Consider the following 288,358-nt stretch of genomic DNA (forward strand, 5'->3'; position numbering starts at 1 on the left):
TCTATGCATTTATAATAACATGTATTATAAGGTTTTTTTTTTGAAGATTTTATTTATTTATTTGAGGTAGAGATTTACAGCAGACAGAGACTGAGAAATAGAGGTCTTCCATCTGTTGGTTCACTTCCCAAATGCCTGCAATGTCCATAGCTGGCCAGGAGCTTCTTCTGGGTCTCCAACGTGGATGCAGGGACCAAAGCACTTGGGCCATCTTCCACTGCTTTCTCAAGCCATTGCAGAGAGCTGGATCAGAAGATGAGCAACTGGGACATGAACAGGTGCCCATATGGGATGCCAGTGCTACAAGGTTGAGGATTAGCCTACTACATCACAGCCCCAGTCCCTGTATTACAAGTTAGTTCACAGAGTGGAACTTGTGTTCATCTTCCCTAGAAACATTTTGAAGGAGTTAATCTTGACTACCTGGAGGGTATTCAGAGCTAGTTCCAGCTTTCTATTAACTCAGGCCAATAGAGAAGTATTTTTATAAATGATAATTTTTATAAATGATAATATGGCCTAAAAATGCATGGGTTTCTGACACTGTTCTACTACTAAAAAAATAATCCTTTGAACTGGCTTTTAGTCCGCATGATAGATTGACTAAGTCAAATTCTTTAACTCATTGGATGAAATAATTTCTACTTTCTCTAGTTTTCCTAAGCACCTGGTCCTTATCCAACAACAAAAAAGAGCTTTATTCTCCAGATATATTTCTATATATTCAGTGTAGAGTAGAAGAAGCAGAACTCAGATTTCCCTTTACTTTTTTTTATAGTTGTTGCCTTTTATGTATTTCTTTATTCTGTGATACAAAGCCTGCCACCCTGATTCATACACTTGCCAGCTCACTGTTAACACCACACAGGATCACTCCTTCTAGACCTTGGCTCCTGAAGTTTTGGAGATCCTTTAAAATCATTCAAAAAACAGCCACAAAATTAATTTTTCTAAAACAATACTTTTATCACCCTTTCAAAAAAAGGAAAGTTAAATATGAGTTATGAAGGTAAATTAAATTTTTCATTGGGAATGTTATTACTTGGGGAAGTCTATATTGCTTTAGTATTTGAATGTTGTACATATTTGCATTTGCATTCTTGTAATACGAACCTTGGAACAACTGGGAAATGGCATTCCTTGGTATTTTGTTTTTCAGAAAATTCTATTAAATTCATAGAAAAGGAAACAATTGGAAGGCCAGTATTGTGGCACAGTGCAATTAAGTCACCTCTTGTGATGCCAGCATTCCACTTCATCATTGAACTGGTTCAAGTTCCAGCTGCTTAACTTCCAGTCCTGACAATCCCAGTAAATACATGGAAAGGAATCTTCTAATGTGCTCTGAGAGTCTTTAATATTGGTAATGACAAACAGGAGTGTGTTGATCAGAATTTGGGAATGGTTAATTAGTAATTGGTTAATTAGTAAATGGTTAATTAGTATCTCTGTCTTTAATCTCGTCTCAGTGATCATGGAATTGAGGATCATAGTGTTTACTCATTAGTTTACAACAAGAAATAATTTTTAACAATTATAGAATGTGTCTTAACAAAATAGCATATATGTTAATTAATAATTTGAAATAAAAGCATGATTTGTAGAATGATCTATAACTATTTTTTATTATTTTATTGCTAATTTGTTAAACATCAGACAATTATAGAAATATTTGAAGTCAGTATCTGAGACTTAAAATGGGGATTCAGATCTAAGCCTGTTGGACTCCAAAATGTCACTGTTAACCATTGTATGACAACGTTTAAAGTTATATATAATAGTTATATACATATATGCACTTTGGATATTAGATTACTGCTCAAAACACTGCCATAGAATGAGTAAGCAAGGAGCTGCAGCTGACACTGCAAATTTCCCCAGCTCTGCTCACTGTCAGACCCTGGCTGTTGCAGAGCTCATACCACAGAATGTGTGAAGAGCAGATTTGTGAATCTTTTCCTTATGCAAACCATCCTAATTTTTGCTTATTTGTGGTTTTAAATAAACATGGCAAGGTCATCATTTAGGTTGTTCTAGGTTAATTTGAATTTCTAGTGTTGACAATTAAAGTTACAAATTAGAAAGGAATGTTTCTGGTCAAATGCATAGAGTACCAACAAGTGATTAATAAGATCATTTTTGTAATGCAGCCCATTCATTAGATGGGCACTGACTGTACTCTGTCCTGTTCTTGCCTATTCTGGGAGGAAGAGAACAAGACACCATATATTTGATGGAGAAACTTCTTATGTGACTTGAAATGTGGGACAAAAAAGGAGTAAAGAACAAAGTATTTCTTTACAACTTATGCCCTCTGTATCCCCTCCCTTCCTCTGGTCCTATTAGCAGGAGAACCAAATCTGCTGTGAGTACGGGGAACATGGATAAGGAAGGCAGGATTCCTGTGGTGCTCCTCAGAGATTCTGCTTCAAAAAGCCTAGAATGAGGCCCCGGAAGATTTATTTTATAAGATGACTCCAGGGTTGTATTATTGTTGTTAATTCTAAGAAAGAATATTAAACTGCTCTTATTTTCCAAGGAACTGATAGATATAAAGATGGATATTTACATTTAACAGCTACAAAGACACACACCCTCTTTGCACTGATTGGATTCAAATGCAAAATATAAAACCAATGGTTTAATATATTTGAAAGGAAAAAGAAAGTTCAATGAATCACACAGCTCAACATAGGGCCTTTCCACAAAGCTGCACCCTGTTTCAAAGTAAAGAAAAAAAAAAGTGGGTATTGTCCCAGTAAGCATACTAACTGTGGAATTTATTCATTATCATGAATGATTAGGATAGACTGCATTTCATAGACGACATTTTTGCTTGCTTCCTCGGAAATTATTCCTCCCTTTGTATGAAAGTTAACATTCTACATAGATTGGCATGTGTGAAAATCATACTCTCCATTGTTTTGCCTGAATACACATTTCAGGTCTCCATAAAATCTACTTTGTCTTTATTTATTTATTTTTATTTAGGTTTAACTTTGTTTCTTTTTTTCTGATGGAAATTTCAATCTTTCTTTAAGGTTTATTTATTCATTTGAAAGTCAATGTTAGTGACAGAGAAACAGAAAGGGAGACGGAGATCTTCCATCTGCTGGTTCACTCTCCTAGTGGCTGCAATGGTCAGGACAGGGCTAGGCCGAAGCCGGAAGCCAGGAGCTTCTTCAAGATCTTCCACATGGGTGGCAGGGAGACTTTTCCCAGGTCACTAGCAGGGAGCTGGATCAGAAGGGGGCAGCCAGGACATGAACTGTTTTACCTGCTGTGTCACGATCCCAATATCAATAATTTATTTTCAGTTTTTTTGTTTTCTTTTTTTATTATTTTTTTTATTTTTTGACAGGCAGAGTGGACAGTGAAAGAGAGAGACAGAGAGAAAGGTCTTTTTTTGCCGTTGGTTCACCCTCCAATGGCTGCCGCGGCCGGTGCATCGTGCTGATCTGAAGCCAGGAGCCAGGTGTTTCTCCTGGTTTCCCATATGGGTGCAGGGCCCAGGGACTTGGGCCATCCTCCACTGCACTCCCGGGCCATAGCAGAGAGCTGGCCTGGAAGAGGGGCAACTGGGACAGAATCTGGCGCCCTGACCGGGACTAGAACCCGGTGTGCTGGCACCGCAAGCAGAGGATTAGCCTATTGAACCGTGGTGCCGGCCTAGTTTTTTTTTGTTTTCTAACATATGCATTTAAATATAATTCACATTTAAACTTTTTCATCTGCACCCTATATATTTTGAAATATCATGTTTTATGATGTTAGCCCTAAGAAATGTATCTTTTTAAAAAGTTTTATCTATCTATCTAAAAAGCAGATTGGCACAGAGAGAATTCTTCCATCTGCTGATTCATTCCCCCAATGACCGCATCAGCTAGGGCTGGGCTAAACTGAAACCAGGAACCCAGAACTCCAGCCTGGTCTTCATGGGTGGCAGGAGCACAAGCCCTTTGGACCATATTCTGCTCCTTTTCCAGGCACCTTAGCAGTGAGTTGGACTTGAAGTTGAGCAGCTGGGCCTTGAACCTGCACTCTGATATAGGCTGCCAGATTCACAAGCTGTGACTTAACCTACCACACCCAGCACTTACCCCTAGAAATGCATTTTATTTTATTTAAAAAAAAAATTGAAGATAAGAAGAATGAGGTTCCATAAGATGAAATGAATTTTACAAAACTACAGCTGGTATCTGAAAGAGTCAAGACCAAACTCAGCTGCAATTGTTTTAAAGACAGTGTTGCTCGTTTACACTGAGTCTATTATCATGCCTGAAGGATAGACATGCCAGAGCTGTCACTTTGCTGTTGGGAGCAGGAAGCAAGCAGGTAGCAACTGACAGCTGTAATGGTCGTTTCACCATATACAACTATACCAAATCATTGTGTTGTGCACCCAGTTTTTATTGTCAGCTTTATACTGAATCAAGGAATCACAAATATTCAGTTCCAGGACATCTCCTGGCCCTTCTGTCTGCATCTTGGTATCATCCACGGATGCCTGTTTGCCATGGATAGTTGGTGGAATCGTTATCTGGACCTTAGTTCATTTTCCAATTCCTGTCACCTTTGGGTACCAGAGAGAACTGAAAACTGAAGCCTCTCTTAAGAGGCTTAACATGTCATAACTGCACAAGCAGAGTAGCATTAATGAAGTTTTGATGTCTGTAGATGGACCCCAAAATATTGTTCTGTATTTTTTTAAGGGAAAAATTTAGCCACCATCTTTTGAAGACATGAACTTGGGCCTAGTTCCTGTGCAGCCTTTCTCCTTATTGACTTGTTGGCCTGTGTAATATTCCCTTGGACTGCTTGTTCTCTGTGTTTCACTTGACTGATAAAGTTCTCGGAAGCCAAAGCCACGTTGAACAAATCACGGTGTTATTGCAGGTCAAGGAGCCTCAGTTGGTACCAACAGATTGTCAGAGCCAATGTGGGATTCTTCCACTGGGGCTCTGGGCCAAAGACTCCGCAGCCTGGGTTGCAGAAGGGTCATTTGGTGAAATGAAATGGCAGAGGGAGACAGCATGATATGGAGAGGCAGCAAAGGCTTTCCTGGCAGATACACCAGGATTTTCCAGTCTCTACCAAGTTCTAGTTCTTTGATCTTGTACAAATTATCTACTATCCCCTAACCCAGTTTCTTCAGGTACTTAAAAACCAGAACAAATAGCACCTCTGTTAAGGAAAGATTACAGTAGCATAATATCAATGTAGGAATTAAATGAGATAATATAAACCCAGAAGTATGTGGCCTGTGGGAGGGGTTCAGTAAAAACTTCTTTCTTCTTCCTTTGGAAACAGGCTCATCTACCAACTGACACATGGCCCGAGAAGGTGAGGGTGGGTGAGAAGTAATAATTGGCCACTTTGAAATGGGGCAGAGCTCATCCTGAAACTCTCATGTACATGATAGAAGAATCAGAATTAGAGAAGTTGAATTCAAGGCTTAGATATCCTAGTGATTTACAGGCTGGGGCTGAGGAACACAGAGAGGTTGGATAAACTCGGGGGAAATATCTAGTGGTCTTACTGCTCTGACTGCTTGTGCAAGGACAGAAATGCCCTATCTTGCTCCAGTCATCATAGTAGTAGGTTTCTTTGTATTTACCCCAACCAACAGGCACATCCAGCTAGCAGCCCTTAACAGTGGTAGCAGTAATTCCATGGAGTTTTTGAGAACCTGTTTCTCTGGCTCTCCACCACTACCCCACCTCTAGTCCCTATAAAGTGATTCTGAAAAATTAAGATTGTGAAAAATGTACTCAGTTTAAAAAAGACAGAATTGGTTTATTCTCTGAGCTAACACAAAAGTTTCATAATTAGTATTAATAGAGTACGTGTTATTCTAATATACCCGCTAACTTAGAAGTTCATCTATTTTCTGATATATTAGATAAGTTAATTCAGACAGAATGAAAATCAGAAAGGCTAAAAGTTAGTGCCCAGAAGAAATTCAGAAAAGCATTTTCATCTCTGAATTATTATGAAAAGAAATAGAGCACACATAAGCACATCATGCATATCACAGTTTATGTCTTTGTCTTAATCTACTGAGCCGTGTGAATAACAGCATTTTAAAGTTGTTACCATCTGTTCTATGCCTTATCATTTGTCCCAACTAGCTGACTGTAGACTGAATCCAAATTTCTCTCACCTTATTATTTTCATTTTTACTGCTCATAGTTTCTCAAGCCAACATCTTAAACTCAATTTGTCTGTGTCTTTTTGAGAGTAATTAATATAGGGAGAATGTTGTTACAGTTCTTATATCTATGCTTTGTGTTTATCTGAAATCTTTTGTAAAATGGTCCCCAAAGAAATGTTTGACTCTTAAAGATGTAGTTAGGGTTACAAGAGATTATAAAGAGCAGCTTCATAGCAGTTCTAGAGACCACGTGATATTTTAACTTCGATATTCCTCCCAACTGCGTGATTCCAGTACAAAAGTGCTTCTAGTGCTTTCTAGCTAGCAGGTTATCAGGTTAGTCTGTGCTGTCCTTTAGATCTGCCAAAAATCTTAAGGAATTAAAAATTGATTGAGAGGTGGCGAAGGTGGGAGAGATGTGAAGAGAAGTGAATTTCCCACTGGTTGCGGCAGTAGTGCTGATTGTCTCTCAAATGAAGTATGATTGTTTTAGTTCTGACTTGTTCTTTTGTCTTTGACTTATGCTGCCCCCTGAGAGATGAAACTGAAGTTTTCTATTGAAGTAATAAACTTGGGAGAAAGGTTAGCCTGTTCTGCTCACCTCTGCTTTCTTCTTCAGCCTGTGTTGTTTTTCAAAGGATAAATGCTCCCTGACTGTGAAGTCAAGTAACTGTCTTTGGCTGACACCTAAAATCATATTTTTTCCAGCTCAGCCTCTGTCATTAAGAATGCCAATATTTTGGCTCAATCTTCTTCTTCTTTTTTTCTTTTTTTTTTTTCTTTCTTTTTTTTTTTTTTTTGACAGGCAGAGTGGACAGTGAGAGAGAGAGACAGAGAGAAAGGTCTTCCTTTTCCGTTGGTTCACCCCGCCAATGGCCGCTGCAGCCGGTGGCGCACTGCGGCCAGCGCACTGTGCTGATCCAAAGCCAGGAGCCAGGTACTTGTCCTGGTCTCCCATGCAGCTGCAGGGCCCAAGCACTTGGGCCATCCTCCACTGCACTCCTGGGCCACAGCAGAGAGCTGGACTGGAAGAGGAGCAACTGGGACAGAATCCGGTGCCCCGACCCGGACTAGAACCCAGTGTGCCAGCGCCGCAGGCAGAGGATTAGCCTATTGAGCTGTGGCGCAGGCCTTGGCTCAATCTTTAACCCTTGTTTTATTTCTGAAGATTGTACAAATTGTAGAAAGCTGGGCCAGGAAGAAAAGTGTTAAAGTGTTAGGTATTGTGGGTCTTGAAAGACTCCATTTGTGCATGTGACGAGAACATTTGAAAAGTGAAATAAACATTAATTTTTTGATTAAATATAAATATGAAAAGGCTTTAGTGGGTACAGAACATTTCGTTCTGTTCCTTATGCTTAATGTATTTGGGAGAGATAATATTGTACTAGTTTCAGTTTCTGCAACTGTGGTTATATGGTTCAGTGGTTTTGGAGGATATCCAGGTCCACTTGTTCTGTGATGACAAAATATCACAGATTGATATTTAGTAAGCAATAGGAATTTAATTCTCACAGTTCTGGAGCCTGGAAAGTCTGATGACCAAGACAGAGAGTGAGTCAGTAATAAAAACCCCCCCAACTGTATATTAAGATAATCGAAAATGAATCTTGATATGAATGGAAGGGGAGAGGGAGTGGGAAAGGGGAGGGTTGTGGGTGGGAGGGACGGTATGGGGGGGAAGCCATTGTAATCCATAAGTCATACTTTGGAAATTTATATGCATTAAATAAAAGTTAAAAAAAAAAAAAACCCAACTAAGAAAAGCCCAGGACCAGACAGCTTCCCTGCTGAAAACTACTATACATTTAAAGAAGTAATTCCAATCCTTCTCATGCTATTCAAAACAATTAAAAGGGGTGGAATCCTCCTAAATTGCTTCTATGGAGCCAGCATCACCTTAATTCCTAAACCAGAAAAAGATACAAAGAGATCTATAGACCAATCTCCCGGGTGAACATAGGTGCAAAAATCCTCAGCAATTATTTTTTATTCTGAAACGTCCAAATCTTTAAATTCTGCTTCCATTTTAATTACAAATCTCTGCTTAATTTTTTCTACAGAGTTAGACAGTGAGAGAGAGAGACAGAGAGAAAAGTCTTCCTTCCATTGGTTCACCCCCCAAATGGCCACTACGGCTGGCGCGCTGCGGCCTGCGTGCTTGGCTGATCTGAAACCAGGAGCCAGGTGCTTCCTACTGGTCTCCTATGCGGGTGCTGGGCCCAAGGACTTGGGCCATCCTCCACGGCCTTCCCTGGCCACAGCAGAGAGCTGGACTGGAAGAGGGGCAACTGGGACAGAATCTGGCGCCCCATCTGGGACTAGAACCCGGTGTGCCAGCGCCGCAGTGGGAGAATTAGCCTAGTGAGCCTCGGCACAGGTGCTACCTTGTCATATTTTAATATAAGCAGTCAAGCGAGGCCATGCAGCACCTTCTATACTTTGCTTAGATATTTCTTCTACCACATATATTAATTCATTACTTTCAAATTCTGCCTTCCACAAAGTAGTAGGGTACAGACATAATTCATCAAGCTCTCTGTCATTTTATAAAAAGGATGTCCTTTTATCTGGTTTCCAATAACATTTTATTCTTTCCTAAGACCTTATCAGATTGGCCTTCATTGTCCATATTTCTACCAGCACACTGATCGTAACTCTTAGGTAATCTGAAAGAAGACTGCATCTCTCTCAACTGCTTGCCTTTTCTGAGCCCTCACTCGCATTGCCTTTAATGTTGGGCAACAGAACACCATGCTCTTCCTAGCCCAGCAGGCACTTCTAAAATTGTCCCAGCCTGTACTCAGTACATAGTTGCAAAGCCATTTGCACATTTTCTGGTATATGTTAAAGCAGCACACCTCTTCTTTGTACTAATTTATGTCTTAGTCCATTTGTGTTACTGTAACAAAATACCTGACACTGGGTAATTTATAAATAGCATGTGTTTATTCCAAACCATTCTAGAGGCTGGGGCGTCCAAGATCAAGATTCTGGGCAGTCTACGTGTTTGATGAGGGTGGAGTCTTTCCAGTTCCGGGATGGTACCTTATTGTCCTGGCCTCAAATGATGGAAGTTAGGTGAGGAAAAGGAGAAACTTTTATAAAGGCCTTATTCCCATTCACAAGAGAGTGGCCCTCATGCCTGTATCACCTCCCAGAGCTCCTAATCTCTAAATTATAGCACATTGGTATTGAGTTTTAACACATGAATTTCTGGAGATATTCAAACCATAGTATATAATGATTATGGTTCCTGTGGATGAGTTAGTTTTGTTTTTAAGATTTATTTATTTAATATTTGAAAGTCACCATTACAAAGACAGAGGGACAGACAGAGATCTTCCGTCTCCTGCAACTGGAGACCATTATGCTTAGTGAAATAAGCCAGTGTCCAGCCTTGGTCATTGTGGCCATCTTGGGAGTGAAACATGATCCAGTAATTGGAATCATGTAATGCTAACCAGAATTTATTGTTTTAGTACCTGGCTCTGTTTTCTTTTGTACCAGGCTGTGTTTCAGTTGTTATTTGTTTTGTATTTGTGAAACTGTTTCTATGTTTTGTTGATAAGTAGTAACATTTGGGTGATTTAAAAAACCATAGTCAAGTTGTCTTGTTTATGCTCCAAAAGGCATTTTAGATTTTTACTAGTCCAGAAAAATCTCATCTAGATTCTTCTCTAAGATGCTTCATCAAAGTCTTATTCTCTGCTCGTGTAGTTTTGTATTAGCTTCATCTTTTTTTTTTTTATTTAAAGCTGAAAACTCTGGTTAGCATTACATGATGCTGCATGACCTTGATCAGTTGGTTACCATGTCTCATTCTATATTCACATTGTTAAAAAAAAAAAAAGAAAACCCTCATAATGCTATTAAGAAAACAGACTAAAATGTTAATGATTTGCAAAATTTAATTCACAATACATAAAAAGAATTATGAAATTATAGATGCTAGTATTAATTACAGTATTTTTGGAATTATATAATGAAGGTATTATTAAGACTGTGGGTTTTGATTCAGAGTTACTATGTTTAAAGCATGGCCTTATCACTTCCTGGAAGGGTAATATCCATCAGCTGACAATGCCTCAGTCTCAGATCCTCCTCTCTAAAAATAATCAGAACTACATAGCCACTTATGAGCTTGTAAATGAATGTAAAATTAGCATATATAAAAGCTCTTACATCTGTGATTCACACATAGCAGCTTTCTTTTCATTGGTAGATTTTAATCAAGAGAATGAATATGTCATCTATAGATAGCTGCCTGGCAAAAAACAAATTTCAATTCTGAAAACAGCAGAATTGTTTTCAAAACAAGCATGGGGCCATTGTCTAAAAACAAGCATAGTGGGGAACACACAGACACACAGACAACCAGCGAGCACATTTCCCAAAGAAGAGGTAAAATAGGACTATCAATCCCCAAGCTACTCACCTGTATAGTGAAGGAAGGAAAACATTTGAAAATAATATATTATTGAAGTTCTGATGCAGTGTTTACATGTTTTACATCAGTAAATTCATACTGGTTTTTAATGAGCAGAAATGTATTTTCAACTTTTAAATTTAACACACAAGTAAGGTTTTCATTTTTTAAGATTTAATTTATTTGAGATTCTATTTATTTATTAATTCACTTTATTTTTAAGAGTTTGCTTGTTTGTTTGTTTATTTATTTACTTTTTTACAGTCAGAGGGGGGAGACATAGAGAGAAAGGTCTTGTCTCTGCTGGTTCATTTCCCAAATGGTCGCAACTACCAGAGCTGAGCTGATCTGAAGCCAGGAAGCCAGGAGCTTCTTCTGGGTCTCCCACATAGGTGCAGAGGCACAAGGACCCGGGCCATCTTCCACTGCTTTCCCAGGCCATAAGCAGAGAGCTGGATCAGAAGAGGAGCAGCTGGGACTTGAACCTGCGTCCATATGGGATGCTGGCTCCGCAGGCGGAGGCTTTGCCTAAGGCACAGTTGTAGCCCCACAAGTAAGATTTTCACAAACCCTCTTCAGAAAACTCTGTCCAGATGGTTCATTTTGAAAAAAAAGTTAGAAAAGAATGGAGGGAAGTTATGGGGGGTGGGGAGCCATTGTAATCTATAAGCTGTACTTTGGAAATTTATATTCATTAAATAAAAGTTAAAAAAAGAGAAAAATTTAAATTAGAAAAAAAAGAATGGAGAAAAATCAGAAAACACATGGAGAATCTTCACTCATAGTTGTTTCTATGCAATCCATCTGTAGCACGTACACTGTGGAATGTGAAGTTAAATATGTCTAATCTTGTATCAAAGTATGCTTAACACATTCAACAACAACAAAAAGAAATTAAGAAAAAAACAAACAAAAAAACCCCACAAAGGTATAGGTGAAAAATTCAGGCATGCCTAGAAGTGGAAGGCAGCTACAAACTCCTCTTGCTTTAGGCAACACCTTGTTTTGTACCTGTGTTGATTCTGTTCCATTTAGCTTTGATGGATGTCTTTAGCTTATCGTATTTATTCAGAGGAGTTTCCCAGAAGGTAAGAATACTCTGACATGAGTGCAACTGAGATATTGTGTGATGTGGCTGCTGACATATAAGCTACAATGCTTAGCCAGCATGAAGACTCTCACATAGATCCTTAAAGGGTAAATAAAACCCATGGAAATAAACAAGAGTCTAATTCTATGCTTTCTGCCTTGTTTACTAAAGCTTTACTAAGTTTTCCAGATTATTCTGAAATTAAAAGCAATGTAAATTACTTATAATTTTTTTTTTTTAGGATTTATTTACTCATTTGAGAATCAGAGTTATAGACAGAGAGAGGGAGAGACTGAGAAAAAGGTCTTCATTGGTTCACTACCCAGGTAGCAGCAAACAGCCGGAGCTCGGCCCATCTGAAGCCAGGAATAGTTTAAATAATCATTTCCAGGGAAATGCTTTCTTTAAGTTGGGCTGAGAACTATAAAACAGCACTACAAAATATGTTATAAAACAAGTGATTTACAAATGAATATCTTGACTACTATTAGAGTGACCAATTACACTGAAATAGAGAACAAAGTAAATTCACTTTTTAAAATTCTCCTGATTAAAGCAGTACCATTTAATTTAAATTCATCTATATGCAGAAACTTTTCAGAAGACTAGAGTATGCATATGGAGATGAAACAGTGATATTTTGGTAGAGCCGGGAAGTTTAGATCTGGTTTGATAGATCTCAGCTCTGAAAGAGTCCTTGCAATGGAACAGAATCCTAAGGGACGAATACTTAGAACGTTCTAAGCTTTTACTGTCACTGCTAGTCTGCTTCCCATTCCACTTCCCTTTTCCTGTCTTGTAATTTTCTCTACATTGCTTACCATCATGCAACACACTAAATATTTATTTCATTGTTCTGTTGAGATGATGGGTAACTTTATCTAGGAGGTAAGTGGAGTGAATTGAAGCCAAAGATTTCATTGTTATTTGAGAGGGAGGTGCAAAATTATTGTGCTTTCATAATGTCCTTATTTTAGTCTGAGTTTAAACATGATTTCAGAGTGATCTTTATGCCTCATTTATCCAGTTATGGAGTGACCTTATCTGATAAAGATGTTCCAAGAAATGCTTTATGTTGAGTAGAGAACATGGCCAAGGTGACAGTCCAAGGCCTGCTTCCAGCTGACAATGGTACTTTCTAAACTTTTCACTTTCTCGATATTAATTTGTATAATGCAATGTAACAATATTTTAATAAAAACACAGCAACATCAGACACAATCAAATATAATACAAATATATTTGTATTTGAAAGTGTTTTGAAAAGTCATGAAAATATGCATTATATTTTCTTTCCATTTCTAGGAATTATTCCTTCATTTATTTATTTATTTGAAAGGCAAAGTGACACAGAGACAGGGTGAGACAGAGAGAGAGAATCCTTCCTTTCACTGGATCACTTCCCTAATGTCCTCCAACAGCCACAGTGAGGCAAGATGGAAGCCAGGAGCCAGGAACTCCATTTGGGTCTCCTGACTGGGTATCAGGAACCCGTGTACATGGACCATCATCCATTGGGAAACTGGGTCACTAGTGTAGAGTAGCCAGGACTGGAGCCAAGCATTCTGACATGGGATGTGGGATGGCTATGACCCTCGTGGCAGCTGAACTTGCTCCTCCACAACTCAGCTCTGTCCCTGGACTTTTGGAAACTCCCTTGTATGCACAGGAACGAACACAACCTCACATATGTATAAAAATATGTGTGTGTACATATGTGTGGGAGAGTAGAAAACGAGGAGGAAAAGTACAACAATAAAATTAGCTAGGGGGATAGGAAAATGGGAAAAGCTAGAAAAGAGATGGAGAAGTTTTCCCACTTTTCATGAAATACATTTAAGGTCTCTTGCTGGTTGCAATGATCATGTGTATGTAATAGACACACACATGAATGAGAAAGATGGTGCAATTTGAAAGCAAAAGAAACAGAACAACTTAAAGCTTAAAGAAGAGCTTAATTATAGATCGTGACCAGGAACCCTTAAATTTTCTAATAAAACCCAGGACTTGAAAAAGATATGAAAATGACCGGAAAAATATTAAAGTTCCCATTGCACATAGGATGGGAAAGAGAAAGGTATGAATAAAGAAACTAAATTTTACAAAAGATTTCCTCTTGTGGAGGGTGATAAATTATTTGATGTGTGGAATCCTGTTTATGATAAAGCTGAATGTAACCTTCACATAACAGAAATTTATAAATATAAATATGAAGCAACAGAAGTTACAAATGACCCAGAGAAACAAAATAAATTAAAATAGTAAAAAATAGTTTTTTAAAACTAGGTCAATAAATAAATTAAAAAAAAATATGTACAGGGGCCAGGATTGTGGCATGGAATAGTAAAGCTGTCACCTGCGACACTGGCATCCAGTATGAGCCCTGTCTGTTCCATTGCTGACTCAGCTCCCTGCTAATGTGCCTGGGAAAGCAGTGGAAGATGGTCCAAGTACTTGGGCCCCTGTGCCCACTTAGGAGACTCAGAAGAAGCTCCTGCTTCCTGGCTTCAGACACATCCAGTTCCCATAGTTGGAGCCATTGGGGAGTGAACCAGAGAATGGAAGATCTCTCTGTCTCTGCCTCTGTCTCTGCCTCTGTCTCTCTCTCTCTCTGTAACTCTGCCTATCAAATAAATAAATAATTCTTATTTTATATACAAAACAGTTGATCACTAATCCTGTATTGAGAGCAGTAAGAGGTCCCACAACACCAAATAAAACAATTCTGAGGTTTCCCCCACAAAAATTTAACAGCTCTAGCTTCTTCAGTGTTTACCAAAATACAAAAGAAAAAAGTAGAGGTCTTTTTTGATGGCAAATTGGACCTTTTCAGGCTGAGGGAGAGAAAACCACTTCACAAATGGAGGTGGGGGTGCTTCCGGGACCAACCCTCTCAGCTTGCACTCCTGCTGGCCAGACCCCACACATCGCTGCCACCATGTCTGAGCAAGTGCCAGGAATGACAGGCTCCTGCTCTGGCTGCCTGCTTCACCAAGGGATGCCTGAGGGGAGAATTGGACGGCGTGGCCTCCCAGCCCCCTCCCCAAGGTGGCCATGTGAGCAGAAGCACAGCACAACGCCACGGAATGCAGGGAGACCCAAGACAGCCTTGCAGAGTGCATCATGGGGTGGTTTTGTCCCCAAAGGGGAGCAGAGGATCCGAAGGCCCAGCACTCAGGCTGTTACTGCAAACTCCACGCTAGGCATTCTCCCTGCTGTGTGTTCCAGTGTTCTCGTCTTGTATTTCAAACTATTTTTAAAAATGCACTGAGTTCGCATTAAAACCAACCATCAAATGAATCTTAGCGGATCTAACACCCAGAGACACGTCCAGGTCTTAATTTAACACAGTCACAGACTCCTGGAGGGCAGGTGTCCATGCACCCAAACCCCTTCTCAGTACTGAACAGTGAGTTGATTTTCTTTTTACAATAATATAATAATAATAATAATAATAATAATAATAATAGCTGAATAATATTGCATAGGAGTACCAGAAACTGCCCCGGGGAAACAGAAACTACATTAAATAGGAACCTGGCTGCAGGCTTCCTCTGCACAGAGACAGCAGGGAGCGATGCACACTGTGACCCACCCATGGATTCAGCTTCTGGCACTCAGGACCCCAGAGTCGCACGTTTGCCACCTGAGAGGGCGGCTGAGGGTGGAGAGGAGGGGGTGGGGGTGGGGATTCTCATTCACTTCTGGGTCTGGAGCTGATGGGACAGCCAGTCCCTGCCGGTGGTGCAGGTGGCCTGAATGTACCAGTTCCTGTGGAGTGCAGCCCCAGCTTGTCTGCGATTTCAGCTGCGTTCATGGCGTCTGGGAGGCCCTGCTTGTTGCCAAACAACAGGAGGACTGCATCTCCCAGCTCATCCTCAGCAAGGATCCTCATGAGCTCCTCCTGGGCCTCGTTCGCAGGCTCTCTGTCATTGCTATCCACCCCTAAGATCAAGTCTTGGGTGTCCTGGAAGTAAGTAGTGGCGCCACAGTGGCTGAATCTTGTCCTGGCCACCTATGTCCCACACCGGGAAGCTGATGTTCTTGTAGTCGATGGTCTCCACGTGCAACTGTGGTGGGGGTGGTGGTCACGATGTCACCGAGCTTCAGCATGTACAGAATCCTCGTCTTCCCTGCAGCATCAGGCCCGTCATCAGGATGCGCATTTCCTTGTGGCCAAAAAGGCCTTTGAAGAGGTTGGCAAAGATACATGATAATACACATGAAACTTTGAGCTACACTTATAGTACAAAATCAGCAAGTTAAAAGTAGCTGTATTGGAGATCATAATAATATCATTAGTGTGTTTGACCCAAGTTGAATGATACAACTTTCTTACAGAGAATTCACCGTTCTTCCATTCATCTAGACAACGTTTATCAAATTTGTCATCCCAGAAGAAAATGAAACATAAATATGAATATATTCCCAATTAAGTTTGTTTATCTGACCATGTGCAATATTATAAAACAATTATTACAAGTGAAAACAACATCACTTTCACCCTGAAATTTAGCAAAGAAATAACTTTGCAAACAGGTTTTAGGTTAGATAAATTTCATAGCATTAATTTTAAAGTGTCATTTTTTCCCACAAACTCTCCTGCCCAGATGAATTATTTTTTTCTGGGGCATGTAAGAAAATAGATTCAGAGTTCAAAAATACACTAGGCATGATTAAATGCACAGGACAATAAAAATGATTTCAGGTAGGTTGCAAGTACTTTAATAATAAAAAGAAGTATCTTATTTTATCTTAAATGATCTTGTAAATTACCTTCCAGAATTGAAGTTTCATGAGAAAACTATTCTTATACAAATGATTCCTACATAGAACAATCAATTTGAATATTTAAGTTCTCTTTCCATTAGAATGGAAGTAAAACCCATTATCTTGATTTACATATAACTTCAAAATTCATAATACTTCTGTAATTTGAGGCATGATTAGAAGGACTATATACCTAAATGATACTGCTTTTAACAAACATGGTGAAAATTCTAAGAAGTACAAGAGAAGAGTTTGAAACTTCCAGCTTAATAGTTCTTGGAAAGTCAGTGCCCTGTCCATTCCAATAAATTTAGGAGAGACATGAGGCCAGAACACTTCTTATTTAATCTTATAACAGGGATATGCAGCCAGTTCCTTTGGAGGGAGATAAGGAATGGAAAAGTGCAAGCCATGAATTCCTCCATTTAGTTGGGATTCTAGCTTTTGGTTACAACAGAAATTAGAAGCTAATGATGTCTTGAAATCTCATGTTCACCTGAAAGTAGCTTTCATTGCAAGGTCAATTTCTCTATGTATACATGACATCTGTGATGATGATGGAGTAGAAAAAAATCTACAGAAGTTTCTGCCTCTGCTTTTATCATCGTTTTGTAGTCAAAATGTAGTACAATGAGGAATACGTAATTGTTGCACATGGGCCCTGATTCCAGCTTCCGACTGTCAAGTTCTCAGCTCTGATTTTGACTTCTTCATCTATAAAATAAGGTTAGCGTTCACAGAACTTTTGTGAGGGTTCAACCAGAAACTGTGTTGAAAGAATTTTCAAAACTGTAATAAACAAATGTGTACTCTTTTGTTTTAATTTTATTTAAATTTTACAAGTTTCATGTTTTTCTCATACACAGATTTACAGTTGTGAATGTTTAGCAGTAGGCTAAAATTGGGTCTCACTGGGGACTTCCTTAGGATATGCCGCCCTCATGTGGATAGAGTCTAACAGTGCTTGCCATGGGTCCAAACTTAAGCTTTTCAGTTTTCTTATTAGAGTAAAAACAAAGTCTATCCAGATACATTTATGTATACAAGACACTTTGTTACATTCACACAAATATATAACATATACATATATGTTAAACAAATATGTATTATAAAACAAACTATATTTGTGTATTTCTGTATGCATAGATATACAAAACCAAGATAAATATGCAACATTTTTATTACAAATTTTTAATCACCAGTTTCCATGATAGTCAAGAAAAGCTTTTTTCAGGTTGGACTAGTGCTATTTTAACTTAAAAGAGCAATACGAATATACTAATAGTTCAAGAAAATTTCATTAGCAGCACATAAAGTTCATTAACATGCTTTAAAATAATTTAAATAGTACAGTGGTATAAATTATTACTACCTTTTTGCTATAAGCGTTTACAAAAATATTCCATTATACTTAAAGTAATATACAACATTCTCTGATATAAACTTTGAGTGTATTAAAATAAAATGTAACTAGTTTCAAAATAAACTAGAAAATGCTTTTTTCTCAAACACTTCCTGAGTACTCCCTGGTTTCATTGGAAAGTAACAAAACCAAACAAGAGCAAGAACCAAAATCAGACACAAGATATAATAATCCTAATGTGTTTTAACATTTTTTGGAAATAATTTACATTTGAAATTTAATAAGAGAAAACATTTTCCAGGTCTTAAAATACTATTGTTTCAAAATAGTTCAATTAGGATTCTAAATTGATTCAAAGCACAAAAACACTAGGAAAGACTTTTCATATAGAAATTTACTGTATATTGTACAATCTTCACAAAATGATGAGAAAAATGTATAAGGAAGCTAAAGCTCTCATGTTCAAAGATATGAGGGTTTTTCTCTGTGTGTGTTTACGTACTCAAACTAAAATCTGTACATCTATCCACCATCTACTACATCCTGTCTTTATATCATATGGTGGTATACTCAGAACTAAAGGGGAAGATTCTTGATTTTTCTTCACACTGGGCAGTGTGAGCGAGATGGTGTAACAGACCTTTTGAAAGTGTGTGTGTGTGTGTGTTGGGGAAGGAAGCATATATTATTATAGTTCTATTGTAAATTTTTTTGGATCATGAAAGTAAATAAAGCCAGAAACTTGAAGAACTCTAATGTGTTTGCAAGACTTCATTGTAAATATTTGCCAAGGGCATTTGAATCAACTGAGAACTGACTAACAAAGGACAATATCTGCAAATTCTTACACAATACTAAATGCATAGCTTGAAAGAGTTTTTTTGCTATCTCTGGTGTCAGAAATAAATTGATATTAGCATTGTAATAAATGCATAAGAATTCAAATATACAACACTAAGTAAAATTTTGAGATAAATTTTAGTCTGCAGTAAATTAAAAGTGAATATATAAAGACTTATAAAATATTGGCCTCTAATGCTGGAGATTCTTGACATAGTAAAATTTTCATGCTTTTCAGATTTACCTTTTATTTATTTATTTATTTTTTTATTTGACAGATAGAGTTAGTGTGAGAGAGAGAGACAGAAAGAAAGGTCTTCCTCCCGTTGGTTCACCCCCCAAATGGCCACTATGGCCGGCGCTGCGCCGATCCAAAGCCAGAAACCAGGTGCTTCTTCCTGGTCTCTCATAGGGGTACAGAGGCCCAAGCACTTGGGCCATCCTCCACGTCCTTCCTAGGCCATAGCAGAGAGCTGGACCGGAAGAGGAGCAACTGGGACTAGAACCTGGCGCCCATATGGGATGTTGACGCCACAGGCGGAAGATTAACCAAGTGAGCCACGGTGCCAGCCCCCAGATTCATCTTTGAGCAAAATGTCTTAAAAATGCAATTCTAAGTTAAAATGGTAAAATCATAGCAATAAATGTAGACAAGCCATAGCTTTAATCCAATGCTGTCTTATTAATTAGTGAATTTATTTGGTCAGATGAAAAATTGATGCAACAACTTTTGTATTTTTATTTGACAGATAGAATTACAGACAGTGAGAGAGAGAGAGAGGAAGAGAGAGAGAGAGAGGAAGGCCCTATCTCCGTTGGTTCATTCCCCAAATGGCCGCTAAGGCTGGCGCTGCGCCGATCCGAAGCCAGGAGCCAGGTGCTTCCTCCTGGTCTCCCACGTGGGTGCAGGGGCCCAAGCACTTGGGCCATCCTGCACTGCCCTCCCAGGCCACAGCAAAGAGCTGGACTGGAAGAGAAGCAATGGGGACCAGAACCGGTGCACTTCTGGGATGTAGGCACCGCAGGCAGAGGATTAGCCTAGTGAGCCATGGAACCGGCCAGCAACAGCTTTTAAAACAAAATAAAAAGCACTATCAGAAAATTTCCTAGGAAATGTTAAAAGATTAGAAAGGCTTCTTTGTAATTAGGATTAAGAAAAGTTTCTTTTAACATCTCTGCAATGTGATTTTGAATTTGGTGTTTTAATCAGTGAAATAGCAGAATAATCTAGTTACAATAAAATATAATATATATGTCATTCTTAAAACATAAGAACTGACAAATTATTCACATCAAAAAGAAGTTCATCAGGATTGCTGGATATAAAATCAATATACAACAGTGAGTTGAAGTATTACACACCAACAAGAAATTGAAGTAAAATTTTTAAATAGCGGCCAGTGCCATGGCTTACTAAGCTAATCCTCCACCTGTGGGGCCGGCACCCTGGGTTCTAGTCCTGGCTGGGGCTCCAGATTCTGTCCCAGTCGCCCCTTTTCCAGTCCAGCTCTCTGCTGTGGCCCGGGAAGGCAGTGGAGGATGGCCCAAGTCCTTGGGCCCTGCACCCGCATGGAAGACCAAGAGGAAGTACTTGGCTCTTGGCTTTGGATCGGTGCAGTGTGTCCGCCGTGGCGGCCATTTAGGGGGTGAACCAATGGAAGGAAGACCTTTCTCTCTATCTCTCTCTCTCTCACTGTCTTAACTCTGCCTGTCAAAAAAAATTTTTTTTTAAATAGCCTTGAATTATATCCTATGACTAACTTGATCTATCTCATAATAAATCTAATATAAAAGAGTTAGTTTCTTAAGATATAAATTATCAAATAATTAATAAATTATTTGAAGTTAAATTAATTCTGAAATCTGTGTTAAAACTAATAGGTTCAAAATAGCACAGATAAATTTTTAGAATGAAATCATGATTATTTTCTGTACAGATATCAAGATATATGATAAATAATAACATACAAATAATAATTAACACAATGGAGTAACAATATAGAGCTACAAAAAGAGACACAAAAAAGGTGGAGGAGTAAGCAGGTATGTGTAGCTAATATCACGGCATTTCATACCCTTGAGGAACTGGGGGAAATTACGGATTGTGGGATTAGTGATCTGAGACAAGTGATTAACCAGAGTATTAAATGGGTACCTTTCTTTCCTTTACTTAAAGATTTACTTATTGATTTGAAAACGTTCCAGAGAGAGAGGGAGGCACAGAGAGAGAGAGAGAGAGAGAGAGAGAGAGAGAGAGATTGTGCATCTTGTGCATCTGCTGCTTCATTCCTCAGATGGAGCGAAGGCCAGGGCTGAGCCCGGCAAGATCAGGAGCCAGGAGCTTCATCTGGGTCTCTGGTGTGAGTGTCAGGGGCCCAAAAACTTGGACCCTTTTCTGCTGCTTTTCTCAAGCCATTAGCAGGGAGCTGGATCAGAAGTGGAGCAGCCAGGAAAAGAACTGGCATGCATATGGGATGCTGACATCACAGGTGGAAGCTTTACCCACTACAACACAACACTGATCCCAAACTTTATTTTCTTATGATCAACAAAACCAATGCATAAAAACATAAAGAGAAAAAAAACCTATTGTCTTCCATTATGCATGACCTAAATGAGACATATACTATCTATATAATGGATAATGTATTATGCTATATATAATGTAATACATAGTATATATTATCAGTTATATATTGTATTGTGAATCTCTGCATAGATCCTCCAAGACATGAGGGTGGCATATACTAAGGATTTTTCATGTTATAAATTTGAGCTTAGTCATATACATGGTCTCCAACAAAGGAATGCTGCTGTTACCTTCCAAAGAGAAGGGAATCTTCAACTGATCGATAGGGTTATGAGGAATATGGAAGTTTGAGGTTCTCAAACACAACCACCTAGTTGTCCACATCCTATGCCTTGGCATTGGCATTGTAGACTTCATGGAGAATTGCAAGTACTGCTAAAACTTCAGAATGCATTGTCATTTTCCCAAGTCAACATCTTGCTTTGAGACATGAAGTTCTTTTTCGCCTCTGCTTCGGATTGTGCCCTGAGTTACAGGAGCTTGAATTGATTCTGTTATTTTCTATCTTTTAGTTGTTAAGAGAAACAAACACAGCTAGCAACTATGTAATTCTTGAAGCTATATTTTTTCCATATTTATCCAGTATTAGATTTTGAATAAGCTAATCTATCCTCTTCTCTCTGTATCCAACCATAATTTGCAAAAAAACTAATGTAACAGTAACCATGATTTTAGGGCATGATAAATGATATCACCACCCTACTTCTATCAGCCATGGAGCCTTAACAGAATCTGGCTTAAAACTTCTTCAATATAACTATTTTGAATTCCTCAAGGCAGTCACTCTGAACAAGGATTTTGGTGAAGCAATTTGTGTGAGAAGTAAACACTGATAACTCCACAAAGGAAATGGATAAAATGAGTTAGGGAAAAGGCCAAGATTCAATACCATGTGCTCCTATTATCAAGTCGCTTTACACACATATGATATTTGACAAAATATTTTATATAAACACTAAAACATATATAAAATAATACTGTCTATTGTTTAATAACAAAGTCAGAGTACAAAGAAATGAAAGAGGATGCAAAGAATCAAAGTCTCAAATGAGCAGACAGTTGGGGGCCGGTGCTGTGGCACAGCAGGTTTACACCCTGGCCTGGAGTGCCACCATCCTATGGGCCTTGGTTTGAGACCTGGCTGCTCCACTTCCTATCCAACTCCCTGCCATGGCCTGGGAAAGCAGTGGAAGATGGCCCAAGTCCTTGGGCCCCTGCACTCATGTGGGAGACCTGGAAGAAGCTCCTGCCTCTGGCTTCGGACTGGCGCAGCTCCGGCCATTGCAGCCAACTGGGGACTGAAACATCGGATGGAAGACCTCTCTCTCTCTCTCTCTCTCTCTACCTCTCCTCTCTCTGTGTAACTCTTTTAAATAAATAAATCTTTAAACAAATATGAGCAGACAAGTTAAGAATTGTGTTATACTGGATAATTCCTTTACATGTGGGATTATACATAATCCATTACTAAATAATTTAAATAAGACCTCCAAAATAGAGGTTAAAAATTCAGCTTAGTGGCCTGCGCCGTGGCTCAATAGGCTAATCCTCTGCCTAGCGGTGCCGGCACACCGGGTTCTAGTCCCGGTCGGGGCGCCGGATTCTGTCCCGGTTGCTCCTCTTACAGGCCAGCTTTCTGCTGTGGCCCAGGAGTGCAGTGGAGGATGGCCCAAGTGCTTGGGCCCTGCACCCCATGGGAGACCAGGACAAGCACCTGGCTCCTGCCTTTGGATCAGTGCGGTGTGCCGGCCGCGGTGCACCGGCCGCGGCGGCCATTGGAGGGTGAACCAACGGCAAAGGAAGACCTTTCTCTCTGTCTCTCTCTCTCACTGTCCACTCTGCCTGTCAAAACAAACAAACAAACAAACAAACAAAAAACACACACACACACATTCAGCTTAGTGTTGTCCACAATTGATTCATCTGGAAGAAAACTTAACAGAATTTGTCAAAAAAAAAAAAAAAAATGAAAACAAGAAAGCAAGTATTTACAAATCTGATGCAAGCAAAAATGCCCAGAAAGGACACTTTATTGCCTAAAAAAAGCACTGCATTGAAATATATTTATTTTTAATCTTCAAGATTCTTCCATAAACAATATAGACTTATTAGTAATTTCCTATTTATTTGAGGGAAGGTTATCATAATCAACAAATATAATTTCTCTTTCAAACTCTGTTGATTTACTTCATTTATTTGTTACTCAGTAAGGGACATACACATTGTTATGGCTGCAATAATGAAACCTTTATAAGATGACCTTCTTTCCCACAATGATATTGTTTGCTCCAAAAATTTACTTTATTTGATATTAACACAGCTGCTTCAAGTTTTACTATATGTTAGTATGATATATATGTTAGCATGATACTTTAAAGTATTTCTCTAATTATTTTAAAATTTATTTATTTATTTATTTAAACCCAGAGAGTGAGACAGAGACAGAAAGAAAGACCAAGAGAGTCCACTTTTTCAGTTTCCAAACAGTTAGGGGTGGGATAGGATGAAGCCAGGAGCCAGGAACTCAGCCTAGGTTTCCCATGTGGGTGGCAGGGACCCGGCTACTTGAGCTATCACCTAATACCTCCTAGGGTGCACACTAGCAGGAAGCTGAGATGGAGACAGGAGACAGAACTTTAACCCAGGCACTCTGATATGGGATGCAGGTGTCCAATAAGCGTCTTAAACTGAATTGCTTCATGAAACAGCATCCTTCACGTATATCTTTATAATAATCCTAAAATGTTAATCATGATGAGTCCTTCATAATCTAAAGATTATTAATCATATCAGCCATCCTTTAGAAATATTTATGATATCAAGGCAGCACTAAAAATAAATAATTGTCAGGGAAACAGTAGAAGGATATACTTTTAATAATAAGCTTCCTAACATAATGGGTGGAGAATGTTATGTGTTAACAAATCTTTATAATCTGCTTTTCATGTAAGATTCTATTCTCATATTACTCTCACCAAGTTAGGTTTTATTTAAGTTCAGCTTGTTTCTCACAGCAAATGAGTGCTATTACAGTTCTTACTGGAAAGTTCAGGTAAGAAATTTGAAAACCGCATAATAATCTATATATATTGGGACTTACTGTACATTATCTTCTAAAAGAAATACCAGTGGTTTCAAGTTGTGGGTTAACTTTTGGTTTGTTTCATTATTACCCATTGATGATTTTCAGTTCTATTCTAAAATTGAGGCTTTTTTCTCCAAAGATTTTACATTTCAGAATAATTTTGTAGACATGCCAGGAACTGTCTTGGAGAAGTAAATTCAGAGCTTTATCTAAATATGGGCCCATTGGTTTCTGTATGGGTTCAAATCACAGTTCTAGCTCCTACCAATGGAGAGTTAGTTTGTTCTTTTATTATGTGAACACATAAAGTAACCAGTAAGAGAATTTTTTTATTGACATAAGGTGAAGACAAAGATGATTCTTACAAGTGACTGCTGTGGTCTGTAAGATGACATGAGTATAACAAAATCCCTGATGGTATTCTTTGGTGGTACTTTTTTTCCTCGATAAATGTATAAATACTTATATTTAAAATTTATACACCTTAAATACAGATTGAATACATTTTCTGCAATGTCAAATTTATTTATCAAAAGAAGACAAAGGAAACTATGTTTCTCTAAATAACATGCTGTTGTAAATGCATTAACCAACTTTAGTAATATAAATATTATGCCTGCTCCCTTTGTGTGCAGTTAAGCAAAGTACTTCTTTTATTATCAGTGTCTGTGATTAAGATATTTGAAGGCCGGCGTCGCGGCTCACTAGGCTAATCCTCCGCCTTGCGGCGCCAGCACACAGGGTTCTAGTCCTGGTCAGGGCGCCGGATTCTGTCCCTGTTGCCCCTCTTCCAGGCCAGCTCTCTGCTGTGGTCTGGGAGTGCAGTGGAGGATGGCCCAAGTGCTTGGGCCCTGCACCCCATGGGAGACCAGGATAAGTACCTGGCTCCTGACATCGGATCAGCGCGCTGGCCGCGGTGGCCATTGGAGAGTGAACCAACGGCAAAGGAAGACCTTTCTCTCTGTCTCTCTCTTTCACTGTCCACTCTGTCAAAAATAAAAAATAAAAATAAAAAAAAATTGAATATGCTAGCTTCTTTTCAAATATACTAGTTTTTTCTTGGAACTCATCAGATTTCATAAATATATTAAATGGAATTCAAGTTAAAGTCCCATTCACAAATTTTCTGGAAAGAGCATTTGAGTTCTTCAGTAATCTCCTGAGTGGAGTAATTAAAATCACAAGTGCAGACTCTCTCTTTTGGCAAAATATGTTTCATAATCACTGAAAAACTTTCTTGTAAACATAATCTCTTCATGTAGTTTCCCATTAAATTCAAAAATACAAATAAATATGACATATCACCTTAAGTTGTCTAAATAATATTTCTTAATACTTTTCCTATTTCGGAGGCTTTTAAAAAGTTTATTTTTGGCATAACACTGGTTGTCTTTGTGCACCATTTATCACTTCCCTACCCTCCACCCTTCCCACAGCATCCCTCAAAAGCTCGAAGCCATCTCAACACTGTTGAGCTCTGAAAACCCTTTAGCTGTGTCATTTCATGCATGCCATTTCATCTGAAGGCTCTCATCATTTTCTTTTGGTAGGAGAAAGACAAGAGATTAGATGAGAAAGATACTAAAATTTAAACATCTCTTTTACATTCTAGTAGATTTGTTGCTTTATAAATAAAATTATACTTTCACTTATTTAAATACATAATTTCATATGTTGTATGCATTTTTATGTAACAATCCATGCTATTCACTGCATATATGTTCATTTTTCATGTATTAGCCAATATTATGTTTATTGTATCATTACTTTATGCTTACAAAAGCATCATAAGCTATCTTTTTAAATTTGAGAAGCAGAGAGATAAGAGCTTCCATCTGTGATTTCATTCCTTAGATGAGTTCAACAGCCCCACATGGGACTGATGCTGGCAGCTGGGACTCAATCTGGCTCTCCTATCAGGGTGACAGGAACCCAATTAATTAAGTCATCAATGCTGCATCCCAGGGTCTGCATTAGCAGGAAGCTGGAGTCAAGAATCAGGATGGATATTGAACCACCAATGTGGGAAATGGATCTCTTAACTGGCATTTTAAACACTAAAACAAATGCCCACCCTGTAATTTATTTTTAATTTTCATTTTACAGATAAGAAAACTTAGTCTCACAAGTGTAAAGGAACATGATACTAAACTTCCCTTTTTGGCCTAAGTAATTCTTAAATTTAGGTTATTTTTATAATGTCATGGCAAATTCTTATACTATGCTGGTTTTTATTATATATACACGTATGTGTGTATATATACATATATATTATATATTTGATATATATATTCTTACCTTCTATAGATAGGCTATAAAATGAATATGAGAATGATCTCTTGGATACACCTTCCATCAAACAGAGAGTACTGTGTATAGCTGGTACCTACTAAACATGTAGAAACTGAATAAAGGACTATATTTGAGATCTCTAATACTGGACCTGATTTCCTGCTAGAACATAGAATGAATAAAATGATTACAGTGAATCATGATCAATTGCCCATTCTACTATATCATTACAACTACTTTACATTCTCCTCCCAAATAAACATGAACCAGGCTGACATCAACAGGCAGAAACTTTTTGCATGCCATACTTTTCTTCAGAGAGCCTCGAATGGAGACCCATCCACAGGAATTATGTGGATCAGTCTGCTAAATTTTGAAGAGTATAATGTGAAAGTAACAGTTTTAGTGAGATAGCCAATGTTTCACTCAGAGATTATCTTTGATGATAAGAGAGCTCAGAAGACTTTCTATAACATTGCTAAAAAATACAGAATTTCTAATTTCTGCAAATTTATTAACAAAAACATCATCTTCTCTTAATCATAGAACCATGCAGGTATATACACAAACATCATAGAGACAATTTTACTTGGAGAGCATGATCCTATATTATCCCATGTGTGTTACAATTTCACATTGTGTGGGCATGTTTCAGGCAGTCTGTGGTTCATTCAGATGTCAAACAGTTGATACATTCTGAGGGACTATCTATCCTAATGGATAGTGCAATAGACAATGGCACACAAAGATCCTTAAGGTTTTTTCCAGTGATTTGTTTTCTATCTTGCTGAATAAACTTGACAAGTTACTCATCTTTTTGGGCAGTGATTCCTTCCTCGTTGATGGGGGAATAATTTGCCTACCTAATTTGCTTTTTTAAAATGAGAAAGTAATGAGATTAATGCATGTGAAACACTTTGTATAATGTTTGACTATATGAGTAGCCAGGGCTTAATAAATGCCAGCAGTTAAACACTGAATCTACAAGTAATACCGTTGTTATTCACACAGACTAGCTGGTTTTCAGCAGCACTAAAGCAAATTGTGCTTGAATTAGCAATTCTTTTCATGGAGTCCTATTCACTTGTAACATTATTGAACATCTCTTCAATATATTACTTGTACACATTTTCTTCATCTACTTATAATGTTTCTCTCAGTGATTAACATTACTTTCCTAGACATACTATTAAATTCATAATAGATATACTTACTATATATATTTGTACTTAACATTTTAATAACTATACTTTATCATGTTTTTATTTGTTAATAATCATTATAGTAATTTTTTTTTGAAAAATTTTTTTTAACTTTTATTTAATGAATATAAATTTCCAAAGTACGGCTTATGGATTACAATGGCTTCCCCCCCCATATCGTCTCTCCCACCCGAATCCCTCCCCTTTCCCACTCCCTCTCCCCTTCCATTCACATGAGGATTCATTTTTGATTCTCTTTGTATACAGAAGATCAGTTTAGCATACATTAAGTAAAGATTTCAAGAGTTTGCTCCCACACAAACATAAAGTGAAAAATAATAGATGATTTTTTAAATGATGATGAAATCAGATCAGACCTATTGTCATGTTTAATCCCAGTGAGAGTCAAGTTGGGAATTGATAATTTCTTCTTCTTCTTTTTTTTTTTTTTTACAGAAGATCAGTTTAGTATGCATTAAGTAAAGATTTCAACAGTTTGCACCCCCATAGAAACACAAGTGAAATATACTGTTTGAGTACTCGTTATAGCATTAAATCTCAATGTACAGCACATTAAGGATAGAGATCCTACATGAGGAGTAAGTGCACAGTGACTCCTGTTGTTGACTTTACCAATTGACACTCCTGTCTATGGCATCAGTAATCTCCCTATGCTCCAGTCATGAGTTTCCAAGGCTATGGAAGCCTTTTGAGTTCACCGACTCTTATCTTGTTTAGACAAGGTCATAGTCAAAGTGGAGGTTCTCTCCTCCCTTCAGAGAAAGGTACCTCCTCCTTTGAAGACCTGTTCTTTCCACTGGGATCTTACTCACAGAGATCTTTCATTTAGGGTGTTTTTTTTTTTTTTTTTTTTTTTTTTTTTTTTTTTTTTTTGCCAGAGTGTCTTGGCTTTCCATGCCTGAAATACTCTCATGGGCTTTTCAGCCAGATTGGAATGCCTTTAGGGCTGATTCTGAGGCCAGAGTGCTGTTTAGGACATCCACCATTCTATGAGTCTGCTGAGTATCTCGCTTCCCATGTTGGATCACTCTCCCCTTTATTTATTCTATCAGTTAGTATTAGCAGGTACTAGACTTGTTTATGTGCTTCCTTTGACTCTCAGTCCTTTCATTATGATCAATTGTGAACTGAAATTGATCAATTGGACTGGTGAGATGGCATTGGTACATGCCACCTTGATGGGATTAAATTGGAGTCCCCTGGTATGTTTCTAACTCTACCATTTGGGGCAAGTCAGCTTGAGCATGTCCCAAATTGTACATCTCTTCCCTCTCTTATTCCCACTCTTATGTTTAACAGGGATCACATTTCAGTTAAATTTCAACACTTAAGAATAACTGTGTATTAATTACAGAATTAAACCAGTCATATTAAGTAGAACAGACAAAAAAACTACTAAGAGGGATAATGTATTAAGTTGTTCATTAACAGTCAGGGCTATGCTGATCAAGTCACCGTTTCTCATTGCGTCCATTTCACTTCAACAGGTTTCCTTTTTGGTGTTCAGTCAGTTGTAAAAATATGGAACACTTCACGAATTTGCGTGAGCTATATGAAAGCATTAAATATAAAACAAAAAACTGATAGCATCATCATGTCTACATTTTTGAATGATTCTAGTCCTCTCTAAAGTCTTCTAGTCCTATCTAAGATCTGAAAAGGTAGGCCTGTGGGTACACTTGAGATACACAGCAGCTTCAAGAAACTCAATGGTAAAAATTTAAAGGTTATAAGATATAGATGAAAAAAATTTAAAGGTTATAAGATATAGATGAAAGGTTGAAAGATCAAATTGAAGAGAAGAATCAGAAGACAGTACTCAAACTCAAGCATTAATTTGAATGGTAAGACTCAATATCTCCAAATCTATAAAATACAGCACTGCTATAACTAAGAACATTTGGTGGAGAGAAGACTCTTAAAGGTAATGTGGCTTTCACTGAAACTTAACATTTTTTTATCTTTCTTTTTTTGCTTGAAAAAGATACTTGTTTCACTTCTCATCAAATCTTCTGCATCAAGCTACATCATGTTAAGCAACATTCTACTATTGTCTCTTCAGATAAGTCTCCTAGGAACCACTCTTGGTGGGAATGTTCTGATTTGGCCAATGGAAGGCAGTCATTGGCTAAATATTAAGATAATTATAGATGAACTAATTAGAAAAGAGCATAATGTGACTGTGCTAATGGCCTCTGGTGCACTTTTCATCACACCGACTATTAACCCATCTCTGTCATTTGAAATATACAACGTACCCTTTAACAAAGAGAGACTAGAAGGAATCATCAAGAACTTTGTTTTGACATGGCTGGATCACAGACCATATCCTTCAACAATTTGGAGATTCTATCAGGAAATGGCCAAAGTCATGGAGGACTTCCACATGGTGGCCAGACAGATCTGTGACGGTGTTCTGAAAAACCAAAAGCTGATGGAAAAACTGAACAAAAGCAAGTTTGAAGTCCTGGTATCAGATCCAGTGTTTCCTTGTGGTGATATAGTAGCTCTAAAACTGGGAATTCCATTTATGTATTCCTTGAGATTTTCTCCAGCCTCAACAGTGGAAAAGCACTGTGGAAAGGTCCCATACCCTCCCTCGTACGTTCCTGCTGTTTTATCAGAACTCACCGACCAAATGTCTTTCGCTGACAGAGTGAGAAATTTCATTTCCTACCGTCTACAGGATTACATGTTTGAAACACTTTGGAAATCATGGGATTCCTACTATAGTAAAGCTTTAGGTATGTATCTATTTATTATTGCTTTAGTATTTGAATTTGAACAAACAAAACTTTGAATTAATTTGTCTTTAATTCCTTATGCCTATTCAATTTCAATTGTACATATTGTTATAATTTCTATTGCTTTGATGACTGGAAAAAAAGATAAAATATATTATACTTTCTGTTGGCCATTTGGCACAGGGGTTAAAATGTCGCTTGGACTGTCCACAACCAGTGTTGGGTTTTAATGACAGCTCCACTGCCAATTCTATCTCCCTATTACTGTACTCCCTGGAAAGCAGCAGACGTTTGCTCATATACTTGGGTACCTATGACCTTTGTGGAAGACCTGGATTGAGTTCCTGACTCCAGGCTTCATCCTGGCACAGTTGAGTATCCATCAAGCAGATGTAGACATTTGGGAGTGAACCAGAATATGAAAGATTTGTCCCCTTATCTCTATTTTTCTGTCTTCCAAACAAATTCAAAAGGGGCTGGTGCTGTGGTACAGTAGGTTAATCCTCTGCCCGTGGTGCCAGCATCCCAAATGGATGCCAGTTAGAGTCCCCACTGCTCCTCTTCCAATCCAGTTCTCTGCTATGGCCTGGGAAAGCAGTGGAAAATGGCCCAAGTCCTTGGACTCCTGCACCCACATGGGAGACCCAGAAGAGGCTCCTGGCTCCTGGCTTCGGATGGGCTCAGCTTTGGTTGTTGCGGAAGACTTTTCTCTCTATCTCTGTCTCTCTCTCTCTGTAACACTACCTCTCAAATAAATAAAGAAAATCTTTAAACAAAAAAAGTAAAAAAATTAAAGTTATACTTCAGAATCACAGTTTGTTGTTTTCTAATTTTATGGATTTTTAAACTAAGTTCTTCTATGAATAAAATATAGTGACAAATACGTTTAAAAATAGGACTGGATCTACTTTAGCTATTACACTGAAAATAGAAAGTGCATTGAAACTATGGTGATGTGTGCAAAAGACTTAAAGAGATTAAACTATCTCTGCAAGTCCATAATTTATATAAACATTTGAATCTGTGTATTTTAATAACATGCATATATATATATAAATAATCTGGTCATTGCTTACTACAAATTAATGTTAAAAGATAAATCAAAAAAACCTTGAAAGATTTATCATCTTTATTTTTTAGACATGAACTTAAGAGAAAAAGCATCATTGATTAAGATGATTAACCATGTTAAACTTCTTTGAATTCCTTAAGCATAATAGTGTTTACATGATGAAGACAATGTAATCAATAGTTATTAACATGAATGTATTTTGATCATATTGATATATTTATGAATTTATTGGTCAAAAGATCATATGTACTTTTTCCATTTCCATGTTTTTGAATAATAATATTTATTTTTAACTAAGTATAATTTTCCTAACTTCTACTAGGCATTCTTTTAAATAGAGGGGTTTACTGTAATCACTGATAGGAAATCCTTAACTTCAGGGATTTCAGTCAAAATGGGAAACCAGATATGGAGAGGAACACTTGCAAGGTGAATGATATGGGTATTATATGTAAAAATTGTGAGGATAATTCAGAGGAGATAGGCATTATGTGAAAAAGAGAGAACAATATAATGAAAACATTCAAAGTTCTGATATTGCATAAGAAAATATTTGAAAAGTGAATATGCATTTTCCTGCAAAGTTATGTGGGGAAAGAAATGAAATGCCCAAATATAGAGACTTGAAATAGCATAGTTGTGGTAGGTATTACTGATGATTTAATGTTTCTGAAGGTCAAAGTATAAGGTGAGGAAGTGTGGGAAAAACACCGATGATGTCAGGATTATTAAGAATGAATTAAATTAATATTTTCAAAGACTATTTTATGACATACTAAGTAGTAAAGTTTTTATCTAATATGAAATCAGGAACTATTTAAAGGCACATATTGTGACTAGACTTGCAATTTATAAAAAAGACAGGGGGACTGCTGTGAAGACAGAATAGGAGATGAGATGAGGCTACTACATTACTGCAGGAAAGATATAGTAAGAAATATACCATGAAAGTAGCTTATAAATAGAGAAAAATTAAGCAACTAGAGACTATGTGTTAACATGATTAAGAGGGCAGGCTCCAGACAATTTTGGTTTATTGTTGTGTGACTATGGAAAAGTAATGCAGTTTCATTTCACCTGTATTTCATTTATTTCCTCTCATTTAATAGGGTACTATAAGGACTATATTTGTTAACCAACATAAGGGAGGGATTTTGGATTCGTGTGTGAGGATCCAATTGGTGTTATCTGTTTATAGAGTGTAATCAAGTAAAGCTGATGGTTGCTTGATGATCACTGTTAAGAAGGATGAAGAGATAAAAATGATTTCAAGATTTCTGACTTCAATATAACAGTCAACTTAGATAACAAGTATGGGGGAAAGAAATATGGGAGTTAGAATGCACTACATCTGAAATTGAACACATGCCGTATGTGGTGCTTTTAGGAAGATTTGGTGAAATACCACCATTAGCTGGATTTTGGGAATGATATTTCATAACAAATGTCACACATTAGAGATTTAAGTGTCATCTATAAAAAGGATGGTAATGATGTATTTTGTCTCTCTAATGGTAACTCCTGTCAATGCTTTCTGCTTTCCTATGACATACTGATTACTTACGAAGTTTTTGCTTTCATTCATAATGTATTCCTTAAATAATCAACAATTAAATAATTTAAACTCAAACAATGGATGTAGATTTTATCAGCATTAATTTCTTTCCAGGCAGCTGAAATAATTTCACAATCCAGAGTCTTAACCCATTTATTCCTCAGGCAGAGTCTTGGATGCTATGTGTTCAATATTTTACTTTGATTCCATGATAAATGTCAGAAACACTAATCTAAACACAATGAAAATCAATTAGAAGCTCTGCTTAGCTGACAACACTGCAACCTGTTGTATGTGTATATCAATGTTCAGTTCTTTGAATATTTTCTGAATCATGTCTTTTTTTCATTTTGTGACAATTAGAAAAAGCAGCAAAAATCAACTTGATATCATTCAGAATGAGATTTTAAAGCCTTAAAACTTAATAAATATAGTTATCAAAACTGAGAAAGGTTCCGCCTCTAGCTAATGACATAAAAATCCGTTAAAGATGACAATGTGCAATTTATATAACAAGGGGTTACACAATTGCTGGAAATAGAAAAGTGGAAGTTCTTGTGTAGTGATAATGAATTGCACAGTAGTTTCTTTTATGAAAGCTTCTATTTTAAAATTATTGTAAAATTTGTCACTATCAATGAAAATGAATATTCGTATGTAGGAGTGTTGATGATCATGTAAGATAGTAAAGGTGGATGAGGATGACCAAAAGCTGGTGAGTCAATAATACCTGAAAAGTCATTTTATGGCAGGCAAAGTCATCATGTCCTCTAGGTGTGTTAACTAGATGCCTCTGAGTTCAAAAATGTATGTTTATCTCCTGTAAATGTAAAGGGATACCTAGAGAATCTATCATTCAGAGAAAACAAATGTAACTACAATAATTATATATAAAAATGCAAATGTCTATGAAGAGAGAGATGAGAGGGCAACATCATTGGTTATAACTGGATCTTCATAAATATGAAATATGAAGAGGAATAAATGGATATTGTGTAATGCAATGGAGCCATCAAGATGGCAAAAACTCCTCATGTCATCTTGCATGTAGTAAACTAACAAAGACATGAATATGTGCGACATTTTAGTTAATGTAAGAGCAAAACATACACGGAGAGTGTCTTGCCAGGATGTATGTTTCTATTTTTATTCTATTTCTTGTATTTTTATCAACTCAACCATAGAGTTATGATTTTCATGATGATGATGCTCTTCATTTTTATTTGTGAGACTTCTCTTCTCCAGGCTAGCAGTCTCAGAATCACATGCTCCATTGTATTTTGCCTGTAAGATAATTCTGAAACTAAAGCACACTGTTTTCCCAGGATTAAAACATGAGACTAATCATTCTTAACAATTTGTTCAAGGGGACATAATGAAAATGTATAAAGATGTCTTTGTCCTCTGATTTTGATAAACAGTATCATGTTTCTAATTGAATTACACTCTTCCGACTTTGAATGACTATTTAAGTTTGTCTTTACCAAAAAACAATATTCTTAATGATGTTGGAGATGTGACCACCTGCATTCAAAAAACCAGGTAAGAAGTGAAAATGCTGACTAGATGGAGTAATTCATTGCGTAAGACTGTAGATGTGGAATGATAAATGAGAGTGACAAATGGGACTGACTCATAAAATACATGTCTTTCTGAATTGTAAATTTGAATTTATATTCTACTCTTGTTTAAATGCCCTCATAAAAATCATTGCAATGAATCTATATTCACTCAGGTCTCCATTTGTCACACCCGAGGAAATAAATACACCAACTTTCTGTAAGATTGCTTCTCTGCAGTGGAATGCAATAAGAACCTCAGAGGGAGACTTTAATCTCTGCTAATTGCCAGGAACTAGATACTACAATGTTGAGTTTACTGGTGTGTTTCAAGTCATGGATATTTGGCTCAAATACATGGATATTATCATAGTCTTCACAGTTAGCATTTATTGATATATTCTTGTCTACTAGATAATGTGATAAGTACTTCACATATATTTTTCTTTTCTTTCTTTTTTTTTTTTTTTTTTTTTTTTTTTTTTTGTCGACAGGCAGAGTGGACAGTGAGAGAGAGACAGAAAGAAAGGTCTTCCTTTTGCCGTTGGTTCACCCTCCAATGGCCGCTGTGACCGGCACACCGCGCTGATCCGAAGGCAGGAGCCAGGTGCTTCTCATGGTCTCCCATGGGGTGCAGGGCCCAAGCACTTGGGCCATCCTCCACTGCACTCCCGGGCCACAGCAGAGAGCTGGCCTGGAAGAGGGGCAACCGGGACAGAATCAGGTGCCCCGACTGGGACTAGAACCTGGTGTGCCGGCGCCGCAGGTGGAGGATTAGTCTATTGAGCTGCGGCACCAGCCCACATATATTTTTCTTAATCTTTACAAATGAACTGCAAATATTATCACAGTTGAAAATATTGAGACCTGGAAAGATTATACATGCTAAAATAAAATCATATGGCTAGTATGTGAAAAAATAGTATTCATACTAAAATCTATCTCACACTAAAGTTTTTATTCCTTATTTCCTAGCTCAAGAATTTTTTTTTAATCTCCTTTTAAAATTTTAAGGGAAAATCAAGACATTATGGAGAATATATTGGGTTTAAAATTGCTTGGCTTCTTTCCATCGTTTCAGTATATTAATTTTGAAATCTGCTTTTCCATTTCTTGCCTGATTTTATTTTGCTGAGTGGAGACTAACAGGGCCATGTTATCCCTAGGGAGCTTACAATCCCTTAAGGTATCGGTCTCCATGTGACCCTGCTGTCTGGGTTGTATTGCATCATGATTTATTTCCAGCTGTAGGAGAGCTTCATAAGCAACCTGTGTGTGAAAGTAAGAAAAGGCTCTTTTTAAGATTGTATCAGGTAAATTTTATTTTTATTTTAATAGTAACAAAAAAGTTGCCAAAATTGTGGATACATGTAAGGAGAGAATAGTGTAACACTTTCATGAGAGCAGAAATATTCATAATCCATAAATATTATTATCCATAGTTTTACCCTTTGGACATTATAGAAATAAGAGGGCTTTTCAAGGGGTAATTTTAATCTATTAGATTTATATATAATCACATTATATAAATGAAATTTACATAATATACAAAATCCATAATATTACATTATTATACATGAATAATTTCTAAGACCTAATGCCATCAGTAATAACTATAGACTAGCTTAGAAAAGAATGCCCACATTATCCAGATATTTGCATGAACTGAGCCCTCATTCAGCACAAATAATTTACAAAATGAAGTGCTAGAAATGAAAGACACTTGAATGGTGCCTGATTTCCAGTCTTAATATTAAAGAAGAAAAAAATACATTGAAGTTGCTTTCCATAAGAGTAAAAGATTTCTAGTTTTTTTTGTAATTAATCTTTATTGGTTAGAATCTTTCACTCTTCTGGTAGTATTCTCTTTTCTATAGCGACTTATAAGCAGGATGACAGCCACAGACATCACATGGGAAATGGATTAGCTGTGGAACATTGGAAATTCCTAGGGATTGGCCGCACTCTGTATTTTCGCATCTGCTTTTAAAAGGCATTAGAGTGAAAGAGAGTGTTTATTATTATGCATAAAATTGTGAGCTTTCTACGAGTTTATTTTTGGACTAAACTATACATGAACTTTGGTATCAGTAAATTCTTCAATATATTTCAGTGCAGATCATTTGTGATATATCACAAGGCTAAGCATGACTGACTAAACATTACTAAGCATGACTCTTGTAGTACAACTCACAATGTTCAGGAAATTTTTCACCAAAGTGTCCCAGGTTGCCTGTGCAGGAGGTGGGGAAAGGAGGTGACTCAAAGTGAGGAGATCTGCTTAATTTGATCATGTAAAAGTAAGATTCTCTCTCTGCAGTATCATATATATATATTTAACATATTTTGTGATGGAGTGCTATTCTGAATGACTGACAGGTATTATGTCGCTCAGCCCTCACAACTGTAGGAAATAGGTAGTTCTAGCCTCATCACCTTGAGAAGGCTGAGTTTCTTGCCTGAAATTGTAAACTAGGAGGTGGTGAATTATTTGATGCCAAATTGTGCTAAATAGAAAGCACTAGAAGAGATCTGAGTTTCTATGCCAAAAAGGATTAAAATGAAAGAGAATTTACATTTAAACTTTCAAAGAAGTAAATTCCCATTAAAGAACTGAAATGAAGTAAAAGTACTGTTGTCAGACTACAACTGAAGGTGACTAAAGAGTAACTGCTCCTGTTCCTGAAAGATAGGAAGGCCAGCTTCAGGGTTTTTATAGCTTCTGGGACCACAGAACAAGGACACAGCGTGATTAACTCTAGGCCACCAAGTACAATGCTTTAGGATCAACAGGAAAACAACAGTGGCCAGGGCATGTCTCTGGGTGAATATTTTCTAAGGAAACTTCACACAAATATGTTGTTTCAAGGATTCTCACTTCAAACTAATAGGATTATCAACAAATTAAACAACTTTAGTGCTTACTTAATTTTATGTAGATAAACTAGAAATTCTCCAGGAAGTGTTATACACAAAATCTTATTAAAGGTGATTCTGAGAATTTCATTTCAGTTTTATTATCTTTTGGAATCATCTCTTTCAAAGTAACAGATTGGAGACAAAATGAAAACCAGAGTTAGAGTATGAAGACAGTATTCAAGCTGGTACAATTTTTCTATGATTGACATTTTTCAACCATGGTCTTTTGTTTTGATGTTTCTTAAACATTTAAACATTATTATTTGTGAATCCCTATCATCTTTAGTTATATTTAAGATTATGTTATTAAATATTCACATTTATTAATTCTAATGTTTTTATTGTTATAAAATGTACCTCAACTATTTGAAATAGAAGTAGAACAAGGAAGAAAGAATGATGGACAGGACCAGGAAATGCATGTCAACATCCAATCTGACCCTGCCTGTGAGGAGATCACTTAGAATTCCTTTGACCCATTTCTTACCTATCAGAAAATGGGGCTGGACAAGCTGGATTTTGGCTCTCTTCAGAAAGGCAACCTCTCTCTGTTGTCATTCAAAACTTAGAATGACTATAAGCGATTTCATAATGCCAACAATATTTGATAATTTAGATTACTAAATTTCATTTTGTCATTAAATCAGACATATTTGACATGAGCTACTATTTTTTCATTTATTAAAATTTAAATATAATAGCTACATATGTCCCGAAGTATAATTTTTAAGTATTCTTTGAGTTTTTGAATCTGTGATTCTGAAACATTTTAGGCATACAGGAAACCAAAGGATGAATATAATAGGTACCTAAAACGACACCACCATGGTTTCCTTTAACATTGAAGTATAATTTTAAAAAATATATAAACCACCTTTTAGTTGGTTACATTTATTATTATTTTTCACTAAATTAGATCATTATTTTATTGTCCTGTAGAGATCACTTAAGAGTGGCAAATTGACTCTTGGAACTTTTTCATTTTTTTTAAATTCCAGGTAAATTAGGAATGTCTAAAATACATTTGTAAACATCATACCAAATATTATTTTATTTGAAAAAATTTGAAAAATAAACATACTTTGAAGGATTCATCTTCATTTTAAAAGCTCTACAGTAGGATGATTTCCATGGATACCACAGTGCCTAAAAAGTTTGTCCAGCTTCTGGCTTTTAATTTGACTCTGGCTGGAATTGTTCTAAGTGGAAATGTGTTAATTTGGCCTACTGATGGTAGCCATTGGTTAAATATTAAGAACATTCTGGAAGAGGTGATTCAAAGAAACCACAATGTGACTGTACTGGCTTCAACAGCAACACTATTCATCAACACCAATGCTAATTCTTCAGTGAATTTTGAAGTGATACCTGTTTCCTACAAGAGGAGCAACATAGATTCTTTAATTGAACACATGATAATGCTGTGGATAGACCACAGACCAACTCCTCTCACAATATGGACCTTCTACAAAGAACTAGGAAAACTCCTAGATACTTTCTTTCGAATTAATATACAAATATGTGATGGTGTATTAAACAATCCCCAGCTAATGGCAAGGCTTCAGGAAAGTGCTTTTGATGTGTTGGTAGCAGACCCAGTAACAATCTGTGGTGACCTAGTTGCTCTGAAGTTAGGAATTCCTTTCGTGTACACATTGAGGTTCTCTCCAGCCTCAACAGTGGAGAGACACTGTGGGAAGATCCCAGCACCAGTCTCCTATGTGCCTGCAGCCTTGTCAGAGCTCACTGACCAGATGACCTTTGGTGAGAGGGTTAAAAATACCATATCTTATTCTCTGCAAGACTACATATTTCAATCCTACTGGGGAGAATGGAATTCATACTACAGCAAAGTTCTAGGTAAGTCTATCAAATTTCCTGTTATTGATTACATATATCTTTATTCTTACTGCCTACTAAGCAAAATATTTCTATCCCATTGCATGTGTAAGATTGAAGTAAATGTAACTAAAATATACCAGCATAATTCTTTGAATATTCTGTTTGGATAAATTATTAAAAAATGAAAAGCCATTTTAACTTGTATGCTACTGTCTCCTAATACAAATAATTTTGTGCCTGTTTAGTCAATAAATGGTTGATGCATAAATTAATCTTCAAGTATTGGTTTAAATAGTGGTATACATATTACATATATATAACACTGTCAAAAACTCTATTAAGTATTTTGAGGTAATGCATGATTTGCTTTTCCTTCCTCCTTTTCTAATTTTTATTGTGATATTAATGTAAAGAGAATAGATTTTATGTAGTCCATAGACACAATTCTAATATACTGATACTACCTTCCTCCTTCCCTTCCTCTCTCTCTCTTCCTTTCTTCTTTCTCCATTTTTCCTTCTTTTTTCTTCTATTTTAACTTTTGCATATTTTTAATTTATATTATTGTCAAAGACTTATTATTCATCTTTTTCTTTGTTTGCAAAATGTTTAAAAAACATAGACATATAAATATGAATACCCCATGTATTCAACCTACCCTCTCCTTCTCTATGCTTAGGTTTCTCTGAGCACTTGGGCTAGCATCATCATTGAACTTTTTTGCTTGCTTCAGCAAGCTTCACATTTTCCTTGTCTCAAAATTTAATTATAAGAATCAAACAAAATGACACAAACTGTCAAGCCAATTCTGATTACTTATATTACTTCTCTTTCTGACTCTAATAGTCTTGCTTTATTTTTCTATTTTCTTTCTCCTGACTTCCTGTCCTCAGCTGAGTCAGTTATATCCAGGGGGCATTAATTAATACCTGGGGTTCACAATTGATACTATCAATTGTAGCATATGCAAACAACTTTTGTTTTACACAGTTTTCAGCTTCTCTCTCTGTCCCTCTCTTCTTCCCTCTTGTCTTCCTTCCTTCCTTACTACCTATCTTCCTTCCTTCCTACCCTCCTCTCTTCTTTCCCTCTTGCTTTTTGTGTAAAAAAAAAATTCACTGGACACCAATACAATGTCTGCTGTTTTTCTAGGTATTAGGAATACAATGAGCAAATTAAATCAAAATCCCAAATTTAACCTCATAGAAGTTACATCCTAAAAAGAAAACTCAGATATTAAATAAAATAAATACTTAAATGTATGGGATGTTAGACTTTGACATATGCTATTATATTGTGGTAAAATAAGAAGAATGAATAGTTCTGGGAAGAAGGGTCAGGAAAGACCTCAAATGAAAGGGTGACATCTGAACAAAGACCTGAGGGAACTGAGTGTGAGATCCAAGGGGATTCCTGGAGGGTAAACGTTGCAGGTAGAGCTCAGAACAAGTGCAATGACCTATGGCAAGGCATAGATGTGTGAACATCTGTACTCTAACCTGTCTTTAATCTTACCTTTCACAAGTAAGTTTTGTATTTTTTCTTCTTTTGGTGTTAGAATAGTCTTTATCAAATTTCTATCATTTAAACTTTTAAACTTCTTCACATAATTGGTCCAGAGAGAAGATACTGAACATGCAACAGATATAAAATATAAGATATTAACATTTTCATATGGTTTTGATGATTGCATAATTGAAATTCTGTAAGCAAAAAATCTGTGTTTTCATGTTTTTATTGTGTAATTGAACCATGTATTCTATTTTCCTGGATTTAAAATTTCACATGACTGAACAAAATCTCCTTTTTACTTTAAATTAGATGTTATTCACACAATTATTTCTCACGGGATTTGAAATATTTTCTGTAACCACAATCATAGCCCATGTGCATAGCACACTTACTGTTGAAGTATGAAATGAAACTATAGTTTTTGTTCCTTAGGTAAGAGGATTATGAAATCTTTTCTATAAAAACAATCACAGACAATGTGCATAGCACACTGACAATTGAAGGTATAAAATGAGATCATGGCCTTTGTTCCTTATGTAAGAGGATTACAAAAAATAAGATAATGAAGGGCCTTGGAAAGCATATGAAGTTCTGGTTTCAGGTTGCACTTGCCAACTGCCCTCTTTTGCAAGTAGCTTAAATGCTGAGTCACAGTGTTTGCTCCTCTTTCAAATGGGGTTCAACATTTCACTACTCTAACAAGCTCATAGAACACCATCTATGCAGGACAAAGATAAAAAGTTTTAATCACAACAAGTATTATTTAAACCAAACAACTCAGAAGCTCTGTGATGACAAAGCCATGAATACACTATCATAGAACTTTGTAGATAGGCAGCAGTCAATAAATGTCTATAAAAATAAATGGGCTCTGGTAGATACTAAACCTTCCTTCCCAAAGGAAGCCATAATGAGTTATACAATGTGTGAAAAAGCAAAAACTTCCCAATGTCTCTTATTTCCAAGATAATAATCCAGTTTCAGAAATCTCACCTTGTGAGAAATTAAATAGCTTATTTACTTAAATCCTTAATGCTCATGTTAGTAAACATATCCAAACAGTGAATAATCTCACTGAGTATTTTATTTCAAATGAAGATAAAAATCAAATTGTTCTTTTTTTGCAATTACTTTCTCAAAGTATTAAGAACATCTGGTGACTATAAATTGATACTAAAATAGGGCCAGTACCTTATACTTTGTATTAATTATATTTCAACATGGAGGATTTAATAACAGGACAGATTTCTGTGGACGGTCGATTACAAAGCTTTTTCTTCTGTTAGGTGTGGGAAAAATAGACTGGACAAATTGCACACTGATCTTTTGTAATGAAAAACCCAAATATGAAGAAATCTTAAATATTACAGTTAAAGTAAATAAAAGGAATCATTTTTCCCAAAAGACTCATAATTTAATTGATAATAAGGTAAAGCACTGTAGTGTACTGAAATAATAGTCTATTTATGACATAGGCAAGGAGACCCTGAGGTGTGGAGGCATATTCAGAGACAATGCTTAGGGAATACAGATGTCTATAAAGTCAAAGGAATCTCATTTTTAAATATGTTTCAAACAGCTAATGGAACAGGGATATCAAGGAATATGAAAATCATTGGTACCCATATCTAGGAGTGAATCTATTAATACATCTTGTCCAGGCTAAGTGTTCTGCGTGGCACCTTCAAATTCTACTAGACATCATCCTTAACTTCTGAGAGACCTGCTGGACAGCATGTAGATAGTTCTCATGGGAGTTGGGGGCCGGGGGGGGGGGGTGGCTAGCCATAGCTAAAGCTGTTGGAAGGATAGACTTTGAACGCTGTAGTGAAAATGAAGAAACAGGTGACTGGATGGTTCTATTCTGCCTGTGTCTTTAGGTTTCCAGTCTGTTTCTGTCTTTCTCAGTGCAATACACAAGGGAGCAGAAAGCTCAGCCTCCATCTATACACCACCTGGTCAGTGCAGCATGCGTTTAAGTGTCAGCACCATCTTGATCCCTCTTTCCCTGCTGATAAATATTAGGTGAATTCCTTGAATAGAGTTACTTTTACTCAGCCCAGGAAAGGGAAGTGCCCTAATATTCTAATATTCTCCCTCCAGCCCCCAACTGCCTGCAACTGAACTATATCAATCACATTCCCTTTCTCTCCCTCTTTTCCTCCCTCCCTTCTTCCCTCCCTTCCTCTCTCTCTCTCTCTCGTTCTTGCTCTCGCTCTTGCTCTCACTCTCTTGCTCTCTCTTCTGTTCTTGTATGATTTATGGCTCCCTTTCAGGACCCAGAGTTTTGTTGATTGGTATTCTCCATACCAATCAACATACCAAGTGGTATTCTCCACTTTAATTCACATTTGCATCTTCACACCCTTTTCCCAGAAAACTTGGAGCTGTGTGATAATCTTAGCTCATGTAAGATTTCTAATTCCTTCTTAAATGCAGCGCCCCTTCAGTTAGTGCTGAGGATCATTTCCTTGAAGTAAAACATCCATCATAAATGTGACAGCCCACTGAAGTTTCACAAAGTGAACACACCCATATAAACAGCGCCCAATTAGGAAGCAAAGCATTATTAGTCAAGCCTGTAATTCCTCCTTCCTGCTAACAGTCTGCATAACGCCCATCCAAGGGCAATCACTTTTTTGACTTCTAATAGGTTAATATTGACTGACTTTCAACTTTGTATGAATCACATTCATGGATTAAATTGTAAAGACTCATAGACTGATTTTTTAAAAAAAGCTTTATTTATGTATTTGAAAGGCAGAATTACAGAGAGAGAGAGAGAGGAGAATCAGAGAGATCTTCCATCTGCTAGTTCACTCCCCAAATGGCCTCAATGGCTGGAGCTGGGCAAATCCAAAGCTAGGAGCCAGGAGCTTCTTCCTGGTCTCCCAGGTAGGTTCAGGGCCCCAAGTGCTTGGGCCATCTTCCGCTGCTTTCCCAGGTGCATTAGCAGGGAACTGGATTGGAATTGGTGCAGCAGGGACTTGAATTGGCACCCATGTAGGATGCCAGACTGCAAGCAACGGCTTAACACACTATGCCACAGCGCCAGCCCCTTATAGACTGATTTTAAACTCTGTACAAATCACATGTTATGATGTTTTTGTATTTTGCTTTTTTTATATAATATCATTTTGATATTTTTTCAAGTTGTTGCAAGTAGGTATAGTTTGTTCATTCTTTGAGCTATATAGATTCTATGAATTAATATATCACATTTTACTTTTTATCCTATTCTTGAAGGATATTCAAACTGTCTTGGTATTAGTTGTTTCTGTTAAACACTACCATGAACTTTCTTGTGCATGTATTCAAGTGAATCAATGTATGCCATAGTATTGGCTACGTAAATGAAAGTAGAACTGATAAGTCGTATGTGTATATGGAGTTCAAAATCATTAGTACCCATAACTGAGAGTGAATCTATTAATACATCTTGTCCAGGCCAAATGTTCTGTATGGCACCTTTAAATTGCACTAGACTTGACCCTCCACTTCTGAGAGACCTGCACAACACACAGATAGTTCTCATTTTAATGGGACTGGTGTTAGCCTTAGCTACAGCAATTGGAGAACTAGAGCTTGAACACTGTAGTGAAAATGGTTGGAAAATGTAGATCATGAAAAAAGATGTGTGGATTTGAAAACATTATTTGTACCAAAATAAGCCTATCTTCTAATTCATTTTATTTCAGTCTTTTTGAAGTACTCATACAGCTAGCTTTAGTAGATTCTACTAAAGTTTGGTTTCCCAAGAATTTATGCCAAATAATAATCCCAATAGAGTTCTATTTTTCCCCATTATAACCAGTACTTGGGATTATTTTCAGTGTAACCACTTTGTTGATGATTATTACTATCATTTTTTTATTCAGGGGCAGTTTTTGTATAACCAAGCATATAAAATGTACAGTGTGGTTTGTTTTGTCAGATGTGTGCACTTAGCTAATTATCACATCAAGCAATCTCTGGCATCCCTTTCTAACAAGATCACTCACCAGGCCTTCCAGGCTTACCTGGCTGAATAACTCCCACTATTTACTTCTCACTTTTCATTCTTATTCACTTTCCTTTGTCTACTGCAGGCTACTAAAAATATCCTCTAGTCATTTTAACCTTAAAAGTAGGATCGATTATGTTGCCACACAGTTCAGTTTCATATCCATTAAGCATCTCTAGTCTAATTTTCTATTCAGTTATTTTGCAGCTGCCATTTTGCTTATTGTGTCATCTTCACTGTTAGTTTATTAAATAATTATTCTTACTAAGGACCTACTTGCTTCCTGGGGCTTTGACAGCTACATTGCAGAGATTACTGGTAATCTACACACAAGAAGATCATTAACCACATTTATACATGAGGCATCAGAAACTCAAAAGCTGATAACTTTGCTGAGCTTACAAAATATTTAATTTAGCAAAATAAGAACCCAAACACATTTAGCATACACCTAAAGAAATAAATGAGTCTTAGATATAAATCATTCTACTTCTTCCAGGATTTCAATTAAATATATAGGGAAGAGGAAAAAATGTAACCAGAGGGGTGATGGTTTCCTTTATTAGAAGAAAAAATCACTTCCTTTCCTTTGGACTACTCCTCTTTTAACACAGATTCCTTAGTTAAAATAACTTGAACGAGTTCAAAGCTGTGTGTGGTTCTCCAGGTAAAAGTGTTTTTGTAGTCTTCCCAAATGTTGATATTGAGTATATGAGGAAGTCATTGTTAGTATCTATTTTATGTTGCCAAATTTCATTATCTAGATACACAATGATGTATTTCATAGAATGACACTCATCTACTATTAGCTTTGGAGAGCAAATTCTAGCAGCAAATCATGGATTTTGATAAGAGCACAATTTGGAGGAAATAACCTTCGCCATGCAAGATTGTTGAAAGTGTCCCTTTGGACAATTCATGCAAAAGTGTTTTGGAACTATAGACCTATATATAGAAGGTAAACTACTAGAGGAAATATTTTACTTTTTCTAGATATGCTTTTGAGAAAAAGATATTTAAGTGAAGCTAAATTATCGATGGTATGGATGTTAATATGGAGTGTATAGATCAAAGGCATATATATGTACAGGTAAATTTATTTATAAATATTTGTCAAAAGAAATATTAACATACATTAATATTGTTAGAAGAAATACAGAGCCGGCGCCGCGGCTCACTAGGCTAATCCTCTGCCTTGCGGCGCTGGCACACGGGGTTCTAGTCCCAGTCGGGGCACCAGATTCTGTCCCGGTTGCTCCTCTTCCAGGCCAGCTCTCTGCTGTGGCCCGGGAGTGCAGTGGAGGATGGCCCAGGTGCTTGGGCCCTGCACCCCACGGGAGACCAGGAAAAGCACCTGGCTCCTGGCTCCTGCCATCGGATCAGCGTGGTGCGCCGGCCACAGCGTGCTGGCCGCGATGGCCATTGGAGGGTGAACCAACGTCAAAAAAAAAAAAAAAAAAGGAAGACCTTTCTCTCTCTCTCTCTCTCTCTCTCTCTCACTGTCCACTCTGCCTGTTAAAAAAATTAAAAATTAAAAAAACGAAATATAGAAACTTTAATTTCTCTGTTTCCCTTTTGCTCTGGAGACTACATTGACCTACAAATCAGGACAAGCATCAGACAAAGACTTTTTATTGTTTGATCAAAAAAGATACATAATCCTTATTTGATTCCTTGAGAATGATGAACAGACCAGCTCCCAGACACATTTGGTGTTAGTATTAAGTTTATGAAGAAATGATATCATTATAAGCTACATGGCCTGCTTTTCATATGTCAGAAGGGTAAAACGTGCTTGAACAAAACATTTTGAAAATAATGCCCCCAAATGTATCACCTTTGAAACGCACTGCCAGAGATAACATTAGTTAACAATGATAAAGAAATCCAAGATCCCTTTCATAAAAGCAATTTTCCCACTCCTCCCCCAGCTTCTCCTCTACCTGCTATTCCTCATCTTCCTTCTGTTCTTACTTTTTTTCTCATTATTACAAACAAATAATAGCAATTTATCTCATAAAGTGACTTTCTCAATAAATCCAGAAGGGAAAATATTGGCATTCCTTTGCAAATTAAGTTGACAAAACTGTAACATTTCTAAATATTAAATTTCAAACAGTATTTTTCACTTTGTGTTTCTATGTGGGTACAAACTGTTGAAATCTTTACTTAATATATGCTAAACTGATCTTCTGTATATAAAGAGAATTGAAAATGAATCTTGATGTGAATGGAAGGGGGGAGGGAGAGGGAAAGGGGAGGGTTGCAGGTGGGAGGGAAGTTATGGGGGGGGGGGAGAAGCCATTGTAATCCATAAGCTGTACTTTGGAAATTTATATTCATTAAATAAAAGTTAAAAAAAAAAAAACAAATATTTAATCTAACAGCACACATCATTCCTCAGTAGTCATGAAAAGGGTTACAATTTTTTAGTTTACTTAGATAATACTCAGGTACAGTAGCTTTCCTTACATAAACATTATTAAGTGAGTGATCAATTATTGTTTGATTAAGAAATACTCTAGTCCTCATAAAAACTTGTTAGCAATTTTTTTTCGTAAAGTGACTAAATTTGTACTTCTGTAAAATACTATTTGACACTTTGAAAGACAACATATATCTACTAGATCCCTGGTTGAAAGGGAAACAATGATAAAGTATAATGCATATTTACTTGTATAGTTTAAAAGATGCTATTTTTTAAAACATTTAGTGTATTTGAAATAGGTCAAACATTCACTTGCAACTCTTAGTACTTTGACAAACGGCTGAAATTGTTTAGAAATCATTTTAAAACTATCAATATCATAAAGTACAAACTCTAGAGTACTTTTTACATATTTTGAGGCACTGAAACATCAAGAAAAGAAGAATACTTCATTAGGTCAGGTCAATTTCCACTATTCAGTAAAGTAAAGGATAAATAAGAAAGATTGTGTGTTCTACATTATCTATAGATACCCTTTTACATGAACACTTTGAAACACAACTTTATCCAATAAGCGAAAATTTGTATTAAAACTCATTAGTGGAATAATTCTGATTCCTTGATTTATGAAGGCAAGTTTTTACTTTTGATGAGAAATCAAATTATCTTTTCAATTTGTTATTAAAATATTTATCATATATATATATCACCTTTATTAAGTCCATTTACTGTATTCTTTTCTGCATAGCTAACATGTCAAAAATATATCATAGAAATTTCATTTTATTGTTTTCTCCTGTAGTCCACTTTTTTGTTATTTTTTTTTAAATTTATTTGACAGAGTTAGACATAGAGAGAGACAGAGACAGAGAGAAAGGTCTTCCTTCCCTTGGTTCATTCCCCAAATGGCCGCTGCTGCAAGAGCTACGCCGATCCGAGGCTAGGAGCCAGATGCATCCTCCTGGTCTCCCATGCGGGTGCAGGGGCTTAAGTGCTTGGGTCATCCTCTACTGCCTTCCCTGGCCACAGCAGAGAGCGGGACTGGAAGAGGAGCAATAGGGACTGGAACTCCGTGCCCATATAGGATGCCTGCGCCGCAGGCGGAGAATTAAGCAAGTGAGCCATGGCACCAGTCCCCGTTCTGTATTCCATTTAATAATGTGTTTTTGTCTGTATCAATACCACATTAATTATTATTGGTTGATTGTTGCCATCCAGACATCTGATTTAGATTGTTGTTTTTCGAGTTTAATATTAAACAGAAGTTGGCATTTAAAGACAATCCTGTCTTTCATTTCTTCTACTTGGGATGTCTATTTTGGAGATTTCATTTTATTTTTTAAAAATAGTTATTTATTTGAAAGACAGTGACAGAGAGAGAGAGAGAGAGAGAGAGAGAGAGAGAGAGATTTTCAATCAGTTGGTTCACTCTCCAAATGGTTACAATACCTGTGGCTGGGACAAATTAAAGCCAAGAGCTTGGAACTCCAACTGGATCTCCAATGTGGGCACCAGGGGCCCAAGGGCATGGCCCATTGTCAGCTGCTTTCCCAGGTGCAGTAACTGGGAGCTGGGTTGAAAGCAGAGCAGCCGGGATTCTAACTGGTGTTCACTTGGAATGCTGGTGTCATGGCAGTGGCTTAACCTGTTTTGCTAAAATCCCAGCCTCTATCACTTGTTTTTAAAAATACATTCTAGAAAAGTTATACAAAGTTCACTTAAGCACTGTTTCTAAATTGTATGGAGTTGTGTTGACAATTTCAAATTATGTATAATTTTTAATGATACCGCATTTTTTCTAGATATAAACTAAGTATTTTCCCATTTATTTACTGTCTTCAATTTAGTTTCATAATTTTCTGCAGTCTGGTTCACATAATTTGCACTTTTAAAAATACTTTTCTGCAAAAAATGTGTCAGTGATCCCTTTAGACCCATTCTCTACCCTGTCTGTAATATGCCCTTGGGGCTTGATCCACTGGAATTACTAACAAGACTCAGATAAAAGGGATAGAGATTAAAAGAAGGAGGAAAAAAAGTTATATGGAAGGAAGCCCAAATAACATTACATGCAAGCTTCCAGAGTTCCTTTTCTAGTGGATTTGCACAGTGTGTGCTAATTGTCCGAGCAATGATGTGTGGTGATGATAGGAAATGTTGTCAATGAGGGGAGCTTATCTGAACCTTGGTGTATAAGATTTTTTTTTTTAAGATTTTACTTAATTTATTTGAGAGATATAGACAGAAGAAAACACAAAGAGAGAGAGAGGGGTCTTCCATCTGTTCGTTCACTCCCCAAATGGCCGCAACTGCCAGAGCTGAGCTCATCCAAAACCAGGAGCCAGAAGCGTCTTCCAGGCCTCCCACCTGAGTGCAGAGGCACAAGCACTTGGGTCATCTTTTACTGCTTTCTCAGACAATAAGCGGAGAGCTGGATCTGAAAAGGAGCAGCCAGGACTAGAACTGGCGCCCATAAGGAATGCCAGACTTGCAGGAAGAGGAGGCTTAGCCTACAAAGCAATGGCATGGGCCCTAGTGTCTAAGATTTTGGTAAGGCATAAACTAACTAAGTGTCCAGTGTCTGTGTAACTGTCTTCAGCTGCTTGAACTTTAGGCTCTCAGAGCAAAATCTGATGATCATCTTAAATTAAATTGCCAGCACAACTACCTGGTCAAACAGATGTGGGCCAAGGCCATGAACATATAAAAGCATTCTCATCAGACTGTATGTTCCAAGGGATCAGAGTTCATCAACCAAGAGTCAGTTAAGACTGGTTGTTAACACAGGACTGTCTTGAGAAAGTGCAGAGTTTGAGCAAGCCTGACCTGCAGTTAGTGCATTCCAGGTCGGCTTCTGAATGAAGTCAGCTCAAGGGACCGGGAGGCCATCTTTTATTAACTTTCCCAGTGGCAATCGTTGAGATTCACTTAATCAGTTCACTTTGCAGACTGAAATTCAGGGACGTTGAAAACTCCACTTCTTTCATGAACAGCTGTAACTTCGTAGTAAAATCCCTTTGATTCTCAATACAGAATACATGTGCAAGTTAGGGCAATCTTATATTGTTCTTTACAGTTCTTACAAATTCCATATATATTTCTTGTTTTATTGTGCTGGTTAATACTTTCCACCTAATAGTAAAGGAAATTGGGATTCTAGTACATTCTTGCACTTGCTTTATTTTTTTTAACTTTTTTTTATTATTTATTATTTTTTTGACAGGCAGAGTGGACAGTGAGAGAGAGAGAAAGAGAGAAAGGTCTTCCTTTGCCGTTGGTTCACCCTCCAATGGCTGCCGCAGCCCACGCACTGCAGCCAGTGCACTACGCTGATCCGATGGCAGGAGCCAGGTGCTTCTCCTGGTCTCCCATGGGGTGCAGGGCCCAAGGACTGGGGCCATCCTCCACTGCACTCCCTGGCCACAGCAGAGAGCTGGCAACCGGGACAGAATCCGGCACCCTGACCTGGACTAGAACCTGGTGTGCCGGTGCCGCAAGGCAGAGGATTAGCCCAGCGAGCGGCGGCACTGGCCTACATTTGCTTTAGAAGAGAATTGTATCTTGTTTAAAATTATGTGGAGTATATAACCATTGATATTCACTCAAAGAACTTTCACTGTCTCTCTTGTAAGGATTTATTTTTATGACAAATTATAATGTATGGCTGAAAATAACATTACAATTTAACTTATTGTATATGGATATCCAGGTTCCTAATACAGTTTATTAGAAAAGTATTTTTATCCTCACAGTGTACTATTGGCAATCTACCATAAATGGATGAGTTTATTTCTGGGCTTTTCTATTTTGTTCCATTGGTCTACATATCAACTTTAATGATACTATCATATTGATTTGATTACCATACATTTGTAATATATTTTGAAATCCAGAGTGTTGTTGCCTCCAGATTTATTCTTAGTCAAAATTTTCTTGGCTACTTGGGCTTTTTTTCTGGAACCATATGAATTTTGGTTTTATTTTCTCCACTTCTATAAATAAATACCAATAAGATTTTGATATGGATTCATTGAATTTCTAGATTGATTTTAATAGTATGGACATTTTAATAACTCAAATGGATTAAAGGCTAAAGCATAAAATCAGAAAACTAAAACGCTTAGAAGAAAACAAGAACATGGTTTTGACTTTTGTCTAGAAAATTATTTCTTAGATATGACACCAAAAGCCCAAGGGAACAAAGGGAAAAATAGACAAGTGTTATTGCATAAAATTAAAAAAGGATTCTCTATAGCAAATTAATAATCAATAAGATGAAAAGACAATTTATGGAAACTACTTGTAATATTATTTATGTGCAATATTTCTCTTATTTATTATATCTAATAAATTTTTAATCTACAAATATATAAATAACTCTTAATGGAAAATGACATAATTCAAAAATGAGAAAGGAAGTTGAATAGATATTTCTCCAACAGAAATATGCAAGTAACCATAGGTACATGAAAAGGTTCCCAACAATAATAATTGCTAGAGAATTGAGATTCAAAACCACAGTGAGATATCACCTCAGACCCGTTGGAACAGATGTCATTGAAGCAACAAATGATAACAAATGTAGGTGAGGGTGTGGAGAAAAGGAAACCCCTATACACTTGGGTGTGGTTGTAAATTGGTGCAGCCACTATGGAAAACTGTACGAAGATTCTTCAAAAAAATTGAAAGCAGAACTACCAGAGTATGTGTTTAGTCTGACAGTTAGCTAGAACACTAGTTAGGAGACCTGCATTCCACTTTGGAGTGCCTGGGTTCCATTCCTGGCTCTAGCTCCTGATTGTAGTTTCCTGTTTATTGTGATCCTGAGGGACAGCAGTGATAGCTCAAGTCAAGTCATTGTAGTCATGTAGGGAGAGCCTGGATTGAGTTCACAGCTCACCAGCTTCAGCTTCTGAGCCATTGTTGGTGTTTGGGGAATGAACCAATAGATGGGAGCTTGCTCTGTCTGTTTATTCTTTTCTGTCTCCCTCTGATAAGTAAACCAAAATTTAAGTAAAACTTATCATATTATCCAGTAATTCTAATACTAGGTATCTATCCAAAGAATTTCAACAGTAGGATCTGGAAGACATAGTTGAATACCCAATGTTGCATTATCACAGTAGACAGGAAACAGAAGGAACTTTAATGTTGGTATATTGTGGAGATGAGTGGATAAAGAAAATGTGGCATATAACTAAAGTGGAATTTTGTTCAGCCTTTAAAAAGAACAAAAGCCTATCATTGCAACAACATGGATAACACTGGTGGTCATTGTGCCAAGTGGAATGAATCAGACACAGAAGGGCAAATACTACATGGTATTACTTATAAATCTAATGTACTCAACTTTCAGAGAGAGAGAGAGGAATGGTGGTTGCCAATTGAGGGGTGAGGGAAAGAGGGAGTTATTGAATGCAAATTTTCAGTTATGCAAGATGAGTAGTCCTAGCAATCCACTACACAGCACAGTCTAGTAGTTAATACAACTGCACTGTGATTTCTACAATGTGAAAAGTGGGTAGATCTTATGATAAGTGTTCTTATCACAAGAAAATGAGAACAAAACCATAATAATTATATGGCCATGGAATCTTAAATGTTATTGGAGTGTTTTTGGCATCGATTGTGGGGATGGTTTCATGGGTATACACTAACCTCCAGTGTCATCAGTTTGTATTCATTCAATACACTATTTCTTTGAGTGTCAGTCATATCTCAAAGAAAGTGGTTCAAAATAAAGATGAGTTCTGCCAATTTTTTGAATACATTAATGATATTTTGGTATTTTCTTTCTTTTCAAATATGCTGCTGTTGTACATGACATTTATAAACTACCTATTAAGCCTTGATTTCAAGTTTTGGGCAGTGAAAACATACATTGAACCTAAAACATCTGTGAAACCAGGAAGTTTTTAGTGCTGAGAAAGGATGGGGCCACATGGACCAGCAAAGGAGTCAATGTGAATACCTTTCCAAACAATAATAACTCTCAGGAATGATGTTTTTCTTACAAGTCAAGACAGGCAATTTTTCTTGCTGTGAACTTCCACGGAGTGGAGTTTGTTTATAAGCATGAGGGTAGATCTTGGGAGTCCAGTAATCTGCAAATTATGTGTGAAGTAAGGAGGCATTGGGCAAGTTTCTAGATTTCCTACTCTCCCAACACATACTTTGTAACCTTCAAAAGAATAGCTCAAGGTTTGGTAAATGCTTGTACTTCTGGGATCCACTTTTTTTTTTTTTTTAAAACTTTGGGAATCTGCTGATTTTTGTCTTGTGATTCAAAAAATGAGTTTTAAGAAGAAATTTTATATTGTACCCAGCATTTTAAATGTTTCAGTTTGCCATACAGGAAAATTTGTGGATATTTATTTTCAAATTTATTTACATTAATCCTACTATGTAACCAGTGCTACTCCTTGGTTTTCTCAGATAAAATAAGAGGTGTTTCTAAAGTAATACACATAATTGAGGTGAATTTCCACATGATATGAAATAGTTGCTCTTTGTCTTTTTAAATTGTTTTATAATGTATCATGAACTTTGCCACAGTAAAGATAAGTTTATTAGATTTTTTTTCCTTTTTATTGCTTCCACTTTATTTATACTGTATAAAATTTCATCTTCTAAGACTGTACCATTATTGTTTTTTTTTCTTCTTTCTTGGCTTTTTTTGCTGGCCTTAGCATATATTCCAAATTCCTTTGGCTGTTTTGTACTTAGATATTTAAATGAGTCTTGCCTTCTTCATAACAAACATCATCAGCCTGGTAAACATTGACAACCTTCTTTCCTGTCTAAAAGTTAATATTTAATTTGTTCCACCTCTAATTGCCGTTTCCAATCTGAGTCCAGCAAACGCTTACACTTTGCAGAGCAGTGCGGGAGCTGCTGCCATGAGGTGTGAGAAGTGGGTCTCAACAGTTCTGCTGCTGCAGCTTTGCTGTGCTGGCTGTGGGCTCTGTGGGAATATCCTGGTGTGGCCCTGCGACATGAGCCATTGGCTCAACCTGAAGACTATCCTGGAGAAACTCACCGAGAGAGGTCATTATGTGACGGTGTTGATTTCCTCACACACTTTCCTGGTTGATTACAGTGAATCTTCTGCTCTGAACTTTGAGGTGGTCTCTGTGCCGAACAACCAAGATAGTGCTCTGAATGAACTATATGACTTTTTAGAACTAGCTGCGAATGTCTTGCCAACACTGCCGCTCTGGCAATCAGCAATAAAACTGCAAGAGTTCCTTGCTAATATGACGGAAAACATGAAACTTTTCTGTGAGAATGTTGTCTACAATCAGACACTCATGAAGAAGCTCCAGGAAACCAAGTATGATGTAATGGTTATAGACCCTGTAATTCCTTGTGGGGAGCTGGTGGCCGAGTTGCTTGCAATCCCCTTTGTGAACACACTAAGGTTCTCCATGGGCGACATTGTGGAAAAATACTGTGGGCAACTTCCAGTTCCACTTTCCTATGTGCCTGTCTCCATGGGGGCACTGACCGACAGAATGACCTTTATGGAAAGATTGAAAAATGTAATACTTTCGATTTTCTTTAACTTCTGGCTGCATCAATATGATTTTCAGGTCTGGGATCAGTTGTACAGTAAAGTATTAGGTAAGAGACTGCTTTTCATGCTAAGCTAGTTATGAAAACACATTTAAGTTTAAGAAAATTCTAGAAAAATGGAATGAATGTGTTTTCAAAAACTTTGCCACATTACACTCGGTTGCCAGTAACTAATTGGAAAGGGAAGACAAGAATTACCTTGCTATAGCTCTCCATTTTTTAGAGAGAGATTATTTATTTTATTTGAAAATCAGGGAGAGAGAGAGAGAGAGGAGAGGAGATTTTCCAGCCACTGGTTTCTTCTGCAAATGGCAGCAACAACCATGGCTAGGCCAGGCAGGTCCTGGATGTGAGTTCAGGGGCCCAGAGATTGGGCTGTCTTCTGCTTCTTTCCCTGATGTATTATCAGGGGGCTCGGTAGAAAGTGGAACAGCTGGGAATTTATCTGCCTCACCACAAAGATGCCTCTGCTTTATTTTTTTTTTTGTAGTCATTAATCCATTTTGTTAGATATCTTGAAACTTAATAGTGTTATAAAAAAAATCAAACAAAAAACCACATGTAAACAAATGTCAAAACAAGACAAGATCTATTTTTGTGTGATAAAGTATATTTCAAATACTTCTAATACACCAAATTTTCATAATTGGGGACATTTGACCTGTTACTGTAAAAAAGAGTAAATTTTTTTAAACAGTAAGAAAATCTACTTGCTTAATATCAGTAATAAATTATGACTTTTTAGAATCAGTGATCATTTCTCTCACATTTTTGTCATACTTCTGTTGGACCAGAGTATCTATCATTGCTAATTTGTCTCATAAATTAAGGATGACACTTGAGTTAGTCCAGTATGGATGGTTCTCCTATGGTAAGTCATACTGAAAAGTTTCTAGGATGCTTGATGCTTCAAGGAGTCTTATGCTGAAAGCTTAAATCTAGTTCTAAAAGAATTTAAATCCTGAGGGATTAAAAGATAGTAAATTTTTACTTCACTATAACATTTATTCATCTTGTTTCTAATTGTTTGCCATTTCTGCCAACAGGTGGTATTTGCTTTGTAAAGTTCATAAATATAGTTCCCATCTGAATCCATTAACAAAGGCAAGCTTCCATTCTAATTACTACTAAGAATCTTAAGGCTATGTGGCCTAACAAATGACAGATCATAAAGGGGCATTAAATATTAGCTCAATTAACTCCCTGATTGTATTAAATTTTAGGACTACTGAAATTACATACCATATGCTGAGTGGCTTAAGCAATATTATTTTCTCGCAGCTCTGGAGGATAAAAGTTCTAGATGAAGGGTTTCTAGAGTGGGTTTCTTCTGAGGCTTCTCTTTTGGGCCATAGTCTTTTTAAATGTGCATCTCTGACGTTTCTCTCTTTTCAGGACACTGATCATATTGGATTTGGGCTCTGCCATTGAAAGTCATTTAACTTTAACCACCCTTAAAGACTGTTTTTGTAGATGCAGTAAGCCTTCAAAGTATAAATTTTGGTGAATCACAATCTAGTTCCTAACATTGATTTTCTAATGGCTACTTTCTTTCATAGAACTAAAGGCAGAGGATCCTGACTTAAAAATCCTTAGCTTTAGACATGTTTTTGAAGTCCTACTGCCTTGTTCTCGGAGCCAGGTGAGCAGTCTGTTAGGCTCTTTGGACTTACAAAAAAAATAGATTCTTGGCCTCAATAGTTTTCCTCAGAGAGAAGTGAAAGAGACAGAGCCACAAACACATCATTGAGAACCTTTGGTACGAAGTGATATGAATGAAGCTCTCTGAGAGCACACAACCTGAAAGTGAACAGAAGCACAAGTGTTCTCATAGGACGTAAAGGGGGAAAAGCATCCTCCACTAAGCAGAGCGTGTGTGTTGAAAGTGGCACTCATCTGTGCGTGCTCGAAGTACCTTTTCATAGCACAGGTGTGGTGATTTTATTCCTTTGAAGAAAAGCTGGCATGGCTTTTCATTTTCTCCATGCCTTTGTAGTGGTTTTGACCTTTGATGTGCCTGTTTTCACTATAGTCTCTCGTTACATAATCATGTGTTTAATAATGTGTATTCACTGCTTCTGGATTCCTAATTTTGATCTGTAGTCTCCTAATTAATCTTGCTCTTTTTAACCATACTGACCTAAAATGCCATCCTTCTGTAAAGAAATTCATTGAGTATCTTTATTTCATACATACTGAGGCATGCTAGATTACATCAAGCCCAGGAGAGAAAATAGTTGAAAATAAAATAGTAAACATTGTTTTCTCCTAAAAATCTCTGTACCAAAGGCGATAGATTTCACTATGGCCATAAATTTTACACTGACTCCTGCCTCCTGTTATGTTTTAGTGACATTCTGTCCTCATTTTATTTGAATCACATTGTGCAATAAGTGTTGTATACTCTACTAGCCCACATAAGCAATTAAGTTCTCTGTAGCCACTATTTCAAGAAGACTTTATGTTTGGGGAGACAGAACAGGGGGGAGTAAAAAGATAGGGGGTTGAACCTGCCCAGACAGAGGGCAGGGGTTTGAAATCGGGATTCATTTGATTTGAGCGGGGAGCAGAGTCTCTTCTTAAGTTGCATTTGGGGGAGGTGCAGGGCGCCACATGGACCCTCATAAGGTGGGTGGGGGGTTGCAGCGGGCTCTGTGGCACAATGGATAGTTTATTGGACTTCTAAGGTTGGTGGGGGGCATGCAGAAAGACTCTTACAGTGCATTGTCTTAGCAGCTTGGAATGTCCCTGGTGCAGGGCTTTCCAGAGCATGAAACTTTCCATTAGCTTTTACACTATCTATCAGCACCCAGTTTCATCAGGTTAGGGGTTCAGGTCCAGTGTTCTCACAATTTATAATATGTCTCTATTCATCTCTGATTTTATGTATTTGAATCTTCTTTTTTTCTTAGTTTACCTAGAGATTTGTTGACTTTTTTTCCAGTTTTCTAAGAACTGCTTCTTCAATATCTTGATTTTTAAAATATTTGTATTGTAGTTCCTATGTCATTTTTTTTTTTTTTTTTGACAGGCAGAGTGGACAGTGAGAGAGAGAGACAGAGAGAAAGGTCTTCCTTTGCCGTTGGTTCACCCTCCAATGGCCGCCGTGGCTGGCGCGCTGCGGCCGGTGCACCGCGCCGATCCGATGGCAGGAGCCAGGAGCCAGGTGCTTTTCCTGGTCTCCCATGGGGTGCAGGGCCCAAGCACCTGGGCCATCCTCCACTGCACTCCCTGGCCACAGCAGAGGGCTGGCCTGGAAGAGGGGCAACCGGGACAGAATCCGGCGCCCTGACCGGGACTAGAACCCGGTGTGCCGGCGCCGCTAGGCGGAGGATTAGCCTAGTGAGCCGCGGCGCCGGCCCCTATGTCATTTTTTTAAAGATTTATTTGAAAGTCAGTTACACAGAGAGAAGAGAGGCAGAGAGAAAGAGAGAGGTCTTGCATTTGATGGTTCACTCCCCAATTGGCCACAATGGTCGGAGCTGCGCCAATCCGAAGCCAGGAGCCAGGAGCTTCTTCCGGGTCTCCCACTCCACCTTCCAAGGAGGACTGGAAATCTCTCTCTTGTCCTAGAAAGTTCTCTCTTTCAGTCCAGTGCTACCTAGAGCCAGGGAATGTGTAAAACGGGCAGCTCTTTCTCCTATTTTCTGTTTTGTTTTTGTGACTTTTTTTTTAACATTTATTTACTTACTTGAATTGCAGAGTTAGAGAGAGAGAGAGAGAGAGAGAGAGAGAGTGAAAGAGAGTGATTATCCATCTGCTGGTTCACTCCCCAAATGGCTGCAGTGGCCAGGGCTGGGCCAGGTCAAAGCCAAGTGCTAGGAGCTTCCTCCAGGTCTTCCATGCTGGTGCAGGGGCTCAAGCATCTGGGTCATCCTCCTCTGCTTTCCCAGGTGCAGTTGCAGGGAGCTGGATCAAATGTGGAGCAGCCAGAAACTGGTGCCCATGTGGGATGCTGGCATTGCAGACAGCAGCTTAACCTGCTATGCCACAGTGCTGGCCAAACTTTTGTTATGTAATACGATAACCAGGCACCATTCTCTCTCTTTTGGTTTCTCCAGTGAAAATGACTTGTTCATGAATAGGTATTCAAATTGCAATCTCTGTGGGAAGATGGCACTGAAAGACTTATTGATGAGTAGATTGTAATCTACTGAAGTTATATTTTGTCTGTTTTGTGAGGTGGAGTCAGCTTCTTGTTACTTCTCTTCGCTTTGTTTTTTTCCATTTTATTTCCACTTTCTTTCTTCTTCCCCCACTCCCTCTTTCATCTTTCCTCCTTTCCTTTATCCTTATGCTTGCACAAGGATAAATAGTCATCTCAATTATTTCAGGCTCCTTCTTTTCTCTACATGTCTGCAGTGCTTGCTATGTGTCGCTCCCCCTCTTCGTGGAGGAACGACACTAAACCCTGCCTAGGTTTCATATCCGAGTCACGGCACCATTATGTCGCTCCCCCTCTTCGCGGAGGAACGACACAGGACCCTGCGCTGTTCTTTTGTCTGCTCGGCCCTTCCCGGGTTTGCTGCTGGTTCTTCCCGGGTTGGCTACTGACCGACCCTTCCACCTCCGTGGAAGGGCGGTTCCCCCTGCCACTTTCCCCACTTCCGCGGGGGAGCGGCACACCACCGGCCGGCTCTCTCGGGGGCTGCTCAGGTGTTCCCCTTAGATGTTCCTGGTGCATGTTGTTTCTCTCCTCCTTTATAGTCCTCTTCCACCAATCCCAACTCTGCTACCCACACGCCGAGTACGCTGCTCTCCTCCAATCAGGAGCAGGATCAGCTCCTGCAGGTCATCACTCAAGTTGGCGAGAGGCAGCTGCTACGTAGAAGTTGTTACTCCCTTCTCAGCGCCATATTGTGGGAGAGCAGATGCATAGAATAAGTCTTAATTCCAGTAACAGTCTAGTCCGAGTTGCTCCCCACAGCTATGTCATTCAAAATTTCATACTTAAGTGATTGTACATATTTGCTTTACTTCATATTATGCAAATGCGTCCCTTTATGTCTGTTCATCAGTATCTTGACTATTCTTGCCCTTTTGCTTTTCCATACACGTTAGAATCACATGTGGGGCTGGCGCCGTGGCGCACTAGGTTAATCCTCAGCCTGAGGCACCAGCATCCCATGTGGGTGCCGGTTGTATAGTCCCAGTTGCTCCTCTTCCGGTCCAGCTCTCTGCTGTGGCCTGGGATAACAATGGAGAATGGCCCAGGTGCTTGGGCCCTTGGGCCTACATGGGAGACATGGATGTAGCACCTGGCTCCTGACTTCAGATTGGCATAGTTCTGGTTGTTGTTGCCATTTGGGGAGTGAACCAACAGAGGGAGGATCTTTGTCTCTGTCTCTCTCTTTCACTGTCTGTAACTCTACCTGTCAAAAATAAATAAAATCTTTTAAAAAAAATCACATGTAAAATTCTACAAAAATTTCCAAATTTCTGAAACTTGTGATTTTCAAGCTTTAATAAATTTTACAATGAATTTGTTAATTGATTTAGGAGAATGGACCCCTTTGTAAAATTTGATTCTCCTACACATAACGGTATTAGCATTATTCACATTTCTAAGTTTAATAGGATTTTATAATTTTAAATATAAATAGTTCCTACAGGTTTTAGAAAATTATTTATACTTTTTAAGTTTAAATATATATATATAAAATTATATTTTCCTCTAATTGTGCACAGAAACTGCAGCTGTTATTCCATAATTTTTTCAATGCACCAAGTCTTCAGACTATAATATTCATTCAAAATATTTGTTTGTGTACTCTTTTGGACTTGCTGAATAAAAGAATAACATCATATAGATGGATACATAGGTAGATCTTGTAGATCTTTGTTCTCATCATTTTTTTCTTGTTGAACTTAAGTTGTATAAAATATCATTGAACCAAGGCTGTCATTAGTACAGGCCTATCCTGATAAACATAATCAATATTTTATCATAAATGATAATTTTGTTTAAGTGTTTGTTTTGAGGGAGATGGCTTTGTTGGTATAAAATAACTTTTTTAAGGGCCAGCACTATGATAGTGGGTAAAATAACTTTTTTCTTATACCTGATTTTAATAGCTTTTAAAATTATGGGAAAAGAGGAAATGCTCAAGCATTGTTTAACAATTAGAACATGGAAAAATTAAAGAGGGTAAAAATAAAATTCATTCGTATGAACTACTGCATGGAATTAGCTAATTTTTAAAAAAAATAATTTCCATTTCATTTTTGCCTTGAGGGAAAATATGCTTTGTGTAACAGAAATTATTTGATATTTTTTGATAATAGCTTCAAAATATGTGGTCAGTTTTCAGTAATGTTCACATGCAGAATTTTCATAAACAGAAATGTTTATGTACAGCAGATGTGACATCAGTTTATGAACAATCTGCCACAAATCTATCTCAATTATGGAGAAATTTTAAATTTCTTTGTAATTCTGACAATGTTGGCCTTTTAAGGTTTGGTATGCATTGGTATGTTTAGAATTGTTATAGTTTCTGAGGAAATTAAGTTTGTTATTTGTTTATCTGTGACATTTGTACTTTTTATTGACTGTAAGTTGATACTTTTAATATTAGTATAGTTACACTTCTATTCTTTGCTAAGGATATTTGCAATACATTTTTCTATTAATTTACATTACTTTTATATTTACCAAGATGTGATTTTTTTTGATTAAAATATAATGGAGTAATTTTTAGAGAATGTTTTCTCTTATTTGTAGCAGATTTGTTATGTATGTGTTTTTATTTTGAAAAATAATATATTACATTTCAAACATCTTTTTGTGTTTTCTATTTCTTCATTATTTCCTCCATGCTTATTGTGCTTTTATAACTAGTTGAGTGATTTATAAATTTTATTTTGATTACTTTTTCTTTACTTACTTAAAGTTAAATGTTATATTATACTTCAATGTGATTCCTGTTAGCAGTATAAAACTGAACTTTTAAAACCCTAACAATAATTCCCTGCCTTACTTTGTAATTTTCAAAAAAGGCTTGCTTTTTCATTTGAAAGTCAGTGTTGGGGCCAGCACTGTGGTGTAGAGGGTGAAGCCACTGCATTCAGTGCCTGCATCCCATATAAGCACTGGTTCAAGTCCTGGCTTCTCCATTTCCAATACAGCTTCTTACTAATGCACCTGGGAAAGCAGCAGAAGATGGTCTGAGTCCTTGGGCACCTGTACCCATGTGGGAAACCTGGAAAGAAGCTCCTGGCTCCTGGCTTCAGATTGGCCCAGCTCCAGCCATTATGACCACTTAGGGAATGAACCAGCAGATGGAAGATCTTTCTCTTTCTCTCTCTGACTCTGCTTCTTTGTAGCGCTGCCTTTCTAATAAATAAATAATTTTTTAAAAAAGAAAATCAATGTTACAGAAAGAGAGAGAGAGAGAGATCTTCCATCTGCTGGTTCACTCCCCAGATGGCCCCAAAGGTCAGGACTGGGGTAGGCAGAAGCCAGGAGCCAGGAGCTTCTTCCGGGTCTCCTACATGGGTTGCAGGGACCCAAACACTTGGGTCATTTTCTAGTAAGGCATTTGGTCATAAATGCAAGCTATCTCCAGTAATTCTCAAATTTAACAATTTTATGAACCCTATATTAAATATATATTTAACCATTATGCTTATAAACTAAGGAAAGGTTTGATGATAAATTTTACTGCAGTGTTTTCATTTCATCCTTCTCCCACATCACGTTTAAATTGCCTTTTAGAAGGCATAAATGTTTGATGTGAAAGGGGTGAGCTGAGGTTTAAATCAGATCTCTGGTAATTTCATGATGAGCGCCCTTCAGTGCTTCTCACATGAAATTAGGACATTGGTTTCCATGACATATGTGCAAACACTACTAAGTACTGACTCTAATGCATGCTGTGCACCTGGGAAGTGTGAGCAGCGGTTCTGGCTAGAATGCCTAATAAGAGAATTCACATCTGAGCTTTTATTTTCTCAATTTTAAAATATAATTTTATGCAAAGAAATGCTTTGTTGATTGCTTGAACCCACTCAAGGTTCTCCACAAAACTACTAAAGTCGATACTTGCAATTAGTCCCTTGAAACATATTTGAAGGTAACTATTTTGTAATTTTTTTAAAAGATCTATTTATTTATTTAAAAGAGTTACACAGAGAAAGAGGGAAAGACAGAGGCAGAGAAGGAGACGAGAGAGAGAGAGAGAGAGAGAGAGAGAGAGAGTTTTCCATCCTCTGGTGTGCTCACCAATAGGCTGCAATGGCCTCGACTGGGCCAGACTGAAGCCACGAGCCAGGAGCTTCATCTGGGTCTCCCCCGTGGATGCAGGCATCCTAGGACTTAGACCACGTTCTACTGTTTTCCAAGCACATTAGCAGGCATCTGGATTGAAAGTGGATTAGCCAGGACCGGAACCTTCTCCCATATAGAATTCTGCCATTGCAGGTGGTGGATTTACTTACAACAATGCTGGCACTGTATTTTGGGATTTTGTTGATATCTACAAGTGTATCTCTTTCTTTTTTCTATTTATTTATTTATTTATTTATTTATTTATTTTTGACAGGCAGAATGGACAGTGAGAGAGAGAGACAGAGAGAAAGGTCTTCCTTTGCCGTTGGTTCACCCTCCAATGGCTGCTGTGGCCGGCGCGCTGCGCTGGTCCGATGGCAGGAGCCAGGTACTTATCCTGGTCTCCCATGGGGTGCAGGGCCCAAGCACTTGGGCCATCCTCCACTGCACTCCCGGGCCATAGCAGAGAGCTGGCCTGGAAGAGGGGCAACCGGGACAGAATCCGGCGCCCCGACCGGGACTAGAACCCGGTGTGCCGGTGCCGCAAGGCGGAGGATTAGCCTAGTGAGCCGCGGCGCCGGCCAACAAGTGTATCTCAAATCCTCAAGATGGGTTACATTGATGGTGAATTAACCAGGGAATTATTTTTAGAAAATAACGACAATTTACGTGAGGGGATTTGACTCAGGAAGGAAGGCTGAACTGAGGCTGGTGGTATCTTTCAAGGACGTGTGAGAACCAGAGACCGTAATAAGCTGTAAAACAAAGACGTCTTCCTGATGGGACACTTGAAAGCCACTGGTAGGTCACTGAATGTTGAAGTTCTGGAGGTGGTCTATCACCAGCCATTTAATTCGAGAGAAAAACAAACATTAAATTCATTACTAGTTGGAGTTAGAACAAAATGTCTCAGTTTACATATAGTTGTGAAATGACACAAGTTACTTTTTTTACTGTTCAAAAATCCTCATTTTTCTGTTTTCCAATATCTCTTCATTCTCTCAATCCTCCATCCCTCCCTCCCTAACTCCAATTTCTTGTTCTTTCTTCCATCCTCCTTCTCTCTCTCTCTGTCTCTCTCTCTCTTTCTCTCTCATAACCTACAATTATGTTGAGTGTTCTGGATGACCTAAATTTTTCCTTTACAGTATATCAGAATAGTAGTGACACATTTTTTCTCATAAAACATATATATTAACTTCTTGCACCCAACTTTCTTAATTTCCTCTAGGAAGACCCACCACATTATGTGAGACTATGGGGAAAGCTGAAATTTGGCTAATTCGGACATACTGGGATTTTGAATTTCCTCGTCCATACTTGCCTAATTTTGAGTTTGTTGGTGGATTGCACTGCAAACCGGCCAAACCTTTACCTGAGGTATGTCTATGACAGTGAAGGATTTTATGCACCTTATAATAAAATGTTTTATTTTTCTTAAAATTTATAGCCTTGATAACAGAAATATGTTGATGAGTATCATTGGTTTTCCTCATCACAGGGATCTCTTTGAGTGATATAAGGACGTTATCAGTGTGGGATGGGCATTTGTGGCACAGCTGGTTAAATCACTGGTTTGGATGCCTACATCTCATATGGGGGTGCCTGACTCAGGATCTTGCTACTCTGCACTTCTGATCCAGCTGCCTGCTAATACACCTGGGAGCAGCAGATGATGGTCTAAATACTTTGGTTCCTGCCACCCATCTGAATGATCAGATGGAGTTCTTTGCTCATGACTTCAGCCAGGCCTAGCCCTCGCTTTTGCTGGCATTTGAGGAGTAAACCAGCAGATGGAAGATCTCTTTAGATCTCTCTCTCTCTCTCTCTGCCTCCCTTTCCCTCTCCACATCTCTTTATTTTTAAAATAAATATATAGATCTTTAAAAAAAATCAATACGTGTATGGCATGGCTACTGGATTGGAGGGATAGGAAATCAGACCCAGGGTAATCAACATTGCTTTCGCTGTTAACCACCCTGAGAGTTATGGACAGGCACGTTTATTAAATAATTCCACAAGCATGCTGTCATGAGAACTCTTTTGTGCTTTGCACAGGATTTGATTAGTGTCAGGGAGTAAGCCTTGCAGGAACACATAGTATTCGGCAGTATCCTAGCTTATAAACTTAAGGGTATATTTGATAGTGGTGACATTTACTGTAATAGGAAAAAATTGGTGGAAAAAGCCCTTTGAGTTGAACATGATGACCTACTTTATGTAGCTTTGTTGCTGACCTATTCACTTTAAGGATCCAAAGGTATTTTCAGGTGATTCCTAGAAATCATCTGAGTGATGTAATTCTCAGTCTCAGCAGAGGGCATTACAAATCTGTCGAGAATCAGCAGTATAAAGTAGACAGAGCCAGTGTTGTATGGGTTACCAATGAGAAAAAGTCAAGTTAAAAATTCAGATCATTGTGGCAGTTCTGTGTGTATCATTTTACTGAATCAACATCTGTTTAGGAGATGAATCAAAATGCTGAAACATCAATTCTTGGGATTTCAGAAATCTTCTTTAGACATTAAACTGAAAATAGAAATCTGCTTTCACTTAAGACATCATCTTCCTTAACATTCTTTTGGGCCCTAGATTAAAAAATATTATGATTTGAGAGCAACCACAAATAGTTGAGCAGAGAATGCAAGGCACACCCCTAGAAGGCAGCAGTCAAATAAATCATTATGTGAAAGGCTTTAATCCCTGATTTTGCAGTGGCTAATTTGTGAAACTCTGAAGTGTTGACTCACAGAATTTTATTTGTGGAGGAATTTGTATGTTATCTCTGCTCTAAGGGTCAAACTTAAAGAATCTGGCTAAAACCACACTCAACTTCTGGCTTTTAAATTAGGAAAGCAAGAAGCAATGTCATATAAATGCCGTTGTTATTAGAAAACATTAAGTGGTTCCTCTTCTTCTAAGATACGTTATTATATGTCACATCTCTTACATATCTCTTCATAACAGAAGAAATCAGTGAAGGCAAAAATGAGAAAAAGTGATTTTGAATACCAGTGTAACAGGCAATCAATTTATCAATCATTTATTGGTTATAACTGGCATACTAATATTTTTAAAGGTTTATTTATTTATTTGAAAGTCAGAGTTACACAGAGAGCAGAGAGAAAGGAGAGAGAGAGAGAGAGAGAGAGAGAGAGAGAGAGAGAGAGAGAAGAGGTCTTCCATCTGACTCCCCAGCTGGCCACAATGGCTGGAGCTGAGCTGATCCGAAGCCAGGAGCCAGGAGCTTCTTTCTGTTCTCCCACGCGGGTGCAGGGGCCCAAAGACCTGGGCCATTTTCCGCTGCTTTCCCAGGTCACAGCAGAGAGCTGAATCAGCAGTAGAGCAGCTGGGCCTCAAACCAGTGCCCACATGGGATGCCGGCACTGCAGGTCAGGGTATTAACCCACTGCGCCACAGCGCCAGCCTCGGCCTACTAATATTTTTTAAAGGCTGGCCTGGCCTTTTTTTCTCACATTTCCTCCTATGGAATAATGATTCCATGTACTCTGAGAAGACCTGCTCCTTACTGCTTGTTCATTTCTATCATGATCTGTTTCAGTGTTTTCTCATATGACCATAGGTTATATATTTAAATACAGGCTTCAGAATCATATTGTCTCTTCAAGAAACTGGATGGTTCCATGTGTCAGAAAATAATCAGTCCAACAATTTGTCTTGACTCTTCCTATGTAGAAGTGCAAGTGAAACTTTTTAATTAAAAATAATTATTTTTTGAGAGAGAGAGATAGAGAGAGATCTCCCATCTGTTGGCTCCTTACCCCAATGCCCACAGCAGCCAGGGCTGGCCAGGAGCCGGGAATTCAATCGGGGTATTCTAAGTGGAAGACATGACCTGGCTTCCAGAGCCACCACCACCCGCTGCCCTCTGTGTAGTAGCAGCGTGCAGGAACTGGGGGCAGAGCCACGACGTGAGCTGACATGAACCCAGGCACTCTGATATGGGATGAGGATGTCCCAAGCACTGCCATAATGCTCCCCTCACTCCCCCACTTTTACCCTTATGTTGCTGCATTGTAGAATAAGGGTAATTTGAATAATTTGAATTTTATCTCTACAGGAAATGGAAGCATTTGTCCAAAGTTCAGGTGAAGATGGTGTCGTGGTATTTTCACTGGGTTCAATGGTCAAAAACCTCTCAGAAGCAAAGGCCAATCTGATTGCATCAGCTCTGGCCCAGATTCCACAGAAGGTCAGTGTCACCTCTGATCCTGGTGAACAGAATTTTTCTATTTGAAGTGAGTGGGACTGGAGCTGCCCAGTGGCCCCTCAGCTCTAGGTAGAATGTCCTTCACAAGCAGGCTGCCAGCTGTGGCTGGAAAGCTTGTTTCCAGACCTGCCAGCATCTCCCCACTATAGCTTCCTGTGCTGCATGTGTGACCTTGTGGTTCTAAATCACATCCTGAAGTGGACATCTTCACCCAGAGCTCATAGGGGAGAGGGCTGAGCCCCTAAGAATGGAGCTGTCTCTGTGAGCCCCCAGCCAATCAACACGCAGTATAAGAAATTCCCCCATTCCATGGGAACCCCGATAGAATGACCCAATGAAAAGATAGTAATCCTTCAAAATGCTGGGCACTTCTTGAAAGTCAGTGTCCCGTTCCGGCACTCTGCCTGGTCTCCTATTGGACCAGATGATTTTCTGTCTCATACCAATCAAATAAAAGTTTCTGGTTCTTTACAAATTGTTTGCCAGCTATTTATTTGGTGCTTTTCCAAATGAATGTTCAAGCTCATTTTTTTACCAAGCATAGCTGGCACTAGTTTTAAGTAAAAAAATTGGTAAAAGATGAAGGTAATATATTTTGTCATGCTACTTGCTTTCTAAGCCTTGACATCTCTATGGAAAATATTTTTGTAGGAATTGATTCCTCCTGGAATAAAGATGAAATTGTTAAGCCCCACTTTTATTCCTGAAAATATTTCGGCCTGTTTTAGCTACTCCAAAAGTTCTGATGTACATTAGCTTTGTAGTTCAGAACAAGAGCTTAGACCCAAGATAGAGAAAATTCAGTTCAAAAATGCACTCCAAATTTCTGGTCTTAATTAAGAATCTGAGAGTGAAGGCCAGCGTCGCTGCTCAATAGGCTAATCCTCTGCCTTGCGGCGCCGGCACACCGGATTCTAGTCCCTGTTGGGGCACTGGATTCTGTCCCGGTTGCCCCTCTTCCAGGCAAGCCCTCTGCTATGGCCTGGGGAGTGCAGAGGAGGATGGCCCAAGTCCTTGGGCCCTGCACCCCATGGGAGACCAGGAGAAGCACCTGGCTCCTGGCTTTGGATCAGCGCGATGCACCAGTCACAGTGCACGGGCCACGGCGGCCATTGGAGGGTGAACCAATGGCAAAAGGAGGACCTTTCTCTCTGTCTTTCTCTCACTGTCCACTCTGTCTGTCAAAAATAAAAAAAAAAAAGAATCTGAGAGTGAAGTTGATTTAGAAATAGAATCTTGCATTCAGCTAGTTTATTTAAATTGAGTAGTCTACAGGTGAAAATAAATTCTAACATTATGCTAAAAATATGCATTTTCTTATCTAGAAGATACAAGTAACTTTACTTTTTAAAAATATAATTGTATATTTATAAATTTATAAACTATTATTGAAGTATTCTATGATGGCTTATATTTATATGTATTTTTAAAAGATTTATTTAGAGAGTGAGAAAGAAGGAGAGAGAGAGAGAGAGAGAGAGAGAGAGACCTAGACCTTCCCCTACTGGTTCACTCCCCAGATGGCCATGACAGCCAGGACTGGGTCAGGCTCAAGTCAAGAGCCAAGAGCTTCACCGAGGTCTCACATGTGGGTGCAGGGGCCCAAGCACTTGTGCCATCTTCTGCTAATTTCTCAGATGTATTAGTAGGAAGCTAGATTAGAAGCAGAGAAGCTGGGACTCAAACTGGCAACAATAAGGGATGCCAGTGCTGCGGGTGGTGTCTTAATCCACTGCACCACAGTGCCAGCACATACATATTTGTTAAAATACATAAAATGTATAATTGTTATGCTTGAAAATTTGGTATGTTAAAATTTTTACTTTTCATTTCCAAACTTGTCTGTTACAAATTTTCCACCCTTCAGTTTTTATTGTGAAATTCACATTAATTTTCCCAAAGAAAGAATATTATGTAAAATAAATGATTAAACTCCTAAAAACATACCTCATGGAAAAATGTAATACAGCCTCCATCTTGTCCTCCCTCAAAAAGATAAATAGAAAAATAAGGAAGGAACGAAGGGAGGGAGGGAGGAAGGGAGGAAAGAAAAGAAGGAAAACTAAAGAGAGAGAAGAGAAAGAGAAGGAAGGGAAGAAAGTAACTGAGAAGAAAGGAAGGGAATGGAAAGAAAAGAAAATCACTAACACAAAAACGTTACAAAATCTCATGCTAGTTGTATTTCTGGAAAAAAATTACATTTAGAACATGACAGCTATGCTGGCTCAATATCATGACATAAATTAACAAAATATTCTTATTTCTCTGAATGATTTTTAACTTTCAATTCTGATTAGTGAAATTAGCCCTGTTTATTTTCTATTTTTTCACATGTAATCTCACTCCTAAAAACATTTAAGTGATAAATATCAAAACGGTAGTATTTTAATAGAATATTAGCACAAGCTTTTCCAAAAAGGCAGATGTAAACAGTCCTACTGTAAATCATAGTGTCTGCAAACTATCATTGATATACCACTCTCTCAAACACAACCTAAATGTGGATGGTTATGTGATTTCTAAATAAGTCTACAGCCTTAAAAATACCCTCACTGTGGTTTTACTTGAAAAATTAAAGCATCAATTTTCCACAGGTCTTATGGCGATACAAAGGAAAAACACCAGCCACACTAGGATCCAATACTCGGCTCTATGATTGGATACCCCAGAATGATCTTCTTGGTAAGAAAACTTTGAGGGAGAAAAACTATACAGGTGGACAGGAGACTAGTTATATAACTGTTTAACAAAAAGAAAATTCAACAAATGTCTCATAGTTTAAAAATTTCACATTTGACTTCCAGTTATAAAGCACATATAATTAAGTAAATGACCATGAAGTTAACAGATTCATGCTTCTTCTGGTTCACAAATAAGCATCTTCAGTTAAGATTCTCATCACATTTAGAATTTCTATCTCAGTTCATGTATCACCTCCTCAGTAATAAGATCCCTGAAAATGAAGAAGGAATTAATTCCTCTCTTTCCTGGAATTACACTTTTCTGTGATAGCAATACTTTATGTGTTCAGTTTTTGTAGAAAATACTACCTTCAGGAGCATGAATTTGGTAAAGCATTCAAAATGCTACTTGAGATAGCAGCATCCTACAACAGAGGGCTTGGGTTCCAGTTCCAAATCCTGCTAATGAGACCTCTGTGAAGCAGCAGGTGATGATTCGGTAGCTGAATCCCTGCCATCCATGTGCCTAACCTGTATTGAATTCTCAGCTTCAGGCTTTGGCCTATCTCAGCTTTGGGTGTTGCAGGCATCTAGGAAGTAAATCAGTAGATGGGAGCTCTCTGTCTCTCTTTCTCTCTGTCTTACTCACCCTCACCTACTCTGCCTAATAAGCAAATACATTTTTTTGAAATTAAAGAAACAACTGCTTTGTTTTGTGAATTACACTGTGTTTTCTTTCCCCCTTCTGTCTCTGAAATTTTGTTAATGTATAACAATGAAATATTCATTTCTTTCTTCCCAATTGCAAAACTAGGTCATCCCAAAACCAAAGCTTTCATCACTCATGGTGGAACTAACGGGATCTATGAAGCGATTTACCATGGGGTCCCCATGGTGGGAGTCCCCATGTTTGCTGATCAGCCTGACAACATTGCTCACATGAAGGCCAAAGGAGCAGCTGTGGAGGTGAACATGAACATGATGACAAGTGAAGATTGGCTGAGTGCCTTGAGAACTGTCATTAATGATCCTTCGTAAGTACCATGGCTTCCATCGATTTTGTTATCCAGCGTACCAGAAGCCTGATGCTTCAGGCTTTTGAAACAGATTCATCTTTAAGTGAAAAAACATGATCAAGAGAGAAATCACCTACTTCATTTACCAAATTACTGAAATGATTTACTGAAACAGGAAGAGAAGCAACAATGATTGCAAATACCCTACTTTTCTCAAAATAAATGATGTGATTGTCTGAATTCTTAGACGATTTCTGAATATCTGCTGACTTTTTAAAATCAATAAATATTCAAATATTATAAAATGGAAGGGATACTGTATCCAGTATTATCCTTCAGAGATAAATATTACTTAACAAAAGTACTTTTGACAACATTGCAAACACTTTCTGTTTAGAAGTAATCTTATTTCCAATTTATAGTATTAATATTTTTAACATTAATAACTATGCCATTTCCTCAGTTTACTTTCCTATTTATTATATCTTTTTACTAAAGATTCTACTGTACTACACTGGATGGCAATCGATATTCAACATTGACTAGGAGGATCTTTATCCCAAAATATTTTGGATTTATTCCTTAACTGATTGAATTTTCTTTAAATGAAGATGCTGAATACTGAATCCCTGAAATCATATTTAACATTTTACACCCATTACTGTATTATGAGAATAACATATCTGAATAGCTTACATCTTTCTTATATTCAGCTTTTGAAAATATTGCTCATTGTCTTCTAACTATAAATGCTGTTATAGGATTTATCAGTCTTGTCTGATCATTTTCTCTTTTTAAGTATTTTCTTTTCAGGCTGGAAATAAGCATTACTGTTTGAAATTTAGACACTTAATTATGATGTGTCCTTATAAATTATTTTAGACATCCCCCTCAATTAATTCTTACCAAGTTGTTAACCTAGGGAAAAATTCAGACTTTCCTTTCAGAAACTAATTTTTATTTTTTGATTGGATATGTTTTAATTCCATGTTTCATCTCTACTTTGGATACATCAGGTTTTAGTGTTATTTATATTAAAATACTTTAGTTTCCTGTTTTCAATTCACTGAAATTGCCTTGAAGAATCCTTAAGTTAGCAGATTCACTTTTATTTTTGCCACGAGTTGCGGTTTGCTATTTATAATTCATTTATGAATTCTTTAACAACTTACTTCAATTGCTCATCTATCTCTTATCACCTTCTCTTGGCTTATAATCTGATTTTTGATCCCTTGATAATTACCATTACATTCTTATTATATTTCAAATCTCTTCTTTGAACTACTTGCCATGCTGATTAATTTCTTATTATTTTATGTTTTATTTATTTTTTGTTTCCAAATATATGATACAAGGTGTCTTCAAAGTGTTCTTGAAAAAAATGTATATTATGAAAAAACTGAAAGGAATTTGAAATTTCCTTGCAACAAAATAAACAGCTTTTAATTCTATTTTTCCTGAGCATTTTGAGGTTCCTTCATATGTGCATGTGATTTTCAAGCAATGTTTTCAATTCATTCTTTTAGTAGTTGCTTTGCATTTGTATAGATACCTTACAATTAAATTTGTCTCCACATAATATCCAATTAAATTACTTTTACACATAAACCCTCCACTTTTCTGAAGGCTGAAATTCAACAAGTAGATAGCAGTTGAAACTCAGATGCGATTTGGTGGACCTTTATTTTAATGGAACTATTCTGATTCATGTGTTCAAAGCCCTCGTGCCAGGACTTGTAGACAAAGTGGTCAGTGTATTCATTTCCCAATGGGAAGTCACTCAAAACTTAGCTTAGATCACAAGAACCAGTCATCTGAGGTTGATTATTTCCCCTCTCAACATTTTAATAAACTGATTTTTGTTAATATGTATACATGGTGCAGGGTACGTCTAAGAATTCATGGAAAAGCCATGTTATCAAAAATTATGCATGCATTTCAAAATGCTGTTGGACCAAAATAAACTTATTTTTAATATTTTTCATGAACTTTTAACATTTTTTCATTTTAGTTTTTAATTCATTTTTAACAGATGCAATGTGATTTGTAGACACAATTCTAAGAACATAATGATATTCTCTTCCTTCTTCCCTCCTCCCATCTCCCTCTTACTGTCTTTTTTCCTCTGTCTTTTTTTCCAGTTTTTGAGATAACATTTTAAATTTAAATTACAGTAAAAAGGCTCAATACCTCACTGAATGAGAAGCTTAACAAGAAGTAAGCAAAAGACCCTAATTTAGTGGGAATATAGGCAATGACTCTATGCCTTTGCATAGGTGGATTTCAAATTTTAAAAACTTTGTACATCAGGAAAATCTTGAGCAGCAATTTGATCTGGAGAAAAAGTCATCTATATTTTGCCTAAATTGTATCAGGATAAGGCTGATCATTAATTCACTCCAGTTGAAAGACTAGATGACCATTGTTTTTCAATACACACACACACACACACACACACACACACACGGGTAAGTAATCAAATAAACCCCTGCTGCTAGATCCAGTGCCCATGTTAGTTTGTGAATGATAAACCACATTCTTTTCCCTTGGTCCTAACCATGTGATTTCTGCACCAGGATACTTCTTCACAAACCACTTTCTTTTACTTCATTTCCATGAACTCAACTGGAATCTTTACTTAAATACAACTTTAAAGTAATCCTCCAAACAGTGGCTCAACCACTAGAAGGTTTGAAAAGACACCACATGTCTTTAAAATGTTTAGATCTCCATTTGTATGTCTTTTCAGAAATGTCTATTCAGATCCCTATTAACCTTTTGTCAGATGTATAGTTTACAAATATGTTCTTCCATACTGTAGGTTGTCTCTTAGTTTTGTTTATTGTTTCCTTGGCTGTGTAGAAGGTTTTTAGATTGATTTAGTCCCATTTCTCACGCATCATCAGGTAAATGCAAATCAAAACCATCTCACGGCAGTTGGTATGACTATAATAATAATAAAAGAGTAATAAATCAGGGAATGGAAAATTCATATTCTTATACAGTTTTGGTTGAAATGCAAATCAGTACAATCATTGTGTAAAATAATATGGAGGATCTCCAGCAAACTAAAAATAGAACCGCCATAGCATCCAGTAATCCTGTTATTGGAAACCTACCCAAAACAAATGAAATCAGGAAGTCAAATTGATACCTTCACTTTCATGTTTATTGCATCATCACTTATTTAATTAGTATATGTAATCACCAGACTGATGGTAAGAGACAATCTATAAAAGAGAATATCCAGCTATTAAAATGCATGCAGTTCTATCATTTGTGACATCCATTGTGGGTGGACCTGGTTAATATTATATTAAGTCAGGCACAAAGAGACAAACACCACAAGATCTTATTAGTGTCTGGGATATAAAATGTTGATCCAACAGTGATTGAAAGTACAACAGTGGTTATTCGATTTTGAGGAAAAGGATGGAGGGAGAGGACAGGCTAGTTGATGGAATCAGTTAGAAAGGAGATCAAAGTTCTGGTATTTTATAGCAGAATAGGGTTAATAGAGTTCACAATAATGCATTGTATATCTTGAAATAGAAGACAGGACTTTTATCATAATCACCATAAAATGCAATAACAGCATAAGGGGTTGGGTATGCTAATTAACATAGTAATAATCAAACTATTACTGAGGTTATACATTAATTCAAAAGTCACATTGTGCATCATAAACATCTACAAATACTATGTAAGTTAAAAATGAAATAAAAACAAATAAAGAAATACGCAAACCTCCACCTATGTTGTCTGAGAGAACACAAGGGCTATTAACTCTGATGTGTGCTACTGTGATTCAAAATGGATCAGGGAATCTAATTCTAGAGTGATATTTTCTCTTCCCTAAAAACTCAAGATCCATGTACTGGGATATGCCACTTAATAAACTATTCCAGTATCTTTTTCCAATATTGCTATCATTAAGAAAAACCATGTCCTTTTCATCAAAAACTTAAATGAATGCAAAGATATAATTATCATGCTAAAATCTCAGAAGTGTTAAAAGGACTCACTAATGAGGACTTTGTACTTCTTATGTCTTTCGTATGAACTAGCCAGACATCAGCAGCTATGAGAATGGGTGCTTTAACTATTCCACAATAATGAGTTATTCAGCATTCCGGTCTTAGAGTAGTCCTGGTTAATATAGTTTTTAAAAATATAAATTCTTGGTAAATATAAGTATATATTCACAAATAGCTTTTTCCTTTGTTTTTCTGTGTTTTCATTTGCTCACATTTTGTTAGGAATATATTTCTGACATTAGCTGAGCTTTGTCATTCTTAAACTCCTATGTAACTGGCAAAGGTCATGAGAGAATTAAATTTTTCTTATCATAGTTACGGCCTTTGGCTTGTGTAACATGTATTAATTACTTCAATAAAAGCAAAATCTAAAATTAAAACTAAAATTTGTCTGTATATTTGCCTTCTAGATACAAAGAAAATGCCATGAGGTTATCAAGAATTCACCACGATCAGCCCATGAAGCCCCTGGACCGAGCAGTCTTCTGGATTGAGTTTGTCATGCGCCACAAAGGAGCCAAACATCTTCGGGTTGCAGCCCACGACCTCACCTGGTACCAGTACCACTCTCTGGATGTGATTGGGTTCCTGTTGGCCTGCATTGCGGCAGCTATAATCTTGGTCACACAATGTTGTTTGTGTGTTTATCATAAATTTGGGAAGACAGGAAAGAAGAAAAAGAGGGAATAGATCTAAGTTTCACAGTATTTGAAATGGGGCAAGTTTAATAATTTCACTCACAAAGAACTTAACAGAAACATATCTTTATTCAATCAAATATCCCATTGTTTCTCCTTAAAGTCCAAAACTCAAAAAATGTGAGTGTATTCCATTCTTTTTTCTTTCCCCATGTAACTTCATCTTTCTCTTAGTTTCCTGATAGAGAAACCCAATTGTTTTTAAATATGTTCTATTCATAATATCACTTCTTATGAATTCTAACCTAAGGGATATGCTGACAATAATTACCCTGGATCCTGAAGAATGCACAAACTATGAACAGAATCTGAGGGATGTAGGAAATTCAGAAGAGTCAACTGCACAAGTTCCCTTAGAGTACACATCAGGGAACTACCCTGGAAGATTAATGTGTTTTGACAGACTAGTGATTTCCTTAAAAATCTATTCTGTTTGCTTAATGTTACAGAGATTAAAATGTAGATTTATAAGCGGTAGTGTATCATAGTAGGAAATATTTATAAAATTTCCATTGAACAAAGTTAGATAATCATGGTCAACCTTCATGCACTTCTTCCTCAAATATTTCTGTGGCCTTTAATGGAAACATTTGTGCACTGCCCTCATACAAAGTAAATCAATTGAGTTATTTTTTTTCTGAATCAGTAATATGTTAAAGAGGAACAGATAATTTTAAGAGAAAGTCATAGCATGAAATGTAGAAGAAATTTAGTATTTACATGAAATTTTTAATTGTTAGTGCAAATATCAATTCATTATATCTAAAAATCACTAATGCTGACAATCTACAGTCACTGTAATCAAATATAATTTTCTGTCAAAATATAAGTAAATTTTGGAATTTGAGATCACTGTATTATTGTTGTCTTTATCTTCTACATATTGCAATGTGTCGATTGTTTTGCTAAGTATATTTTAGTCTGCCATCTTGACCAATAATATGATCGAGTAGGTATTTATTAATGCGTATCAATAATTAAAGAAAATATGAATATATCCATTAGTTTTGTGTGCCTTTCATGGGACTATTCTTTATCCTAGTGAAAACTATTTAGAAGAGTCACAAGGATGTCTTCCAGTACAAACAAGTTTCCCGTGAGAACACCTGATCAAAGTCAGACATTTATACATAATACTGATCACTCTTTTCTGACCAATTTGTTCCCAAAAATATATAGCCAATCCATAGGAATGCTTTGTTCTGGAAAGAAGATAGATTCCACTGTGTTGATTAAGAGAGGGAAAGATGAGGCAACCAAACAAAACACTTAAGACAACAGAGCTTCCTCTGGGTCTTCCCGTGTGGGTACAGAGGCCCAAGGACTTGGGCCATCTTCTGCTGCTTTCCCAGGCCATAGCAGAAAGCTGAATAGGAAGTGGAGCAGCTGAGACTTGAACTCGTGCCCATATGGAATGCTAGCACTGCAGGCGGTGGCTTTACCCACGAGGCCACAGGGCTGGCCCGCATAGATAGCATTTTAAATCTAACAATCTGAGACTACAAATTCTTAGGGAAATATCATTTGCTTTGCAAGTTTAATGTTCACTGAGGATTTAAGAAATCCAACATTGTCAGAAAAAGAAACTTCAGCCTTCTCGCCCTAAAAAATTAAAATACACAAAAGGAATATTGATATAGAGATTAGTAATGAAAAATAAATTATCAACTATTACATTTCATTTACTTTACACACACAAACTATCACACAGACTAAAAAACACATATATTCTGCACAGTACAGTGGATTGTGGCAAATGGTTTTGGAATGCAAATTTTCACATATCAGATAATACAATTTGACCTTTATCTCACAAAAAAATACAATTCTCACATTTTTATACAAAAATCCACTTATAACGAATTAAAAACTTAGTGTTGAGGCCAGCAGTGTGGTATAGCAGGTAAAGCTGCTTCGTGTGATGCCAACATCCTAAATGGGAGCCAGTTTGAGTTCATGCTGCTCCACTTTGATCCAGCTCCCTGAATATTTGCCTCAGAGAGTAGCAGGGGTTGGTCCAAGTACTTGGGCCCCTGCCACCCACTAGGAAGATCTGGAAGAAGTTCCTGGCTCCTGGTTTTAGACCAGCCGGTTCTGGCCTTTCAGTGGATGGCAGATCTCTCTCTCTCTAGGTCTCTCCCTCTCTCTCATTCAAATAAATAAATACATTTTTAAAACAAAACAAAAAAACAACCTCAATATGTGAAACATAAAACTATCAAGAAGAAATACAGGAAAGAATATTTTTGACTCTGTTCTGGGCAATGACATTTTTATTTATTCAAGAGACAAAGAGAGAGAGAGAGACAGGGAAGGGAAGAGATCCCATATACTCATTCACTCCCCAAATGCCTGCAATGCTTGGGATAAGGAGGGGGCTGGACAAATCTGTGAATGCAATTTAAGTCTGCAAAATGGATGGCAGGAATCCAAGTACTTGATGCATCAAGTGTCTGCATTGGTTTCCAGTGTCTACACTGGTTCAAACTTGGAAACAGGAGCTGGGCTCAGCAATCAAACCTAAGCACTCTAACATGGGATATGGGTTTCTTATCTAGTATTTTTTCACCAGTCCAAATCCCTGCCCCTACGCAATGACTTTGTATTAATGTGATCCCTAAAGCATGGATGACCAGAGCTAAAAAGGACAAATGGAATTGCATCCATCTTTAAAGCTTCTGCACAGCAAAGGAAATATTCAACAGGTGAAGGCATTCTATGGGATGGGAGAAAACACTTGAAAATCATAATCTGATAAAAGGCTAAAATTCCAAATATAAAAGGAAACAAAACAACTCAATAGCAAGACAATAGCCAGATTTTAAAAAAATGTGAAAGGCAAGTTGCTTAGTTTGATTGGTTTATGATGATGAACAAATGAAAGATTGTTTATACTCCATAAATATGTATACATATTTAATGATAATCAAAAATTTTAAATACTATTGATTTCAAAAATTTTTTAAATGAGTAAAAGATTTGAGTAAGTATTTCTCAAAAATATGAAAAAATTTTCAACATCAGTTGTTATCAGGGAATTGCAAATGTAAACCACAATAACATATCTTCTTACATTTGTTAGAATGCTTATTATTAGAAAATAAAAAAAAAACTTGTTGGTAGGAAGTAGAGAAAAGGTACCATTTGTACGGAGTTGATGAGAAATTAAATTAGTATAGCCATTATTGGAATCAGTATAGTGGCTCCTCAAAAATTTAAAAATGGAGCTAACATATGATCTAGTAATTCCACTTCTGGGTATATATCTGAAGAACTTGAAATCAATATCTCAATTAGATAGCTATGTTTCTAAGTTCATTGGTACATTATTCAAATTGCCCACATACAAAATCAGACCACCAAGTGTCCATTGATGTTTGGAGGTAGAGAGAAAATGTGTGTGTATGTGTGTGTGTGTAATGAAATACTATTAAGCTTTACAAAATAAATCTGCCGGGCGCGGTGGCGCGCGCCTGTAGTCCCAGCTACTCGGGAGGCTGAGGCCGGAGGATCGCTTGAGTCCAGTTCTGGGCTGTCGTGCGCACTAAGTTCGGCATCAATATGGTGACCTCCCGGGAGCGAGGGACCACCAGGTTGCCTAAGGAGGGGTGAACCGGCCCAGGTCGGAAACGGAGCAGGTCAAAATAAATCATAACATGTTCCTTACAGGCGGAACACAAAAGTCTAACTTAGAAGAGAAGGTAGAATGAATGGTGGTTGCTAGGGCTAAGGTAGGAGGAAATAGAGGAGATGTAGATATATTTCAACACCATGACTTTACCACACCCGCCCCTTTTGAACTACGAAGTTTATGCAGAGAAATGACTGATAGTGTTAGGTGCCTTCTTGTATGTGCTGAGTTAGTATCTCTTTTTACTTCCCCTCTCATTTTTTGTTTATGATTCTTTTTAGAATTTGAATATTATGTCTCAGTGTAGATTTCCTGGGGTCATTCTATTTCTTATCCTTTGGACTTGTTGAATCTGGTTGTTCACTACCCTTCTGAGGTTGAGGATGTTTTAAACATAATTTATACAGTAAGTTTCTCTTTCTGACTCTCTCTTTCCCTTCCTTTCATGAAACTTCTATAATGTATGTATTTTTAATGATTTATTTTTTATTTGAAATAGAGTAGTAGAGAAAGAGAGAGAATCTTCCATCCACTGGTTAACAGCCCAAATGGCTGCAATGGCCTGGACTTGACTTTACTGAAACCTGGAGCCCAGGACTCCATCTGAGTCTCCAACATTAGTGGCAAGGGCCCAAATATTTGGGCCATCATTTGCTGTGTTCCCAGGCCTACTAGCAGAGAGCTGGATCAGAAGTGAGGCAGCCAGAACTTGAACTGGTACGAGGATATGGGATGCTGAACTTGAAAACAGTGGCTTGTACTGCTGCACCATGAACAGGCCCCATGTAATGTCTCTATTTGCTTATTTGATGGTATTATATAACTCCTACAATCTTTTTTCACTGTTTTCATTCATTTATTTCTCTTTACTCCTCTGAATATATAGTCCTAAGTCTTTTTTTTTACTAGTATTTTTTAAAATTTTATTTGTTATAAAAATGTCACATATTTCATATATATAGATTTAATAATGCAATGACACTTCTACTTTCCCTCCTGCTCACACTGCAATGCTTTCTCCTCCTCCCTCTCCCATTCCCATTATTAATTTTTAAAAAGATCTATTATTAGTTTAATTAATGATTGCAAAATTCATCTCACACTAAGTAAAAGAGTTAAAAAATAGTATGAAGAAAAAAACACTACTCCTCAACAGAAGAGACAAGGGCTATAAACAATCATCAGATCTCAAAATGTCCATCTCACTCTGATACATTACATTTTAGGTACTCTGTTAGTTACCTCAGTTCAGGGAAAATCTGATATCTGCCCCATTGTTGATGGGAATGTAAACTGGTGCAGCCACTGTGAAAGACAGTGTGGAGATACCTCAGAAATCTGAATATAGACCTACCATATGATCCAGCCATCTGACTCCTGGGAATTTATCCAAACCAAAAGAAAGCAACATATGAAAGAAGTATCTGTATCCCCATGTTCACTGGAGCACAATTTACAGTAGCTAAGCTATGGAATCAACCCAGATGTCCATCATCTGTTGACTGGGTAAAGAAATTATGATACATACACAAATACACACACACATTATGGCGTACTAGTCATGTAGAAAAAAAATGAAATCCTGTATTTTCCAACAAGATTTACACATTTGGAAACTGTCCTTCTTAGTGAAATAAGACAGTCCCAAAACCTTTTATTTTTGAGTTCAGTAATTCTTCTGCCTGATCTATTTTGTTGATGCTGTCTGTTGAATTTTTCAGTTCCATCATGGTATTTATTCTTCAGTTTTAGAATTTGTTTTTTTGACAGGCAGAGTGGACAGTGAGAGAGAGAGACAGAGAGAAAGGTCTTCCTTTGCCGTTGGTTCACCCTCCAATGGCCACCGTGGCTGGCGCACTGCGGCCGACCTGCGCACCGCACTGATCCGAAGGCAGGAGCCAGGTGCTTCTCCTGGTGTCTCATGAGGTGCAGGGCCTAAGCACTTGGGCCATTCTCCACTGCACTCCCAGGCCATAGCAGAGAGCTGGCCTGGAAGAAGGGCAACCGAGACAGAATCCAGCGCCCGGAGCGGGACTAGAACCTGGGGTGGTGGCGCCGCAGGTGGAAGATTAGCCTATTGAGCCACAGCGCCAGCCTATTATATTTTGTAGTTTCTCTTTGTCAATATTCCAATTGTGCTTATGTTTATTTTTTTGATTTTGTTCAGTTGTCTTTTTTCCTTGCTATACTTTTTGAAATTTTATTTAAAGTAAACCAATTTCGTGTAATTAATATATAAAGACGTAGGAACATAGTGATACTTCCCATCCTACCCTCCCTCCCGCCCACACTGCCACCTTTCCCCTTCTTTCTTTTTTTATTCTCTCTGCATTTTTACAATGATCCACTTTCAGTCTACATCATACTCACAAGGTTAACGCCACACTAAGTAAGGAGCTCAACAAATAGTGAGAAGGAAGCAATGTTGCTCCTCAGCAGTAGAGGCACAGGCTGTAAGCATCATTGACTCTCAGAATGTTTTATCTCATGCTTTGCTGAACTTTCTTAAAATTCCCCGTCATAGATCTCCATTTTATTAGGGTCACTTACCAAATATTTCTTTTCTTCAGTTGGTAGTGTCATATTCCCTTGGTTTTTCATGGTTCTTGTGGCTTTTTGTGTATGTCTTGTGCATTTGTGGAATCAACTACTACTTCTAGTCTTTTTTTAACTTTTATTTAATAAATATGAATTTCCAAAGTACAGCTTTTGGATTACAGTGGCTTCCTCCCCCCTCCCATAAGTTGCTTTTATAGAAAATACCTTCCTGAATTAATCCAATAGAGATTCTAGGAATCTTTCAATTTTTTTTTGTTGATGTATAATCTCTATATTTCTCCTTCCATCTAGTAGAGAAATCTCACAATGCTCTTCCTGGTGTTGCAAATTTTCACTTTAACAGCAAATTAGACATCCTGATTTTTGGTCTATGTTGTGTGTAATTCATTATTATTTTTTGTCTGTGTTACAATACATTAAGATAAATGAGAGTTTGAAATTATTTCATATCAGGAAATGTGTAAAATGTGATAAATAGAAATGCCAGTTAATACTCGACTGACATCAGGGAAACATTTTGAACAAGTCAGTACTTTGTTTCTTTCAAATCACCAAAGAGATAATAATTTGGCCATATAGTTAAAGACAGGTTTATTATGGGGCCTGGACACTATGCTTATTTTCGCCCCTAGATGACAAGGGTGGTAGACTTTAGTTCTTCGTGTAAATTATTGGGTAATATTATAGACACTTTAACCTTTAGGTTAATATGAGTTCATGAGACAAAATTACTGAAAACCTACATTTTTATTTTTTATTCAGGATTCAACATTATAGAAAAGTAAGTGTGCAAGACAAAATTTCCTCCAAAACAGTATGAACTGGATGTTTCCAAGTTAAATGAATAAGATCTTGCTATTCAAAGAATAAAAAATAAAAATGGGTTTGTATGTATACCACAATTTCTTTATCCAGTCATCAGTTATGGACATCTGAGTTGATTCCATATCTTAGCTATTATGTGTTGAGTTTCTATAAATATAAGGGTACGAATAACTCTTCCATATGCTGATTTCACTTCCTTCGGGTAAATTGGATTGGCTGGGTCATATGGTAGATCTATTTTCCAGGTTTCTGAGGAATCTCCATATTGTCTCCATAATGGTTGTACTAGTTTACACTCTCACCAACAGTGTATTAAGATACTTTTCCCAACACATCATGACCAGTATTTGTTATTTTTTGGTTTCTGGATGACAGCTGTTCTAACATACTAACAATTTTTAAATGAAGGCATAACTCCTTTTATATAATCTTTATTAAGGAGTAAAGACAAAATGCACCCACTTTATATATAAAGTCAAAAGATTATTTACATACGTGTAATTGGAGTTAAAACCACCATCAATTCACTAAAATCTTGATTTTCAATGTTCCAATTTGTGTATATGTTACAGAATTTGAGTAGCAGTCATATCTGGGCAAAAGATGCTTATCATTTTTTTCAGAAATTCATTTTGGTTTGTAAGCACAAGCACACTTACTGATACAATAATCTTTTCTTTTGTATATATGTTGGACATTCATATTAACGCAAAGAAATATTTGTTTCAGGGTAAATAATGGGGATTTTATATCCATAGCCAAAATTGGATCATGTTTTCCTTGAACAATGTACCAGTTACATGTTTGTATATAGCAGAGCCTGTTACTACAATTACACATTTTGTGTAAAGAGATAGCTTACATAGTATTTTGCTGTTTTTTCTCTAGTTGCTTCTTTCTGATATTTGCAAATGCACTTGACCAAATACATCAGAAATAAATATCCTGAACTCTTCAGCTGAGCTTATAACCAGAATCCAGAACAACGACAGAACTGGAGCAGGATTCAGGAGCAAAGACCCTAAGTCAGAAAATGACAGCAGTGCCGTTATCACCTGGTACATGTTTATAAATAGTGCTCTTCTAAATTATATTACATAAATGACAATATACTATTACTTTATATATTAAAAAATGGAAGAGGATAGTGAGGAATCTTGGGGTACTACTAATGCTTTCTTCTTAATTTGGGTGCTGGCTATGATTGATGACAAAAAATTGATTTACTGATATACTTCTGTGCATTTCTTGATATGTATGCTATATTTCAATAAAATGTCTTTTTTGAAAAGAAAATTACAGTGAGAAGTAAAAGGTTGGTAGCAATTCTCTGTTCTAGGGGAAGCAGCCTCCGTTCAGCTTCAGCTGTATAATAATTTAAAATGTCCTAGATACCATTCCCATTCATTTGAAGACTATGTTAAATTTGAGCCTGCAGATCAAACATTATTTTTCATAAATGTAACAGAAATGAATCAAATACATGCCCATAAGGAAGCCAATCATCAAACAAATACTGACCATTTTAAAAGTTCAAGACACACAATGATAATAATTACATTTATTCATAGCATATGGAACAAATTTTTTTACATATATTGTCATATGAACATAAACTCACTGTTGTGATATGCCTATTAGCATTGTCAATTAAGTGACAATAAAGAAGAAGATTGATCAGCTTTTCATTTTATAGTCAGATATAACATTAGAAATAAAGGATTTTTTCTCCTACATTTTTAAAATTTTATTTAATGTCATTTTAACTAAGAAAGACAGAGGTCATTAAACTCACGAAAATGCATTTATATTCAATTTAAATTGGAAAAAGGTTACAATCTTTTGCCTCTGTATACTTTAAATTATCACCGAAATGTTAATATGATTAATTTATTATTGCAAAGATGATTGAATAGGTAGATACTTGTTGTTTTTAAATATGTTGGTGCTTATAAGATCTATTAGAATGTACTCAATATTGTATCAATTTAGTTCTTTTGAATAAACTTAGAAAAAGCAAACAAGTTATCCAAATGTGAGTGAATGTAAACTCTTCTTTGTTATGTCATTTTACAAAAGAAAAAGTAAGGAGATGGGTTGAGTTTGACTTAAATGGTCAAAAATTAAACTATGATTTAAAAGTCTGTTACAGGAGAAAAAATCTCATTACCACTTATAATTCAGCATCTTATGAATTATGACTTTAAATTTCTTTATAATGTATTCTCAATTACAAGTAAATTGCTTAATGTTCTCTTATTTGTGTCATCATTACCTTACAAAAATAATCCCACCAATGTTAATATATTTTACTATGATAAAGCTAAATTTTAAGTTTACATAGCTTAGCTTATGAATGACAAATATTGGACAATAATTTAGTGAAAATTTAATTACATTAACACTATCCCAGTAATAATTCTCTGACTTCAAGAACAAAGAATTGGGAGAAAGTCTTTCTTTTTTTTTTTTTTTTATAACTTTTATTTAATGCATATAATTTTCCAAAGTACGACTTATGGATTACAATGGCTTCCCCCCCATACCGTCCCTCCCACCCACAACCCTCCCCTTTCCCACTCCCTCTCCCCTTCCATTCACATCAAGATTCATTTTCGATTATCTTAATATACAGAAGATCAGCTTAGTATACATTAAGTATGGATTTCAACAGTCTGCTCCCACACAGAAACATAAAGTGAAAAATAATAGATGATTTTTTTTAAATGATGATGAAATCAGAGCAGACCTATTGTCATGTTTAATCCCAGTGAGAGTCAAGTTGGGAATTGATAATTTCTTTTTTTTTTTTACAGAGGATCAGCTTAGTATGCATTAAGTAAGGATTTCAACAGTTTGCACCCCCATAGAAACACAAAGTGAAATATATTGTTTGAGTACTCGTTATAGCATTAAATCTCAATGTACAGCACATTAAGGATAGAGATCCTACATGAGGAGTAAGTGCACAGTGACTCCTGTTGTTGACTTTACCAATTGACACTCCTGTCTATGGCATCAGTAATCTCCCTATGCTCCAGTCATGAGTTTCCAAGGCTATGGAAGCCCTCTGAGTTCTCCGACTCTTATCTTGTTTAGACAAGGTCATAGTCAAAGTGGAGGTTCTCTCCTCCCTTCAGAGAAAGGTACCTCCTTCTTTGATGACCTGTTCTTTCCACTGGGATCTCACTTGCAGAGATCTTTTGCCAGAGTGTCTTGGCTTTCCATGCCTGAAATACTCTCATGAGCTCTTCAGCCAGCTCCAAATGCCTTTAGGGCTGATTCTGAGGCCAGAGTGCTATTTAGGACATCTGCCATTCTATGAGTCTGCTGAGTATCTCACTTCCCATGTTGGATCACTCTCCCCTTTATTTACTCCATCAGTTAGCGTTAGCAGGTACTAGACTTGTCTATGTGCTCCCTTTGACTCCCAGTCCCTTCACCATGACCAACTGTGAACTGAAACTGATCACCTGGAACAGTAAGATGGCATTGGTACATGCCACCTCGATGGGATTGAATTGGAATCCCCTGGTATGCTTCCAACTCCACCACTTGGGGCAAGTCAGCCTGAGCATGTCCCAAATTATACATCTCTTCCCTCTCCCATTCCCACCACCATGTTCAACAGGGATCACATTTCAGTTAATTTTCAACACTTAAGAATAGAAAGTCTTTCTAAAACAATGAAAAAAAGATATCCTTTCTTCTATTAAAATTCAACTAGTGTCTACACGTTCATGCAGAGTTCTTGCTAAGGCTTGTTAATAAACTCAAATGATAATAGCATTTCTGCAGAATGCATTTTTCCACAAACTATGTATACTTCAGTAAATATTTAAATCTCTTTTTCATATACAACTAGAAGAAAAATTATGTGAGACAAATTTTAAATATTTTTAAACTTGTTTCAAAAATATAGATATTACATTTTAATCATATACTTTTCCTTAGCATACAGTAACTAGTCAAAAGTAACTGATTTTCTGAAACAACAAAGTATTGAAATACATTGAGACACAAACATTATGCATATCTAAGACAAGGACAAACTTTTTGTGTGATTCTTTGCTCCCTGATCTGAAAAACTGATGAACGTCCTAGAATACATGAGAGAAAAGGAACAATCTGTTGAATCTATGACTGTTACTCATATCACTGATCTAAACTGATTTCCAGCCAAACTGTCTAGAAAGCACTACTCTCTCTTTCTCTTATTTCCTGTCTTACAAAACCTCCTGTAAAAAAACAAGCAACATTTTTTGGCTAGGAAAATAATAGTTGCCACACAGGTCAGCAAAAACACAACCACATCCAGGGAGTAGTACTGGAACCAGGTGAGGTCATGAGCTGCAACCCTAAGGTGTCTGGCTCCCTTGTGGCGCATGACAAATTCAATCCAGAAGACTGCTCGATCCAGGGGCTTCAGGGGCTGATCGTGGTGAATCCTTGATAACTTCATGGCATTCTCTTTATAACTGAGGGTTGAATACATAGACATCAATTTAGGGACTTTAAGACCACAGAACACCTAAAATTATGTTGCATGGCCTTATAAATATATAACACAATTTTATAGTAAATTATACTTTATAGATATCACCAAATACACAGATGGAAGTTTATTTTCCTTTGATACTTATAGATATGGTGGCCCATAGACTGAAATGTGATAGATGTTCAGTATTGTAAACCACATTTGGAGGAGAGCAGAAAATAATTTAACATTCAGAGGTAAGAAAGTAGCATATGTAGTTTGAGAAGGTGGATGCTTGGATCTCATTTCCAAGAGTGGTTTATGATCAATATAGTAAAAGGATACAGGATTGGGAGGCTGCTTGTGGTAAAGGGATCCCTTCTCCTAATAAAGTTTGGCCTATGGCTGTTAGGGTTCTCAGTGGGCTAATCCTCAATGGGACCAGAGAGTGGTTTCAGTCTGTGATCTCTGTGGTCCTAATGTTTCAGTCTTTTGAATCCTATAAGCAAGAAACAATGTCTGGAAGTGAACAGTTGTTAGACTATTCTGCAAGGTATAAAAGGATATAAGTACCAGTGGTGATACGTACATGGCATTTGCAATGCAGTATACATTTTACTCACTCAAGAAACAAAAGCCTAGGCCAGGGTATTGGTTTGGGATTTTGGATGTCTGAACTACAAAAAGGCTATCCTTGGATGAGATGAGATAAAGCTTTATTTTCCCGTGCTCGAATGTTATCATACTTTAAGGAGAATGTAGCAACACTGAGTTACAGGAGGTAGTGAAGTAACATACAGTAAGTTCTAAAGAAGAGATTATGAGCTGGGTGTATTATTGAAAGCCAAGGTGATATTTGCTTTTAATTAAAAAAGCAGGCTTTCATTAATATTCAAGAATGTAAAGAAAATGTAGCTCTAGATATATTTCAGGAAAAAAAGAAACAACAAAAGTAATGAACACATAAACAAAAGACTGATAAATTAATAAAAATGAATATTTTCAGAAGTTGAGATACTGTAGTAAAACATTACTAGCATCATTAGGTCCTTGTAATTATAAAACTAATACTAACCAACATTATTCAAAAATGTAATCGTAATACAACCGACAGAAATTACAGGCCAGTGTTTAAGAGATGGGTAGGGAATTGAAATGTGACATCAGAGTGAAAAGTCATTTTATAGTGAACAAATTGAAAACCTTTTTAAAGGTAATTATTGTAATCTTTAATCTCTTAATGTTTAGGTTTTTCTTAAATTTACATGTAGCCTTTAGTAAGTGATTTATCTGATATTAATAAAATAGTTACCAAAACCTGGAAACTCTTTTCAATTTGCATTTCATTCTACTGTTTTCTTTCTCACTAAATAGAAGAGTATATTTTTAAATTAAAAAAAATTATCCAATTTTAGTGGAATTAGTACTATATATTTCTTTTCTATTTTTAATTAGGAAAAGGAAATATATGAAGTAATGATTTTCTTTCTTCTTTAAAAAAGATTTTTATTTATTTATTTAACAGATAGAGTTACAGACAGTGAGAGAGAGAAAGACAGAGAAAAAGGTCTTCCTTTTCTTGGTTCACTCCCCAAATGGTTGCAACAGCCAAAGCTATGACAATCCGAAACCAGGAGCCAGGTCTTCCTCCTGGTCTCCCATGTGGGTGTAGGGGCCCAAGCACTTGGGCCATCCTCCACTGCCTTCCCAGGCCACAGCAGAGAGCTGGACTGGAAGAGGAGCAACCAGGACTAGAACCGGTGCCCATATGGGATGCTAGCGCCACAGTGGAGGATTAACTTAGTGCGCCACGGTGCCGGCCCCTGAAGTAATGGTTTTCTACTGATAAGTTAATTTATAGACATGTGGCAAGAGTTTACTGATTTCTTAATATTTTTATTTTCTTATTTTCTAAATTCTGTAAAATAACAATGCATATAATTTTCTGTACAGTAACAGTAAGTATTTTCATAAAAATAAAAGCTGTGTCTCTTTAACAGGAACTTGCACTTTTGAAAGATGTTTAAGTGTTTCTTTGAGGTTATCATTTGCTGCCCATTAACAATAGGTGACTTGGCCAGTGTTAAATCCTCGGCCTGCAGCACTGGCATTCCATATGGGTGCTGGTTTGAGTCCCGGCTGCTCCACTTCCAATCCAGCTCTCTGCTATGGCCTGGGAAAGCAGTAGAAGATGGCCCAAGTCCTTGGGCCCCTGCATCCACATGGGAGACCTGGAAGAAACTCCTGGCTCCTGGCTCCGGATCAGTTCATCTCTGGGCATTGCTGTCATTTAAAGAGTGAACCAGTGGATGGGAGACCTCTCTCTTTGGCTCTACCTCTCTCTGTAACTTTGTCTTTCAAAAATTAAAATAAATCTTCAAAAAAAAAAAAAGACAATAGGTGATTTGAAATGCCTCTATAGAATTTTGGAAGTATAAGCAACATGTTAACAGCTATTTCAGACTAATGCTTTTAGAAATTGAGTGAAACATTTTTCTCCTTTGAATGAGTCAAAAGCCCCTCAGGACAGAAGCAGTCTATACTCACGAAGGATTATTAATAACGTCCTTCAATGCTTTAAGCAAACTTGAAGTTGTCATAATTCTCAAGTCCACATCAACCGCTGCCCCTTTGGCCTTAACACGAGCAATATTATCAGGTTGATCACCAAACAAGGGAATTCCCACCATGGGAACCCCGTGGTAAATCGCTTCATAGAGACCATTTGTTCCACCATGAGTGATAAAAGCTCTGGTTTTGGGGTGACCTAAGAGGAAACAATAATATATTAATATTTTAAATTGTGAGAATCTCAAATAAAGAAAACACATGACACTTATATAAAATATTGATTCAATTAGGAAACATCTCCCATACAATTCATGAGACCACATGAAAATTATTGTATGCTTCAAAGATATTATCAGGTAGTTTACCCAGGTGAAGTAGCAGTGGGTTGTTCCAGAAATCAACTCATTCTATCAAATTCTGAGAAAAGTTTAGACTGAGTTTAAATGATGGAATGAAGTTGCCAGGTGGACAAACTGATGGGATGAGTAATACATGAACAAAAAGAAATGTAGAGATGTAAAATCTGAACTCTTATGTGGCTGGGAAAAGGAGGCAAGTTGTGCAGTTTCAATGGGAGAAGGTTAGTGTATCAGACTACAGAGACTGACTAGGTCAACTTCATGAAATGCTCTGCTTGAGAGAATTGGATTTTGCATTTTATAGGAGTATGGGACTATCCATAATATTAGAAACACTGAATGAAACCATTGGAATTTTGTTTCCAAAAAGTTATAGTGAGGAAGATGGAATAGATGTGGCAGAAAATGGGCATGAAGAACCATGAAGCAACTGTAGGCGTCCTTGTGTGTTTAGTGAGAGCCTGCCCGATAAGTCTACTCACTTTACATCTGAGCAGAGACTGAATGACCAACAGAATTTTCACACTCAGGTTTATCTTAGAGCTTCACGAGGTGTTCCATTAGGCCATAGAAACATGAAGACATTAAGCTTTCATGTTTTCTTTTTTGAATAGAAATTTTTGGATTTATTTCTTAATGAATAAGCATTCAAATAATCTCACATTCAGCTCTGCTTAGTTTTGTTCTTACCAAGAAGATCATTCTGTGGAATCCATTCAAAGAGCCTGGTATTGGGTCCTAATGTAGCTGGTTTCTTTCCTGTGTATCTCCACAGAACCTGTTAAGATAAAGGAACTTACTGTGTTAGAACATTTTAGAAGATTCTCTGAATCACATCTCATCAGGACGAGGCAATTAGAAGTTCAATGCCTCCACATTCTGATTAGAATTTTCCCACTTTGGAATATTTGCCAAGATCCATTGAAAATCACTAGACTTGTCTGCTGGACCTCAGTCACTCATAATCTGCCCTGAAAAAAAACACACACTACCTTTTTTGATTCTGTTTATTGCCATGAACAGGTAGAAGCCGGTATCCCTGCTTTGTTGTTCCTCTTAGGTTTCAGTTTTAACTACCGAGTATGATGGTAGCTTCATTTATATACAACCACACTTCAGGAATTTGCCATGCATTCCTAGTTTTATGGGAGTTCTATTTATCATGCAAGAGTGATGAATCTTGACCAATGTGTTTTCTGTTTAATTTTAAATGATTGTATGGATTTTCTTTATCTATGAGAGTAAAGTATTTAATTAATTGACTTTCTTAGGGTAACTGCCTTTGCATTTATAGGATGCATCTCATTTTGTCATGGTGAATAATCTTTCAATACGTTGTTATAACTTATGCACTAGTATCTTGTTCAGGATATTTTTCATGTATGTTTATTAATCTTTAGTATTTTGAGTAATATCCTTTTCTGACTTTTATATTAGGTAATTATGACCTCCTAGAAAATGTTATGAAAGTCTCAGTCTATTTTTTTGGGAGACATTGAGGATTAGTGTTCGTTCTTTAAATGTTTAGTTGTACTCACTAATGAAGCTAACCAGAACTTTTGTTTTTCATCCTGATTTTTTAAAAAATATTTGTCTATTTATTTGGAAAGCTGAATAACCGAATTGCAGAGGCACAGAGAGAGAAAGGTTTTCCATCTGCTAGTTCACTCCCCAGATGGCTGATCCAGGAGCTTCTTCTGTGTCTCCCCGTCGGTACAGGAACCCAAACACTTAGACCAACTTCCACTGCTTTTCCAGGCCGTAGCAGAGAGCTGGATTGGTAGCGTAGCAGCTGGGATTCGAAACAGTGCCCATATAGGATGCAAGCACTGCAGGCGGCAGCTTTACCCACTATGCCACCGTGCCGGCCCCTCAGATGCTTTGCATCTCATTGGGATTACCCTCCCTTAGTTTTCTTGCATTCATATATTCACATACTTTATAAAATTCAGAACTTTCAGGGGCTGGTATTGTTAATCCATTGATTGAAATAAGGGCATCTCATATCAGGGTGGCCACTTGAATCCTGGCTGCTCAACTTTCTATCCATTTTCTCCGTAATGTGCCAGGAAGGAAGCAAAAGTTGATCCAAGAAGTTGGGTCTAGGCCGGCCAGCCTCCTGGGAGCCCTGGAGCTCTTGTTTCCTAGTTTCAGCTTGATAAGCTCTACCTGTTGTGGCAATTTTGGGGAATGAACTGTCAGATGGAAATGCTCTCTCTCCCTCTGCCTTTCAAATAAATGAAATAAGTCATTTGAAACTATTCTGGTTTTTCAAAGCTATTGTTTCTTCAAACACTCTTCATGTCCTTTTGATTATTTTCTTGCCTTCTGCGGTTCTCATAATTCATATTAGTTCACTTCATGGTATCCCACAGCCCATAGGTTCTGTTCATTTTCTTCCTCTTTCTCTGACTCAGTAATTTCAATAACCCTTTCTTCAAGTTGGATGATTCTTTTAACTGCCTATATTTCCTTTAGAAACACTTAGATGAATTTTTCATTTCAGTTATTAGAATTTTCAGCTCCAGATTTTTTTTGTTTTGTCTTGAAAGTTTTTTCACTTTGTTTATATTATTGTTTTATTCATACATTATTTTCCTGTCTTTCTCAATATATACCATTTGTTCCTTGGCCATTTCAAAAACATTTGTATTTAAGTCTTTGTGTGGTAAATAATTTAATGACTGCTATCAGTTTAGCTTTTATGTTTGAATGCATTACAATTTATGTTTCTTTTCTTTTTTTTTTTTTTTTTTGACAGGCAGAGTTAGACAGTGAGAGAGACAGAGAGAAAGGTCTTCCTTTTTCCGTTGGTTTACCCCCCAAGTGGCCGCTACAGCCAGTGCGTTGCGGGCAGTGCACTGTGCCAATCCGAAGCCAGGAGCCAGGTGCTTCCACCTGGTCTCCCATGCGGGTGCAGGGCCCAAGGATCTGGGCCATCCTCCACTGCACTCCCGGGCCACAGCAGAGAGCTGAACTGGAAGAGGAGCAACTGAGACAGCATTCGGTGCCCCAACGGGAACTAGAACCCAGGTGCCAGTGCTGCAGGTGGAGGATTAGCCTAGTGAGCCACGGCCCCGGCCTACACTTTATATTTCTTTACATACTTCATCGTTATTGTTGACAAACAGACATTTACTATCGTTATGTACTGCATCTGGAAATATTATTTTTTCCCATTCTTGAGATTTGATATTTTTAAATTATGCGTTTCTTTCAAGGATTGGCCTGAGGCAAAAGATTAGAATCTTTTCAGATGTTTTCTGAATCTATGTCTTCCTCTGAGACTAAACATGAATTTCTAAATAAAACTTTTATGTAGTATATTTTGAATGTTCTAATATGTTAATATCTGTGCTGTAAAAAGAGAAAAAAGGGTTAAATGGGCATGTTTGTTAATGTAAACAGGAAGCCACTTCAGCTGGTGAGAGTTGGAATAATTATGGCCAATGTTCATTCTCATTCTTGGTTGAGGGTCGAAACTAGCAATCAGAAAACAAAATTCCAGTATTTGGAGGAAAAGGTTCAGTTCCCTTAACTCCATCCACCATACTGCATCATTGACATGGGCTTGTGTTTGCCTTACAGGTGGGTGATGGAGAATTTCTAATTGCTACTGTGATGAGGTTACACTGACCATAATGAATTATGCAGGGGTTTCACAGAAAGGCGGAAGCATTCAAATAGATTCCAGAATTCCCTAACAGCTAAAGATGATTTCCACCAGTATAATTATATAGCTGTTAAAACTGATTCTTGGTAGTTCTTAGTCTATCATATTGCCTGATGTCACTCCTAAGTATTAACTTTTAAATCAATTAAAATTAAATCTTTTTTGAAGTTTCCTTCACATTAAATATGTAAATTTTTGAAAGTAATTTGGTTGTAGATAAAAACATTATAATGAGTGTTTGAAGCTTAAATCTGCCTGCAACTATTGGTTTGAACTAAAATAAAAAGAGAAAATGTCCCTGGTGATTTCAGAAAAACATCAATTAATGAATTGGGTTACCTTAAGAAAAAAGGGATGCTTTGAATAGACATAAAATTTAATCTCATAAATGTTTTACTGTAATACTGAGGAGTTAATTAAATTTAAATAGAAGAATCATTATTTCATAATACCCCAGGAATCTAAGGTGCCAGTTCTAAACTCCAGCAGGGCCAAGCTTAAAATCCATTAGCTAGGAGTAGATGTTTGTTGCAGGTGTTAGGATGAAAAATTGAGATGCATTTCGGGAATGAACTGGCAGATGGAAGATCCCTCTCTCTCTCTCTCTCACAATATGTGTGTGTGTTTGTGTGTGTGTGTGTGTGTGTGTGTGTGTCTGACTTTCAAGTAAAATGAAAACAAATAAAAACATCAAATATTAGCAAATCGAGTATCATGGAATCCTGCACATTGAGCCCACACTTTTGAATACCTGTTCTTGTGTTCTCTGTCATTTTAGTGGTAACTTTTATGTTTGCTTCAAATGTAAAAACAATCAACAATCAAGAACAACCAAATAACCTAAGACTACAGGGGAACCTTAAAAATCAGGAATATGGTTAGAAAATGCTATAGATATAATGTGAGAAGGATCAGTGAGATAGATAACTCACGAGCTAGAGTCCACATCTCCCCCCTCCCCACCTCAACTGCCACGTAATCCTATCAACCTTACCTTGGACGTAGGGGGAATTCTATGTAATCTCTTCCCTTTTGGAAGCTCATAAGGAGTTAGGTAAAGTGGAGGGGCTCTCTCTATTTCTCTCTCTTCCCTGTGGACCCAGAGAAGTAGGGTATGGAAGTCCCTCTTTACTCTTCCTGGCCCATTCTCCCTAGATAAAGCCCTCATAGGCCTGTGTGTTCTTCTCATTCTGTAAATAAACCTTATCATGCTGCATGTTGTGTTTGTGCCTGTACTTAGAATTCTTCTCTAAGTAAAAGACAAAGACCTAAAACAGGAGTTTGGGCCTGACTAGCCCACAATAGATAGAAAGAATATTATGTTTATTATTTTTTAGAATACTCTGAAATACATTTTCTTTAGTTAACACCCAGTTTAAAGCAAGATAGCAGTTAAATATTGTTGGGTACTCTCTTCTGATATTTAATACTTTTTTCTTTAAATTTCAGTCCAGTTGGTACTAATGATTGCAATAAATGTTGCTACATTTGTAAGTTACACTTTTATAAAGCCCTTTGGATTTAAATTAGCAATTTTTTAAAATAAATAAAATTATCAAACCTTCTGTGGAATCTGGGCAAGAGCTGATGCAATCAGATTCGACCTTTCTTCTGTGAGGTTTTGGATCATCGAACCCAGAGTAAATACTACTACTCCATCATTTCCAGAGCTTTGTACAAACTCTTCCAATTCCTGTAAAGAAATCAGTGTTCTTAATATGAAAATTTAGTGCCAAAAAAATTGCATAGCCTCAAATGTTTCTCAGTTTCTGGATTATTAGATAACTCTGAGTTCAAATGCGTTCAACCATCTGATCATTGAGAGTGTATATGATTAACGTACATCACTAATATTTGACAAATTAAAATGATCAAAGTCTACACTTGATCTTGGCCAAAAGGCAGAGAAGTGATATGATCAAAGTCTAGGATTTCCTTATCACATGCTGTAGATACTACTGAGATGCGTGTGTCTGTTTTTATAAATTATTATTTTTTTTTTTTGATAGGCAGAGTGGACAGTGAGGGAGAGAGAGAGACAGAGAGAAAGGTCTTCCTTTTGCCGTTGATTCTCCCTCCAATGGCCGCCGCGGCCAGCGCGCTGCGGCCTGCGCATCACGTTGATCCGAAGCCAGGAGCCAGGTACTTTTCCTGATCTCCCAAGCGGGTGCAGGGCCCAAGCACTTGGGCCATCCTCCACTGCACTCCCTGGCCACAGCAGAGAGCTGGCCTGGAAGAGGGGCAACCGGGACAGAATCCGGCGCCCTGACCAGGACTAGAACCCGGTGTGCCAGCGCTGCAAGGCGGAGGATTAGTCTATTGAGCCACAGCACCGGCTTGTTTTTATAAATTATTGATGGCTATTATTTCCTACCATTCTGAACCCTTTACATATCATTCAACTTAAGTATCATGAGAATCTCCAGAGAAATATCCAAGTTCAAAGATAAGAAAGTTATCTCAGGTTAAAGCAGTTTCTCCAAGGCAACATTGTAATCAGTGGCAGAGCCACATTTTCATGATAATCGTGTTGATTATAAAGACAATGACCATATTTGCTACTCTCCACTACCTTTCAATTTCCTCTTCCCAGTGACTCAGATGAAGAACTTTGATTCCTTCATGCTAAATGGTTCTAGTTTGTTACTTCATATTTGGTTTTGTACGCTAAGATCATCAACAACTTTCAAGATGAATCACAGTGTACTAATCTGCTAATGGTGTCCTTTTTTGTTTCCTAAATAATTTATTTCAGTTGCATTTGTATTTTAAACTGCCATGATCACATTGAAGAAATAGGTACCCATGTAACTAACTAACCAAATCATAACATAAACTATCTGTATTCTAAGGATGACAATGCAATCATGGAAGCATATGACACTGCATTCAAAATGAAGATAGTAATATTTAATCATATTTAAGGAAAAAAAAGGATTTCCACCTTTTGTTTATGTACTAAACAAGCTATGTTAACCAAATAAGACAAAGGAAACCTGTGAGGTTTGAAAGCAGAAGACAGTATATTGTGTATGTGTGAAAGCATTGGACAAACTAAAATAATCAATATACAATTATTAGAAAAAATAAAAACTACATAAGCTTGGTCCAATTCATAACCACTATAAATAATAATATTCATGAATGACAGTTATAACTAAACTGACTTGAATATTTAATAAATTATGAACCAGTATTCACTATGGCAATTAAGATATGAACTATATTAAAGTCACAATATATTCACTTTTATCAAAAAATGCATAATCTAATACATATCACAGAAGAAAATCCAAATAGAAAGCAGCAATAAGATGTATATATGTGTGTCTGCATATGTGTGTGTTGTATGTGTATATGCTGAGAAATATTTATTTTAAGTTATTGCATCATGTGATATAGAAGTTAAATGGCAAAGCTATTCAAGATGAGCTCTCAGGCTGGAGACTCCAGGAAGGGAGATGCTGAAGTTCAAGTCTGAAGTATCTGCTGACAGGTTTCCCTGTTGTAGAAAGTCAGTCTTTTTTTTTTTTTTTTTTTTTTTCAGCCTCCAACTGATTGAATGTGAACACTAAGAAAAGCAATGCATTTTATTCAAGGTGAACTTTTCAGTATTAACATCCTAACATCCTCATAGAATTATCCCATATTATATCTGATTATAAATCTGAACACCATGGCCTAGTCGAGTTGACATAATCAACCACCACACTTGTTTGTGGATGGATGGGCTCCATATATACAGATATGACTCACATTAATTTAGTTTACAAGTGATATCACCAAAAGGATAGATTAAAAGCAAATGGCCAGGGCTAGCGCTGTGGAGTGTGGGCCTGCCAACGAGGCACCAGTTTGTGTTTCAGCTGCTGCACTTCAGATCCAGCTCCCTGTTAAAGCACTTGGGAAATCAGCAGAAAATGACCGAAGTCCTTGGGCCCTGTACCCACATGGGAGATCTGGAAGAAGTTCCTGGCTCCTGGGTTCAGATAGGCACAGCTCAGGCAGTTGGGGCCCTTTGGAAAGTGAGCCAGTAGATTGTAGATCTCTCTCTCTCTTTCTCTCTCACTCACTCTTCATTTAAAATATATAAATAAATCTTATTTTTTAAATGGGCCTCATGCTTTACTGCAGAAAACCAAAGGCAACTATAGAAAAATTGACACCAGCAGTATCCCAGAACTTAAAACAGAAGCCATAGTAATCCCTTGAGCAGCAGAGCTGAGAATGGAGTGTACAAAAACACAACAGGAAAATGTCTATTGTTGGACACTAGAGGAGAGGTTCCAAGATGGTGGAATAGGGAGGGAGCTTGCTGATAGTCCAGGAAAAGATAGTTTAATAAAAGTGGAGATAGTGTACTCTCAAGGAAGAGTTAGGGAAAAAATGGCAGAGGAAACTCTTCCGGAATTAGAGGGACATGGTAGATCTACGTGGAGGGCACAGGCGCCCACAGCTTGGGACCCAGCTGCCGAGAATCACTATGCCAGTGCTGGAAAGAGAGGTGAGACAAAACCACAGTAGCCCAAGACCCTGGGAGAAAAGTGGCAATAAGAGCCTAGAGGGAATGAGGCTTGAAACTTTGTGAGGAAAGTACACCAGCCTAACTAGAGGAGAGCAAAAATAAAAAGGACGGTACAGGTACGATTCTCTCTCCACTCACCTTACAAAGGCATGTGAGCCAATAGAGCAGGTGCCATTTTGGATATATGTAACAGCTGTGCCAGCTCGGGGCTGCGTCTGCCCTCAGCCAAGCAGAAAAATCTGACTATGGTGGGGAGTAATAACAGGAGACTAAGACCTGGTGAATGTGTGAAGCATATGAACCAGGACAGTGAAAAAAAAAAAAAAAAACAACTGAGGGTGTGTGGGAGAACTCATAGAGTGGCTGAGATTTTGAGTAGTCTCAGGGGAGATGCCACAATCTCAGGTGGCCCTGGCTACCCAGTGAGAGACATTGCAGGGGAATTTGAGCTTACACTGAGGACTGAAAAGATCCTTTGTGTGGTCCTTGGGACAGAGCAAATGAATATTATACCCATTGGGCTAGTGCTCAGGCACTGATCACCATCCAGGAGACGAACTCATCTGAGCAGAATGACTTCCCTTTTGAATAAAAGAAAAGAAAAGAAAAGAAAAAAGATAGAAGATTTACCACGCCAAATCTGGGTGTGTCACCTTAGGCACACCCTTAACCCTGAAGAACTGAATAGAGCTCTCTGGCCACACCCAACACACGTCTTTAGAGATTCACCAAAAGCAGACAGTTCACTTAATCTAGAATCATAGTATAATGAGAAAAGTCACCACAGAAAAAAAAAAAAAGAAAAAAAAAAAGGAAGAAGAAGAAGAAACCAAAGAATAGCTCCACAATGCCAAGCAACAAACTCAAAAACCGAGGAAACAAGAACAAGGAAGACAACATGACACTCCCAAAAGAACACAGCACTCTAATACAATTTTTGAAGATGATGAAATAGAAGAAATACAAGAAATGGAGCTCAAAAATGTATGATAAGAATATTTGGAAATAATCAAAAAAAGCATGAACTACTGAAATCCATGCAGGACAAGAAAATCTCTCTCATGAAAATGAAATCTTAAGGAGGAATCAAAATGAAATGAGGAATTTAGTAGAACATGAAATTGAGATACTGAAGAGAAATCAAAATGAAATGAAGAATTCAATAAAACAAATAAAAAGCATATTTGAGAGCTTTAAAAACAGAATCAATGAGGCAGAAGATAGAATATCAGACTTAGAAGACAGAGCACAGGAAAGTATACAGTCAAACCAAACAAAAGAAGAGGAAATTAGAAATCTAAAAAATATTGTTGGGAATCTACGGATACTATTAAAAAACCCAACATTTGGGTTCTAGGAGTTCCTGAAGGCATGGAGAGAGAGAAAGGATTAGAAGGCCTTTTTAGTGAGACACTAGCAGAAACTTCCTGGGTCTGGAGAAGGAAAGAGGCATCCAAGTACAGGAAGCACATAGAACCCCTAGTAACCATGACCAAAAGAGATCCTCACCATGACACATTGTGATTAAACTCAGGACAGTGAAACATAAAGATCCTAAAATGTGCAAGAGAGAAACATCAGATTACTCTCAGAGGATCTCCAATCAGACTCACAGCAGACTTCTCATCAGAAACACTACAGGCTAGGAGGAAATGGCGAGATATAGCCCAAGAACTATGAGAAAAAAAACAGCCATCTCAGAATATTATAACCTGTAAGGCTCTCATTTGTGAATGAAGGTGAAATAAAGACCTTTCATAACAAACAGAAATTGTAAGAATTTGTCACCACTCGTCCAGCCCTGCAAAAGATGCTTAAAGATGTGTTACACACAGAAATACAGAAATATGGTCATCAATATGAAAGAATTTAAAGGAAGAAAATCTCTCAATAAAAGATCACAGCAAGTTCAAAGTAACATCTAAGATCAATCCCATTCTCAATAGCCACAAAAACAAATATCTTGAAATAAACTTAACCAAAGTTGTCAAAGATCTCTATGTTGAGAATTACTCAATCTTAAAGAAAGAAATAGAAAAAGATAGCAAAAAATGGAAAAATCTTTCATGCTCATGGTATGGAAGAATTAATATCATCAATTTGTCCATTCTCCCAAAAGTAATTTATAGATTCAATGAGATACCAGTCAAAATACCAAAAAAATTCTTCTCAAATCTGGAAAAAATGATGCTGAAATTCATACAGAGGCACAGGAGACCTCAAATAGCTAAAGTAATCTTATACAACAAAAATAAAGCCAGAAGCATTACAATACCAGATTTCAAGACATACTACAGGCAGTTGTAATCAAAACAGCATGGTACTGGTACAGAAACAGAAAGATAGACTAATGGAACAGAATGGAAACACCATAAATCAATCCAAACATCTACAGCCAACTTATATTTGATCAAGGATCTAAAACCAATCCCTGGAGCCAGGACAGTCTGTTCAACAAATGGTGCTGGGAAAACTGGATTTCCATGTGCATAAGCATGAAGCAAGACCTCTACCTTACACCTTACACAAAAATCCAATCACTATGAATTAAAGATCTAAACCTATGACCTGACACCATCAAATATTAGAGAACAACAGAGAAACCATGCAAGATATAGGCACAGGTAAAGATTTCTTGGAAGAGATCCCAGAGGCACAGGCAGTCAAAGCCAGAATCAACAATTGGGATTATACCAAATTGAGAAGTTTCTTTACTGCAAGAGAAACAGTCAGGAAAGTGAAGAGGCAACCAACAGAATGGGAAAAAAATATTTGCAAATTATGCAACAGATAAAGGATTAATAACCAGAATCTACAAAGAGATTAAGAAACTCCACCACAACAAAACAAACAACCCACTTAAGAGATGGGCCAAGGACCTAAATAAACACTATACAAAAGAGGAAATCCAAACAGCCAACAGACACATGAAAAAATGTTCAGGATCACTAGCCATTAGGGAACTGTAAATCAAAACCACAGTGAGGTTTCATCTCACCCAGGTTAGAATGGCTTACATACAGAAATCAACTAACAACAGTTGCTGGAGAGGATATGGGGAAAAAGGGACACTAACCCACTGTTGGTGGGAATGCAAACTGGTAAAGCCACTATGGAATACCCTTTGGAGATTCCTTGTCATTCAAGAATAGCATGAAAATGACAAAGAAATAGAAATCCCATTCAAGGAATTGAAATTGGAAAAGTTTCTGCACCTGGAGAAATATATAAATGATTACTTATTGATGAACAAAGATAAATTCAATCTAAACACCACTATCCCTCAACATAAGATGGGAAAATTCTAAAAGATAAACAAGTAAAGGATTCTGAAAATAGCCAGAAGAAAGTAAATATTTTATAAAAGTAGCTCAATATGCCTGGACGCAGACTATTCAGCAGAGACCTCAACGGCCAGGAGGTTCATATATTCAGAATATTGTATGCAGAAATTAATTTCCATGCCAAGGATATGGTTCTCAGCCAAGTTTATCTGAGATAAAAGAAGTGAAAAGACCTTCCCAGAAAAAAAAAAAAAATTGAGGGAATGCACTATCACAGATCTCTAACGCAAGAACTGCTGAAGAGTCTTCTCCAAACTAGAAGAAATGAATGTCAGCATGGATGGACAAAAATCTCTGAATTCATAAAATTCACTGGTAAATATAAGTATACAGCAATATTTAACATACTGTATTACAGAATCTATAGTTATGACCCCCCTATAAACTTAATTTGAATGCCAAAAGGTAAAAATATACAAAAGAAGATATTGAGAAATAAATACAACACACTTTCATGGGATAAGTAAAATAAAAATGGAAGTTGCAATATCAAAATTCAAAATGTGTGTATGTGTGAAAATGGAGCTAAGATGATGTTTTATTCTGTTCATTTCTTTTCTTTGTGATCAAAGTTGAGCTACTCATCACAATAACTTTCCAAGGCTATAGGGTTTTTCTAAAGCCTCATGGTAAACGTTAAACAGAAGCTTATTACAGATACAGTATCCCTAATGCAGCTATGGAGTTTGGTTGATAATGATGTGTAATTGTAGGTTCATTGATTGTGGCACATGTACCAAGATGGGGGATGGTACCTATGTGTATGGATGGGCAGGGAATAAATAGATCGTGGATCTGCAAATTTAGCTTACTTTTCATATGTATATAAATGACTATAAAAAGTAAAGTCGTATTGAAACAAATTAACAGTGTGTTAAGACCTGCCCTTGAAATTGGCTTCACATTCAATTTGACATTGCCTTGGTACCTCAATTTCAGCATACACAAACATGAACACATGACTTTTCAATCAACTTCTCTCCTCAACAAGTCCCTCGCTATAGTAAATTCCAACATTCTCTATGGACTTTACCACATAAAGATGCAAATAAAGGAAAGAACTCATACAAAGACAAAAGCAGAGATTCATTCTTTAACTACTCTTTTCTTCAACCTCCACCTCCATACAAATACCGAGACTTGCTCAACTTTTTATAAATATTTCTAAATCTCTCCATTCCTACTCAAACACACTACCACACTGTAGTTTAGATCTCTATGATCTCACACAAGAACTATAGCAAATATATCTTTAATTCCCTGTACTCAATCTTGTTTCTTTTCTAGCCTACAAGCTGTGTTGGGTCACTGCTTATACATTAGTCATTTATCTGGGATTTCCTTAATTTTGACATAAAAATACTTAGATTACTCACCTGCTTCTTTGCATTCTCTCCTACCTCTTCCATGATCTGTTCTGTCTGATTTCTTTCTTCTATGCAATCCAAACAGTTCATCATTCCTGACTTCTGAGAGATTTTTTTTGAAGGTTCATCATATGTCTATTTGATCTATTCTATTCACCTCTATTGACCATTCAGGACTAGGTTATGCTAAATAACCTACAATCTCGAAACCTCAATGGCTTAAAACAATAGTTTACTTCTCATGCCATACATACACCCATCGAGTGGCAGCTGATACAAAACGTTCTTTACCCTAAAACTCAGGCTGACAGAGAAGGCACTATCTGGAACAAAGTCCCTTGAATGCAGAGAACATTTTGGAATGTCTAGTCTTGGCCAGTACTTTATGGTTGTTGAAGACATACTTCAGTTCATTCACATGGGCAAGAGGTTATTTCAGGCCTTCACCATAACCAGGGCCCAAGAATTTCATCTATATCCAATATCTGACAGGTTCGATAAATATCACTGATGATATGATAAAATAATAAGATTGCCATGGTAGTGTAATCATCTAGGGGACAAACACCTATTAATTTCTATTAATTCCCCTTTTTATTTCAATGTGAGGATCAGATATTATAAATAATAAACTAGAGATAATTCCAGAAGAAAAATACCAGAACTCACTAAAATAAGCAAATCAAATTACCTCAGGCAGGGGCTTTGCAGGCTTGCAGTGTAGTCCTCCAACATATTCAAAATTAGGTAAAAAAGGGCGTGGAAATTCAAAATCCCAGTAACTTCGTATCAGCCACATTTCAGCTTTCCCCATAATCTCACATATTGTGGTACGTCTTCCTGAATAAAAACAGAGTAATAGAGGCAAGATAAATTTATAGGTAAAATGGGAAATATTTTACCATAATTGTCAAAGAAAATTTCTAGAGAACCAATACTGGGCCCACGTAACCCATGTGAAATCAATTGGCCTTCAAGAAACACACCAGTGAGATTATGAATAACCAAACAAAGGGTTAAGAAGTGTAGTACAGGGGTCAGGCATGTCTGGCCTGCAGGCCATATGAGGCCCGCGGAATCATTTGATCTAGCCCTGCCAAGGCAACCACAGGCAGGAACTGAAATTCAGTAAATACATATCAAGATGATTTTATTTTAAAATTTACTCATTTAATTGAAAAAGCAGAGTTGAAGAGGCCAGAGAGACAGAGAGAGATCTTCCACCTTCAGGTTCACTCCCCAATGGGCCCCAAAGGCCAGGCCTGGCCAGTCTGAAGCCAGGAACCTAGAACACTGTCTGAATCTCCCACATAGGTGGCAGAGGCCCAGGCACTTGGGCCATCTTTCTCTGCCTTCCCAGAAGTATTAACAGGAAGTTGGATCAGAAGTGGAGCAGCCCAGGGCTTGAAATAGTGCTACTGTGAGATACTGTGGCATCTCAGGTGGCAGCTTATCCCACTGTGCCACAATGCTAGCCCCTAGCAGGATAAATTTGACAATTTTGTGTGACTGGAAAATGAAGTTTTGAATATCCAAATGGCCCTTGACAAAACCCCTTCCTGCCACACTGAACCCAATACCCAGGGGTAGGATATGAACACAAGCCTGCTAATATACCCCTGGCTTGTACTCTCTGCCTATACTGTAGCATCTACCTGATTGCACCAAGTTTGAACTGAGCTCCATGCTCAGAATTGGCAAATATTTCCAGCAAGCAAAAAGGAACTCAGGCAGTCATCCTCAGATTACTGGTGGAGTACCTCCCCTATTAGAATTGCAATTTATCACAAACTTATTGCTTCAAAGCATTCTGGTAACTTTATGACTGTAATCTATCTCTTTTTCTGATATTTAGAATGCAGTTTCACAATTGATTACATCTTACCTGGTCTGGAAGTCTTTCAGTAGATTTTTTTTAACTTTTATTTAATGAATATAAATTTCCAAAGTACAGCTTATGGATTACAATTGCTTCCCCCCCATAACTTCCCTCCCACCCGCAACCCTCCCCTTTCCTGCTCCCTCTCCCCTTCCATTCACATCAAGATTCATTTTAGATTCTCTTTATATACAGAAGATCAGTTTAGCATACATTAAGTAAAGATTTCAACAGTTTGCACCCACATAGAAACACAAAGTGAAAAATACTGTTTGAGTACTAGTTATAGCATTAAGTCTCAATGTACAGCACATTAAGGACAGAGATCCTACATGAGGAGTAAGTGCACCCTGACTCCTGTTGTTGACTTAACAAATTGACACTCTTGTTAATGGCATCAGTAATCACCCTAGGCTCTTGTCATGAGTTGTCAAGGCTATGGAAGCCTTTTGAGTTCACTGACTCTGATCATATTTAGACAAGGTTGTAGTCAGAGTGGAAGTTCTCTCCTCCCTTCAGAGAAAGGTAGCTCCTTCTTTGATGACCTGTTCTTTCCACTGGGGTCTCACTCACAGAGATCTTTCATTTAGGTCATTTTTTCCCCCCAGAGTGTCTTGCCTTTCCATGCCTGAAATACTCTCATGGGCTTTTCAGCCGGATCCGAATGACTTAAGGGTTGATTCTGAGGCCAGAGTGCTGTTTAGGACATCTGCCATTCTATGAGTCTGCTGTGTATCTCGCTTCCCATGTTGGATCATTCTCTCCCTTTTTGATTCTATCAGCTAGTATTTGCAGACACTAGTCTTGTTTATGTGATCCCTTTGGCTCTTAGTCCTATCATTATGATCAATTGTGAACAGAAATTGATCACTTGGACTAGTGAGATGGCATTGGTACATGCCACCTTGATCGGACTGAATTGGAAAACTCCTGGTATGTTTCTAACTCTACCATTTGGGGAAGTCAGCTTGAGCATGTCCCAAATTGCACATCTCTTCCCTTTCTTATTTCCACTCTTATATTTACCAGCAGTCACTTTTCAGTTAAGTTTCAACACTTAAGAATAACTCTGTATTGATTACAGTATTCAACCAAAAGTATTAAGTAGAACAAACAAAAAAAATACTAAGAGGGATAACGTATTAAGTTGTTCATCAACAGTCAGGGCAAGGGCTGATCAAGTCACCGTTTCTCATAGTGTTCATTTCACTTTAACAGGTTTCCTTTTTGGTGCTCGGTTAGTTGTCACCGATCAGGGAAAACATATGATATTTGTCCCTTTGGGACTGGCTTATTTCATTCAGCATAATGTTTTCCAAATTCCTAACAGGGATCACTTTTCAGTTAAAATTTAAACACCTAAGAACAATTGTGTGTGACTTACCGAGTTCAATCAATAGTACTAGAACAAAAAAAAATACTAAAATAGATAAAGTATTACATTGTACATCAATAGTCAGGACAAGAGCTGATCAAGTCATTGTTTCTCATAGTGTCCATTTCACTTCAACAGGTTTCCCCTTTGGTGCTCAGTTAGTTATCGCCGATCAGGGAGAACATATGATATTTGTCCCTTTGGGACTGGCTTAGTTCACTCAGCATGATGTTTTCCAGATTCCTCCATCTTGTTGCAAATGACCAGGTTTCGTTGTTTTTGACTGCTGTATAGTATTCTATAGAGTACAAGTCCCATAATTTCTTTATCCAGTCTACTGTTGATGGGCATTTGGGTTGGTTCCAGGTCTTAGCTATTGTGAATTGAGCTGCAATAAACATTAAGGTGCAGACAGCTTTTTTGTTTGCCAATTTCATTTCCTTTGGGTAAAATCCAAAGAGTGGTATGGCTGGGTTGTATGGTAGGGTTATATTCAGGTTTCTGAAGAATCTTCAGACTGACTTCCATAGTGGCTTAACCAGTTTGTATTCCCACTAACAGTGGGTTAGTGTCCCTTTTTCCCCACATCCTCTCCAGCATCTATTGTGGTATATTTCTGAATGTGAGCCATTCTAACCGGGGTGAGGTGAAACCTGATTGTGGCGTGGAAAGGCAGAAAGGGCCTACAGGGATCAATAGATTTTTGAAAGTGATCATTTAGTTTACTATATACAATGAGAGTGCATGCACGTTTCACAGGCCTTTTTGTCTATTTCTCTCTTTTAGGGGGAAGAGGATGAAGGTGTAGTACTGTTCAATAATTTGGTTGTGAAATATTTGTTTTCTGATAAGTTTAGATAACAAACAATGAGAAAGAGGTAGCTTCCAGCTATAATGCCAATCAATGGAACATTAACAGAAAAGAATTCAAATTAGTATCTCTCTATTAATTTGTTCTTTAGTCAAGGACCAGAATTTCATCTCTGAATCCTATTCAGTTACCATGGTATAAGAACATGTACTCAAAGACTTTATGTCTTTCTGAAATGTGTATTCAGTTTCATAGATGTGAAGAAGCAATAATCATATGATCTTTCACAACATGGCTTTTGGAATAGTCACTTCAATGTTCTAGAAGTCCTAATCAGAAAATATGATGTGTTTTGAACTGTCCCAAAATACACACATAGAAGAGATCACACACAAATCTCAGCAATTTATGGGAATTAATACTGACAATAACAATGATATTCAAAATCCAGATTCATCCTCAATGCATTTCCCACTTTACTGCCTTCTTGGTGTCATATATGGTTGTCTTCTGATTCCCTTTGTGTGGTGCCTCATTTGTCTTTTCTATAGCCTCTTTCTTAGGTATAATTTACATAGCATACAATCCTTTCTTGTAAAGCACACACTTGAGAGATTTTTAGTATACTCACAAAAATGTGAGCCATGATTGCTTTTTTAACTGAAAGATTTCTTTATCCTCCAAATAACATTTTCCTTATCCCCATTTTGATGCTCCATTGGCAATCATTGCTCATTTCTTCCCATTCCCAGTCCATGACAAAAACGATCTACTTTCTCTCTCTATGGATTCGCCTCACCTGGATAATTTATTTAAGTAGAATCATTCAATTCGTGATCTTCTATGCAGACTTATGTTACCAGGAAGAGTATTTTAAAATCGTTTATAACATGCACCAACAACTTACTGCATTTTATTTCTGAATATTATTCCTTTGTAAGGATGTATCATGTTCTATTAATCCAATCATCTGTTAAACATTTGAGTGAGCTGGCGCTGTGGCTCACTAGGCTAATCCTCCGCCTTGCGGCGCTGGCACACCAGGTTCTAGTCCCAGTCAGGGCGCCGGATTCTGTCCCGGTTGCCCCTCTTCCAGGCCAGCTCTCTGCTGTGGCCAGGGAGTGCAGTGGAGGATGGCCCAAGTGCTTGGGCCCTGCACCCCATGGAAGACCAGGATAAGTACCTGGCTCCTGCCATCAGATCAGCGCGGTGCGCCGGCTACAGCGGCCATTGGAGGGTGAACCAACAGCAAAGGAAGACCTTTCTCTCTGTCTCTCTCTCTCACTGTCCACTGTGCCTGTCAAAAATAAAAAAAAATAAAAAATAAAAAAAAAACATTTGAGTGAATTTTTGTCATTGTTTGATACTATGAATAATGCTACTGTGAGTTCATATTTTGTGTGAAGGTATCTTTTCTTGACTATATACTAGAAGAAGAATTACTGAGCCACATGATTCTTTTTTCAGAAGAAGGTGTTTTTTATCCTATAACCTTTCACTCTTTAGATAAGAATCTGTATACTTAATACACCTAATGAAATGAAGATAGCATAACAGGTAGGAAATAATTAAAGTAATTGGTTTGGAAAAAGATATTATTAGAAAAAATGTCCTAAATTTGGAAATTAAATGAGACTACAAGAATGTCTTTTGATATCATGCCAGGGCTCTGTTTTCCATGAAGGATCTAGGAATTATTTAACTGACTTGGGAAAATGAATGCATTTTGCTATTTACTTTAAGTAAATAATTATAGTGAAATTAAATATAACTTGAATATTTCTCTGTCATCTCATAAATCATAATTTTTTGTTGCTTTTTAAGACATTAATGAATTTTGTGTCTAATCTAGGAATACTATCCTAACATCTTAATTTTTCACAAGAATGTTAATAAATACTTCTTCAGAATAATATTTGAACCAGATTTGCCATTTTACTGTGTTCTCCTGAATGATTTGAATACATCTCTAACATGATATATTTTATATTTGTGTAAGAATTATGACATATTTATAAAAATTTTAAAAATATACTCAGGTTATGTTATGTAACAAATTCTATATTCTGAACAACTAAATAGAAAATTTTAACTAGTAACATTTTCAAATTTATGAGAGAGGTAAAGAAATAGTTCCCTTTGATTTATCAAGTTAAATATTTCTCTTTTTTAATATGTATTTTATTTCTTTGAAAGGCAGAATTACAGAGAGAGAGAGAGAGAGAGAGAGAGAGAGATCTTCTATCATTTGGTTCAATTCCCAAATGGCTTCAAGGGTCAGGGCCAGGCTAGGCTGAAGCCAGGAACCTGGTTCTCCACCCTGCTCTCTAACATGGGTACTAGGGGCCCATGCTCTCAGGCCGTCTTCTGCTGCTTTCCCAGGTACATTCACAGAGAACTAGATACAGAGTAGAGCATCCAGGACTTGAACCAGTGCTCATATAGGATACTGGTGTCTCAGGCTGGGGCTTTACCTGCTGCGCTACAATGCTATCCCCATATTTTTCTTTCTCAGATGGTATTCCCAGAGAAAGCATTCTAGAATGAATAAGACAGATAGGTTCATTTCTTATCACTAGTAGATTATTGTAGAAAAGATTTCAAAGCTGAGTGTTAAATTGCTAGAATTTGAAGTAAGCAAACAAATTAGTACTAGCAAGAGACCATACACTGCTTGATTGATTACTCAGAAATTATCACCAGAATCAGATTAATCAGATTACAGTTATTTTATACCAGTTCTACCTTTTCCTGCTTATCCTTTAATCATAGAAAAATAATAGGTGCATTCATTTCTGTTGAAATTTTCTCAGCACTAATTTTACAAAAAGCCAGCAACTACTTCTGACACAGAAGGCCAGGAAAAGTCTAACAGAGACATGTTGTTCCTAAGTAGGTCATGTGCCTCATTGAATCAATCAGTGGCTTATATCTGTGTCATATTCCTCATTACAAAGCACTCATTCTGTTTATAGTTGATGAAGAAATAATATTTTATAGGAAACTTAGATTACAGATAATATTAAAAAGGAAAATGAATTCTGCTGAATAAAACAAGGAATCACAACTATAGTGGAAGATTTTAGTATTTTTTAAAATAAACTTAGTATTTAGTAATGATAGAGTATTAGAGATACTGTTAAAATAATACTAAGGAGAAAAGTCTGTTATCACTACTATTACTTGTGTTTGTGCTGGAAGAATTTGTCAATGGCGTAATCAACAACAGCAACAACAAACCTTAAAACCAAAAACAAAAAGCATGTAAGATAGACATGTGTGGGAAAAACATTATTTGTTGGCACTGTGATTTTTTTTTACCTTGTCAATATAATGGAAATCTTTTAACTTAAAGTTAGTGGAACTATTAAGATATTGTACTTAGATTTATAAATTCAAGAGTGAGGCACAAAAATATCAGCATGATTAGTTACCCCATAATAACTACAACAATATGTCAATAGCAGTGGCTATACACTATAAAGAATCATTCATCTCACTCCAGTTAGAATCTATATTATTATCTAAAAGTCCAAAAATAACAAATGCTGGTAAGATTGTGGAGAAAAGGGAGCCTTAATATATTGTTAATGGGAATGTAAATTAGAACCACTATGGAAAACAGCATCTAGATTCCTCAAAAAAACTAAAAATAGATCTACCATGTGGCCCATCAATTTCATTTCTGGGGATATATCCAGAGGAAAGTAAGTCAGCGTATGAGATGCCAACACTCCATTTACTGCAGTTCAATGCACAGTAGCAAAAATATGAAATCAACCTAGATGCCCATCACTGATGACTGGATAAACAAAATGTGGTATGTATTCATAAAGAGATATTACTCAGCCAGGAAGAAGATTGAAATCCTGACATTTATAAATAGAATGGATGAAACTGGATGATCATTTTGCTAAGTGAACTAAACAAAATAGGAATAAAAAATTCCATATATTCTCTTCCATATGTGTAAGTTAATATATAAAGGGAGTATAAAAATGGGCATGTCATATTATTTAGCATATTGATAGTTATAAATGTTGTCTTCACTGAATTATATACTCAGCATAGTATACCCTTCTTTCCTCATTTTGTATTCTTGTCTCAAATCCCACATTATATGATAGTAATACCCACCTTTTAAGAAAAGTAGTATATATATATATAATATTTACATATGAAATGAATATGGCAAAATGTTAAACATTATTAAATTGAAAAAATATATATGGATATCTAATAAATTTTAATAAAAAACAAAATAATAATAAAATAATTTGTTTTTGGTGGAACAGGCTGACCACAAGAACTTGGCTATTATACTGAAACCTTAATACCTTGGTTAGGTTTGGGTATTGTGGTGCAGCAGGTTAAGCCCTGGCTCAGGACAACTACTTCCCATATTGGAGTGTGTGGTTCAAGTTCTGGCTACTCAGTGCTTCCTAACCAGCTTCATGCTACTGTGCCTGAAAGGTAGCAGGTGATGGCCCAAGTACTCGGATCCCTGCCAACTATGTGGGAGACCTGCATGGACTTCCTGGCTCCCAGCTTGGACCTGGTCTAACTCTAGCTGTTTCAGGCACTTCAGGAGTCACTGAGCAGATAGAAGCTCTCTCTTCCCCCTCCCTCTCTCTCTCTTTCTTTTGCTCTCCTTTCCTCTATCTCTCTCTCTGTCCCTGTATCTCCCCACTCAGCCATTATTTCTAATAAATATATAAATCTTTTTACAAAACCAGTAGGTTTAAGTTTCATACATTAAGATAAATATTTCTGTTTAGCAAATGAAGTATGAATCTTTTTACAAGTGAATTCCTCTTACCTAAAACCTTGCTGTAATACTCATCCCATTCTGAAAGCATAAAATGTGAAAACATCATATCGTTCATTAGGTACAATAACCAATTTTTCAGTCTCTGTACAAAAGACATGTTGTCTGTCAGTCCTGATGTGCTCCCAGGAACGTATGAAGAAGGGGTGGGAAGCCCAGCACAGCTTCTCTCTATGATGTTTCCAATAGAAAACCGGAAAGAATATACAAATGGAATATTGAGGAGCTCGGCCACCAACTCTCCACAAAAGGCTAAAGGGTCAGCCAAACAGATGTCAAACTTAGCTGCCTTAAGCCTGTCCAGCAACTCCTTGTTTGTTATAGCACTGTCGCACACTCTTCTTAGGTTCTTTGAAAATTGCTTGCCCATTTCTACCATTTTTCCTAGCACCTTCCACCATGAAAGTGTTGGCAATTCAAAAGAAGACATGTAGAGAACTGTGTTGAGCTCTTCCATGAGGGTTTCTTTGGTTACCTGAAGCTGGAGAACTTCCACATTAAAGGGAATCTTGGTATGATCGAGCAGAAGACTCGGTGAAGGCACCAGCACAGTTATCTCATGGCCACGAAGCTGGAGTTCTTCCAGGATAACTTTTAAATTAATCCAGTGGCTAAAATCCATGGGCCAAACAAGTATTTTCCCAGTCCTTCCAGAGTCAACGAAACACAGGAGCAGTGTGAAAAGAACACAGAAGCCTTTCACAGCCTTCATGGCTAACGCTTGCTCTAACCAAATACACCCCCAGTGTAAATCAAGTGTGTGAAGCTGATGGTCCAAAGTCCTCTTGACTTTTCTCAATCATCTTATAGTGGACTGGGCTGAGCTTCAGAGAGTGTACTTTGTACTGTTGACTAAATGTACATGTAGCTGTTTTGGAGAAAGCATTTTGGGAAACCAATAGAGTGACTTTTAAAGAAAATGCAGCCAGAGTTTCAAATCTTCCTTTAGAGGAAAGAAGACAAAGGGATTTAATGAGAACACAAACCTAAAATAATTTGTAAATAATATTAGTTGAATTCATCACAATGGAATACATTTTTACTTAAGACAATTTTTTGTTTCATATTCTCTGATTTTATTTGAATGTTCATTTGAGAAAAACGGTCCCTCTAGCATTTTTCTTACTAAATACCACTGCATTTTCTAGAAGTAAATGAAGCTACTATTCTATCGCCAGGTGGAGATAACATATGTATTTGAAGAGGTGTTAAAGGCAGGAAGATTTAAATTCAAATCTTATAATGCTAACAACAGTGTCTTCCTATGAAATGATATCTATCTTTGCAAAGAAAAAATATTTTTAACTTACTGAAGATATGAACTCAAGTTCTTATTTTAAGTAAGATTAGTGTTATAGTGAAAAGAGATATATTGGAATAAAAAATATGTTATGAAAAGTAAATAGAAAATCTCATCCTTCCAGCATATCCAAGTCTATGCTCCTTGTTTTTACATCCTTAGACTTATTTATTTATTTATTTATTGGTAATATGTCATTCTCTGCTTTATGTCTGGATCCCATACCTGAAAGCTCCTACTTTATTATAGAGTGGGATCCAATGTTATTTAGAAAAATAAATTAATCTGTGAACCTTTTGCTTTAAAAGTGTCTTTTCTTGTGGCTTAGTGACTAAGCCTCTGCCTGTGTTTCTGGCATCCCATATGGATGCCAGTTTGTGTCCCGGCTACTCTTCTTCTGATCCAGCTCTCTGCTATAGCCTGGGAAAGCTGCAGAAGATGGCCCAAGTGCTTGGACTTCTGTACCCACATGGGAGACCTGGAAGAAGCTCCTAGCTCCTAGCTTTGCATAGGCCCAGCTCCAGCCAGCCATTGCAGCCATTTGGTGAGTGAACCAGAAGATGTGAAGAATTTTCTCATTATCTCTCCTCTATGTCTGTAATTCTACCTCTCAAATAAAAAAAGTGCCTTTACTCAAGTAGGTAAGCAATAGAAATATATGATGATAAGAATACTATTTCCCTATGTAAGAAATATTGTATAATACTACATAATATTAAGTAATTATTTCATTGGTCACCATAGGTTATTAATTTCATCCCCAAATATATATTACTCCACTTTATTTTCAGACATTCAATGCCATTAATCTCAATCTAGATATTTTCGTATTTAACCAAGAGTTACCAAAATATCCTTCTATTTTCTCTGTTCCCACTTTTGTATATATAAAACCCACTCTCCACAGAGAAAATATTGAATGGGGAAAAGTTGGAAGTATTTCCACTGAGATCTGGCACCACACAGGGATGCCCACTCTCACCATTGCTATTCAATATAGTCCTGGAAGTTTTAGCCAGAGCCATTCGGCAAGAAAAAGAAATTAAAGGGATACAAATTGGGAATGAAGAAATCAAGCTATCTGTCTTTGCAGATAATATGATTCTTTATTTAGGCGATGCAAAGAACTCTACCTAGAGATTATTGGAACGCATAGAAGAGTTTGGCAAGTAGCAGGATATAAAATCAATGCACAAAAATCAACAAGCTTGGTATGCACAGACAATGCCACGACTGAGAACTTCTGAGATCAATCCCATTCACATAGCTACAAAAACAATCAAATACCTTGGAGTAAACTTAACCAAGGAGCTCAAAGATCTCTATGATGAGAACTACAAAACCTTAAAGAAAGAAATAGAAAAGGATACCAAAAAATGGAAAAATCTTCCATGCTCATGGATTGGAGGAATCAATATCATCAAAATGTCCATTCTCCCAAAAGCAATTTGCAGATTCAATGAGATACAAATCAAAATACCAAAGATATTCTCAGATCTGGAAAAACATGATGCTGAAATTCATACAGAGGCACAGGAGACCTCGAATAGCTAAAGCAATCTTGCACAACAAAAACAAAGCTGGAGGCATCACAATACCAGATTTCAGGACTTACTACAGGGCAGTTATAAACAAAAGAGCATGGTACTGGTACAGAAACAGATGGATAGACCAAAAGAACAGAATAGAAACACCATAAATCAATCCAAACATCTACAGCCAACTTATATTTGATTAAGGATCTAAAAACAATTTCTGGAGCAAGGACAGTCTACTCAACAAATGGTGCGGGAAAAACTAGATTTCCACATGAAGAAGTATGAAGCAAGACCCCTACCTTACATCTTACACATAAATCCAATAAACATGGATTAAAGATCTAAACCTATGACAATTATTAGAGAACATCGGAAAACCCTGCCAGATGTAGGCACAGGCAAAGATTTCTTGGAAAAGACCCCAGAGGCACAGGCAGTCAAAGCCAGACTCAGCAATTGGGATTACATCAACTTGAGAAGTTTCTGTACTGCAAGAAAAAAAAAAGTCAAGAAAGTGAAGAGGCAACTGATGGAATGGGATAAAATATTTGCAAATTATCCAATTGATAATTGATTAATAACCAGAAACTACAGAGATCAAGAAACTCCACCACAACAAAACCAACAACCCACTTAAGAGATGGGCCAAGGACCTCAATAGACATTTTTCAAAAGAGGAAATCCAAACAGCCAACAGACACATTAAAAAATGTTTAGGATCACTAGCCATCAGGGAAATGCAAATCAAAACACACTGAGGTTTCACCTCACCCCGGTTAGAATGACTTACCTACTTAAAAACAGATGCTGGTGAGGATGAGGGGAAAAAGGCACACTAATCCACTGTTGATGAGAATGCAAACTGGTTAAGCCACTATGGAAGTCAGTTTAGAGATTCCTCAGAAACCTGAAAATAGCCCTACCACATGACCCGGCCATCCCACTCCTTGGAATTTACCCAAAGGAAATGAAATTGGGAAATAAAAAAGCTGTCTGCACCTCAATGTTTATTGCAGCTCAATTCACAATAGCGAAGACAAGGAATCAACCTAAATGCCCATCAAGAGAAGACTGGATAAATAAATTATGGGATATGTACTCTATAGAATACTATACAGCCGTGAAAAAATGAAATCCAGTTATTTGCAACAAAATGGAGGAATCTGGAAAACACCATGCTGAGTGAAATAAGACTGTCCCAAAGGGACAAATATCACATGTTCTCCCTGCTCGGTGACAACTAACTGAGTGTCTAAAAGGAAACCTCTGGAAGTGAAATGGACACTATGAGAAACAATGCCCCGATTAGCCCTTGTCCTGACTGTCGAGGAGCAACTTACTATTTCATTCTTTTTTGTATTTTTTTGTTCTACTTAATATCATTTCTTAAACTTTTTAATTAACACACAATTATTCTTAGGTATTTAAATTTAATTGAAAAGTGATCCCTGTTAAATATAAGAATGGGAATAAGAGAGGGAGGAGATGTACAGTTTGTCACATGCTCATTCGGACTTACCCCTAATGGTAGAGCTAGAAACGTGCCAGGGAATTTCAAACCAATCCCATTAAGGTGGCATGTGCCAATGCCATATTACTAGTCAAAGTGATCAGTTTCAGTTCACAATTGATCATAAAGATAGGATTAAGTGTCAAAGGAATCACATAAACAAGACTAGTGTCTGCTAATACCACCTGATAGAATTAAAAAGGAGAGAACAATCCAACATGGGAAGCCAGATACACAGCAGATCATAGAATGGTAGATGCCCTAAGTAGCACTCTTGCCTCAGAATCAGCCCTTAAGGCATTCGGATCTGGCTAAAAAGCCCATGAGAGTTTCTCAGGCATGGAAAGCCAAGACACTGTGAACCTTAGAAATATTAACTTTTAGTGGTGAGTAATTTCTCCTCTGGGTGATCTGAACTCTAAAATGGTTTCATCAATATTTCCTTTTGTGCTAGTATCATGATTTTGTTGTGAGTTTCTGTTTCTTCTTCCTTTGTTATTTCTGGTTATTATTTTTAAAAATGATTTATTACTAGAATTGAGAGGGTCTTTATTACTGGTTCTATTTTTCCATCTTGGTTATTAATCTGTTTAGGTTACCTATGTCTTCATGATCAGTTTTGGTAGATTGTATGCATCCAGAAATCTAATAATTTCTTCTAGATATCCCTGGATCACATGTGTGCAAAAGTCACTGGCCACAGCCCCTACTCATTTCACAATGTAGCCTTTTCCCCTCCAGTTGTCAGGTGTACACTCACAAGGTGCTACCACTGCCATTGTTGAGAAATTGGTGTTGTGTCCCAGCCAGTTGCTGGGTGTGCGCACAAAACCTTCTGCTGCTGCTGCTTATGCCCCAGATGGCACCCACCCTCTCTCATCCAGTGCTGGTATCATTGTGAGGGGGATAGGGAAAGATAAACGTGCCCACTTTTTTTTTTTTTTACTGGATTATCACGTATCCTATCCTCCTTAAGGCTTCAATGCCAACTCATACTGAGTTCCCTCTCCGGCTATATCACCAGTAGTACAGGCTGCTGCAATATGATTTTATCTTACTCTCCAAAGCTAGTGCTTTCTCTGGCTCTTGACTGGTGGGTTCTTTTGTTTTGTCCATGATCAAGACTCTAAATCTGTGCCTTCCACAGCACCAGCTGCAAGTGTAAGTTATTGATTGCATGACATCACTGAATTTAATCCAGCAAGATTTCTTTTCACTAAATGTGGTTATGCATGCTTACAACGTGTTATAATAGGGCTACGAAAGAAAAGAAGATATCCACTGGACCCTGCCGAGGAACTGTTCAGATTTAAAAGCAAACACATTCATTTGACTTCTGCTCAAATGCTACTAAATGGAACACTCTTCCAGCCTCAGAGGGACTATGGTAGACCTTCAGAGATGTTACTCAGCCTAATAACTCTGTCTCTTCTCTGGTTCAAATCTTTCTCTTTTGGCCTACCTTCAAATACCTTTCACTGAAAATTTTCATTTCACCTCCAATAATTAATAGGCAAAGTGGACAAACTGGTCAAAACCACAATTAATAGCAGCTTCAAAATAGATCAAGGTAGGTCAGCTTCCATTTAGTAATATTTCCAGTAGCATTCTTAGGAGCTATCTCTCAGTGGTGATAGGGTGCTAGTTATATAGAAATTGAAACTAATTTATAAATTGTGTAAAATTGTGGCTAAAATAGCCCATGAGACATCCAAGAAGGATAGAGCCAAATTCTGAGAAGTGGATAGATTTGTGTTCAATAAAACACTTTGTAAATATCACACAGCCTTCAATCCCTTAGCTCACCTTGATGGCTGGTGAGTGGTTCTGAATAAAACTGGAAGTTCCATTAATCTGTTTCCTGATTTTATTGCTACACAAAGCTTAATTTAAAATGATAGCTGGTATGGTTGTAGGCACTACCACTAAATACATTGAGAGAATTTCTCAGGAGAGAGGAAATCATGATATGTTTACAGGAGGAGCTAACATTCAGTTTGCAGGCATCCTTGATGATGTAGGCTTGGGTACTCTGTTTTCTAATCTCTGTGCTTCTTTTGGAGGTCTCCAGATTACTATGGCCTGCCCGAGCAACTGAAAAATAGACACATCTTGAAATCAGCCCATTTCAACTTAAAAGCTGATCCTTAATCACCACAATGTCCTTAAGAAAGACTGTGACTGACTGGACTGAAATACCATTGAACTCCCTTTATTGTCTAAAATGTGAATTAGATTTTGATTGGGTTGGTTCATAGAGATTCCTGTTGAGGAATTCACTTTAGTTTTCTTGGATTTGTCCTCCCAATAGCCATCATAATAGTGTCCCCAATGTGTCACTTATCGCAAGTTTCTTACATGCTTATATATAGCCATTGTTTATACAGCAGATTATCTCATTGTGACAATATTAACACAAAAACCATGAAAAAGCATAAAGAGTCACCCAACTTATTTGATGCTAGGATTTTGAATCCCATACTAAGGATAATTAATTGCTTTATTATGACAGAAAGTAGCCTCAATGACACAGAGTCTTCCTCAATCTCTCAAAAATAAGAGAGTTAATTAAGGGGAAGAATGGTTAGATAAAATAAGTTTGACATAAAGTTGCCCTCAAATGTAGCATTTATAATCTAACTTAATACATAAACAAGTTGCCACTCAACTTGAGATCATAAGAAGTACCTAAGTCTCTACCAATCACAGCAGCCAAGGCTTGAGCCAATATCAGGCTACAGATGCTAAGACATTTTCCTACAAAGATGCTGAGGTGTCACTGTTTGTATTGTTCCTATATACAAATACTTCCTCTTTCTATATGTGCTATCAGTACATCATTGCTGGTTGGAACTTGGTGAATCTCTGTAGGTTTAGAGTGCTGCCCAATGCATGAATCATTACTTTATTCAAATAAATTCTGCTAAATTTAATTTGCTTTAAATTTTCTTTTAAATATATGTGTGTGAATGGAATATCATCAAGGAAATTCTGCAATTAAGGAAAATATCAATGAACCTGTATGCTAAGTGAAATGAACCAAGCGGTAAATATGGCATCATCTCACTTACATGTGGAATCTAACATAGTTTGATTCAGAGAAGCAGAGAGTAGAGTGGAGGTTGCAAGGGGTTAGAGGAGAAGGATATGGGAGAAAGTTGCTTAAGATATATAGTTTCAGTTTGCTAAAATACAAATGACCAAAAATTCAAACAGAGGAAATGTGTAAAAATGAAAGACAGTTAGTTTCCCATTTCCTGTAAGTTGGCATTTTTAACTTTTCTCCAATTAGGATATTTTCTCTGCATTATTCAGGACTGATAAGGGCAATGTCCTTTTACTTTCTTCCTAATAGAAACAGTGTTTTTCATTTCTAAAACAAAAGCGACTTGGAAACAGACATTTATCCTAGTAGTTAAGACTCATGCCTACCACACCAGAATACCTGGGTTTGATTCTCTGTCACAGTTTTGATCCAGCTCCCTGCTAATGTACACTCTGGGAAACAACAAATGATAGTTCAAATAATTGGGTCCCCGCCACCCAAGTGGGAGACCTGGATTGAGTTTCAGACTCCTGCCTTGGTATAGCCCAGCCTTGGCTGCTGTGGACATCTGGGGACTGAACAAGCAGATGGAGTCTCTCTTTTTGCATAGCTCTTACTCTCCTGCTCTAATGTTGCATGTGAATCTCTCCTACTCTTGTCTGCCTCCCAAATAAATAAATAAATAAATTTAATTATTCAAAATTGTGCTTATGCGTTTTCTCACATGCCTTTGAAAAAACAACCTAAGAAGTCTATAATATCTGTCTCTATAAGCAAATCCTGTTAATGTGACTTGCCATGAAAGATTGTTAAATGCTCCTCTCCAGATTTTCTTTCTGTCTATATCACTATAATAAAGATAAATAGGCTAGCACCACAAATAGACTAGCACCAAGAATTTTTTTTAAATTAAAAGCCTTCTAATTAGACTCTTCCATATGCTAAAATTGGTGCTTTGTTCAATGACAATACATTCTTAGCAGCTGAAATTTAATACCTAATTCATTAATGTTGTATTTTCTATATCACTATCTACTACTTTTGAACTCATTTTCATGTTAATAATATGGTAGAAAAAGGATTGATAGTGAACTTTGTGTTTCATAATTTGTCATGTGTGATGTTTGCAATGTCTTGTGAAATTGTTAACTATTGTTACTCTGTTCTTATTCATTTTACTTCTGTTCAGAGAAATGGTATACAGCAATACTTCAGACTAAAATAATATTTTCTATTACAAACTAAGATTAAAATGGCACCAAGTAAAATCTATTATTCTTAGTTCACTGATTGTTTCAAATAGTCCACACATTAGTAAATTAATTTATCAATAAATATTGTTTGCTCTTTCTAATTTCTTTAGTAATTTTTAAAGAATTTTTAACATTTTACTTCAATATCCAATATCTCTATTTTCTTCACTTTATTTAATTTTAGATTTGTATGTATGTATGCATTTACCTGAAAGGAAAAGTGACAGAGAGAGGGAGAAATTGAGACAGAGAGGGAGGTTTTTTCTTTCCATCTACTGGCTCACTCCCCAAGTGCTCACAACAGCTGAGAATGGCCAAGATTGAAGCCAGAAGCCCAGATCTCCATCTGACTTTGTTGTGGATGGGAAGAGCCCAACAGTTTGTGCATGATCAAGTCCACTCCTGTGTGTATCAACAGGGAGCTGCATTGGAAATGGAGTAGCTTGAGAATCAAACTGGTGCTCCAATATGAGATGTGGTATCCCAAGCACATCTTAAGCTGCTGAGCCCAATGCCCACCCTAATATCTTGTCTTGTTTTACAATCTGATTTTTAAACATTTTATTTATTATTTTGCATTCTTGTCATACTTAAAATTTCATCTTCTTTGGATTAGATATTATTCCTGATTCCATTCTTGATCTGATATTTTATCTGTTAAGTGGATATTAGGTCACTTTTTTCTTACTTTTTTGGTATTTTCCCTGACTTTGTGTAGACATCTTAAACTTTCTCAGGTTATCTAAGACAATTATATTCTTTTTTTTAAAGAGTTATTTATTTGAAAGAGTAATGCACAGAGAGAGGCAGAGAGGGAGAGAGACAAAGAGGGGGAGAGAGAGAGAGAGACAGAGAGAGAGAGAGACAGAGAGAGAGAGAGAGAGAGAGGAGAGGGGTCTTCCATCCGCTTCCATCCGATTGTTCATTCCCCAGATGGCCGCAATGGCCAGAGCTGCACCAATCCGAAGCCAGGAGCCAGGAGCTTCTTCTGGGTCTCCCACGTGGGTGCAGGGGCCCAAGGACCTGGGCCATCCTCCACTGTTTTCCCAGGTCATAGTAGAGAGCTGGATCAGAAGAGGAGCAGCTGGGATGCCGGCACTGCAGATTGGGGTTTTAACCCACTGAGACACAGTGCCGGCCCCAGACAGTTATTTTCCATCACAGTAAATCTGAAATGCATATACAACATTCCATTCCTTTTTCTCAAGCTTGCCATTCAGGAGCAAGGAAAAAAGTGAACTCAGATGGAATTTTTGGAGCTTTTTTAGCAGAAACAATCAAGGCTATGTGTTCAAAGGTCTGTGTAATTATCTGCTCAAAGTCCTTTGTACCAAGGTTTCAAGATAAAGATGGCAGTAATATTTACTTACAATTAAAAATTACTCAATACTTGGCTCAAATCCATCCTGAAGAGTCATCCTAATTTCTACTTTATAGTCCTACCGAAAATAGAGTTAAATTATTTATATCAATATAAGCATGTATAAATAATAACATTAAGGATTTTAAAGAAATTGAATCTTCAGTTCAGGAGCGGGGAATGTTTGCAGAAGCTTTAGCAAAACTTAACATGAGGGTAGGGTGGTGTGGTGCACGATGCACCTGCAACTCTAGCATCCCATTTCAGAGTGTCAATTTGTTTCCCAGCTGCTCCACTTCTGACCCAGTTCCCTGTTAATGCACCTGGAAAGGCAGCAGAGGCTCACTCAGGTGCTTGGGCCCCTGCCACCTGCCTGGGAGGCCTAGATGGAGTTATGGGCTCCTAGATTTTGGACTAGATTTGGACTAGTGGCCACTTGAGGAGTGAATCAGCAAAAGGAAGATCTCTCTCTCTCCCTCCCTCCCTCTCTCTCTTTCTTCTACATTCATTCTGTCTTTTTTTTTTTTTTTTTAAAGATTCATTTATTTGAAAGGTTGAGTTACAGAGAGAGAAAGAAGGAGACACAGAGAACTTGCACCCACTGGTTCACTCCCCAAATAGCTGCAATAGTTGCAGCTGAACTGATCCAAAGCCAGGAGCCAGGAGTTTCTTCTCTGTCTCCTCTCATGAGTATGTAGTAGCCCAACTTGGCCACCCCCCACTCTTTTTCCAGGAGCATTAGCAAGGAGCTGGATCAGAAGTGGAGCAGTGGAACTCGAACTGGCATCCATAAAGGATGCCAGCTTCACAGGCGGTGGTTTTACCCACTGCGCCACAACATATCTCGACCCTCTGACCTGATTGTTAGCTGCTGTTCTGTTTTTCAATTTTTTTTCCCAAAAAATGTGCATAAAAGATTACACCATCACAGTTTCTCAAGCCTGCCTCTCTTGGAGCTCTCCTTCTGGACTTGTAGCAGAAGGCTTTTGACTTACAGAAATCTTGTTTTGCTCACTACTTTGTCCGTGGAGAAATTTTTCTTTCATGTGAGACAAACAACCGAGGTTGTCTTTTTTCGCAGTGTTTTACCTGTAACACTCAGACATGTCACTTCTTAAATTATCTTAGTACATACAACCATTCTTGCTATTGTTGATAAAGACACTGTCCTTTCCATCACAAATATGCAAATGTTTGCAGAGGAAGAATGATCACACTGTCCATATCTCAGACCTTGTAAAATGACTCAATAATCTAGACTACCCAAATCCTGTGCCTGTTATCACGAACTAATTAGACACTATAGGATATATGTAGGAAATTTTTCTTGCATATTTTCCTACAGTATTGGGTTATTCACCATCTTGGTCTTTGAACAGTTCTGAAAACTTCAGTCATCAATGCTGCAAAATCTTGAATATATTGAATACCAATATGATACAACATTGGAAAATTCTGTTCCATGAAACCATTTCAGGAACAAAATTATTTACAGATATTATATACAATTAACTTTGAGCTAGGTATGTAATATGTATATGAAATATAAAGTAGTTTGTGTTTAGACTTGAGTCCCATCCCCAAAATATCCTATTACTTATATTCCATTATTCCAAAATCTGTCAAAATTTACAATCTGAACCACTACTAATCCCAGGCTTTTTGTATAAGGCATACTCAACATGTGGCAAAAATTAAGAAAAAGTACTAATTAAGAGCAAATATTCATATTGGAATCTAATTTTTACTACTTTAACCAATACAAGATTCTAATGTTTTAATGGTTTTAAAACTTAATTATGAGACTTAAGTTTTAATTTTCACATTTAATATATAATTGAGGAGATAGATGAAATTCAGGCACTTTCTGAAATTTTAAGCAATCTTACTCATTTCAAAATGGTGCATTTCAATTTTATATAACTATGTGAAGGGAAAGCTCAAATGTTTCTTTAAACATTATGTAGGTGAGAAAAATTAAATTGCTGCAATTTAGTTTCTGAGAGCTATGTATTATTGCTCTATGCCCATCAGGTTTCTGTAATTAGAATTATATCACTTTCTCTATATATTTCCTTATGTATACTATTAGAAATCCATGTTCAGGGCATGATTCTCAATCCATGTGTCAAACTATTATCATGCTATGATGTGTAACTAATGTACAGTTTTTAACATCTATTTATAAAATCTTGACTTTATTTGCCAATCTATGGCTAACTGCCAGAAATGCTTGCTAAAGCAAAAACTTGTACTTGTGCCTGTCCTTCCCTAAAACTTGAATAAACAACTTTTGTCTATCAGTTAAACTCTAGATGGATAGTTTGTCAGCAAAGACTGTGTTAAGTCTTCTTCACAATTACCTTCTTCTCTAATATCTGCCCTCAATATATTTCGTGATACATATCAATGAATTGTTTTCCAAATTTCCATGATTTTTTTGTGCTTCTATGCATTATGACATACTTCCTTTCACAATAGTCTGTCAAAATCTTACCATAGTTTTCAATTCACTTCCTAAGTCACTTGATTTACTAAAGTTTTCCTAGTTTTCTGTAAAAAGTAATTATGCTTGTTTTCTGGAATCCTGAATGCTTTTCACTAATCATATGGCACCCATCAAAATTTTACCTATAGGTAATACGAAGGTATTAAAAGTAAATTAGCTGGGCCAGCACTGTGGCACAGCGCGTTAATGCCCTGGCCTGAAGTGCTGGCATCTCATATGGGCGCCGGTTTGAGTCCTGGCTGCTCCTCTTGCAGCCCAGCTCTGGGCTGTAGCCTGGGAAAGCAGTAGAAGATGGCCCAGGTCCTTGGGTCCCTGCGCCCACGTGGGAGACCTGGAAGAAGCTCCTGGCTCCTGGCTTTGGATCGGTGCAGCTCTGGCCGTTGCGGCCATCTGGGGAGTGAACGAGCGGATGGAAGATCTCTATCTCTGTCTCTACCTCTCTCTGTAACTGTCTTTCAAATAAATAAATTAAAAATCTTAAAAAAATAAAAAAAATTAAAAGTAAATTAGCAAGTAGATCACAAAGGTAAGTATGTGAAATATGTGTTCTCCCAAACCACCGGATACCTTGGACTTCATGTGGAATCAATGTGATGGATGTGTTTCTGTATGTGAAACATTAACTAAGATTTTTTTAAATTGTCGTTTCCCTTATTACCTATATAGATAATGAAAGCACTTTCTATTTGATTTCCTCAATAAACATGAAAATAACATGACCTTTTCCCTTTCAAATTTAATTTTTAATTTCTGCTGTTTTTAAATTGCCACTCCAACTCTTTTGTGCTCTAAAACTCGTCCTCTGCCGGGCCGTGTGAGCAGCTGCACCATGGTGTCCGTGAAGTGGGCTTCCTCAGTCCTGCTGCTGCAACTCTGCTGTGCTGGCTGTGGCTTCTGTGGGAAGGTGCTGGTGTGGCCTTGTGACATGAGCCACTGGCTTAACATCAAGGTCATTCTAGAGGCACTCGCAGAGCGGGGCCATGAGGTAACAGTGCTCACTCATCCACATACTCTTCTCATTGATCACTGGAACCCCTCTGCCCTGAAGTTCGAGATGGTCGATGTGCCATTTGACAAAGAGAATGCTGAGAAGAAAAATGCAGAATTTCAGAACCTGGCTCTTAATGTCTCACCACTGCTGTCACCCTGGAAATCAGTAATAAAACTGAGTGACTTCTTTAGCGGACTGAATGACGATTTTAAACTTTTCTGTGAGAGTGTCATCTACAACCAGACACTCATGAAGAAGCTGCAGGAAACCAACTATGATGTAATGCTTATCGACCCTGTGACACCCTGTGGGGAGCTGGTGGCTGAGCTGCTTGCAGTTCCCTTTGTAATCACCCTTAGGGTTTCCATAGGAGGCAATATGGAGAGGAACTGTGGGAAACTTCCATCTCCACCTTCGTATGTCCCTGTGACTATGGTGGGACTAACAGACAAGATGACTTTTCTGGAAAGAGTGAAAAATGCAATGCTTTTGGTTGTCTTTAACTTCTGGATTCAAGACGGTGACTTTCACTTTTGGAGACAGTTTTATAGTGAAGCATTAGGTAAGAGACTCTTCATTTTAAATTAGCAATGACAAGATATGTGGAAAGATTTCATTTCCTATACAGATTATCATCTATGAATTTTCAAATTATAGAAAATCATGGTTTCCTTGCTAAAGATAAAGCTAAATTTTATTTTTGTAAACTATGATAGGCCTTAACAAAGAGATTTTGGCATTTTCATGAAATTATTTGAAAGTGCAGCGTATATATATATATATATAAAATAAACATATAAAAATATATAAATATATATTTATAAATATATAAATTATAAATAATATATTTATATATACTATATAAATATATATATTATAAATAAATATATATTTAACAGGTAGAGTTATAGACAGTGAGACAGACAGAGAGCCCAGATGGGATGCCGGCACTGCAGGCTGTGAGTTTACCTATTACGCCACAGCGTCAGCCCATGTAATTTTTTTTTTTTTTTTTTTACAGGCAGAGTTAGAGAGAAACAGAGAGAAAGGTCTTCTTTCTGTTGGTGCACCGCCCCAAATGGCTGCTACGGCTGGCGTGCTGCACCAATCCAAAGCCAGGAGCCAGGTGCTTCTCCTGGTCTCCCATGGGTTGTGGGGCCCAAGCTCTTGGGCCATCCTCCACTGCCTTCCTGGGCCACAGCAGACAGCTGGACTGGAAGAGGAGCAAGCAGGACTAGAACCGGTGCCCACATGGAATGCTGGCGCTGCAGGCGGAGGATTAGCCAAGTGAGCCATGGCATCCGCCCCGTACATCATATATTTTTGAGAATCACTAATAATCATTTTTAAAGTTATACTATTTATATGACAGTAATAGGTATTCACTATTCTTCTATCATATATTTTTTAAGAATCTTTACAATGTCTGTTGTATATAGTTTTGGTCATCATTCTAGTTTTGGTCATCATTCTTATACTGAAACATGTCCTGGAAGCTTTAACTTCTTGGATAATGAACACATTAAATCTGAGAAATTAATCAGAAAACTATTTAGGAATTGTGTCTTGTATAAATTAAAAAAAATTCTTTAGAACTTTTGTCTGTGGCATAAAATCGAATGGATTTTTCTTTCACCATTATAACCATAATTTGACTTATTTTTAATCCCTTGCCTTGTCTTCCAGAATATGGTGTTGTGTTGTTGCAATTTTCATGCATTCAGTTATGATCCACAAGTCAATGAGTTAGGCTACCTCTTAAACTTTATTCAAGAAGTGCAGCGGGCCAGTGCTGCGGCTCACTTGACTAATCCTCTGCCTGCAGCGCCGGCACCCCGGGTTCTAGTCCCGGTTGGGTTGCCGGATCCTGTCCCGTTTGCTCCTCTTCCAGTCCAGCTCTCTGCTGTGGCCCGGGAAGGCAGTGGAGGATGGCCCAAGTGCTTGGGCCCTGCACCTGCATGGGAGACCAGGAGGAGGCACCTGGCTCCTGGCTTTGGATCGGTGCAGCGCGCCAGCCATAGCAGTCATTTGGGGGGTGAACCAATGGAAAAGGAAGACCTTTCTCTCTGTCTCTCTCTCTCACTGTCTAAATCTGCCTGTCAAAAAAGAAAAAGAAAAGAAGTGCAGAGTCATGGACAGAGACACACAAGATCATATGTGATCCTAAAAATAGTAATTCAATTCACTGATTCATAGTATGTACACTGCTTCACAGAACAAAATTCATAGGAATTCACTTCAACAATTCCTGTTGATAGATATGATATGAATTCACATGCACTGGTTTTCTCTTATTGATTGACTGAATAATCAGTAAGCACTGTCTAGGTGAATGAAGCACTCTAGGCTTCATGCAGGGTACAGGACAGTAAAACAAGATTCCTGACCCCAAGTGTACTGCCAGAGGTCTTTTTTCCATTCAATTTTGTTTATAGCAGTTGCCTTTATTCCCACTAAGCTAGGGACTCTTTGCTTTTTATTTGTTAAACTTCTTACTCAGTGAAGTATTAAGCCTTTTTTTCTGTAAGGTAAATTTAAAATATGTTCTCTCAAATACTTAAAAAAAAAAAAAAGAAAGAAAGAGAGGCAGAAGAGGGGATGTGGGGAGGGAGAGAGGGGGAAGAGAGAGAAAAAGGGCATTCATGAAGTTCTTAGAATTATATCTAAAAGCACGTTAAATCTATTAAAACTAATTAAAACAAAAATTAAACAAAACTAAATCAAAATGGTTAAGATAGCCATTTTTGTGTATTTTATCACAATTAATAGTCATTAAATTAAAAATAAATAACATGCAAATAACTAAAAAACCAGAACTATAAATAGGTAACTGAAATAGTTTTGCAAAATAGGATTATGTTTGAAGTCCCATTGAAAAATTCAAACTGAGAACAGAGCAGAAGTGTTATAAAAGAATAAGAGGGGGCACGGCTTGTCTCTTCACAACCAAAGTTTGTTCTAACTAATCATTCAGGCAACTCCCAAGAAATCTTTACTTATCTCCCCACTTGGACAGATTGCAATAATTGAATTGTTTGATAATGACATTTATTTGGTGTCTAAAACTTAATAACTTAGTAACTATCATGGAATTTATAAAATTACTTACTGTAGATATGAATCAATTGTAATTAGATAATATAACTCAAAGAAAAGAAACAATAGTCAGTTTCTATCAAGTATTTTCCCCATAACTCTTCATGTATAACATTTCAAGTAAGACATATTACTCTGTATATTCTTCTACTTAAAGTATAATGCCATAGATTGGCAATCTGGGCAGCATAAGACATAGAAAACAAAGAATCTAGACAAAGTGAATATGTTTGCATAAGAAGTTTAAAGATGGTTCTCATCCGTCATCTGGTGACTTTTAAATGACTATCTTCAATAAAGACTCCTTATGATCATTGTAAAGATCTGTAAAGATCTGGGGCTTGATGAATTTGGATATAACTTAAAAATGAAAACATGATGACTCTGAAAATGGACTTTCTTTTTTTGACAGGTAGAGTTACACAGTGAGAGAGAGAGACAGAGAGAAAGGTATTCCCTCTGCTGGTTCACCACCTAAATGGCCGCTATGGCTGGCGCGCTGTGCCTATCTGAAGCCAGGAGCCAGGTGCTTCTTTCTGGTCTCTCATGAGGGTGCAGGGCCCAAGCACTTGGGCCACCCTCCACTGCCTTCCCGGGCCACAGCAGAGAGCTAGACTGGAAGAGGAGCAACTGGGACAGGATCCGGCAACCCAACCGGGACTAGAACCCGGGGTGCCGGCGCTGTAGGTGGAGGATTAGCCTAGTGAGCCATGGCACCAGGCTGAAAATGGACTTTCAAACATGGGTGTACATAACCACCATTTTCCTTAGAATTCTAAAATAAAATGAACTCTTCCACATTCTATTAGTTGCAAAACATGATTTTTAGATAGAAATTATAGATTTAGTTTTTTAAAATTACTCATCCTTTTGCTTAAAATCCTAAGATTAACACATTTAAAATGTGTCCTTTTCTAAAATTTTATTGTTTGAAGGTTATAATAAAGTAGGTGTCTCATAGTTAAGTATGTACATGTGTGCTACATACCCAAAAGAGGATTCATCATGGGTATACATCAGTTGGGATTATCTTACCAATAAAATAGTGGCCCATTAATTGGAGAGATGGAATATCATATAGGAGGTCACGTGGACTGATATTGGTGGGATTCTTCAATGATATGTCTCAGACTACAGACTACAAACACTTGAAATGTGATTGGTGATGATAATGTCTGAGAAATCAATCATCTGCAATTCACTCATACAGGAAAAATGATTAATGAATTCATTTATCATTAATTTTTAAACATTTAAAATTATTTAGTTTTACTTTATTTGAAAGAGAGAGAGAGAGAGAGAGAGAGAGAGAGAGAGAGAAACTTCCATGCACTCATTCACTTCCCAAATGCCAAAGCATCCAGGGTTGGGTCAGTCCCAAGCCAGGAACCAAGGATTCCATCCTGGTCTCCCAAGAATGCAAATATTTTAGCCATCATCTGCTTCCTCCCAGGGTGCACATTAGCAGGAAAATGGATTGGAATAGGAGGACATAACCTTCCTTTCCCTCAGTACCTTACCAAGGAATGAGTGGTCTAATTTTTCCTTTTAAATTATTGTGTCAATTCCCTCCACTGAACAGTTATGTGTTTCTTCCAGGAAGACCCACCACATTATGTGAAACTCTGGCAAAAGCTGAAATTTGGTTAATCCGAACATATTGGGATTTTGAATTTCCTCGTCCATACTTACCTAATATTGAATTTGTTGGAGGGCTGCATTGCAAACCTGCCAAACCTTTGCCTAAGGTAGCATTATCACTTAAAGGGCTTTTGGGTGATTTATGATATGATACTTGATTTTCCATGAAGTAAGTGCATCCCTATTAACACAGATGATATGATGAACAACCTCAGTTTTCACTCCATATTCATTTTCTATGTCTCAAGGGACCTATGGTTGCTAAAAAAAAGTATTTTAGGTGTTGCTTTGATGAACTTGGAGTGTATGAAGTGATCAAGGTAAATTTTAATGTATTGATGTTACTGATGTGTTGCTAATGTATTGGAGTTACAGAAAATTAGGGCTATGAGGATCACTAAGGAGACTGCTCTATTCTTTTCCACAGGCATATTTGGGTTAGGAACAGGACATTTATCATGATGGTAGCAAGATAACACGCTTCTCCAGACTTTGTGGTGCATTTTCTAGGAAGGAGGGAGGGGAAATGTTGACAGAAAGTTATTCAGGACCCCTTGATTTCCATTTTGAGTGCTTAATTTGTGTGGTAGGTTATGTTGAAATAGAACATATATAGAGGTAAAATATGTTTGAAATTAATATTATGCATGCTATCTTATGACCATGCAAGAGAAGAGTCCAAGGAAATTTCAGGTGAAGTTCTCTAGAAATCACTTGGATAATGTGTGGTCTCAATCTCATGCTACAGCAATACAAAGCGTGAAAGTTGTCAGCATGGAGTAGAGTTCATGGACATGGGAGATCCAAAGGTTAAATCAATTCTTTCTCAGCCTAGTGGCAGGATTCTTTTGAAATGAAAAACAAGACTAGAGTTATTCACAAGTCTTCAGAAAAAGAATGTGAGCTGCTATGGATATCAGAAGAAACTGTATTGAGAAGCAAAATGAATATAGAAAATTTCTCCATTTTTTTATTTTGAACTTGAGATCTTTGTCCCCCACATTGGCTATAAACTCTAGCTCTTACCTGAGTGGACTCAAGGATATTTAATTGTAGATGGTTACAATGTGTGTTTCACAGGATACTTTTAGTCCTGGTGCATGGCCTAATGCATGATTGTGCAACAGTGACCATCTGTGTGTCCCCATATAAACTTCTTTAAAGTAGCAGATGCCTCTGTGGCTGTTTTCTGCCCAATATCCCTTTCCTTCCTACCAGGAGAGCCACTCCAAAGCAAACTGACCAGGACAAAGTTTAGGGCATATTAACTGGTCAAGTGAAAAACAAGGAGCCAACTCAACAAAGCCCATGAAATAACAGAAGCAGTTTATGAACTGCAGTTTACAGAGAAAAGCAGTCAGTGTGTCCTGAGGAGTCACAGGGAAGTGGTGATCTTACCACAGCAAGCAAGTTTGAAGAGCTGATGTGGCACAGAATATAGACGAGGGGATCTGCAAAACAAAACATTTATTAGGAAGCTGGGCATTACTTTTGTAGGTTTGCAGTGGATGATTGTGATTGTTGGATTCAAGAGCAGGCAGCATGAGTTCTGTTGAGTCACTCCGTGAGTGAGAAGTGGTCACTGCAGCACAACACCACAGTTCCTACGGAATGTGAGGGCAGAACAGTTAACCAAGTCTGTTGATTTGGCTGTAATATGGAATTGGGTGTTCAGGGGGTCAGTGATATAAAGCAGGTATCAAAATTAAACATGTTGAGGAACTAGAAGGAGGCAGAGAATTTGAAACTGTGTCAGTGTTGATAAAACACTGATTCTTGTGTGAAGCATAGAACAGATGCCACAACAACTCATCACATTAATTATTAGTAAGAATGTTGTGTTCAAATATCAACAGAGAGTAAGGAGAAACCCTAATTTCTTATGTTGTGGGAATAAGAGCAAAACACATTAAGGAATATTGCAAGCTCAATGGAATTTTTGGGAGAGTGATAGATTTCTTTCCATAGTAAGACAAGTATTGATAATAAAGTTCCATTTTTGGCTTAAGAATATCTTATTTCATACCAAAAAAGTCATAGTTACAAACAAACCCCAATTAAAAGATGACATCATTAGCTATTCTGTAACTAGAGATCCAGAAAGACAAATAAGTCAGGCCGTTGCTTCGGCTCACTAGGCTAATCCTCCGCCTGCAGCGCCGGCAGCCCAGGTTCTAGCCCTGGTTGGGGTGCCAGATTCTGTCCCGCTTGCTCCTCTTCCAATCCAGCTCTCTGCTGTGGCCCGGGAAGGCAGTGGAGGATGGCCCAAGTGCTTGGGCCCTGCACCTGCATGGGAGACCAGGAGGAGGCACCTGGATTCTTGCTTTGGATCAGTGCAGCACTGGCCGTGGCGGCCATTTGGGGAGTGAACCAGCAGAGGGAAGACCTTTCTCTCTGTCTCTCTCTCTCACTAACTCTGCCTGTCAAAAAAAAAAAAAAAAAAAAAAAAAAAAAAAGAAAGACAAGTAAATCACAATTCCCATGCATCTCTAGTTAATCTGTGGTGATTATTTTACCCTCTCATGTTCATTTTTATGCAAACACACACATGCACACATGCATCCATGAGAAAATATAAAAACTTTAAAATACAGAAAATATTAAATTTAAATAAAACAGCACAGAGATGTTGATTATATTTAAATTACTTTGTTAATCATTTAGAAGCCTTATTCAGACACACACAGTTTTATCTGCTTTTTTAAGATAATTTTGCTCAGTTTTCAAAACACTTGCTTTTCAAAACTTGGTTTCTATTAAACATGGAGAAGCTATATTCTTATGTGATATTTCTGTGTGATCATTTTGTAACATGGCTATTCTAGTAATAAAAATGTACGGGAGAGGTTTGACATACACATCTGAGATGGCTGTGCATGTCAGAATATAGATTAAGTCTAAATATACCAATCTTGATGATGATAGTGTAAATGAATTCGGTATTATTCTCTGTGCTATTGCACTTTTGTGATACACAGAATATTTTTCTTTACAGGAAATGGAAGAGTTTGTCCAGAGCTCAGGTGAAGATGGCATCGTGGTGTTTTCTCTGGGTTCTGTAATTGATAATTTACCTGAAGAAAAGGGTGACCTCATTGCTTCTGCCCTGGCTCAGATTCCACAGAAGGTCAGCAAAGCCCTGCATCCAAGTGTGCCTTTCCATCTGAAAGCTGAGTCTCATTTTCCTATTAGCATGAAAGATATCAGTATCGAGTAAAAATCTGTGAAATACTGTCACAACAGTTTTAGGCACAATTGTTTACTTGCTTACTGAGCCTTGCCTTTACTATGGAAACAACTCTCTTCACTGTCATTTGTTTGTAATAAAATAAAAATAAATATGTTGAACCCACTGAACATTTTAGAATTTGAAATATTAAGGCCTGTTCTGATTACCTAAAAAAATTCTGAAGCATTTTAGCTTCTAAGGACAAGGAAAAGAGGAAACTGATATGATAAATTGAGAGGGCTATGATTCTGCAGAATATCTCCATACCTCCACATATATGGTGGTCATATAAGTAGATTGTTAGATTTTTGCAGTTTTTCTTATTAATTAATTTTTTCTAAAGGGAAAAGCAACTATATTTTATATTACAGCCTACCAATTTTTAGGTTATAAGATATTCTGTGATTCTTCCTATTCAAATGAAAGATTTTTTCTAAAGACTTCCACAAAGCAAAAAATATTTAATGTAGCAGAAGTACAAAACTAAACAACATGCCCCATTGTAAAGTGAATATGAGTAACCTTCTGGGCACCCTCCTTACCTCCCTTTCCTGTTTGTTTTTCATAAAAAAAACTAAAGAAAAGAGAAAAAGAAACAAGATCAGAAGAGAAAAGAGTAGACAGCAAATCATCCAAAAAGCACACAGGAAAGCTAGAATAAATTATACCTGTGAGAAAGATATATGGGAAGATAGAGCTATCATGGCCCAGTGATTCAAATTTACACAGAAGCCATGCATCCATGTAATTCGTATATGCAGACTAATTAGAAAATAATGCTTGCTTTTCCAATTCTTTATTATTAATCTCATTCCTGGATACTTCAATTATTAATAAATCATTGGTAACAATACTTTTTTATTTTTTAAAAGATTTATTTATTTTATTTGAAAGTCAGTTACACAGAGAGAGGAGAGGTAGAGAGAGAGAGAAAGAGGTCTTTTATCCGCTGGTTTGCTCCCCAGTTGGCCACAATGGCCAGAGCTGTGCCGTTCCAAAGCCAGAAGCCAAGAGCCTCTTCCAGATCTCCCACTTGGGTGCATGGGCCCACGCACTTGAACCATCTTCTACTGCTTTCCCAGGCCACAGCAGAGAACTGGATTGGAATTGGAGCAGCCAGGTGAACCAGCACCCATATGGGATGCTGGCACTTCAGGCCAGAGCGTTAACCCACTGCCCCACAGTGCGGGCCCCAACAATACATTTGAAAGAAACTATACAACAACCTTTTAAGAAGATGAGTATATGGGTTGGCATTCGGCACAGCGGCAAATATACTACTTGAGACTGTGACATCCCATAGAGAAGAGCTTGGATTCTCTTCCCAGCTCTGCTTGTGATTTCAGGTTCCTGTTAATACAAGGTGCATGCAACAGATGATGGCTAAAGTACATGGGGCCCTGCCATCTATATGGGGGACCAGATTGAATTCCTGGCTTATGGCTTCAGGCTGCTCCAACCCAGGCTATTTTATGCATTTGGAGAATGAACCAGTAAATAAAAGATCTCTCAATTTCTCTCTCTCTCTCTCTCCCCTCCCCAGCTACTTTTCAAATAGAAGGAATATAAATATAAATGATTTAAAATGAAAATTGTAAACAATACTACTGTTTTTTACACATTACACTGTGCTCGAAAATACTCCTCTTTCAACTGAAAGGAATATTCACAGAGTGGAATATTTATCTTATAACAATTTCTACAGCCTTAAAATGCTATTCTTTAATTGTTACTGGTGAATTTCAGGTTTTATGGAAATTCAAAGGCAAGAAACCAGCTACATTAGGTGCAAATACTCAAGTCTATGATTGGATACCCCAGAATGATCTTCTTGGTAAGACTATGGGAAAGTAAAAGTATGCAACTGGACGAGGGACACAGTGAATAAAATTCAACGAACAGTTAACAATTGTAGACGTTTCTCAAAGTATCTCAAATTTTGACGTATATATAATTAAAGAACTGATCAGTATTTTCCTAAATTAATGCATTGTAATGTTTACATTCAGAGTTTTGAGCAATGCCAAAACTGCTATTAAAAAAGATGCCATTTTCTGTGGTAGAAATGCCCCAGATAATCACCTTCTATAGGATACATTGCCTTCTTCATCGAGTTATCCTATAGTAATTTTCCCTTCTGCTTTTCTAAAATACTTTTACAAGTGATAATGCAATCTTCACTCAGTTTTGCTCTGCTCCCCAAACTAGGTCATCCCAAAACCAAAGCTTTCATCACACATGGTGGAATTAATGGAATCTATGAAGCAATTTACCATGGTGTCCCCATGGTAGGCGTTCCCTTGTTTGGCGATCAGCCTGACAACATTGCTCACATGAGAGCCAAAGGAGCGGCTGTAGAGTTGAGCCTGCACACAATGACAAGTGCAGACTTGCTCAGTGCCTTAAAGACAGTGATCAACGACCCTTCGTAAGTACTGCTGATTTGAAAGGTTCTAATATTGACTATGATATTAGTTGCACCAGGAAGCATTCAAGACCAGGGTTATGGGATTTTTTATGCAGCATTTTCCCACAATACTGAATAATTCACAGTCTTGGGCTTGAAATCATCTCGAAAACTGTAGCTCATTCAGTGATTAATGTTACTTTATGAAAAAAAGCGCAAATTGACAATGAGCTTCCTACATTTGTGCCTCTTTATTCGTTTCCTTGATTGTAAGAGGAGAAAACTAGGCATACAAGGGATCCTCAAAAAGTTTGTGAAAAAATGAATAGCCTATAAAAATAAGTGCAGATTTCAAAGCTTTTTATGAATGACAATAAAACTGTATTTGGTTCAATTTTTCCACAGATCATTTGAAGTACCCTTATGTGCTGCTTTGTCAGTCTCCTCACCATATATGTAAATGATATACAGTCAACAAAGTTCATGTAGCTCCAAGAATTTATCTTTACTTTCATAAGCTTTTGGCTTTAAAGCAGATTTCATGTACCTATATTTAATTAAAACAAAGATAAGAACGCTCTACTTTCTGTCTCTGTTCTCACTTCCAGCTACAAAGAGAACGCCATGAAGTTATCGAGGATTCACCACGATCAGCCCATGAAGCCCCTGGACCGGGCAGTCTTCTGGGTCGAGTTTGTCATGCGCCACAAGGGAGCCAAGCACCTTCGGCCAGCAGTCCATGACCTCAGCTGGTTCCAGGCCCACTCTTTGGATGTGATCGGGTTCCTGCTGGCTTGTGTGGCAGCTGTTATAATCTTTGTCACAAAATGCTTGTTGTTTTGCTGCCAACAGTTTGGAAAGACAGGAAAGAAGAAAAAGAAGGAATAGGTCCCTTCAAGTTTAGGCAAAGTGCTGAATAGGACAAACTTGTTCATTCCAGGGTTCAGGGAGAACACATCTGCTACCTGTTTTCCTATTCCCCATTCCTCAATCTTTCCCTAGAATTTAACGAATCATTAAGCACTGAGTGTGTCTCGTTTTCATCTCTCCTTCCCAGTTATTTTTCCCTCCTGTTTTCACTTTACTGACAACAGAGATACTAACAACTGAAGCGAGACATAACAATGCTTTTCTTTCACATCAAGTCCTTCTCACCACCATCAATTTAACAATTTTATCGCCATATCCCTGTATTATATATAAAACTAGTAACCATGCTGATATTCTCTTGGCAGTCCATCCAAGTTGCTGCAATTAGTAGGATTTTGTTATTTTTACAGATGAATAAGATTACTATATATGTGTATATATAAAATCATATTTTCTTAACCTATTTATATTTTGTTGGGCACCTTAGTGAGTCCATATTTTGACCATTGTTAATTGTGATGCAATACATAAAAGAGAACAATTTTAAATTAATATAAAATTATGCACTTTCAGCATCCAGAGGAACAAAAAGAAATCAAACCCCAAATTATTAGAAGGAACCAGTAATAAAGACTAAAAAAAAGTTTATAATATAAACAAAGACAAAAATCAGTGAAATGAAGAGTTGGTTTTGTGAGAAGATGAGCAAACACAAAAACATGAGGTAAAATAAAAAAGGAAAAATATTATGTGAACAGATAAAGTTAGAGGTAAAATAGTGGCATTGCAATTAGCACAGAAATACAGAGCATCATAAGAAACTGATATGAACAATTATACACAAAGAAATTGGACAACTTCAAAACAATTGACAAGTCCCTGGGCACAGATAATATACCTAAATCAAGTCAAGGAAAAATAGAAACATCCAAACGGACCAATAATGACCAATGAGGTTGAAGCAGCAAGTGCAGATCTTCAAACAAAAAAGATCCAGAACTGATGGCTTAATCTCTGAAATCACTTAAAGGAGAACCAATTCTAATTATTCTTAAGTTATACCAACAAAATCAAAAAGAATAGACATTTGACAAATATAATCAGAAGGGCACTATTACTCAGATACCAAAGCCAGACAAAAACAGAGCAAAAGTAAAGTAAGGACCAATAATCCTGACAAAATTTGTTTTTATATTCAAATAGCTATTTCAATGTTACATCAATTCTTTATAGATTTAGTAGGTAGCCAATTAGTGCAACAGTTTTCTAAACAAAAAATTAAATACATACAGCTAATTGTAAAGAAACTTTAAAAAATATGATGGAACAAATGGGAATAATGATGAACTGAAAGAAATGTAAAATATTTGAATAATATATGTAAAATTTCTAAAATATATTTTTGTGAGTGATATAATTTATTATTTTTATAATTCCTTTAAAATTTTTATGAGATATAATTTATATTCCATAAAACTCACCTAAATGCAATCCAATATATTTAGCATGTTTACAACATTATGAATTTGTCATGATAATCTAATTTTAGGACATTTTCATCATCCAAAAATGAAATGTCATACCCCTTGGAAGTCACTCCCTATGCTCTCTCACCTGCAGAAACTACTAATATATACATATATGCTTGTTCTGGAAATTTATTTAAATGGAATTGCACATTATATTGCTTTTTAAAAAAGATTTATTCTACTTATTTGAAAGACAGTTACAGAGAGAGGTAGAGATAGAGGTCTTCCATTTGCTGGTTCACTCTCCAAATGGCCACAATGGCTGGAGCTGTGCCGATCTGAAGTCAGGAGCCAGGGAGTTCTTTTTTTTTTTTTACTTTTTTTTTTTAACTTTTATTTAATGAATATAAATTTCCAAAGTACAGCTTATGGATTACAATGGCTTCCCCCCCCCATAATTTCCCTCCCATTCGCAACCCTCCCCTTTCCCTCTCCCTCCCCCCTTCCATTCACATCAAGATTCATTTTCAATTCTCTTTATATACAGAATATCAGTTTAGCATACATTAAGTAAAGATTTCAACAGTTTGCACCCACATAGAAACACAAAGTGAAAAATACTGTTTGAGTACTAGTTATAGCATTAAGTCACAATGTACAGCACATTAAGGACAGAGATCCTACATGAGGAGTAAGTGCACAGTGACTCCTGTTGTTGACTTAACAAATTGACACTCTTGTTTATGGCATCAGTAATCACCCTAGGCTCTTGTCATGAGTCGCCAAGGCTATGCAAGCCTTTTGATTCTTCTGGGTCTCTCACATGGGTGCGGGTGCCCAAGGACTTGGGCCACCCTCTGTTGCTTTCCAAGATGCATTAGCAGGGAGCTAGATTGGAAGTGGAGCAGACGGGCATGAACCAGTGCCCATGTGGGATGATGGCATAGCAGATCATGGCTTTAACCCATTGTGCCACAGTGCCAGCCTCTATGTTGTCTTTAACAACTGGTTTGTCTAAGCACAATATTTTTTGAGTGCCTCCACATTGCAGTACATATGAGTACTACTTTTCATTCATTTTTAATTTTGGATAACATGCTGTGTTATGAATACACTATATTTCACTAATTATTTAATCAGTTAATGAGCATTTTGCTTTACTACCCATTCTTGCTATGATGAGTAATGATGTCCCAAAGATTGATATACACACTAGTGCATAAATATGTTTTTATTTGTTTTGGGGATGATATTAAAGAATCATACAGTAAATTCCTGTATATAAAGAACTGCCAAACTGTTTTTCAATGTCCTTGTACATTTGCAGTCACTTTTACATTCACACTGGCAATAGTTGATGGTTTTAAGTTGTCTGATTGACAACACTTGCAATCGTTTGTTACAGGGTGTGAAATGGTACCTAATTGTAGTCTCAATTTGCATTTCTCTTATTGATAAATTGTTGAGCTTCTTTCATCTACTTGTTAGTCAACTGTATATATTTTTAAAGGAAATGTCTAATCAAAATCCTTATCATTTTTAGTTGGTTCAGTAGGAGAATTAATAGATATACATTTCAAGTTATTACTGATTGTTAATGATTGATCCCAGGATTTTCCCTTAAATACTGCTTTGTTGTTGTTTTTGTTGTTGTTTTCAGTATCCTTTTATCTTTTACTAGCAGAGCTTCTGCCTTAATATTATTTTTTCAAGATGTTGATTATCTTTCCCTTTCTCTGTGAGGTACAGTCTTAAGTATCATTTGTAAGGCTGGCTGGGTGGTGAAAAATTCTTTTATTTTGGCTTGTCTTGGAAGGTCTTTATTTTACCTTCTTTTTAAAAAGATTTATTTATTTATTTATTAGTTATTTATTTATTTTGAAAGTCAAAGTTACAGAAGGAACAAGAGCTAGAGAGTGAGATCTTCCATCTGCTCGTCTATTCCCCAGATGGAAGCAATGGCCAGGGTTGATCAAGGCCAAAGCCAGGAAACAGCTTGATCACTAGTAGCAGGGGCCCAAACACTTGGGACATCTTCTGCTGATTTTCACAGGCCACTAACAGGGAACCGGACTGGAGGTGAAGCTACCAGGTCTCAAATTAGAATCATATGGGATGCTGGCATGGCAGGAAGTGGCTTTACCTGCTATGCCACAATCACAGCCCCCAATTTACTGTTTTATTAATGACAGCTTCACTGGGTAAAGTATTCAGGGTTGGCAGGGATTATTTTTTTGTTGTTATTATTGTTTGTTTTTCTTTTAGGATCTGGATTATATCTTTTCATTCTCTCTTGGCTTTTAGGATTTCTGTTGAGAAATCTGCTATCAGTCTGATGTAAATTCCTCTCAAGTGATAAGGACATTTCCCACTTGCAAATTTTAGAATGCTCTCTTTATGTTTTAGATTTAGTAATTTGACTTAATGTGTTATGGTGAATGCATTTTTTGATTGTGCCTATTTGGGGATCTATGAGCTTCCTGTATTAGGATATATGTATTTTTCTTCAAAATGGAGAAATTTTGTGAGCCATTTTTAATCCATACCTTTAAGAACTCCTAAGAGTAAGTAATTGTCTTTTGATGGTACCTCATATATTTTGACCACCATTTATGTTTCTCCTCCCCCTCCTCCTTCTTCTCCCCTTCTTTCCTCCTCCTCCTCCTTCTTCTCTTTCTTACTCCCTCTTCCACTTACCCTTTCCTTCCTCTACTTCCTTCTCCCCCTTGTCCTCTTCCTTCTCCTCTTCCTCTACACTCCCCAGGTAGCTGTAATGGCCAAGGTTGAGGCAGGCCAAAAGCAGGAGCTTCATCTGAGTCTCCCATGTACGTGGCAGGGGCCTAAACACTTCCACCATCTTCTGCTGCTTTTTTCAGGCCATTAACAACAGGGTACTGAATCAGAAGTGGAGCAGCCAGTACATGAGCCAGTGCCAATATGGAATGCCAGCATTGAAAGCAGTTGGTTTATGTGCTACATCACAACACCGGCCCCTCCATTGTATTTTTTTATTTGAGTTTTCAAATACTTCACGACTAATATTTGTTTTTTCTTCAATATCTCAATCTCTTTGCAGAAATTCTCATATGTGTCATGTATAGATTTCCTTAATTTGTTTAACTATCTCTATTAGTGAGTAACTTTACAATTATTCTTTTGAATTCCTTTTTAACTGTTTTGTTAATCTCTCCTCTGCAAAACTGAATATTAATGGATTGTGTTCATTTTGGGGAGGAATATTGCCTTTGCTGCTCCTGTTGGTTGTGTTTCTACATTGATTTATATGCATCTTGAATTACTTGTTAGTATTTTCTCTATGTGATTTTTTTCTTTTAATTTTTTTAATAGAAGCTTTATTCTTGGAAGTGTGCCTGTATTACTCAATGGAAGTCCTGAGGCTTACACTTGAGTTCCAGGAGTGTATGCTTGTAGGGGCCAGGGAACTTGGCATACCTTTTTTGGATGGGGCATGAGTCCAGGGTTACATACAAGTTGGGCATGGTGAAGCACCTCTGGCTGTTGTCAGTACGAATAATGGATGTTGAAGCTGGCTCTGCATTCACAGACCCAGCCCTTCTCTGTGCCAATGTGAAGCAGCTGATCCACAGCCTAGAGTAAGCTCATGGTGCCTGCACACCCTACCCACCCATATGTGCTCCATCTACAAAGCACCAAACCATAGTGCATCCGTTCAACTCCATGAATTGTCTTATAAAAGTAAGAAATGTCTTTAGGACTTCCACATTGAGACAAATTACAATCATAGAATCTTGAACTCAATCATCACATACCATAGTCTTCAATAAGATTAATGCACATTTCTCACATAAACTGTGGAGACAAGAGAGCATTGGGAATGACACAAAGTGATGAAAGAACAAGACTGTCCATAGTTATAGCTCCACTACAACTATCTAGCAAGTCTAAATGAGGACATTTCCAGGTAAACAAACACTGAGGATTTTCAATTCTAACAGCTCGAACATAAATCAAATTCAAAGGAAACTCTTCACATTGAAAGAATACGAGACATTATGAGTTGCAGCAGACATGTATTACTTAGCTATGAAAAGGAATGACAGGGCAGGTGTTTGGTAGTGGTTCACGCTCTGCTTGCATGCCCACATTCCATATTGGAGTGCTGCTTCCAACCAGCTTCCTGCTAATGCACAGCTTAGGAGGCAGAATGTTTTGACTCAAGTACTTGCATCCCTGTAACCCATGACCCCAGTGGAGTTCTAGGCTCGTGGATTTGGCCTGACCCAGCACTGACTGCTGTGAGCATTTGGGGAATGCACTAGCAGATGGAAGACATCTCTCTCTTACTCTCTCTCTCTGAGTAAAATATGAAACTTGGTAGTTCAACAAGTGAAAAGTGCAGCAGAATGTTCTTTTCAGAAGAATTTGCGCACAAAAATGTGCAGTGTATGTAAGCAAAGTCAGGTAAAAGAGAAAATTGGTAGTAGTGAGGTTAAAGGAATGGACAGTGTCTTCAGGAAGGGCTTTTTAAGAACCTTGAGGATTTGGACTTCATCCTGATGACAGTAGAAGGTGTGCAGGAGATGTTACCATGTTTGTTATCATTGTCAGATTTGTATTGGGTAAAATGATTCCTGTCATAGTATAGAGAAATATTAGAAACAGAAATACCAAGCAGAAGCCAATACGAGAACTAAGGCTAGAGTGAACAATGCTCTAGATGAAATTGCAGATGTAAGATCAGATCAGAGTGAAGGACTTCAAGAAGATGAATGTGAAGCTGTCATCAGGATGCACATTGAATTGTGGGAAACACATAGTAAAGAATGAGAGCAAGGTGCTCATATGGTCTGATACTCCTAGGTACAATTGTGGTAGAGCCACATAAGGGTGTCCTACTCAGAACACAGTCAACCTCTTCTTCACTGTGGTGCCTCTGTCTTAGGTCTTTACCTGGAATGAGAGAGTCACAATGAAGAAGACTCACAGCACTTTTTGGTTCATGGGCAAACACTATCTTCTATTCGCACTTAAAAAAACCTGTTTATAAAGAGATTATTTGCACTTTCGTTCCTTATTAGTATGAATTGCTTGAGGCTTATGAATTGAAAGTGAAACCAAATTTCCAAATGTGTATGTTTTCTTCACTTTTGTATCATTAAAATTGTCCTGTTTTGCTTCTGAAGAAATCTGAGTTCTACAAATCTAAGGTCTTGCCAAGAATCATAAACATATGATTTTTAAACACAATGAGCAGACTCTCCAAATGTACTTAGCTGCTTAGTGGTCATGTTCGTAGCATCATAATAGCAAAAATTGATGAGAAAACAGCCAAAGGCCCTTTCAAAAACCATGTAAATCTATTGTAGTCACTTTCTATCTACTTCTTTTTTTTTTTTTTTTTTTTTTTTTTTTGACAGGCAGAGTGGACAGTGAGAGAGAGAGACAGAGAGAAAGGTCTTCCTTTGCCGTTGGTTCACCCTCCAATGGCCGCTGCGGCCGGCGCGCTGCGGCCGGCGCGCTGCGGCCGGCGCACCGCGCTGATCCGATGGCAGGAGCCAGGAGCCAGGTGCTTTTCCTGGTCTCCCATGGGGTGCAGGGCCCAAGCACCTGGGCCATCCTCCACTGCACTCCCGGGCCACAGCAGAGAGCTGGCCTGGAAGAGGGGCAACCGGGACAGAATCCGGCGCCCCAACCGGGACTAGAACCCGGTGTGCCGGCGCCGCTAGGCGGAGGATTAGCCTAGTGAGCCGTGGCGCCGGCTCTATCTACTTCTAAATTGTAGAGATGCTGCATAAATGCCCCTCGGGGAGAACACCCCCCTGAAATTAGAGGCATGGCAGCAGTTTCTGCTCATGCCAAAACAGTCCAGGGATGGGTACACCAGCCCCAAAGCAGTGGGAACCGACTCTGGAGATATTTTTTAGTTGTTTTTATGGAGGTAGAAAGACCAAGTGTCAAGATGAGCAATGTCAGCACCAGAGATCCCCAGCCTAATGAACAAGGATGTAGGGGGACAATGGTCTGCTTCTCTCAGGGAAGTCAGGGAAGATTGGACACAGAGAACTTCTTTCCCAGGAGTTGTGCCTTGTTTGTAACTCGTTACAAGCCAAGCTTCCAACATCTCATTAACATAGATGGATGGATTTATCAAGAATGCAATAGGATTTCAGAATAACAGAAAAGATCATGATGTCATCTATGTCATCAAGAGAAAGGGAGGGGTGGAGAAGGATGAGGAAGGGAGGAAGAGGGATCAAAGAGGGGAATCCAAAGAAAGGAAGATCCACAAACCATAAGTCATTTATAATAGAGTGACACTAAACTGGCTTCTTCTTACAAGACCAACACTTTTAAAGGCTCTGCAGTAGAAATCATAGCAAGATCTTAATGGTACTTACCTTATATCAGGTGCTGTTATGGAGATGTTTCAAATATTAACTCAGAGGTACTGTTAATATGCCCACTTTATAGATGAGGTTACTGAGGCACAGAGAGCAAGTAACGGTCCAGAATTACTAAGCCGTGGAAGAAAGTTCAGAAAACAGGCAGTTCTAGCCTAGGGTCTAGTTGCTGTGCTGTTAATGTTTTATTTTGGCATCTCTCAAGTACAGTGCTACTCCAAGTAATTAAATATGTAACTAATCATCAGTGACATAAGGTGTTCACAGCAGACTATGAACAAAGATGGTATTAAATGCACTGTTTTTTTTTTTTGGGGGGGGGATAGACTACCTGCATGAAAGAAGTACACCTGATTTGTTGTCTGGCTCACATGATAATCTTATCTTCAAGCAGTCATACCAATGCCAATGAAATTAAATTAGGTATAGTAAAAAGTTGAGGTTTCCAAATCTCTCAGCTATAGTGTGAAGTACACACTATGAAACTTAAAACGTTCAGTTGAATTTTAGCACTGTTGATAATCACTAATATTTGAAATAGGGATAGAGAAGGAAAGCAGAAATAGAATCTTGGGAAAATATGCAGATGAACATTCTTCCCATTTTCAAGGAATAAATTCAAATCTTTATAGAAAGTACTGACTACTTCCAAAAACATTGAATATTCCTTTGGTTAAGCAGTGGAAATAATCAAATAAATTCTTCTAAGCTCACCTATAGCAACATTCTTACACATTACTGAGAACACTTATATGTCAGCCTTTTATGTCTTGTTTGGAAAACAAATGATCATATTATTACTACTTCTGTAAACAAGTACACTATCATATCTCAGATTTATGTGTGCAAATTAATGCTGCAGATTGAAATGTTTTCTCAATAGCAGGAGATGTCATCTAGTCCACGGTTTGCCACTCTCTTTGGCACCAGCTCTGCATTTGGTAGGGCCCTTGCTCCTTTGCAAGCAACCCAGACTGACTAAGAAAGTCTAGTGTGTCACTGTTGTGAGGTTTGTTTAGAGCCAGTCGTGATTTTTTAACCCCTTAATGATTAACTATCTTCTTATAAATTCACATTTTGTAATTCAGTGATGAGAACAGCTAGGAGCTTTATTGATATAGCTAGTTGAAAAAACTTTGGCCTAAAGGGTCTTGTCCCATTCTCTCCTTCTACTTCTTGGCCTACCTTAAAAGCAAGAAATTGAGACCAACAGCTGAAGAATCTTGACTGGCTCCCACAGATTGTTCAACACAGAAAAGCCAAGATTTCTAGAGTTTAATGAACCTCTAGGTCAGGTCTGATCTTTCAGCACTGCTTAATAGAGGTGGAGGAATGGAAATATGTTCATCAAACCCCTTAAGGTTGGAAGTCAAGTCCAGAAGGAACTAAACCACGCATAGTCTGAAATTCTTGGCCATTCTTCTCTCATGTCAGGAATCAGAGAAATCATCCTCTGTCAAGATGCTTAAGCCAAGGTACAGCAATCACCCAGGCTAGGTTTTTTTTGCTACATAAAAATACCCATAGAATATAAATAGTAGGCACTTTTTTTCTCATGCAAGTCTTTAGGGTGGTTCTGATTCACAAATTTTATTCTGGCATTGGAAGGCCACTGGCTAGTCAGCATTCTGAAGGCATAACTCTGTCATCTTTCTACTTTGTACTTGTTGGATATTATGGCTATTGGTGACTGTAGAGTGGACTGAAATTATATTTTCACAAAAATTACAGAGAAAATGAAAGAAGGAGGTGGATTAAGAGAGAGAAAGAAGGAAGGGTCAAACTATGATTATCTTCTAAAGTTGCTCATATGAAATATGAAATCTGTTCTCTTTAAAATAATAAATTTTAAAAAACTTTCACACTGTCATTCCTCTAACATTCCAATGTTTGACAAGTCTTATGGCAACATCAAACCTATGTAGGGCTTGGGAGTGCAATTGTTCCTCCCATTCTCATTAGATTTCTTCCAGGATTCACGTATGGTTAGCAAATTCTGCAGCTGTTCGTATCCATTATATAAAATGGTGTGGTATTTCCTTTAGTCTACTCATCCTCTGTATACTTTTATCTCTACATTAGACAACTCATATTGTCTAAGTTCTATGTAAATAGTTGTTATACTGTACATTACATACATACATATATTGTTTAGGGAGTAGTCACAAGAAATACTGTCTATAAATTTTCAATATAGATTAAGTTCTGTTTTTCAAATATTTTTGAGACATAGTTGGGTGAATTGGAGCCTGCAGAATGTACAGATACAGGGGCTAACTCTGTCATTTACTGAATGAAATGAAGGGAAGATAAAAGTGATAAAGTGGGCCGGCGCACCGCGGCTCACTAGGCTAATCCTCCGCCTTGCGACACCGGCACACCTGGTTCTAGTCCCGGTCGGGGCACCGGATTCTGTCCCGGTTGCCCCTCTTCTAGGCCAGCTCTCTGCTGTGGCCAGGGAGTGCAGTGGAGGATGGCCCAAGTGCTTGGGCCCTGCACCCCATGGGAGACCAGGAAAAGCACCTGGCTCCTGGCTCCTGCCATCAGATCGGCGCGGTGCGCCGGCCGCAGCGCGCCGGCCGCAGCGGCCATTGGAGGGTGAACCAACGGCAAAGGAAGACCTTTCTCTCTGTCTCTCTTTCTCACTGTCCACTCCTGCCTGTCAAAAAAAAAAAAAAAGTGATAAAGTGATCTAACAGACTAGGGCTGGCAGCCTTTCTGTAAATGGCAAATGGTAAATAATGGAAGCATTGGAGAACATGGTCTCTTGGACCTTCTCAAGTCAGTGATTGTAACCTGAGAAAAGGCCCAGTCAATACATAAATCAAGGAGCATGGCTGTGTTCAAGTAACAAAAGCATTTGACTCAAGAGTTGAAGTTTTCCAACTCTCTAATAGATCATAGGATTGCTCTTAGTCACAAGTTTTCAAACCTCTCCTAGCTCAGAAGATTTGCTTTGATGATAGATATTTCAAATTCACTTGTAAAAATCATTATTTATTATTTCCATCAATGCTATCTCTAATAGGATGTTACTCCCAATTTTATGCCAATTCCATATTCTCTGATGTACAGCTGGCGTTTTCTTTGAGGTGCTTAAGGACAATTTTGATCTGAGAAGGGAGGTTTTTTGGCTTATTATGCATAAACAGGGTGCCAGAACAGTATAAAGGAGCCATACATACCTCTGTTTTTAGTAACTTCTGCACTCTGTAATCATGAATGCTGAACAATATTTTTAATATTAGAATACATTCAAATTTCTCATATTAATTAGCCTCCTATATACATTTTTTTAAGATTTATTTATTTATTTGAAAGTGAGAGTTACACAGAGAAAGGAAAGGCAGAGAGGGAGAGAAAGAGAGAGAGGTCTTCCTTCTGCTGCTTCACTCTCCAATTGGCTGCAATGGCCAGGATCCAGGAGCCAGGAGCCAGGAGCCAGGAGCTTCTTCCAGGTCTCCCACATAAGTGTAGGGGCCCAAGAACTTGGACCATCTTCTATGGCTTTCCCAGGCCATAGCAGAAAGCCATGGATCGGAAATGGAGCAGCCAGGTCTTGAACTGGCGCCCATATGGGATGCTGGTGCTTCAGGCCAGGGCGTTAATCTGCTGTGCCACAGTGCCGGCCCCCCTCCTATATACTTTAAATTACAGATTTAAAAGTCAGTACCATCATAGGATGTATATTATCACAGACAAATTTTTTCACTTTATGTAGTCATCTGTTTACTCAGCCTATAATTAATTTATTAAATGAAAGATCAGAATAGTAGCTATATAAAGCTCCATTCTTATTTCTGCATGTTCCACCAGATGTCAGTAATTCTATAAGGTTTAAATTAAGATGAATTTCTTGAAACTGTTTAACAGTAATATTCAACTTCTTTTTTCTTTTCGTGTTTTTTTTTTTTTTTTTTTTTTTTTTTTTTTTTTTTTTTTGACAGACAGAGTGGACAGTGAGAGAGAGAGACAGAGAGAAAGGTCTTCCTTTTGCTGTTGGTTCACCCTCCAATGGCTGCCGCAGCTGGCGCGCTGCGGCCGGAGCACCGCGCTGATCCAAAGCCAGGAGCCAGGTGCTTCTCCTGGTCTCCCATGGGGTGCAGGGCCCGAGAACTTGGGCCATCCTCCACTGCACTCCCTGGCCACAGCAGAGAGCTGGACTGGAAGAGGAGCAACCAGGACAGAATTCGGCACCCTGACTGGGACTAGAACCTGGGGTGCTGGCGCTGCAGGCAGAGGATTAGCCTATTGAGCCTGGGCGCCGGCCAACATTCAGTTTTTTAAAGTGGAAGATAACATGGGGATTTCTGGGTCCAAAAATGTTAACACAGCAAATCAGAAATATATAACATCTGTTATTTGGAGTTTTTTAATGTAAATTATTTTATTTACTCCATGCTCTAGTGAGGAAATTGAATTGTGAGCTCTTTGTCCATACCAACTGTGTATTGTTTAAGTTTTAGATGTACTCTTCCTTCTGTCCCCAGCTATAAAAGCTCTCCTTGTGACTACCCAATAAGCACATTATATGGAGTGTTTCTTCTGCCTTTTCCTCTCATATTTTCTTTTTTTTTTCAGCGATTGCGTGTCCAGAACAAAGTGTTTTTCCTTCATGTGTTCTTCCAAACTTGATCATATCTTATTGGATGACCTTAATTACACTTTCTTCAGATATTCCTCTGTTATATGACAAACCAATTAATGGAGAAACCCAGAAATGCAAGACTTTCTCTGGAACCTTATCTATATATATATATATTTTTTTTTTTTGACAGGCAGAGTGGACACCCTCCAATGGCTGCCGCAGCTGGCACCCTGCAGCTGGCGCACCGCGCTGATCTGATGGCAGGAGCCAGGTACTTATCCTGGTCTCCCATGGGGTGCAGGGCCCAAGGACTTGGGCCATCCTCCACTGCACTCCCTGGCCGCAGCCGAGAGCTGGCCTGGAAGAGGGGCAACCGGGACAGAATCCGGCGCCCCTACCGGGACTAGAACCCTGTGTGCCGGCGCCGCAAAGCAGAGGATTAGCCTAGTGAGTCGCGGCACTGGCCTTTATCTCTATTTTTTGAAGGACTAAATCATGAATGAATCTATGAACAGTAGAAAGATACAATTTTCCAACTACTTGGAATAATGGTCAGTATTCAACCTCAGTTATACAGACTGAGGAATTACATTCTTCCTTCACTTGTAAATAACTTCATATTCATTTTTATTGAATTATTAAATCATATTTCATGTCTCTTTTTCATTTGGAATAGAGTAAGTATGGTGGATTGACTGTAGGATTGAACCTGTTCACTTTGTTTCTGTTTCTACTATTTATATTTTCTAAAACCAGATCATTGGGTTTTTTTGCATTCCACATGACTGTCTTTGAATGGCAGCAGTATTTACTGATGTTCACTTGGGCAAGCCACAAGATAGTTTTGCTTATTTGTGCAAAGTCCATTTTACCTGTGATTACAATGATCATTTACCTGCACCATTTTGCTATGCAACCTTCTTTGCACAAAGGGACCACCATCAGATCAAAATATTAACTTTTAAAAAGACATTTATCCACTTATTTTTAAAGTCAGAGTTACAGAGAGAGAGAGGAAGAGAGAGAGAGAGAAAGAGAGAGAGAGAGAGAGAGAGAGAGAGAGAGAGAGAGAGAGATCTTTCTTCCACTAGTTCACTCCCTAGTTGGCTGTAATGGCTGGGACTGAGCCAGAACAAAGTCACGATCCAGGAGCTGCATCCAGGTCTCAGACATGGGTGGCATGGGTTCAAACACTTGCAACATCTTCCACCGACTTCCCCAGGCCATTAAAAGGGAGCCAGATTGGAAGCCAAGCAACCAGGACAAGAATTGACATATATGTGGGATCCTGGCATTATAGGCAACAGCTTAACATTCTATGTCTCACAAACCTTGCTTTCTAAAATTCATTCTATCTTTTGAGAGAGAGAGAAAATGATTGAATGAATGAATGAATAAATGAAAATTATTGATAGACCAAAATTCCCCAGCCTCTGGTTCATTCTTCAAATGTCTGATGCAACCAGAAATGGGTCAGGTCAAAGGTGGAACCAGGAACTCAATGTAGCTCTCTCACATGGAGAGCAGGAACTCAAGAAGTGGAACCATCATCTGCTTCCCCTTAGGGTGCACATTATTAAGAAGCTTTAATGAGGAACCCAACTGGAACTGAAATCTTGGCACTCTGATGTGATATGCTAATATCCTAACCACTACACCAACATTTACCTCCACAGTGCTTATTGTATTGGAGTTTTATTGGTGTGCCAAAAATTCTCTTAAGTGTAAGCTGGACCACCATTATTACTTTGCTGAGTAGGGGAAGATTTCAAACATGTCTGAAAACTGTCTAGATATGGAAATTTCCTCTGAATGCCCAGATGTGGGTATACATATCTTTCTGATATGGAAGCCTTTCAATATATAGAAGCTGTTTCTTTTAATAGTACTTTAAGCCTGTTAGGGTTAGAGTATTTTATATCTAAATTACGGATCTTGGATCACTGTATTTGCAATGCTGCCAGCAAATATAGTTCTGTAAAAACAGGCTGTAGTGTGTAGAACTTCCAGGTCTGGGATAAAAGCTTTATAGTATTGCTCATCTACTATGCCAGGTACCAACGTATCGCTTCATACCAGTTCAGCTGAATCCTTATGAGGATATTGTGGCTGAGGTTGGAGGGGAAGTGAGAGTCTTGGGCCACAGTCTGTGGTATGGGGCCTTTTGATGGGATGTGGGGAGAGCCACAAGGTGAAGGAAAGATGGAGTCTCAATCCAAAGTGATGAGTCCTCTGCAACAAGGAAGAGCCATAAGCCCTCCATTCAAACCTGTGAAGGGAGAAGAGTGGAGAGAGAGGGACTGCCCAGAATGAATGCTTTACTCTTCTGACTCCCTCTGAGTCCCAGAGAATTATACAGCAAAACCATAAGGAAACACAATCTAGAGAATGAGTGGATGCTTAGGAACTCAAGTTGTGGTTCAAGAGTGCACCAGTCACTGAAATAAAATCGGTTTGATGTCCCAACCTTCTGAGCACCAAACCCTTGGCCATAATATATCAGTGGTGTTCTCTTTGGCAAATACTGTCTATCTATTTCAGTGATGTTCCACACACACACAAAAAAACTTATATATATATATATATATATATAACCATTTAACTTCATTTTATAATTTCTTTAGGGTGAAACCACTGCAATGTTTGCAAAATAAATTTATTTTACAAATTCACAGGTGGGGCTAGAAATTTCTGTGAGCCAAGAAGTGACAACCATTCAATCTTAGGTAATCAGCTGTAAAAATAAAAACATAAATAATTTTTAATTATTCAAAATTGCCTTTATTAGTTTTTTTACATGTCCTTGGAAAGAACTGAACCTAAGAGGTCTGTAAAAAGCTGTCTCTAGATATGAATCCAGTTAATGTGAATTGCATATGACAGACTGGTAAGTGCTGATCAGTAGAGTTTCCTCCTACCTACATCACTACAATAAGGTACTTTCCATAAATAGAGATTACCTCCAAGGATTATTTTAAAATTAAAATTTATCTAATTAGACTCATATATATGCTAAAATGGATGCTTTATTCAATAACAATATATGCTTGGCAGCTAAAATTTAATATCTGGCTCATTATTGATGCATTATTTATATCAGCCTTTTTGTAGACTTATATTTATTGCTTATTTGAAAGGCAGAGTTACAGAGAGAGGGGGGAGACAGAGAGACAGATCTTCTATCTGCTTATTCACTCCTGAAATGGCCACAACATACTGGACTGGGCCAAACTGAAGCTACGAGCCAGGAGCTCCTTCCTGGTCTCCCTCGTGGGTAGAGGGGACTAAGAACTTGAACCATCCTCTGTTATGTGCCAGGCATATTAGCAGGGAGTTGGATCAGAAGTGGAGCAGGCAGGACTCAAATAGCTCCCATATGGGCTGCTGGAGTCACAGGCAGCAGCTGCACCACAACACAGGCCTCCTTCATATCTGGCCATTTGATAGGGTTTGTCCCCACATTTTGACTGTTAGCTGCTAGTCTGTTTCTTTTTTTTTTTTTTCTCAAAATTGTGCTTAAAAAATATGACCATTTCAGTTCCTTGGATCTGATTCCCTTGGAGCTCTCCTCCTGACCACTGCAGCAAGAGGATTCCAACTTAAATAGATCTTGTTTTGCTCACTGTTTTGTATGCATGGAAATTTTTTCACATGAGACAAAGGATGGAGGTCAACTTTCTTCCCAACAGCTACACTTGTAACACTTAGACATATTATTTAGAGAGAGAGACAGAGAGAAAGGTCTTCCTTCCATTGGTTCACTCCCCTAATGGCTGCTACGGCCGATGCTGTGCCAATCCGAAGCCAGGAGCCACGTGCCTCTTCCTGGTCTCCCATGTGGGTGCAGAGACTCAAGCACTTGGGCCATCCTCCACTGCCCTCCTGGCCACAGCAGAGAGCTGGACTGAAAGAGGAGCAGTACCCAGGGACTAGTACCCAGCACCCCAACTGGGACTAGAACTCGGGATGCCTGCGCCGTAGGTGGAGGATTAGACAAGTGAGCCACGGGGCCGTCCTAGACACATTATTTCTTAAATTAGCCTAGTACATTCAGTAACTTTTGATATTATTGAATCAGATACTGATTCACAAACATACAAATGTTTGCAAGGGAAAGAATGATCACACTGCCAAGATCTCAGACCTTGAAAAATTGACACAATAATCTTGACTACTGTGGCTGGTGCAGTGATGTAGCAGACAAAGTTGCTGCCTGCAGTGCTGGCATCCAATATAGGTGTCAGTTAGAGTCCTGGCTGCTCCACTTCCAATCCAGCTCCCTGCTAATGTGCCTGGGTAAGAAACGGAAGATGATCTAAGTGCTTGAGACCCTGCGCCTACATAGGGGCCCCAGATGAATCTCTGACTCCTGGCTTCTGTTGGGCTCTGGCACTTGTGGCCATTTGGGGAGTGAACCAATCAATGGAAGACCCCTCTCTCTGCCATCTGTCTCTCTTTAACTCTGCCTTTAAAATAAATAAATGAAACTCTTTAAATAAAAAGTCTTGACTACCAAAATCCTATTTGTCATTGTGAACTAATCAGACACTAAGAGATAAGTATGAAATTTTTTCTTGCCTTTTTTCCTACAATGTTGGGTTATTCAACATACTGGTTTTGGAACAGTCCCCAAAACTAAGTATCAAAACCTCATCTTAAAAAAGTGTGCTATATGTGCACTCTCTTAATATTTTATATCTGCCATTGACAAAATCATTTTTGTTCATAATGAGATTTCAATGGTGTTGAGAATCAGTACACAGACATTCCACTGTGAATACAGTTTTTAATATACATATCAAAAATCCAAAAACCTTGAATTGTCAATCTTGTTTTAGTTATTCCAGTGACTCTGCAGCTTCAAATTTGGAGACAAGTCTTCCTTATGAGACTACCAAATATCAGTATCTTCAAATGTTCCTGTTACATAAATTCCATCAACGCACAATTTAATATCATATACACCACATACTCCAATTTTCAATCTTTCAAAGCACATTAACAAAATTATTAAGAAAACTGTACTACCACAACCAAGATGTTACAGAGTGAACACGGTTCTGACAGAGCAACAAGGAGTGGTTTTCTGTAGGAAAGAGTTCTACTAAGCAACCAAGGAGAAGTAATTGAAAATATTCAAGACGGATTAAATACACAATTATGACTCCAAATTCCCATTCACTGTGTGTTGTACTGTAGGATATAAAAAGCACACCCCCCCATGTAATGTTAACACCTAAAACAGTTAACCCCTCCTGTAATTCAATATCCCACTATTTTCTGGTCGTACAAAACAAACAAACAAACAACAACAACAACAAAAACAACCTCCAGCAAATGATTTCATCTCTTAAAAATGTAATTTACACTTAAAAAATGGGATAAAGTGCTCTTAAATCCTTCTCAAAAATGTTTCTACAGCTACTAGAAAACATTCACTTACAAAATAGTTAATAAAAAATACTCCTCTGAGTTAAATAAATTAAATGAATGGGCAGATTCTTTCAGACAGTGTGTACTAGTTATCCGAAGCTGGCATAACGAAATAGCCCAGACTAGGTGGCTTAAACAACAGAAGTTAGTTATCTGACAGTTCTGGATTAGATAGCAAGCATGTGAGCCCTTGTCCTGGGTGTGCGCCCATTGTATCTTCACATGGAAAAGAGACAGATGGTGGGTGGTGGGAGGGAAGGAAGTAGGGAGGGAGAGAGAGAGAGATCAATCAATCTTGTAAGATCCTCTTATAAGACAACAGTCCTACCAGTTTAGTGTCTTTTTTTTTTTATGAGGAACTTGTTTGCTTTTTTTCTGTTCAAATTTATTTTCTTAACTTTTATTTAATGAATATAAATTTACAAAGTACAGCTTATGGATCACAATGGCTCCCCCCCCCCCATAACTTCCCTCCCACCCGCAACCCTCCCCTTTCCTGCTCCCTCTCCCCTTCCATTCACATCAAGATTCATTTTCAATTCTCTTTTGGTACTATTATGAATAAAGTTGCTGATAACACTCATGTAGAGGCTTTAGTGTGCCATAAGTTCTTCTTTCTTTTTTTTTAACTTTTATTTAATAAATATAAATTTCCAAAGTACAGTTTATGAATTACAATGGCTTTCCCTCCGCCATAAGTTCTTATTTCTATGGAATAAATGCTCCATAGTGCAAAATGGCAGCATCATATGGTAAAGTCCTGTTTGGCTTTTGTAAGACATTGCGAGTTGTGACACTGATAAGAAATAGTGTATGATATTAACCATTTGTGGCTTCTTTTCATCTGCTTCATCAGACATCTGGCTCATCTCATTTTAAGTTTTCTTTTTTCTTTTTTTTTTTTTCATTTTTTTTCAGGCAAATCTTCTTTAGTTTAGCCAGTTCGACAAGTTTTCCCTTTGCTCCTGTGTCCCCTTTGCTTCACCTCTTAAGTCACTTGTTTTACTAAAACTTTTCCTAGTTCTTTCCTATACAAGAAATTATGTTTACTTTCTGGAATCCTAAAACCTTTGCACGTATCATATGACACCAATATAAATTTTATGTTTAGGTAAAGCAAACATTCTAATTAAATCAGTGAGTAGACCGAAGGGATAAGTATGTATAATATGTGTTCTCCCAAAGCACCAGATATCTTGGACTAAGTTTGGAATCAAGTTGTATTGGCTGTTTTGTCTGTGTGCAAAACTTTAAATTTAAAGTTTTTTTTTAACTGTTGTCATTTCTTTCATTACCAACCTAGGTAACCCAAGAACTTTCTGTCTGAATCTTCCAATAAAAATTTAACATGAAAATAACATGACCTTTTCCCTTTCAAAGTTAATTTTTAATTTCTTCTATGTTTAAATTGCCACTCCAACTCTTTGCGCACTTAAAACTCGTCCTCAGAAGGGCCGTGTGAGCAGCTGCACCATGGTGTCCGTGAAGTGGGCTTCCTCAGTCCTGCTGCTGCAACTCTGCTGTGCTGGCTGTGGCTTCTGTGGGAAGGTGCTGGTGTGGCCTTGTGACATGAGCCACTGGCTTACTATCAAGGTCATTCTAGAAGAACTCGCAGAGCGGGGCCATGAGGTAACAGTGCTCACCCATCCACATACTCTTCTCATTGATCACTGGAACCCCTCTGCCCTGAACTTTGAGGTGGTTGATGTGCCATTTGTCAAAGAGAATACCAAGAAAAATCATGCAGCAATGCAGAAGCTACCTCTTAATGTCTCACCACTGTTGCTACCCTGGCAATCAATAATAAAACTGAGTGACCTCTTAAGGGGGATGAATAAAAGTTTTAAACTTTTCTGTGAGAGTGTCATCTACAACCAGACACTCATGAAGAAGCTGCAGGAAACCAACTATGATGTAATGCTCATCGACCCTCTGAAGCCCTGTGGGGAGCTGGTGGCTGAGCTGCTTGCAGTTCCCTTTGTAATCACTCTTAAGTTTTCCGTAGGAGGCAATATGGAGAGGAACTGTGGGAAACTTCCATCTCCACCTTCGTATGTCCCTGTGACTATGGTGGGGCTACCAGACAAGATGACTTTTCTGGAAAGAGTGAAAAATGCAATGCTTTTGGTTTTCTCTAACTTATGGATTCAAGGTGGTGACTTTCAAATTTGGAACCAGTTTTATAGTGAAGCCTTAGGTAAGTGACTCTATTTTAAACTGGTTATGAAAAGAAATATGGACAGATTTCATGTCTTATATACAAAATGACTTATGAGTTTTCAAATTTTAGAAAACCTTGCTTTCCATTCTAAAATAAAGCCAAAGTTTATCAATAAAATATGATAGACATTAACACAGAGATTTTCATATTTTATTTAAACTTTTTAAAAATGTACAAGATGTTTTTGAGAATCATTAATGATTATTTTTAAGTTTGTACCATTTATATTACAAGGTACCCACGATTCTTCCATCTCATATATTTCTTTAGTTTCTTCACAAAGTCTGCTATAGAGAATTTTAGTCATGGCTTCTCATATTGAAATATCTTTTGGGATGTTTTAACATCTTGAATGATTATTATACTAATGCCTGAGAAATTAATATGAAAATTATTCACTACTTGGTGTCTTGTAGTAATTTAAAAACTCTTTTGATATTTTTGTTTTGTGATATAAAATACAATAGATTTTTTTCCTAAACCAGTGTACATAAATTGACTTATAATTTCCTTGCCCTTTCTTCTAGATTATGGTTTTTGTTGTGATTTTCATGCATTCAGTTGTGATCTGCATGTCAATGCAGTTAGGCTGCTTCTCAAACTATATTCAAAAAGTACAGAGTCACGAACAGAGAAACAAAATATCATAATAGACTCCTAAAATACTAACAGACATAATTCATTGAAGTCTGTTAGACAAATTACTTCATAGAATTAAGTTCAGGGGAATCCACTTCAACAGTTCTCATTGATAACATGATGTAAATTCAAATGTGCTGATTTTCTCTTATTAATCAATGAAATAATCAGAAAACACTGCCTAGGTAAATAAAACTCTCTAGGTTTCATGCAGCTTGCAAGACAGTAACACAAGATTCCTGACCTCAAGTCTTCCCTAATAGGTCATTTTTCCATTCCTTTATTGTCTATAGAAATTATCTATTCCGGGTAAACTAGGGTCTTTTTGCTTTCTACTTGTTAAACTTCTTATTCTGTGAGGTATTCTTTTCTCTGTAGTGTAAATTTAAAATATTTTATCCTAAAAACTAGAAGAAAAAATGAAAGAGTGAGTGGAGGATGATGGAAGTGAGAGAGGGGGAAAAAGGAGAGAGGAAGGGAACATCATTATGTTCTTAGAATTGTACCTAAAAAGCACATTGAATCTGTTAAAACTAATTAAAATAAAATTTTTTTAAAAATAATGAAAACAAAATGAAGCTCAAAAATATTAAGGAAGAAAATTATGTTTATGTATTTTACTGCTATAAATAAATACAAAACTATTAGTAGGTCACTGCAATACTTTAACACAACAGGATTTCGATTAAAATCCCATTGAAAGGTTCATATTGAAAACAGAGCAGAAATGTAATAAAAAAAAGTTTGTTCTGACTAATCATTCAAGCAATTTTGAAAAATCTTTACTTATCTTCCCAGTTGGGCAGCTTGAAATAATCAATTCATGTGATAATAACACTTATTTGGTGTCTAAAACTTAAGAGATATCAATCATCTTCCTTCAAGTACTTTTCCTATAGTTCTCCATTTATAATATTTCAAATAAGCATTACTTTTGAATATTTGTGTAACTTTACTTTCATGTATAATATACTTATAATTATTATATATTATTATATATAGTTATTATAATATAATAATATACTTCATGTATAATATTTCAAAAAAGCCATTACTTTTGAATATTTGTCTGTGTAAATTTACCTTCATTCTCTTCCCTTTAAAAACTTCTATAGTTGCTGTTAATCATCCATTTACATACAGAATATCTTTAATTGCTTTAAACTGTCTTTCTTACATGAGATCTAAAGCCCTATAGACTGAGGCACTCAGGAGTTGTCAGCTTCCCAAGCAGTGGCTTAACTGCACCCCAACTCTTAACATTTTGTGTTTTGAAGTTAATACATGCTTATGGTAAACATCTTGAAAAATCCCTAAGGTGGAGTAAAAGTACTACCTTTAAATCCCAGTTGAGGGCAGCTGATCCTGCCCCCTGAGGCATGTCTGAATTACTCTCTGAGTGATAGGGAAGTCTGTAAGTTAATATTGCTAGCAGCCACCAGAAGCTAAGAGAAGAGAGGTGTGGAACAGATTTTCCTGAAGAGATTCTGGAAAGAACAATTTGGACTAACACCTTGATCTTGTACTTCTAGACTCCAGAACTATGCCATGCTTGTAAAAATAGCATCAGCTAAAAACAAAACAAAACAAAACAAAAAACAGCATTGTAAGAGTTAGGGAGAAAATAACAGAGGAAAGTCTCCACAAATTGGAGGAATACAGTGGACCCACACGGAGGGCAAGGATGCACACAACTTAGGAGCCCAGCAGCTGAAAACTCTGCACCAGCATTGGAGAGTGAGGTGAGAGCAGACTGCAGCAGCCCAAACCACTGGCGAAAAAGCTGCAGGAAGAGGCTAGAGGGAATCTGGCTTGGAGCCCTGTGGGGGATAGTGTACCCACCAAACTAAAGGAGAAAAAACAAAGTGGGGGCACATTTTCTCTCTCCATGATCATCCTGCAAAGGCATCCTATATCAAGCTGACAAAGAGCAGGTGCCATTTTGGACATGTAACAGCTGCATCAACTCAGGTGCATGCCCAGTAATGAACTAGGAGGAAACTCCAGAGTCTGGTGGAAACAGACAGGAGGCTGGATGCTCGGGAATGTGGCAGGGTTGGGTGCTGGGACTGTGAAAACACTGAGGCTGCATGGGAGGACTCAGGGTGCAACTGGGACATTGGGCAATCACTTTAGGAGGATCAACATGATCAGGATTTCCTGGTTACCTGGTGAGGGACATTGCCTGGGAATCAGAGTTTAAACTGAGGTCTGCACAGAACCTTTGTGTGGTCCTTGTGGCAGAGTGGGCAAATAATAAACTCACTGAGGCTAGTGCCCAGGCATTGGTCTCCTTTGAGGAAAGGAGCTCAGCTGAGTGTACACCAACAGACAAGAAGAAACCTCTCCTCTGTCTGATTAAAACAAAGAAAATTTACCAGGACAAACCTGGGTGTGTCACATCAGACATGCCCTCTACCCTGGAGCACTGAACAGAGCTACCTGGCCACACCTATCACATCCCTGTAGTTATCCTTGAAAGCAGATACTCCATTAACTTACCCAGATATAGTCCAAAGATAAAAGCCACCACAGCCAAAAAAAAAAAAAAAAAAAAAAAAAAAACAAAGAAGAAACCAATGAGTATTTCCAGAAATGCTGAATAGCAAACACACCAATTCAAGAAACAAGAATAAAGAAGACAACAGGACATCCCCAAAATAACATAGCACTTCAATACTAGATTATGAAGATGATGAGATTGAAAAATTCCAGAAATGGAATTCAAAACACTGGTCATAGGATTACTTAGAAGTAATCAGAAGCAAATGCATGAACTAATGAAATCCACACATGACAAAATAGAAAATTTATCCCATGAAACTGATATCTTAAAGAGAAATCAAAATGAAATCTTGGAAATGAAAAATTCAATAGAACAATTAAAAAATGAGTGGAAATCCTGAATAATAGAATCAGTTAAGCCGAAAAAAGAATATCTGACTTAGAAGATGAAGCACAGGAAATCAGTCAGAACAAATATAATAAGAAGAAATTAGAAAATTAAAAAACACTGTTGGGAATCTATAGGACACTATGAAACAACCCAACATACAGGTTGTAGGAGTTGCTGAAGGCATGGAAAGAGAGAAAGGGTTAGAAGGTTTTTTTTGCTGAAATAATAACAAAAAAATTTCCCAATTTGGAGAAAGAAAGGGACATCCAAGTACAGTAAGCACATAGAACTCCTAATAGACATGACCAGAAAAGATCTTCACCATGACACATTGTATTCAAACTCACCACAGTAAAACATGAAAAGATTCTAAAATGTGCATGAGAGAAATAAAATGCCACATTGTTTTAAGAGCATTTCCAATTAGACTCACAACAGACTTCACATCACAAACACTACAGGCTAGGAGAGAATGCCGAGATATATTCCAGGGATTAAGGTTAAAAAAAAAAAAAAACAAAACCCTGTCAACCCAAAATATTATATCCTGCAAAGCTCTCCTTTATGAATGAAGGTGACATTGAAAGAATTTTGTCGCTCCCCGTCTTAATGGAGGAACGACACAGGACCCTGCGCTGTTCTTTTGTCTGCTCGGCCCTCCCCAGGTTTGCTGCTGGTCCTTCCCGGGTTGGCTACCGACCCTTCCACCTCCGTGGAAGGGCGGTTCCCCCTGCCACATTCCCCACTTCCGTGGGGGAGCGGCACACCGCCGGCCGGCTCTCTCGGGGGCTGCACAGGTGTTCCCCTTAGATGTTCCCCCTAGATGTTCCTGGTGCATGCCGTCTCTCTCCTCCTTTATAGTCCTCCTCCGCCAATCCCAACTCGGCTGCCCACACGCCGAGTACGCTGCTCTCCTCCAATCAGGAGCAAGTCCTACAGTTTATTGGCTGAACTGGAGGCAGCTGTGTAGAAGCTGTTTTCTTCTCTCCCAGCGCCATATTGTGGGAGAGCAGATGCATAGAATAAGTCTTAATTCCAGTAACTCAGTCCAGTCCGGGTTGCTCCCCACAGATCCCCCTTTCTTTTTATTTTTTGGCGTTGATACGCGCCTGTCTTCGGTGTCCCGTGGCACACACTCTGCTCTACTTGCTAGAGTTGCCACAGGTTCTTACAAGTCCTATCAATCAGGCAAACCGAATCCGGGTCCTCTCTTCGCCATGTTGTGAGGAGGTTTTTAGGCGCTGATGCGTGCCTGTCTTCGGTGACCTGCAGCGCATGCTCTGCTCTGCCTGCAGGTGCTTACAAGCCCTATCAAGCAAACCGAATCCAAGCCTTCTCAGCGCCATATTGTGGGTAGGCTTATTGGTGTTGATTCGTGCCTATCTTCGGTGACCTGCAGCTCATACTCTGGTCGAGCTGCCTACTGGTGCTTACCGCCTTACTAATCAGGCAGACCGAATCCAAGCCTTCTCATTGCAGTATTGTGGGGAGGCCTTTCTATTTCTCTATTTCTCTATCTCCGGGCATTCCTATTTCTCCCATTTTACTTCTATCTTCCAGCATTCCTATTTCTCTCATTTTACTTCTAAACTTCTGTTTCTCTTATCCCCGCGGCTTCCCGGCGCCCGCCCCGAGGCTGCTTCTCGGCGGCTTTCCGGCTCTGAGCCGCTTCAGCCCGCGCCTCTCTCATCTGCGCGGCTTCGCACTAGCCCAGCGTTCCCTATCTACTTGAGCCCTGCACGCTCTGTCTGCGCGCGGCAGCCTCCGCGAGTCACACAGCGTAGCTTACGTGTCCGCCACTAGCATTCAATCTAAGTTCCCCGGGCTAACCTGGCGAATTCAACCCAGTTCACGTCTCTGCCCCACGATTTGGCTTCCCGTCCTTTGCTCCCCGGGCTAATCAGACGGATCCCAATCTGGCTTACGTTTCCGCTTCTGGTTTCAACTTTTCGCCCCCTATTCCCGGGCTAACTTGAGAATCCCAAAGTGGCTTTCGTCTCCGCCTCGGCCTGCCCCCCGCGGCTTCAATTTCCCTAACATTTTTCTCTACCCGGTATGTTTCCCCAAGCTTTCTTCCAACAATACTCCTCCCTCATTTCTCCTGGCCTCTCCCCACAGTCCGCATCCGAGTCTGTTTGTTCTAGCTTTCACTTTCGCTTTCGACCTTAGAGATTTCTCCCAGCTTCCCCCTGTAGTCCGTATCTGAGTCTATGCCTAGGCTTTCAATAGCTTCTTCCGGCACCTTTTTCGTCCGGCTTTTCCCTAGGCTGTTTGCTAGTCTCTCTCTCCGATATTTTCCCATTTCTTCCCGTTTCTTTCCTCCTAAGTTTCCTATCCGTCCTAGGTTTCCTATCCGAGTCACGGCACCATTATGTCGCTCCCCCTCTTCGCGGAGGAACGACACTAAACCCTGCCTAGGCTTCATATCCGAGTCACGGCACCATTATGTCGCTCCCTGTCTTCGTGGAGGAATGACACAGGACCCTGCGCTGTTCTTTTGTCTGCTCGGCCCTCCCCAGGTTTGCTGCTGGTCCTTCCCGGGTTGGCTACCGACCCTTCCACCTCCGTGGAAGGGCGGTTCCCCCTGCCACATTCCCCACTTCCGTGGGGGAGCGGCACACCGCCGGCCGGCTCTCTCGGGGGCTGCACAGGTGTTCCCCTTAGATGTTCCCCTTAGATGTTCCTGGTGCATGCCGTCTCTCTCCTCCTTTATAGTCCTCCTCCGCCAATCCCAACTCGGCTGCCCACACGCCGAGCACGCTGCTCTCCTCCAATCAGGAGCAAGTCCTACAGTTTATTGGCTGAACTGGAGGCAGCTGTGTAGAAGCTTTTTTCTTTTCTCCCAGCGCCATATTGTGGGAGAGCAGATGCATAGAATAAGTCTTAATTCCAGTAACTCAGTCCAGTCCGGGTTGCTCCCCACAAATTTGACACCACCTAACCAGCCTTACCAAATATGTTTAAGGATGTGTTGCACACAGAAACACAGAAACATGGTCATCACTACGGAAGAAGGTAAAGGAAGGAAGTCTCCCAGTAAAAAGAAATCCAAAGTAAAAAAAACAAGAATATTTCTTAAAAAATGGCAGGGTAAACTAATACTTATCAATAGTCACCTAAAATGTAAATGGCCTTAACTATCCAGTTAAAAGACGCAGACTAGCTGAATAGATTGAAAAACAAAACCCATACATTTGCTGCCTGCAAGAAACACATCTCACTAACAAAGATGCACGCAGACTGAAAGTGAAAAGATGGAAAAAGATAGTCCATGCTAACAGAAACCAAAAAGAGCTGGTGCAGCCATCCTAATATCAGACAAAATAGACTTTAACACAAAACTGTTAAAAGAGACAAAGAGGAAAACTATGTAATGATTAAGGGATCAATTCAATAGGAAGATGTAACTAATTTCAGGGCACCTGGCTATTTAAAAAGAAAGAAATGTTAAGAAATTTAAAAAAGGAAGAAATGTTAAGGTATCTAAAAGGAGACATACACTCAAATAAAATAGTAATGGAAGATTTCAATATCCCACTTTCAGCAATGGACAGATCAACCAGACAGAAAATCAGCAAAGAAATAACAGAGTTAATCGACACTGTATATCTAATGGACCTAACAGATATCTACATAACTTTCCATCCTACAGTTGCAGAATACACATTCTTCTCAGCAGTGCATGGACCTTTCTCTAGGACTGACCATATATTAGGCCATAAAGCAAGTCTCAGCAAATTCAAAAAATTGAAACCATATTATGCATCTTCTCAGACCACAATGGAATGAAGCTGGAAATCAGTAACTCAGGAATCTCTAAAACATATGTAAACACATGGAGACTGAACAACAATGTTCCTGAATGAACAGAGGGTCATAGAAGAAATCAAAAGAGAAATAAAAAAATTTTGGAACCAAATGAAGACAATACACCATATCAATACTTATGGGAAACAGCAAAAGTAGTGTTAAAAGGAAAGATTTTAGTGATTGGTGCCTATATCAAGAAATTTAAAAGGCACCAAATAAATGAACTATCAATGCATCTCAAGGATCTAGAAAAACAACAGAAAACCAAACCCAAAACCAGTAGGAGAAAAGAAATAATTAAAAGTAGAGAATAAATCAACAAAATTGACAAAAAAATACAATGCCAAAAATCAGCAAAATATTGAACTGGGTTTTTTTTTTTTTTGAAAAAATAAAAAAAATTGACACACCGTTGGCCTAACTAACCAAAAAAAGAAGAGAGAAGATCCAAATCAATAAAATTAGAGATGAAAAAGTTAATGTAACAACAGAGAGCACAGAAATAAAAAAGAATCATCAGAAATTACTACAAAGAGATGTATGACAAAATGTTTTCAAAAGAGGAAATCCAAATGGCCAAGAGACATCTGGAAAAATGCTCCAGATCACTAGCCATCAGGAAAATGCAAATCAAAACCACACTGATCTTCCACCTCACCCCAGTTTGAATGACTTTCATGTAGAAATCAACAAACAGCAAATGTTGGTGAGGATGTAGGGAAAAAGGTACACTAATCCACTGTTGGTGGGAATGTAAACTGGAGAAACCACTACAGAAGTCAGTTTGGAGATACCTCAGAAATCTGAATATAAACCTACCATATGACCCAGCCATCCCACTCCTGGGAAATTACTCAAGGGAAATTAAATCATCACATGAAAGAGTTATATGCACCCCCTATGTTTATTACACCCCATTTACAATAGCTATGAAATAGAATCAACCTAAATGCCCATCAACTGAAGACTGGATGAAGAAATGATGGGATATGTATTCTATGGAATGCAGTGGTAAAAAAAAAATGAAATGTGCTTATTTGCAACAAAATGGATGATTCTGAAAAACATCATACTTGGTGAAATAAGCCAGTCCCATAGGTACAAATACCATATGTTCTCCCTGATCTGTGATAACTAATAGATCACCTAAAAGGAAATCTGTACAAGTGAAATTGACACTTTGAGAATTTGAACAGTTACTGTCTTGATGGTTGAGGAACAGGTGTTTTTTTTTTTTTTTTTTTTTTTTTTTCTTAACGGAGAATCCACTAGGAATGGGAGAAGGAGGAGGAGGTGGGGTGAGATTGGAGCGAGGGGGCAGGTATGGTGGAAAGAATCATAAGTTGTACTTAAGAAATTTGTACTCATTAAATAAAAGGTTTCTTTGGTAAAAAAAATAAAGCCATAAAGCCATATACTATCATCATAAATGGGTTGACAATCTAGGCAGATATGACACAGAAAACAAAGAATCTAGACAGTGTGAATATATCTGTGTAGAAGTTTGGAGATGGAGCTAAGGTTTGGTTAGGCCCAAGTCAGGAGCCCAGAATTCCTTCCTGGTCTCAAGAGACACAAATAGTTCAGCCATCATTTGTTTCCCCACAAGGTGCACATTAGCAGGAAAATGGATTGGAAGGGGAAGACATAATTTTCTTTTCCCTCAGTACCTTACCAGGGAATGAATGGTCTAATTTTTCCATTTAAATTATGGGTCAATTCCCTCTACTGAACAGTTACTTGTTTCTTCCAGGAAGACCCACCACATTATGTGAAACTCTGGCAAAAGCTGAAATTTGGTTAATCCAAACATACTGGGATTTTGAATTTCCTCGTCCATACTTGCCTAATATTGAGTTTGTTGGAGGACTGCATTGCAAACCTGCCAAACCTTTACCCAAGGTAGTATAATTACTTGGAGGGATCTTGGGTGATTTATAATATGATACTTGATCTTACATGAAATAGTGCAAGCTTACTAACACAGACATGATTATGAACACATTCATATTTTCATTCGATATTCGATTTCTGTGTCACAGGGGACTTACGGTTGCTAATAATTCTTTCAGGTGTTGCTTTGATAAACTAGTCTGTGTGTGAAGTGACTAAAGTAAATTTTAATAAATTAATGTTACTAATGTGTTGATAACAGGTTGTAGTTACAGCAAATTAGGGATAGGAGATCGTTCTAGTCTTCTTCACTGACATATTTGGATTAGGACCAAGGACACTTAACAGGATGATAGCCAGATAACATACTTTCTAGAAACTCATTGTGGTATATTCTACAGGATTTAGTCAGTGGAAGTGTTCAAATAAGAGAAATTGTTGAGGATCCTTTGATTTCCACTTTGAGTGCTAAAATGTGTGTGTTATCTCTCGCTGAAATAGGATATATCTAGAGGTAAAGCATGTCTCAAATTAATATAATGAGTTATCTCTTATGACCATGCAGGAGAGGAGTAAAGAAAACTTTCAGGTGAAGTTCTCTAGAAATCACTTGGATAATGCAAGGTCTCAATCTCAGGCTATAGCAATACAAAGCTTTAAAGTTATGAGCAAGAGTAGAGTTTATGGACATGGGTAAACCAAAAGTTAGATCAATTCTTTCTTAGCCTATTGGCAGGTTTCTTTTGAAGTTAAGAACGAGATTATAGTTATTCACAAGTCTTCAGAAAAAAAATGTGGCATGCCATGGATGTTGGAAGAAACAGTATTGAGAAGCAAGAACGAATTATAATTTATCTGTTTCTTCGTCTACTTTGAGCTTGAGATCTCTGTCCCCCTGATTGGCTATAAACTCTACTTCCCACCTGAAGGGGCTCAAGGATATTTAGTTGAAGGTGTTTACAATGTGCCTTTCACAGGATTCTTTCTTGTCCTGGTGCATGGCTTACTGTGTGACTGTTCAACTGTGACCAACTCTTTTTCACTGTACAAACTTCTTTATAGCAGCAGATGCCTCTGTGGCTGTTATCTAGTCTGTGCACCTTTTCTTACAACCAGGAGAGACATACCATAGCAAACTGACTAGGACAAAGTTTATGGCATGTTAGCTGGTTAAATGAAAAACAAAGGAGTCAACTCAACAAAATTCATGAAATAACAGAAGTAGTTTATTAACTGCAGTTTCCAGAGAAGAGAGTTAAGTGTGCCTTGTAGAGTGACTGGGAAAGAGTGAGATTTCTAGAGCAAGGAAGTTTTAGCAGTTGATGGGACACAGAACACAGACTGAGGGATCTGTAAGGCAAAGTATTTATTAGGAAACTGGACATTATCCATGTGGGTTTACAGCATTGGATTGTGATTGTTGAGTTCAAGAGCAAGTGGCATGAGTTCTGTTGAGTCACTGTGAGTGAGAAGTGGTCACTGCAGCACACCACAGTTCATATGGAGTATGAGGACAGAGGAGTGAGCCAAGTCAGTTGTATATGGCTGTAATATTGGGATTCAGTGATCAGAGGTCACTGTTGTTAAGATAGGTATCAAAATTAACCATGTTGAGGAACTTGAAGGAGACAAAGAATTTGAAACTTTTTCAGTGTTGATAAAACCTTGATTCTAGTGTGATAAATAAAACACAGATGCCACAACAACATAAACCGAACAAATTCATCACAATTATTGTTTGAGAGAATATTGTGTTTAACTGTCAATAGAGTGAGTAAAATCCCTAGTTTCTTGTGTTGTGGGAATATGAAGAATATGAGTCAAACACCTTAAGAGATATTGCAAACTAAATAGAATGTTTTAGAGAATTATGGATATCTCTTCATAGTTAGACAGGTATTGATGAATGAAATCCCACTTCTGGATTATGTATATCTTTTTCTTACCAGTAATACTATAGCTACAAACAAAACTCTATTTTTTTTTGCTGTATTTGCATCTATTGCGAATACAAAAAATAGAGTGAACACCAGTTCCCCTACATACTACATTCTATAATTACATCTATTAACTCATGGCATTATTTAACTAGAAATACAGAAAGACTAGTAAGTTACCATTGCCATGGCTCTCTAGGTAATCTGCAATGCTCAATTATATTTCCCCTCACTCCCATTTTTTTTCCAAACACACATGAAATTATGCAAATTTTAAAATAGATAAATATTAACATTACAGTCAAGAAATAGAAAAATTGATTATATTTAAATTAATTGTTAATAATTTGGAAGCTTTATTCAGACACATTTTTTTCTATTTTTTAATGATTACTTTTATGAGTTTTAAAGTACCTTTTAAAATTTGGTTTCTATTATACATGAAAAAAGTTTTATTCTTATTACTTAATTTTTTGTGATCATTATGTAACATGGTTATCCTAGTAATAAATGATTATGTATTCAAAATATATGCTTTACACACACACACACACACACACACACACACACACTTCCTAGATGGTTGTGTGTGTCAGAATATAGATTCAGTCTCATTATGTCAATCTTTATTTCAGTAATGTAAGTGACTTTATTTTATTCTCGGTGCTACTGCACCTTTGTAATACACAGAATATTTTTCACTACAGGAAATGGAAGAGTTTGTCCAGAGCTCAGGTGAAGATGGCATCGTGGTGTTTTCTCTGGGTTCTGTAATTGATAATTTACCTGAAGAAAAGGCTGACCTCATTGCTTCTGCCCTGGCTCAGATTCCACAGAAGGTCAGCAAAGCCCTGCATCCAAGTGTGCCTTTCCATCTGAAAGCTGAGTCTCATTTTCCTATTAGCATGAAAGATTTCAGTATTCAGTGAAAATTTGTGAAACAGTATAACACTTCTAGGCACAATTGATTACTTGCCTACTGAACGTGGCCTTTACTTTGGAAACACCTCTCTTCACTGTCATTTTTTTGTAATAAGATAAAATTGAATAGGTTAAGCCCCATTGCACATTTTAGGATTTGAAATGTTAAGGCCTGTTTTGCTTCCTTTAAAAAACTGTGAGGTGTTTTAGCTTCCAAGAATAAGGAAAAGAGGGAACTGAAATGACAAATAGAGAGAGGAATCATGATCCAGAATATTATCTCCAATATTTGGTTGGTTGAGAACTTTATCCAATAAAGTGGGGCTGAGAAGCAGAATCTTAGATTTTTACAGTTTTTCTACTTAATTAAAATTTTCTAGCCTGAAAACAGCCGTATTTTAATGTTATAATTTACCAAATTTATTTAATAATTTAAGACACTTGATTAATTTTGACTTTATTACCATAATGTTAGATTTCAACTCTAGATATTTCTATATATGAACTATCACAGAGCTTTTTATTTTTATGTTTGATTAAATTACATAAATCTCACTAGTTTATTATGAAATTATCTGTGGAGGGGCCTGGAATATTTTGCTGCTGTTTGTATTCAGATGAAAGATTACCTTTAAAGACTTCCCCAAAACAAAAAAATATTTAATGTAGCAGAAGTACAAATCCAAACAAGATGCTCCATTGGCAAATGAAGAGGAGTAACCTGCCGTACATCCTCCACACTACCCTTCCATCTTTGTTCTTCATAAAATTCCAAATTAAACTACATATAAAGAAAGGAGAGAAGAAACAGGAAGAAATAAGACAACAAATCATCCAAAACCCAAACAGAAACATCTAGAGTAAATTATACCTGTGAGACCAATCTATGTAAAGATAGAGCTATGATGGCCCAATGATTCAAATATACACAGAAGTCAAGTATCCACAATATTTTAACTCATATATACAGACTAATTAAATAGTAATGCTTTCTTTTTCAATTCTTCATTGATAATCTCCCCTTTGGATACTTTTAATTGGTGAGACCATTGGTAACAATGTTTTTTTTTTAATATTTATTTATTTATTTGAAAGGCAGTACAGAGAGGCAGAGGCAGAGAGAGAGAAAGGTGTTCCATCTCCTGGTTCACTCCCACAATGGCCATAACAGCTGGAGCTGGGCAGATCTGAAGCCAGGAACCTGGAGCTTGTTCTGGGTCTCCCCCATGGGTGCTGGGGTCCAAGCATTTGGCCCATCCTCCACTGTCTTCCCAGGGAAGTGGAGCTACTGGGACTTGAACCGGAGCAAAATATGATGGCACTGCAGACTGGGATTTTAACCTACTGCACCACAGCACCTACCCTGGTAATAATACATTTAAAAGAAACTAGTACAGGGGGCCAGTGTTGTGGTGCAGTAGGTTAATCTTCCACCTGCGGTGCCGGCATCCCACATGGGCACCGGTTCTAGTCCTGGCTGCTCCTCTTCCAATCCAGCTCTCTGCTGTGGCCTGGGAAAGCAGTAGAAAATGGCCCAAGTGCGTGGGCCCCTGCATGCGCCTGGGAGACAAGGAAGAAGCACCTGGCTCGGATTCAGATTGGCGCAGATCCCACCATTGTGGCTGTTTGAGGAGTGAACCAATGGAAGGAAGATCTTTCTCTCTGTCTCTTTGTCTCACTGTCTGTAACTCTACCTCTCAAACAAATAAATAAAAATCTTCTTTTTTAAAGAAAGAAACTAGTACAAATCTTTTTAAAAGATGAGTATGTGTGTTGGCATTTGACATAGCAATTCAGATACTGCTTGAGACTGTGACATTCCATAGAGGAGTGCCTAGGTTCTAGTCCTAGCTCTGTTCATGATTTCAGGTTCCTGCTAATGCATACTGCAGTAAACAGATGATTGGTGAAGTACTTGGGACCCTGCCATCTGTAGGGGAGACCAAATTGAGATCCTGGTTCCTGGATTCATCCTGTTCTAGCCCAGGCTATGGCATGCATTTGGGGAATGAACCAGAAAATAGAAGATAATCTCTCTGTCTGTCTCTATCTTTCCCTCTCTCTCTCTTACCCCATCCCTGCCTACTTTTCAATAATCAATATAAATCTAAATTCCTTACAATTTTAATTGTGAACAGTACTGTTGTTTCTTACATGTTTACATGTGCCCCCAAATACACCTAGCTCAAATTTCATTTTACATAGAATGGAATATATATAATTTATAAATGCCTTCTGTAGCCTTAAAATGAAATTCTTGTGTTGTGTTATTTATGAAATATAGGTTTTATGGAAATTCAAAGGAAAGAAACCAGCAACCTTAGGTGCGAATACTCGAATCTATGATTGGATACCCCAAAATGATCTTCTTGGTAAGACTATGGGAAAGTACACGTATGCAGCTGGATGAGGGACAAAGTGAATAAAATTCAACAAATATTTAACAAGTGTAGAAGTTTATCAACATATCTCCAATATCTATAATTATAATTAAAGAATTGATGATTATTTTCCTAAATTAATTCATCTAATTGTTCACATTAAGAGTTTTGAGTAATGCCAAAGGAATCATTGACTCCTTTTTAAAAAGAAATTTTTCCTGGGTAGCAATGACCCAAGTTATCACCTTCTATGTAGGATACACTGTCTTCTTCATTGAGTTACCTCATTATAATTTTTCCTTCTGTTTTATTAAATACTTTTAACAATGTATGATGCAGTCCTCAGCTGTGCTCTTTTCACAAACTAGGCCATCCCAAAACCAAAGCTTTCATCACTCATGGTGGAATGAATGGGATCTATGAAGCAATTTACCATGGGGTCCCCATGGTAGGAGTTCCCTTAGTTAATGATCAGCATGACAACATTGCTCACATGAAGGCCAAAGGAGTGGCTGTGGAGGTGAACCTGCACACAATGACAAGTGCAGACTTGCTCAGTGCCTTGAGGACAGTGATCAATGACCCCTCGTAAGTACTGCTGATTTGAAAGGTTCTAATATTGACTATGCTGTTAGTTTTATCAGGAAGCATTAGAGACCAGGGTTATGGTTTTTTCAGATACTTTTGCACAGTCTTGGAATTCACCATCTTGGTCTTGATATCATCTTGAAAACTGTAGCTCATTCAGTGATTAAGTTTCTTTATGGAACAAATAAGGTTAAATTGACAATGAGCTTCTTACAAATTTACCTTTATATTCATTTCCCCCATTGTAAGAAATGAAAATGATACATACAAGGAATCACAAAAACATTAATGAAAAATGGATATTAAGTTTAAACTAAGAGTGGATTTAAACTTTTTGAATGAAAATAAACTTAGTATTTACCTAAGTCTTCCCTCAGAGTTTTTCAAGTACCCTTGTGTATTTCTTTTCAGTCTCCTCACCAAATATGTTAATGATAGTCAGTCAGCAAAGTTCATGTGACATCAAGAATTTATATTTTCGTCAGTAAGTTTTGGCTTTACAGCACATTTCATTTACTTTAATTAAAACAAAGATAAGAACGCTCTACTTTCTGTCTCTGTTCGCACTTCCAGCTACAAAGAGAACGCCATGAAGTTATCGAGGATTCACCACGATCAGCCCATGAAGCCCCTGGACCGGGCAGTCTTCTGGGTCGAGTTTGTCATGCGCCACAAGGGAGCCAAGCACCTTCGGCCAGCAGTCCATGACCTCAGCTGGTTCCAGGCCCACTCTTTGGATGTGATCGGGTTCCTGCTGGCTTGTGTGGCAGCTGTTATAATCTTTGTCACAAAATGCTTGTTGTTTTACTGCCAACAGTTTGGAAATACAGGAAAGAAGAAAAAGAAGGAATAGATCCCTTCAAGTTTGGGCAAAGTGCTGAATAGGACAAACTTATTCATTCCAGGGTTCAGGGAGAACACATCTGCTTCCCGTTTTCATATTCCCCATTCCTCAATCTTATTCTAGCATTCAAGCTAATAATCAGCTAGTGAGTGTGTCTTTTTTTTCAGTCTTTCTAGCTATTTCTTCCTCCTTTTTTCACATTACTGGTTACAGAGATACCAATAACTCTGAGATGAGACATATAGGAATGCTTTTCTTTCATTTCAGTTCCTTCTCACCACTCCCATTTTTCCTTTACCATGGCCTCGTATTATATTGAAGAGTAGTCACCATGCTGTTATCCTCTTGCCAGTCTCATCCATGTTGCTGCAAATAACAAGATTTCATTATGTTTACAGATGAATAATATTACACTATATATATAATATGTATATGAAAGCGTATTTTCTTAAGCTATTTATCTTTTGATGGATGCCTGAGACCAAATTTTGACCATCATGATTTGTGCTGTAATACAAAAAGGAGAACAATTTCAAATAAACAACCTAGTTATGCATCTCAGCATCCTGAAAAACAAGAAGAAATGAAACCTCAAATTAGCCTGGAGCCATGGCTCAATAGGCTAATCCTCTGCCTGCGGCGCCAGCACACCGGGTTCTAGTCCCGGTTGGGGCGCCGGATTCTGTCCTGGTTGCCCCTCTTCCAGGCCAGCTCTCTGCTGTGGCCCGGGAGTACAGTGGAGGATGGCCCAAGTCCTTGGGCCCTGCACCCCATGGGAGACCAGGAGAAGCACCTGGCTCCTGGCTTCGGATCAGTGTGGTGCGCTAGCCGCAGCGCGCCAGCTGCAGCGTCCATTGGAGGGTGAACCAACAGCAAAAGGAAGACCTTTCTCTCTGTCTCTCTCTCTCACTGTCCACTCTTCCTGTCAAAAAAAAAAAAAAAAAAACAAACCCTCAAATTAGTATAAAGAACAAAGTAATGAAGAGCATGGTATAAACAAAAGTGAAATGAAAAATCAGTGAGATGAATATTTTGTTTCTGACTATCTGAACAAACAACAAAACCTGAGCTAGAAAGAAAAGAAAAAAAGATAATATGAACAGAGAAAGATAAAAAAGAGATATTACAATTGCCACAGAAATATAGAGGGTCATAAAAAACTAATATGAACAAATATATGTAAACAAATAGACAACTTCAAAATATTGACAATTTCCTGGGTGCTTACAATCTACCAATATTGAATCAAGAAGAAAGAGAAAAAGCCAGCTGACCAGTATGTACAAATGAGATAGAAGTTGTAAGTGCAAGTTTTCCAACATAGAAAGTTCCAGAACTGATGGCTTCAGTGCTGAAATCACTTAAAGGAGAAATAATGCCAATTATTCTCAAATTATTCTAAAAAATTAAAAAGAAGAGAACTCTGCCAAGCGTATTTCACAAAGACACCATTACTCTGACACCAAAGCCAAAGATTGCAGAAACAATAAACTATAGACCAATTATCTTGATGAAATATGCTTTTATATTCAAGTAGCTATTTCAATGTACATCGTAACTTTATAGATTTACTGTGTAGTCAGTTAGTGCAATAATTTTCTACATAAAAGTTTAGAGATATACAGCTAATTGTAAGAAACTTTAAAATATATGACAGAATCAATAGAAGGGAAAAATTATGAACTTCAAGAAATGTAAAATATTTGTAACATTTAAAACATGTAAAATTTATATTATTTTGAAAAGTATAACATTTATTATTATAATTATTTAAATAAACTTTATAAGATATAAGTTATATATCACAAAATTCACCTATATATAATCCAATGTATTTAGTATGTTTACAGCATTATGGATTTGTTATGATAATCTGATTTTAGGACATTTTCATCACCCAAAAACAAAACGTCATACACCTTGGAGTTCAATCCCTATACCCTCTCACTCGCAGCAACTACTAACATATACATGTATGCTTGTTCTGGAATTTTTTTGTAAATGGAATCACGCATTATATTGTCTTTTACAACTGCTTTGTCTAAGTATGGTATCTTCTTAAGTGTCATCCACATTTTAGTATACGTCAGTACTACTTTTTCATTCACTTGTACTGTTGGATAACACAGTCTATAACAATACACTATATTTAACTAATTCATTAATTAACTAATGGATATTTTGTTTAACTATACTTTCTGCTATGGTGAGTAAAGATGTCCTAAATATTGATATGCACACTAATGCATGAATGTTTATTTGTTTGGGGATGATATTACTGGATAATATAATAATTTCACTTATACGAGGATCTGCCAAACTGCTTATCAAAGTGACTGCACATTTGCAATCACTTTTAGATCCATGTTAGTGAGAAATGAGGGTTTTAAGCTGTCTTATTGCCTATACATGTAATCACTTGTTATACGCATATTACAGTATGTGAAATGGTGTCTAATTGTAGTCAAAATTTGCATGACTTATTGCTGAAGTTGTTTAGCTTCTTTGATATACTTGTTTGTTAATTGTATATATTCTTTGAATAAATGTGTATTCAAAACATTTATCATCTTTAATTGGTTCTTTGTCTTTTCATCATTGAGTTGTAGGAATTCTATTTATACTATGAACACAAATCCTCAGGATATATGGTTAGCAAATGTATCCTTCAATTGTGTGTTTTTAAAATTTTCTTGCTTCGAGCCGGCGCCGTGGCTCAATAGGCTAATCCTCCACCTTGCGGCGCCGGCACACCGGGTTCTAGTCCCGGTTGGGGCGCCGGATTCTGTCCCGGTTGCCCCTCTTCCAGGCCAGCTCTCTGCTATGGCCAGGGAGTGCAGTGGAGGATGGCCCAGGTGCTTGGGCCCTGCACCCCATGGGAGACCAGGAAAAAGCACCTGGATCCTGGCTCCTGCCATCGGATCAGCGCGGTGCGCCGGCTGCAGCGGCGGCCATTGGAGGGTGAACCAACGGCAAGGGAAGACCTTTCTCTCTGTGTCTCTCTCTCTCACTGTCCACTCTGCCTATCAAAAATAAAAAAAAAAAAAAAAAAAAAAAAAAAAAAAAATTTTCTTGCTTCTGTATTTAAAGAATAAAACTTTTTAATTTTGAGAAAATAATATTAATAAATATTAGTATTAATGAATTTTATCATAAAGACTTTCTTAGTTATTTGAAAGGCAGCAAACGGAAGGGAAACATACATACACACACACACACACACAGAGGGAGAGAGCGCAAGCAGTACTGTGCAGACCAAAACAAGGAGCCAGGAACCCCATCTGGGTCTCTGACATGGCTGGGAACACCTAAAGCACTTGGGCCATCTTCTGCTGCTTATTCAGTTGCATTAACAGGGAAGAGGATCAGAAGATGAGCAATCAGGACTCAAATCAGCACTCATATGCGATGCAGCATCTTACGTGGCCACGTAAGATGCTGCATCACACTGGCCCCATTTTCCTGAACACTCCAGCAACATATTCACACAAAACTCCATGCAACAACCTGAATTCCTAAAATTCACCCCCTATTCTAGTTCTTTTTTTTTTTTCCAAGTGAGGCTTTTTTTTTTTTAAGCCTATTCTAGTTCTTATCAATGATTATGCCCAGTTATGTTTTTTTCTAAAACATTTTCTCTAAAAGAAAATCTGAGACTGACTGATTGTTAACAAAGAAATGTTCTACATTGGTACAACATGATGGTCTACTCACTTTTCAAAAGACCCCAAATTAAGTCTCCATAAAAATGAAAAGCCTATAAAACTTGAAGTCCAAATTTCTTCATTCAAAGCTATGCACAAGTGGCTCAGTCTCAAGAAGAGGATCTTACTCAGGAGACTGGGTTCCCACAACCAGTTGCATCCTGAAAGGTCTTTTATAGGAGTGGATATGGCATCTTCAGTTGCTTCAAGATTAGCTCAATCCAAATCTCTGTTTTTTTAGCTTTCCGAGGTATCATGAGTTTTTATGTACATTGTAGATGTGGAATGTGGTGGAAAGGGTTTTGGGAAACTACACAAATGTTGCCATCATTCTCAGTGAGCATTGGACATAATTCCTTCTTGTGTTTTCATTTCCTTGTGTCTAGTATCTCATGCAATCTGCACTTCAGTGCAGGGTTGGGGTTCCTCTGAAATAGACCTCTTCTCTCTAGTTGCTCTAATTGTGTTCTCTCCAGGAGAGTGAAGGGAAGACCACTGTTCTCTATGGACACACGAGGAAAGGAATAATGCCTACTCCCTCAGCACCATTTTAACTTAATAGATTACATTTTAATTTATCCTAGTAATAGTGAGTGTCATCACTCTGCCGTAGATTTTTCTTTTCTTCCTAGCCATCTTACGTTGCTTTCAGCTGGTCAGTACTAAACCATTTCAACATGTAAAAAATAAGACACAAGAAGCAAGAATGCCATGGAATGAAGGTTACTCTAGTCAAGAAATAACAGAAGGATACTAGTATTCAGTAAACATTAGGAGATATTAGGTACCTTGTATTAAAGCAGTCAAAAGTTAGTCTCACGAAAGGTTGGCTGTTGAAATATGGAACTTGAACATGAGACAGAAAGACCCAAGGAATCCTGCTCTTTGGCAGAAATGTCTTCAGTTGCCCTCCTATGCTCCTTCCTGTCTCTGTGGAGTCTGTTGTTGAGTTTAATGAGTGGGGCTGTAGGTCAGAGAGGTGGGAGACAGACCAAGGTTTGCAGTTACCAACTTTTTTTCTTTTTTACTTTTATAACTTATGTGCTAAAACTAATTTATGTATATATACACAAAACATCGAACAATAACAAGCAACTTCTCCACATTGCTTCGTGCCCACCACCCAGTTAATCTAGCTCCTTGTTTTAAAATCTCTTTTCTTCTCTTGGTGGTTATTGGCATACGTCTAAGTTTATATTAATACTTTCCCTTCTTGTTTTTCAATTTTCTTAGTGTCTTACTCTGTTTTCTGATACTATAATAGATTTCATCACACTATGTAACTTATGAACGTTAGCAATTGGTCTGGGTCATTATTCTGGAAACAAGGAAGTCTGAGATCAACGGTACACATCTGTTGGGTACCTTATTTTGTCATAACATGAAAGAATGAGGAAGGGCAAAATAACATTTGAGAGACAGCAAGATAGGCCTAACTCAATTTTATAACACAACTTTTCCTTGGATAATAAACCCACTGCTGAGATAAATTCATTCATTCATAAAGGCAAAGATTTCATGACCAAAACACCTCCCAGTAGACCCCACCTTCCCACCCTTTCACATTGGGGATTGATTTTCCAGGGCATATACTTTGTTTAACTCATTCAAACCTTGAAAGACAGACTTTGGTCAGAGTTCTTTATCCAGCTTCTCCTAAGATTCCTGGTCATATTGTTTGTTTCATCTGGTGGTCATAGGAATACTTTTGATGAATATGTTGAAATCCTATTTTGTTATAACATTTTTAGTGAGATCTTTTGTGTCTGATATTACCAACCACAGCTGTGTAACTGTAACACTCATAATTGTTTAACATATCAATATTAATACTACTCAGATTACTTTAATGTTATTTTTTAGATTAGTTTGTGGTTATTGTTGTCTTTCACATCTTTTTGATATGGTGGCACTACAAAATGACATAGCAGGATTCTGAAACTAACTGTATTAAAGAATCTTGCTTGGTCAGGAAGAGCAGCTTCCCAGATACCATCTAAATGATGCTGAGGGATTTCAAAAACATTTTTAAAAATTTATTTATTTAGGGCCAGCGCTGCAACTCACTAGGCTAATCCTCCGCCTTGCGGCGCCGGCACACCGGGTTCTAGTCCCGGTCAGGGCACCGTATTCTGTCCCGGTTGCCCCTCTTCCAGGCCAGCCTCTGCTGTGGCCAGGGAGTGCAGTGGAGGATGGCCCAAGTCCTTGGGCCCTGCACCCCATGGGAGACCAGGAAAAGTACCTGGCTCCTGCCATTGGATCAGCGCGGTGTGCTGGCTGCAGTGCTCTGGCCACAGCGGCCATTGGAGTGTGAACCAACGGCAAAGGAAGACCTTTCTCTCTGTCTCTCTCTCTCTCACTGTCCACTCTGCCTGTCAAAAAAAATTATTTATTTATTTGAAAGAGAGTTATAGAGAGGCAGAGGCAGAGACCGATAGAAAGGTCTTCTGTCCACTGGTTCACTCCCCAAGTGGCCACAATGGCCAGAGATGCACCAATCTGAAGCCAGGAGCTAGGAACTTCTGTGTCTCCCACATGGGTACAGAGACTCAATCACTTGGGCCATCTTCCACTGCCTTCCCAAGACATAGCAGAGTTCTGGATCAGAAGAGGAGCAGCCTGGACATGAGCTAGCACCCATAGGGGATGTCAGGGCTGCAGACAGAGGCTTAGCCTACTGCACCACAGAGTTGGCCCCTATATCTCTTCTACGTGGACATTCGAGTTTTTCTCTTGGTTTATCCTATTTTTTTAAGTTCTATTTTCTATCTCTGTGAATTATTTGGGAGTTTTATAAATATTTGGTAGTATGGTTTTACACTATAGATTTATAACTACCTTTTATAAAATGGGTGACAGGACCTATGAACATATCAGCTAGAACCAATTATTTAAACTGCATTTAGATATTTTGTTCATAAGTATTTTACAGTTGTCTTGAATTTTTAAAATATTACTTATTTTCTTTGATTGACTTGTTAGGACTTCCTCAGATGTGTCACTCTTGACTTCATTCATCTAAGGAAATCTGCCTTGACCCTAAGGCCTCAGAGGTTAACTATTGCTCCCAGGTAGAGCCATCAGAGGGCAGAAAAGGGCAGTCGAGCAAGTGTTTGCTGTGGTTCTAGGGAGGAGGCAAAAAATTAGTTACTGGAATCAGGGGATCTAGGGTGCCAGCATGGAAAAAGATGCTTATTGTGGTGACAGTGACCCACAGTGTAGATCAAGCTGAGCAGAGTGTGGAGAGTGTTGTCCCAAGGGCCACAGCTGACGACTAGGCATCTGTTATAGCCATCAGGATGTGAATCATCAGAGCCTGTTCCCAGTCCTGACTGCTAATCTCAGCTTAAAAGCCAAGATGTGGCTCTCTGAAGCAACAGTATCTACTACCAACCTCGAGAATCCAGGCTGATTAGAGCTGAGAGTTGGAACCAGACTGCCCTCAGAGATTGAAAGGTCTATCTCAGTGAGCAGAGTGAGTGGGTTTGAATGAGCACCTAATCCAAATGCAGACAGTGATAAAGCCTCAAGTCATCCAGGTATATGATTCCATCTGACCACAATGTGGCTTCACATCGATGGGTAAGTTTTTCCCTCCTACAAGGAGTAAAAGTTTATTTCTTGTGGAAACACTTTGTGACTTAAGTACCTGACAAACCTGACTACAAACTGTTAAGTATCTGTATTTCAGTCCTGAACTCCACTGAGCCTGTTTCCTCTCCCATAAATATGGGAGTAATGCTTTTATTTGAAAAAGTGATATTGAGGAAATGAAACTATCAAAAAGTGCCTGGAGTGGCCAGCATGGTTGTGTAGTGGGTAAGCACCACTTGCAATACTGACATCCCAAAGGGGATGATCGCTCCACTTCTCCTCCAGCTCCCTTCTAATGTGCCTGGGAAAGCTTCAGAGAATGGCCCACGTGCTTGGTCAGCTACATCCATGTGGAAGAAGCTCCTTGCTCCTGACTTCAGAAAGGCCCATTTGGGGAATGAATCAACAGATCTCTCACTATCTGTATCTCCCTCTCTTTGTAACTCTGCTTTTCAAATAAATGAATCTTAAAAATGCACCTGGAAAGGAATCTGGCTTTTTGTTATTGTTCAATAGATTTGATTTTATGATTTGTTCTCTCTCCCTTTTCTTTGGGCATGGAAGAACATTCATTATACTGTTATTTTGAAGGTAAAGCTTGAAGGTAAAGATAAAAATAATAGATGTTAATGAAGGGATTATTATCAAGGAATCACTACTTTTCCTTTTTTATAAAATTATTTATTTGAGAGGTAGAGTGAGAGGCAGAGTCAGAGAGAGAATATGATCTTTCATACACAGGATGGCTCCTCAAATGGCTTCAAGAGCCATATCTGGGCCAGGATGAAGCCAGGAGCGAGTAACTCTGCCCTGATATCTCACATGGGTGGCAGGGGTCCTAGGATTGGGTCACCTACTACTGCCTTCTCATGTACATTAACAAAGATGCTGTGTTGCAAGTAGAGGATCCAGGGCTAGAACTGGCACATTGATAGGGAATGTAGGTGTCAGAGGTGATAGCTTAAATTGTTTTGCTATGACACTCCCCTTTCCTCTCCTCTCCTCTCCTCTCCTCTCCTCTCCTCTCCTCTCCTTACCTCTCCTCTCCCCCCTCCTCTTCTCTCCTCTCCTCTCTTCTCCCCTCCCCTCTACTCTTCTCTCTTCCCCTCCAGTCTTTATCTCCTCTCTTTCCCTCTCTTCTCCTTTTCTCTTTTTAATAAATATAGTTTATCCAAATCTTTGGGTGAATCTTTAATTATTTCCCGAGTAAATAAAGTGCCAATGACCCCCTAAGATTTATTTATGTGTTTTAAAGGTTTACAGAGAGAGAGGGAGAGACATCTGCTGTTTCACTCTCTAAGCAGCCACAACACCCAGAGTAGAGGCAGGTCCAAACCAGGAGCTTCATCTGGGACTCTGACATGAGTGGCAGGGGCCCATGCACTTGGCCCATCTTCCACTGCCTTTTCCAAGCCATTAGCAGAGAGCTGGATCTGAAGTAGAGCAGCCTGGACATGAACTGGCACCCATATGGTATGCCAGTATTATAGACAGTGATTTTACCTGCTGTGCCACAATGCTAGCCCCCACCTCATGCTACCTTTTCTGTGGTGTTATTTCATTTACTAGGCATGACAGTCTTCTGATGTACATTGACTATCATCTCTGTTTTGTAAATAAAGACATGGAAGTATTTCTAGAATAATTAATTTTCCCAATTTTACATGCATGGTAAATAAGAGTGATAGATAAAACCATCTAGTATATGAACATTGGATCACTCATTTAAAATTTTGATTGAAAAAATAGAATCAAGAAAGAGTTTTGTGTTTGTGATATATTTAAATGTTATAGGCGTAGCATCACTTTTATATTATCTCTTCTTTTTAGTACTCAAGGTGGAAAGGTCAGTGTTAACCTAAATAAATGAGGGTAGACTACTATGGACTAAATTGTTTACCCACAAATGTCCATGTCGAACACCTCACCTCTTTGTCCTTCCCTGCCATGTAAAGTAACAGTGGGGAGACGTTTGTCTACAAGACAAAAAAGGGGGTTAGATCAGAAATACTTGCTGATCTTGGGCTTATAGTATACTTCACTGTAAATAAAGTAAACCTCTTTTCTTTACGCATTACCTGGCTCCAGGTGCTTTCTATATGAATAGAAAATGGCGTGAAAACTATTATTATAATATTATATTCCAGTTTGGGGAGATTATACCATTTGTAGAAACTGTATCAAAGATTTTTGATTTCCTCAATTTCATGTGGATTTATAATAATCTCATATTATTTTTGAAAAAAATTAACAGTTGGGTCATTTTAGAAATTAGTGTGGCAGATCATCAGTTATGGCATGAGCCTTAGAACCATGACATCATAATAGGAAGTTGTCCTCACTGCTACAGAATCCTTGATGTTTCTGGGTTTTTCTACAGTGCTCTGCCAAGAGCTAGACACTATCAATTTTCTGTGCCAAGGATTCAAGAAAAAGCTCTTCACATCAACCAAAAGTGGTCTAATCTTTTGGAAAGTCATCTAAACATACACAATATAAGGTAATCTTTTCATATACTGTTTTAGATCATCCAATTGCACTGGTAGTCTCAGGAAGTGTTCTAACTCATGTCCCCTAAAACATAGAACTAGTTCATGATTTCAAAAAGCTACTCATGTTCCTAAGAATTTGTGTTGCTGAACTTGAGATAACATACTTTGCATTCTCAGATGAGGTTCCTTACTCAGTGAAAAAAAGTTTCTGTAAGCCTCTGAAAATAGCTGCTCTATTTATGAAAAAGTTTTATATTTTCTTTGGTCTATTTGGTTTTATGTAGTGTGATTACAGAGCTCTATTGGAACATGGTCACAGCCCAACAAAATTATAACAAAGCATGGGCTTGGTTTTAGAAATTTTTTACATGTTTCCAGAATTTGATGCTCTTTAGCACTTTGGTTCACAAAATTTTAATAGTAAAAATGGAATCAATTTATCATAACGTGCAGTTATGTACAGTTTTATAACATAACACCAAGTTTTAATTCTCATAAATTGTGTAGGTAAGGTATTTTGTATATCACATCACTAATGTAAAAAGAGTGTTCAAAGTTCCTTCAAGAATAATCCTTGTGGCTCTTGTATCCACCCTGTGGGCACTTGATCCTGCCCTCTGCACTTTTGGTACTTACGTTTGCATGAGTAGTACAATGTTTATGTGTTTTATTTCATTTTATCAGTGCATCTTCTGGTTGTGGGATTTGGGGGTATGATAGCCTTATTTCATTTTTCATGCTTTCTGTCCCTCTCAGTTCAAGCTGGCAGTGTTTATGCTGATACAAAGAACTTCTTGGTTTTCCAAAGGGTGTTATGGGTATCACTTCATTAGTTAGAAGTCATCTCTACAAGTCTTTAGAAGGCAGAGCCCTCTGAATTTCTGCTTCATGCCTAAGATGGCTGAGAGACAATGCCTTCAGCTTTTTTTTTTTAACTTTTATTTAATGAATATAAATTTCCAAAGTACAGAATATGGATTACAATGGCTTCCCCCCCATAACGTCCCTCCAACCCGTAACCCTCCCCTTATCCACTCCCTCTCCCCTTCCATTCACATCAAGATTCATTTTCGATTCTCTTTATATACAGAAGATCAGTTTAGCATACATTAAGTAAAGATTTCAACAGTTTGCTCCCGCAAAGAAACATAAAGTGAAAAATACTGTTTAAGTACTAGTTATAGCATTAAATCTCAATGTACAGCACACTAAGGACAAAGATCCTACATGAGGAGGAAGTGACTCCTGTTGTTGACTTAACAAATTGACACTCTTGGGCCGGCGCCGCGGCTCACTAGGCTAATCCTCCGCCTAGCGGCGCCGGCACACAGGGTTCTAGTCCCGGTCAGGGCGCCGGATTCTGTCCCGGTTGGCCCTCTTCCAGGCCAGCCCTCTGCTGTGGCCCGGGAGTGCAGTGGAGGATGGCCCAGGTGCTTGGGCCCTGCACCCCATGGGAGACCAGGAAAAGCACCTGGCTCCTAAAAAAAAAAAAAAAAAAACAAATTGACACTCTTGTTTATGGCCTCAGTAATCACCCTAGGCTCTTGTCATGAGCTGCCAAGGCTATGGAAGCCCCCTGAGTTCACTGACTCTGATCATATTTAGACAAGGCCATGGTCAAAGTGGACAATGCCTTCAGCTTTTTAGAGTTCCTCTGGTTGGCTTGAGGGAATCTGCAAGCCACACCTTCCATCCTTTCAAAGCATATTTATTGACTGAACCTTCTCATCTCTTTAGCTTTATGACTCTTTAGTAACTATATGGCAACCACAAACTCAATTTTTTTCTTTGTGCCACATTTTCTGAAGCATCCTCTTCACATCTTGACATTTTTATATCTAGATAGCCTGAGAATTCCCCAAATCATAATATTCTGGTTGTATTTTTAGTAATATTCACTCACTGTGTCTTTCTCTTCTCATTTTTCCATGGACAGCAAGAGAGAAAGAGGCTGCTTTTTGAATACTTTACTTAGGAATCTCTACTTCTTGTTTCCAACTTCAACATAGAAAAAGCCTATTCTCCACATCACTACAGGACAGAATTCTATGCACATTTTTTTTCTAGCAAGTATATCCTTTTGTCCAGTTTTTAAGATAATTTTTCTTGTTTGTTCCAGAAGTTGGTGGTGACCTTGAAATTCATAAGGGAATCTGAGTTTTTCTCTTTAGTGCTTCTCAGTACCCTCTAAGCCCTCACTAGGAAAATGTTTAATTAAGTCCATAACTCTCTAACAGGGTATTCAGTAAAATCTATTCTTTTTCTCTCTTGTGTTCCTCAAAGTCATGTTTTATGAGGCTACACCAATTACCAAAAAACTGGTGGCTTAAAATCACAGTCCCATAGGTTATATGTTTAAGCAGCCTTCTCTGGGTTTTTTGCTTAGAATCCCCTAAGCCTGGACAAGGTGTTGGAAGTCTGTATGCTTACTGAAGACTCTAGGCTGCCATCTACTTCTGAGCCTTCAGATCTTTGGTAGAATTCAGCTGGTTGAGGTTGAAGTACTAGGTTTTTCTCTTCCCTATGGCTATCACTTGGGAAACAGTACTTGCTTCTAGGATCTGGCTGTATTCCCTTTCTGTTCCAACTCCCTACCTGACCCAGAAGACTTTTCTGATTTTGAGTCCCATATGAAAAGTTGTGCTTACTAGGATAATCTCCCTATGCCAAAATTTCTAATGTTAATTAGATCTTCATAGTCTCTTGCAATATGGCACATCCATAGATTTTGGGAATTAGAGTGTGAGGATCTTTGGTGGGAGAATTTTTCCTGTCACAGCCCTCTGAATAAGAGCTTCTCCCATCCTCCTACCTTGTATTTTCTACGTCACCAATGACTTCATATTACTAAATCTAATGGTCAATTTTCTGTAACCATCTGCCTCACCCTTCTATACACCATTTGTTATGGCTAACTGCTTCTTTCTTACTATGCTGTCACTCTTCAAACTTTTATTCTTCCCTTTTCTGACACATCTCTGAGCTGTTCTTTTCTCTACCTCCAGGAGCTAGCTCACCCTAAGACCCATCCTTGAATGTGTTCACCATCCAATGCCCTGGTTGTCCTCTTCTCTTAATATGTTTAAAAAGTAAAATGCCACTAAGTTGATAGTTGTAGATCCCCATTTGGAGGAGTGAGACTCTAATTTTTAGCATTGTGTCACTCCTTACAGTTACATGTAACTCTATACTGTGTTTAACCAGTAACCAGCTGTTCTGTGTTCTTTGTTGTATAGCTGAGACAACTCTTCCCCCGAAATGGAACCCAAAGCTAAGACCACCACATCACTGCATGGTGCCAATCATATCATGTTGTTTAAGGCCTTGTGAAACTCAAAAAATACAGTAGGTGGAAGCAGCAATTATTCCTTGTGCAGCATTGGGTTGCTTATGTCCAATTCCATGAATATATATACTTCCTGTTCTCATGTTAAGAATAAGACATACTTATCACAGCAAGCTGCCTTTTCATGAACTCTTATGGTAAGGAAATCGTGTTCTTTATTTTCATTTTGCAGATATTTTCATTAATTACTTATTTCACAAGTATTTTCAAGTTTCCGGATTGATAATGAGACAGACAGGATCCCTCTATAAGAGAGGCAATTGCATGTTATTATTCATACTTTAGATAAGAACACAGATAGATACCAAGTGGAGAAGAATAAGTCAAGGTTTTAGAGAAGCATCACATTAGAGCCTCTTTGAGATGATAACATGTATGTTTTACCCAGACTGGATGCCCTAAATTCCAAGCTGAACAAACAGGAAAGCTAGGGTTGGTGCAACGTGGCCCTTTGGCAGGAAGGCTTTAGGGAAGGCTGATGTTACTGGAACTTACTGCATGGGAGCGTGATGACACATATGAGACTGAAGAAGTGCTCAAGGATCTGGTCTTATGATGCTCAAAAACCCTAGTGAACATTTGAAATATTATAGTGAAGGGTTGTACAATAAGGGAGTGTCTATACCATTCCAATACTTCTACTATACTATTTTGTCTGCTGGCAGATAATGAGTTGGAGAGCAGGCAGCAGTCAAGCAGGGAGACCAGGTAGGGACAGATTTTCCCTGAATAGTTTCAACACTGTTTGGGACGCATTATTTCCACATCAGCATTCCTGGGTTTGAGTCTGGCTCTGCACCACATTCCAGCTCCCTGTTAATGCACACCTTGGGAGGCTATGATGATGGTTCAAGTTGTTGAGTATTTATCACCTCTGTGGGAGACCTACATTGAATTTCCATCTCCTACCTCAGCCATTTGGAGAATTTGGGGAATGAAACAGTATATGTGAATACTGTGTTGTCTCTGTCAGTGTCCATGTATGTGTCTGCCTCTGACTCTCAAATAAATAAAACCTGAAACAAAAAATTAAAATTAGAAGTCTATTTTCCAATTAGCCATGTAGTTTTACATTTGCTGTCTAAAAAAAAGATTATGTGATAGTTGGATTATGTTTTTTTTAAAATTTTCAAATACACAAAATAGTACAAAAACATGTAACAAAAGATCACTTTGCATCACAAGGCATTCTTCCATTATTTTTATATTCTAATGCCTTAGGCTCTCAACCCATATTATCCTTCAGGTGTGTTTCTTGCAAAATTGTTCTAATTTCACCAGTGCCACTGAAGAGTTGCAGTTATCACTACCTAGTGAATCAGTGGACTAGTATGGACCTTTCCACATGAGGGCACTGGATCTCTTTTTTAACTCTAGCACAGTAGTTCTGAATCATAGAGTACCGGAATGCTATTCCTAAGTTCTTTAGCATCTTCCACATGGCTTATCACTCTTTCAATCTACAAGTTCACCTGGGCATCCAATTTGCAAATTAAAGAGACATGTCAGAGGTCTAAATTGAGTTGGTCAGCACCTATAAGACAATAAGATCCTTGTAGATATTGTTGATCCTCTTCTGTCTGAGCCAATAAAGGATTTTACTTATCATTAAAGCATGAAACCCCCTGGCTTCAGCTATAGTGTGGTTTGTTTGTTTTTCTAAGCTGGATTTGACCTGTAGACTACAGTACTTTAGTTTTTGGTAGGATCCATAGGAAAATTATCTAAACCAAATCTTAAGAGAAATTTTAAATAAATTATGCCTTGGAAAATAGTACAAAATTATCATTCAATGCATTTTAAATGCCTCTAATACAAGGTTATGTATGTTTAGTCTGTTTCAAGAAGAAAATTTTATGAATAAACCAGGCACTTTTTTAAGATTTATTTATTTATTTATTTGACAGGTAGAGTTACAGACAGTGAGAGAGACAGAGAAAGGTCTTCCATCCGATGGTTCACCCCCCAAATAGCCGCAACGGCCGAAGCTATGCCATTCTGAAGCCAGGAGCCAGGTGCCTCCTCCTGGTCTCCCACGAGGGCATGCACTTTTTAATATGGATTCAGCCCCTTAAATACTTTTGAATTAAGTAGGATTTAGGAAACAAATAAATGACTGGTTATCAAAAAGTTGCATCTTTATAATATAGACTGTAGTTCATAGCACATAGTCAAAATCCAGAAAGAGACCACTCAGTCTGTGGCTTTTGGCTTCCTTTGACCATATGTGTTCAGAGACCCCTGGGAAAATTGGGCTCAGGAGACTCCTTGTAAAATCCCATCTTACCCTTCTCTGCACTATGCAATGAGGCATAGATGTGAATGTGATGAGCTTAGTCCTTATGCATATAGAACAGGAATCTACTCAGGAGAATATCTGCTCCATTATATTTCAGAAACAAACTAATAGATGACATGATTGATTTTCTTTATATGCATAAGAATAAACTTAAGATCAAATGTGTAATAACATTGAGAAACTTGTGGATGACTGATTATATAGTGGACAAAGTCAAGGAGAGGAATAACACCAGTGCCAAGAGGTCCATTTTTTTTAAAAAAAAAATTTATTTATTTCTTTTTAAAAAAGAATTATTTTATTTATTTCAAAGACAGAGTTACAGAGAGAGAGAGGTCTTCCATTATGCTGGTTCACTCCCCAAATGACTGCAATGGCCAGAGCTGAGCTGATCTGAAGCTAGGAGCCAGGAGCTTCTTCCAAGGGCCCAAGGTCTTGGGCCATCTTCTACTGCTTTTCCAGGCCATAGCAGAGAGTTCGATCAGAAGAGGAGCAGCTGGGACTCCAACCGGTGCCCATACAGGATGACAGTGCTGCAGGTTGAGGCTTTGACCCACTGCACCACTGCGCTGGCCCCAAGAGGTCCCTTTCTTTAGGCAGGCCTATGGTGAAATTCATGGCCACTTTCCAGTAAGCACTACAGCTCTGTCTTCTATTTACATGTATTAAATATGGAAGGACATAGTCAATTTGCATTATGTATGAAAAAGTGAAAAATATGACTAAGTTTTCTTCCAAACTTTTCTGGAATAAGAAAGCCTTGAATCTGATCATGTGATAAACCAATGGCTCATATTTGGCTTCCAACATGCCTTGTACAAGTACGCCTTGTATTTTCTGTCACAAGAGGTTTTCTGTTCCAATCCACATGGAAGGCTAGTCTTCACTTCCTACATGTATTAAAGTGGATATATGAGTGTGGGAATTTATTTCATTTGATTTCTGAACCTACTTATTGTGGTAAAAATTGAAAGCATTGGTCCTAGAATAACAGGCAAAATGTGTGTCCTCATTTTAACATTTTAATATTGACTCATCATCAGATTTTGTCAGGTTTGACTAGTTTGCTAAAGTGTATACAGGGTTAGGTTCAAATCCTGAAAATATGCATCATTAGCTCCTTCAAAGTTGTCCCATGTCTTGGTTTTATGACATTTACCTCATTGCTTAGGATAAATCATAAAGAAAATCCAACTCATTAGCAAGTGGATGACTCCATTGTCTAGAACTATTGATACCAAATCAAACTTTTGTTTTTTACTTCAACAGAGAAAATGGAGCAGTCTGTGGAATCCAAGCTTGCAGAAGTCACCTTAGTTGACTAGAAGTCCCAATTATGGAAGGATGGAACCCTGTATCTATTATGGGCACAGCTACCTCATTTTATTCTTTTTTCTGAGATTTTCAGCATTAGTTATCTACATATTTTTTATTTTTTATTTTTGACAAGCAGGGTTACACAAGGAGAGAGAGACAGTGAGAAAGGTCTTCCTTTTCCATTGGTTCACCCCCCCGCAATGGCCACTACCACTGGCGCACTGCGCCGATCCGAAGCCAGAGGCCAGGTGCTTCCTCCTGGTCTCCCATGCAGGTGCAGGGCTCAAGCACTTGGGCCATCCTCCACTGCCTTCCTGGGCAGAATTAGAAAAAGCAATCCTAAAAAATGTCATTGGTTTTTTGATAGGGATTGCATTGAATCTATAGATTGTTTTAGATAATATAGACATTTTAATGATATTGATTCTTCTGATCCACGAGCAAGGAATATCTTTCCATTTTTAGTGTCTTTGATGATTTCTCTCATTAATGTTTGATGATCTTCATTGTAGAGATATTTCACTTATTTGGCTAAATTTATTTCTAAATGTTTGATTGTTTTGTGGCTACTGTGAGTGGGATTTCTTTCTTGATTTCTCTTTTTCTGAGCTCATCATTTGCATACCAAAAGTCACTGATTTTGTATGTTTATTTTGAAACCTGAAACTTTATTTACTGAATTGATTTATCAAGTCTAACATCTTTTTCATCAAGTGTTTAGGATATTCCATGTACAACACCATGTCATCTGCAAACACAGACAATTTCATTTACTCTTTCCCAATGTTAATAATGCCCTTTATCTCTTCTCCTCCCTAATTGCTCTTGCTAAAATTTAGAGTAATATAGTGAATAAGAGTGATGAAAGTGGACAATCTTGACTTGTTCCATAATGGAGGAGAAATGCTTTCAGGTTTTCACCATTCAGTATGATATTGGCTATTTTGTGATTTATAACATTTATAATTTATGATGTTTATTGATCTGTGAATGTTGAACCACCCTTGCATTCTGGGAAAAATCCCATTTTATCATGATATTTGATCATTTTAATGTGGTTTGAATTCAGTTTGCTAGTATTTTGTTGAGAATCTTTGCATCTATGTTCATTAAGTTTATAGGTCTGTAGTTTTCTTTATTATATCAAAGTAACCTTGGCCTCATAAAAATATTTGCAGAATTCTATCCTGTTCAATATTTTAGAATAATTTGAAGATTTTTGGAGTTATTTCCTCTTTGAATATTCTGTAGAATGCAGTAGGAAAGCCATAAGATTCCCGACTTCTTCTTGTTAGGAGATTTCGATTACTTCAGCTTCATTGCTTGTTATGTGTCTGTTTAGGTTGTCTATATCATCCTGATTTAATTCTGATAGGTTTTATGAATTCAGAGATTTATCCATTTCGTCAAGGTTTTCCAGTTTTTTAGCATATAGTTCTTCATGTTAGTTTCTTATGATCCTTTGTATTTCAGTGGTGTCACTTTTAATGTTTCCTTTCCCATCTCCTTTTTATTTATTTGAGTTTTTTTTCTCTTTCTTTCCTTGTTAGTCCAGCTAGAGGTTTACCTATATTTTTAAAATTTTTCAAAAACCAATTTTAGTTTTGTTGATTTTTTAGCTATAATTTTGGTTCCAATTTCATTCACTTCTTCTCTGATCCTTATTATTTCTCACCTCCTGTTGATTTGTGGATTGAGTTGTTCTTGTTTATCTAAGTCTTCAGGATGCGTCATTAAAGCTTTAGTTTGAGACATTTCCTTTTTTTAGGTCAGCCCTTAATGCTATAAACTTCCCTCTTAATACTGCTTTTGCTGTATTTCAATGTTTATGAATTTGTTGAGACTTGATTTGTGGCCTAATATGTGGTATATACTGTGGGGAGCAATCCGGACTGGACTGAGTTACTGGAATTAAGACTTATTCTATGCATCTGCTCTCTCACAATATGGCGCTGGGAGAGAAGTAAACAGCTTCCGCACAGCTGCCTCCAGTTCAGCTAATAAACTGTAGGACTTACTCCTGATTGGAGGAGAGCAGCGTACTCGGCGTGTGGGCAGCCGAGTTGGGATTGGCGGAGGAGGACTATAAAGGAGGAGAGAGACGGCATTCACCAGGGAACATCTAAGGGGAACATCTAGCTGAAGGAACACCCGTGCAGCCCCCAAGAAAGCTGGCCGGCGGTGTGCCGCTCCCCTGCGGAAGTGGGGAATGTGGCCAGGGGGAACTGCCCTTCCACGGAGGTGGAAGGGATAGTAGCCAACCCGGGAAGAACCAGCAGCAAACCCGGGGAGGGCCGAGCAGACGAAAGAACAGCGCAGGGTCCTGTGTCGTTCCTCCACGAAGAGGGGGAGCGACATAATGGTGCCGTGACTCGGATATGAAGCCTAGGCAGGACTCTGTGTCATTCCTCCACGAAGAGGGGGAGCGACATTATACTAGAAAATGTTCCATGTGTTGAGGACAAAAATGTTTATTGTGTAGCTGGTGAAATGTCAGCTGCATTTGCTCAATAGTATGTTTCAACATTAATATCAAATGAATGTTCATTAATACCTATTTGTTCATTGTTGCGAAGTTGCCTGTTCATTAACACCTGTTTTTCTATTCTTTAATACCTAATTGCACATTAGAACCTATGTGTTCATTAATACCTATTTTTATGTTTATTCATAGTTATTTGTCTCTTTGTTAATATGATTTGTTCATGAGCAATGATTTTTTTCTGTTCATGAATAACAATTTTATTGTTCAGTAATACCAATTTACACATTAATTCTTATTCATTATGTACATACTTGTTCATTCATACATACTTGCTCAGTAATACCTATTTGCTCTATGTGCTCATATTTAACTATTTTTTATTAATACCTTTTTGTTTACAAACACCTGTTTGAGTACTCACTAATGCCTACTTGACTGCTCATGAATACCTATTTGACTGTTCATGAACATCTACTTGACTATTCATAAATATTTATTTTACCGTTCATAAGTACCCATTTGTTCATTAATACTTATTTGTCTGTTCAATAATACCTGTTTGTTCCTCAGTTCCTGTTTGCTCATTCATATGTATCTGCTGTTGAGTAAATAACTAACTTCATTAACACTTTTTGTTCATTAATATTTATTTGAATATTCATTAATACCTATTTGTCTGTTCGTTATTATCTATGTTCAGTTCATTAATCCAAGTTCACTGCTCATTAGTACCTATTTGTTCAGTTGTACCAAGTGGTCTGTTCATTGATACCTGGTGTTCATTAATACCTATATGTTCTGTTATTAATACCTATATGTTCACTAAATTCTGTCCGTTAGTATCTATTTGTTGTTCATTAATACCTATGTGTCTTTTCACTGATACCACTTGCCTGCTTATTAATGCTCATCACTTATTCATTAATATTAATTATTTTTTCATTAACACCCATATGAATATGCATTAACACATATTTTCTGTTCATTATGCATATTCACAAATGCCTATTTGTTCATTAACACGTACATTCATTGATATTTATCTATTGTTAATTGTGCAGTAATAGTATTTGTTAATTATTAAGTATTTGTTCATTAATAATAATAATAATAAATAGTTTACAAGTAACTATTTGTTTAATAAAGTTTATTATTTAATGCTTATTTGTTAATACATACTTGGACTGCTCATGAATAATAACTAACAAACTCTTCATTAATGCATATTTGAGGGCTCATTAACACCTATTTGTCTTTTTTTATTACCTATTTTCTGTTCATTAATGCCTATTACACTGCTCATTTTTTACATGTTCATTAAGGGACAAATACCATATATTCTCCATGATCGATGACAACTAACCAAGCACCAAAAAGGAAACCTGTTGAAGTGAAATGGACACTATGAGAAACAGTGACTTGATCAACCCTTGTCCCGACTGTTGATGTACAATTTAATACCTATTTTTCCATTAACACATATTTGTTCTTAATAACTTTGTTCATTAATATCAAATTAACTGTTCAGGAATACCTGTTTGTTTGTTCTCTAATTCATTAATATAAATTGACTGTTCAGGATTACCTGTTTGTTCTCTAATTCCTACTGTCTGTTCATTAATGCAAGTTTTTGAAAGTTTCTTATTTATTTGTTCGATTATATAAATTTGTTCATTGATACCTGCTTATTCATTAATAACATTTTGAATGTTCAATCATATATATGTGTTCATTAATACCTATGTATCACTAAAACTTGTTTGTTCATAAATATCTATATATACATAAATATTTCTTCATTAATATCTATTCTAGTGTTCATTAATCCATATTTAACTGTTCATTAGTAACTGTGTATCTGAAAAACTGACTTCATTACTGTCTATTTATTAATACCTATTTGCACACTAATAATTAATTATTTGTTCATAATATCTGTTTGACTTTATTAATACCTTAATAACTTTTCAAATGCTTATTAATACTTATTTTCTATTATTAAAAACTTTTTAATGTGTTTAATACTTATTCGTTGATACGCTAATACATATTAGTCTACTAATTATGTATATTTGAATATTAATGATGATCTATTTATCTTTTGTTTAGTAGCTATTTGCTCATTAGTAACTATTTGCTAGTGAATACCACGTTGACTATTTATGAGTAAGTATTTGACTATTAACTATTAACACTTATTTGTTCATAAACGCCTATTTGTTCATTAATACCTTTTTGTCTTTCCATTAATAATAACTTTCACTATTTGATTGTACTTTAATACATATCTGTTCACTAATAGTTTTTGTTCACTAATATTTAGCTATCTGTCCATTAATATCTATCTTACTGCTCTGGAATACCTATTTTTCTGTTCACTAATATGTTTTTTAAATGTCCATTAAAATATACTGAGTGTTCATTAATACTTATTTTTCCATTCATGAATATTTGTTCATTAACAACTGTTGATGGTTGATAAATATCTCTTCATTACTTATTAGATTGCTCCTTAACACTTATTTGCCTGATCGTTATTGCCTTTTTGTTCATTAATACTATTTCTCTGTTCATTAAAAGGTATTTCTTAATTAATATCTGTTTGTTCACTAATTAGTTTGTTCATCAATGTGTATTCAATGCTTCAGTAATACCTATTTGTTTGCTCACTAATATCTATTTGACTGTTTTATATAAACAGTTTTATATAAACAGATAACTATAAATAGTTATCTGTGTGCTAAAAGGTATTTGTGTATTAACACTCATTTGTTAATTTATACCTGTTTGTTCATTAGTACATATTACCTGTTCAATAATACCTATTTTAATGTTCATTAATACCTATTTGTTCATTAATATTGATGGTAATGAGTACTTTTATGTTCATCATTATTTATTGGGCTGTTCATTAATACCTATTTGACTGTTCATGAATAACTATTTGTCTGTTAATTTAATGCCAGTTTGATTGTTCTTGATTGTGCACTAATGTTGCTTGATGTTTCATGAATATGTGCTCCTAAACACCTATTTTATAAAATGCCTATTTTATATTTATAGATAAAATGTTTAAAGTGCAATTGTTGATACAACTGAAAAACTGGAACTATAATTATATATAATTATATTATATAATTATCCTACAAAAATCTAATTTGTTTCATTGAGCAAGACTGTACCAGATTTTTATTAGTTCAACAACTACTTTCAATATTCTGGACTTCTTAGATAACTATATATACTTAGTAATAATCTATTGTGATACAGAATATGTATGTAAAATGCATGATAACACAACTTTTTTTCTCAAAAAAGAACCTTAGAATGATTATACAATGACATTTTCAATGTCCTGTAATTTGATGAAGAAAATACAATATTACCCTTGTTTATAGCTTTCAAACTATCCTTCTGTGACATTCTGTGTTCTATTCTGTTGCTTATGTCTTTTCTTGATGAAATTAAATTAACTTCACAACTTACTGTCTTTGTTAATTATTTTATTTGCTAATGATTAGTGCTTTGTTGGAGGCACAGTGCACAGTTAGGTATTCCTTCTGATCTCACGTGGGTTGTTCAAGGAACTGCAGTCAACTGACACTGGCACTGGAGATGCTTATTTGTCTTTCAATTTATGCGGGATCATTCTTGGTCTCCATGTCTTCAACAGGTAATCCCTGCCTTCTGTATATGAAGAAGGAAGAGTTTCCTTCAAAGCATGTGAACACTATTCAAACCTGTACTTGTTTCACATTTGCTAATGACCCATTCGTCAAAGTATACAGGTACATGGTCAAACTCAGATTCAGTGGAGGATGGGGCTACACAGGAGCCATGAAGTGTACTATAATGTTCTAAGACAAGGGGGGAATTATATTTACTGGAGGTTGTTACTGTAGTTTCTCAAAAAAATTGAAACACAAGGCAGTATGACCACCACACATCCTTTTATTCATTATCCCTAACACTGCATTTTCTGAGAGGCTGTAAGTGAATTTGGGTCTCCAACATGGGAGACAGGGTCCCAAGTGCTTGAACCCTCATCTACTCTCTCCAAGGCTGCACATTAACAGCTGCATTGGAAATGGGCTAAGTGAGAGCTGATCTGTGTACTATGATGTGGGACATAGGCACCCCATGCTAAGACTAAACTGCTGTGACAAGTGGCCAATTCAGCTCTGCATTCTTTAACAGTTGCTAACGGTTATTCCAAGAGTACTGAGAAATACATCTATAATAATAACAAGGCTTCTGCCTTGGGTAATTTTGGCTTCCACCACAGACAGCTAGGGCACTGCCTCAGGAGAAGTTACAACAGAAATATGAGGAAGAGATAAACCTGTATTTAAGCCCTTGTCTTTACTGTTGAGTAACAGTGTTTTATTCCTCATACTGTTTATTGAACTATTTACTAGTAGGGTTGAACTTATGAGTATAAAGTAAACTGAAAATAGATCTTCACAAACATTAAAAGTGAGAATAGGAGAGAGAAGAGGAAGAAGGGTGGGGGCATCAGTGAGAGGAAAGGTAGGGTTGATAGAATAACTGTGTTCATAAATCTATATATATATGAAATGCATGACATTTGTACACCTTAAATAAAATTGTAAAATGAATTTTAAAAATGAAGTCTCCTAGAAAAACAGAAACTGTGGCATAAGGATTTAGGTGAAAATAACATGTCATAATTGATCATAATGATAGGATTAAGAGTCAAAGGGATCACATAAACAAGACTAGTGTGAGCTAATACTAATTGATACAATTAAAAAGGAGAATGATCCAACATGGGAAGCAGGATACACAGCAGACTCATAGAATGGCAGATGTCCTAAACAGCACTCTGGCCTCAGAATCAGCCCTTAAAGCATGCGGATCCAGCTGAAAAGCCCATGAGAGTATTTCAGGCATGGAAAGCCAAGACACTTTGGGGAAAAAAAAAAAAAAAAGACCTACATGAAAGATCTCTGCGAGTGAGATCCCAGCAGTAGAAAGAACGGGCCATCAAAGAAGGAGGTACCTTTCTCTGAAGGGAGGAGAGAATTTCCACTTTGACTATGACCTTGCTTAAATAAGATTGGAGTTGGCAAACTCAAAAGGCTTCCATAGCCTTGGCAACTCATGACAAGAGCCTACAATGATTACTGACACCATAAACAAGAGTGTCAATTGTTAAATCAACAACAGGAGTCACTGTGCACTTACTCCCCATGTAGGATCTCTGTCCTTAATGTGTTGTACTATGTGAATTAACGGTATAACTAGTACTCAAACAGTACTTTATACTTTGTGTTTCTGTGTGGGTGCAAACTGTTGAAATCTTTACTTAGTATATGCTAAATTGATCTTCTGTATATAAAGATAATTGAAAATGAATGTTGATGTGAATGGGATGGGAGAGGGAACGGGAGATGGGAGGGTTACGGGTGGGAGGGAAGTTATTGGCAGGGGGAAGCCACTGTAATCCAAAAGCTGTACTTCGGAAATTTATATTTATTAAATAAAAGTTTAAAAAATTTAAAATACATTAAAAAAATAACAAACAAACAAACAAAAAAGAAAATAACATGTTAAAATGCATATCAGGTGGCCTGCGCTGTGGTGCCGTCATTCCATACGGGTGCCAGTTCGAGTCCCAGCTGTTCCACTTCTGATCCAGCTCTCTGCTATGGCCTGGGAAAGCACCCATCGGGGAGACTGGAAGATGTTCCTGGCTCCTGGCTTTGGATTCGTGCATCTCCAGCCATTGGGGCCAGTTGGGGAGTGAACCAGTGGATAGAAGACCTCTCTCTCTCTCTGCCTCTTCTCTCTGTATGTAACTCTGACTTTCAAATAACTGAATAAATCTTTGAAAAATGTGTATCCAAAAAAAAAAAAAGAAAAAGAAAAATGTGTATCCATTTGGGTTATCAGACATTAAGTCCTAGTTACTGGTGGAATCCAAAAGGAAGCAAAAAAGCTTCCGAGGAGAAATTCTAAACAAAGGGAGTGAGGCACATGGAGCCCTGCACATTCCCCTGAAGTTTCTTGTCCCTCAAGCATAGAACAGGTCAGGAGAATTGTTCCCATCAGCCCAAGAATGAAATGAAGGCAATAAATCAGTTGGGTTTGAGTGAGCTATGTCTGCACGGCAGCTGTTTAGATCAAGTCCCCAGTACCAGAGGGCAAGCAGAGCATCTTCGTAACCGCTGGCCCTGTGAGATGATCATGGCAGTGCCCTGTGACTGACACCTCCTCTAATGCCCTAACTCCTAAGCACCCTAGCCCTCTAGAACAGACACACTTGTGCAAGTGAACAAATACTGCATTTCTACCATCTGGGATTAGAGGATCAAATTAGAAATTAGGTGTGTGAATTCAAAATCAAGGACAGTATACTTCTTACATTTTTCAGTTTCTTCATGAACTTAGCCTGTTTTCTGTCGGACCATTTTGGAAGGAAACTACATGTGGAAGAATTAAAGCATTGGTTCCATATAAGCTATCCTAGTGAAGTGTCTTCGTGTACTCCCAGGTCAATGTCCCCTACACTATGCTGTCTACATCTCTTCCAGTGTTGGGAAGGATGCTGAACGTTTATGTAGATCATTTGTCATTAAGTAGCTGATTCACAAAAGCTCAAAATTACCTCAGTAAAAAATTAGAATCTACTCTTACTGTTCAGTAGAAATATGAGATGTGAAATAATGTTTTAACCTGAGAAAAAGAAAAGCATTAGCCAAATCCATATCCCACCATTTTCATAGGATCAATTGTCCTGGGGTCCTCCGTTACTATCCTAATTTCTCTCCCCAGATACTCATGCGCTTCAGTTGCTGTAATGACATCTATTTACTTAGGAACTTGGCTTAATGTTGAGTAACTCAATCTGCTGTCCTCATCTCTAGGGCATGCTCTGAAATTCCTTAGGAGGTGAGGCCACAAACCTGAATGAGGTAGTAGTTGTAGATGTCTCTTCATGTCTCTACCATGCAGTAGGAAATAATGTGAGAGACAAGAAAACTTTTCTTTTTAGCTCCTAAAATACTGAACCACCGTATTTTCAAAGCAATGTGGAAACCTGGCAATAATTGTGATACGTCACACTAACAAACTGAAGAATAAAAAGCAGATGATTATTTCAGCAGATGCAGAAAAAGTATTTGTTACAATGCAACATCCTTTCATGATGAAAGCCTTAAGCAATATATGTATAGAAGGAGCATTCCTCAACAGAATCAAGGCAGTTTATGACAAACCCACAGCCAGTATCTTAATGAACGGGGAAAAGTTGGAGGCATTCCTATAAGATCTAGAAACAGACAAGGATGCATCATTTGGCAATTACTATTAAATATAATTCTGTAAGTTTTAGCCAGAGTCATTAGGCAAGTAAAAGAAATCAAAGGGATACTAATCAGAAAGGAGAAAGTCAAACTACCCCTACTTGCAGATGACATGATTCTATATGTAGGGAAACCAAAAGACTCCAGTAAGACTATTGGAAATCATGAAAGAGTATGCTAAAGTGGCAGGATATAAAATTAATGCACGAAAACAATAGTGTTTGTATACACAGACAACACCACGGCTGAGAAAGAACTTTAAAGATGAATCCCATTCACAACAGCTACAAAAATAATTTAATACCTTGGAATAAATTTAACCAAGGATGTCAAAGACCTCTATGATGAAAATTACAAAACATTAAGGAGAGAAATAGAAGACACTAAAAATGGAAATATCTTCCATGTTCATGGATTGGAAGAATCAATATAATCAAAATTTCTATACTTACAAAAGCAATTTACAGATTCAATGTGATACCAATCAACATACCAATGACATTCTTCTCAGATATAGAAAAAAAATGATGCTGAAATTCACACGGAAACACAAGAAAGCACAAATAGCTAAAGAAATCTTATAAAACAAAAGCAAAGTTGGAGGCATCATAATATCAGATTTCAAGACATACCACAAAGGCAATTATAATCAAAACAGCCTGGTAATGGAAAAAAAGAAAATAATAGATATGTAGACCAATAGAAAGAAAAGAAGCTCCAGAAATCAAACCACACTTCTACAATAAAGTTATCTTTAACAAAGGAGCTAAAATCAATTTCTGGAGCATGGACAGTCTCTTCAACAAATGGTGCTGGGAAAACTGGATCTCTGCATGAAGAAGTATGAAACAAGATCCCTACCTTACACGTTAAACAAAAATACACTCAAAAAGGATCAAAGATATATCTATGAACTAATACCAATGAATTATTAGAGAACATTGTGGAAACTCTGCATGAAATTGGCATAGGCAAAGACTTCTTAGAAAAGACCCCAGAAGCACAGGCATTGGAAGCCAAAGCAAATGGGACTGCATCAAGCTGAGAAGCTTCTGCACTGCCAAAGAAACCTTCAGCAAAGTGAAGAAGCAACCAACAGAATAGGAGAAAATATGAGCAAACTATGAAACTGAAAAAGGATTAATATCCAGAATCTATAAAGAGTCATGAAACTCAAAAAACAAAATAGAACATAGACCATTTCCTTTCCACCTGAGTTTATGGCTAGATCATTGGTTATTTTCTATGAATCAGTAAAAATGAAATTGCAGGGGATAAGGGCCCCTGCTTCCACGTAGCAGATAAAGTCACTGCCTGCATTGCCAGAATCCCATATATGCGCATTTTCGCATCCAAGCTGCTCCACTTCCAATCCAGCTTTCTGCTTTGGCCTGGTAAAGCCCTGCACCCATGTGGGAGACCCAAAAGAAGCTTTTGGCTCCTGGCTTTGCATAGGCTCAGCTCCTGCCGTTGTGGCTATTTAGGGAGTGAATCCCTAAACAGTGTTTGGAAGAAGATTCTCTCTCTCTCTCTCTCTCTCTCTCTCTCTCTCTGTCTCTCTCTCGTTCTATGCCTCTGCTCCACATAACTTTTTTGAAAAAAGGCAGGAGATTTTATAGTTGTTCAGCTTTTCAATCACTGCAAGAAAAACGGGATTATATTCAGCCCAATGTGCTGAATTGTTTCTAACATCTTTGATCATAATGGGATCTTTCTAAATGGGATGCTGCCTGTTCATTTCCATCCACAAAATCTACAGCTCTTTCTGAACCACTGTGACAAAAAGCACCAAAAGAATATAATATGCAAAAACATTCCTTCCATACCCAGTTTGCTTAGAGGTTTCATCATGAAAGGGTGTTGTATTTTATCAACTGCTTTCTCTGCATCTATTGGGATAATCCTATGGTTTTTCTTCTGCAGTCTGTTAATGTGGTGTATCACATTGATTGTTTTGTGAAGATTGAACCATCTTTGCATACCAGGGATAAATCCCACTTGGTCTGGGTTGAACTCTATAATTAACACACAATTATTCTTAGGTGTTTAAATTTAACTAAAAAGCGATCCCTGTTAAATATAAGAGTGGGAATAAGAGAGGGAGGAGATGTACAATTTGGGACATGCTCAGTAGGACTTGCCCCAAATGGTGGAGTTAGAAATGTGCCAGGGGATTCCAATACAATCCCATCACGATTGCATGTACCAATTCCATCTCGCTAGTCCAAGTGATCAATTTCAGTTCACAATTGATCACACTGATAGGTCTAAGAGTCAAAGGGATCACACAAACAAGACTACTGTCTGCTAATGCTAACTGATAGAATAAAAAAGGGAGAGAACGATCCAACATGGGAAGCGGGATACACAGCAGACTCATAGAATGGCAGATGTCCTAAACAGTACTCTTGCTTCAGAATAAGCCCTTAAGGCATTCAGATCTGACTGAAGAGCCCATGAGAGTATTTTAGGCATGGAAAGCCAAGACACTCTGACAAAACAAACAACAAAAAACCTACATGAAAGATCTCTGCAAGTGAGATACCAGCAGTAGAAAGAATGGGTCATCAAAGAAGGAGGTACTTTTCTCTGAAGGGAGGAGAGAGCTTCCACTTTGACAATGACCTTGTCTAAATAAGATCGAAGTCAGCGAACTCAGGATTCCATAGCCTTGGAAACTCATGACTAGAGCCTAGGGAGATTTCTGACACCATAAACAAGAGTGTCAAATTGTTAAGTCAACAACAGGAGTCGCTATGTACTTACTCCTCACGTGAGATCTCTGTCCTTAATGTGTTGTCCAATGTGAATTAATGCTATAACTATTATTCAAACAGTATTTTACACTTTATGTTCTGTGTGGGTGCAAACTGATGAAATCTTTACTTAATATATACTAAATAGATCTTCTGTATATAAAGATCATTGAAAATGAATCTTGATGTGAATGGAAGGGGAGAGGGAGCAGGAGATGGGAGGGGTGCAGGTGGGAGGGAAGTTATGGGAGGGGAAGCCATTGTAATCCATAAATTGTACTTTGGAAATTTATATTTACTAAATAAAAGTAAAAAAAAGTGCCTAATTTTTAAATTGTGATGGATGCACATAAACTGATAACAAATATAGTACATTTGTTATCTTTAATAAAATACTATTACATTAATTTAAATATGAATTAGCAAATTCATTTTTTCATACACAGATTTTCAGATATTTTAATCCAGCTATTATTTTTATTTTAAAAAAGATCTACTATGAAGTCAATCAGGCTCTTTAAGTATATATGTAAATATTTATGAAAACCTATAACTAATGTTAATAGGACAAAATAAATATAAGAATAACAATTTCAAAGTTACATAAAAGATTTATAGTGTCAAATGTGATCAAGAAAAATATTACATGTAGAGAGAAGTAGTTCACAGAGATTTGATAGATAACGAATAATGTGAGATACTAGCATTTTTCAAAATTTGTAGATAAGCAGTAATAATTACATGAAAGTAAACTATTTTGGAAACAAAATTACAAAATTCAAGTTTACAATGTTACATTTTCAAATTCTGTACATGTTTTCCTTTCAATTTTAAATGGAATATATAATAAAAGTGATTCCAGGCAAGATGACAGATGAAATCTCAAAAATTTCTAATGTGTTTGTATGGGACCAATTTGAATATGGAGCAATAAGATATTAAAAATCACTAATTGAAAGGCAAACCCTCTGTTTCTGTGCATACATTTAGAGTTCTATTTAATGTAATGTACTGAGCTGGTAAGTGATCACTCAACTATTTTACACTTCTTCTGCTCTGAACTCTATTCATATCCTGAAGAAAAAAGAACAGCATAGAACAACATACGCAGCCACGTGTGAAACCAAGAAACAATAGTCACCAATTACCAGCATCAGAGGGAATTTCATTAAAAGACATTTGGTACCTAAAGAGAAAAGCATGAATAAAAAGGATTCAAAATGAGACAAAGTCCTTAAAAGTAGGGACCAAAATTAATTAAATCTATAGAATGTTGAACCTTTCTGCTTTTTTAATAATTTTATTTAAGGCACACAAATTTTATACATTTCCAACATATAGATTCAGGAACACAGTGGTACACCCCCCTCGACCTCTCACCTATGCTCCCACTCTTCTTCCTCCTCACTCTCCTATTCTCATTCTTAATTTTTTAAAAAGATTTATTTTACTTGAAACTCACAGTTACACACAGAGGAGAGATACACACACACACACACAGAGGTCTTTCACCTGCTGGTTCACTCCCCAGATGGCCACAATGGCTGGAGCTTCGCTGATCCAAAGCCAGGACCAGGAGCTTCTTTCTACATGGGTGCAGGGGTCCAAGGCCTTGGGCCATCTTCTACTGCTCTCATAGGCCATAGCAGAGAGCTGAGTGGGAAGTGGAGCAGCCGGGTCTCGAACTGGTGCCTATATGGGATACAGGCACTACAGGTGGCAGCTTTACCCGTTATACCACAGTGCTGGCCCCTAAATTTCCTCTCTTGAAAAATGCCTATTCAATTCCTTTATCCTTTTCTTTTTTTAACTTTTATTTAATGAATATAAATTTCCATATTTATATTCCAATTTTCATAATGTGCATTTTTTCATAAACATTTTGAAGTCTTCTTGAATGCTTGGGCTTCAAAGTTTTCACAACAAAATGAACATTTTTAATTCCAATTTTTCACAGATTTTTGAAGTACCTTCTAGAATAGTAAGTTTTCCCTACATGAATTAGATTTAGAAAAAATAATCAGAATGTGTTTTAACTAAGATCTATTTTCATGTAACTTAATACACATACAGTTAACTCTGTTAAATAAAGGGTTCAGGGTCTGGCACTGTGGCACAGCAGGTTAATGCCCTGGCCTCACGTGCCAGGCATCCCATAAGGGCGTCAGTTCGAGACCTGGCTGCTCCATTTCCTATCCAGCTCTGTGTTATGGCCTGGGAAAGCAGTACAAGATGGCCCAAGTCCTTGGGCCCCTGCACCCATGAGAGAGACCCAGAAGAAGCTCCTGGCTCCTGGCTTTGGATTGATGCAGCTCCGGCATTGCAGCCAATCGGGGAGTGAACCATCAGGTGGAACACCTCTTTCTCTCTCTGCTTCTCCTCTATCTGTGTAACTCTGACTTCCAAATCAATAAATGAATGTTTACAAAAATAAAGAGTTCAACCATTAGTATGAAAGAAAAAAAGGGTAAGTAAAATAAGATAAAATAAATGAAAAGAAAAAAAAAATACAAAAGCACAAAAAACGAACCTGTTCCTCAATAGTCAAGGCATGTGCTGTTCCATGTATTTTCTCTCAAAATGTCGATTTCATTTCTACATGTTGCCTTTTAGGTGCTCTATTAGTTATCACAGGTCAGTGAGAACATATGGTATTTGTCCCTTTGGGACTGGCTTATTGCACCAATGATGATGTTTTCCACTTCATCTGTTTTGTTGCAAATGACTGAATTTCATTTGTTTTTACTGCTATGTAGTATTCCGTGGTGCACATATCCCATAACATCTTTATCCCGTCTTCAGTTGATGGGCTTCTAGGTTGATTCCATGTCTTTGATTTGTGTATTGAGCTGCAACAACATGGAGGTACAGGTAGCTCTTTCATATGCAGATGTCATTTCCAGTGGGTGCATTTCCAGGAGTGGGATGGCTGGATCATACGGTAAGTCTGTGTTCAAGTTTCTGAGATATCTCCCTACTGTCTTCCATAGTGGCTTTACTAGCATACATTTCCACCAACAGTGGGTAAGGGTACTTTTTCCCCACATCCTCACCAGCATTTGTTGTTTGTAGATTTCTGTAGGAAAGCCAGAATGTGGTTTTAAAGCAAATATAGTCCAAATGTTAAGGTTGGATAATAGGTAACATAAGTCTATTAATCAGAAAAATATTCACTGATTACCTAAATTTAATTTTATAAAATAAATACCTAAATGGGTCAATAAAAATAGGATAGAATATTGAGAAAATTCATAAATTTTGTGTTTTCCTAACTGAATCTTGACAGAACCTACAATAGAAATCCCCTAAATTCTCTAAAGAATTCTCAGTAAACAGATTAAAATGCAAAAGAGTTATTTATTAACATGTTACATCAAGGCCTTCCTGATTTTGTGCATTTAAATTCTCTTGATTCTGGTTGTTTTCCTGTCTACAACCATCCATCTTATGCTCTATTGAAGTATTTGTAAACTGATTCAGTGTTTTTGGCTCAATGTCAATTTCATTATATCCTGACACTTGAAGCCCGTTATCATGACTCATCAATCCAGCTCCAAAACTCACCTTCTTTGACCTAGAATTTCAGATTAATTTTTAACCAAGTCATCTGACCTTCATTGATCTCAGTTCTTTGCTGGTTACATCAAACCAGGGTCATGATGATAGCAGTTTCATTTATGAATAGTAAATTTGTAACAAATAACAAATTTCCTTTTATGTCTTTTCCACACCAAAGATGTGTCAATTAAAAAAAAACCACAATTAAAATAAGAGCAGTATATGAATAAAAAATATGAATGGATCATAAGCACAAAGAAGATGGTCAGTCAGGTTAACAATTATGGGTTTCTCAACAAAATCAATGATATATGTTCCTAGAATTTGATTTGACAAAAAATAATAAATACTATGGATGAGGAACCAAATAAGAGGACATTCCCATGATGATTTCACGGATAAGTAAATAAAATGAAAACAGACAAAGAGCACATATGGGAGCAAGAGAATAGACTTCCACTAACCAAAACTGAACTAGCCAATATTGAAACCAAAAATCCAATGTAGTTATATCAATTCTTATGCATTTGAATATCAGAGAAATGGCCACCACTAGAGACGCAGATCCAAAGGGCCAACCTAAGGTCATCTTTGTCAGAAATTTTATATGCTCCAATTTTGAAGAGCTTCATTTTCAAAAGAAAGTGTGCTTCTGACTCAACTGAATTTTATCATTACTTAAGTGCCCAAAAGTAAGAAATTCTGATGCTAACAAGGGGAATTATTGAAGTATTGCTGTCTGTTGTATCTGCTTTCAATTAAGTGAAGGAAGCGTTAAGAAGTAAGGTATATGAAGAAAATACTGATAGTGAAATGACTAAAAGATTCTGTCCTGGCTTCTCCTCTTCCAGTCCAGCTCTCTGCTGTGGCCTGGGAAGGCAGTGGAGGATGGCCCAGGAGCTTGGGCTCTTGCACCCTCATGGGAGACAGGAGGAAGCACCTAGCTCCTGGCTTCTGATCTCCGCAGGAAGCTGGCCGTAGCGGCCATTTGGTGGGTGAACCAATGGAAGGAAGACCTTTGTCTCTGTCTCTCTCTTTAGTCTCTTTTGGGAGACACTATTCTTCATTATCCAATGTGTGTGTTTTATTTATTTAAAAATGTCAGTCACTTCTGTCCTAGGTGATGTTGAGGCCAGTATATACAATAGTCATTTTCACATGCTACAGTGATCTGAATAAATTATCATGCAAATGTTAACAAGGATCTCACGCTGGTTTTTTTTTTTTTTTTTTGACACAGACACATATGGTCCACACGATGGTATTTTAGTCAAATAGAGGCTACTTCTGAATATGCACATTAAAAATTCATGCTTCTTGCCCTTCTCAAATAGCCTGACTTTAAAGGATCTAATTTTTTGCTTTTTTGTTTTTTCAGATTTATGATATTCTGCCTCATTCAGCATTAGAATAGAACTGCTTATGGATTTCTGGAATTAGACTTGTATATTCCTTAATGGTGAATCAACAATTAAATATATGGAATAATCTAAAAGGCACAATTCTCAAAAAATGTGCCAATCTTGTCACATCTTGATCCAAAGTGCTTGAATTAAATGGAGCAGTCTGATTTACCTGACACCCACAGGTGTGAAAGAGCTCTAATCCCTCTTCTGCTTCTTTCCATACTTAACGAGCTTTTGGTAAACAAACAAATAACTCTTTATGACAAGAAAAATCAGAAGTGCTGCACAGGACACCAGGAACCCAACCACATCCAAAGAGTGGTACTGGAACCAGGTGAGGTCGTGGGCTGCAACCCTAAGGTGTTTTGCTCCTTTGTGCCGCATGACATACTCGATCCAGAAGACTGCTCGATCCAGGGGCTTCATGGGCTGATCATGGTGAATACTGGATAATGTCATGACATTCTCTTTATAGCTGAAGGGAAAACCAGTAGACAACAAATTACAGAATGAAATACAAAAAATTGATATCTGATATTTTCATAATTGGTCATTCTCATTCTTCATATCCTTATGAACAGATAGAAAACTCATTGTTAAAAAATGTGGAAAACTATCAAAACACACAAAAACCACTATTAAAAATACAGGAAGTACAATAACCAATAATCTCCATTTAATTTTATTCTGGCCTGAATCCATTTCATTTCTTTGTCATTCACTCTAAATGTGATATGTCCAGCTTTATTTTGTTGTATAAAATTGCTGTAGCTCTTCAGGGTCTCTTGTGTTTCCATATAAATTTTAGTAGCATTTTTTGTAGTTCTGAGAAGAATGCCCTTGGGATTTTGACAGGAATCACACTGAATATGTAAATTACTTTCATTATGATGGATATTTTGATGATATCGATTATTCCAATCCATGAACATGGAAGATTTTTTCCATTTTTGTTTCTTATTCTGTTTCTTTATTTAATGTTTTATGCATTTCATCACAGAGATCTTTGACATCGTTGGTTAAATTTATTCCAAGGTATTTAATCTTTATCGCTATTGTGAATGAGATTGACCTTAGAAGTTCTTTCTTAGCCATGGTCTTTTCTGTGTAAACAAAACTATTAATTTTTGTATTAGTTTCATATGCTGCTTCTTTGCCAAACTTCTTATGAGATTCAATAGCTTCTTAATGGATTATTTTGGTTTCCATATCTATAGAATCATGTTATCTGCAAATAGGGATAGCTTAACTTCTTCCTTCCCAATTTGTATTTCTTTGTGTTGTTTTTTTTTTCTTGCTAAATGACTCTGGCTAAAAATTTTAATACTATATTGACTACTAATGATGACAGTGGGCATCCTTGGCTGGTTCCTGAATTTAGTGGGAAAGCTTCCAACATTTTCCCATTTAATAAGTTGCTGATTGTGGGTTTATCATAGTTTGTCTTGATTGTGTTGAGGAATGTTCCTTCTATACCCAATTTGCTTAAGGTTTTCCATCATGAAAGGATTTGTATTTTGTCAAATTCTTTCATCAGTTGAGATAATCATATGGGTTTTGTTCTGTAGTTTGTTAATGTGAAGAATTTCATTTATTGATTTGCAAATGTTGAGCCATCCTTGCACACCAGGTGACATCTTTACAGAGTACAATATTCTGGGTTGATTTTTTTTTTCTCTTATCACTTGGACAATGTCTCTCAATTCTCTCCTAGCCTGTAGGGTTTCTTATGAGAAATCACATGTGAGTCTAATTGGAGATCCTCTGAAAGTAATTGGATGTTTTTCTCATGTACATTTTAGAATCTTTTCTTTATGTTTTACTGTTGTAAGTTGAAAAGCAATTTATCATGGTAAGATCTTTTCTGGTCATGTCTGTTTGCTCTACTTGGATGCTTCTTTCTTTCTTTTTCAAAATTAGGGAAGTTTTTCGTAATTATTTCACTAAATATGCCTTCTCCTCATTGTCTCTTTCCTTACCTTCAAGAATTCCTGAGACCAGTAGGTTGGATCATTTGTTAGTATCCCATAAATCTCCAACATCTTTTTAAATTTTTCATTTTCTTCTTCTTCTCCTTCTTCTTCTTCTTCTTCTTCTTCTTCTTCTTCTTCTTTGTAAAATTTCCTGATGTCTTGTATGTCAGACATTCTTTCTTCTGCCTCACCCAATCTGTTCTTAAGTCTTTCCACTACATTTTTATTATATCTATTAAATTCTTCATTTCAAATAATATTGACTTCTTTTTAAAATCTCAGTTTCATAGGAATATTTTTCATTCATGTAAAGTATGGATTTCTTTAATTCCTGGATTTGCTTCTGATTGCTTCAGAGTAATCCTAGGCTTAATCTTTTGAATTCTTGTTCTGACATCTCACCAATCTTTTATCTTTAAATTCCAGTATTGAAGTTTGGTTGTGTTCTTTTGGGGGCATCCTGTTGTCTTCTTTACTCTTATTTCTTGAATTTCTGCATTTATTTTTAGGCATTAGTGGAGATATTGATTTTTTTCCTCAGATGGCTTTTATGTTTGAAATATGCCTCTGTGGCTTAGTGAAGTGTCTGCTGCTTCAGTCAATACCCAGAGGCATGTGCTGGGTGTAGCCAGGTAGCTCTGGTCTGTGTTCCAGTGTGGGTGGAGTATCCAGGTTGATACCCAAATTGGATGTGATAGATCTCCTCTTTATTAACAGAAAGGAAGGTTTTATCAGCTCTGTTGTTGTAGTCATACTCTCACCTCTTCTTTTCCAAGATGATGAACACCTTTGTGTTAGCCCACAGTAGGTGCAATCCTCATATGTGTTGCCAATAGAATCACACAAAGGATCTGTGCCGTCCTCAGTGTGAGCACGTATCCCATGCATTGACCCACCCCAGGCATTCAGGGAACTCTGAGTATGTGGAGTCACTCACCATGATTTCCCAGAGACCATCTTTCCCCAGTGCCCTCATGTAGTCACAGTGTTCCCATAGTCTCAACACACAAGGCTCCCACAGTCACAGGGTGCCAAGGATCTACTTCACCCCATGAGTCTGTCTCATCCACAGAGAGGCAGAAACGTTCCCAGAGTCAGCTCTCTGTGGGCACTCTGCCTAGGAAGTTTGAACCTCAGAGCTATGATATAGTAGGAGGCCAGGGGCACTTCACAGTCCTGCATGCATGCCCAGCCCCATGTTAATCCTCCCAGCCAGATTCAAATATCTCCTCTCAGCTGATTTCTGATCACATGCACACAAGCTAGTGCAGCTGTTAACATATGTCCAAAGTGGCACCTGCCCTCTCCCAGCCATTGTCAGGGGGAGGGGAAGAGAGAAAGGTGCCCCTTTTTCCTCTAGGCTTGAAGGTACCCTGTCCCCCCAGGACTCCTGGCCAGACTCACTCCAGGTTCTATCTGAAGTCATATCACTTGTGACACAGGCTGCTGTAATCTCATGTCAAATCACTCCCCGAAACTGTGCTGAGGCTCTTGGTTGCTGGGTTCCTGTGTTGTATCTATGCCTGTGCTGCCCATCCACACACTTCTCATAGACCCCCATGGCATCCCTAACTCTTCCCTGAGATTGCAGCCTCTCCACTTTTTTCAACTACCTTCCCCTAGACTTAGAGCAGTAATTACCCTCCCTATTCCACCATCTGGAATCTTGTAGGTGATTTAAAAGAATTGTAGCAAGTAGAACCAAAGCTGAGTGAACTTTGAAAGTATTACTTTAAAAGTATTTAGTGACTGATAGATTACAACATGAAGAATGCAAGTCAAAAAAGTGATTAAGAAAGTTGTATTACAATAGTTTTTTATTTAGTAAATATAAATTTTCGAAGTACAGTTAATGGATTACAATGGCTTCCTCCCCCCCATAATTTCCCTCCCACTCACACCACTCGCATCTCCCGCTCCCTCTCCCATTCCATTCACATCAAGATTCATTTTCAATTATATTTACATACAGAAGAACAATTCAGTGTATATTATGTAAATATTTCATCAGTTTGCACCCAATAGTTTTAATATTTACACGTTTATGCATGTAAAACCATGAACAAATATGTAAAGTTCACTTGCAAACAGTAATAGATTGACATTTCTATGCTTTCTGTTTCTCCTTTAAAGTAGCGCTGGTTATCCAGACTAAATGTATAGCTAATTTAAATAATTGAGACTATTCTTTGAAAAATGGCTACAGAAAAATATCATTATGTATACAATATATATGTCTACATTTCTCTGTTTATTCATCAAAGGAATCACTGTCATCTATGAAGACATAAATTCACTGTGCCATACCTGTTATATTTTTTAGTATGGTGATCACATTAATCATCCTTAAAAGCTGAAGTAAAATCTTTCACTTTATCACTGAACATATTTGTTCATGGTTTTACATGCATAAACATGTAAATATTAAAATACAGAAATATAGACATATATATTGTATATTAAAATAGAGAAATATAGACATATATATCGTATGCATAATGATATTTTTCTGTAGCCATTTTTCATAGAATAGTCTCAATTATTTAAATTCACTATGCATTTAGTCTGGATAACCAGCACTACTTTAAAGCAGAAACAGAAAGCATAGAAATGTCAATCTATTCCTGTTTGCAAGTGAACTTTACATATTACTTTCAAAGCTGTAATGTGGGGAATACAGACATGTGCAGTAACATTATCCAAAGGCAGTTCATATACTTTGCCTTACTTATCTATCTTTTCTCTGTAATGTATATGGTTAGTCAACAAAAACAATTTAAACCTATGTTTAGTGAATCAAAGTAAAAATTACTTGGTGAAGTAGACAAACTGACTTAAAACAGCAAGTTCCAAAGCTTGATATTACATAAGCAATCATTCAATATCATTCAGAAAAGTTTCAGTACTTGCAAAAGTCTGTGTTCATATAATTTTTTATGAACAGAGGACAAACTGACAAGAAAACCGAAATAGTCACTTCTCACTTGACAGCATCAGCATCTACATGGACCAGCTCCCATGCAAAAGAACTAGTGAAAATTATTTAAAAGCACAGCATTTGATAGGCCTTGAATTTTCATAAAGTCATACACCAAAAAAGGAACCAATATGTGTTCAAAGATTTCTTGAAAACAGTGAGAACCTGTGGTATTTAATTTCTGACCTACTCCCTATCCCCCTGCTTAGACCACTGGCAGAGCAGCTCCACTGTAGGTAGCGCACAGCCTAGACAACCATGCTCCTTCTGGCTACAGCTCCTACTTGAAAGTTATGATGTTGGTTATAACCTGTGTGGGCCCGATTGAGTATGTAAGTCCTCCATTCTTTCTCACATAGCCCTACCTTGTGTTTCACAGGCTAAAATACTGACAGCTAATGCTAAGAAGAGTCCCCCTTCTTCCAGCCAGCGCAGCCCTAACACAGCCCTTCAGTTCCTTCACAATACCCTGAATTTCCAAGTACCTATAGCTAAGCTCTTCATAGGCTGATGGTTCCATGTTGAAAGTGACTAGAAACCTACTCCTCCAGCAGGGATATCATTCACAGAGATATCTATTTGTTCATTCATACCTATTTGATTGCTCATGAATATATTTGACTGCTCATGAATACCTATTTATTCCTTAATTCCTGCTTGTTTTTTAATATCTATTTTCATAATGAATTTGGCACTTCTACATGGGAGACAGTGTCCCAAGTGCTTGAACCCTCATCTACTCTCTCCAAGGTTGCACATTAACAGCTGCATTGGAAATGGGCTAAGTGGGAGCTGATCTGTATACTATGATGTGGGACATAGGCACCCCATGCTAAGACTAAACTGCTGCGACAAGTGCCCAATTCAGCCCTGCATTCTTTAACAGTTGCTAACAGTTATTCCAAGAGTACTGAGAAATACATCTGAAATAATAACAAGGCTTCTGCCTTGGGTAATTTTGGCTTCCACCACAGACAGCTAGGGCACTGCCTCAGGAGAAGTTACAACAAAAATATGAGGAAGAGATAAATATCTATTTAATACAAGTGTATATCTAATGGACTCTCTGTTCATATTATAACTTATGGTCTATAAAGCATATTCTCTTATCTAACAAAATGACCAAATATAGGTAATGTCTTCACTTCTGTTTTTTACTAGCACTTTGGGGAAAGCAAAGCCTAGTCCAGTGCCAAGATCTACTCCTATCAGGAACAATTTGTAGCGTCTCTTCTCCCTCCCTGCCCCCCACCTCCCTACCCTACCAGGATATTACTTTCTGTCTCGTTTGCAAGCTAAGTGCAGTGCCTTTAAACCAGAGAAAGTGCTGCCTAACCATCTTGGTCTCTACTTCTTTTGCTTGCAGACAAGTGTTTTTACTGATATTATATGCTTGAGAAGGGGCAAAAGTGATATAATCATTGCTGTAATACCCCCATATCCACTCACTCCTTAAGTCAATGACACCTTAAATGAGCACATGCATACATCTGTTTGACAACTCCAATTATCTTCCATACCTAGAAGGGAGTCCTTTGAATGATATAAATGATATAAATCTGTTCTATTTTAATATACCCCTGTAATTTCCACAGGGCTATGCTCATTTGACCAGGCATTTAATAGAACATATTATCATTTACTTTCCACCTGAGTCTATGGCTAGATCATTGGTTATTTTCTATGAATCAATAAAAATGAAAATGCAGGAGATAAGGGCCCCTGCTTCCACGCAGCATTTAAAGCCACCACCTGCATTGCCAGAATCCCATACATGCGCATTTTTGTATCCAAGCTGCTCCACTTCCCATCCAGCTCTCTGCTATGGTCTGGGAAAGCCCTGCTATTGCTTGGGAAAGCCATGCACCCCAAAAGAAGCTCTTGGCTCCTGGCTTTGGATAGCCTCAACTCCTGCCTTTGTGGCTATTTAAGGAGTAAATCAGTGTTTGGAAGATCTCTCTCTCTCTCTCTCTGTCTCTCTCTCTCTTTTGTTCTATGCCTCTGCTCCTCTGTAACACTGCTTTTCAAATAAATCATATTTTTTTCGAAAAAATGCAGGAGATTTTATTGTTGTTCAGCTTTTCAATCACTGCTAGAAAAACGGGATTTTATTCAGCCCAATGTGCTGAATTGTTTCCAACATTTCCGATCATAATAAGATCTTTCTAAATGGGATGCTGTCTGTTCCTTGCCATCCACAAAATCTACAGCTCTTTCTTCATCAGTTGGGAGCTGTTTTGGGGAACCGCACAGTGTAGAAGTTGCTCAAATAGTTCCAAAGTTAAGTAAGGGATTCCCTGCTTATGGGTATCTCCTCCTTGTATCCCCAGGTAGCCTGGTCCTGTAAAAAGTTCATTTTTTCCATACGTAGATATGGAGCTCTTCTGTATACTGCCGTCCGTGTTAGAGTGTTTCTCTGGAATACCAGAGACAGCATTTATATTTCAGGTTTCAAAATCTTTTTACATCCTACAGACATTAAGTGTAGCTTCAAGTGTTATTCCATAGATAGGTAGTAAAGGTCTCCCAAATGAAAATTTCTGAGGCTGAAATCTCAGAAAGTGAGAAGTGGAAGTGCTCATAGACTTGCCATAAGCTCCAGTCTATGTTCCTTATGGGACTATCACATAGATAATTTGTTCTTACCAGCACATCAGTTCCTATTCTGAAATTTTTTTGGTTTGGACGATCATACAGGTTCTAATTTAACGAGTCCAGTATAGACTGGAGGGTAGATTTGCATGCCTTCTGATTTACAATACTAAGTACAAGAAACATTGCTCAGAAAGATGTAAGCTCTATCTGTATAAAATAATTAGGTAACTGCAAAAACCACTTTACCTGAAACATGTTCAATTATATCAGCTCTCCTATAAATGTATCTTAATGATCAACTTTTACATTGCTAACTCTATACTCCATTTGGAATTTATTGGCATGTTTGGTTTTGTAATACCAGATAGAGTGTTCCCTTGTCAGATATATTAATCATTGCCATGAAACTTTTATGTAAAAAGAACACAACACCTTCATATTAAATCCATGTAAGCATTCCAAATTTATCAACTTACATTTTTGTATTCTGTCAATCTAATGCTAGCCTGTTAGATCACCCCTGATGGATACTGGTACCACAGTACATGTGGTTCTTCTGTCAAAAAAGTTTCAGGTATTTTCTCTCACCATCCTTTGATCGTTTAATCTACTTGTGTATATAGGATTTGGATGTCCAACAAGGACTTGAACCAACAGACCTTTGCCCATTTATCACGAACAATCTGCCTAAAGATCACTGCATTAAATTTTTATCTATGCTCTCATTAAAATCACTGTTTTCTAGTTTTTAAGTTCCATTAAATGACTATATATTAAGCTGATTGTTTGGGTCCTATAAGGTAGGGGTTACATTCAGAAGGTTGCATTTGTCTATCCAATATTTTGATAGTGTTATATTGAGATCTTTGTTTTATTTCCATCAAGTTCCATTTTAATCATCTCCTAATAACCATCTAAAGGTTCCCACCCTGGAAGAACAATTCCCAGTAATTTCCCTTTTCATTTTTCTTATAGTCATTTCACTATCAGTATTTTATTCATATACCTTACTTCTTAACTTCTTAATGTCTGCTTCATTTATTTGAAAGCTGATACAACAGACAGCAATACTTCAATAATTGCCTTTCTTAGCATCAGAGTTTCTTACTTTTAGGCACTTAAGTAATGATAAAATTCAGTTGAGTCAAAAGCATACTTTCTTTTGAAAATGAAGCTCTTCAAAATTGGAGCATATAAAATTTCTGACAAAGATGACCTTAGGTTGGCCCTTTGGATCTACGTCTCTAGTGGTGGCCATTTCTCTGATATTCAAATGCATAAGAATTGATATAACTACATTGGATTTTTGGTTTCAATATTGGCTAGTTCAGTTTTGGTTAGTGGAAGTCTATTCTCTTGCTCCCATATGTGCTCTTTGTCTGTTTACATTGTATTTACTTATCCGTGAAATAATCATGGGAGTGTCCTCTTATTTGGTTCCTCATCCATAGTATTTATTATTTTTTGTCAAATCAAATTCTAGGAACATATATCATTGATTTTGTTGAGAAACCCATAATTGTTAACCTGACTGACCATCTTCTTTGTGTTTATGATCCATTCATTTAAATTTAGGCATTTTTTTGCATATTATATTCTTTTGGTGCTTTCTGTAACAGTGGTTAAGATATATTTGTTATTTAAATGCTAAGTTCAAAGCTATAAATATTTATTTCCCAAACCTCTTTCCTACAGTGGCCTGCGAGCAATGTTATATGACAATTAATGAGCACATCTATTATTTGAATCTTTATTGTAGAGACTTTTTTTAAATAAAAGTAATCCTAGCTTCTTGGTGAAAAGATCCTTATTGGTCCTCAAGTAAGCAAAGTCCAGGATGAGTCCGAAGAGTCTTGTGCTATCTAAAAGTGAAAAAGCAATCAAATTCTAGGAATGTGTCAAAAAATATGACAGGCAATTATAAGGAATCCTCGTGAATCAAATTGGTATTAATTTGAGCAACAAAATAATGATAGCAATGGATTATAATTATAAATACATTTTAAAAAACAAATATAGAAACCATTTATAAATTTTAATATTTTGATAGAAAAAACAGGTCTTGAGCCTGTTTCTCCCTACCTCCAACAGTTCAAAAATACTCCAAGATTGCATGTATATTGTACATAGTGGAGAACGATTGGCTAATGCATTTTATGGATTAGGGGGCATCATGCCTCTGCATCACCCCTTCTTTTATCCCATTTATCTTCCTGAATTTGTGGAGGTATTGAATCTTGATGGTTTAGAAACACAGCTGACCAAGCTGTATTTCATGCTGCACAGGTTTCACCTGCTGGGAAGGAACCATATCTCCCCTACCTCTTACATCTTCCTGCTTCAGATGCTGGCAGGGTTGGGCCCTGAGGGGAGACTGGTTTTTCTGGATCTCTAAATATAGTTGGCTGGGTAGGTGAGTGCTTGTGTTACCAACTAGCTTTATTCATTATTTCAATATTAATATTGAGGGTCCTTGCTGTCTATTCAGATAAGAATTCTGAATAGCAGCTCAAGTAAACCAGGTGATATGGTAGTTTTGGCATTTATTCAATGAGAGAAATACACAGGAAAGTGAGTGCTTAATTTAGGGGCGAACAAAGTCTAGAAGTGCAAGCTGGGTCCATACCAGGCCGGGAGCCATTTGGAGCAAAGCATACAGTGGGATCAGCCCCAGGTGGGTAGCACAGATAGAAAAGCAGAGATTGGGCAACCAGAGGTGCAGGACAACAAGGGAGCTGCCCAGGTGTTCCAGGGCTTTTACTCACTTCCAAAGGGGTGTGGATACTTGTCTGATTGGCAGGTGGGCGCACAGGTAAGATTAGGCAGGGGGCAGGGTGAAGGCATGGAATCCAGCTCTCTCAAATCTAATCAATTTAATCAAATCTGCCTGCTTATATAACTTGTACTCAGGTTTCATGGACTTTAGTCAACCTTTCTCTGAAACTGCCTCTGAAGTGATCATTCAGATGTAGCCACCGAATCTTGTGTTTATGAAAATAGGCCACAGGTCCTGGAAGTGGACCAAATTTCTGAGTCAATACCCCTAGAGCAACCCTTTGCTTTTTGCTACAAACAGGGAGAATGGCTTACAAGGTTAGGGATTTTTAATACTAGAGCTCCTGCTAATAGCTCTTTAATCCTTTGGAATGCCTTTTGTAGCTTCCATGTCCAGCACAGTGGGTCGGTGTCGTTCATTTTAAAGCTTCAAATAAAGGTTCAGCTTTAACCTAAATCCTGGAATCTATTTCTATAGAATCTTATTATTCCTACAAATGTTCTTAGCTGTGGTGGCCCTATATAATAGAATACTTTCCTTTCTCTTGACTGAAAGAGCACACTTTCCTAGGGTCGGAATATATGCCAGGTAATCTACCTCTTGTTTAGAAACCTGAGCTTTTTTGCTGAAACACTCTTTGATTATTTTGCTAGATTCTGGGTTTAAGGAAATGCAGAAGAAAACATTCTTTAGATAAAATGCAATGAAATAAATGAAATAAATGCCTCAGTAATAGCCCTGAGGTCTTAAATAATTCTTTACTCTCCATTTAACTTTAAAACAGACAAGGTAGTAGTATAGCAGGGGGACTGAGATACTACCTAGAGTCCATATTTGAGGAACTTAATTAACATTAAGGAAGTACCTAAGGATAATAACAAATCTCTTTCAAGCCATGAAATTGAGCACCCAGACATAACTAAAACTTGTAAAGTTATTCTCTAAAAAAGGGGAGGTCAGCACTGTGGCACAGCAGGTTAAAGCCCCAGCCTGAAGCACCGGCATCCAATATGGGCAGTTCTAGTCCCAGCTCTGATGTAAGTTTGCTTATTAATATTTCTGAAATTAATAAGCTATGTGGGCTCTTGCCACGAATTCAGAGAAGAATTCTGAATACTGACTCAAAGAGACCAGATGACAGGGTAAGTTTTTAAGCTTTTTATTCAGGGAGAGAAATGCATAGGAGAGTGAGGGCTCTGTCTCAAGGGGAAAAGGAAGTCTGGATCCACACCGAGCAGAGAGTAGGCAAGAGCCACCTGCAGCAAGCATTTGGTTATGAGCAGTTGCTAGCAGCTTATCACGAGCAGCAAAGTGAAGGCAGAGAGTGCAGGCTGTCCGAAGAACACATGTCCCAAAGGTGAGGGGAACAAGGGCAACAGGGTCAATAATGGTGAAAGAAGGGCTGGGCCTATCGTGTTTCAAGCCTTTTATCCACTTCCAAAGGGGAATGATTATGTGGCCTGATTGGCAGGTGTGCATACAGATGGGGTCAGATAGGAGGATGAGATCACACAGGGGACATGGCCTTCCAGCTCACAAATCTAATCACTTTTTCCCTGTCTGCCTACATCATTCCCCTCTTAGAGACTTTCCAGCCCTTAATCCTAAGGGCTGTTGAAGGGCGTAGAATCATATCTTCTATAGCTGCTTCCTGCTTATGAGGGGTGTAGCGCAGGCCCTGCCTGTCCTGGGTCTGGAAGTCTCTATCTCAGCTAATAAATTCACTTTATAAACTAGAGCAGTCTCAGTCACTGCCAAAGGCTGTGTCCCTTTATGGTCAGAATTTGTTGAGTTCTGAAACATGTAAGTTTGTTAATTAGCATAAGCAAAATCAGAACAAAACCAATTGTGAGTTGTGTGTGGCCTTAAGATGGAAAGGCTATCCTCATGTAGATCATAGGAATGGAAATTAAATCTAATTAATTCTAATTTCACTGAGGTAGTTGTTCTCAGTAGCACCTGGTAAGGTCCCTTTCACTGCTGTAACTGATCTGAAGTGGATCGTTCTATGAAGGGCTTGCTCAGGAATTTCTAATGTTGGAGCTTCTATTAAAAGTTCCCCTGTCCTGCACAGTGTGTCAGTGTCAGGGCCTTTTAAAGCCTCATACCAAGGCTTGCAATCCAATTCTTGGAATCCAGATTCCACAGAATCCTACCATTCCCAGAAATATCCTGAGTTGCCCTTTTACATAGAATAGCTTTCTTTTTCCCTTGACTGAGAAAGAACACTTTTCTGGAGTTAGAACATATGCCAGGTACCCTACCTCTAGTTTAGAAACCTGAGCTTTGTTTGGAAACTTCTGTATCATAACTTTCCCAGATTTTGGGTTTAGAGGAATGCAGAAGAAATTTTCCCCTAGGTAAAGGTTTATCACACAGTAAGATGCATTGAAACAACCATCTCATTAGTAGTCCTGAGGCCTTAACCCTCCTTCACTCTGTATTTGACCTTGTGTTAAAACATATGATATAGAAATGTCACAGAGAGACATGGATCCAAGAATTTATGTTTGAGACTTTAAAGAAACACTTAAGAATACAGCCAATGGAGTTTAAGACTTAGATATAACTAGACTTTCTGACACATAAGAATATAACATGTTAGAACAAAGTAAATGTTTGGGAACAAGTTTTACCATTAATGCTAATTCTGTAGTTTTTTGAGGAAAGAGGTCTTGATTGGGAAGTTAGTAGACACTTGTTAATTTAACAATCAGCACTCTTATGTATGATGTTAGTGACCACCCGAGGCTCTTGACATGAGCTGCCGAGGCTATGGAAGCCTTTTGAAACCACAAACTACATCAGTATTTAGACGAGGCCATAAACAAAGTGGAAGTTCTCTCCTCGCTTTAGAGAAAAGTACCTCCTTCTTTGATGACTACTTCTTTCCACTGAGGTCTCACCTAGGGAGGTTCTCCATGTAGGGTCACTTTTTGCACAAGTGTGCTGGCTTTCCATTCCTGGAATGCTCCTGTGGGTTTTTCAGCTGGAACAAGAATGCCTTTAGAGCTGACCCGGAGGTCACTGAGCATTACTTACAACAATTGCCATTCTATGAGTCTGCTGTATGGACTGCTTCCCACGTTGGAGCATTCTCTCCTCCTCAAGCCTATCTATATTATCAAAGAACACTTAAAATGATATTTTATGAACCATAATCCTCCACCTTGCGGCGCCGGCACACCGGGTTCTAGTCCCGGTTGGGGCGCCGGATTCTGTCCCGGTTGCCCCTCTTCCAGGCCAGCTCTCTGCTATGGCCAGGGAGTGCAGTGGAGGATGGCCCAGGTGCTTGGGCCCTGCACCCCATGGGAGACCAGGAAAAGCACCTGGCTCCTGGCTCCTGCCAGGATCAGCGCGGTGCGCCGGCTGCAGCGGCGGCCATTGGAGGGTGAACCAACGGCAAAGGAAGACCTTTCTCTCTCTGTCTCTCTCTCACTGTCCACTCTGCCTGTCAAAAAAAAAAAAAAAAAAAAAAAAAAAAAAAAAAAAAAAAAAAAAAAAAAAGATATTTTATGAACCAGATCATGGGGATTTGAAATGCCATACAAACTGTACCCTTAGAAGTAAGTCCATAGGAATGTATGCAGAACTATACAGCTCAACAGTCTCTTTGTAGGACCTAAGAAGCAGAGATAGATATGACGACCCACAAGCCTAATCATGTGTAAGCTTGTGACTTGGATACCTTGCACTAACTATAATTTTGACACCTTAGGTTCTACTTTTACACCCCAAATTGGGTCCATTATTTTACCCAGCCCACTGAAGGGGCTCCCTATTTCCACTAACTAGCATAAAGCCAAAGTAACATACAGAAATGAAAACAGAATGCTTCCTGGTCTGGGAAACAGCAGAAGGCCTAAGGGAAAACCACCTGATCTGCGATGAAATCTCAGAAGGCCACCTCTAGATCTGGGTTACGGAACCCCAGGAAGCCACCACCATGCCTGATATATGGAATCCCAGAAAGCTCAAGAGAACCAGTGTAAAACTAAAATTTAAAAAAAAAAAAAAACTGAAATTTAAAATTCTCATTGGAGCCTGCATTGTGGTGTAGCGGGTAAAGCCATAGTCTGCAGTGGCAGCATTCCATAGAAGCACCCGTTTGAGCCCTGGCTGCTCCCTTTCCAATCCAGCTCTCTTCTATGCCCTGGGAAAGCAGTGAAAGATGCCCCTTGTATCTGTGTGGGAACCCAGAAGAAGCTCCTGGCTCCTGGTTTTGGATCAGCCTAGTTCCTGTCCTTGTGGTCATCTGGGGAGTGAACCAGTGGATGGAAAACCTCTTTCTCTCTGCCTCTTCCTCTCTGTAACTCTGCCTCTCATATAAATAAATAAATAAATAAATATTAGGAAAAAATTCTCACTATTGGCCAGGCATTTAGCATATGATCAACTATGGGGGCCTCCATATTGTGTTGTTGGTGAGGTCTTTGGCCCATCTTCCCGTCAGGGCAGAAGTCCCCCTGGTGCTGCCACATTGGGGGTAGCATTTGTTGCCCACTTTGAAGTAAAGGTGGAAGTACCCATAGGGGCCACTGTCTTCTAAACCACGTTTTTACTGGAACTCATCATATGAGGTAAAAGTTCCACATCAAAAGGAAGAAGGAAAGAAAAAAGAAAAGAAAATGGAATAGACAGTAGTCTAGCATTAAGAGAGGTTCAATAATTCAGTCTCTGCTACCCATGTAAAAAATCTGGATTGCATTTCTGGCTCCTCATCTCTATCCACCCAGTCCCAGCCATTGTGAGAATTTGAGGACTGAAATATTAGATGGGAGCTTTCATAGTCTCCCTGTTTGTTTTTCTGTCCATCTGCCTACCTGTCACATAAATAAATTTAAAAACAAATTTTGATGGCCGGCGCCGTGGCTCAATAGGCTAATCCTCCACCTTGCGGCGCCGGCACACCGGGTTCTAGTCCCGGTTGGGGCGCCGGATTCTGTCCCGGTTGCTCCTCTTCCAGGCCAGCTCTCTGCTATGGCCAGGGAGTGCAGTGGAGGATGGCCCAGGTGCTTGGGCCCTGCACCCCATGGGAGACCAGGAAAAGCACCTGGCTCCTGGCTCCTGCCATCAGATCAGCGCGGTGCGCCGGCTGCAGCGGCGGCCATTGGAGGGTGAACCAACGGCAAAGGAAGACCTTTCTCTCTCTGTCTCTCTCTCTCACTGTCCACTCTGCCTGTCAAAAATAAAAAAAAAAAAAAAAAAATTTTGAAAGGGACCAGATTTCAAAGGTAGCCTCGTACAAATGATGGACTTGATTCTTTTTTTTTTTTTTTTTAATTTTTTAAAATTTTTTTGACAGGCAGAGTGGACAGTGAGAGAGAGAGACAGAGAGAAAGGTCTTCCTTTGCCATTGGTTCACCCTCCAATGGCCACCGCGGCCTGCGCACCGAACTGATCCGAAGGCAGGAGCCAGGTGCTTCTCCTGGTCTCCCATGGGGTGCAGGGCCCAAGCACTTGGGCCATCCTCCACTGCACTCCAGGGCCACAGCAGAGAGCCGGCCTGGAAGAGGGGCAACCGGGTCAGAATCCGGCGTCCCGACCGGGACTGGAACCCAGTGTGCCGGCGCCACAAGGCAGAGGATTAGCCTAGTGAGCCACGGCGCCGGCCAATTCTTTTTCATTTTGGTCATTACACACTGAACATTATTATTGGTAAAGTTACTAGTTAACATTTTACCTTTTTGTGATAATATCTTTCGTGTGTACTTGCCCTCAAGAATCTTGACAGAAACTCCCTGATTTCTGTGTTCCTCGCTAACATTGTGATGACATCAGAACTCTGTGTTGTGCCAGTTTAGTATCTATTTGTTTTTTATCAGAATGTTAACACCAAAGTTATTATCAATCACAAGCATTTATCATTTTAGCATTTATCATGTGTATCTTTGTTGAAAAAGTGATTGACCAGAGCCATTCTGACCGCTTACTTTTCACACAGGAAGCGTCTGTACTCAATCTTAAGCAGAATAAAAGAGGCTCAGTCAGTATGTGCCCACTATTAGGACGTTTCCTTCTAACCTCTCACTGAAGCCAAGCAAGGGCTGATGCAATCATAGTGGCCCTATCTTCTGTCAGCTCACTGACCATTGGTCCCAGGGAAAAGAGCGCAACTCCCTTTTCTCTAGAGCTCAGCACAAAGTTTTCCATTTCCTGTGAAGAGAGGACTTGCTCCTTCACAAAAGGGCAGCAGCACAGCAAATACTAGTGAAAGGACTGATGCCAACAACTAAGGAGTGAAAGTTAAATATTATCAGAGTATTAGAGTGTTGGTCACTGTTCAGATCTGCACAATTCTGGCTGTTGCAGCCATCTGGGGAGTGGACCAGCAAATGGAAGACATCTCTTTCTCTCTCTCTCTCTCTGCCTCTGCCTCTCTAAAATTCTGCCTTTCAAATAAATAAATAAATCTTAAAAAAAGAAGCCTAAGAGGAATGGAGAATGAGCTGAAAGGAAAGACTTTTCCAAATAGCACCATTTCAGCAGTTAGGAGTTATTATAATTCAAATTCCACATACATTCCAATGGGAAAGGGCTTGAGCAGGAAGAAGGGAATTACTTTGCTCTATTTTTAGGGATAAAGTTACCTGGAGGCTGCATGTGAAATCAGAGATGACCCCCTAAAATTCATACAAAAATGTGGCCCTTAAAATTCCCCAGAAGTGCCATCTGGGGTGCCACATATGCTACAGGAATTTGGGGTGCCATATGATATCACCATATACTTATTAATAAATCCTCAATATTAATAAGCATGAGAGGGATCTTTCCTAATATTTAGAGAAGAATTCTAAATACTGGCACAGTTAAATGTGGCAGCATGATATATCTTAAGCCTTTATTTAGTGAGAAAGATGCATAGAAGAGTGAGAGCTTTATTTAAGAGAGAGGTAAATCTGGGTTCATACCAAGCACCAAGAACCAGCCACGTGGAGGAGCATCTAGGCCAGGAAGCCTAGGGCAGGTGGCCAGAAGGCCAAGCGTCCTGGAGTTGCAAGGCTATAGCAAGCCCCCTCCTGGCAAGAGGCCAGGGAAGAAGAGAAGTGCGGGACATGCTATGTCCCAGGCTTTTAACCCACTTCCAAAGTGGAGTGGTTAATTAACCTGATTAGCTGGTGCACACCCAGGTGTGGTCAGGTAGGGGGATGAGGTCACACAGGGGCATGCTGAAGGTATCAGGTAGGGGGTGAGGTGACAGATGGGCGTGGCAAGGCTTGGTCTTCCAGCTCACAAACCTAATATATTTTAACCTGTATGCTTGCCTACTTCACATGCCCAGTAAAAGCCAATCAGAAATACTAGTTTCCAAAGCCAAATGGAAAAGTGAGTCATTTTCATGTTTTCTACTCATTGAATAACTTCTATGGAAAAAGAATAAAACTACAAAATTATGAGCCAAAATGAAGTTAAAGTTTTGTGTGTTATTGAAAAAATAACAATGAGATTTTTTTTTCATTTTCAATTATCTTTTTTTTTTTATATGATTCTTTTTGGCAGGCAGAGTGGACAGTGAGAGAGAGAAAGAGAGAGAAAGATCTTCCTTTTCCGTTGGTTCACCCCCCAATATCTGCTGCGGCTGGCCCACTGCGCTGATCCTAAGCCAGGAGCTTCTCATGGTCTCCCATATGGGTGCAGGGCCCAAGGACCTGGGCCATCCTCCACTGCACTCCCGGGCCACAGCAGAGAGCTGGACTGGAAGAGGAGCAACTGGGACAGAACCTGGGGTGCTGGTGCCGCAGGGGGAGGATTAGCCTACTGAGCCCCAGCACCAGCCACAATGAAATTTTTTTAAATTACAACATTTGAGAGAGAGAGAGAAAGAGAGACAGAATTTTCATCTCCTAGTTCACTCAGTAAATATTTAAAATAGTAGTGGCTGTGCCAGGATGAAACCAGAAACCAGGAACTCATTTCAGGTATAACACAAATGCTGCATGAACCCAAGGAGTCCCATCAGCAGAAACTGGAATCAGAACTGGAGAGGCCAAGGCTCAAACCCAGGCATTCTCATATTGAATGTAGGCATTGAACCTCTGTGCAAAACACAGGAAGACTAAATTCTTTGTGGTCATGTGTCCATGAAAAATCTGTGAATCATTATTCAGCTTATTTAGTATTAAAAGAGAAAGTGAAATGTTGCATAATTTTTTATTTGCCATAGATTGCTTTCTTTGGCCTGAGATATTTCTAATTTTTCAAAAGTTATTAATTCCTGGGAAACAAATTTGTACTTGACAAGGTAAATTGCAAAAACTAGTTTTGTCACAGGAGGAAAGGAACCTTGCATCACAGTTTCTTCTGCATTTTGTGCCTTTCAATTAGAGAACTCCCAAATATCAGGACTCTCAGCATCAGACTTAGGTAGAATCATTCCTTTTTGTTCTTCTTTCCAGTTTTAACAAACATTTTGTATGAAAACAGACAACACTCTAGGATTATGAACACTACAGTTCCCACACAGGCCAGCAGGAACCCAATCACATCCAGAGAGTGGTACTGGTACCAGGTGAGGTCGTGGGCTGCAACCCTAAGGTGCTTGGCCCCTTTGTGGCGCATGACATACTCGATCCAGAAGACTGCCTGATCCAGGGGCTTCATGGGTTGATCATGGTGAATTCTTGATAACCTCATAGCATTCTCTTTATATCTATAGGAGAGAATAAAGATATCAACATTAAGAGGAAGTTAATTTGCTCAAGCACAACAAGTCCAAGGATACTAGTATTACAAGGAAGTCAATCTGCCTAAGTATATCATGTCCATATCATTTTTATGAAAAGTGCCATGAATCATTCCACAAATACACAATAGAATTGCTATATAGTTGGTGCAATTTTGCTGATAACCTCAGAAAATGTTTCAGGCTTAATTGAAATTTTCTTATTGAGAAATATTTTCCAAGGCAATAATTGAAAATTGGGAGTCAAAGTTAAATGTTCCTTCGCTGAGTAAATGGTAATGTGTTACTCAATGTTCAACTGAGATTGTGAAAAAGCGATTTGAGAACAATCGACTTGAAGCTTTTAAAGAGAAATTATTTCATGGTGGGTGAAATACCTCTAAACTGAATGGTCACCTTAAAAGATACCTTTCCTGGTTACATTAGCATAGCAGTCCTAGCCAATTGTAATATTTAGTGTTTACTTTGCTATTACTTTCCTAACATTTTAAAACATACTGCATTTCCTATAGTAAACATATGATGCCAGCATGAAATATCTAAAAAACTGCACATATCCTAAGCGAACAGCTGGAAAGTTTATAATTAAGTTGAAAATTGTGACAAAGTGAGAATGTCAATGTACCTACTAATCAGCTCATGGTCTAGGATGGCACATCTTCACTCCTCAGGAACCATTTCATTCACTAATCCTGTTCCCAACTTAAGCATTTTGCTGACTTGTAACACCATATATTTATTCTTCTCCTCTATACATTGGAATCATACGGTATGTACTCATTTGTCTCTGACTTTTGTGTAAGATTTGTTTAACTCTGTTGCTGTACAATATTCTATTGTAAAATAATACCAGGGATTATCTCTTCATTCAATACTTGATGGGCATTTGGTTTATCAAAAAGATTTTCCCATGGGTAATAACTCTGTTATGAAAATTCTTGGGCATGTCTTTTGGTTTTCATAGACATATTTTCTAGTGGATTTTTACATAGTATTGGGATTGCTGAAGCAAAGGGACACGTGTGAGTTCTTTGCTGTTTATGAAAAACAAAGCAGATTCCAACATTTCCAAAAACCACAGATTTTTTTCAGTTTCTTTTTCTTATTTTAAAAAATGCATTTAAGTTATACAAGTTTCATGTATTTCATATACACAGATTTAGGAACATGGTGACATTTCAGGATCTCCTCTCCCTCCCAGCCATATCCCATCCCTTCTTCCTCCTCCCAATCATATTCATAGAGTTTTTTAATCTACGTTCTTTGCATTTTTTTTCTTTTACTTACAACATAAGCAGATCATATACTCTTTATTGCTTGAATAGTTTCAAATTTGATGAGGCTTTAAAATGAATATCATTTGCCCAATTCTGGTAGCTATTTTGATGGCTCATAAAATGTTTATTCCCAGTTGAAATATAGATCATATAGGTTATATGTGTTTATTTTGTTCTTCAAATCTCTTATTTAAGTTTTCATATGGTAGAGAAATCCCACCTGCAAGTTCTAGCCAAAGCTGGAGTCAGATATTCAATCCAGACCTACCACCTGTGATGCAAATACTTGAAGTATCATCTGTTGCTTCCCAGGGTATAAATTAGCAGCAATGCTGGAATGGAGATCGTGAGTGGGAACTGAACCTTGGCACTCCAATATAAGACACTGGCATCTCATGTGGCCTCAATGGCTAGACTAGAGACTTATCTTTATGTTGTCATCTTTTAATTAATTAATTTTAGCTTTTTCTGTTTTTAAAAGATTGATGTAATTCATACATTCAATTCCAAGTTTTGATGCATTCACATTAAATCTCCATTTCCATTCCATATTTTCTTTTCTATCTAGGTACAAACTTGTGTTTCTTTTATTATATACTTCCAAAACTTTTAAAAATCAATCTCATAATTTATTTCTCCACTTTTTTGTTTATAAATATATTTTACAGTGTTCCTTTATGTGATACCCTCCTTATATGGTAATAATATTATAGTATTAATTCACAGTATTAATGACTGTTAAGTTGAGGGTGGTCATGCTACGTACTGCATATCACACAGCATCATTTACTTTGGAGCATGACAAAAATTAATTCTTAAATGTTTTCTCATCAGTTATCGCAAATCCTATTTTTTCAAGACAGTGAAAAAAATTTTACAATAGTATGTATTTCACAATATTATAAGTCTGTCACAATAATGATAAAATTTTGAGCAAAAAGACTTATATTTCCAGAAAATTCAGGTAAAGAATTAAAATATTTCATCATGTTCCTTTGGTTTATCATTCTTTCCTGTGTGTATTCTGCCATACTTAAAGATAATTCCCTATTTATATAATTAACTGCATAGGTTCAATATTTCTTGTATGCGCCAAAATTGTTTAACTAATTGATTATCCCTTAAATCTATGAGGTCAAGTGTGTTGTTGTTAAAAACAGAATTCAAATAGGATGCATCCTTCACACTCTTTCAAAATTATCCTCTTCAATAAGTTTGGAACTCATACTGATGACTAGAAACCATGTAGAAATACTACCTAAAAAAATGAACATTTATACTCACGATGGATTGTAAATGACTGTCTTCAATGCATTGAGTAAGTCTGTACTTGTCATTGTGTTAAAATCCAGTCTCACAGCTGCTCCCTTGGCCTTCATATGAACAATGTTATCAGGTTGATCCGCAAACAAAGGAATGCCTACCATAGGGATGCCATGGTAGATCGCCTCATAGATGCCATTGGTGCCACCATGAGTTATAAAAGCCTTGGTTTTTGGATGACCTATGGTTTGGTGAATTTCAGAAAATTGTTAATCATGAGTCTTTGCAGTGAAATGAGAAGTATGTAATACAAGACTTCAAAATGGGTGGTGTTTTCTAGATAACAGATTATATTAGACATGACTGAACATTGAAAATAACTTCATTTCTCAGAACAAGAGGCACTGAAGTCCACTGGAGAGGCAAATGAAAGTCACATAGGAGATGTGAATATAAGCTAGCCAAATAGACAAAAATGAGAATACTTTGTGTAACAGAAGCAGAATACTAGCATATTAGAACATTTTCTCTTGATAAAATTGTGAAGTTATTGGGCCTGAAAGTTGGGCATTCAAGTACACAAGTACTGGTGAAATCAGAAAAAGAGAGGCTACAATTCATCATGAAATGTGTTATCATTTTCTGAGAGATATTATGAATTTACTTTCATAGAAAATTCACTTGTAATCAAAGAAGAGTTATTATTTTTCAGTGACATTGAAATGCTCCTGAATAGCAGAAAATGTGACAGCTGTAGATATAGGAGACAGTAGGTCAAGTGTGAAATAGGAGATAACTGTTGGAAATTATCTAAAAAATTATCTGACAGAAACAATTACAGCTGATTTAATGATACTTTAATTCTTGCCATAAAGATTATGAGTATGTGCACTAAAATATCAAAATATAAATTTTTATTGTATATCATTTTTCATTCTTAGGACTAGAAAATAAAGACATAATCACTTTATAACTAACTATTTTAATAATAAATGTTCAGCAGAATTGCTTCCTATTGAATTGTTTTCATTTTTATTGATTGTCATTCATAATTTCGTGTTTTTTCTTCAGGGTCTTACCTAGTAAATCATTCTGGGGGATCCACTTATACAGTCGGGTATTGGATCCTAAGGAACTTGGCTTCTGGCCATCAAATCTCCAGAAAATCTCGTAGGTAAAGAAAATACCTCATACCATTAGTGGAAGTTCAAAGATACAACATGTCTGAATTTTCAAGAACTTAAGACTTCATCTAATTGAACACCTTCCAAATACAGATAAAGTATTGAAGAAAAGATGTTTGAGGTAAGAAAATTATAAAGTTGTTGCAAACAGAATATCTCATTTTTCATGAATGCAGTGCAATCATGATCTTCATTCATAGAAGCTTAGAGCAATGTGATTATCAGTCACAAAAATCAAGTGTTTTATAAATTCTTAAGGAGTCGATGTAATTTTAGTGTGGAAAACTGAACCTAATTAAAAAAAAAAGCTTCACATTCATTGTTTTAACCCAGTTCTCATCCTCCAAAGCTAATATTGTCTTCTTCCATTCTTTTTGAGAGATACAAGAAAGAATTTACTTCCATCTGCTTCTTCCTCAAGTTATGTATTATAGTTTTAGTTTTCATTTGTTTACAAAAGATTATATATAATCAAACAGTTGTGAATATAAGTGACCAGTGAATTCTAAGTAGAAAGAATTTATAACCTCTTTTAAATTACAAATGATTAACTACCATGAAGAAAAGTTACACTTGACAGATTTCAACCTGAATCCGATGGTCTATCACTATTGCTGACTTAGAAATTCTTCAGGTATAAAAACCACTGTGTCTGTCAATGTAGGAACAATAATATGTTGTTGAAACTGTTGAAAAATTCTAAACTGTGATGCTACTAAATTTTGTTTAACAGCCTGATTACACTTTCATGATGCACTACAAGTCTTGATTGCAGTTACTAGCAAGGCCTTATAGACCAAAGCCATTTTCATGACTAGAATCAAATGAGGAACTGAATTTGTAATTCCCAAGAAATCCCCATAAAGCAGAATATAATTTATGAGTGCTCAACCTCTTTTTTCTCTATGGGTATTCTTTTTTAAGATTTCTTTTTTTTATTTGAAAATTAGAGTTACACAAAAAAAGGGGAGACAGAGAGAGAGAATCTTCCATCCTTATTTCCCAAATGGTCACAACAGCCAGGCATCCAGGGCTGGTCCAGCCCAAATCCTGGACCCTGGACCTCCATCTGGGTCTCCCATATGGGTGGCAGGGGCCCCAGTAGTTTAGCCATATCATACTTCTTTCTTAGGCTTATTGGAAGGAGCTGGATTGGAAGGAAAAGAGCTGAGACTACAATAGGCATTCTGATAGAGTATGATGGTACTAAGGGTGGCTTAACTCCCTGCCTCACAATGTTAACCCCTATTCTATAAATATTAAGGTAGCATTAGGTTCACAGTAAACAATTGCTTTAGACATTAGGAGAAGATACTATGCAGGAAACTAAAAGGTAGTTAACAAACAACTGAAGCCAACAGGCATATCTAAATATTAAAAATAAGTTACTAATACACATTTTGGAGTTAAGGGCATCTGAATCGTTTCAAATGCCAGACTTCTCATACTCCCTTCTCCTTCCTTAGTCTGGAGGAAGTGTTAATCTGATGTATTAAATGCAGCATCTTTGTGGGGTCACATTTTATAATCCATAAAGTCCACTTCCAGGGAGAGATACATCGCTATCCTTTCCTTACATCCTCCTGCTTGAGACTGGCAGGGGCCAGTTCCACAGCACAACCTGTTTTTTTCTCTTTCTCTAAATCTACTTGGCTCAGGGAGGGGGTGGGTATCTGCACTCAAGACTGGTGGACTTTAGGCAACGTTTTCTGCACTGACCTCTGAACAGCTCACTGAATAGGGCTTTTCCAACATTGGAAAATAGTCAGGATATCACAGAAAGCCTAAATTACATGATTCAAGTCTGCCTTTTGTCAGTAATAATCAACATTTTACTGCTTTCTGATAATGTTGTATGGAAAGAACAATGGCCCTAAGTGTGCTGAAGAAAAAAGGATCAAATACAGCAGAATTTGGTGATTTTTGTCCACTTGCCTACAATATCATGATATTACTAATATTTCATACTCTTCCCTGTTTATGTATTTCTTGCTCATCATAATGATGTTAACATTGATGTTTATCAGTCAACCAGTATCATTTTGGCATCCATAATTTATATGTTTGTTTGAAATTATTTCAGAGATAAATCAGAGCTATTATAAGTTTACCTTTCACACAGGAAGGTTCTGTAATTAGATCTCTGCAAAACTTAACAAAATCACTCAGTAACTGCCCAACACTAAGGACTTTTTGCTAACCTTTTGTGGCAGCTGGGCAAGCGCTGATGCGATCACATTGGCCCTTTCCTCTGTCATGTTGCTGACCATGGACCCCAGGGAAAACACCACCACTCCCTCTTCCCCAGAGCTCTGTACAAAGTCTTCCATCTCCTGTGAAGAGAAAATTAGCTCTGTAACAAATGAGAAAACGCTAGCAAACAGAATCAATAAGAATCCTGCAAAAAACTTGAAAATCAAGGATATTAGAGTGGCCTCTGTTTTCAATTGACCCAAACACTTAAGTTCTCTGGGAGGAGATGTGTAATATGAAATAGATGGCTGGTATTATGCATTTGTGTTAAAATGTATGTGTCTTTATATAAGGAAGAAGCAAGATAGAGCCATTACACAATTTTTGAGGGAATTGGTGTTAGAAATTATACACAAATTCTCATTGTATTATTTGTTAAACACTAATACAGGATGCTTTGGAAGCATGCACCATGGGTCATTCGTTTAGCTTTGGTTCTAATTGCTAGAGTTCTATTAAATTACATGAATATATCCTAGGAAGGGAATCTGAAGATTCATTTTAGTTGGAGTCATTAATAGTTTCCTAGTCTCTTGATGAACACAGAGGAAATGCTACTTTTGGTTAGGATCGTTTTATATGTGTTTTTTTCAGTACTAAAATCATTCATTTCCCAACTTTTGATTGTCAGTTTTTCAAACTTTTCTGATATAATACCTCATAAAATGGAAGGTTAAGGTAACGACCACTTATGAGTCTTTTATTAGTAGTAGTATTTCCTTTGCAATAGTTCTAAGGATCCTATGTCCAGAGCCCTATATGTGTAGTTACACATTTGAGTCACCAATATTGGTGCATGTTTACAGATGACATAATTGATATAAATTTTTTCATTTTTACATGTTTACAAATGACAAATTCACATGTTTCTTTCACCTTTGGACAAAGAAATGTGGCATGTATAACTGATTGTGAGGGACCCTCTGCATCACCTCACATCCCAAAAAGGCTGCTTGAACCACAGTGGAAGGAGTCACCAAAGTCTTTTCCAATAGTCATTCTGTCAGCCTCTTAATTCTCTCACACCATGTAAGCTAGTGAGGACACGCTGACTTGAAATTATTTGAGGATTATTCTCATTTGTGATCCCCAATATGTGGTAAATTAAAATTAACTGCATTGTATACAAAAATTATTCCATATTTTCAATATACTCTCTCATCAAAAAGTGAAACGTAGGGCCAAAAGTTTCTGAAATGTCTTATCAGAATCGATTACTCATTTCTTTTTATTTATATTTTGAATTCCTAATTTTCTTTTTTTCCTTTGAACTAATGACTAAACCCTTCCAATCTGAAAAAAAAAATGTATCTCATGATCATAATTAGTGACAAAAGCTTCTTTTCTTTTCCTTTTTTTAAAGATCTACTTTATTTATTTCAAAGACGAGTTATAGAGAGAGGTAGAGACAGAGAGAGAGAGAGATGTCTTCCATACGCTAGCTCACTACTCAAATGGCCTCAATGGCTGGAGTTGAACCGAGCCAAAGCCAGGAGCCAGGTGCTTCTTTTGGGTCTCCCACGTGGGTGCAGGGCCCCAGTGACTTGGGCCATCTTCCACTGCTTTCCCAGGCACATTAACAGGGGGCTAGATCAGAAGTAGAGCACCCAGGACTTGAACTGGTGCCCGTATGGGAGAGGTCGTTTTACCCCAGTTCCAATATCTTTCTGTGAGTTAAACTCTCTGAATGCATAATGCAGAATTATTTCCACTAGAAACGTCAAGAACACAAACAACAACAACAAATCAGTGTAGCACAGCTTTACCTTAGGCAAAGGCTTGGCAGGTCTGCAATGGAGTCCTCCAACAAAATGGAAATTGGGTAAGAATGGGCGAGGAAATTCCAAATCCCAGTAGGTTCGGATGAGCCACATGTCAGCTTTTCTCATTGTCTCAGATAGTGTAGTGGGTCTTCCTGAACGAAAAATACAGAATTTATAGCACATGGGAAAAATTGTCATGTGAATATGCCAGTTAATGATCTTAGACAATTTTGAATTATGTAGCCAAGGTTGTTTAAATGTTCCAATTGGGGTTTAAAAAATCTGTATGTATCATATAATGCACATTATAATTTTTGTAGTTCTTAACAAGAGGTCTGGAAACATTTTATGCTAAGGGCTAATTATTCATAGGCCATTAAAAATTATAAACTGTAAAATTAGCCTGCGACAGATTTATTGAATGTTGAGACCATCCGGCAGTTGCTTTGGCAGGGACAGATGAAATGATTTTCCAGTTTTATAAAGCTTGCAGGCTGGATGCACCCCACTGCTGTACTTAAATAACTTGTGTGAGTCCTCTTTCATATATAATGTCACATCAGTATATTCTTCATCTCAAATATTTATGAAGATAAGCCAGCATGAAATTATGCAAATGAACATGCATTCTTTTTGTCTCTAAGGTCACAAAAATGACAAATATCAATTTAAAATCACTCTGACCTCCACAAGCAGTTTCCTGGAGGTACTTATTCTAATTTTCACAATTTAGTATGTTGATTCTTAATTGTGGAATTTATTTTTGAGGTTTTTTGAGGGTATAACCGAATTCCTAGTAATTAGCTACAATACATTTCACTCATATCAGGAGACTAATAACATTGCTTTACTTAAAATCAAAAATATTTGAATATAAAAGATGGAAACAACAAATTTACAAAATATGTGCTTGTACTCTACTGTAATGGGTATATCATTTATTATGAAAAATTATAACCATTAAAATACAGACTAATAACTTGAATGTATTCTCTTCAAAAGAGTTTAGGATATGAATTTAGGATGAGAATTCATGATACATTGAGGACATGAGAAACCTCGAATTACAGTTGTCTGCTGAGACAGAGACATGGATCACTCAAGTGTGAGTGATTCTCCATTGTAATATAGGACGATATTTCCAGTTCTAAATGAGCACATTGATCCATGGAACAGGAAACCATACCACATATATATATCCACTTGCAAGTAATACATATGTATATCTTTGATCTACATGGCCATCAAGACAATTAGTCATATTTAAAATTGCTATACTTACACATGAAAGAACATACATTCAAATGGATATGCATTTCTATAGAGAAGTCATTATTGGTTCAGTTTTCAAGGTTTTGATTTTCTGGAGTGTTTAGACACAGTTCTTACTGAACTTCTATGTAAGCTTTTCCAGAGTATTTGCAAGAATAACAGATCATTTTACATTTCATTTCATCATTTTACTTATAAAAACAAATTACTCTGATTTTATACTCATTCAAGCTTGTCTTCAAAGGCTATGGATGGTTAGGACTTCACATCGTCAATTAAAACATGACTTACCTAGAACTTCGCTGTAAAATTGATCCCACTTCTTCTCATTAAATGTTTGGAACCAAAAGTCAAAATAGAACACATATATCATATTTTTCACCCTCTCCATAAATGTCATTTGATCAGTTAATTCTGATAAAACAATGGGCACATAGGAAGAAGGGAACATGAGTCCTCCACTATACTTTTCATAGGTGTAGCCAGGAGTGAAGCGGAGACTGTACACAAAGGGTGCTTCCAGAAGCTCAGCCAACAGCTCACCACAAGGACCAACGGCATCCGCAAGAACAATGTCAAACCTTGAGTCTTGTAGTTTCGCCATGAGTTTCTTGTTCAAAACAACTTCTTTGCAAAACATTTCAATACGATCAGAATATTCCGAAAATATTTCTTGAACTTGTGAGAAATATTCCCAAAACGTCTGTTGTTTAAAATCATATGTCCATTTCCTGAGCCGACTTGTGAACAAACTCTTAAGATCATCTTTCATTAAAGATGTAGGATAAACTTCAAAGTTAATAGTTGATGTTTTGTTTGGATCCACAAGAATGGAAGCTGAAGATGTCAAAACAGTCACCTCATGGCCCCTCTGGATGAGCTCATCCAGGATGGTCTTCATATTAATCCAATGACTGTATTCTGTGGGCCACACCAACACCTTTCCACAGCTCCCAGAGCTGAAGCAACAACTCAGCTGCATTAGCAGAATAAGGGACTTCCATTTCAAAGACATTTTGGCTTAATGCAATGCTTCTGTCAAATTATTCTTCCCTTCTGACAGAGAGCATAGTTATATGCAAGGATAAATCCATCAGGAAGTTAAATTATAACTCTTGCACTTCAAAGCAAAAACATCATATGAACAATCTAACCATCTGGAAAGCAAGTGGGAAAACAAAATGCAGATGACCTTGTGTTACACAGTGTGTTAATATCTCATTTTGTTTGTGAGTGAAATCATCCATCTAAGACTGAATGGCCTTACATGTGCAAGTTACTTCCTTATAAAATATATTATATAATATTGTGGAGAACAGTAGTAACATGTTACAGGTTATTGTGTCTGTAATCTCTTTGACACAGAAATAGACCTCTCATGATGTATCATTAATGTGCCATAAATTTTTAATGTTTCTAATTAAATGTTTCATAGTATATTCTTAGAATTGTGAGATCTTCACATTAATCAATTTTAGAAGAGTTTCATCTCCTACAAAGAAACATTTTACCTTTCAGCCATCAACCACACCATAATTTCTGCCAAACCAAAGCCTTGGACAACTACTAATCCAACTTCTGTCTCTGCAGATGCCCTGTTCTGGAAATGTGTGGGTATATCCATTTATGGATTCTAAAATCTAGGAATATATGCCCGTATATACGGCTGTATATCTGCGCCTCACTTTACTAATTGCTGTAGATTTATAGTTGGCCTTGATATAGGAAGGATAATCCTTCAAATTTGTTCTTTTCAAGATTGGCTATTTCTAGGTACCTTGAATATCTTTATGACTTTTAGGATCATCTTGTCAATTTATGTGATAGAGTCAGCTAGAATTTTGATAGTGGTGGTGTATGCTACTACAACTGCATCAAGTATTTCAATCAACAAGTGTGAAATATATTTCCATTTACTTAGCCCACATCAAGGGTCAAGGGGATTCTGGCGAAACAGATTTAATAGGATTCTTGTTGAGGACTGACCACGATGATCAGACCACTGAGGGCATAGTAGGGAATGAAGAATCTGATCAGACATTGGGGATGCTTAGACACTGAGGAAGGGTAGATTTTAGGTAAATATTTTGCAAATTTCTCAATAAAGCTTTATTTCAAGAGAAAGTGCACAAATAGTCTAGAAGTTTGAGAAATGACTAAAGCCAATAAATGCAGCCCAGGCTAAAGTTGTAATCCAGAAACTCAATCTGCGTCTCCCAGGTGGATGGCAGGGACTCACCCACATAAGTCATCACTTACTACCTCCTAAGGTGCACATTAGCAGGAAGAAAGAATTGGACATGAGACTGGTACTCAAACCCAGGCATTTTGATATAAGATACAAGATTGTGGCTGAACTGACCTAACATGAGTTTCACTGAAGATTGGTCACTGTGATGAGACCACAAGGGATGGTGCAAAGTGAAGACTCTGCTCAGATACTGGAAGTGATCAAATATTGGGTTCTGGCCAAACTGACATAGAAGGTTTTTCTTGCTGATACTGAATTTCACAAGCAAGTATCCAAATGCACTTAAGAGAAGTTTTGAAAACTTGGTTTAAGGCCAAACAAGGCTCTGAGAGAGAGCAAGAAAAAGAGAGTGTGCTAAGAAGAGACAAAGAAACAGAGAAGAACAGAAGAAGACATGGAGGCAGAGGCAGAGACATAGAGAAAAATAAAGAGGACATTTTCCTTTTCTTGCTAAGTCTTGCAAGTTAAGTTTTGTTATGTCCAGGGTATTCTCTTGGTTAAGACAACCACAACTCTGGCCAAATTCAAGGGAAATTTGCGTGACTTGATGAGGGGATTCTACTATTACAAATATTTGTACTCATGTATACAAATCACCACCAGCAAAAGCCTTTGAAGTCACTAATACTGCTGTAAAAATCATCAAGTGTTGAGTGAAAACACAATGATTGTGAGTTTAGACTTTTACAGCAGTTAAAATATTTTAGTAATGTTGTATGTCATTTATTCATAGCTATTTTATATATGATATTGGTGCCCTAAAACATCCTAAACAGATAAAAAATACTGGATCAGACCTCGATCAATTCAAATAGATTAAATGACACTAATGAATTGATAATATGGTATCAAACCTTGGAACTTGATATTTTGGATCGATATCTTTATGTCACAAAAAGGTAGTATTTTAACCATACAACACATGAAAATACTTTGGTCATTTTAGCTAATGAAGTATATACATGAGACCTTAAAATTACTGCTATTCCAGAGTCCCAGTGTTCTTCAAAGTAATTTACCCTTTACAAAGAAATGTACAATCTTTAATTTTTTTTGGAACTTGTCTTTTTTTTTCTATTTAACAGTATTACAGAGAAACCATTCAACCACATTGCTGGTGATGAATCCTTTCTCTCTAATGGCCAAATAACTTCCATGTGTTGATGTAGATAAAAATATTCTTTGATAGATATTTAAGTACTAGAGGAAACATCTAGTGCATACATATTATCAGGTTCAAGTATTTGCAAATGACTGGTTCCTAGATGTAAACTTTCTGGGTCAAATAATATGTTTTTATTAGTTTTTAATCTGGAGTATATATTTTATTCACAAAACAAATCATAATTATTATATTTTAGAATTCAATGTAATGGGCCGACGCCGCAGCTCTCTTGGTTAATCCTCCACCTGTGGAGCCGGCACCCCAGGTTCTGGTTCCAGTTGGGGCACCAGATTCTGTCCCACTTGCTCCTCTTCCTGTCCAGCTCTCTGCTGTAGCCTGTGGAGGCAGTAGAGGATGGCCCAAGTCCTTGGGCCCTGCACACGCATAGGAGACCAGGAGGAAGTACCTGGCTCCTGGCTTTGGATCAGCACAGCGCACTGGCCATAGCAGACATTTGGGGGGTGAACCAACAGAAGGAAGACCTTTCTCTCTGTCTCTCTCTCTGTCAAAAAAAAAAAAAAAGAATTTAATGTAATGTTTTATTATATGCATATGTATTAATAATGTGGATTAATAAATTAAGATAGTGAACATAATCACTTAATTAAATTTTTTTTACTGTTATCCTCTTGCAATTTACACTGTAATTTTGTTTTTACTTATTTCGCTTACTCTGTCACCTTTATATTTTGAAAATCCATATTAAGAATAATTACATATATTAATAAGCAACAGTGGGACATTTCAATATATGCAGGTGCTGTGCACCTGATCAAAACTGTGCAATCTCACTTCCCCTTCTTTGGCACTATTTTATAATTTCAGGATTTGAATTTTTGTTTATTGACATACTGTATTGTGTAATATGAGGAAAATCCCTCTATCCTGTCTTACCCATACCAGTTTTTAGCAAAAACCATTTTGTATTCAGATTGGATTTTTTGTTTTTTTTTTTGAGGGTGGGATTGCTTCCACTCATGAGGGAAAACATACATTATCTTTCAATGTCGTCTGGATTATTTATCTCAACATGATGTCCTCCTGCTCTACACATTTTGACACAAAATATTAAAGATAATCATCTTACTGTGCAACATACATCTCAAAATTTATTCCTTTTTTCTAACTGAAATGTTGTAGCCTCTAATAGCAACTGTCTGCTCTTGCTGCCCCAACCTCCTGTGCTCTCTACTCTCATTGTTTTAAAATTCATTTCTTTTAGATTCCACATATAGGTGAGATCATACAGTCTTTGTCTTTCTATACATGTCTTAATATACCAATGATGTCTTCCAGATTCATCCATGTGGTCCTAAATGTCAGAATTTTGCTCTTTTTTTACAACTGACCAGTATTCCCTGTGTATATATACCAAGTTTTCTTTTTCACTCATTCCTTGATGAATGCATAGTTGATTCTATATCTTGGTTACTGTGAATAATGCTACAATTAATATAACTGCAGATTTTTTTTTATCATGACATTGAAGTCTGTCAAGTTTTTTTTTTCTTTTTCTGTTGAGATGATCATATTATTTTTTCTTCATTCTATGAATAGGGTAAATCCCATTTTAATTTGCATGTGCTGAACTAACCTTGCATGCCTGGCATAATTAGAAATGATTCCATTAGAAGATTATTCAATAGAGTTTGCTGGTAATTTACTGAGGATATTGCATTTACATTCATCAGGGATATTAGCCTACAGTACTCTCCTCTTTTTTAAATACAGATTTATTGGGACTGGTGTTTTGACATATAAGTCATTATAATTAAAAATTATTGAGAAACTTATGAAATAAGAAATGCATTTACTGTTTATATTAAACAAATTATTACCTGAAATCAAATGGATTCTGAATAAATGAGTGAACGAAATTAGTAGTTGAGATAGTTAGACAAATTTAGGTTTCTCGACAGAACTTTGACCAGTAGAACTGCCAAAAGGAATCACCTAAATGCTATAAAAATTTCTAGTCAATGGATTAAAATAAGAAAGTGCTATTTATTAACATCTTTTAAAATTTTATTTAAGTTATATGAGTTTCATGTATTTCATATATACAGATTAAGGAACATAGTGATACTTCGCACCCTACCCTCCCTCCCGCTAACGCTTCATTCCTCTTTCATTCCCACTCTGAATTTTACAAAGATCTACTTTCAATTTACTTAATGATCATAAGGTTAACCTACACAAGTAAAAGAGTTCAACAAATAGTACAAATAATAAAAACAGTGTCCCTCAACCGAAGAGACAAGGGCTGTAAACAATCATTAAATCTCAAAATGACAATTTCACTCCGATACATTTGATTTTAGGTACTCTACCAGTTAAACCAGATCAGGGAAAACATATATCTGTCTTTATGGGACTGGTTTATTTTACTAAGTATAATGGTCTTCAGTTGCATCCATTTTGTTGCAAAACACAGGATTTCCTTTTTTTTTTCATATGAAAAGTACTCCATAGTGTGTAGATATCATAATTTCTTTATCACTGAATAGTTGATGGACATCTGGGTCAGTTCCATATATCAGCTATTGTGAATTGAGCTGCAATTAACATAGGGGTACAGATAACTCTCTCATATGCTGATTGCTTTAGGTTTGTATAAATTCCCAGGATTGGGGTGGCTGGATCATATGGTAGGCCTATTCTGAGATTTCTGAGGTGTCTCTATACTGTGTTCCACAGTGGCTGGACCAGTTTGGATTCCCACCAACAGTGGGTTAGGGTACCTTTTTCCCCACATCCTCCCTAGCATTTGTTCTTTGCTGATTTCTGCATGAGAGTCATTGTGTCGAGATGAGGTGAAACCTCTTTGTGGTTTTGATTTGCGATTCCCTGAGGGCTAGTGGTTCTGAGCATTTTTTTCAGCTTTCTGTTGGTCATTTGAATTTCTTCTCTTGCAAAATGCCTGTTTGAGTCCTTTGTCAATTTCTTAACTGGATTGTTTGTCGAATTTCTTATGCTACAGTCCTTCTTGATTTCCTGCTGAACCATTACGACTCTCTTGTTTCTCATTGTTTCCCTTGTCTAAATCAATCATCATCCTACGTTTTCTTGAGGTATTTGTGAACTGATTCTGTTTTTATCTCAATTTAATTCCATTCTATCATTTCATTTTATCCTGGCTCTTGCAATCTGAATGTACTGATGAAGACAGATTCAGTTTCGAAGTTCATCTTCTCTGACCAAAGTTTCTGATTAATGTTTACTGGTTACTTTGACCTGCATTACTCTTGATTCTTTGCCAGTCACTCTGAATTACTGTCATATGACCCAGGATTCTAGATTTTTATAAATATCTTTGGTTACTTTTGGTTGCCTTTGGTAACTTCTATATATCAAAGAGATCATTGAGAACTACCACCAGAGATAATTAGTGCAGTATGAGTACATCAACAAAATGTGAAAAAGTCATAAACTAAAAAAAAAAGTCTTAATCAAGTGAATACTTAGGAATTCACTAACTAAATTTATAATACATGTTCTTATAAACTTTGGTAAAAATTAATTGTCATTGTAAATAGAACAACAAACACCACTTCAGTGTTGGTTTGATGGGTGAATGGAAGAGAGAAGGTTGAAGGGACCAACAGAATTGACACAGCGTAATCAAGATTGAGATATCTGCTACAGAGACCAAAAATCCAACACATCAATACGTCAATGATGGGGCCGGCGCTGTGGCTCACTTGGTTAATCCTCCACCTTTGACACAGGCATCCCATATGGGCGCCGGGTTCGAGACCCGGTTGCTCTTCTTTCAGTCCAGGTCTCTGCTGTGGCCCATGAGGGCAGTGGAGGATGGCCCAAGTGCTTGGGCCCCTGCACCAGCATGGGAGAGCAGGAGGAAGCACCTGGCTCCTGGCTTCAGATCCATGCAGCGCGGGCAGTGGCAGCCATTTGGGGAGTGAACCAATGGAAGGAAGACCTTTCTCTCTGTCTCTCTCTGTCTCTCTCTCTCACTGTCTATAACTCTACCTGTCAAATAAATAAAAACATATTAAAAAAAAGTCAATGATGAGTATTCATTGGAACCTCAGGGAAGTGACCACTAGGGGAACTACAAAACCCAAAGGGACATTTTTATGCTCACCTCTGTCACAGTCTGTGTGATACACATTTGAAACACGACATTTTCAAAGGAAAGTCTCTTATTCATTAATATTTTACTTTGACGTCATGCCCAAACGTTTGGGTTCCTTTCAAGTAAGAAATTTTCAATTATTGTTCATAAGACTTTAACTCATTGTATCTTGGTTTCAAAATTGTCTTTATGATGTTGAATCTGGACCCTGAAATGATTTCTCCTTTTCAGATAAATGAATCTTGAGCTTCATCAGTAGAGGAAAATGGAATGGCTCTACAAGGTAGTAGAGACAAAAGATACACCTCTTCAAAAACCTCATCCTTAGAATTTGTCACAATTGTTGGGTTTTAATAGCAGAAATGTTAAATAATATACTTAACGACAATAAAGAGTATATTTAAATAATAAAGAATACCTCTAGTTTGCATATTTATGTTTCTAAATATTTAATAAACATTTGATTCTACAAGAAATTAAAGGACAAATCTCCTAGTTACACAATTATTCTCTGACACAGAATAAGATTCATGAAATATTTTCATGAAATGTTTTATTCTCCAATTTCTATGGAATTTGAATATTGATGTCTTTAAGAAGCATATTTGATATAAAAAGGTTATCACAGAGGAAAAAAGATAAGAATATTACCTAAATTCTTTCATTCTACATTATCACTTAGATTGTATTTAAATGTGCTTAAAATTTCATTACTTATAACCATACCATACAACCCAGCCATCCCACTCCTTGGAATTTACCCAAAGGAAATTAAATTGGCAAACAAAAGAGCAGTCTGCACTTCAATGTTTATTGCAGCTCAATTCACAATAGCTAAGATGTAGACTCAACCTAAATGCTCATCAACAGTAGACTGGGTAAAGAAATTATGATATGTACATTACAGAATACTGTACAGCAATAAAAAGAATGAAATCCAATCATTTGCAACAAAATGGAGGAATCTGGAAAACATCATGCTGAGTAAATTAAGCCAGTCCCAAAGGGACAAATATCATATGTTCTCCCTGATCAGTGACAACTAACCAAGCACCCAAGGGGAAACTGGTTGAAGTGAAATAGACATTATGAGAAACAATGACTTGATCAGCCCTTGTCCTGACTGTCTAGGAACAACTTAATACTTTATGCCTTTTAGTATTTTTTTTTGTTCTACTTAATACTATTGGTTGAACTCTGTAATTAACACACAATTATTCTTAGGTGTTGAAATTTAACTACAAAGCGATCCCTGTTAAATATAAGAGTGGGAATAAGAGAGGGAGGAGATGTACAGTTCAGCACATGCTCAATCAGACTTGCCCTAAATGGTAAAGTTAGAAACATGTCAGGGGATCCCAATTAAATCTCATCAAGGTGGCATGTACCAATGCCATCGCAGTAGTCAAAGGGATAAGTTTCAGTTCATAATTGATCATAATGATAGGATTAAGAGTCAAAGGGATCACATAAACAAGACTAGTGTCTGTTAGTACTAACTGATAGAATTAAAAAAGGAGAGAACAATCCAACATGGGAAGCGGGATACACAGCAGACTCATAGAATGGCAGATGTCCTAAACAGCACTCTGGCCTCAGAATCAGTCCTTAAGGCAATCAGATCCAGCTAAAAAGCCCATGAGAGTGTTTCAGGCATGGAAAGCCAAGACACTCTGGCAAACACACACACACACACACACACACACACACACACAAATACATTTGTATATAGTGTTGAAATGATGAAGGATATTGGTCATACAGACAAAGATGAAGAGTGCATGTAGGGCTATTGCTGATTAAATCTAAACCACAAAGAGGGATAGTATGACATGGAAGGAATAGCAATGGAGGGAATTACCCTTCTTGTTGTTTAAACAGTACAATGGGAAGGATATTTCAGAGAAGTGCAATTCATATATGTGTATGTAATACAATAGAGAAAGACTATAATGAAGAAGTTATATAATGATGCAAAGAACTAATAAAGTGTGTGTCAGGGGCCGGTCCCATAGCAATAGTGGGTAAAGCCACTGCCTGCAGTGCTGGCATCCCTTATGGGTGCCAGTTGGAGTCCCAGCTGTCCCACTTCCTAACCAGTTCTTTGCTATGGCCTGGGAAAGCAGTGGAAGATGGCCCAAGTGCTTGGGCCCCTGCACTCATGTGGGAGACCTGGAAAAAGGTCCTGGCTCCTGGCTTCGGATAGGCACTGCTCTAGCCATTGCGGCCACTTGGGGAATGAAACAGCAGGTGGACGATCTCTCTCTCTCTCTGCCTCTGCCTCTGCGTAAATCTGCTTTTCAAATAAATAAATAAATTTTTAAAAAAGGTGTGTCATATCATGCACATTCAATGTGTCAACTAATTAAGAAATTTTCTTCATTTCTCTGCATTGTATATATTAATTTTATAAAAAAATATACATCTGTACTGGAGAGGCATATTTTTGCATTATGCATTACCTGACTTTTAAAAACTTTCTTTTAATACTTTTGCTATTATCTTCAGTGATAATTGTCATTCCATTTATGGACTATTTCAAAATTTCTGCACTATCCAAAAATCTCTGACAAATTCTTTTACTAAAACAAGCTAAAATTTATTGTGAAACTCCTAATCATTTATTGATGATTGCCTTCCAGGTTAAAGAAAATATGTATGCAACATTAAATTCATGTCCAAAGTCAAATGATGCCCCCTTAGCCTTCACGCAAAATTTATGTATAAATAATCTGTTTTAACAAAGTAATACTCACAAAGGGTCATGGATGACTGTCTTCAAGGCACTGAGCAAATCTGCACTTGACATTCTTTTCCAGTTCAGCCTAATGGCTGCCCCCTTGGCCGTCATGTATGCAACATTATCAGGTTGTTCCCCAAACAAAGGAAAGCCCACCATAGGGATGCCATGGTGGATTGCCTCATAGATGCCATTGGCTCCACCATGAGTTACAAAGGCTTTGGTTTTTGGATGACCTAGGATTGAGGGATTTTTCAATAAGATTATTAAGTATAAGTGTTAGCAATTATATGAAAAATGCACAGTATGAGACACTATAGCTAACAGTGATCTCTAGATCATGAGTGCCATAAAACTACATTAAAATTGCTTTCAAATCAAGAGGAAGAGACACCTAGGTACACTGGAGAGCTGATTGAAGGCCATATGCAAGACTTGAGCATTGAACAAAAGATTAACAAGTGGACATAGTGAAAGAGCATTTTTGGGATAAGACAAACTTCATATTCTAAAAAAGAAGCTGAGTGCATGTGAAAACACTTTCTCTAAAAGATATAGTATGTGGGATATCCAGCACAGCAAGGAGAGGCACTGTAACAACGGTGGAAACAGTGGAAAAGGAGACCACACTTCATCTTGACATGTGTTATCATTTAACATTAAATACGTGGATTTTATATCATGAAAAATGTAGTCATTCATACCAATAATGTATATTACTTTTCAGTGTAGTTTGTTCACACTTACATTAGGGAACAGACAGAAGTAATAAATAAATTAGGACAAAAGCAATGTAGGAAATTTTTCAAACTTCTCTGTGAGAGGTAGCTACATATAAAAACATTTTGAGTGTACAATAAAATGTTAAAGTTTACTACATTTCAAATAAGACTGGTGTTTGATCTTGAGCTTGTACATAATAAATTAGCATCAAGATTCCTGGTGATTGATTATCAGCCTGAATGACTGTAACTCATCATTTCACTGTTTGTTCTCAAGATACTTACCAAGAACGTCATTCTGGGGGACCCACTTATAGGTTTGAGTATTAGGTCCTAAGTTTTCTGGTTTCTTGCCATGAAATCTCCAAATAACCTGTTAGATAAAGAAAATACCTATTTGATGAGTTGAATTTCAAAATAAGCCATGTTAGAATTCTATTGAGATTGAGAGATCACCCAGTTAACCTTGCCTTCCATAAGAAGGATAAGGAAATGAGAATAAGGCGAAGTTATGAGAACTATTAAAAATTGAGGTAAAGTAACAACATTTTTTGTATATTTTTACTTGAAAACAGGCATGTGACACATTCATAATCTTTCACATATAGTGCCTTGGTTAAGTGAGATCATGAATGGCCAATTCAAGTATTTTAATTCTAGTGCAAAGAAGAGTAACTCAGGTCCAGTGAATTCTACTTTGTAAAGTGTATGTACTTTTCTCTATTAGCCTCATTTTTCAAGTTTAATACAAAGCCTTTTTTTCAACTTTTATTTGATAAATATAAATTTCAAAAGTACAACTTTTGGATTATAGCTGCTTTTCCCATCATAAACTTCCTCCAACCAAACACAAAGATTTTTAATTAAGAAAATGAAATGAGAGTTTCTTTATGTTGACTTTTATATCACTACTAAGTGAAGTATCATTAGGATTGGACATCTTTTGGTGAATAAAAAAATTCTGTATAATCAGAAACGTGTGAGAACTAAAATAATTCTGCCTATGAACTATATATACTCATTCTGAATTATAAATTATTAAACACTTTTTCCAGAAGAATTTTCAATGAATTTTTAAATGAATTCAAAGTATTATTTATTTTTAAATGAATTCAAAGTATTATAATTATTAGTTGAAATGGAAATATTTTGAGTAGGAAAAAAGAGCTGATTCATAAGTAATATGGCAGTTGAAAGAAATCCAAAGCAGTGATGATGCTAAATTCTCTTCAAGTTAATTCTTCCACAATGCACTACAAACACTGAGAGTCATGTTTTAAATTTTTATTTAATGAACACTTTTTAATATGCTCTTCTATACCCAAACTACCACCATTCCAGTAAAGTACTGGTTTTTGCATCTCCAAGCAATTCTCACAACTGGAGCATACAATATGAGTGTTTCAGTTATATTTGCTCTGTGAGTATTAAAAGTAATTTCAGGTTCTCAGCAGAAAATAAACATACAACTAACACAGATGATTTCTACAGTTTATATCAGATAAAAATTAGTTCATAAATACTCAAAGCTAACTGCTATATTATGTGCATTAGACAAGTAGGCCTTAATGTATTTTATGAGTTGGGGACATTTGAACCTCTTTCTAGTCCATGCTTTCTTCTGTTGGACTCCTCACATTCTCTTCTCCCTCTATGCAGGAGGGAGAGGTGGATTAGGGGCAGAGTCTTTGAGGGTCCACAGTTTATGCTGCATAGGGTTCACCTCCAGAGCAGGGCCTCCCTGCACCCTTTCTTCTACATCTTTCTTATTCAGACACTGACAGGGTCCAGCATTAGGGGACAGGCTGGGATTTCTCTAAATCTACTTGGCTGAGTGACAAGACTGGCGATACTGTCTTCCTTTCTCTCAGCAGACTTGTGAAAAGCACCCTGAATAAACCTATCCCCAAATGAGGGGAAATAAATAAGCCAGAATTACATAAGAAGTCCAAACTGCATGATACAATTCAGAATTTTCTCAACACCTACTTATGTTCAGTGTGCAGAGGCAGTTAGCAATTAACATTTCAATTCTTTCTAGTAGCACTTTTAGTGTGTAGAATGGATTCAACATTCCTGGAAGAGAAAGAGCAAAGGACAGAGTAAAATAGGATTTCCGTGTACCTACCTACATTCTTTATATAATACTAAAGTTTTGTACCAAATCTTTTAAATATATTTCTGAGGAAAACAAAAATTGCAAAGTCATCTGTACTACTGTAGCATTTTTGCTTTTAAACTGATATCTGAAGATTAGAGCTGTTATAACTGTTTGCCTTTCATCAAAGAAGTCTGTAATCAGACGCTGCGCAAAGTTTAAGAGGCTTGTTTAGTAACTGTCCACTAGGACACTTTTTCTAACCTTCTGTGGAAGCTGGGCAAGTGCTGATGCAATCACATTGGTCCTTTCTTCTGTTACATTTCTGATCATGGACCCCAGGGAAAACAGTACAACTCCCTCTTCTCCAGAACTCTGCACAAAGTCTTCCATTTCCTGTGAAGAAAGAAAAAAAGCTACAACACAACAAACACTAGTGAAAGGATTGGTGCAAGCAACAAAGAAAGTATTCAGTATTATTAGGAATTATTGGAATAGTATATATATATATATAACACAGTGATATATGAATTATAATTATCTTATATCTTATATATTATATAAAAGTATTGCTATACAATACATTACATAAAATAATACATATTATATATTATGTTTATTATATATAATATAGTGCTGTGATTTATATATATGCATGTTTATTTATATGTGTGTGTGTGTGTGTATGAAAGACAAAATTTGGCACTTATCCATTTGTTGGTATAGAGGTGGTGTTGTTTTTTCTTTTTTTTTATTTATTATTTTTTGACAGGCGGAGTGGACAGTGAGAGAGAGAGAGAGACAGAGAGAAAGGTCTTCCTTTTGCCGTTGGTTCATCCTCCAATGGCCGCCATGGCTGGCGTGCTATGGCCTGCGCATCGCGCTGATCTGAAGCCAGGAGCCAGGTGCTTCTCCTGGTCTCCCATGTGGGTGCAGGGCCCAAGCACTTGGGCCATCCTCCACTGCGCTCCCGGGCCATGGCAGAGAGCTGGCCTGGAAGAGGGGCAACCGGGACAGAATCTGGCGCCCCGACCAGGACTAGAACCCAGTGTGCCAGCGCTGTAGGTGGAGGATTAGCCTAGTGAGCCGCAGCACCGGCCCAGTGGTGTTGTTAAATATAATTGCACTTGTGTGCCAGCCATGTCCCAAATGTTTTTTTTTTTTTCCTTTCCTTACAAAATAACCTTATGCTCAATGTACATTCTGACATATATTAAAACAATTTAATCCTACTTTATATTTCTTTTTTATTGCATGAGAATAATGCTATTTTATTTCTCTTATCTTCTTTGCCCCTCTGTTTTCTTTTCTTTTTTTTTTTAAATAAAAATAGAGGAGTTTATTGAGTTCTTTAAATTACTATTCCATATTTTTCTTCTTATTGGAAAGGTTTTTAAGCATCCATTCACAATCTGACCCAAATTTTTAAAGATACAGATAGTGTAAATGTGTCCCAGACACATGGAACAGAACCCTACTTTTTGTAGAGGACTTCAAATAAAGTCACGAGTTTTCAGTAAACAGCCACTGCGTTTTTTGTCATTTTCCAAAGACGAGCCAGCCCTGTCCGTGGCAAATGGGTTAGACGGACAGATGTTCTTTCAGTTTATCCATGATCTCGTCCATCTTGTCGCCTGGAATCACCATCACAGTCCTCATGGGCTTCATGGGCACATCATCGAAAGACCATCTGCCTCCCAGACAGGTGTCGCTGTCCTCCTGCACCGAGTAGCTGAACTTCAGGACTGCCTTCTCATAGAAAAATTCTTCCTCTGCGTTTGCAAACATTAACTCTTCTTTCTTTTGGCTGCTCCGTTTCTTCTTGGAACTGCCTTTTCCTGCTTCCACAAACGTCTTACTGATCAGCAGGTAGAAGCAGCACTTCCCACACGGCTTATTGGTCTTGTGTGCCTCCGCGAGTTCTTTCTGCAGCTGCTGGTGCATGGGCAGGGCGACCTGCGGGGGGACGTTAATGAGCCTCTCGCTCAGGAGGAAGCCCACGGGCTTGCTGGCGTCCTGCAGGAGCGCGTCCAGCTGTTCCACCACACTCTTCTCACAGCTCTTCTCACAGCAGCTTAGAACCAGCTCTTTGATTTGCTCGGCACATGGAGTACCCTTTCTCTCGGTTAAATTTAAAAGGCTTATGAAGCCGAAAATCTCATCTTCATCCATATCATCATCGCTGTCTTCTGAAATGTCTGTTTGCTTAATCACACTCCCAACATGGTTCTGCTGAATCAAGAGATCTGTTAGTTCTGCCGTGTTCACAGGAGCCTTTAGGAACAGCTGCTGCAGTAATTTCTTAATTCCGTCATAATCATTATCTGAGATGGAGTAAGCTTCAAAATCAATATTCACTTCCTCGTCAACGATCTCGTCGTCCTCACCCTCTTCTTCGTCGCTATCTTCCTCATCTTCGTCCTCATCCTCAACCTCATCTTCCTCCTCCTGCTCATGGCGCTGGACCGGGGCGCCAGGCGGCCGCGGGACCCCATTCCCGACTGCTAGCCGCTTGGACCTGGACGCCATGTTGCCCCTCTTTTTTTTTTTTTTTAAGATTTATTTTATTTACTTGAAAGGCACAATTAGAGAGAGACAGAGAGAGATCTTCCATCTGCTGGTTCACTCCCCAAATGTCCACAATGGCTGGGGATGGAACAGAAAAGCTAGGAGGCAGGAGCCCCATTTGAGTCTCCCAAGTGGGTACAGAGAGTGAAGCAGTTGGGCCATCTTCAGCTGCTTTCTCAGGCACATTTGTAGGGACCTGGATTGGAAATAGAGCATCTGGGACATGAAAGATCACACATATGAGATGCTGGCATTGCAGATAGCATGTTACCCACCATGCCACAAAGCCGCCTCCTGCCCCTTTTTTGACAAACGTCCTGTTGCGGCTGATTTAGGATCAGTAAGGATTCTTTGATAAACAATTGTGATGGTGTGGTATAGACATAAATATGTCATTTGATCATTCCTTTTACTATTGGCTGTATAATTTGCTTCCATTGTTTACTTTTATAAATAATAGTTTTAAATATTTATTTTGCACATTAATTTTCCCTGTAAATTTTCATATTAGCATATTACATAGAAAAGCATATAAGCAATTGTAAGTCTTGTTGTCATTTGTTCAATTTCTTATGTCCTATTTAAAAAGTTAAAGATTATCTGAGAATTTGATAATTAATGAAAAATCAAGTAATCATGAGATATAGTAAACATAGAACACAAAGGCTTCACAATCGTTGGCTTGAATTCTAACCTTGTATAAGTGAATAACTATAGGTATTATTACCATTATATAATTATCCATCCTTCTCTTTGTTCTCCTTTTCCCTGTTGTTAAATGAGTCTACAGCATTCTTCTGGATGGCTTTGAGCATATCATTTTGATGTTGGAAAACTAGTTCCTAATGAATGAGGCAATGTCTAAATTGTGAGTACTTTTTATATTTTTGGTACTAATAAAATAACAACATAAATAACAATAGTGTTCTGGCTTGTTTAGATCCAGAGACCTTTTATTACTGTTATTTATTTTTATTTTCACTTGACACAAAATTACACATATTTATAGGATACCACATAATGTTTTGATTTACATATACACTATGTAATATTCAAATCAGGGTAAGCACTTCCATCTCCTCAGACACCTACTCTGTATTTTAACTTCATTTTTTTTGAAAAAAGGCATGTACAGCACATTATTCTTGTCTGTAGCCCCCAGCTTTCTTCCTGGAACTTGTGTTTTATACTTACCTGTAAGTTCATACTGATTCATTAATCTTTAGCCACCCTTCACAGGCCCCTACTGTCAGCCTCTGGTAACCATCACTCTATTCCTAACTTCTTTGAGGTTAATTTTCAGATTCTTCATATAAGTGAGGTTACATGGTATTCGTCTTTCTGTGCCAGACTTTTTTCACGTAACAGAATAACCTCCATTTCTTTTTTTTTTCTTTTTTCTTTTCTTTCTTTTTTTTTTTTTTTTTTTTTTTTGACAGGCAGAGTGGACAGTGAGAGAGAGAGAGACAGAGAGAAAGGTCTTCCTTTGCCGTTGGTTCACCCTCCAATGGCCGCCACGGCCGGCGCTCTGGCAGGAGCCAGGAGCCAGGTGCTTTTCCTGGTCTCCCATGGGGTGCAGGGCCCAAGCACCTGGGCCATCCTCCACTGCACTCCCTGGCCACAGCAGAGAGCTGGCCTGGAAGAGGGGCAACCGGGACAGAATCCGGCGCCCCAACCGGGACTAGAACCCGGTGTGCCGGCGCCGCTAGGCGGAGGATTAGCCTAGTGAGCCGAGGCGCTGGCCAGAATAACCTCCATTTCAATCCATGTTATTGCAAATGGCAAGATCCCATCCTTTTTATGGTGAGTAGTACTCCAAGGTGTATATATACCATATTTTCTTTATTAATTCTTCAGTGGGTGGACACATAGGTTGTTTCCATTTCTTGGCTATTGTGAATAGTGCTGCAATAAACATGAAAATACAGATATCTCTTTGATAGATAAATAACCTTTTAATATCAGAGACAGGTGGAGTGTTATCTCTTACTATTTCTCATACAACACGAGTGTGGTATTATTGTATGATCAGGAATAGCCATGCTTAAAATGGTTGCAATTTAGTTATCTATCATCTTTGCCTGAATTCATACAACAATGCTTCCCTTCTGCAAAGCCCTGTCTCTTTACAGATGAACCAAGTCACTGAATCTTGGAGTCTTCATTTTTAAAGGATGTCTTGTCTTACCTCTCCCCAGATTAACTCTCTGGTCTTCTCTCCTATGCCCTCACTAGACCTTAGAATTTCTTTCTTTCATGTGGATCCCAATTTCCTCCCTACAGAAATCAACCTCTTTATTCAACTCCATTCTCCTACACTGAGCATGTACTTCTTGGGAACTGTAGTTACCACTCTACTTGCTTTTCCTTTTGTCAAGGTTACCCAAGTTGTTCACCAACAATTCTGAAATATGAATACTTGTGATTTATAAAAATATATGAGTTTCTAATTGACAGACCACTTTACCTCACTTTTCCTAACGCTCTCCTTGTAAAGAAAATGTTCTAAGTGAAGAATGACAGATCATTTCAACTGAAAATGTGAAGCAAACAAAACAGAGCAAACAGGGCATATTTACCTTGGGCAGAGGTTGGGCAGGTTTGCAGTGGAGCCCTCCAACAAATTGAATATTTGGTAAGGTTGGGCAAGGGAACTCCAAGTCCCAGTAGCTTCGAATGAGCCACAGGTCAGCTTTCCCCACTAGCTCATAAAATTTAACGGGTCTTCCTGAATGGAGAAAGAAAAGGCACGGTAAAAAGAGAATTGTCATGTGAAGTATAAAATGTAATTTTATGTGAGATGTTGAAATAACTCAATGACATATGCAATGTCTGTGCATTGATAAAGCATGTGTGTTTATTTAGGCACAATTATGAGTATGCTTTATGCCCCATTCACATACTAGAAATATGTAAAGGCAACACTAACAGAGTTTCTGTCTCTAATATCACCTGAGTCTATTCACATAGTCAATACAATAGCCTTCAATATAATTAAATATGTATTTGTTTTCTCTCTAAAGTGAAGAAAGAAATGTAAACAACTATTTTACCTCCAGGATTTACTATAATCATAGAAAGAACTTTCCTGGGAGTACTCAGTCCAGTTTCTACAATTTAACAAGCTAGTCCTCATATGAAATTTCAGAGTGAACTGTGAGGTTTTTTTTCCCAAAATTTATTTGTTTATTTGAAATAATGATAGAGAAAAATTTCCATCCACTGGTTCATTCTCTGTTTAAAACAGCTAGGGCTAGGCCAGGCAGAATCCAAGAGCCAGGAATTCCTTGTGGGTTTCCCACATGGGTGATTGGGAACTAAGTGTTTGGGCCATCATTCATTGCCTTCCAAGTACATTAGCCCCCAAAAGAACACAACAATACATCAATACTGGAATTTAAAGATAAAAGATTGGTGAGATGTCATAACAAGAATTCAAAAGATTAAGCCTAGGAATACTCAGAAGCAATCAGAAGCAAATCCAGGAATTATAGAAATCCATACATTACATGAATGAAGAGTCAGTGAACTCAGGGGGCTTCAATAGCCTTGGCAGCTCATGACAAGAGCCTAGGGTGATTACTGATGCCATAAACAAGAGTGTCAATTTGTTAAGTCAACCACAGGAGTCACTGTGTGTGCACTTCCTCCTCATGTAGGATCTTTGTCCTTAGTGTGCTGTACATTGAGATTTAATGCTATAACTGGTACTCAAACAGTATTTTTCACTTTATGTTTCTGTGTGGGAGCAAACTGTTGAAATCTTTACTTAATGTATGCTAAACTGATCTTCTGTATATAAAGAGAATTGAAAATGAATCTTGATGTGAATGGAAGGGGAAAGGGAGTGGATAAGGGGAGGGTTGCATGTGGGAGGGACGTTATTGGTAGGAAGCCATTGTAATCCATATCCTGTACTTTGGAAATTTATATTCATTAAATAAAAGTTAAAAAAAAGAAATATATTCCTATGATTTTAAAAAGAAGTCAATATTATTTGAAATGAAGAATTCAATAGATAAAATAAAAAAATGTAGTGGAAAGACTTAAGAATAGATTGGATGAGGCAGATACAAGATACAAGATACAAGACATCAGGAAATTTTACAAAGAGGAAAAAGAAGAAGAGGAAGAAGAGGAGGAAGAGGAGGAAGAGGAAGAGGAAGAGGAAAAGGAAGAGGAAGAAGAAGAAGAAGAAGAAGAAGAAGAAGAAGAAGAAGAAGAAGAAGAAGAAAAGAAGAAGAAGAAGAAATTAGAAAAATTTAAAACAGTGTTGTAGATTTATGGAACAGTGTTGGAGATTTATGGGATACTATCAAATGATCCAACATACGGGTCTCAGGAATTCTTGAAGGTAATGAAAGAGACAATGAGGAGAAGGCATATTTAGTGAAATAATTACAAAAAACTTCCCTAATTTTGAGAAGGAAGGAAAGAAGCATTCAAGTAGAGCAAATAGACATGACCAGAAAAGATCTTACCATGATAAATTGCTTTTCAACTTACAACAGTAAACCATAAAGATTCTAAAATGTACATGAGAAAAACATCCGATTAATTCAGAGGATCTCCAGTTAGACTCACATGTGATTTCTCATCAGAAACTCTACAGGATAGGAGAGAATTGAGAGACATTGTCCAAGTGATAAGAGAAAAAAAAAATCAACCCAGAATATTGTACTCTGTAAAGATCTCACCTGGTGTGCAAGGATGGCTCAACATTTCCAAATCAACAAAAGAAATTCTTCACATTAACAAACTACAGAACAAAACCCATATGATTATCTCAACTGATGAAAGAATTTGACAAAATACAAATCCTTTCATGATGGAAAACCTTAAGCAAATTGGGTATAGAAGGAACATTCCTCAACACAATCAAGACAAACTATGATAAACCCACAACCAGCAAAATATTAAATGGGAAAATGTTGGAAGCTTTCCCACTAAATTCAGGAACCAGACAAGGATGTACACCTTCATCATTAGTAGTCAATACAGTATTGAAATTTTCAGCCAGAGCCATTAAGCAAGAAAAAAAAAAATCAAAGGAATGCAAATTGGGAAGGAAGAAGTTAAACTATCCCTATTTGCAGATAACATGATTCTATAAATATGGAAACCAAAATAATCCATTTAGAAGCTATTGAACCTCATAAGAAGTTTGGCAAAGAAGCAGCATATGAAACTAACACAAAAATTAATAGTTTTGTATACACAGAAAAGACCATGGCTAAGAAAGTACTTCTAAGGTCAATCTCATTCACAATAGCGATAAAGATTAAATACCTTGGAATAAATTTAAAAGATCTCTGGGATGAAATGCATAAAACATTAAATAAAGAAACAGAATCAGAAACAAAAATGGAAAAAATCTTCCATGTTCATGGATTGGAATAATCGATATCATCAAAATATCCATCATAATGAAAGCAATTTACATATTCAGTGTGATTCCTGTCAAAATCCCAAGGGCATTCTTCTCAGACCTAGAAAAAATGCTACTGAAATTCATATGGAAACACAAGAGACCCTGAAGAGCTACAGCAATTTTATACAACTAAAATAAAGCTGGACATATCACATTTAGAGTGCATGACATAGAAATGAAGTGGTTTCAGGCCAGAATAACATTAAATGGAGATTATTGGTTATTGTACTTCCTGTGTTTTTTGATAGTGGTTTTTGTGTGTTTTGATAGTTTTCCACATTTTTTAACAATGAGTTTTCTATCTGTTCATAAGGATATGAAGACTGAGAATGACCAATCATATCAGTACTTAATCTGTTAGGAGAAGTTGCACATGTATCTTGGCATGATAAGGAAACATTTTCTAGAGCATTGATGAAGGAGGCATAGAACAGGGAACTAGTGAGAGAAAACACTGAACACAACTTACTTGCTTTGTTGCTGCAAGTCACCAAAATCGTGACTATTGCCTGCCTGCATGGTCACTAGATTCCTGCAAAACTTTTTGCCATTTAAACACTTCATCTAAAATAGACTTTAAACCTTTCCATTTGTAATATTTGTATATTTATTCCATCTATTACATCCTTGGTAGGAAATAATACATAAAATGACATTTCAAAGTTCTGATTTTCAAATTACAGATATCCAAAGCATGGAATCAGTTCCAAATATCTAACAAGGCAAGGTTAAGAAATGGAAGATATTAAGCAAGGAGAATGGGACTCTTTTAAAATCATAGTCCTCAGGACTGGACTAAACTTACAGGGTTTTAGTCATCCATCTTAACTAATAGGAAGTGGCCTGTCCTTTTATTTTGTGCCATACTATGTGGTAACACAGGTTCATTCAATAAAGTGAAAACTATACCCAACGCATACTCAAGGAAACGTGCAGAAAATATATTATATTTCTTACCAAATATTTTTCTGTGTTACATGGATTTCAATAAGAGACTAGCTAGGGCCATTCATATTTTTAAAACAAACAAACAAAATCCATGATAATATAGTTTGCATTTCATGAGACATGTGAACTGTAAATGCCATGTAAGACAAAGGACATAACACTCACTGTGTTTAGCCTGTTTTTCATCTACTAGGATTATAGCAGTAAGGGGAGCTCAGGCTCTGTGTTTCTTCTTTATGCAAAAAAATACAATACTGCCAAAAGCCAAAAAAAAAAAAAAAAAAAAAAAAAAGGACATGTGTACCCTACCTTATCAACCCACTTTGAGCAATTTTCCATTACCACTGTGTTTTTGGTCTATTTTTTTTTAAACTTTTATTTAATGAATATAAATTTCCAAATACAGGTTATGGATTACAATGGCTTCCCCCCCATAACGTCCCTCCCACATGCAACCCTCCCCTTTCCCACTCCCTCTCCCCTTCCATTCACATCAAGATTCATTTTCGATTCTCTTTATATACAGAAGATCAGTTTAGCATACATTAAGTAAAGATTTTAACAGTTTGCTCCCACACAGAAACATAAAGTGGAAAATACTGTTTGAGTACCAGTTATAGCATTAAATCTCAATGTACAGCACACTAAGGACAAAGATCCTACATGAGGAGGAAGTGCACACACAGTGACTCCTGTGGTTGACTTAACAAATTGACACTCTTGTTTATGGCATCAGTAATCACCCTAGGCTCTTGTCATGAGCTGCCAAGGCTATGGAAGCCCCTTGAGTTCTCCAACTCTGATCATATTTAGACAAGGCCATGGTCAAAGTGGAAGTTCTCTCCTCTCTTCAGAAAAAGGTACCTCTTCTTTGATGACCCGTTCTTTCCACTGGGATCTCACTCACGGGGATCTTTCATTTAGTGTTTTTTTTTTTTTTTTTTTTTTTTTTTTTTTTTTTTTTCCCCCAGAGTGTCTTGGCTTTCCTTGCCTGAAATACTCTCATGGGCTTTTCAGCCAGATCTGCATGCCTTAAGTGCTGATTCTGAGGCCAGAGTGCTGTTTAGGACATCTGCCATTCTATGGGTCTGCTGTGTATCTCACTTCCCATGTTGGATCGTTCTCTCCCTTTTTTGTTCTATCAGCTAGCATTTGCAGACACTATTCTTGTTTATGTGATCCCTTTGGTTCTTAGTGCTATCATTATGATCAATTGTGAACAGAAATTGATCACTGGGACTAGTGAGATGGCATTGGTACATGCCACCTTGATGGGATTGAATTGGAATCCCCTGGTATGTTTCTAACTCTACCGTTTGAGGTAAGTCAGCTTGAGCATGTCCCAAATTGCACATCTCTTCCCTCTCTTATTCCCACTCTTATATTTAACAGTGATCACTTTTCAGTTAAGTTTCAGCACTTAAGAATTGTGTTTTGATTACAGTATTCAACCAAAAGTATTAAGTAGAACAAAGAAAAAAATTACTAAGAGGGATAACATATTAAGCTGCTCATCAACAGTCAGGGTGAGGGCTGATCAAGTCACCTTTTCTCATAGTGTTCATTTCACTTTAACAGGTTTCCTTTTTGGTGCTCAGTTAGTTGTCACCTATCAAGGAGAACAAGTGGTATTTGTCCCTTTGGGATTGGCTTATTTCACTCAACATAATGTTTTCCAAATTCCTAACAGGGATCACTTTTCAGTTAAAATTTAAACACCTAAGAATAATTGTGTGTTAATTAAAGAGTTCAGCCAATGGTATTAGAACAAAAAAGAAAATACTAAAATGGAGAAAATATTACATTGTACATCAACAATTAGGACAAGAGCTTATCAAGTCATTGTTTCTCATAGTGTCCATTTCACTTCAACAAGTTTCCCCTTTGGTGCTCAGTTAGTTGTCGCTGATCACGGAGAACATATGATATTTGTCCCTTTGGGACTGGCTTAATTCACTCAGCATGATGTTTTCCAAGTTCCTCCATCTTGTTGCAAATGACCTGGTTTCGTTGTTTCTTACTGCTGCATAGTATTCTAGAGTACATGTCCCATAATTTCTTTATCCAGTCTACTGTTGATGGGCATTTGGGTTGGTTCCAGGTCTTAGCTATTGTGAATTGAGCTGCAATAAACATTAATGTGCAGACAGCTTGTTTGTTTGCCAATTTCATTTGCTTTGGGTAAATTCCAAGGAGTGGGATGGCTGGGTTGATTGGTAGGTTTATATTCAGGTTTCTGAAGAATCTCCAGACTGACTTCCATAGTGGCTTAACCAATTTGCATTCCCCCCAACAGTGGGATAGTGTCCCTTTTTCCCCACATTCTCTCAGCATCTATTGTTGGTACATTTCTGAATGTGAGCCATTCTAACTGGGGTGAGATGAAACCTCGTTGTGGTTTTGATTTGCATTTCCCTGATGGCTAGTGATCTTGATCATTTTTTCATGTGTCTGTTGGCCATTTGGATTTCCTCTTTTGAAAAATATCTATTGAGGTCCTTGGCCCATCTCTTAAGTGGGTTGTTTGTTTTGATGTTGTGGAGTTTCTTGATTTTTTTTGTAGATTCTTGTTGTCAACCCTTTATATGATGCATAGTTTGCAAATATATTTTCCCATTCTGTTGGTTGCCTCTTCACTTTCCTGACTGTTTCTTTTGCAGTACAGAAACTTCTCAATTTGATGCAATCCCAAATGTTAATTTTGGCTTTGACTGCCTGTGCTTCTGGGGTGTTTTCCAAGAAGTCTTTTCCTAGTACCTGTATCTTGCAGGGTTTCACCAGATGGATTCACTGCTGAATTCTACCAGACATTTAAAGAACTGACTCCAATTCTTCTCAAACTATTCAGAACAATCGAAAAAGAGGGAGTCCTCCCAAATTCGTTCTATGAAGCCAGCATCACCTTAATTCCTAAGCCAGAAAAAGATGCAGCATTGAAAGAGAATTACAGACCAATATCCCTGATGAATAGAGATGCAAAAATCCTCAATAAAAATCTCGTCAATAGAATGCAACAACACATCAGAAAGATCATCCACCCAGACCAAGTGGGATTTATCCCTGGTATGCAGGCATGGTTTAATGTGTGAAAAACAATCAGTGTGATACACCACATTAACAGACTGCAGAAGAAAAAAAAACCATATGATTATCTCAATAGACGCTGAGAAAGCATTTGATAAAATACAACACCCTTTCATGATGAAAACTCTAAGGAAACTGGGTATGGAAGGAACATTCCTCAATACAATCAAAACAATCTATGAAAAACCCACGGCCAACATCCTATTGAATGGGGAAAAGTTGGAAGCATTTCCTCTGAGATCTGGTACCAGAAAGGGATGCTCACTCTCACCACTGCTATTCAATATAATTCTGGAAGTTCTAGCCAGAGCTATTAGGCAAGAAAAAGAAATTAAAGGGATACAAATTGGGAAGGAAGAACTCAAACTATCCCTCTTTGCAGATGATATGATTCTTCATTTAGGGGATCCAAAGAACTCTACTAAGAGATTATTGGAACTCATAGAAGATTTTGGCAAAGTAGCATGGTATAAAATCAATGCACAAAAATCAACAGCCTTTGTATACACAAGCAATGCCAAGGCTGAGGAAGAACTTCTAAGATCAATCCCATTCACAATAGCTACAAAAACAATCAAATACCTTGGAATAAATTTAACCAAGGACGTTAAAGATCTCTATGATGAAAATTACAAAACCTTAAAGAAAGAAATAGAAGAGGATACTAAGAAATGGAAAAATCTTCCATGCTCATGGATTGGAAGAATCAACATCATCAAAATGTCCATTCTCCCAAAAGCAATTTATAGATTCAATGCAATACCAATCAAGATACCAAAGACCTTCTTCTCAGATCTGGAAAAAATGATGCTGAAATTCATATGGAGACACAGGAGACCTCGAATAGCTAAAGCAATCTTGTATAACAAAAACAAAGCTGGAAGCATCACAATACCAGATTTCAGGACATACTACAGGGCAGTTGTAATCAAAACAGCATGGTACTGGTACAGAAACAGATGGATAGACCAATGGAACAGAATTGAAACACCAGAAATCAATCCAAACATCTACATCCAACTCATATTTGATCAAGGATCAGAAACCAATCCCTGGAGTAAGGACAGTCTATTCAATAAATGGTGCTGGGAAAATTGGATTTCCACGTGCAGAATCATGAAGCAAGACCCCTACCTTTCACCTTACACAAAAATTCACTCAATATGGATTAAAGACTTAGATCTACGACCTGACACCATCAAATTATTAGATAGCATTGAAAAAACCCTGCAAGATATAAGTACTGGCAAAGACTTCTTTGGTGTCTTTTGCGAGACACAATTCTTCATTATCCAATATGTGCATTTTATTTATTTATTCTCTCCTAGGTGATGTTGAGGTCAGTATATACAATAGTCATTTTCACATGCTACAGTGATCTGAATAAATTATCATGCAAACCTTAACAAGAATCTCACTCTTTTTTTTTTTGACACAGACACATATGGTCCGCATGATTTTTTTTTTAATTAAATAGAGGTTGCCAGACGCTCGCCCGCGAGAGTCCAGCGTTGTAAAGAAACAATCGCTGCTTTCTTGGTTCTCATGGAACTTTATTCATCCAGATGCAAGGCGAAAGAAAAGAAGCCAAGCCCTCATCCCCCTACACAATACTATCCCCATTATATACCCTAGGTTCCCATAGCAGGACACTCCCAGCCAATGACAAGTCTGTTCACATGCAGTCCATGCAGGCACAGTCCAATCAAGTCGAAGGGCACATAGTGCCTCAGGTCGAAAGTTCATCTTGCTCCATCCGGGTTGTTTGTGTCTTCAGGACATCCTGTGGTTAGCACTTCCTTGACTTGTTTTTCTCAGCAGCCAGCACTTCCTTAACTTGTTTTGCACAAGTTGTTACAACAGGCCATGCAAACAGCAAAGTGAGGAAGTTCCCACAGGTGGCCAGCCTGTGGTCCCCCACAGAGGTATTTCTACATAGGCACATGAAAAATTCATGCTTCTTGTACTTCTCGAATACCCTGACTTTAAAGGATCTATTTTTGGCTTTTTTGTTAGTTTCTGATTTATGATATTCTGCCTCATTCAGCATTAGAATAGAACTGCTTATGGATTTCTGGTATTAGACTTGCATATTCCTTAATGGCGAATCAACAATTAAATATATGGAATAATCTGAAAGGCACAATCCTCAAAAACTGTGCCAATCTTGTCACATCTTGATCCAAAGTGCTTGAATTAAATGGAGCAGTCTGATTTCTCTGACACCCACAGGTGTGAAAGAGCTCTAATCCCTCTTCTGCTTCTTTCCTATCTTAACGAGGTTTTGATAGACAAACAAATAACTCTTTATGACAAGAAAAATCAGAAATGCTGCACAGGACACCAGGAACCCAACCACATCCAAAGAGTGGTACTGGAACCAGGTGAGGTCGTGGGCTGCAACCCTAAGGTGTTTTGCTCCTTTGTGCCGCATGACATACTCGATCCAGAAGACTGCTCGATCCAGGGGCTTCATGGGCTGATCATGGTGAATACTGGATAATGTCATGACATTCTCTTTATAGCTGAAGGGAAAACCAGTAGACAACAAATTACAGAATGAAATACAAAAAATTGATATCTTATTTTCATGTAGATAAAATGCATGTCACTTAAACATGGAAGAAAAATGAATGATATTTTCTTTGAGGGTTACCATACTGATCTTAACTAATAGGCTAGAATTTATTAGAAGCATAAGAAATTCAATGTGTAGATACTCAATATGTATATACAGAACTTGGGTGAGAATAAGTTTTGCTAACATTACACCCTAGGAATTGGGATCACCTAGTCCTAAATGTAAGAAGAAGAAAACACAAAAACAAAACCAAAAATTATTGAATGTGTAGAACTGGAATTATAGACTAGGAATTAGGGAGGATTTTATGTACAAGGTTCAAAACAATATCAAAATGTAGATGTAGAAGGCAGATCCATGAAAAAGCGTAGTTACATTTCTGGGCAAAGTCGATAAGGTTTGCACCAACCACAGTAGGGACAATATCAAAATGTAGATGTAGAAGGCAGATCCATGAAAAAGCGTAATTACATTTCTGGGCAAAGTCGATAAGGTTTGCACCAACCACAGTAGGGATATTGGCCTTGTATCCATGGATAAATGACTACAACTATTAAGGTATCATAGTGAATTAATTACATTGCTTTGAATCCTGATTCTGACACTTCCTTGTCCTTCCTATCAATTTCTCTATTCCTAGTTGTTCATTTCTAAATGGGATGGATAGGAATAGTACCTTTCTTATTCTAATGTTCTGAGTTCCTCTTTAAGTGATTCTTAGAATACTGTCAATTATTCTTTGCATATATTAGACCATCAATAAATGTTTTTATTATTTTTGTTGTTGTTGCTGTTTTAGTATTATGATCTTAGCATCTAGAGAGTACTCAACATTTTACTTTGAGACATTGCAACTGCATTGTTGCTAGTGATAGAATGTAGCAATGTGGCTTACCAAATCTGAACCGAAAAGTGCTATAGCATGACATGGAAACAATCGCAGTGGAGGGAAATCCTCTTCCTACCATTAAGAATGCACAGGAGGAAGACAATTTTCAGAGGAGTAAATCTGAAAATCCAAGTTGTTTACCAATACCAGTAGCAGGATCAGAATGTTAGCATAGAAACGTGGCAAAGCAATAAATGTAATGGAAATTAGAAATGGACTATGACATGCTGGCTTCTGGAAAATAAACCATTTTAGAATTTTAAAAAGAAAAATAAGTAACTACCATGTGAGATCATGAATATGTTAAGCTGCTTCTCTATAGGAACCTTTTGACTATCTACACATAACCCATAACATCATGTTGTATACCTGAAATACACATGGAGAATGTATTTTAAAAATAACATCTTATAAATGCCCTTGTTTTAGGGCCTTGCTTTGGCATAGTGGGCAAATATACCTCCTGCAGTGCCAGCATCCCCTATGTGCACTGCTTCAAGTCCCAGCTGCTCCATTTCTGATCCAGCTCTCTGCTGTGGCCTGGGAAAGCAGTAGAAGATGGCAGCTCTTGTCGTTGCAGCCAGCTTGGAGTGTGAACCAGGAGATGGAAGACCTCTCTCTCTGCCTCCCCTCTTTCTATGTAACTCTGACTTTATAATAAATAAATAAATCTTTAAAAAATACAAAAAAAAAAACACTCGTAAATGGGCTTAAAGTAGGTGAGTACATTTATAACATTTGTGCTTACCTTCTGCATTTGTGTTCTTAATGCTTTCATTTAATCCTGTTTTAGTCGTCTTCAGTTACACCTCTCATTCCATTTCTAGGCTATTTGAGATATGCACACTATCTGAAAATCTATGACAAACCGTCTCTTAAAACTACTCAAAAACATTATGAAACTCATAAGAACTATTTGACAATTTCCTTCCAACTTGAAGAAAATTTGTGCTCAATGTTTTTGCCCTTTTTCAGACTCAACTGTTGCACTCTTGGCCTGCAGGTGAAAACTTATGTGTAAATATTACACAGATTTAATGAAAGTAATACTCACGAGGGGTCATTGATGACTGTCTTCAAGGCATTGAGCAAATCTTCACTTGACATTGTTTTCCAGTTCAGCCTAATGGCTGCCCCCTTGGCCGTCATGTGGGCAATATTATCAGGTTGCTCCCCAAACAAAGGAAGTCCCACCATAGGGATGCCATGGTGGATTGCCTCATAGATGCCATTGGCTCCACCATGAGTTACAAAGGCTTTGGTTTTTGGATGACCTAGGATTGAGGGATTTTCAATAAGATTATTATGTATGTCTCAGAAATGAAATATGAACAGAATTACACACTGAAGAGAACCATTATCTCTAGATAACAGATCATGAGAGCATTAAATCTGCATTTAGATTGCGTTCAGTTCAAGAAGAAGAGGCACCTAAGTACATTGGAGAGATAAGTGAAGACTATGTGGAAGAGCAAGTGTGAAATTTTACTTGAGCAGTGAATACATGATAAACACCAAGAAAGAGGATATTCCAGAAAAAATAAACTTCATTTTCAAAAATTGAAGCTGAGTGCATTTTGAACATTTTATTACAAGATATAGTATATTTCTCTGACCTCAGAATCAGCCCTAAAAGCATTCGGGTCTGGCTGAAAAGTCCATGACAGCATTTCAGGCATGGAAAGCCAAGACACTGTGGCAACAAATTGCCCTACATGAAAGACCTCATTGGGTGAGACCCCCCCCCCACCCAGAGGAAAGAAGTGGTCATTAAAGAAGGAGGTATTTTTCTCTGAAGGGAGAAGAGAACTTCCACGAGCTCATGGCCTTGTCTAAATAATTATGGAGTTTGTGGATTCAAACGGCTTTCAGAACCTATGCAGTTCATGTCAAGAGCCTGGGGTGATCACAGATATCACACATTACAGTGTTAATTGTTAAATTTAGAGCAGGAGTCACTATGCACTAACTTCCCATGCAGGACCTCTGTAGTCAAAGAGTTGAAGTATAATTATGTCTAAGTGCTTGTCAAAGATGTGTTGGCTGTTCTTTTGATGTCTCTTTAAAGTTAATTAAAGTTAATTCTTGGATGTTTCTTTAAAGTTAATTTTCTAAAAAAATAAGTGAAATTATCTTCAAGATGCAGTAACTTTGAACAGACTTTGTCTCCATTGTTGAGGAACAATTGTTTTCATGCAAATTGTTGAGCTTTTTATTTAACATAGAGTTGGTCTTCTGCATATAAAGTTAATCGAAAATGGATCTTAGTGGAGAATGGGAATGAGAATGAGAGAAGGAAGAGGTAGAGGGGTGGGAGTGGGGGTGGGAGGATGGGTGTGAAATCACAATATTCCTGAAGTTGTACTTATGAAAAACATTGAGTCCGTATTCCTTAAATAAATGTTTCTTTCAGAAAAATATAAATTAAATAAAATTAAATTCATAAAAAAAAAACCAAAAGAGCAAAAACACAAACCAAAAAAGATATAGTACATTCACTAAGTCTGTTTTTGAGGTGCTCCAAACAACCAGGAGTGGCACTGTGGCAATACTGAAAACGGACAAAGTACAGCCAACACTTCATTTTGATACATGCTATCACTTCACAATAAAGACTTTTCCCAAAGGAAATGCAGGATCATTCATAATAACAAAGTGTGTTGTTTTCCAGAGGCTTTCAAAAACAACACAGTGAGAGGACAGAAATAATATTTGAATTAGGAGACAGAAAATGCAGGAAATTGTTGAAAGTGAAAGATATTTTGATTCCAGCCACAAAACATGTAAATGTGCATTTAAGAAAATGCTCAGTGTTTTAGGTTATTATATTTCTCCTAGAGCTAGAAAATAAATTTAAATATGTTTGATGCTGAGTTTCTCCATAAGATGTGGCCATGCAGATTTCAGTTAAACTATTATCATCCGAATTGGCTTTTATTTGTGTTTTCAGCAATTGTTCTCCAGAGTCTTACCAAGAAGATCATTCTGGGGGATCCAGTCATAGATCCGAGTGTTGGGTCCTAATGTTTTTGGTTTCTGGCCATCAAATCTCCATATAACCTATTAGATAAAGAGAATATCTAACCCATGAGCTTAATTTCAAATGATAGTGTATTGCAATTCTAATGCATTTCAGAGGTCCCCTAGCTAATTGCTGTCCATAGGAAAGAAGGATGAGGGCTTAAGTAATGAGAACTACTAAATGCCTGAAGTAAACAGAGGGCTTACTTTTCCGTACTTGTTGTATATGCAGTCAAGTGTGGAAAGTAACCATTATGTTTCACATGTAGCAGCTTAGTTTTGTGAGATGATGAATGAATAATTCAAGTATTTAATCACAGTGCATACTTTTCATGTTAAAAATGTGTATTTTTCTGTTATAATAATCATGCAATTATAATATTAAGGTTTTTATTTAAAAATAGAGTGGAAGTTTAGTTACATCCATGTTTTCATAATTTCTTTATGATTTCACATCTTTTAATTGAAAAAAGCAATTCTGTATGATCATAAATATGTGAGAAATAAATTAATTCTGCTTAGGAACTATATATCATTTGTTTTAGGTTACAAATTATGAAGCACTATTTCTAAGAAGAATTTCAAGTTGCAACTTTGAAATGAATCCAAAATATTATAATTCTTGCTAGAGTTGGAAATATTTTAAAAGTACAGGGAAAGGCTAATTCATGTACAGCAAAGCAGTTGAAAAAAATCTATAATTGTGATGCCATTAAATTTTCTTCAGTTGATTTTGACCCTTCTACAATGAACTATAAAGCATTGAGAGACATGATTAGTATGTGCTGCTATACCCAATCACCATGCCCTGTACTAAAGTCTGATAGAGGCTTAGGAATTTCTGAGAAATTCTCATAAATTGAAGTGTAAACCAGAAGTGCTTCACTTCTGGATGCTTTGTGAGTCTTAAATTCAGCTTCTCAGCAAAATAATGATGATGATGATGATGATGATGATGATGATAATTTAGGTGATTAAAAGAAACTTATATGAGATTAAAAAATGGTTCATAAATACCTACAGATAAAAGATACATTGCATACATTAGAAAATTAGTCTCTGCTGTATTTTCTGGAATTGGGAGCACCTGAACCTCTTCCCATGCCACATTTGTCTCTACTTGATTCCTTATACCCCCCCGCCTCCCTTACCAACCCAGAAAAAGCTATTAATGGGCTGGATTAGAAACAAATTCTTGAGGTTCCATATTTTGTACTGCATGGAGTGCACCTCTGGTTACAACCCTCCTCCACTCTTTCTCTTACACATTCAGATTTAGACATTGATGGAGTCCAGTCCCAAGGGACTGGCTAGAATTTTTTTCCCCTTTCTCTAAACTTCTTAGCTAAGTATGTGACAATTTCGCCTGGGGATTGGTGAGACATGATCCTCCTTTGTTGAAATAGGTTTGTGAGTAGAACTATGAATAGACCCATTCACACATTAAGGGGAATCAAGAAGCTATATGGGAAAATCTAAACTGTATGATGTACTTCAGGTATTTTTTCATATCCACCTATATTCATTATGCAGACAGCAATTAACATTTAAATCTTTTCTAATAATATCTTTAGTGCATACAATAGTGTGGGCATTGCTTGAAGGGAAAAGATCAAAGAATAGGGTAAAATCTGGTGATTTCTATATACCTGTCTGCTTTTTTAGGATACTAATAAACCTTTGGGGCCAGTCTGTGGCATAGTGGGTAAAGTTACCACCTGCAGTGCTGGCATTCCATATGGGCACAGATTCCAGTCCTGGCTGCTCCACTTCCTATCCAACTCTCTGCTATGACATGAAAAGCAGTAAAAGATGGCCCAAGTCTTTGGGCCTTTGTATCCACCTGGGAGACCTGGAAGAAGCTCCTGGGTCCTGGCTTCGGATCGGCACAGCTCCAGCCATTATGGCTATCTGGGGAGTGAACAAGTGGATGAAAGATTTCTCTCTGCCTCTGCCTCTGCCTCTGTGTAATTCTCTATCTTTCAAATAAATAAATAAATAAATCTTTGCAAAAAACTTAAAGTTTATGCTGTATCTCAAATATATTTATTTCTAATCACAAAATGTATTCCAGAGTATTTGAAATAAAAAACCTTCAGCACTCCTTTAGCATCTTAGAAGTCTCTGTTTTTAAATTGATATCTAAGAAGAATTAGAACTATCATAGCTGTTTACATTTCAAAAAAAAGTTTCTGTAATCAGTCCCTTTACAGAGTTAAACAATCATCCAGTAGCTCCCCACCATTAGGATACTTTTTCTAACCTTTTGTGGAAGCTGGGCAAAGGCCGATGCAATCAAATTGGCCCTTTCTTCTGTCATGTTGCTGACCATGGACCCCAGGGAAAACACCACAACTCCCTCTTCTCCAGAGCTCTGCACAAAGTCTTCCATTTCCTGTGAAGAAAAAATTTGCACCATCACAAAAGGCCAGCCACACAGCAAACACTAGTGAAAAGATTGCTAAGAACAACAAAGGAAATAACAGTATTATCAGGAATTATTGGAGTAGTAGCTGATGTAAATCCATGGTATGCAAAATTTGCCACTTATCCATTTCTTAGTTTAAAGGTATTGGTGTGAAAACCATGTCACACATTTTTTTTTTCTGATAACTGAACGTTAAACACAATGTACATTCTAGGATATATATTAAAGAAATATAATCCTAATCCACATTTCTTTTGTATGAGAAAAATATGCTCTTTTTCTATTTATCTTCTTTACCCTGCTGTTTTCAACAAACCTCCTTTTTGGAATGATTTGGTGTTGTTAAGGATTCTTTGCTAAAGGAATTGTAATGGTATGGCATACACATATATATGTTATTTGTTCATTCCTTGTGATACTGGCTATTTAGTTATTTCCAATATTTATTTTAGAAATAACTGCTGTACCTATTGATTACACATGTTATTTCCTCCTTATATTTTCATATCAGTATATTATATGACCAAACATAGAAGCTATTTTAAGATTCTCACTTGTCTAATTTCTCAGAGTAGAGATTATCTGAAAATTTGATAATTCATGAAAAATCAAGTTATTATGGGAATAAAGGTAGTACTAACAAAAGAATAAGAGAGATTTCACAATCAATGCCTTTGATTCAAGGCTCATTCCTGTATTATTTCAAATTATTATCAACCCATCTCATTGTTTTCCTTGTCCTTCAACTTTTTGTATTATTTTTCTTAACCATTTATTATTCAACTTAAGAATGAACAAATGTTATTCCACTGTGTATAATTAACATATTTTCTTTATTTGTTCATCAGTAGATAGATACATGGGTTGTATCCATTTATTGGCCAATGTGAACAGTGGAGCAATATACAGAAGTGCAGATGTTTCAGACTAAAATCAGTTCCTTTTGGTATCACACATTTTTATTTTGAACTTGACTTTTAATAACCATATTTCTCACACTCTCACACAGCACAACATGAGGATGGTATTCTTAGATGATCAGCAATAATCTTGTTTATGAATGTTAACTTTTAGCTACATATCATCTGTAGTGAAACTGTGTATGTTTGTGTGTGTGTGTGTGTGCTTTAAGGTTTACTTATGTAATTGAAAGTCAAAGTTACTAAGAAAGAGAGGGAGAAACAATGAGACAAAGACAGAGACAGAGAGAGAAAGAGAGAGAGAGAGAGAGAAAGAGAGAGAGAGAGAGAGAATGAATCTTCCATCTGATGGTTCCCTCTCCAAAGGGCCACAATGGCTAAGGCTAAGCCAGGCTGAAGCCAAGACCCAGGAGCTTCATCCGGGTCTTTCATGTGGGTGGCAGGAGCACACACATTTAGGCTATCTTCCACTGATTTCAAAGGCCATTAGCAGGGAGATGGATAGGAAGGGAATCAGCTGGGACTGTCACCCTTATGTGATATCCGTGTTGCAGGCAGTGGCTTTACCCACTATGCCACAACACCGGCCCCGGTGTCTGAACTCTTACAGCAACCTCCTGAATGATTCTTCTTTCCTCAGTCTTGGCTCTGGCTCTGTGCAGATGAATCAATCACTGTATACTGCAGGCTTTTTTTTTTAAAAAAGAACTTTATTAAAAGATTAGAATATGTTTCATGTATTTCATATATACAATTCTAAGAAGAAAACCATACTTCCCTCATTTGGTCATATCTCTCCTCGGTTTATCTCCTCTCAGGTCCTCTCTCCAATGCCCTCACTAGGTATTTTAACTTATTCATTTTTTTCTGGATACAAATTCTCTCTCTAGAGAAATCAACCTTATAGTCAACTTAATTCTCTTATACTAAACTCTACCTTTTTTTTTTTTTTAACAGAATCTCTTAGGTAATACACACGGTTCTCCAATGATCACGAAATCTGAATATTGTGATTGTCTAGAAGATATGTGTTTGTAGTTAATAGGCCACTTTATCTGGTTTTCATAACTTTCTCCCTATGCGCCAAATGTTCTAAATGAACAATGAAAGATCATATGCACTGAAAATGCAAAACAAACAGAACAGAGCAAATAGGAATCTGTTTACCTTGGGCAGAGGTTTGGCAGGTTTGCAGTGGAGCCCTCCAACAAATTGAATATTTGGTAAGGTTGGGCGAGGAAACTCCAAGTCCCAGTAGCTTCGAATGAGCCACATGTCAGCTTTCCCCACTAGCTCTGAGAATGTAACAGGTCTTCCTGAATGGGGAGAGAAAAGGCAAGGTAAAGAGAGAATTGTGATGTGAGGTATTGCATGTAAAGTTCTGAGAGATGTTGAAGTGATACAGTCAGTGACGATATGAGTACCCTGTACACATTCTTTACATATTAGATATATACAAACCCAATGAAAAGAGAGCTTGTGTCTCTAGTATCACCTCTGTATATACAAAATCATGCTCAGTATAATAATCCACAATAGAATTAGATGCATATTTCTTTTTTCTGTAAAGTTGCAAAAGTAGCAAATGCAAATTTAAACAACTATGTTAGATACAGAAGGGAACATAATCTTGAATAGAACTTTCCTGGCAGTACTCAGTCTGGTTTCTGCAATTTAGCAAGCTGGAGCCAGTATGGACTTTCCGGGTGAACTGTGAGGTTTTCTTTGTCCTCTCCTCCTGCTTATTTTCTTTTTTTTTTTTTTCTCCTTCTCCTCCTCCACCTCTTCCTCCTTCTTCTACTTCATTTATGTTTATTTGAATAAATACAGAGAGAGAGGTTGGGAGAAAACTTCATCTGCTTATTCATTCTCCAAGTGGTTACAACAGACAAGGTTAGACCACCCTGAAGCCAGGAACCATGAAGTCCTTGTGGTTCTCCCAAATGGGTGGCAGAGACCCAAGTACTTGGGCCATCACCATCTGCCCTCTGAGCATATATGAAGGAAGTTGGATCAAGCACTCTAGTATGGGATGCAAGAGTTCCAAGTGGCAGTTTAACTTACTTCAACACCAGCCCCACACTGTGAGATGTTTAAGAGTGTGACTGAGTTCCTTATACTGATTGTTGTTTGGGGTTCACTTAAAGAAAATACCAATATTTATTTACACAGAAATTGATATATAAATAATTATGATCATCGCTGAAAGTATTTTTTAAATTATAAAACAGTGCATTTGTGTTCCCCATTAGTTTCAACTCATTTTTACTCAAGAAAGATAATTCTAAAAAATTGACTAATTACATATATATCTATTCTTCAATGAGATATTTATAAAGAGATAATAATGTAATATGGCATCAATAGAATCCTCAAATAATAGGTTTTTCAGTCTGTGATAAAACATTTTATATCTCAGTTGTGAAAGAACCATTTAGGTTATGTTGAAAAATTCTTTAATGATTAAATAAGGAAACCCTTGCCCACCAGGTAAACAATTTACTCAATTATTCTTATAGACACTTGGGCTAAAATCTGTAGCACATTGATCTTCATGTCTCCATCCACCATGATATTAGGAAAGAAAAAAATAAAGAATAAAGATGGTAGTGAATTATCATTGGCTTATCTATACAACAAGTAAATTATGAAAAAATGGATATGGAATTCCTTAGAGAAATCTTCAGGGTTCTATTTGGATTTGTGTGACCTCCTACGATGCCATATCGTGGTGATGAGCCTCTGGTTTCTCACTGACCTGGAATATATATTTATCCATAACATCTGAGAGATTAATAAATCATTTCATCTTTCTATTTTTTCATAAAAGAAATATTCCTCTGACTTTCTGTTCATACAACCTCAGATTCACAGTTATAACAAAGTTAGGACTCGACATTACCAACAAAATACATGGCTTACCTAGTACTTCACTATAAAATCGGTCCCACCTCTTCTTAGTAATCATTTGAAACCAGAAGTCAAAATAAAGCATACATAGCATATTGTTTACCCTCTCCATGAATGTCATTTTCCCACTTAAATCAGAAAGAATAATAGGAACATAGGAAGGAGGAACTGAAAGTCCTCCACTATATTTTTCCATAGTGTAGCCGGGAGTGAAGCGGAGACTGTACACAAAGGGTATTTTAAGCAGCTCGGCCAGCAGCTCACCACAAGGACCAACAGCATCTGAAAGAAGGATGTCAAATCTTGACTCCTGTAGCTTTGTCATGAGTGTCTTGTTGAAAACTACTTCTTTACAGAAATTTTCACAACTGTCAGAATATTCTGAAAAGAGCTTTTGCAGTAGTGAAAAATATTTCCATTGTGAGTTCTGGCGTGCATTTGTCCATGTACTAACAAAGTGTACAAAAAAATCTTCCAGGTCATCTTTGGTGGCAGCAATAGGAAAAGTTTCAAATTTAATATTAGCTTGTTTGCTTGGATCAATGAAAATGGAAGCTGAATTTCTCAGAACAATCACCTCATGACCTCTCCGGACAAGTTCATCCAGGATTACATTTAAATTCATCCAGTGACTGTACTCCACAGGCCACACCAGCACCTTTCCACAGCTCCCAGTTCTGAAGCAACAACTCAGCTGTAGCAGCAACAGCAGAACTGAAACATGTATCACAGACATCTTGGTGAAATCAGTGCTTCCTCTCCAATTGCTGTCCCTTTATGTCACTACTCATGTTTATATCCATGAAGAAATTTAACAAGTTAAAATATAACTTGACATTGATCTAAGTAATTATATTGTATAAACACTCAGAGCGAAGGACTGGGATGGTAGGTGGAAAAGCCAAGGTAAATGATTTTATGTTTATATGAATGATATTAGTGTCTTTTTATAATTAAGTATTTTCACTTAGCTCTGAGACAATGACCTGTGTGTACAAGTCAACCATGTTATGTAAAAGTGTAGAATAGTGTCAAGAGCTGTGGCAAATGAGAGGCAATGACATGACCCAAAAATAGAGATAATGTAATTTTGCTGCTTCTCCACATTTCCTGCACAGTATGGTCCAAGAGATTATTTGTAAAGATTTTCACAGAGTATAATTTACATACATAAAATTCTAAATTCACAACTCAAAGTGTATAATTCAATGTTGTAGTATACTATTCATATGAATATGCAACCACCATCACTAAAACTTTTTGAACATTTCATTACTCCAAATAGAAGCCCTTGGAGCAATCATTCGATGTAGCCAATAACACTGGCATGTCCACTTCCCATGTCACATTGCCGGGTTCATGTTCTACATCTGCTGTGATTATAGCTTCCTGCTAGTGCACACCTTTTGAGGAACAAGGTGATGTTTCAAATGGTTGAGATCTTACCAGTCACATGGGGTATTCAGATTGATTTCCCATGTGCTGGCCTAATCCTGGCACAAAACTTACCCTATTCTTTGATCTTTTCCCTTCAAGCAATGCCCACACTATTGTATGCACTAAAGATATTATTAGAAAAGATTTAAATGTTAATTGCTGTCTGCATAATGAATATAGGTGGATATGAAAAAATATCTGAAGTACATCATACAGTTTAGATTTTCCCATATAGCTTCTTGATTCCCCCTAATGTGTGAATGGGTCTATTCATAGTTCTACTCACAAATCAAATTATAGGAACATGTATCATTGATTTTGTTGAGAAACCCATAATTGTTAACCTGACTGAACATCTTCTTTGTGCTTATGGTCCATTCATATCTTTTTTATTCATATACTGCTCTTATTTTAATTTTTTTTTTTTTAATTGACACATCTTTGGTGTGGAAAAGACATGAAGGGAAATTTGTTATTTGCTACAAATTTACTATTCATAAATGAAACCGCTATCATCATGACCCTGGTTTGATGTAACCAGCAAAGAACTGAGATCAATGAAGGTCAGATGACTTGGTTAAAAATTAATCTGAAATTCTAGGTGAAAGAAGGTGAGTTTTGGAGCTCGATTGATGAGTCATGATAACAGGCTTCAAGAGTCAGGATATAATGAGATTGATATTGACCCAAAAACACTGAATCAGTTTACAAATACTTCAATAGAGCATAAGATGGATGGTTGTAGACAGGAACACAACCAGAATCAAGAGAATTTAAATGCACAAAATCAAGAAGGCCTTGATGTAACATGTTAATAAATAACTCTTTTGCATTTTAATCTGTTTACTGAGAATTCTTTAGAGAATTTAGGGGACTTCTATTGTAGGTTCTGTCAAGATTCAGTTAGGAAAGCACAAAATTTACGAATTTTCTCAATATTCTATCCTATTTTTATTGACCCATTTAGGTATTTATTTTATAAAATTAAATTTAGGTAATCAGTGAATATTTTTCTGATTAATAGACTTATGTTACCTATTATCCAACCTTAACATTTGGACTATATTTGCTTTAAAACCACATTCTGGCTTTCCTACAGAAATCTACAAACAACAAATGCTGGTGAGGATGTGGGGGAAAAGTACCCTTACCCACTGTTGGTGGAAATGTATGCTAGTAAAGCCACTATGGAAGACAGTAGGGAGATATCTCAGAAACATGAACACAGACTTACCGTATGATCCAGCCATCCCACTCCTGGAAATGCACCCACCGGAAATGACATCTGCATATGAAAGAGCTACCTGTACCTCCATGTTGTTGCAGCTCAATACACAAATCAAAGACATGGAATCAACCTAGAAGCCCATCAACTGAAGACGGGATAAAGATGTTATGGGATATGTGCACCACGGAATACTACATAGCAGTAAAAACAAATGAAATTCAGTCATTTGCAACAAAACAGATGAAGTGGAAAACATCATCATTGGTGCAATAAGCCAGTCCCAAAGGGACAAATACCATATGTTCTCACTGACCTGTGATAACTAATAGAGCACATAAAAGGCAACATGTAGAAATGAAATCAACATTTTGAGAGAAAATACATGGAACAGCACATGCCTTGACTATTGAGGAACAGGTTCGTTTTTTGTGCTTTTGTATTTTTTCTTTCTTTTCATTTATTTTATCTTATTTTACATACCCTTTTTTTCTTTCATACTAATGGTTGAACTCTTTATTTTTGTAAACATTCATTTATTGATTTGAAAGTCAGAGTTACACAGATAGAGGAGAAGCAGAGAGAGAAAGAGGTCTTCCATCTGGTGGTTCTCTCCCCGATTGGCTGCAACGGCCAGAGCTGCACCAATCCAAAGCCAGGAGCCAGGAGCTTCTTCTGGGTCTCTCTCATGGGTGCAGGGTCCCAAGGACTTGGGCTATCTTGTACTGCTTTCCCAGGCCATAACACAGAGCTGGATAGGAAATTGAGCAGCTGGGTCTCGAACTGACGCCCTTATGGGATGCCTGGCACGTCAGGCCAGGACATTAACCTGCTGCGCCACAGTGCCAGACCCTGAACCCTTTATTTAACACAGTTAACTGTATGTGTATTAAGTTAAATGAAAATAGATCTTAGTTAAAACATACTCTGATTATTTTTTCTGAATCTAATTCATGTAGGGAAAACTTACTATTCTAGAAGGTACTTCAAAAATCTGTGAAAAATTGGAATTAAAAATGTTCATTTTGTTGTGAAAACTTTGAAGCCCAAGCATTCAAGAAGACACCAAAATGTTTATGAAAAAATGCACATTATGAAAATTTACACATGGATTTCAACATTTTTGTAGGCAAAAATAAATTTATCTTTTAATTCCATTCCCATGAACTTTTTGAAGTACCCTCATGTATGGTTGATTATTTTCTCAAATCATCATAGGTATTGACTTCTGCAAATATTCTAAATAACTTGTGTCATGCAGTGATCCCTTGAGAATGGCGTCTTGGCTAACTGTGCTGTATCCTAGGGACAACTACAGGTACATTATAATTCTTGATATTTTTCTAGCACCCCAATATAATTATTTTATGCTTAAAGCAGAAAGGTTCAGAAAGGTATACTGATTTCTTTTTGTGGGGGTAAATTCCCAGGAGTGGGATGGCTGGGTTATCACATGGTAGGTCTATATTCAGATGTTTGAGACATCTCCATAGTGACTTCCACGTTGGCTAGACCAGTACTCCCGTGTTTATCGTAGCTCAATTCACTATGAAGTACCACACAGTGATAACAACAACAACATAAAATCCTGTCTTTTTAAACAAAATGGATGCAACTGGAAATTATTATACTTAGTGTAATAAGCCGGTCCCAAAATAGCCAAATGCTGTATTTTCTCTTTGATGTGTGGTAAAGAATAGAGTATCTAAAAGGCAATATATAGAAGTGAAATTGACATTTTGAAACTTTTCAATTTTGATTTTTAACAGTCCTCGTCCCTAGTGTTAAGGAACAGCATTTCTTCATACTATTTGTTAAACTCCTTATTTAGTGTAGGATTAATCTTATGAGAATAAAGTTAACTGAAAATAGATGCTTGTAAAAATTAAGAATGAGAATAGGAGAGTGAGGAGGAAGAAGAGTGGGAGCATAGGCAAGAGGTCGAGGGGGGTGTACAGCTATGTTCCTGAATCTATATGTTGGAAATGTATAAAATTTGTGTGCCTTAAATAAAATTACTAAAAAAGCAGAAAGGTTCAACATTCTATAGATTTAATTAATTTTGGTCCCTACTTTTAAGGACTTTGTCTCATTTTGAATCCTTTTTATTCATGCTTTTCTCTTTAGGTACCAAATGTCTTTTAATGAAATTCCCTCTGATGCTGGTAATTGGTGACTACTGTTTCTTGCTTTCACACGTGGCTGCGTATGTTGTTCTATGTTGTTCTTTTTTCTTCAGGATATGCATAGAGTTCAGAGCAGAAGAAGTGTAAAATAGTTGAGTGATCACTTACCAGCTCAGTACATTACATTAAATAGAACTCTAAATGTATGCACAGACACAGAGGGTTTGCCTTTTAATTAGTGATTTTTAATATCTTATTGCTCCATATTCAAATTGGTCCCATACAAATACATTAGAAATTTTTGAGATTTCGTCTCTCATCTTGCCTGAAATCAGTTTTATTATATATTCCATTTAAAATTGAAAGGAAAACATGTACAGAATTTGAAAATGTAACACTGAAAACTTGAATTTTGTAATTTTGTTTCCAAAATAATTTACTTTCATGTAATTATTACTGCTTATCTACAAATATTGAAAAACGCTAGCATCTCACATTACTCATTATCTATCAAATCTTTGTGAACTACTTCTCTCTACATGTAATATTTTTCTTGATAACATTTGACATTATAAATCTTTAATGTGACTTTGAAATTGTTATTCTTATATTTATTTTGTCCTGTTAACATTAGTTATAGGTTTTCATAAATATATACATATATACTTAAAGAGCCTGATTGACTTCATAGTAGGTCTTTTTTTATTTTTATTTTTTTAAACTTTTATTTAATGAATATAAATTTCCAAAATACAGCTTATGGATTACAATGGCTTCCCCCCCCCCATAACGTCCCTCCCACCCGTAACCCTCCCCTTTCCCACTCCCTCTCCCCTTCCATTCACATCAAGATTCATTTTCGATTCTCTTTATATACAGAAGATCAGTTTAGCATACATTAAGTAAAGATTTCAACCGTTTGCTCCCACACTGAAACATAAAGTGGAAAATACTGTTTGAGTACTAGTTATAGCATTAAATCTCAATGTACAGCACACTAAGGACAAAGATCCTACATGAGGAGGAAGTGCACAGTGACTCCTGTTGTTCATTTAACAAATTGACACTCTTGTATATGGCATCAGTAATCACCCTAGGCTCTTGTCATGAGCTGCCAAGGCTATGGAAGCCCCCTGAGTTCACTGACTATGATAATATTTAGAGAAGGCCATGGTCAAAGTGGAAGTTCTCTCCTCCCTTCAGAGAAATGTACCTCCTTCTTTGATGACCAGTTCTTTTCACTGGTATCTCACTCGCAGAGATCTTTCATTTAGGTTTTTTTTTTTTTCCCCCCCAGAGTGCTGTTTAGGACATCTGCCATTCTATGGGTGTGCTGTGTATCTCACTTCCCATGTTGGATCGTTCTCTTCCTTTTATGTTCTATCAGCTAGTATTTGCAGACACTATTCTTGTTTATGTGATCCCTTTGACTCTTAGTCCTATCATTATGATCAATTGTGAACAGAAATTGATCACTGGGACTAGTGAGATGGCATTGGTACATGCCACCTTGATGGGATTGAATTGGAATCCCCAGGTATGTTTCTAACTCTACCGTTTGGGGCAAGTCAGCTTGAGCATGTCCCAAATTGCACATCTCTTCCCTCTCTTATTCCCACTCTTGTTTTTAACAGCAATCACTTTTCAGTTAAGTTTCAGCACTTCAGAATAATTGTGTATTGATTACAGTATTCAACCAAAAGTATTAAGTAGAACAAACAAAAAAAAAATACTAAGAGGGATAACATATCAAGTTGCTCATCAACAGTCAGGGTGAGGGCTGATCAAGTCACTGTTTCTCATAGTGTTCATTTCACTTTAACAGGTTTCCTTTTTGGTGCTCAGTTAGTTGTCACCTATCAAGGAGAACAAGTGGTATTTGTCCCTTTGGGATTGGCTTATTTCACTCAGCATAATGTTTTCCAAATTCCTAACAGGGATCACTTTTCCGTTAAAATTTAAACACCTAAGAATAAATGTGTGTTAATTACAGAGTTCAACCAATGGTACTAGAACAAAAAAAATACTAAAATGGATAAAGTATTACATTGTACATCAACCGTCAGGACAAGTCACTGTTTCTCATAGTGTACATTTCATTTCAACAAGTTTCCCCTTTGGTGCTCAGTTAGTTGTCGCTGATCACGGAGAACATATGATATTTGTCCCTTTGGGACTGGCTTAATTCACTCAGCATGATGTTTTCCAAGTTCCTCCATCTTGTTGCAAATGACTGGGTTTCATTGTTTTTGACTGCTGCATAGTATTCTAGAGTACATGTCCCTTAATTTCTTTATCCAGTCTACTGTTGATGGGCATTTGGGTTGGTTCCAGGTCTTAGCTATTGTGAATTGAGCTGCAATAAACATTAATGTGCAGACAGCTTGTTTGCCAATTTCATTTGCTTTGGGTAAATTCCAAGGAGTGGGATGGCTGGGTTGATTGGTAGGTTTATATTCAGGTTTCTGAAGAATCTCCAGACTGACTTCCATAGTGGCTTAACCAATTTGCATTCCCCCCAACAGTGGGTTAGTGTCCCTTTTTCCCCACATTCTCTCAGCATCTATTGTTGGTAGATTTCTGAATGTGAGCCATTCTAACCGGGGTGAGGTGGAACCTCGTTGTGGTTTTGATTTGCATTTCCCTGATGGCTAGTGATCTTGAACATTTTTTCATGTGTCTGTTGGCCACTTGCATTTCCTCTTTTGAAAAATGTCTGTTGAGGTCCTTGGCCCATCTCTTAAGTGGGTTGTTTGTTTTGATGTTGTGGAGTTTCTTGATTTCTTTGTAGATTCTTGTTGTCAACCCTTTATCAGTTGCATAGTTTGCAAATATATTTTCCCATTCTGTTGGTTACCTCTTCACTTTCCTGACTGTTTCTTTTGCAGTACAGAAACTTCTCCATTTGATACAATCCCAAATGTTAATTTTGGCTTTGACTGCCTGTACTTCTGGGGTGTTTTCCAAGAAGTCATTGCCGGTAGTTATATCTTGCAGGGTTTTTCCAATACTCTGTAATAATTTGATGGTGTCAGGTCGTAGTTTTAAGTCTTTAATCCATGTCGAGTGAATTTTTGTGTAAGGTGAAAGGTAGGGGTCTTGCTTCATGATTCTGCACGTGGAAATCCAATTTTCCTAGCACCATTTATTGAATAGACTGTCCTTACTCCAGGGATTGATTTTGGATCCTTGATCAAATATGAGTTGGATGTAGATGTTTGGATTGATTTCTGGTGTTTCTATTCTGTTCCATTGGTCTATCCATCCGTTTCTGTACCAGTACCATGCTGTTTTGATTACAACTGCCCTGTAGTATGTCCTGAAATCTGGTATTGTGATGCTTCCAGCTTTGTTTTTGTTATACAAGATTGCTTTAGCTATTCGAGGTCTCCTGTGTCTCCATATGAATTTCAGCATCATTTTTTCCAGATCTGATAAGAAGGTCTTCGGTATCTTGATTGGTATCACATTGAATTTATAAATCGCTTTTGGGCGAAAGGACATTTTGATGATATTGATTCTCTAATTCATGAACATGGAGGATTTTTCCATTTCTTGGTATCCTCTTCTATTTCTTTCTTTAAGGTTTTGTAATTTTCATCATAGAGATCTTTAACGTCCTTGGTTAAATTTATTCCAAGGTATTTGATTGTTTTTGTAGCTATTGTGAATGGGATTGATCTTAGAAGTTCTTCCTCAGCCATGGCATTGCCTGTGTATACAAAGGCTGTTGATTTTTGTGCATTGATTTTATACCCTGCTACCTTGCCAAAATCTTCTATGAGTTCCAATAATCTCTTAGTAGAGTTCTTTGGATCCCCTAAATGAAGAATCATATCATCTGCAAAGAGGGATAGTTTGAGTTCTTCCTTCCCAATTTGTATCCCTTTAATTTCTTTTTCTTGCCTAATAGCTCTGGCTAGAACTTCCAGAAATATATTGAATAGCAGTGGTGAGAGTGGGCATCCCTTTCTGGTACCAGATCTCAGTGGAAATGCTTCCAACTTTTCCCCATTCAATGGGATGTTGGCTGTGGGTTTTTCATAGATTGCTTTGATTGTATTGAGGAATGTTCCTTCCATACCCAGTTTCCTTAGAGTTTTCATCATGAAAGGGTGTTGTATTTTATCAAATGCTTTCTCGGCATCTATTGAGATAATCATATGGTTTTTCTTCTGCAGTCTGTCAATGTGGTGTATCACATTGATTGTTTTGTGCATATTAAACCATCCCTGCATACCAGGGATAAATCCCACTTGGTCTGGGTGGATGATCTTTCTGATGTGTTGTTGCATTCTGTTGGCGAGAATTTTATTGAGGATTTTTGCATCTATGTTCATCAGGGATATTGGTCTGTAATTCTCTTTCAATGCTGCATCTTTTTCTGGCTTAGGAATTAAGGTGATGCTGGCTTCATAGAAAGAATTTGGGAGGACTCCCTCTTTTTCAATTGTTCTGAATAGTTTGAGAAGAAATGGAGTTAGTTCTTCTTTAAATGTCTGGTAGAATTCAGCAGTGAATCCATCTGGTCCTATGCTTTTCCTTTTTAAAATAAAAATAATAGCTGGATTAAAAATATCTGAAAATCTGTGTATGAAAAAATGAATTTGTTAATTCATACTTAAATTAATGTAATAGTATTTTTTAAAGATAACAAATGTACTATATTAGTTACCAGTTTATGTGAATCCGTCAGAATTTAAATTTAGGCTTTTTTTCATACTATATTCTTTTGGTGCTTTCTGTAACAGTAGTTAAGATATATTTATTATTTAAATAAGTTCAAAGCTATAAATATTTATTTCCCAAAACTCTTTCATACAGTGGCCTGTAAGCAATGTTATATGACAATTAATGAGCACATCTATTATTTGAATATTTTTGTAGAGACTTTTTTTAAATAAAAGTAATCCTAGCTTCTTGGTGAAAAGATCCTTATTGATCCTCAAGTAAGCAAAGTCCAGGATGAGTCCGAAGAGTCTTGTGCTATCTAAAAGTGAAAAAGCAATCAAATTCTAGGAATGTGTCAAAAAATATGACAGGCAACTATAAGGAGTCCTAGTGTATCACATTGGTATTAATTTGAGCAACAAAATAATGATAACAATGGATTATAATTATAAATACATTTTAAAAAACAAATATAGAAACCATTTATAAATTTTACTATTTTGATAGAAAAATTATAAAATAAAGGAAGTAAATTTTCCTTATAATAGAATTCCAATAATTATGGAAGAAATTTTACAGCTAGGAATCATCATTAGGCTAACTGTACACTAATTTTGTTTCAGACATGAATTAACTATATATGGAAGCTAAAATTAGAGGGCAAAATGTGGGATTCAAAGAAGATAGAAGATATTTGCACTGTCTCAAAGGATCTTCTTACAAGAAACTATTCAGTCCAAAAGGAAACTGTCATAACTATACAGTGCAGAAATCTACAGATCATTTTAAGAAAGTGATCAAAGATAAGAACACAATAACTGAGATGTTTCAACATCTTTTATACCTTTGAAAATGATGGACAGAAAATGCATTCTGATTATAAGCATAAAGAAACATTAAAAATGCATATTAAGGATTAGATAACATCTCTGGCCAATAATTCAACAAAAGGAAAAAATAACAAAAATATGGAAGCCTTATTATGGATTAAAGAAATCGAAAGAGAAATGACAATGAAAATGCAAAAAAAAAAAAATACAGAGAATGGGGGGGGGGTTGGCACTGTTGGTATAGGCAGTAAAGCAGCCACCTGCAGTGCCAGCATCCCATATGGGTGCTGTTCCAAATACCGGCTGCTCTACTTCTATCCAGCTCTCTGCTATGGCCTGGAAAAGCAGTAAAAGATGGTTCAAGTCCTTGGGCCTCTGCACCCATGTGGGAGAACCAGGAAGAAGCTCCTGGCTTCTGGCTTTGGATCGCTGCAGCTCTGGCCATTGTGGCCATTTGGAGTGAACCAGCAGATGGAAGACTCTCCCCCTCTCTCTGCCTCTGCCTTTCTGTAACTCTGTCTTTCAAATAAATAAATCAATCTTGAAAAAAAAAGAAAGAAAAAGAGATAACAGAAAGAAAGAAGGAGAAAAGGAAGAATCAAAAAGAGGAGGGAAACTGGTAAAGAAAAAATTATTGAGAAAATTGAAAAATCCGATGTAAACTTTACTACAACCCCTATACCGTCATTTTTATTTTCCATCCACAAAATCAGAAAGTTTCTCTCTAAAGACATTGAAATAAATTGTCCAAGACAAATCAAAGTAATTGGAACCAACAGAGCACATTAAAGTAAAATTTTCTTCATTCTAACATCCATGGGTAACTTTAGGTAAAATAATATTAACTCTGTATAAATATCAAAGGCAACCAGTTACCATGCCTTTCCACAAAGATATGATGATGCTGAGTCATTCTGTTTCCTGTTTCAGTATAAATGAACAACTGAAGACCAGCAAACACCTGAGAGAAGCAAACGAAATGGCAGAATGACAAGGTGAATAAATACAAGCAGGTATGTGCACACACACAAAGCAAACAGTGCTCGTCCAATAATGCAATCTCCCACCTTCTGCATGAATACTTCCTAGACTTCTGTGCATGGAACCCCTGAGGGATCTCACTCAACAAACAGTCTTCCAGTGTCACTCTCCCTCATCTTGTGCTCCTCCACCCAAAGATCATTTCTCAACATAACTCTGTGCTCTGATCTCTATCAGACTCTTCTTTCTGAGGGCAACGTAATCTAGGAGAGTTTGTAGCAGAAGTGGCTCTACAAAAGCATATGCACAAAATGGAATCTGACACCGGATAACTCACTGATAGCTTGAATAACAATCATATTGCTGATCAGAGTGAGAGCTGATAACTCCTAGCATTCAGGAAGATCACAACAGATAACAATTTATAAGATTCACAAAGGTGTGAGAAGAATTGGTTGAGGTCCACAAGGCAAGTAAAATACTTACTTATAAAAGTATGTGGACAGAAGTAATGGCATACTTAATGCTGGTGTATCTTGGAGATAAATCAGTATTAAGTCCAGGTTACTGCAGTAAAGCAAGTATCACCACATTATGAGTGTAATTGTTTTCTCTAGGGCCAATGATTAGTTACATGCCAGAAGAGTCAATGTAATTGCATTAGACCTTGAGAAGCTTCCACAAAAAGAGAATTACCCTAATGGGGGCAAGTACTGAGTGAGTTTGTGACATTCTGTAAAGTATCTGGTTACAGAAGCTTCATGGTAAACTGTTGCAATAGCTCTAATTTACCTCTGAAATCACTTTTAAGACAAAGATATACAAAGCAGAAGCTAAATCAATACAGAAGATATTGTTGGTTGTTAAGAATTTTGATACTAACACTGTTATCAGAAAAAAATATATTTAGGTGATACAGGTGAAGTATTGGTATTATTGTGATATTGTGTTCAGGTACAGAGAAATCATTAAATTGTATACTCTTCGTTTTCATTGCAGAATTTCTAAAGTACTGTATACTCTTAGTTTATCAGAGAAGAATTGTTTTTCTTATGTAACTTTATTAGTATCATAACACTAAGCAGGTATTTTTTTAAAATGTGAATTGATGTGAATTTGCTTGTTCTACTTAGTACTTTTGGTTGAATACTGTAATCAATACACAATTCTTCTTAAGTGCTGAAACTTAACTGAAAAGTGATTGCTGTTAAATATAAGAGTGGGAATAAGAGAGGGAAGAGATGTGCAATTCGGGACATGCTCAACCTGACTTGCCCCAAATGGTAGAGTTAGAAACATACCTGGGGATTCCAATTCAATCCCATCAAGGTGGCATGTACCAATGCCATCTCACTAGTCCCAGTGATCAATTTCTGTTCACAATTGATCATAATGATAGGACTAAGAGTCAAAGGGATCACATAAACAAGAATAGTGTCTGCAAATACTAGCTGATAGAATAAAAAAGGAAGAAATGATCCAACATGGGAAATGAGATACACAGCAGACCCATAGAATGGCAGATGTCCTAAACAGCACTCTGGCCTCAGAATCAGCCCTTAAGGCACGCAGATCCGGCTGAAAAGCCCATGAGAGTATTTCAGGCATGGAAAGCCAAGACACTCTGGGGAAAAAAAAAAAAAAAAAACTAAATGAAAGATCTCTGTGAGTGAGATCCCAGTGGAAAGAACGGGTCATCAAAGAAGGAGGTACCTTTCTCTGAAGGGAGGAGAGAACTTCCACTTTGACCATGGCCTTGTCTAAAAATTATCAGAGTCAGTGAACTCAGGGGGCTTCCATAGCCTTGGCAGCTCATGACAAGAGCCTAGGGTGATTACTGATGCCATAAACAAGAGTGTCAATTTGTTAAGTCAACCACAGGAGTCACTGTGCACTTCCTCCTCATGTAGGATCTTTGTCCTTAGTGTGCTGTACATTGAGATTTAATGCTATAACTAGTACTCAAACAGTATTTTTCACTTTATGTTTCTGTGTGGGAGCAAACAGTTGAAATCTTTACTTAATGTATGCTAAACTGATCTTCTGTATATAAAGAGAATCGAAAATGAATCTTGATGTGAATGGAAGGGGAGAGGGAGTGGGAAAGGGGAGGGTTACGGGTGGGAGGGATGTTATGGGGGGGGAAGCCATTGTAATCCATAAGCTGTACTTTGGAAATTTATATTCACTAAATAAAAGTTAAAAAAAAGAAAAAAATGTGAATTGAATCATGCAATATATGTTTGTGATGTATTCCCTGTCCCTTTTGTGTGTGCTGAATTTTGTAATAGGCCTAATCTATGTTTCTGTTGTACAGTCCTCATGTAAATCATCATTCCAGTGAGGCACTATGATGAGAACATAAGGCTCTTGAGTGGAAATCATATCCCAGACTTGCCCAAGGCCTTTATGGTGTTTAAGACAAAAGTGAGTGCGAAGTTTTCTAGATTTACTGGAACCCAGATACTCACGGGCTGTGACTCTAAGAAGGAATTTTCTTTGGATCTCATACTTCTGGCAAAAACTGTCAAAAGCATAAAATCATATCAAGTTAGAAAAAAAATTAAATGTATTTCATACAATAAAATAATTTAGATGAGCAATTAAAAATAAACCTTAAAATTCAGGGCAAAAACAAAAATGAATACATAATGAGAGAGCAACTTTATGTCATTCCTTGTCATTTGAAATTGATTTGTATAAACACCAATTTACATATGTTTACAAATTTTCATGTAAAACCATAAATAAATATGTTCAGTGATAAATTGAAAGATTTTACTTTAGCTTTAAAGCTATATCAGGGACTATTTGAATCTATGTTTAATGAAGCAAAATGAAAAATACATGGTGAAATAGTTACAGTGATTCAACAGATCAAGTGCCAAGGTTTGATATTTTATAATCAGTCAGTGTCTTTGAAAATACTTCTAGTGAGCAAGAATCTGGCATATTATCAATTCAATCAACTTAGGACTTCTTTTTAAGATATCCTTTTTATATTTTAAATATCTATAAACATATTTCTTGGAAAAATTTAAAAGATCCAATATTTATGAGAGCCTAGCTCATATAATTTTTATAAACAGGGCAAATTGACACACACACACACACACACACACAAAAAAAAACCTTGAAGCTGCCACTACTCACAAGACAGTATGGGCATCTCCATGGAGCATTCCCAAGTGAAGGAAGAACTAGTGAAAATTATTTAAATGCACAACATTAAATCAATTTGGGTATTTACCTAAGGGCATATGACATATAAAAAAGAAAACATATTCAAAGATGGTGAAAACAATGAGAGCCAGTGGCGTATAATCCATGACCTGCTCCCTCTCTCACTGCTTAGACCAATGTCACAGCAACACCACTGTGGGTGGATGCCGCCTAGACCATCAAGCTCCTTTTACCCACAGCTCCTGTTGCAAGTTTATGATACCAGCCATAGCCCTCATCAGCCAGGTTGAAGGTATCAGTGCTCCTTCTTCTTCATATAGCTCTTCTATGTGTCACAAAGGCTAAAATCCAGACAGGTAATGCTAAGAAGGGTCTCCCTCTTTCCTATCTAGTCACAGTCCTGACATAGGAGTTCACTTTGGCCACAACACCCTGAATTCCCAGGTACCAAATAGTCTTTTCCCTGCTTACTCATAGGCTGGTGATTCCATGATGGGAGAGGTTAACGACTGTGCCTCTTCCAGCAGGTGGGTCACCCATAGAGATAAATTCCATTGCCCATTTCCAAATGTGCTTTCATTTTATTTATATGGAATGTCCACAATAGGTGAATATATAGAGTCATAAAATGAATGAGTACTTACCAGGGATTGGAAGAATCAGAAAAAGGAAGGGTGTAGGGTTAAAAAAGATGGAGGGTACAAGCTTCTTTTAAAGATTTTTCAAAATTTTTTCCACTTTGATTGAAAAGCAGAAAGACCTTCCACTAATTGTTTCACTCTTCAAATGCCAACAGCC

At 37.4% G+C, this 288,358-nt stretch overlaps 7 protein-coding genes, 1 long non-coding RNA gene and 2 pseudogenes across 16 annotated transcripts; 4 read left to right on the forward strand and 6 right to left on the reverse strand.

The window, feature by feature from the left end:
• Nucleotides 1-15,371: 15,371 nt before the first annotated feature.
• Nucleotides 15,372-16,038, reverse strand: LOC100351087 (ADP-ribosylation factor 1 pseudogene; annotated as a pseudogene).
• Nucleotides 16,039-29,865: 13,827 nt separating this feature from the next.
• Nucleotides 29,866-76,974, forward strand: LOC100358969 (UDP-glucuronosyltransferase 2A2). 4 transcript variants are annotated; one of them, XM_051819756.1, is made up of 7 exons: nt 29,866-30,579; nt 38,915-39,545; nt 64,546-64,694; nt 67,396-67,527; nt 70,140-70,227; nt 71,041-71,260; nt 75,690-76,974. In XM_051819756.1, the coding sequence occupies exons 1-7, from the start codon at nt 29,866-29,868 to the stop codon at nt 75,967-75,969; spliced, it is 2,214 nt and encodes a 737-aa protein (XP_051675716.1). In that variant the 3' UTR covers nt 75,970-76,974. The 4 variants fall into 4 exon arrangements, with proteins under 4 accessions (XP_051675716.1, XP_008266002.1, XP_069904164.1 ...); XM_008267780.3 differs by lacking the exon at nt 38,915-39,545 and having other exon boundaries at nt 29,866-30,580; XM_070048063.1 differs by lacking the exon at nt 29,866-30,579 and having other exon boundaries at nt 38,792-39,545.
• Nucleotides 76,975-85,799: 8,825 nt separating this feature from the next.
• UGT2C1 (UDP-glucuronosyltransferase) lies at nt 85,800-112,913 on the reverse strand. Its single transcript, NM_001195805.1, is given in 6 exon segments — nt 85,800-87,470; nt 90,017-90,236; nt 91,090-91,177; nt 95,634-95,765; nt 104,000-104,148; nt 112,193-112,913. Coding segments are annotated over 6 exon segments (1,590 nt in total). The 3' UTR covers nt 85,800-87,190.
• Nucleotides 112,914-125,493: 12,580 nt separating this feature from the next.
• On the forward strand, nt 125,494-143,588 carry LOC100359229 (UDP-glucuronosyltransferase 2A3). Its single transcript, XM_002717125.5, has 6 exons — nt 125,494-126,270; nt 130,404-130,552; nt 133,441-133,572; nt 135,421-135,508; nt 135,883-136,102; nt 136,690-143,588. The coding sequence occupies exons 1-6, from the start codon at nt 125,547-125,549 to the stop codon at nt 136,967-136,969; spliced, it is 1,593 nt and encodes a 530-aa protein (XP_002717171.1). The 5' UTR covers nt 125,494-125,546; the 3' UTR covers nt 136,970-143,588.
• A 12,676-nt stretch (nt 143,589-156,264) lies between these two features.
• On the forward strand, nt 156,265-175,518 carry LOC100351592 (UDP-glucuronosyltransferase 2A3). The gene is made up of 6 exons (XM_008267781.4): nt 156,265-157,021; nt 166,144-166,292; nt 168,928-169,059; nt 171,426-171,513; nt 171,891-172,110; nt 172,684-175,518. The coding sequence occupies exons 1-6, from the start codon at nt 156,298-156,300 to the stop codon at nt 172,961-172,963; spliced, it is 1,593 nt and encodes a 530-aa protein (XP_008266003.1). The 5' UTR covers nt 156,265-156,297; the 3' UTR covers nt 172,964-175,518.
• A 7,071-nt stretch (nt 175,519-182,589) lies between these two features.
• Nucleotides 182,590-202,478, forward strand: LOC103350785 (uncharacterized). 3 transcript variants are annotated; one of them, XR_007909232.2, is made up of 6 exons: nt 182,590-182,752; nt 185,981-186,227; nt 189,659-193,638; nt 194,301-194,357; nt 195,713-195,979; nt 197,781-202,478. It is a non-coding gene; the product is annotated as an uncharacterized lncRNA (long non-coding RNA). The 3 variants fall into 3 exon arrangements; XR_007909234.2 differs by having other exon boundaries at nt 195,713-195,864; XR_007909233.2 differs by having other exon boundaries at nt 195,865-195,979.
• Nucleotides 202,479-225,697: 23,219 nt separating this feature from the next.
• On the reverse strand, nt 225,698-236,317 carry LOC100338508 (UDP-glucuronosyltransferase 2B17). Of its 4 annotated transcripts, none has more exons than XM_002717129.5 (6): nt 235,547-236,317; nt 233,987-234,135; nt 232,169-232,300; nt 229,863-229,950; nt 228,805-229,024; nt 225,698-226,210 (listed from the first exon to the last, which is right to left on the reverse strand). In XM_002717129.5, exons 1-6 carry the CDS (start codon nt 236,268-236,270, stop codon nt 225,931-225,933), a joined length of 1,593 nt encoding a protein of 530 aa, XP_002717175.2. In that variant the 5' UTR covers nt 236,271-236,317; the 3' UTR covers nt 225,698-225,930. The 4 variants fall into 4 exon arrangements, with proteins under 4 accessions (XP_002717175.2, XP_069904167.1, XP_069904168.1 ...); XM_070048065.1 differs by having other exon boundaries at nt 226,113-226,210; nt 228,945-229,024; XM_070048066.1 differs by lacking the exon at nt 228,805-229,024 and having other exon boundaries at nt 226,041-226,210.
• Nucleotides 236,318-245,519: 9,202 nt separating this feature from the next.
• On the reverse strand, nt 245,520-253,666 carry LOC127485477 (UDP-glucuronosyltransferase 2B14-like). The gene is made up of 4 exons (XM_051828520.2): nt 253,475-253,666; nt 248,592-248,723; nt 246,515-246,602; nt 245,520-245,743 (listed from the first exon to the last, which is right to left on the reverse strand). The coding sequence occupies exons 1-4, from the start codon at nt 253,664-253,666 to the stop codon at nt 245,520-245,522; spliced, it is 636 nt and encodes a 211-aa protein (XP_051684480.2).
• LOC127483200 (BRCA2 and CDKN1A-interacting protein pseudogene) lies at nt 249,628-250,858 on the reverse strand (annotated as a pseudogene).
• Nucleotides 253,667-262,552: 8,886 nt separating the features above from the next.
• Nucleotides 262,553-273,854, reverse strand: UGT2B14 (UDP-glucuronosyltransferase 2B14). The gene is given in 6 exon segments (NM_001082240.1): nt 262,553-262,883; nt 264,883-265,102; nt 266,801-266,888; nt 269,113-269,244; nt 271,365-271,513; nt 273,120-273,854. Coding segments are annotated over 6 exon segments (1,593 nt in total). The 5' UTR covers nt 273,844-273,854; the 3' UTR covers nt 262,553-262,603.
• Between the last annotated feature and the right edge of the window lie 14,504 nt (nt 273,855-288,358).

The sequence above is a fragment of the Oryctolagus cuniculus genome, chromosome 8, assembly GCF_964237555.1.
Source record: "Oryctolagus cuniculus chromosome 8, mOryCun1.1, whole genome shotgun sequence".
NCBI classification, from domain to species: Eukaryota; Metazoa; Chordata; class Mammalia; order Lagomorpha; family Leporidae; genus Oryctolagus; species Oryctolagus cuniculus.

Excerpts from the sequence above, each read along its gene's own strand:
- LOC100358969 (XM_051819756.1), top strand. The coding sequence starts at position 29,866 with ATGTTAAGCAACATTCTACTATTGTCTCTTCAGATAAGTCTCCTAGGA. Across the intron at positions 39,546-64,545 it reads ATACTACAGCAAAGTTCTAG|GAAGACCCACCACATTATGT; the intron begins GTAAGTCTATCA and ends AATTTCCTCTAG. Across the intron at positions 71,261-75,689 it reads ACTGTCATTAATGATCCTTC|ATACAAAGAAAATGCCATGA; the intron begins GTAAGTACCATG and ends TTTGCCTTCTAG.
- LOC100359229 (XM_002717125.5), top strand. The coding sequence starts at position 125,547 with ATGGTGTCCGTGAAGTGGGCTTCCTCAGTCCTGCTGCTGCAACTCTGC. Across the intron at positions 126,271-130,403 it reads GTTTTATAGTGAAGCATTAG|GAAGACCCACCACATTATGT; the intron begins GTAAGAGACTCT and ends TGTTTCTTCCAG. Across the intron at positions 136,103-136,689 it reads ACAGTGATCAACGACCCTTC|CTACAAAGAGAACGCCATGA; the intron begins GTAAGTACTGCT and ends TCTCACTTCCAG.
- LOC100351592 (XM_008267781.4), top strand. The coding sequence starts at position 156,298 with ATGGTGTCCGTGAAGTGGGCTTCCTCAGTCCTGCTGCTGCAACTCTGC. Across the intron at positions 169,060-171,425 it reads TGGCTCAGATTCCACAGAAG|GTTTTATGGAAATTCAAAGG; the intron begins GTCAGCAAAGCC and ends TATGAAATATAG. Across the intron at positions 171,514-171,890 it reads ACCCCAAAATGATCTTCTTG|GCCATCCCAAAACCAAAGCT; the intron begins GTAAGACTATGG and ends TTCACAAACTAG.
- LOC100338508 (XM_002717129.5), bottom strand. The coding sequence starts at position 236,270 with ATGTCTTTGAAATGGAAGTCCCTTATTCTGCTAATGCAGCTGAGTTGT. Across the intron at positions 232,301-233,986 it reads CTGCCAAGCCTTTGCCTAAG|GAGATGGAAGACTTTGTACA; the intron begins GTAAAGCTGTGC and ends TTCTCTTCACAG. Across the intron at positions 226,211-228,804 it reads ACAGTCATTTACAATCCATC|ATATAAAGAGAATGCTATGA; the intron begins GTGAGTATAAAT and ends TCTCTCCTATAG.
- LOC127485477 (XM_051828520.2), bottom strand. The coding sequence starts at position 253,666 with ATGACAATTCTCTTTTTACCGTGCCTTTTCTTTCTCCATTCAGGAAGA. Across the intron at positions 248,724-253,474 it reads CTGCCCAACCTCTGCCCAAG|GAAATGGAAGACTTTGTGCA; the intron begins GTAAATATGCCC and ends CTTTCTTCACAG. Across the intron at positions 245,744-246,514 it reads CCCCCAGAATGACGTTCTTG|GTCATCCAAAAACCAAAGCC; the intron begins GTAAGTATCTTG and ends CCTCAATCCTAG.